Source organism: Acipenser ruthenus, chromosome 1 (genome assembly GCF_902713425.1).
Source record: "Acipenser ruthenus chromosome 1, fAciRut3.2 maternal haplotype, whole genome shotgun sequence".
In the NCBI taxonomy this organism is placed as follows: domain Eukaryota; kingdom Metazoa; phylum Chordata; class Actinopteri; order Acipenseriformes; family Acipenseridae; genus Acipenser; species Acipenser ruthenus.
In genome coordinates this window covers 28,887,380-29,137,847 of record NC_081189.1, presented here as the reverse complement: position 1 = coordinate 29,137,847, position 250,468 = coordinate 28,887,380, and the positions used below count along the sequence as shown (strand labels likewise).

Genomic DNA, 250,468 nt, shown 5'->3' with positions numbered 1-250,468 from the left:
GAGTTCACTTCCTATCTGTGTGCATAATGCAGATGAATTTCCTGCGTCCACCTATTCCTTGCATGTTTTTGCATAGTTGTGTACAGTAGTTTAACTGAAGCTTAATCAAATAGTATGCTAAAACCATAATATTTATATGGGCTCATTCCAGCGCAGGTGGACCTCAAGGGTTGCTAGTGTGCTTTCATTCTTCCATTATAATGGATTGTCATTTGTAACATTCCTATTTATAAAGTTGTGTAGCAGAACTACTGGTTTCATAGATCCTGGTTGGCACCAAATGGCTACTAAATTAACATTTGGTAGCCCAAGATGTGTGCGAAACAAAACCAGCAGTTTTATTTTACATTGTTAGAATCCCACAATGATCATGTGGCTTATTTTATGCAAATCAGCAAATTAAAGCTTAATTTTTGGTCTTTGTTAATGCATAGCTATTTCTTCAAAATAGTAATCGATGTTTACTTGATTAATTATATTTTTAGGTATAGGTTTTAAATCTTATATTTATATACTGATTTTAGAATATCACAATAATTATTGGGCATGACAATACAGTATATTCCAGTTGTATTACATGCAGTGCAGTATTTGGTTAGTTTTGCTGTGTTTGTAGGTAACCCACCTATTCCAACAGTGTGTCCTTTGTTTTCTGCAGGTTTGCATGTCATGAGTGTTCTAAAGAACAAGATGTACTTTCCAAAAAAAACCCTGAAAGGATCAACTGTAGCGGCACATGAGCCGTTCCTGCTGTCCTTACAGGATGACACCCTCACTCTGTGGGACAGAAGGGAGATGAAAATTCTCACAACGGTGGAACTGGAGGAGAGTGATATTGTGAGGGTGATGACTGTGACAAGCGACGTACAAAAAGGTTAGTACAGCGGCACATGGAACAGAAACTCTCTGGCAGCTAACTGATCCTCCGTCACTACCTGTGTGTGTTGAGGATGTGGCCAATATCCTTGGGACACAAACTCCACAATTCTCCTACTGCTTTTGTAATATCCCTTGGCACCTTCAAATGCCTTATCAAATGTGCCTAACCCATATCTTAAACACATTTACTTTTTGTCTCTTCTGACAATGTGAAATCACTAAACAATTGCCTCGAGCAGTAGCCATCTCCTACAAGTGTTTCAATTGTCTTAAGTTATGCTTACAAATATATTAAGCAATACTGATTTTAAATGGGAAGAGTAGCTAACAATGACAGATAAACCAAATGGCCCAGAATATATACCTTTTTGATTCTGTCTTTCATTAGATTCAAAAACTTTTAGAAGACCTGCCAGTACTCCTGCTCGTGTTTGTCCTCGGACATTTGTGCCTTGTAAGGATGGGAGTGACTGTGTTGCTCATGACCACCAGTGCGACGGGGAGAAGGACTGCAAGGATGGCTCGGACGAGGACAACTGTCCCCGGGAATGCGATAAGTCTGGTAACCTACATGTATATGACCTGTTTCAAAAACAGGTAGTGCTTTAAGAATTCTGTTGCATGTCAAGTTTAACATAGGCTTGTAATGGTAGTTCTAGAAGATGTTTCATGAAGGTTTAAGTATTGTACTTCCAGGAAATAAGGATTGTGTTTACGGCCTTGAGTTGTTCCATGAATGTTTATAGAGTAAATAAATTACTTGGATCAAGCTCTGCACTGCTTAGCAAAGCCCAGTAGTTTGATAGAATATATGGGGGAAAAATACATAATGCTTAAACTCACTTGTGTATGTCTACTGCACATGTAGAGCAGTGAGGTGAAGTACCTGGCTAGAGCAATGTTACTCCTCATTCATGACCATTCAACTGGAATCAACTTCTGGAACAACTTAAATCCCTGCTTTTTTATAGCTTTTCTACAGTGCAAAGCACTCCATTGGGGTGTAGTCCCTTAGCATGGTTGTAATGAGAGGGCTACATTTTTAGTTCTAGAATGATGAATTGCTACTGTGGGATGGTTAGCCCTGTTGCCAAGCCCAATACATTTCAATGCAACTTTTTTTTTCTTCAATTCTGATTTGTTAGGAAGTTTTCGGTGTCATGATGGAAGAAAGTGCATTGAATCGAAGTGGGTTTGTGATGGAGTCCCGCAGTGTGCTGACGGTTCGGATGAGGCGGACTGTTGGAAGCCCACCGAAAGCTGTCCCTTCCACTGTGATAAGACCAAATGCATTCCAAACCATGCTCTATGTGATGGTCATGAAGATTGCGATGACAAAACGGATGAAGAAAACTGTGGTGAGGTCACACTGTCAACTGATCTGTGTTTCTTTGCTAATATTGAGCTACTCGATCAATTCAAGAAGCCCTCTAGTCTAGAACAGTTCAAATATTAAATTATATATATAAAAAATATTCTTTTGAACAAGTGAATTAAAGCTTTATTAATATGGTCTGGTATTGGCTCCTCAAACAATCCTAAAGGAATCATTGTAACAATGAGTGGTGTGAACACAGGCTTGCCATTGTCCATTTCACCAAGTCAACTGGCTGCCTGAAACCAATGCTTTTGTTTGTAACCCTGTTTTCCCTTTTGGTTTTGAAAGCCAATAAAACCCGACCCGTCGGTACTACTCGCGTTTGTCCCAGGACGTTTGTACCTTGCCAGGATGGAAGTGAATGCATTTCCTATCACCACCTGTGTGACGGAGAGGAGGACTGTCCCGATGGCTCTGATGAAAAGAACTGTGTCGCCAGTGTGTGTAATGAGCCAGGTAACAGTCAGTAGGTGTTTTGACATGCTGTGGCTCCTCAAATATAGCATGCCTAGTACCAGTATACTTGTAATGTTGCAGATAATGCACTGGTCTGGTGGTTAACTTGAATGTCCAGGCTCACCTAACAGGTGAACAGGGGTGGATATCTTGTACATTTAAAATAGCCACAGATTCAATTTACCTGCTCATTTTAATAGTGTTAAGACGGTTATAGTCTCTTTACTGATTAGTTTTACCTGCAGTTTTAAACATATTTTTGTAACCTTCAAACAGAGTACAGAACTGTACATGCAATGTATGTCCTGAAATAAGGGCTAGCATTTTAAAGAACTACCTGTCAGGTTGAGTTTAGTACTATAGGAATACTGGCACGAGTACAAGTGAATGGACAGAAGCTCAAAGCTAAGGTCAGTTTAAGCTGTACACGTACGTTTGTCATCCAAGAACTCCTATTAATACTGTTTATTACTACACAACTTAAATCCAGCTATATTTCTTTTCTAATTACCAACATTCATTTAGTCCCTTGTCAATCTGAAGAGGGAAAAGGTTGATGAAGAGGTACGTGTCTGATTGTGTTGTGACAATTTTGAATAAAATTGAGAGGTGCCTTGCATATGATTTATTTTCAAAGCAAGTGATGTCAACCATGCTTATATGGAGAATTCAGCATGGTGAAAACAGTGGCATGGTTGATGCCAGAAATAGGGTTTCTCTGTGTTGTGGGATAGTCTAAACATGCACTTTTGATAGGCTGAAAGATCCTGAGCACTCTAATTTTGAATGCATCAGTTACATTGCCATTGATTCCATTGTCTTGTCAGGGCAATTTCAATGTCTAAGTGACAAGAAGTGCATTGAAGCAGAGCTAGTTTGTGATGGAGTACCACAATGTGTCGATGGCTTGGATGAAGCAGACTGTCGGCAACCAACTGCAGAAGACTGTGACTTCCACTGTGACGATAACACCAAATGCTTTGCTGGCGTAGTTATATGTGATGGTAAAGATGACTGCAATGATAAAACTGATGAGAGGAACTGCGGTGAGTCACACTGAAAGCATCACTGATGAAATTAATAAGCTATCTGTTTATAAATATATTGGACAATCGGATTTTAAATGGGGAGGGGGGGCTAACAATGAAATATCAACCAACTGCTCAGTATGTACACATTTGGTGTTAATTTGTGTTTCCTTAGATTCAAAGGCTTTTAAAAGACCTGCCAATACTCCTGCTCGTGTTTGTCCTTGGACATTTGTGCCTTGTAAGGATGGGAGTGACTGTGTTGCTCATGACCACCAGTGCGACGGGGAGAAGGACTGCAAGGATGGCTCAGATGAGGACAACTGTCCCCGGGAATGCAATGAGTCTGGTAATCTACCTATATATTAGTACGTTTACATGACAAAGCATTTTCCGAAAACTGATTTTCTTAACGTCACTTTTCTGTGTTTACATGATTAATGATGGAAAGTCTAATTAGAATTCAGCTGTATACATGGATTGACGTTTTCGGAAAACAAGGATATTTTCTCATGCAAAGTACTGTAGTACCCCAAGTACGATTAGAACAGACCAGACATTTTTTCTGCGATAGAACGGAGACAAGTCCAATAATAAGTGCTTTATCGAAGTGTCAGGTCTTAAATTCAAAGATTACTACCTCTCTTCTGATTCCCCACAATGTGCAGTCAGTCTTTCCAACAGCTCATCCTGTTCTATATTGCCAGTTTCTTTTGCAGACATGATTTTAAATTATCACAATTTTTAAAGTTGGAAAACCATGTGCTGCTTCAGTATGGGCTATTAAAATACATAGACAAATATTACTTGATCCCTAACTTATTTTTATTTATTTCTTGGCAGACACCCTTATCCAGGGCGACCTTACTCGTAAACAAAAATACATTTCAAGAATCACAGTACAAGTATTAATACAATTAAGAGCAAGATAAAATACAATGACTTTGGTTCTAGCAAGTACAAGTATATGACAAAATATGATTCAATAACGGAGCAAATGGATCCATGCAGACTGACTACATATTTTCTCTGTTTTCTAAAACCACGTGCAGGAATGAAGGTCAGAGTCTGCACATGTGCAGTACGCTATTAGAATAAGTTTTCCGAGAAGTGCGTTTACATGATATACATTTGGTTAGTTTTCGGAATTGAATCGGAAATTTCTAGGTGACGTTTTCCGAGAACTGACCCAAGGAATATTTCTATACATTTTCCGAAAACTCTTTACATGACTTTTGATATCGGAATTAGTTTTCAGAAAACTTCGTTTTCAGAAAAATATCAGAATTCTTATGCGCATGTAAACGCACTGTATGACTGTTTCAGTAACAGGTAGTGATTCGAATTGTTGTATGTCAAGTTAAAATAGGCTTGTAATAGTAAAGAGTTCTAGAAGATGCTCCATGAAGGTTTATGAAGTACTGTAGTTCCACGAATAAGGATTGTGTTTACGGCCATCCTCGTGAGTTCCACTCCATGAATGTTTAGAAGTATTCTTTAATATAGATTAAGTATAAGTAATGGTAAATGTATTTTTTTCCTCGGAGCAAGCTCTGCACTGCTTAGCAAAGCCCAGTTATGTTGTAGGAGTTGAATGCAAGATATTTTTCAAAATGAGGTCTGGTAAATGACAATGCTTCAACTCAGAACTTGTGTATACATGTCTGGTGCACATATGGAGCAGGGAGGTGAAGTAACTGGCTCTAGCCAGTGCAATGTTATGCCTCATTCATGGCCATTCAACTCGCTCATTTATTTAGAACAATTTAAATCCCTGCTTTTATATGTTTTCTACAGTGTAAACCACTCACTGGGGTGTACTCCTTTGGCATGGTTAGAATGAGAGGGCTACATTACAAGTTCTAGAATTATGTATTGTGACTGTGTGGGATGGTTAGCCCTGTCGCCAAGCCCAATGCATTTCAATGCAACTTTTTTTTTTTATTTTATCAGGAAGTTTTCGTTGTCTTGATGGAAGAAAGTGCATTGAATCGAAGTGGGTTTGTGATGGAGTCCTGCAGTGTGCTGACGGTTCGGATGAGGCAGACTGTTGGAAGCCCACCGAAAGCTGTCCCTTCCACTGTGATAAGACCAAATGCATTCCGAACCATGCTCTATGTGATGGTCATGAAGATTGCGATGACAAAACGGATGAAGAAAACTGTGGTGAGTCAGACATTTATTTTTCTGTACATTATTTTGCAACATAGTGAGCTGCTCCATCAATTAAAGAAGCCCTCTGGTCTAAAACAGTAACTATTAAAGTGTTTTGTTTATAAAAATAGACTTTGAAAAACATTATTTTGAATAACTTAGTTCTGGTATTGGCTCCTCAAACAATCCTAAAGGAATCATTATAACAATCAGTGGTGTTGTCAGTATGAACAAAAGCTTGCCATTGTCCATTTCACCAAGTCAACTGACTGCCTGAAACCAATGCTTTTGTTTGTAACCCTGTTTTCTCTTTTGGTTTTGAAAGCCAATAAAACCCGACCCATCGGTACTACTCACGTTTGTCCCAGGACGTTTGTACCTTGCCAGGATGGAAGTGAATGCATTTCCTATCACCACCTGTGTGATGGAGAGGAGGACTGTCCTGATGGCTCTGATGAAAAGAACTGTGTCAGTGTGTGTAATGAGCCAGGTAACCATCAGTAGGTGTTTGACATGCTGTGGCTCCTATATAAAGCATGCTGAGTACCAGTACACTTGTACGTATGCAGATACTGCACTGGTCTGGTGGCTAACTTGGATGTCCAGGCTCGTCTAACACAGGCCCACAGGAGTGGGTATCTTGTAAATTAAAATTGCCACGGTTAGAATGTATCTGCTTATTTGAATCCTGTGTTTCTAATGCAGTTCGACACATTACTGATTTATATTAGGCATTACCTACAGTGTTAAACAGTTGTCTAATACATTAAAATATTCAATACAGAACTGTACATGCAACTTTTATGTCCTGCAAGAAGGGCTAGCATTTTAAAGAAAGCCTGGCAGGTTGAGTTTACTACTATAGGGTTACAGGACAGCCAATTACATTATCTATGGTGGAATCTCAGCATGAAGTGAACGGAGGCTCAAAGCCAAGGTCGGTTTAAGTGCAGAGTCGCTGTGACCTGTACATAAACATTGGTCATATAACTCTTCTACTTTTTTTAGTAATACACAAGTTAAAAATCCAGCTATATTTATTCTAATTACCAACCTTCATTTAGTCCATTGTCAATTTGATTGAAGAGGGAGAAGGTTTATGAAGAGAATGCAGTTAAGTGGCTGAGGTACGCGTCCGATTGTGGTGTCACCATTTTAAATGGACTTTGCAGTTGAATGGAATTCAGAGATGCCTTGCATATTATTTTTTTTAAACCCAGGTGATGTCACCGTTAGTGATATGGAGAATACAGCATGGTAAAAACTGAGGGGTTTTCAATACATCAGTTACTTTGATTCCATTGTCTTGTCAGGGCAATTTCAATGTCTAAGTGACAAGAAGTGCATTGAAGCAGAGCTGGTTTGTGATGGAGTGCCGCAGTGTGTCGATGGCTCAGATGAAGCAGACTGTCAGCAGCCAACTGCAGAAGACTGCGACTTCCACTGTGACAATAACACCAAATGCTTTGCTGGCAGAGTTGTATGTGATGGTAAAAATGACTGTGATGACAAAACGGATGAAGCAAACTGCGGTGAGTCACATTTGATGCAGTTATCACTGCTATACTTCCAATGCTGTACTTTTTTTATATCCAACAGTGGCTTACCAAAAGTGCCTTACACCTAATCTAGTTCTCTTCCTTCATGTACAGAGACATAAGCAAATAAACACATGTTTATTCTGAAATCATGTATAGCACTAGCACAATGAGTGGGGCTGATACTTTGTGGTGTAGCCTTATGCGGATGAGATCAGCAATCCTGGTCTCTTTTTTTTGATTTGCAGATAATTCCTGGCTCAATCTGTATTGGAGTCCCGGGAAGTGTGTTTGTTTTTACTGGGGTGCTTTTACAGAGATCAGTAGAGGATGGCCCTCCCATGCTCAATGGGGTTCAGGTCTGGTGATCGGCCAGGACATGGCAGAGTTCTGGTACCCTAACCTGAGTTGCGTGAGCGGTGTGTGCCATAAATACTGCCCTCTTTGTACAGAGGGGCATTGGCATTGATGGCTAGCAGTGCTGTATCATGCAGAAGTTAGTTTTTTTTGCAGACCATAGCTCTGACTGCCCATGCAACTCAAAGATGGAGTCAGTGCCCATCCAATCCTTGACTTCTCAAAGAATGCATAGGAAGTCAGATTGTAATAGTACAAGGTAGTTATCAGAGTTGTGAACATGTGATCTAGACTAGTCAAAGTAATGACTGGGCCTCTGCTTTCATGTTCTGAAGTAAAACTATTGATTACCACAGCCAGTTTTTTTTGTTTGTTTTATAGTTTTACCTGGTTTCATGTCATCAAGGACTTGTTTTCTTGTTCAGCAGATCTATTTTAGGAGCACTCATGCTATATATATATATATATATATATATATATATATATATATATATATATATATATATATATATATATATATATATATATATAATATATAATATATATAAAAAAATTTTTTGCAGTTGCTGAAAGACCTTCAACTACACCTGAGCCTCTGATTTGCCCCAGGGCATTTGTGCTCTGTCGGGACAAGAGTGACTGTGTTCCTAATGATCAGGTTTGTGATGGGGAGAATGACTGTCTGGATGGCTCTGATGAACACAACTGTCCCAAGGGGTGTCATGAGCCAGGTAATTCAGACCGACTCCCCTCAAGAGAAGGCTCTGCAGGTGGTTTAGCCGACTACATATGCCATGTTTGGTATAAAGACCACTTTTTTTTTAAATTGTTGGTTTATAAATGTAATGTTTTACATATATTTTTTAATATTAAATTATCAAATGAACCAGTGGCTGGAAGCTAGACACCAATGCACAGTAGTATGATGCTACTGCAACAAAAATGGTCAGAAGTAGAATAGAACAACATGGTTATGCCTGATTTTGTTGGCGTTTTGTCTCCCAGTAAGTTATCCAACTTGAGCTTGCTCCAAGCATTGAGAGATTATACAGTGGTTTGCTGTTCGTAGTCAGTCTTTACAGCTGAAGTATTTTATTTGTGTGTGTTTATTTTAGACCATTATAATGGTCTAGCTGGGGTTGAACCAGACCTCCAGTTAGGTTCCAAGTTAGTGGCCTGAGTAAGTGCAACATTGCAGCTGAACTGCCAGGTTTTTTGTTTTCTAATAAAATAAAACTTGTTTTGGGCAGGGCATTTTCAGTGTCTGCATGGCAAAAAGTGTATCGAAGAGAATCAGGTTTGTGATGGAGTATCACATTGTCTCGATGGCTCGGATGAAGCCAACTGCTGGAAACCCACAGAAAACTGTGCCTTCCGCTGCGACGATAATGCCAGATGCTTTCCTGAGCAATTCCGATGCGATGGTGAACACGACTGTGTTGACGGATTCGATGAAAGAAACTGCAGTAAGTCTTGAGCTGTGTTGAGAGGACAATGTTGCTTGTTCACTTCATTGTCAGTTTCTTCTGTTTGACATAAAATCTGGGCTTTGTCATTCAAAGCATACCATAGTCATAAATGGTTTGACTACAAATTAGCAGAAGGCAATGTGTTGGTGTGTGTTTTTTTTTTCCCCCACCTCTCAAAAGAGCCAAATTCACAATGGTAGGTTTGACATACCTTTAGTCAATCGAAAGCTTGTTTTGAAAGTTACAGTGGAGGTACTTGTTGGCCATTGATGCCAATGCAACTACTTACTTATTTGTATTCGTATATATTTATGTGCATCAGGGGCGGCCGGTTAACAGTGTTCGCTTGCTCGCCGAACCCCCAGTCTCTCTTATTAAAGAACTGCGCTTCCCTTCTGGGTGATGTGCGTTTCATTTCCCCCCTCATGTGACACTGCCACATCAACAATGCCATTCATCCCATCTGTTTAATGGGCTGAAGCCGGACTGTGCTCGCTCAGGAATGAAAGCACCCAAATCCACCGTGCACATACGCAGTAGCAGCCAGCCGTCCGCCAGGACTGGCTTATAAATGTTTGGATGGAGCGCAGCCGGTTAGTGAACACGGTGATCAGTTAATCGGCACGCATGTGCCAAGACAACAGAGGCTATAAATATGAGCAGCATGACTTTGTCTCTTCTCAGTCTTGCGTGGTGTATTACTTTTGCGTAAAGACGGAAAATGTGTAAGCTGTTTTAAATATTAAAAGAAATTTCACAAGTCTAATGTTTATGAATACTCATTTGTTCAACTTCGTTCTTGTCACAGTTTTAATCTGCCTTTTATTTTGCACTGGTTCTCCCTTTTTCTCCCGAGGCTGCTGCTCTTCAGCAGTGCTTTAACTTAAGATCAGTAATATCTTGCTGTGCTCGGCAATCTTTTATTTTGTTAATTTTATCGACCACTACTGCCTGTTTGCGGTAATCAGTTATTAAATTATGTTTTTTTAAATCTTTTTTTTTAGGTGTTTTTAAATTACTATTTTTTTGTAGCTGATCAGTCTTATTGGGTCTATATAAATTATCTGCTGGTTCCTGAATTAAAAATGTACTTAATTGTTTGTGGGTTTTTTCCCCTTAATTGTGACTTCCATTTTAAGGTCTTATTTTTCTTTTCATGGTCTTTGAACTTGGGATTGATTTTGATTTCAGGGACAACTTAAATTTAAATAAATATACCTTTCAATTTGCGTACATTCAGTGTGTTTTAATATGTCTTTTCAACATCTCACTTTTTGATCTTAGCGGGATTTCTAAGCTTAATATTTAAACTGAGTAAAAGTGAATATCAAATGAAAACAATTTGTCTTAAATGTAGCACTGTCAAACTATTTTACTTATGGTCATTTCATACTTAATTTGTTAATTTTACATTTTAATCTTTTCATTTGACGTGTTTGGCAGGGATAGGAATGTAGCAAACATGCATTGCATAACCTGCCTGCCTCACTGCAATCTTTCCTAAGGGTCGACGATATAGATTAAAAGCAGAAGTCTTTAATGTCTGCGATATGAAGGATGCATGGGGGGGGGGGAAGCCGCTGGCTAGAATCTCCTGACTTGGACTAGATCAACTGAGTAGTCTCTTCACGGCCGTGCGTTACATACCTGGTCTAAAGTAGTATTCTTTCCGTTAGGTGAAGAGTGTGGTGCTTCAGAGTTTCGGTGCAGCAGCGGTCAGTGCATTTCCTCGGTCCTGCGCTGCGATGGAGACGCAGACTGCAGAGACCACTCTGATGAACTGGACTGCTCTAAACCTCCCCGCTGCCTGTCTGGGAAGAGGTGTCCAGAGAGCAAGGAGTGCTTTATAGAGGAGTGGCTATGCGATGGGGACTTGGATTGTAAGGATGGCACTGACGAGAAGGTGACTCCTTTCTATTGGAAACTCTCTGAAAAATGTCAAGCAAAGCTCTTGAGACTCCAAACCATAATGTATCTATTCAAGCCTTTCATAATAATCCAAAGCCACATTCAGGGATTTTTATCTATATAGATACATAGAGATATATGAATTCAATAGATATTCAAAGTGCTGCAAGGCCAAGGGCAGTTGCAATAAGAGCAGTAGAGACTTCAAAATGATTGTGGACAGCTAATGAGCATTTGTTATACAATTACAGCAGTGTTAATGGCCACGTGGCAAGGTTGCCTTAAATGGTCAATCTGTAGTTTTACCTAGTGTGAAATGTTTGAGTTTAAACTTCAGTGTATTCATTATTTTGAATTCTTGGATAGATGTTTTGCTGTTTGGATGAGAGACTCCGTTCAGGTTTAAGAATGAATAATAATGTGCGTTGTATCTATTTTAGAACTGCAAGTTTTCTGAAGTGAATTGCAGTGAGCTGCAGTGGACCTGTGCCTCAAAAACCCAGTGCATTCCCAACTCCTGGCGTTGTGATGGAGAGCAGGACTGCTCGGATGACAGCGATGAGACTGGATGTGAGACGTTGTTTGTTTTTTGATCTCCTTTCAAAGCTTATACTATACAGCTAGTGAGCAGTCTGGAATTTCAGTTTATATCAAGTTTTGAAGATGCAAATTTGTGGTGTAAATGACTAAATATTCTGCACTGAAGATTGACTTTATAACAAACTGAAGCTTATTCTGCATCAAGTTGGGAACACCCTTTTTAAATGTTTTATTTTTTGGTTGGTTTACTTGCAGGTTTTCTTCCTCAAACTCTACAAGCATTTACTCTTATTTCCTGGGTTCTGTCAAGATACATAGCAGTTTCACTCATTTCAGGTTTTAATATGAGCTTGATTAGCCACAGTGTAATTAACAAGCTCATGTTAAACTTGTAGTAAATCTAGTAATTGATCAAACTGCTATGCAATGGGAGTAATTTCCATCCCTGCAATGCAAATGTAGCTCATATTGATCACCATGATGGTGCTGTTCTGTTGAATAACATATTTAATAGAAACTGACTGCTAGAATCTATACATTGTTTCTCTTCACTAGGTGTAGAAATTGTTAGCACAGCATTTAACAATGTATATCATACATTACAATTAAATTAGTAAATCATTTTGTCTTGGTTTTTATTCAAGTGCCAAAAGCATGTTTTTCCAATGGTATTCTGTGGTGCCCCATGAAATTTGAATTTGCCCTGTGTTATGATCAGGTACCCCAGTGACGTGTCCAAGCCATCAATTCCAGTGTGGCTCTCCTGTGGAATGCCTCAACATAAGCATGGTCTGTAATGGGATAAACAACTGTGTGGATGGATCAGATGAAGGTGGGGACTGCAACTCTGTTAACTGTGAAAAGAAATGCTCACAAACCTGCTACAAGACACCCAATGGATCAGTAAGTATGAATGTCACCTTTTTGTTTCGAAAATAGTAATCTAAGGACCAGTAAGTATGAATGTTGCCTGACCAGAAGGTGACTTCTTCCTATTGGAAACTCGCTGAAAAATGTCAAGCAAAGCTCTTGAGACTACTAACCATCATGTTAATCTATTCAAGCCTTTCAGAATAATCTAAGATGAGAATGATGAGACGTAAAGATGAGAATTTTGCCAAAAAAGCTTTTTCTTCTGTAATGGAACCACCATAGGGTATTTGCAGAAATCCATTTGAACATTGTTTTATTCCCTAGCATTCAAGTTGTGTGTTTTTTTTTTAAAAGTTTTTTACACCTTAATTTCCTGGTGTACCAAGAAAGGTCCTCCTTGAAGAAATGTTCTCGAGTTCTGTTCAGAATAGTGTGTGCTAGAAATAGAAGCACTGATAAATTACAATTTAGAATAATTTGTTTCCAATTTAATTTTAAATAGCACTTTGATATACTGTAGTATATTGTGTAATTAAAGTAATCCAAGTAGAAAAAAAGGTTTATGAATTTATGTACGCTACTTTATTTTGTGAGATGGTGTGTGTTTTTTTTTTTTTTTTTTTTTGTGGTTAACCATATGAACACTTGAAAGTGTGAATTTACAATAATGTACAAGTCAGACTGAGTGTATAATGAATGTTTGAAGACTGGTACAAATTCAAGCCAGTTCAAAATGTATAGAGTACCCGACAGCCAGAGATGGGTAGACGGACATGATTAGGCAAAATTGTAAGAGAAAAGCTGATGTGACTGCCAGTTTTTGCACTGGCTGTAAGAGCATGGATGATCTTGAAGGATAAAAACATTTACATTGGCATTTACAACTAAAGTTTGTATTTCTGGCTCCAGTCAAATCTTTATCGGTGGAGATTGGCTTTAGCCCTAGCTCCACACACTCATTTTCTTGGAATTGGGGCTAAAGTTAACCTCCTCAATGGATTGTTACCAGCTTTATTATATTGATGCTTCATTCCCGGTTATGAAATGGTCAGATGGTTCATTTCCTCAAGCTTGGCATCCGCACCTAACTTAGTGTCTCAAAGCTGCATTAGACCAGATTCTTTTTCACTCTTCAGAAGTGTGGCTGTGAGAGGGGATTTAGACTCGCCAGTGATGGGCTGTCCTGTGTGGGTATTGATGAGTGTGAGGAGCTCCCCCATGGCTTTTGTAGCCAGACCTGTCGCAACATGAATGGGTCGTTCAGCTGTGGCTGTCACCCGGGATACCTGCTGGAGCTAGACGGTCGCAGGTGTAAAGCAGCTGGTATGGAACCTTACCATATGAATATATGGTTTTTTAGAAGCTCTTTTTTCATTTAAATGTCACTTGTGTTTAAGACAACTGCCCCCTAAATTACTGCAAATACTTAATTATGCAGACAGTTTTCACAGTTTGCAAAGATTTTTGTGAATTTAAGTTCTGGTTTACCTTTCCTGTGTTAACATTTTAAGTGTTCAGTGTGCTGCCATCCATGGCCTACATGTTCTAAATGCACAAAGACAATACAGAACCTACACTTATTGTTCCCTATATGTCAAAGGATTTTTCTCAATTGTATCTCTGTACACTATATATCCACCAGATGGGGCAACTTCCCCAAATGTTTTGGGCAAATCTACTCTGGTGCTGAATAATCTTAAATAAGTTTGTGGTAGCAGCTCAGATAGGAGGACTAGAATATTCAAAGTATTTTTGGGTAAACTTTCATGCCAATTCACACAAATGAAGCTTTAATTTGCTCACTAGATTCTTGAGGATTAAATCGTTAAATATTTCAGTAAGCGTTGCTTGGCAAACACCTTTCATAGCAGTTATTACCCCCTCCCGATTCATATTGCAATTCTGGCGATGGAAGAACTAAGTAGCTGGATCGCTCGATAGAAATCTGTTGGTGGCTAAAAAAAAATTGCATATTCATTGGTGAACTGCCTAAAACCACCACCAGTTCATTATCAAACCTTTCATGCTTTTGGAATCTAAAAGATCCAGTGTTTCTGGAACTATTTGATGTATTTCTCTTGTAAATGTAAACCACTATCTTTTTCGTGATTTCGTAATGACTGTTCATTCTAAATGTAGCAACACTAACAAACTCAAAGCAACTCATTATTTGATAGTTGTTTTGTTTTTTTTCAGGCCAGGAGCCATTTTTGCTAGCATCTGTCCAGTTTGACTTGCTGCTTTATGGACTGCGAAGCTTCAAAGAGGATGTTCTTACTTTCACTGGAAAGAAAATTATCTTTTCAGTGGACTATGATTGGAAGGAGAAGAAGGTGTTCTGGTTAAGTTTGGATGCTGAGAGTATAAAATGGATAACGATGGACAAGAAAAATAAGGGGACAATAGTGAAAGGTAAGACTTTCCTGGTCTCTTTTTAAAACAAACTATCCTCCTACATTGTTATGCCTCATTTCCACTGCTTGGTGCTACAGGCTTTGGCTGCCCATGGCCAGCTGTTGAAATCAAGTGTTTCAGTGCCTTTTTCAAAAACTGGCAGACCTCAAATTCTTGCCATGCATCAAAGGTCACCTGAGGGATTGTGGGATAGTATTGTTTTTCAACGAGTCTGTAACAAATACATTTAATTGGCTCATTACAAATAATTATAATATAGTTATATATAGTTATATATAGTTAGTTAAGGAGAGTACAGCCAGACAGGCTTTGTTTATCTTAAATTGAAAAATAAAAAAAGCAATGAGACTTCAGAATTGTGCTGAAGCAGGATGAACATTCAGTTTGTTATCTGCTTTCAGTGAACACAATAAATCTTAGACAGTGTCATTTGTGCTTTACCTACATGAAAGAATCTGCTACAAATGGTAGTGATTTCCCTGTTGCTTTCTTGACACTCACTTTCTAGCTATGTGATGACAGACTTCCTTTGTAGCCAGCGTGGCTACATAGAGTACGAGATACAAGCCTGACCAGATAGCCAAGCTCAGCTGCTTGGGTGAGCTGTGGAAACACAGTTTTTTGTTAGTGGGCAGCTGTAGCTGGGAAACAATGGTTAGCCATGGAAAATTACTCTGAACTGACCAACATCAACCTTGTTTCCAGAAATATTTAAGCAACACCTGATGATCACTGCACTGTCTGAAAAATGGAGGAATTGCTCATTACAGAACAAATTCCTTCAAAGCTTCTCAAAGTAGAAAGTGGGTCTGCTCCAGCAAGCATGTTTCATTATTCCTGTATATGATGGGCTTTAGGATGGTAGTATCTTGCATGTGGATTTTTCATTTAAAGAAGCTTAAATTGATATCTTGTAGTATTTAACAGCACTTAACTCTCTTTTTTGACAGTGTGTATTGTAACTTGGGTGCACTGATTACGACAATGAGATGGTTGACAGCTGCTGTTTTTCACTGTGGTACATGAGGTTCTTGACTTGTTCACAACTATGTGGATAATTTCAAGTAAACTATTGTAATGAAACAATGCAAGAACATTGAATTGTACTGCTTTAAGATGGGGTATGCAAGAACTCCAATATCAAATTACTGTATTAAACAAGATACTGCTGATTTTTCATGATTTTGCCAATATAAAGAATAACTGTTGTGCAAAGCTAGCATCACACAATACTGCCCCCTCCCCATTACTTTGCCGCACCAACCAAGGTTCAAATCAGTCATAAAACCAATTCAACAAGATGGTGTCTGGGCATAAACCAGAGAACATGCGCTCTCCAAGCAAGCATCTTAACCATTGCAAGAGCCAGACTCATATAGCTTTAACCACATGTCACTTACAGGAGTCAGAAGCCAAAACTGCTGTGAATCACCTAATGCTGCCTGTTTCACAAATACATCGTAACCCATGAATACATTTTCCCTTCTAGGAATAAAGTCTGATTGTATAGCAGTGGACTGGGTGGGTAGGAACCTGTACTGGACGGATGGAGCTGCTGGACAGATCTTGGCTGTTAGTCTGTATTCCAATTCAACTGGGACCCACAATTATACAGTGGTGTTGGATGAGGATCTTGAGCAGCCCCGCTCTCTTGTGCTCCAGCCTCTCCGTGGGTAAGTCTAGACCTCTCACTGTATTGGTTGGTAAAGCGATGAGAGGCCAGCATGTACAGTTTTAGTTCTATTCTTTTTACCATAAGCATATGTGTTTATTAGCTGTATGTCATGTTATTGGTGCTGCAGTACTAGAAGACAATTTTACTGTTTTGAAAGTGAATTAAGAATGTCAACGGCGCCAGATCGCGTCCAGGCTGTGCAGAGTCCAAACTTTGCTGGGGACCCCGAGGGGGGCGTCACATTGGCTCTGACAATGCCGGGGTGGGGGAATGGGAAACCGGCAGGGATTACTTATGGCGCAACAGCGAACCCTACTGGCCAGACATAGTGTTCAGGGTGAAGTGGTGTGCTGGTCTCTGTTCTCCGGGATTCCCTCACAGCTCTGCACTGGATTGCTTGCTGTAAAAGCGATTCTGGCCTCAGGCTTGATCGGAGGACGCTCGCATGCCCTCAGAACATCTGTGCTGTATGGAGTCATGCTGCGGTGAGGAGAAAAAACAATTGGGGGGGGGGGGGGGGGTCTTTGTACAACTAGAAGTGGTGTTGCCATCAGTTGTGTAATGGCATGACTTCTTTCCTACATGTTCATAGTCTTTTGGGTTACTTTGCTAGTGACTGATGCCCTTTAGATGTCAGCCCTGAGCAATCTGCATCGCCTGTCATTTCTCAGCATCTTCCAATTGCATGTATATTGATCAGTGTTACTAGACTTTTGGCATTCCTAAAATGCATGTGATCAAGTGGTCCTTTTGATTTTCTCCAGTCAATCTTTGCTTTTGCCCTAGCTGGTGCTCCTGTGGTTTAGCTGCTTTGCAGTGCTTGCTTTCTTCCTAATACTGTAGCTTGCACTACCTTTTTAAAAATGATTTCCCAATTCATTGTTTTAAAATCCATTTTGAAATCCTGTAGGATCACACGTCCTAATTTGTATGAAGTCTACTCCAGTAATAAGACAGCTAAAGATGCTTCTCATCAACATTTGAAATTCAAAAGGATTGAGCAGAGTACTAGGAAAAGAGATGAGCATCAAATGATGATTCTTTGAATGGCAACTATCAATGGTTTTAACTTGGAGTAAATCGCTTAGTCACGTGTGACTGCTCTTCAGTTCTAGTTGCCTGCCCTACTGTAACGTGTGTATTCGAAAGCATCTAGTGTACAGCTGGGCATTTCCAGCAAAATAGAACTTAGAAGTGACAGATCACTACTAGATGGGGCTAGTTCTTGCCGCCTAAAGACATTTTGGCTGATCTAGCCTATTTTACATACTGTGTAGATCTGTGGCATGCAACTAGAACGGAGGAGCAGCTCCTGAACTTTGGTGAAAGGATTAGCACAGATGTATTGGGAAAAATAAACCAGGATTTGAGTAATTACTATAATTGCCACAGGATGACAAAGTAGGCAAGGCAACAGTAAACAACATATAAATAAGCTACTCCTTATGTTTTTGGTATTTAACTAGCGCATCTTTAACAATCTTGTATTGTCTAATGTGCAGGTTGATGTACTGGTCTGAAATTGGAGGAGAGCCACAGATAGAAAGAGCTGGGATGGATGGCTCCAATAGGAAAATGCTCATTACAAAGGGACTCGGGTGGCCTATTAACCTAGCCCTTGATTTGCTGAGTGACAGGATCTTTTGGGCAGATGACAAATTCAGATGCATTGGCTCAGCAAATTTAGATGGCACAGATATAAAGGTACATTATTTGACCTGTTACTGGAGGTTACAGTGGCAACTGACGAATGGTATACAGTAGAACCTGTCGTATCTGGTTTTGTAAGATGATACAAACTTGTGGCACTGCCTGACAGTAATTTCAGAATGCCCCAACTATTAATAAAGCAACTATAAAATAGTATAATGACTCTGTGTGACATACAATATTTTACATATCCGATGGAACCCTAGAACAAATTAAATCGTATGACACAAACTACTGTAGTTTCTGACTTCAGAAGATTCTTGGTTTTCTGTACAATTTAAGGTGAAATTTATTTATTCCCAGTACAAGTAATTTAAGAAATGATTGCCTCAATTGATTCTACCTTGCAGAGTCAGAGAGCCATGTGTGTTATGCAAAGAATTTTTAAACTTCCATTTTCAAAGGATTGTCCTGTTTCTTATCCAAAATGTACAGTTGTTTCAGCTTCTAGAAACTCCAAGTCCTTTCTCTCTAAGTGTATTTGAAGATGTGATTTACTGGTCTGATACCAAAATGAGAACAATTCAAAAAGCCAACAAAGACACTGGCAAGAATCGGACTGTCCTTATTAAACGACTTGGTCAACCCTTTGGACTGAAGGTAAGTGCCCCCTGGTGTCAGTGTGCCTAGTCTTGCACAGTCACTTAATCGTTCTTCTCTTATAATAAATTGTATTGGTTTTGGGGTGTTCCTGTTAGATTTATTTGAAGTTCAAATGTATGTCTTGTGTATATTGGACACCAGCTGGAAGAGGAAGGCTTGTCCTGGGAGGGATGATTACCTCCTTAGGGATGTGATGGATGGACTGTTACAACTGGTGAAACTGCACCTGCTTCGGTCTTGCTTGTCAGTGGGTAGCAACCCTGGTAGGCAAGGAAGTAAAACAAAACTGCACTTTTAATAGAAATATCAACCCAATGTGATACAAAGATTGTGGAAGTGGCCAGTATGTAAATCTAGAAAGCTGCTTGTCCAATACTGATAAAACCAGGGCATTATTTAACCCACGATATGTGGAGGTGCCTGTATAATGCACATGCGTCAAATGTACGTACTCTAGATATAGGTCATGGTTAACTACTGTGTCCTGACCATCTACTTTATTTGATTAGGTTATACATGAGACACTTCAGCCAATAGCTTTTAACCCCTGCCAAAATCTGGGCTGTTCCCATCTATGCTTGTTGGGGCCAAAACAGAGTGGAATGTGCAGATGTCCCATTGGATTCCTGCTGGCTAATGATGGCACAACCTGTGTGTTGCCAGCAGACACAGCATTTCTGTTCCTTGTTTCACCTTCTGTCATCACTCAGGTAACCAGCTCTCTTTGGCCTTTCAGATCTTTGTCAATCCAGGACCATGTTTGTCAATACCATGTAATAATTGTGTGGGTGTCATCTTAGGGTTAAGGACTGATACTGGTCAATACTGACGCACATTCAGTATCCAAGCAAGTATCACTGGCGGCTCAGTTTTAGGGAGTTTTTTGGTCTAGAATAAAATATGGAAGTTTAGTTAAATTTCTCATTCATTAACATCAAATTAAAGGCAAGAAAATGAAGGTAGGGGAAGTATTAGTTACCACCCCGGTCTTCACTATCACAGCATACAGAAGAAATCGCAACACAAAACTGAGAAACACCATGCCATTACAATATAAAGGGGTTTGTTCATATGTAAATATGTAGAAAATGTTTGTCAAAGGGGTCCCTGGCAGAAAAATGTTAAGCAGATGTTGCAAGTCGGTTTCAGTCACAACAGGCAAGACAGCTGATCTTACCTTCCTTTAGGAGCTACAATATCCAAGACTGTAAACGTTTGATTCATGAGGAGTAGTTGCAATTCATGACTAAATACGCTATTCTGGAGAATAGAATAAGACTCATTTTCATCTCCCAACTTTCAAACAAATTGGCAGTGGGTGAATTCTTGTCCTACCACTAATCTATAACATGAGCTGCAATTTAGAAACATTTACTATACATTTATCTAATGTACCAGCATTTCGTATTAAATGTTTTGTGCTTTTCAGGTTTACCTCAAGAACATCCAGTCCACTATTGGCCTGAAGACGTTGCCTGAACACAAAGCTCTCTCTGTCCCCATCGTCAACCAGATAACTGCTATGGATTATGTGCTCCAGGACCAGTCTGTGTATGCTGCTGACTCGGAGGGAGGCTTTATCGCACTGTTCAAGCTGAAGGAGCAGGAGCTGGTTTTTCGTGGGAAGGTGCTCCAGCTGGAGGGCGACGTGGTGACGTCCCTGGCTGTGGACTGGATAACCCACAACATCTACTGGAGCAGCAGGCAGCAACTCATTCACGTGACCTTAGCCAGCAAGGCCTACACCACCATCCTCTTCGACAGAGACCTCAGCCAGCCAAATTCCATCGCCGTACACCCACCCTCTGGAGTCATGTGCTTTTCACACATGCAGGAAGAGGGTAGGAGTGGGGCACCCCAGATAGAATGCTCCTACATGAACGGAATGAATCGGAAGCTGCTGTGGAAGAAAGCAACGATGCCCACTAGCCTGGTGTTTACAGACTCTGGCACTATGCTTTACTGGGCTGATGTTGGTATAGCAACTTTTCTTTTCATGTTGTCTACAGATAGGACTAAAGTAACTATACAACACTTAGTAACTAATTTAAGTAGTTTGTGTCTTATAATGAAAGTCTTAACTGTGTATGGGCAGTCCCAAAAGGTTTGTGGACTGCTTGCTGTTTTTTTCTTAATCATCATTACTGAGCTTAATTGGCAATGTTTACCTTTTCTTTTTCTTCCTTGATAGCATACCTTCTAGCTGTGTCAATAGTGTAGTTTTAAAGCCTCAACATTAGCTTAAGTTTTTTTTTTTTAGATTTTTTCCTAAATGCTTAATTTAATTTCATATTCAATTTATTTGTTTATTTCCCAATTTTACACATTGCAGAATTTGTAAAATATGAAAAAAAATCCAATGAACTTTAACCTTTTAAGTTTTTTTTTATTCAATACAGAAACACTTCCTGCTTTGTTGACAGGTGCTGGAGTCATTGGTTCCATTTTACTTAATGGTTTAAATTACAAAGAGTACAAAACTGGACCGGAGCGTCTTGCTGCTTTTACACACATTGAAAAGATGCTCTTCTGGACAACAGTCAATGGTGAGGCATTGTTGGAAAAGTGAATATACATTATTTACCTCTCCCCTCATGGAAACTGCAGTGTCCAGTGTAGTGAATGGTGGAAGAGGTGCTACAGCAGAGGTGGTTCCAAAACTGTGGACCCTATTGGATATATGTTGGCTTAATATATCGGCTAAATGAAACTACTGATGAAGTTCTGTGCTTTAAAAGTGAAACTAGAATGCATTTGTCAAAAATGGGCTTTATAATTTTGAATACCCTCAGGTTATTTATTTTTACATGGAGTGTTATTCTGGACTGTAGTGCCAAAATGAGATGAAAGGTTGGGCCCCAGGTTTGGGAACCCTTAGCCTTCACCTACATGTGCAGTATACATCTAAATGTTTCTAGGTCAGATGCTAGCACTGGCATAGGACATTAAAGTTACTAATGGAGTCTAAAATATAAAATGTTCAAAATTACCAGTACTGCAAATGGAGTAATAGGTAATGCACCCAAAGTGGATGGTAACATCTTTCTCTCCCACCCCCCACCCCCACCAGATACAACTAAGGTGTGGTACAGCGATGGTCTACAAACAAAACATCTGTGGTTTGAAGTGAAGAAGGATGTTGTAGATTTGAAAGTGTACAGCAAGTTTAGTCAACAAGGTACATTTTATTTAATGAGTCTTGCATATTCTGGTAACCCCAATTTGGATATGCCAGATTCTATTCCTTCAGTCTTTTAATTTGTAGACATTCACTGAGTTTGTCTCCACAGACATAGTGATTCATTCATTCTCTGGGGCTATCAATCTCTTTCTAGCTTTTAGATAACTTTACCACCAAAGTATTGAACTTATGTCTTTGACTGAGACTTAGAATCAGGATAGTATCTACCATTGTGGTCTCAGAATTCTACTTGTGGTGTAAATTTTGCAGATTTAAAACCAAATTAAATCCTGATCTGTTTAATTACCACGAAGGGGAAGTTACTGACCTTTATCTCCCTTGCTTTCTTTGACCACCCATATCTGTACATATTCTGTCCTATTGTCATAGTTTTTGTTTCCTAGGGACAAACAACTGTGTGGAAAAGAATGGCGGGTGCAGCCACATCTGTCTACCTTACCCAGGAGGGAGGACCTGCAAGTGTCATATAGGCTACAACTCAACTAATGCAACAGCCTGTGGGAAGGATGTGAGGTGCCCAGAGATGACCAGGCCTTGCAAAGATGGACGGAAGTGTCTGCTGAGAGAGAGGTTCTGCGATGGGCAGGCTGACTGCCTGGATGAATCTGATGAGGAGAATTGTAAGTAAAGTGTGCTGACATGTAAAACAACCTGTGTATTTAAATGTATCTTTGCATGTTATAGTATCACTCAGTGAGGCAGTCTGTTGACTTGTGGTGAGTAGAATTTGTTTGTAAAGGGAAACTAACCAATGAAAAGTAGACATGGTTGTCGTTTAGTTTAAATACCCTGGCTGTCAAATGTATATACAGCCTGAGATCACAGTAATGTTACGTAGAAATGGTGGTGCATCAATATATTTTCACAAGTGAAAAGCCGGCTCACAATGTAAATCTGTATGGCTTCGCTTGCGCAAACAGCAGTAGACTAAATAAGTAATTTTGCTTGGGGAAAGGTGGGGCAAAGGTAAATTTGCCACCATACCTGATGTCAATTAATGATGGCTTTGTTGTAGAAGCATCTGAAGTTCCTGATTTTTAATAGTGTAGTACTGAAAGTCTAAATATGCATCAACACATTGTAACTCCATTGTGTTTCAATGTAAATGAAAAGTTTCTAAATTAAATACATGGTGTGATATTAAGCAGAGGGAAAATAAACATAACTGCATCCAACGTGTCATCTTTGAGGAAGTGGTAGTTGATGAGACAACGAAAGCAACAGTCATGAACACTGTCAAGCAAGTTCCCCTGTCGGATACGACTGCATTGGATAATGAAGTGCTCCATTTATTGAACGGTCTGAGAGGTATTGAGTTTGTGTCACTGGCTGTTGACTCAAAGGACGAGGACATAATGAAGTTGTGTTTGTATGCGAGATACTTTGATGGCCAAATCTTTTAAGAGGATCTATTGGGTTTGATCTCTCTAGAAACGTACGCCAGTGGAGACATTTGTGCAAATTTGTGCAGTCGTTGAGGAACACTGACTCTTGCTAAGCAAGATTTGCTTTCTGGTAACGGATGGGGCACCTTCAATGCTGGGCAAGCACAAAGGTCTTGCAGAACCACTGGAAGTAGTGCCAAAAATGAAGGCACCGCATCATACACAGTGTGCTGTGATAAAAAGCACACTTCTGCGAGCTCAAGTCTCACATTGAGTTCCTTCAACATGGTGCCCACAAGAAGGCAGCTGAATATCTTTTCCTTCCATAAAATAATAAATTTTAATCTCAAAGTAGTGTTTTTGTGACATTTGGCCACCTGAATACATTAATGTGCAGCTGCAAGGCAGGGAGGACAATCTGTGACCTTGTTGAAGCTGAAAGCTTTTCAGAAGAAGCCAGATAGATTTCGTGGATTTGAGCTTTGGGAAGCGCTTGCATTTCTCTTAACTCCACAGCTACCGATCAGCACTCGAGTCTGATCATGTAATCAGTCCCATCATGAGAAGCTTCCTTCAACAGGTAAGGAACAACTTCAGTGCCTGAGTTGAGATTATATCATTCCGAAGGATGTAATTGCATTTGTTTGTAAACCTTTCTCCATACTATCTGAGGGCGACTTTGCATTTCACGTCTGCGAGGTCCTCCCCATATTAAACAAGGGTGCACTGCAGCTGGAACTAGTCCATCTGCAAATTTCTGACGCACAGAAGAATTTAAACACACTGATCATAATCTGGACACCAGAAGTATCCAAACCTGGTCTCCTTGTGCTCAACGTTTGGATCAACTTACACATGTAAATCCAGCTTTTCAGTCATGAATGTCATCAAATGATGCCCGAAACAAGCTTACAAATTAATCTCTGGAGAGCTACCTTCATATAGCAGTCACATCGCTGCAGCCAGATTTTAACAAGGTAGTACAGAGTTAAGTGCCACTTCTCACTAGAAACAGATGACCAAAATTAGCAAAGTAAGTCCTAAATACAGTATTGTTGTGTAAATATCTCCTTTTACTGTGCTTTTTAATTTTTTTCTATCATTTGCTCATGCTGTTTGTTCTTTTGTCTGTCACGCAGTCTGGGGCTATTGACGCTGAATCGCTCTCACAGATGTGCATGTTTTAAAATAAAAAGCACAATCTTGGTTCTTCAGGTAACAAAACCAACAGTTCAGCCCAGAAAGTCAATGGAGGCAGGGACCTTAAAGATACTTGCAGAAGAGGAATAATTGTTTGGAGAAGATAAATAAACTGTTAGGTTAAACTGACGTTTATTGATTTGAGGGTAGCTTACATAGTGATTTGTAAACAGAGTGGTTATTACCAGTAAAGTGTAGTGATCATTTATTCCTGTATTATGGCGTGCTGCCAATAAATACTGCTAATTGAAGAACTGTCAGAGTAAACTTAGCTGTCATTTTATAAACTCTTCCCAGCTTTAACAATCAGATAAATTAAATGTATTGCATAGCATTGACCTAAATAGCCCAATTCAGATGGATGTTTGAGGAGCACAGCAGATATGATTCTCTTCTGATTGTGAAAATAAAATTCAGCTTATTGCAACTTTTTTTTTTTAATTCTTCATTCCTGGCATAATTTCAAGTTTCAAAAAGGCGTGCCCAGTTTTAGTCATTTTGTTGAAGTAAATGAAAGGAGGAGCTGTAGTTCTCACGAGAATCTGATTACTGGTTGGACTGTCACAGGACTGCCAATCCAGGGAGTCGAGCCTTGTGTATCTGTCAGTCTGCAGTAAGTAAACTATTTATACAATTTAATACATGTGCAATAATTATAAATGTGATAACTTGCATACTGTAGATGCAAATGTAAACCTTGAAGCCTAGAATTGTTGGAAGGACTTTTTGATAATCGACATGAAGCAGATTTTCCTACAGAAACTGGCTTTACTAGATTTGACGTCTTCCACACCTTGTTCAACTATTCATCCTGACAGTTTTGAAGTTGTATTCATTTTAAAATATAGGTACATTGATACACTTTTTTATTGTAGTGATGGAGGGGGGGGGGGGCATGTTGTAGACATGAAGGGTCTCTTTTTTTAAACTAACATCTGAGGGGAATACAATGCTCAGTGAGTGTCTGTAGTTTTGCCATTTGCACAGGTCTTATTTTGGTGGTAGTTAGGATTTTATTACCCTCTGCTAACTCCATTCCCTTTTGAAGTGTCCTGGTGAAATGGTAGTGTGATGTATATATGTCTGATCTTCTGAATGTGTCCTTGGAAGCTACGGATATCAATAGGAGATCCCTTCAGCTTATTTTCATAAGTATAGGAGTTTTGTTGAGGCTTTAGCCATTTTGATATATAGGTCAATGCAGCTTGCAAAATGCTTTGTCTACTGTACAGTGAAAAATCAAGAACTGCATTCACAAGGCTACAGCATCGCACATCGAAGATCATACAGGAACTTAAACGGCTACTGTTTTTATAAGCACTTTAATTTTCCTTAAGGGTTTAAAAAGTAAACAATATCCTGTACCCATGGCAGATTTATATTCCTTTATTTATTTTAAAGGTGAAATCTTTCTGAAGAGGAAAAGCCTGATCCTATAAGTACACATACTGTTCTACTTTAAAAAAAGACCATGTCAATTGATATTAACAGCTCATCTACAACAGCAGTATGGTACACTGCATTTACCACCTGCTTCTCTGTGCACAGTTTACATTTACAGTGCAAGATTACATACAAGATTACGTGCTTTTGTTTTTAAGAATTTTTACTTTATTCTCCCATGTATACTATTTTTGTCATTTTTGTAACGGTTTGGATGATAAGCATTACTAGTTTCACCATAAGGACTGCCAATCTTGTTAAATTGGTGGCAGAATAACATTCATGTCTCAACTGGGTGTGGTGCAGCCTGTTACTTTTAATTTTCCATATCCATAGTGCTTATTGTATAGCCAAGAACAGAACTAATTTTTAAAATAATAGTCTATAGCTATGGGTACTGTTTTGAATATTTTCTGGTACAACTGTGTGTTTTTTTTCTTTCAGCACACACTTAATGGCAGTGTTGCAAGGGTATAACTTTTTTTTTTTTAAATGTAACTTCTGCTCACATAGGTCATTTAACTGAAGGAACGGTGAAATCTGGACTCGGGCCTGCAGCTGTTCCACGGAGCCCTCCATCTCCACATGCTGACATTGCTGAAACCATTCCTACCACCTTTGCCTCATACCAGAGCATCATGACTACGGAAGAGGAGGTTTTGGTTCGAAATCTGGGATCCCAGCCTTGTGACAAAGAAATATGTCACCTGAATGGTGACTGTGTGGTGGTTGACAACAAAGTGTCATGTGACTGCAAGTTGGGTTACACAGGAGAGTTCTGTGATGGCAAAGTGTTCGAGTCAATTGCCGTTCCCTTGACGCTGAGTGTTGTTCTTGTCTTGGTAACACTTTTTGTAGCAGGCGTGATATATGCTGTTCTGAAGAGGAAAGCCAGGTTGGCACAAAGGTATATAATGAACCCCTTTACTGGTGTTTTAGTAGGTTTGTGAGGAGCTGGCTGATTTCAAAACTCCCTTGACCTTTTTAGTCCCACAGTGCAAAATAATACCTTACTTTTATTGGATCTGTCAATGTTCCTTTCTTCACTTTTTTTAGATTTAATTTTTAGAATTGGCTTGATATTGGAATTGTGGCAAATTTAAATGTTTTTTGTATTAAATGCATTGGAATACTAGATGAAATAACCAAAAGTATGGTGTAATGAGGAGGACTAAATGGCACAAATGGAAACTGTCAAATAAGATATCTGGTTAATGCCTGACACCTGTTTAATTACCCTTGCATGGCAAGGGTGTTGCTCAGACTTGACACTTCCCTGCTTCTCAGTAGATCAGCTAAATGCTAGGCTTTTGGGCTAAATCTAGTATTTTTCAAAGATCCCAAGGTCTTTACATTTTTTGGTTTCTAAAACAAGATTGTTTGGTCTATTAAATCCACTATACCCATGACTTAATTTGAACTGGCTGAACTTCAGTACCACTGTCAATCTGTAGAAGCAAGATTCCATTTGTAGTTGGGTAACTGTACATGTTCACGAGAGGCATCAGTTGTTATAAACGTTAATTATAATTGAGCGACCTGTAACTGATAGTGTTCTATTTATCAGGAATGCACAAGCAGTTGCAACGGAGAGAGACATGAAGACAATGGACTCTTCACCAGACCAGGCTTCCAGTCAGACGTTTGCCAATGAAACCTATGATGCTGAGGCGGTAATTTGTCATATTGGTGTTTAATGGGGGGCACGTAAGGGTTTAAAACCACTCCATTTTGAATGAATGTCATGGTTTGTCTTTTAAATCAGTAGTTTCTAACATGGTGTTTTTTTTAATTTTTTTTTTTTAAATAAACATTTGTTCTGCCATTTCAATAGAATTATTTCTTGAAATTTATGTATAGTTCATTAATATTGGAGCTTCCAATGCATTTCTATTGGTGTTTTGTAATATTCCAAGTAAGGAATACATCATTATTGACTTTCTTTTTATTTTTATTACCAGGAACTGATGAGCCCGTTGGAAACGTAGAAGCCTTTAGATGTTGCCAGAATAAAAATATATATTGTATTTTGTGTTGACTAATAAAGTTTGAAGTCTAAGATAAGCACTTTTGTTTTTTTTCATTTTGAAAAATAATTGTCCCCAGAATGACAATAAAATAGGCCTCTGTACTTGGAAAGAAATTACTTTTGTTATAAATATTGAGGCTGACATCATTTGTGGTTCTTGTACCAGACCTAAGAAAATTAATAAATACTTAGTATAGAATCTTGCCTTTTTAAATGTCATCTCGGACAATCGGAGCACTTTATTTAACAAGAGGACCTTGTCTGGTTTTAGTGTCTTACACCCCTGTTTTATAGCTGACAATGATTTAAGTTTATTTCGCAGACGTCTTTTATTCAAAGCAACAGAGACTAGGGTGTGTGAACAACACATCAGCTGCAGAGTCGCAATATCTCATCCGAAAGATGGCGCACAAGGAGGTTAAGCGACTTGCTCAGGGACACACAGAGTGATCTGGGACTTGAACCGGGGACCTCCTGGTTACAAGCCCTTTTCTTTAACTGCTGGACCACACAGCCTCCTCCTACAATGATGCTGTACAACCTGGCAGAACTACAGAAGCTGAAATGTTTAAAGGGTTATTTGATAGTTAAACATTTACATATTCTGTAATAGTTTACAGAAACATTTGGTAAACTACTGTAGTAAATTAAAAAATATGGTTCACCATACCCTTCCAAACGTTCTGTAAACCTACACTAATTGTAAACCATGTAAAAATAAGTATACTCCATACAACTGTAGTATGCTTCAGCAATGGTTTACAATAATACCCTTGTCACATTTATGGATGTAGTCCTATATAGACATATTCGTACTGTTCTAAACAAAGTAGTCTCCAACATGTGTTCATAAAAAATAAATTAGTAAGTAGTTTAATATTTAAAAGATGTACTAAACATTTAATATCCAGTCGCTGTGTGACCTACAACACCTGAAGACGGTATCCACCCAACTCTGGGGGGGGGGGGGGAGGGGGTCAAAGCAAAATTGCATATTATAAAATGGGGCATTACTGAAGTACAATATTGATCTGTAAAATGACTGATTGGCTTACACAATCCTATTTTTTCTTTGTTGATCATATAAAATACACATCACCATTTATCCAAAGTGGTTGTGGAATTGTACTTGATTGGGTGGTAGAAATATTTGTGACCTTTGTGTCAATGTATTTCACATTTGCAGTTTAAAAGGCTGGTCACATTCCAAAATCAAATGTCATTCCATTCACCGTGCAAACAATCGAAACAATTGAAACTGGTTTTACAGCTGCCAAACCAGCCAGTTTCTGTTGAAAAACAACTCTGCCAAAACATGTGTATGAACTTTTTTTTTTTTTTTTTTTTTTTTAAAGCTGCAATGTCCCACAATCCTGTTCAATTGTACATTAAATAGGATTCCTGGGTGACTGTATACATTATTTCATAGTTTAACCACCTGTGTACCCTGCTTAATTGGAACCAGTTGGTTTTCATTACATTACCTATGGTAGTTTAACCTGCAGGTGGGCATACAAGCTTCCTCTTTCCTTAACACTTTTTTGTCACTAGGCATCCTGTTGCAACTCCATGCAGCAGCACGAGGCATAGCTGTCATATCTGAGCTCCATTTTTCCCTTTGTTCACATAGCTGGTTATTTGTCTAACACAACATTTTACAAGCCCCACCCGTACAGCCTAGTATTTGTTACCATGGACTTGCGAGGCAAAACATATAACACATTTAATTTCTTACATAGTTAAGTATGTGTTTAAGAAAGCAGATGGGACAGGAAATAAAAAATAGATTTGTGCCATTTTTTCTCCCAATTCAATTTCCTGAAACTATTTACAGTATTATATATAATTATATAAAAAAAATAAAGGAATGAGGAAATCAAAGACCATGCTGGAACCCATAGCTGAATTTGTTGAATAAAACTGCTATCTTTCTTCATAGTTATATCTAGGGCTTCTGTTTTTCAGTATTTAGCAATTACATTTTTTGGTTATTTCTATTTTTGACTTTTGCAAAAAAAAATTTGGGGGGGGGAGGGAGAGTCTTGCTTTTTATGTGCTGTAATAAATTATTGTTTTTGGTAACTTAATTGTTTTTCTGTCACCAATATGTATAGTAATTTGACAGTACTTATTTGGTATTATTTGTTTATTTAGCAGACGCCTTTATCCAAGGCGATTTACAGAGACTAGGGTGTGTGAACTATGCATCAGCTGCAGAGTCACTTACAATTACGTCTCACCCGAAAGACGGAGCACAAGGAGGTTAAGTGACTTGCTCAGGGTCACACAATGAGTCAGTGGCTGAGGTGGGATTTGAACCAGGGACCTCCTGGTTACAAGCCCTTTTCTTTAACTACTGGACCACACAGCCTCCAACTTGTGCCACCTTTCCTTTACTGTCCTCCACAACAAAATCCTTATGGTAACGGGCATATTCTGGTGGTTCTGTGTAGGCTTTTTTCATTTTGCAATTAAACTCCCAACTGCATAAATACTTCCTATCAAACTAATATATCTTTAAATCTCGGGAGCAAGAACAAGGCTTCGTATTAAATTATAATTTATTTTTAAACCGTGCAAGCATGTACAATCCTCCAATACAAATGTAGGAATTTGTCGCCACTAATTAGTTGGGGTGGATTTAAAGTATTCAGAACGAATCAATGCGCGAAGTCAGGAAGGGGGGACATTACCCAGTTGCTCTAGGAAAGTATATATTGTGACTATCGGTTCCCGCAGGCAGGGGTTTCTTACAGGTGGAGGTGTGACGTGTACGCGGGTCCTCCTGTGCTGAAGCAGAGCACCGATATCGCGGTACAATTAAGAACCGTCTCCCTTGCGGGAGCTGGTATCGGGCTTATGTCTTAATTTTGATTGCGTCACCTATCAACCCTGAATCCTACCCCCGTAACATGCTACACTCTCCCCTGTCAGCCTTTAGTCCGCCCTCGGACTTTCATAAGAACATAAGAAAGTTTACAAACGAGAGGAGGCCATTCAGCCCATCTTGCTCGTTTGGTTGTTAGTAGCTTATTGATCCCAGAATCTCATCAAGCAGCTTCTTGAAGGATCCCAGGGTGTCAGCTTCAACAACATTACTGGGGAGTTGGTTCCAGACCCTCACAATTCTCTGTGTAAAAAAGTGCCTCCTATTTTCTGTTCTGAATGCCCCTTTATCTAATCTCCATTTATGACCCCTGGTCCTTTTTTCTTTTTTCAAGTCAAAGAAGTCCCTCGGGTTGACATTGTCTATACCTTTTAGGATTTTGAATGTTTGAATCAGATCGCCGCGTAGTCTTCTTTGTTCAAGACTGACCAGCCTACAGGCTTCCAATAGCATGCCGGAGTACCTGAAACCCACTCTGACGCCACTGTAGCGCCGTCCCTTTTCTTTGCAGCGCCAGCAATAAAGCTGAAAAGGTGAGTGTCGTTTAGTCTTTTGTTTATTAACAGAACTGCAACACAACTATAGTTGGCTTCCCCTCTTACACCGTAGGCAGCTACTGTCTCTCATTCAAGGCTGTTGCACACACTTTTTTAATGGCTCACCGCCACCACTCACACACGTGCACACCCGCAGTCCTCTGCGGCTGCGCAGACACACTCGCCTGCATACCAGTACACACAACGCATATAACACAGAACACCCACAGCAGCGGGTCTTTTGAGGCCCCAGTTGTCCGGGTCGCTATGATATATATAATTTAAAGTCAGCGTGAACTCAGTGTTTTTATGGTGTTTTAGTGGTTAAACACCAGTCATTTTTTTATTTTTGTATTGTGGGGTTTTTATCTGTTAAAACCGAAAATCAGAAGTCCTAGAACTATCTTAGGGGACTTTTTATACACCACATATTCTGTAAATATTTACATTTGTCCATGTTTTAGGGGAAGTCAGGTGATCAAAGAAAGGATAAGAACTACTTAAACTATCCATTTTTGCTTCCCTGATGAATCCTCTCCTTATGGAGAAAATGTACTGCTCATCTACTGTATGTCTCAATCACTTCTCAGAGTTCATATTTCAGCACATAGAAATAAGAGCAAACATTTAAAGAACATTTATTTTTTACATATTCACTGTAGGCAAAATGTATTTTACAGCCAGTTCATGTTTTGCAGTAACCTTTACATCATTAAGTAGGGAAGCATTTTCATATTTCAGCAGCATGGGTACTTGAGCAGTCAGCAAGTGATTCTGTGTTATATTGCTCTGTTCCCCAATCATTGTTTCTAATACTGGTGCTGTTGACTAATCAATGACTTCCTTATCCCAGGAATCTATGTGTCTCTGTGACATCCGGCCCTATAGTCAAAGAACCCAGCTTTAAAATGATACTGACACATTTACTTACAGGAATAAGAAAAACAATGATGATGATGATGATGATGATGATGAACATTCCTTCACAATAAATGCCTCTTACTCCACAACAGACAAATCTTCCATCTAACGCCTTTATTAAGATAATGGCATTAAAATTAGTTTTACTTCAATGTATGATATATTGTAATTAGGAATAATGCAAGTAAGTAACTTATCTAAGATGTACGAGATAACAACAAAATGCTAATTTCCTCTAAAAAAGTGTTCAAAATATAAAAGCATAAGTCCTGATATGAAAAACCATAGCTAAAGCATGAAACGAAGACAAGTCAGGTTGCTGTAAAACAGAACTTTCACCTGTGTATGCCCACGTTCCTGATTCTCTTTTGGATTTTTTGGGTTAAATAATTATATTATGTGTTAATCCCACCACACATTGTTCTTTAAACTACATGCAATTTGAAAATGTATCATTTATTTTAGTTTGTGCATGTTCTAGCTCTTTGAAAATCAAATCGTTCTGAAACAAGATATGTTTTATAATTTCTATTGCAAATGTATTGATCTTTTAAAGATTACAAATCAAATGTAAGTAAAATAATGAGTTCCAAACATGAAAGAGGGAGTAGTGCTGGGTTTTGAGAATCCTCTGTGTGAGTGTGCACTGTGCTTCTATCAATAGACACCTTTTTCAGTGCAGGCAGTACTAAAATGCTCAGTTTGAATGTCATATTACACACAAAATACAATTAAATTATCTCCTTATCAGATTATACCCGCCTGTATTGTATCTTAATATTGTATAGTAGACGCTCTTCAAAAGTCAAATAAGCCTTTGTTTATAAAAAAAAAATGACAATGGAATCATAAACTAACAGTGAACTAATTACAATTGTTTTTTTTTCATCTATCCTTCTCAGAGTCATCATCGTCCAAGAACCATAGTGTCTTTACAAATGGTTACAAATTCGCAATATGGATCCACTGTTTCAGAGGGCTCGTTCGCTTGTGTTAGAAAAGAAAGTGCAGTTAAAAGAAAGTCCTGTTGTACAAATTCTACGAAAAAGCAAACACAGTATATTCACCTCCACTGTGTGCCTTTCCATTAGTTGGTTGACCCGAAGGCCTTTGTCAGTTAAGTGTTACATCCAATCATTTCTCTGAACACATGTTCCTTCATAGAAAAAAAAAATATTCCACATGAAAATGAAAGTTAGGTTAAAAATCTGCATCACACGGTTCGTTTGTGCTGAAGTCGGTGATGTTAACTGTTTTTTTGGGTGCAGGCTTTACAGGTGGAACAGTAAAATCGCCGACCTCAATCGGTCTTCTCAAGGATGTAGGCTGCTGGGGCCTGGTAAAATCACGCGCATCAACTGTCTTGATAACGGATTTGGATGAACTTGGGTTATTGTGGTAATATTTGTTGGAGTGGCTGTTGGTCAGTTGCTCCTTTTTTTTAAAGCACAACTGGAACAAACAAATAATCAAGGCCCCACCACCGACGAACATGAAACAGCTACCGATATATCCCAGGACGATGCAGTACCCCACACGAATATCCGAGCCCGACGCGTTGATCGTGTTCAGGAGGCTGGTGTACCAAGCGATTGGAATAATACACAAGATACCTGAAATGAAGATCAAGATACCTCCTAATCCAGCCACCAACAGGTTCGGCGTTTCTTCCCAGCACCTGATCCCTAGGGACGCTACCACAATCCCCGCCATGGTTACGATTAACGAGGCAATCATCAGACCCTTGGCTGAGGTAATGACTTGTTGTTTAAAGTAGTCTTCATCTGTTTGGCCACATTTGAGAGTACGGGAAGTATCAAATGCTTGACAGATATCCCAGATTCCCTGTTGGAGCACCTCATCTTGTGCCCCGCCCTTAATGTTCCTCACCTCCCTCCAGTTCGGGGCCACAGTAGAGACGAGATCCAAAACCAACCCGCAAGGGGCCAGAACGATCCCGATAATCATGACCGCTGGGGTACGCATGGTGGTGTGTGCTCTTCCAGTCGACTTGGCATAAGTCTGATTTAGTTTGTAAGTTTGACTGCGCTCTCTGTACTGCTGTGTTGTGGTGAAACTGGCAGTGGGTGGGACCTAGGCTGCACTAGTTTTGTGAGATATTTATCTGTGGGTTGGTATTCTGGAGCTGCAGGAACAACAGGTGTCACATTACACTGCCAGCAACAATGGCCCTGCCTTTTATTATGAGATGTGGGAGAATAAAAAGAAATAGGATATGGAAAGCGCCAGTGGAAAACCTTTATGCTTGTTTGTTTTGTATGTTTCCTCAACATGAATTTCCATAAAATGTTACTCTTACCTGATACTTATATACCAGAATACCAGACTAACTGGAATCTGGGCAGGGATTGCCATGTGTAGCCTTTACTATAAACCTGTGTGTTGTTTTCTTTACTTTTTTCTTTTTTCTTTTCCTATTAGGAAGCTTAATATACAACTATGTATTGGGAAAATAACTATAGTTATTTTAGTTAGCCCCTAACTCCAGTTTAGCAGAACTAAAAAGTAACTACAGTCCCTTACTTTACAGTATTGGAAGCACTTTTTGGGGGAGTTTGAGAGTAGTTGTTTTACAGGTAACAAGTGCAGGGACAGTTCTATGTATGATAATCACCAATGAGTACCACTCTGTCAAATCATAAACAACAGAAACCAATTCAAACCAGAGGGTCACCAGAACTTTAAAAACACCCCAACAAAATGAATGATTGCACAGGAGAACATGTTTGTATTCATGAACATACAAAACAACAATGTAAAAACCATTCCCTCGAGCGGAAATGCTAGTTGGTAAAAATGATACTGGTAATTCGACAAAAAGGACAGATGTTTACTGAACCTCCAAACTATTAGAAACCAGTTTAAAGTTTTTTTAAAAAAATAATTCTCTCATGCAGCAGAACATGCTTTTACATATCACTTCTATCAAGAGGAAAAAATGTAAGCAGGTTGAGACCCAGCAGTTCGGGGGTTTTCCAGTTTAAACTGGGTATCAGAAATCTCTTGGATTGATCTACGGCTATTGACCTTTATTTAAAAAAGAAAGGAAACACACAGGATTACTACTAGTTGGACTCGTAGCAGGCCTACTAGATTAACCGTACCACACTTTTCTGAAATTAACACATATTGTGAATAATAATCAATCGTGTATCTTGTTTTGTTTTTTTTGCTTGTTTTTTATTACTTTTGTTTGGGATAGGCAGATGTTTCAATAGCATTGCACATAAAAACTAAGTCTTCTGTTGCTTGTTGGTACCTGTTCACTCCCTGTGCTGTGCCACGTGTTCTATCTGGTGTGAGAGCATTGAACAGAAATAGACAAACCGTGGTTAGGTGAGGCAGCAACAGCAACTTTGTCAGCTGTGTTTGAAATAAGTGCAAATGCTAAATTCAGGTATAAAAACAAACATGACCCAAATATAAAGAAAAATGAGACCATATGCGATAATGTTACAAGTGCTAACACTAAATAGGAAAACACAACTGAAAATACTTCATTGTTCTTTTTAACCCAATTTGGAAAACAGCCCTTTTCAGTTTTTATACAGCATAGTTTCCTGCTGCTGCAGCTTGTAGCTGGACTTTGAGTCTGTATGTGAAACTACCCTGGAAACTAGAAAATTAGTGGTCATAGTGCCAAAGAATCATAGCTTTAACATGATTGTGGGACACCACAGTTTAAAATTATTTTTTAAATCTGTCTCTATTATTCCCAATAATAGATGTGTTGTACATTTCAGAAAACAATGCTGAAATTAGTAAGTTCTAATACCACAGTTCCAAATAGGGTGAAGCATCGTTGTAAAACTTGTAAAACTGGTCCAATAGGTTAAGACTGCCTTTTCTCTTATGCCATCACCACCTGTTGCTTCACATGGACAACAGATGAGCTACCACTTCTTACCTAGAAATAAATGCTACGAAATAAAAAATAAAGCTTACACGTGTTTATTACATATTGCACATATTCACTGACATATAATCATAATAGCACCCTCCAAACCAGCCAGTCGCTCTCTCATTATTTGACTCATAATTAGATGCCTCCCACTGCCACGTTTGTTTAAGCAGTGTATCGTTTTTGTTCACAGCACCATGACAGTGTCCACCTAATTTTATAAACCCCCAATATAACCCTTTATTAATTACTGTTTGCTGATAGGTATTTGTTGACTTTTCCAAAGACTTTGACATGAGTAGCGTTTTTTTTTTTTTTTTTTTTTAGTTTTTTTTAATTAGAATTAGTTGCTGAAATCGTGTTATCCATTTCTATATATTTTTAACTTCATAAAGAAATATTAATCATTTTCAAAAACAGAAAAAAAATCCCTTTTCAATCGCACAGTGAGTTTTTTGTAGTTTAGAAATCTGCATAAAATGGTCGATTTGTGCAGAAGTCGGCTATTGTTTGATGGGGTGCAACCTGTGTGGGTCGCCCAGTAAAATCGCAAACTTCGGTCGATCTTCCGGGCACTCTTGATGTGAAATGGGCAGGCTGCTGGTGCCTGATAAAATCAGGCACATCAACGCTATTTATGGAGGACCTGGGTGAAGTTGCGTTATTGTAGTATTTGTTTAAGTAGCTGTTGGGCGGCTTTTCTTTTTTACGGAGCCACAACTGGAACAAACAGACAGTCAAGGCTCCGCCACCGACGAACATGAAACAGCTACCGATATATCCCAGGACGATGCTGTACCCCACACGAATATCCGAGCCCGACGCATTGATCGTGTTCAGGAGGCTGGTGTACCAAGCGATTGGAATGATACACAAGATACCTGAAATGAAGATCAAGATACCTCCCAATCCAGCCACCAACAGGTTCGGCGTTTCTTCCCAGCACCTGATCCCTAGGGACGCTACCACAATCCCCGCCATGGTTACGATTAACGAGGCAATCATCAGGCCTTTGGCTGAGGTAATGACTTGTTGTTTAAAGTAGTCTTCATCTGTTTGGCCACATTTGAGAGTACGGGAAGCATCAAACGCTTGACAGATATCCCAGATTCCCTGTTGGAGCACCTCATCTTGTGCCCCGCCCTTAATGTTCCTCACCGATCCAGTTCGGGGCCACAGTAGAGACGAGATCCAAAACCAACCCGCAAGAGGCCAGAACGATCCCGATAATCATGACCACTGGGGTACGCATGGTGGTATGCAAGCGCGCTGTGCTTTTCAGATTTAAATGAATCTGCACAAGTTTGACGATTTTCTGATCTATGCATCTAGGTCTTCTGGTCAAACCGGAAAAATAGCCTGACAGAAACTTTAGGAGGTGGGGTCTGGCTCCACTAGATAAGGTACTGGTTATGTTGTGGTATTCTGGAGCAACCAGTTGTCACCTTACACTAGCCGGTCCCACAGTGTACTTGTGATATTTATATTACGTGGAGATGGTCTGAGATTAAAATCTTCAAAGTGTTTGCTTTATGTTGTTTTCTATGTTTCTATCCTTTTTTTATTTTCCTTGATTCCTGTACAAAACTAGAATTTAAGAAGAGAATGTCATGCAAGCAATGATATGTAGCTTAATTACACGTCTCCTTGGAATGAGACTGAGCCAGATACTGTCGCTTTGTAATGCTGGTGTTCTAGTTCATCGACCATACTTATGTAATGAATTGTCTTCTCAGTCCATTGAATTAAATGGATAGGCAAGGACTGGAACGCAAACAATGCGGTTCAAAGGCAGGTCTCACAATTCAACTGAAGAGCAAGTTGGTCGAGAGGTAAGGACGTATTATTATTAACTCGTCAGCCGCTAGGAGGAGATTCATTACACTTACTTTACAACACGTTTATTTCCAACATACCGAATTGAACTACATTGTAACTGCAACATTGGAAAACACTGCAACTTCATCGCGCTGTAGCATTTGCCCCTACCGATTATCGCTATCAATATTGCACTTCAAAGCTGACTGCACAGCACCTGGTTCATTCAGTTTAGTATCCATTATTAAGCTCCACGCAACTGCAGGTGGTTTGCAGTTTTTAAAATTATACGTAATAGACTATCATCTACTATTTCATAGTTTTAATTTGTTATGGAACATTATTCACCATTCATTACTGTTTCTGAACTCATGACTAAGATTTGAGGCCAGTATAAAAATGGCCACAGAGAGCTAATTTGGGTTTCTCTGAAATTAAAAACGACTCCATTAACCCGTTGAACTCGTTAAACTAGAGAAGGCACTTGCCAAAACATGTGTCAGCTAGACCTAAACTCAAATTACATTTATTATGGAGCCACTATCCTGATTGTGTGTGCAACTGTGTGCCATTATGTAATGATATGCAGCATGCAGTGCCAGGAACTGTACGTTTATCACAATGGTTTGATTGCTGTTTGTTTTATTATTGTGACTTAAAAAAACAGCTGTAGGGATAGCGGCAACATAATGAACACTTTCCTAGGATTGGTTTGGTATGCTGTAGTTTCACCTCCTTATATATGATGCATAACTGTCTAACTTCTAAAAGACAACCCTACTACAACGAATGACAAAGCATTCATTCAGATGATGATGTGTGCACCCCAAGCATTTATGAGATACTGATTCCATTTTGAATGCTTGAAACAATGTCCCAAGATCCATTGTATGAGTCACATTAAACCTTCTTGAGGTGTAGTATTGGCAGATCTCTAAAATTCTGAGAAGGCCAGTTTCTAGGTTTTACAGGAGCCAACATTAATTTCCAGAAAGCTAGAATGTTTAAAATTCCATGAACTGTGTTTTTAAATGTAGCACATACCTGTTCAAGGAATTTCAATTGCACAGAACGCAGCGTGGCTGTATTGCCATCCACAGCTTGCTTACAGTTGTATTATTTTATTGAGCTACAGTGAAACTTGGACATGGCCTTCTTTAACCACTGCAGATTATTGCAGGACCATGAAACAATTTGGAAGTACAAACTGAAAAAGTCTGGATTCTGCCAACATAGAGGGTGCAGAACAGTAATCTATGGAAGAACAAGAATCATTCAGGAATCATCATTTAGCATCAAATTGTTTGGATGAATTCAAAAAAGGTTTCATCGACTCTTGTTTGTAAAGAGGTTTTAGAGTTCAAGGCATTTTTTCATCCCAAATTATCGAACACTCAACAGTGCTGAATTTTGAAATACTAAAAGAAACTCAAATGATTGTTATTCTTATTTATTTCTTAGCAGACACCCTTATCCAGGGCGACTTACAATTGTTACAAGATATCACATTATTTTTACAACAACAAATGTTTTGACTAGTTAGAATGCTTAGATATTTGTGAATGAGGTCCGTTGACAAGTGTTTCTCTTTCATTAATACATGTTGCAATTTAAACTTTGGAGCAAAACATTTTGAATGGTGCTCCATTTGTTTCTCTGGACACTTGTGTGATATTGAAGCCAGTATGTAAAACAAATGCTGATGGGGCTTAAATAGTTTCGTTTGTTTGTTTCATTTTAAAGTAGTGAAAACTTATCACTGTACAATAGCTTAGTAAATCTGTCCCACACACTTTTTAACATCTATTTAAAAATTGTTAATCAAACCTGCAAACTTACTAACATCGGGCTAAGATTATAAACAGTAAGATTCTAAATACATTCACCATGGTATATGACAGACTATGGCTGGGCGGTTTGACATTATCCGGAATTTATGAAATAATAAAAAAAAACACTATATTGAAATATGTACTGTATATACTGCAGCTAAATAGGAATAGTTAAATGGTGTCAACAAGCCATGTGATACAAACTATCACTTCAATATATGGGTGTACTATATATTATATTATGTTATCAATGCATAGTGGCCCCTTAGATAAAATAGATCATTAATGTATTTGGATTTTGCTTTACAAACTGAACAAGAAAGAGAGCGCCTGTATGGCTGTAGTTATGGGAGTTATGACTATTAAATTATATTTTAAGAAACGGAAATTCTCTTGAAAAATCAATAGTGCAGCAATTACAACGTTTCACCACCAGATGGCGTCACCAAAAAATCTAGCAAAAGGGAAAGACTGTTAATTAAAATTAGAATCCAAAATAACAAATACGACCTGATTTTATCCCACATCCTTAATAACTACCTTTTATACCTTTATTAACCCAAATGCAATAGGTGTATCTGTTTCTGACGATTCTTAAAAAATAAAACACAGTGCAAGAATAAACCATCCTCAAGAACCTGCTTTGTTAACTTAAGTTCATGCGAGTTTATATTTATAAATGAGTGTATATTAATAAAGTATTGTGCAAATAAATATTGGTTTAGGTTACCAATTTTTAGGATCTAAATCTCACAGGGAAAGCCTAGAATAGACAGATGTTTAGACAAGCTTAGACAATTTCCAAAAAGAACACCCATATTATGCTCTGTGTAGTTTTGAATTTGTGTTTATTTATGTATGTATTTATGTATTAGTATGTTTGTTTATTGAGGAGATTTGCAATTGACATAGTGTGACCTCTTTTGCTAAGCTTTATCTCCAGGGCAATTTCTCTTAATAAAAAACAATATTATCATCAAACTCATTTACAATGTATAAATCAACCTTTAAATACAGAGTTGCTTATTTACAATGCTGCTTGTAAAAAAGTTTGTAAAAATGTTCTTAACTTTAAATTAACCTTGAATGTATAATACCATACGTCCACATCTGACAGTTGAGTGACTCTTTCAGAAGAAATATTTATATTTTACTCTGTGATCTTCATATGCTATAAACGGAAAAGGAACATTGTTGTCAAAACATTATTGTTGTCAAAACATGTTATGAATACATATTATGGGTAATGTATACTGTATGTATTGATACAGTTTCATGATTATGTCAGACGCTAGAAAGTTTTGTGAATACTACGTGCAAATAAAGGCTATGAAGATATACATTTTAATAAACAACAATTTCTCTAACCATATTCAGTGCTAAGCATAGGCGTAGGAAGGTATTTGACATTGAGGGGGGCCAGATTTTCAAAATGATTTCTCATTGACACTGACAAACATACTGGCAATATCTGTCAGGCACAAATGGTCAGTTCTCTGTTTAAGTATATGCAACAGCATACAGTGGTTCAGGCACTGTTGAGTCATGGTGATCCTCAGGTAGGTCTTGATGTGTCTTAGAGTGTGCTTAATGTACAAAGCTAAACAAGGTGTGTTGCTCCCTGCCTTTGCCTCTTTGCTGCTAGGTCATATTTCAGTTATCTGTAACAACATGTCATGTATGAAATTATATAATTACCCACAGTTTATAACATTTAATGATCAGTCAGATTACATTTTTCTCAGAAATGTTGTTGCAGGCATTTAATATTGAAATTAGTACAGAAAAAATGGAATGAAAAATAAGAAAAATATTCTTACAGGTGCATAATAATTTTAATGCTTGAAAAACCCTGGAAGTCACTATGAATAAAGCACAATACTATTCATATTAATGATGACTTAGCAAAGGAAAAGACTAAGGAAATCTGTGGGGACAGTTCGTACTTAACTGCTTTTGTGACACCATATCTTATCTGCGGTGACAGTAACTTGATTAATAAATTAGGCTCATAATGTCATTTAAAATTAAACATTGTCAGAGCTGTTTACTGTTCGTCTGCAAGGGGCTTACATATAGGGTAATGCGCATTAATAGTCTAAATATTCTGCTCTTAAGAAAAATAGTAAAATACATACCTGAGCTCTTCATTGAACTGTTGCCAAGCAACCATTGGAAGTGAAAAAAAGGTGTGTTGTGATTTCCGGTCTCGTTACACCGCTCTCATTGGTTGTTGTTAAGTTGTGCATCAACAAATTACCATTATTTCCCTGGGACTAGCAAAATGCTAAAAAAAAAAAAAAAAAATTGACGCCAATTTCTGTGGCGCCCAACGGATATCGTTTCCTGTGATTATTGGGGGGGGCCAAAAGATAATCTGGCCCCCCAAAACAAAATATTAGTGGAGCTTGGCCCCTGTGGTTCCTATGCCTATGGTAAGTATGATTGCCAGGATTTTGCTGATAAATGCATACACCTCTGTTGTAATTTACTTGATTAATAGGTAAAGTGGCAGTTTTCCATATACTTAACGACAAACTGACAAAAATTAAAAAATGTGACATTTCAAAATCTACAAATTTACTTTATGGCTTGACTTCTTCGATATAATTTTGTAAATTTATTTTTAATTACATGATGCTAAATAAAAGGTCTAAATTATGTTCTTATAGATTTTTTTAAAAAAAGTCTCGATCCTAAAATTTTAGGTGATGCAAAACTTTTGGTCATAGGTGTATGTCTTGTCAACAGCATACTAGATAATCTTAAATTGCTTAACAAATAAAATATGAGAGACAGTATCTTGGACCCAGTAGGGGACCCGAGTGCCTCTCTCCGGGGGGAATGAAATAAAGCAAACAAGCCGGATAACTTTTGACTGCAAATAAATGTGCCTATAGTATTTAATCAAAACACAAGTCAAGTGGAGTTATAATATACGCAGTTTTTTGGTAAAATTGTGTGTTTTTTTAGTTAGTCGGGTGTACTGAGAAAGTACTGTAAGCTGCTGCACTTGTGTGTCTTATCAGGTAGGTCTCTCTAAATGCAGTTATGTAAATTACGGCTGCCATTTATTTTCAAAACTGAGTGTTCTGATGGTACTGTTAGCATTGTTATCGTATACTGCAACAAGGGATGGTTGGTTCTATAACCACCGCTGGGTTTGCCTTGTTATATGATTCCATGTGTAGTAAACCTGTATTTATGGTTCCCGGATTAATGAAGACCGTGAACAAGTCACATATCTCCACAGCAATGTTACAATACAGATTCGGCATATTCATTCAGTCATGGCAAGTGTTTCTATTCTTATGTCCAATTCTGGTATCTATCTGTTCGATATCTACATGCCATCTTTCAAAATTAAATCTATCCATTTGGAACCGGCCAATAGTAACATTCTTGTTGTGTCTTCTGCAGTAAGATACGTAAGTATTTATACTAGGAAATATACAAATCAGTATATGAGGTTTAAATTAGTTTAGTCATTTGCCTTTTTTTATTTCATTTTGATAAAACCATATTCAATTCAGTAATTTAATAGAAATGATTATGATTTTACAGAATTACAAGGAAGTAACTGTTTAAACACAGGCATACTAAAGGAAAGACATTAGGTTTTCTATGACCCTTCTTTTTTTTTGTAACCAAAGAGATTTACTACAACAATATTAGATGGTTTCACAACCCTGATTAGCACTTATGTCGGCTTACCTAATGATAACTTGCTCTCCTTTTTCATTGTCAGTGCTCACACACAAGTTACAATGTCAGTGCCCACGTACATCTTTATGCTGTGTGACTAATTCCTGTTTTATAAAGGTTGGTTTTGGTCGGATACTGCCTAACATTCTGCATGACTGCTGGGTGGTCTTTAACTATATAATCACCCATATTATATAAAAATAGAGATGGGAAAGGTTTGTGTGGCTAATGTTTTTAGTCTCTAGCACTCAGCAAAGGGCTGCCTCTTGAGGGGAGCCTCTTGAGGGGAGCCTCTTCGATAATGAACCAGAGGGGAGCTTTTATCTCTGCAGCTGGCCTTTGCTTCCACTTCATGTTTTATTTACTAACGCCCGACACCAAAGAGAGCCACACATGTCACCTTTCTTCAAAGGCTCTGGCTGCGCCAGTCATTGTATTTCTCACTGGAGATGAAAGCAGAGGGTAATATTATGTTTAATCCACCTCAGAATATCATGCCTGCCCTTTAGTCAAAATGTATAACAAGTGTCTCTTGAGGCAGAAAGGCGATACAGTTGTGTTTCAAGATTGATTGAAAGCAGCCATTTCCTCCATGTTTTCAGGTGTCAGAGTGCTGCAATGGCCTCTGTCCCTTTTTAGAAGAAAGTATTTAATCTATATTCTCACTTAAGTACCTATTTGTAGTTGCCGTTGGTTTCCTCTGTAGACTCCCAATCTGCAACCAGTTGTTAAACCATGGTCAGTTAGCTAAAATGTAGTTTTTTATATAATTAACATTTGCAAGTACCTTCACCTACCTCCAGGATAATAGAGTCCCAATTCAAAACAGTTTGATCTTGGTCTGCTGCTATATAACCCTGTCACAGTAGCAGATGGAAACGAGGTGTCATGTCATTTTCCTATCGCATGGCTTCGGTAAAGCAGATGGCACACCCCATTCTCTTATTTCAGACTAATGCTCTCAGGTGCAGCAATTACATAAACGGGTAACAGTACCATTAAAATGTGCTATTGGTATTGGTTTTGCACCAAAATTCCAAGTAGTTTACCCTCATTCTGGAAGACCTGTAGGCTCCAGCACTGTGAGTTCAAGCCTCAGCAGGGTTCTGATACGAATGCAGTGATTTACAGATATTGAACTTGTTTATGTAAAGGTTTTATTCTGTTGTACTATTGGAGAGCCATTATTATCACAGATGAATACCTTATGTTCTAATTTTGTTATAATACATTTAATAGCTACAGTTAGAAAAGACTTGTTTTTTAAGATGGGGTTCGGAACTCGAGTTACAGAAGTTAGGTCTCCTAGAAAAAGCAGACAATTTAGATACTGTTTTATGGTCAAAGAAAAAAAGTTCACAATTTGCAATAATTGTGCAGATGAACAGCAGTATGCCATTCAATACCACTCACATCTTAAATTAGTTCAGTAAATGTTCTCTGCCATACACATCCATTCATTATATAGGCCCCAAATATGCATGCATTTTCATTTTAAAAAGAGATCTGGTACTACACTAGGTTACATAAATCTCTGTTTTCAAGCCCTGCGTTTAGATGGTTCTGCACTTCCTTGGTCATTTTCACCTGGAGGGTGGTGGTTGAATTTGGAATAAAACCAGTAATAAAACCTTAAACGATAACTCTACATGCTAAGCAACACAACAGCTTTTAGACAGACAGCGGGTTGTAAAGTGTTCTGAGTGACAATGTCTTATGCACATTTTGAGCACAAGCACACATATTCATGTGGTTGGAGTTATGCACCCTGTACATCTTACATCTTTAGGGTCTGTAAATCCGATGTTGTGATTGTATAGGGCTTGTCATGCTGTGGCAGAACGGCTGTCGTGACGTTCCCAGACCAGGAAGTTGATAGAGAAACACACAGGTGCTTGCAAGTTGAAAGTGCTGGTGCACCATTTTTATTCAAAACAATAATAAATAAAAAGGGTAGACAAAAACACTGCTCACAGAGCAAAACAAAAGGGTTGAACAAAAACAAAATCTCACACACAATACCAAACAAATACCGTGCTGGTGCAAAATTCTGAACTTTGTCAGAGGAGTCGGAAGCCAATGTAATGTTTCTGATTGAACAGGTTGCATTCAACCAGCCGGTGTTGTGAATTCAGAAAGCATGTAGGAGGGGTAGGAATATGGCAATTATAAATATTTTAACTGTTTCTTAAGAATGCAAGACTTATTATCTTAGCTTAATGTAGAAGTTGGATATGCCCAAAATTAACCTAGCTATATATATATATTTTTTCCTTAAAAGCTTCTGTTGCACACATCATACAACTATACTAGGTTATTTATCAAAATTGCCACAGAAAAGAAGTGTGAAAGATCACATTCCTGGAATGCTGTTCTTGACCTTCAAGCTGAAATAGGGAGGTCAGTTTCAGTGCTGTGAGCCGGCTTAGGAGCACCATACCAACGTCTTTTCATCCACAGTACAGAATGGTGTTGTCATCTTTGGGGTGGTCTCTTGCATCATTAGTGCAGGATTGTCAACTTGAATAGATTGTTTGATGCATTATTTTGACCAGCCAAAGCAGGCTTTTGCTGTTGTGTGTGTGTGTGTGTGTGTGTGTGTGTGCTTTTTTTGTTGCAAAAGAGAGCTTCAGTTGAAGTACCACAAGTGCCTCCTTTTAAGGCCCAACAAAGCAGAACATACATCTGTGCATTGTGAGCAGTAAAAAGCTGGAAGGTTTCCTTTCAAGCAGCTTCATGATTGAGATCTCATTGAGTTATTTCCGCTGTCCCTTGCTAAGAGGAACATATTTTATGTCCATTATCAGTTCACTTATACATTCAGTATTATACTTTTTTAAAGGAACATTGGAAGCTTTTCAGAGGCTATTTGCTTTATAATGTCTCTATATTTTATTATTACAAGAAACATTGACTTATTTTTCGTGTGGAGAAAACTAAAGAGTCAAGTAGTCAAGGCAGGATGCTTTGAGCTGGTTTGGTTACAGTAAGCCACACAAATATTGGGCATGTCAGGTGCTGTACTGTGCTATGACCTTTTGCTCTCTGCTATCACGAGTCTGATTCCCAGCAAAGGACATGCACTTACAATCAGCATGGTGCCAATAGGAAGTGCTCATTAGTGCTGACTTGAAGGCATTCTTCCTAAGGGAAGTTGTGCCATTGTTTAAGAAAGCACGGTCATCAAAATAACGTATGCAAGTTGCTAAAAGGGTAGCCGGAAGACACTTAAAGAACCTGTAAGTGCTTTTATACGGCTTTCTTCATGAGTGTGAAGAGTCCTCCGACAAGGCAAAAGCCAAAGATGGGGTGGAAAGTACAACAGATTAGTGCTACATTTGTGACGCTACATTTCTGAAATTCAACATTCTAAAACAAGCAGCATAGAAATGTCCCTTTTGTGATGTTGTCTTTTGGTGGTGATTTCCCAATACTTGTTTGGTCATGACGGCCATTTACATTTGGGTCAACTAGTTTAGGGCATTCAGTGAGTGAACCCATAAACGAATGAACTAGTTCAGTGCACCACCAAATGCATAGTTAAACATGCCCTGATGAAAGCAATGCAAATAGTGGTTTGTATGTGAAAGCGAACAAGTGACAATACTAAATCAATTCAGTCATGGACAAGCCCAAGTTCAAAAACATTATATTCAATGAGGGTGATCTAGCTTGACATGCATTTCAAGTCTTGCCTGGTGCCTAAGCTGTCCCATTAACACTGTTTTTCAATTTGAAGATGGATGTTACACCTTACCTCTTCATCCAGTGCAGTGTCTGCAAGTATAGTGAATAGTGGTGGGTAGTAGCTTACTGGCTTGTTTGTTACTCTTTGACATCTGGGATCCAATTCAAGGTACCTGTCAAGCTTGGAATCTGATCATCACCAAGAGATGAAGGCAGTACATTCTGAAACAGCAGTGTTGGCCCTGGCTGTCTAAGAACAAGTCAAGGTGTCTTTATCTGTGACAGATTGTCATTGATTTACTATAATCAGGTGAGTAAACAAATCTCTGGCAGACAAAATACAATTATTATTATTTATCAAAAAGCACTGTATCACACAAAGATATTTATTATTCACATAAAACTATTCAGTGCTTCCCACGTATTCACTTAGAACACAAAGTGAGCACAGGGCAGGGCACTTTAAGGTGATGCTCCTGGGTTGATGTTCTTAGTTTTAATTTACATGTTTTCTTTGGTTGTCACTTAATTTTCAGAGAGAAAAGGTTTCTGCCCCTTTTGCCACTTTTAAAAAGCACTGCCTCAGTGAATTTACACTGGAGTCGAGAATAGTCTAAAGGCTTTTGACATGTTTGTGAGTTAAACCACGACCGAACAGGATTGACAGACGTATGGGCTAGACTTACAGCTTGCAGAAAATGTTTATGACCACAGGATACAATTTAGAAAGAGAAAATGTTTTCATTTTAAAGGTACTAAGGTACTGGGAATGTCTGAAATAAAATAAAAATGAATCAAGTGAAATGTTGTTGAATATTTGCTAATAATGAACCATTTCCTAATTCTGTAATGTACGTTAATATGCTAGTTTTTGTTGTTAGTTTGTACCAGTAAGTTTGTATTTTAAAAAAAATGCTCCCCTAATTTAGCATAAGTGCAAAGAAATGCAATAATTCTACCAGTGTGAAAATAGCTAGAGAGTTGTGCCTTACTCATTTTATCACGCTATATTCCTTCCTTCCTTCAAAAAAGGACCCTTGATGTTAACATTAAAATATCAATTGTATCTTTGTTTATAAAGAAGCTGAACTAGCCCTGTAGTTTTAGGCTTGCTTCTATGTTGAACCAGTCTAGGCCAGGGAATCAACAGACAGTTTTAAATCCCTTAAGTATCCTTGCTGACCACAGCAGTGTGGGTTTGTCTTATTTAACATATGTCCGGGTCATGTTATAATAACCCTGACAGGGGATGTTTTCTATGCCTGAAGATGAGAGTTTGCCTGTAGCCTACCATTTATTGTCTATTTTTCCCATGGAGATTTAGTGCTTGGCTTTCCTTTTATTGGTTTTATATTTATTTTAGCCAGTGTCCATATCAGTTTCACCTAACCAGGTGGCTTTGAACAAGGTTAGGAGGATTGGTTTTAAGAAATGCATTCCTATTAACAACATTCTCACACTTATCTCGCTGGTTATATGATTGGGGGACCACACACTGTGAATTAGTTTTCTAAACTCACCGCTCCCTGATAGAGCTCTAATTCCCAAACCATTAAAATGTGCTCTACTTGGATATCCTTTATCTTTTTAAGACTGCAGAATGGTTCCTCTTTGAGCACATGCACTACCAGTGAAGCCTGGTTCCCATGCAGTGTGAGTGTGTGAAAGTACAAGCTCAAGTTTATTTATTTCACTTGGAAATGGCAGCGTTAAACAGCATTTTAAATTAAATAGGGCACATTGACATTGTGGCCACTCTTTTTCAAAGGTGCTACTTGGAAAACGCACAGTAATTTACCAGAACCAGAAGGAAATAACTGGACTTCAGTGTACTTTCTGTCTTGTTCTGAATTGTTTCTGTCTTCTTTAGTTACACTGGGCCCTTAGGCACACTCACCCATTTACCTTAGTGTTTACCTGGTTCTTTTTCAGATCTGGCATTAGTATAAAATATCAATAAAGAAATGTAAATAGTAAAAAGGTGTTAATATGTTTATGTGATAAACAGTACCAATGACTGGACTTTTTCATCTCCTGTAACTAAACTATGGTATTTTATTAACTTATTTTACAAGGGGTTCAAGTTTATTTATTTTACAGTTTTGTACTAGAATAAAAAAACATAGTTTTCCATTTAAAATTCATATTTTACAGTAGGTATTAATTCAAGAACAAATTGGTTTTCCACAAGTGGCCAAGATACATGGTACTGTTCAGAAATCTAAATTGGATCACAGAGAATTTGATTCCAGGACATATCCAGAACTTAAAGTGGATAACGACATGTGTGTAGACTGCTGGATCGGTGGTGATAGTAAGTAAGGTAATGCTTGACCTGTGATGATGTAAGGAACATTCTGCTGGCTTGAAATGGGTCCACTAATTACACTGACTGGTAAAGTGATTGCTGAGTGTTATGTGGGAACTCTTGACAGTGTTGAGTTTTACCCCCCACGATGCCAGGTCTTTTAGGATCCTAGTTCATAGATCTCCATTTGTGAGGACTGAAGGACTGAATCATAATGTTCATGCATCTAAATGTGTCACCCCAGTTCCCCCACTTGGACCCCTTGCTTGCTTAATACTGTATCTTTGTTTCCATGCAATATTTTCAAATACCAATACATACAAAATAATGGTAGATAATGATGGTAGATTTACTATCATTGCAGAATTGGTGGGAAGTTTGTTCTTCATTTTATCACCAAAAATGTTTTACAAATTGCCAGTACTGAGAAGGCAGTTATACAGGGATACCAAGATATTTATAAGAGAGTTCATATTTCTAGCTAAATCTGCACTTGGAACACATCACTCCAAGTGACACAAATCATACTAATTTGAAAGTACAATAACTGTAGTAGTTAGTCTTTGATCTCACTGTTTTTAAAGGACCATTAGTGCACAAATATATGGGAATATATTCTGAACCACAGTGATCTGATCACACCGGAGTAGATCCTGAAGTGATATTTTGCATATGCAAAGAAGGTCTTTTGCTGGCTGCTTTGAAAGACCATGGTTGTAACTAGTTGATTTGTCAGTAGAACCCCCTGTGTCATCTGTGTTCAAAAAGGGTGATGGGTCACTGTAAAACTGAATATTTTCTTAATCCCAGTTGTAAAACTGAACTATAGATCCCTGTATGATATTGAAATGATCTGATATTAAAATAGATGTTTTTATAGCGTGAACTGGCATCTTATGCTTTAAAGAAAGGGAAGACCATACATGTCCTATTTATGTTTAAGGTTTCCTGAATGCTGAACGGACATTTTTTTAGTGACATATCAATTGGGAGGTGACAGCAGATGTAACAATATATCCCAATATAACTGTCTGGCCTAAATCATTTAGGAGTGGAGTATGGCATGTCTTTGCCCAGTGCTCTCAGATCAAAGCATATTTGCGCTTGCTGGATGAAACTGTACCCAGGTTCCCTGGCTCAGTCCTGGAGGATAAGCCCAGGATCCCCACACAGCTGGCACAGAGGCAGTCATAAAGAACACAACTCATAGCTTGTTACGGGATACTCCTATTGATTTATGCAATGCAGGTGGTCGTTGTGGTCTAAACTGTCAGACAGTGATACAGGCTTTGGGAGCAGCCTTAAAGTCTTGAGTTCAGTGCTCTGGCTGGGAGACGCGAGAAGCCGGAGACAAATTACTTTATTAACGGTTCAGCTCCAGTCATGTTTTCCACATCATAAAGTACTGGAGGGTGATGGTCCTGTGGGAAAGCACCTGTAGCTGGGGACAATAAAACAAGGCCTTTGTTTTTGGACTACATGTCGTCTTTTTCTTTGGAGTTTTGTGCGCGTCTTTTTTTCTTCTGTGTGTTGTTCTCTTTTTTTGTGATTCAATTTTTTTTTATCAAAACAATTTATACAAATTCAAAATAATTAAAAAAACCATGAACTATAAATATTAAGAGCTCACAACTTTGCTTTGTTGATTTATTGCTATTTCTTACCTATATTATGTGATTCGTTAGTCTAATCTTCTTTACCACTGGAGACCTGTGTTTGGGTCCAGCTCAAATCAGCAGTGAAAAAAGTTTGGTTGTCTCAGCTTAACCACTAGTGAACACACAAAACCACCAGAGTTTGGAAGAATTAATAGAATTGAATTGTAGGGAATGTTCAAGTCAGGGTTGCCGTCTGCTCACAGGCCAGGATTAACCAAAGTGCAATAGGTGTACCCTTGAGCTCAGAATTAATATTAATAATAAAAAATGACCAATGTAAGATGTGGGTGTATATCATATTAATAAAAACACCATATTAATAATACATATAAATGTGCATGTGTATTTGCAATAAAACATTTTACTGAATACATTTGTCACCAAGCAAGCACCTTACAGTACTTTATGTCCCTCGGGGGCTGCCATGGTTTAGTAGCCCTACTGCTTAGTATGGAGGTAGAGCACTGAAAACACGAGACACGCTAATGCTTAAAATACTGGCAAAATTTGACCGGAGCTCGATTTAATAATCAAAATGCCATGTGAATATCAGTGGTGCTTGTGTGTGTTTGTTTAGTTTTTTCTCTGCTGGAAAAGACGACTAGCAGACCTCATCCTACTGACGCTCTGTTATTATTAATAATAAGGGTAATGTTTTCATATTTACAAACTGTAAATCAGAAATGTTTTGTCTAATTGCGCAGGTTTTGTCTAATTGCACTGTCTGCTCACAGAGCTCTCACGAAGCCTGCAGACACAGAGTGTTTTCATGCAGTGCAGGGTGAGTCCTACAATCAGGCTGGACCCATGGGGGGGTGCTGAATTGGCATTTGTTCTCCTATAGTTTGGGGTGGAAAGTCGGCTTGGCTTATTTCACCTAATCGTTCTTCAGGAACCCCTACTTGTCAGGGGCCCACCAGTCCAAGCGGAGACCTGCCTGATTGAGCCCTTTCCTGTAGGATTCAGTATCTTGGTGACAACCATTGCTTTGGTTTCAGCAACTGACTTCACATGAGGAAGGAAGGTCTCGCATTGATCTTTAGTCAAGACATTGATGAGTGGGTTCCAGCAGGGAGGAGACATTCAAATTGGGCATTTCTTATTGGTTAGAAAACAGGGTTAAATAGTCACTGAATTCACAATACCAAAAATAAAAAATAAACATCCGTTAGGATTCCTGTTTAATTATCTGTATGAAATGCTTTAGGTTTAATTGAAGAGCTGACATTGAAATATGTGATTAACTTCAAGGTCATGACCTGATTAATCATCCTGCTCCCAAGTACATTCTTGCATTGCATACCGTTAGACATTTCTATCTGACAAAAGCTTTTAACTGATTTCAGGGGTACTCGCAGGTCCTATTAACAGACTGAGCTGCAGTTGGCATCCTTACAGTTCCATGTCATTTACAGGATTCCCTGGATTCTTCTGCTGCCACTGTCTTAATTAAATACTATGTTTGGCAATCAGTATGGCTGGTTATTAGCAGATGTGTATGCCAGATGTTATTTTAGTCATATGCTTGCTTTGCATTGACATGCAGTTGGGTAAATGTCCTGTTATTATCTCATGCTAACCTGAAATGCTCTAAAAAAGCGATCCAAGCAATTCATTTGTTATGGGAGAATCTTGGCTCGCTTATTTTGTAAGACATCACAGATTAATTGGATACCTGTTAAAGGCAATTTTCAGTTTTCTATGATTTTATAAAGAATATGCAAATTTTCACTTTGTATGTGCAAGTTTAATTGCTACAAATGTGTATTGGTCATTAAAAAATCTAGGTGAGAAATTATTATGTGAAATTGGACATTCTTTGATGATGGAAGTAGCATTTTGCAACTCTGTTTTTACATTTTACCATGAACTGAACTTTCCTATATTTACTGTGTGTTTTCATCTAATTACCTCTTAACAATTTGAAACACAAAGTCGGATCTGTTTTTGTGACCATGTTTGTGTGACTCACACACAAATTAACATTCATTAGAGAGAGAGACAAGAAAGGTTGATTGAAGTTAAAATTATTTGCCGTTGAACCTGAATGATTTGGGGCCAAACAATTCTGTGAGCAGTCCCTGAATCAAGTGTTACTCAGCAGACCCCTGATCGAAACATAACATGCACAAGATGTTCCAAACAGGTGGTTCTCCACCAATACAGTTCCATAAATTAACATAAAATGCTTTCACAGGCTAGCTTGTTTTAGGCACCAAAATTTCTTTGCAACAAACTTTGAGCAAAATCTCATCTCAATACCAATTTGTGGCCAAGGAGCTAGCATGTAAAATATTTAACTCTACAAATAAACTTGGTGAAACCAAAAGGATCATTTCAAGTTACACTGATGTGGTGGCAACTTCACACCAATTTCAAATATTTGGTAATGTGAAGATTGTTTCATTGTAGGTTACGTTGTTGGGATTACAGAGTAATTTCTGTCCTTGATCAGCCATCTGCTTGATGGAAGAGGATGAGTGGTGGGGCATTTTCTTTCTAGGCGCCCTTAGCTGTGGAATTCCCTTCCAAGGGAAACGCGTGGGTGGGATTCCTACTTGAAATTTATGTCCATGCTTGAAGACCTGCTTCTTTAGCCATACCTATTTTTAGAATTACTGTTACAATTTTGAGCATCTAAATAGTTTTGTAGCTCAGAGAAGTTTAGAAAACCTGTTAGAAATTGAATGTTAGACCAAATCATGATAAAGGGGGCATGAAAAGATTGCTGGACCTAATTAAGAGTAAGAAAAATCTATGTTATCCCAGTTACTGCAATACATAATAATAGGATTTGTTTTGTGCAATTGTGCATCTTCACTGTATTTTCTGCTAAACAGAAGACTTTACAAAACTAACTAGGAACAGTTTACTTGCAAGTAGGAGGACCTTGGACCTACATTATTGTCCTTAGTGGATTAATTCCATAGGGAAAGAGCAGTGTAATTGTTTGAAAATCTGCTTGTTAATGCATCCTTTTGAAATTGATGCATGAGATAATATGAGGTGGATTAAACAAGCTATACATATTTTGTAAATGTCACCCATATTGGCAGTTTTCACACATGAAATGCTGGTTTGAGATTGATTTGATTGGTTTGTTCAAAACATGCAATACATGGAAATGATCCACTGTGGAGTTCCGTGGAGACTGGGATTAGTAATGACAAAGTAAACAGAATTCAGCACACTATTTTTCTTTCTAGTTGAGCGAAGATTAAATGGGGCTAAGAAAAATGTCATGTTTGGCTATTGTGTCAGGAGCCTGGTTGAAACGTTCCTTGTGTCTTAAGTTCCTGGAGGGCTTTTCTTACTATTTCCTTGGCACACACTCTTATGTGCACGAGATCCTGCTTCAAAAGATTTAAGGACCTCTTGTGGTTTCTTTGCATCAAAGAGGACAAACAAATGTAAGCCCTGCAGAGATTTGTGAAGAAAGGCCGTAGCATGCACTTGTGTTCTCAGCAATAATGCAAGATGCCTTTCACCCTGTCAGAAGGAAAGGGCTGCTTAACAGACCCCTTATTCCCCGTCATTCCAGCCTGCAATCAACTTCCCATCAGGAGCGGAAGGCTCTCAGAAAGCAGAACTGGCACCAGAGACACTTGATTTGAAACACTCGAGTTAGCTTACTGCATGTCTGTTTTGTGTTTCTTATCTGATTGCATTGAGATTACCATGATAAGGACCTGTTTTATATTCTGTTTGCTTAAGAAAAAGCACCTGTGTTAGCTGTTTCAATTTGTACAGTATACTTTTTAAATTGTGAGCTTCGACCGTAACGGCTCCAGATAGTATTGAGGATACCCATGCTGGTTGGCAATGCTTTGGGGTAGGATATTGGATGGGATATTTTGTCTTGATTTTACCTCAGAAATTAGTTTCTGCAATGGGAACTAGCATGACTTTGCATTTTTAGGAGTTAATAATTTAAAAACTCATTTGGTTAGCATACTTAAAGAAAAGATTAAAAAAAAAAAGGTTTCATGCATTTTATTGATGCCCCCAATGCTTGACTAACTCTTTCCACCATGCAGCCCTGTATACAGGTCTAGGAAAGATAACTCTGCTCAACACCACTAAGCTAATCTAATATAAACAAGTTATCCTACAGTTATCTTTTTGTAATGTGTTGAAAGTTAAAGTTAAACAAGTTTATCTGAATTCACATTTTAACCCTATTCATCCTAGTTACCCCCTAGCATTGTAGTTGGTTTCCTGTTTTTAATACAACTCAATGTATCCCAGACACCACAGGAATTGGAAATCACACAAACAAAAGGTCAGAATTATGAACCGAGTTGTATCTCTATTAACTACCACCTCTGTAGTATCCAGGAACACAAAAATGATGATTACTCCCATTGTGTATTATCGGAAAAATAACAATACCAAGTCTGTTGAAGATTGCTGGAGATAAGATAACAGCTGCTGTGGGTTACCCAGCTATTTTGCCATGAAGTCTGATGCATTTCTGAATTGTACCTTGTCTCTCTGCAGTTTTCTTCCCAAAGCATTACTTTCTAAGGTTATATATTTGATTGTTCATGTATAGTAACTGTTTTACATTCTATAATTGTTGTATTGTTATTATATATTTTGTAGGTGCGTTCAATAACAGTCCTGGAGGTCCATTTCACTCCAAGTTTAACAGCTAGAAAGGAGACAATGAACTACTTCAGGGTCTGGATGGAGGTTTAATTGGTTCAGTTATACAATTTAGAACAGGGTTGGAACACAGACCAAGAATGGAAGGGGCAGCTTCAGTAACTATAGTAGAACTTACAGTACATCAGCGCTCCAATATCTCACTGTACAAGCCACTCTTACAACCTACTTTCCTGATTGAGTTTCTAACCTTGTAGCTTAAAAGTCTGGAACAGTCCGTAGCTTTTCAACGGTGGGTCAATTAACTAATCATCCCCAATTGATTTATGTACAAGGATTTATTTCTAATACAACAAGACTGGGCCCCTGTGGCAAAGCGCCCCGCCCCTGTGTGCATTCGTGTTCTGTGTTGTATGTTGCGTGTGTAAATGTTGGTGTATAGTCATTGGTACACGGGATATAAACGGGTCTGTGTTTCACGTGTATTTAAAAAGTGTATATTTGTATTTAGGCACGGGATTGCACATCACGCACGTGCATTTAAAATATAATATGTGAACACGGGGTTTCACGTAATTAATTCACGTGCTGGGATTCAAGTGAATAATTAATTAGTAATTGAATCCCAGCACGTGAATTAATTACGTGAAACCCCGTGTTCACATATTATATTTTAAATGCACGTGCGTGATGTGCAATCCCGTGCCTAAATACAAATATACACTTTTTAAATACACGTGAAACACAGACCCGTTTATATCCCGTGTACCAATGACTATACACCAACATTTACACACGCAACATACAACACAGAACACGAATGCACACAGGGGCGGGGCGCTTTGCCACAGCCCCTTATTATACATTATTGTACATCAGATACACAACAATTAATACCATAATACATGACAGTGACCTTATGTATGTCCAAAAGTAGTTGGATTAAGAATGAGTCAAGCTGTACATTAATTACTTAGCTCTAAATGGATGAGCTATTGAAGACAATGTTTGATGGTACAAGGTTTGGAGAAAAATAATGGTAATGTTATAAACTATAAAGAAATGACCTAGGTGGAGGAAGAGTTGTTAAATTAATGTCACGTTGGTTCTTCAATTATACATGTTTTTTACTCAATATAACACTGTTTTCAAATCTACACAAGCCATCCAGGAGTCTATTACTAGCATCCCCTTTGAAAAGCTATTTTTCTGTTGTATTTATTTTACCTTTGGTGAGTGTGCTTTTGGGATGTTACATTTTTAAAAGAATTCCAAAGCCAGTGGGGAATGGTACAGCATTAGGTTGAGTCCCTTGGGAACGGAATGCAACCTTTGCCAAGCGGAATGTCACATGATGCCTCATGCATTAGATAACTGTGAGCCAGAAAACATGAACTGTGGAGAGCGGCACTGGACACAAAGAGTTTGCTTTTATATGTCAACCCAAAGGTACTGCTGTTTTACAGGTGTGAGCCCTAGCAGTACTCTTTGATGTAAGGCATTTTTTTTTTATTATTCTTCAAACACGGTGGTTTTCTTCAGAAGTTTTAAACATGAATTGTAAATTGCTGCTGGAATTTTTGGGACCAACATAAAACTTTGGCAACATAATATGAGAAAGAAGTTCACTGCCTATTTAATATACATACAGTAGAACCTCAGAGTTATGAACACTGTATGTTTTTCAACCAGTAAGTAGCCTGTCCTGTTCAGACAAGTTAACAATGCTATTTAATATAGCATTACAAATAATACAATTCATAAATGACCTATTGGATAATTAAACAGACTTTTTTATTATTACTATTGGCTTAAATACATGTTCTAAACACAGAAATGATGCTGGTAAATTAGACAGTTAAGACACATCTTATTCTCAGCCTGGTCTGAGACACGTGGTAATTATGATGCCAGTAACAGTCAATTAACAGCACCATAGAGACAAATAATATGTTAATGAGGGCACATTATTCTAACGTCAAAATGTTTTTTGACGGTTAATGGATTTTATGAATCACTGATGAAATACTGTCATGTTAAACACTATTACTGCCACAGGTGAAGGAGCTGGTAAGTTCTATGCATATGGGCCTCTGAGTTGTTTCTGCCATTTAAAACATTTCGGTAACGCTTTATATTGTGTGGCATAAATTAATATTAAATAGATATGCAATTGCATATAAAATTAATGTTAAATTAATATTTAATAAATATGCAATAGCTGGTTTCTTGCTAAATGTTAACCAAATGTCGATTAAAAATGTAATTGCATATCACGTCCATTTATATTACATTTTGTTATATAAATAATTTCCCATAGTTTACATGTTTTTAATTGAAAATACAGTTAATCTGACTTAAATGTTAATGGAAGTAAGAAGGACTAATTGAACGTACATTTAATATCAATTGCATATCTATTTAATATTAATTTAACATTAATATGCAGTTGCATATCTATTTAATATTAATTTAACATTAATTTAATATGCAATTGCATATCTATTTCATATTAATTTAGCATTAATTTAATATGCAATTGCATATCTATTTCATATTAATTTAGCATTAATTTAATATGCAATTGCATATCTATTTCATATTAATATATGCCACGCAATATAATAGCGTTACCAGCATTTCTTTCTAATTGATACTTGTTCGATAAGGAGCTTTGTGAATAGGGTCCATTGTCGTTCTTAAATAGCAGCTCCATTAAATCAATGTTTTTATTGCTACATTGTTCATTTTATGAGACATGTTCATTTTATGAGGAAGGTGTCACAGCCATGGTTTTCCCCTAGTTGTCTCTTCACGTAGACCAATCTGTAATGGTCTTTTGGGATTTTTGAAAAAATGTGGGACAGTAACCCTTGATTTTCTAAGTTGCAGTTGCAGTCAGTGATGCAGATGTTTAGACTAGTCTGGCACCCACTGTTCCTGTGTGCAGTTGATAATGTCTTGAGATAATTAGATGCTTGATACTATACAAGTATGGTTCATATTTTTTTTTTTTTTTTTATTTTATTTTTTTATTAATGGTGCTACACGAAGAGTACCGGTGCAACTAAATGTGTTTGTTAACTGGGTATATTGTGAACCAATGAACCCACACCTACAAAATGAATCAAATATGCTAAACAGTCATTTATGAAAAGTTTCTATTGGTGGTTAGGCAGAGCTCATTGAGAACTATACAGTTAGAAAAGATAACCTTTTCCCTAATATAACAGCAATAAAACAATACAGTGGAATTCCTGAGTTAAGACAACCGAAGGCAAAATGTTCCAGCTGATTGCAGTAGAAGTGGCTTTCTGATAAGCAGATAGGTTTTCTTAAGGAGGAAGTATACGGTTGTTGAAATCCTACTGCAGTAATTATGGGTGTTTCCATGGTAAGAAATAGAAACAGTAAGGCAAACACTTAGCCAAGCCAGGAATGACTAAGGCTAAGATGTTTCAGTGAGAACTCTGGCCAAAGTGGCATCCAACATTACAGATTAATAGCAATAAATTCAAACAATGTTGGGCTATTCTTAGCAGGGGCTGATTTCCTGACAATCAGATAGTCAGGGTGAGAAAATACCACAGGACTTGACTGGAAAGTCAAGTAGCAAATTGTATTTCTCAATCTTAAATTTACATCACTTCAAGGGGGTGGGCACTGTAATCTTGTTGTGCAACAAAATGCGAGGCACTCAGTTCAGACAGGCTTTTGAAGGCTATTGGAAGCTAAGGTGGCTATGGAATAACTGAGTTTTATATAGCATTGTCATCACAGGATGACGTAAAGTTAAATGCCTCATTTGGCAAACATTGCCTTTAGAAAGTGCCCCATAACAAGAAGCCGAAACTAGACCACGTCTTTACTTGCATGCGTGACATTATCACAGGTAAGGAGTTTGGACCAAAAGTTAAGGCAAAGGAGAGGTTGAAATCCCTGCTTGGTTTATGACTTCTGTGTTGGTTTATAACTTAATATTGTGATGTAGTAGCAGATACAGCAAAAGCCCAGGTAGCCCAGGGAGATAGACTATCTGATATCTGGGTATACTGGTGCACTTAGTATTCGTGATTCAAGTCTTTTACAGATATAAGTAAATAAGTTCCTGAGAACAACAGTCCTAAAATACCAAGCCAGGAATTGCAGCTAGACTGGGCATGTAGAAGTTGCTAATTTACCGATTTACTTCATCATCGTGCCAAGGAGCTGTCAACAAAACGAAAATAAGATAATGGTCTTTGTATGTCAACAACTTCACTTAAAATACCTTTTTCATTGTACATGGTCATTCTCTTGAGGAAACTGGAGCCAGGCTAATGGTTTAGCATGCATTCTTCAATACATTTTCTTGGGAAGCTTACCCGCTGACTTCCCTGCTTTTCTCACAGCACACCTTTTACAAGACTCCTGCATATTGGTTGGACAGATTAAATTATTATGTACCTATATGCATTCAATTGGGATTTGCTATGTGAAATGAAGCAACAAGCCTTTCATGTATTTGCACATTTTTTGGTCATGTGGTCCGATTTTAAATGCAGCTCTAGTGCTAACAAAGAGTAGAGCTGTTGTAAGAGAACACTACTGTTTAATTATCTGTAAACATGTTTGAATTCACTGGTTTGTGTTTGCATCACAATGGCTCAACTAATGTATTAGACCACAATATCATAGGTCCTAGTAATCACTGAGTTGGCTTTGTCTAATGAACTAGCTCTCATTGAATCTAAACATGACATCTATTTTAATATGCTCCTGTTTTCAAACATAAGCACTTGGAATGGAGCATTCACTGAGAGACACCCAAGCAGGAGGAAAAAAAAGCAAACACAGATGAACTAGAAACTTGTGTTTGCAGCAGTCAGACAATCAATGTAAATCCCATACTATTTATTTAACATGATATTTTGTTGTAAACATTAATTAATGCTTAGCCATTTTAAACCTAAAATAATAGTTACACTGCACCAGCACAGAGCCTAATTTTAGATATGCTTTAGACAAATCCTGCAAGCAGGCTTTATTTTATGTAGTTATCTTCTTCAAAATAAAACAAAATGACGACATAATGTGTGCCAGTCAAAATTACTGAAACAAATGTGATGTGGTATTTCTTTGTGTCCAATGAGACAGGCAAAACTGTGGCAAATTGTTCATAGCTACCATACTTTTGTGGAGGTTTAAAAAGTGCTGTATTGTTTATATGTAAATCCAGTATGGTTAATGTACATATATATTGGTGCCTCATACATTTTTTCAGGAGCAACACAGATGCCAGAAAAAGTGTATTACACAGACTTTCATAGCATAATATGCACAGAACAAAACATTAGATAGTTCATGAACAGAACTAACTTGCACTTATTCTTCAGCACAGCTGGAGTCACTGGAAGGTAAGGCAGACGGGTCGCTTCGTCCTGCCGCGGAGACGTCGGTCAGAGGATTGTGCACAATACTCATTAAGTGTTTTCCTCTTGCACCCTATTTTCAAATCAAACTAGGAACTGTCAGCATATACCTAGCAAAAGCTTACCTACACCTTAACCCGCTAATTTCAAAAGTAGGTGCTTTGAATGACAGTGCAAATGAACGTGCCCAGTTGATACAGGTCTTAATGACTGACAGTCATTTAAACGAATGAGAGCATTCGGCGCTGCTTCAGTCAATGAGATCGGTCAGAACTCGGTGAAATGACAGTGACAGTGAAACTATACTAACAGATCACTGAGATGATTGACAGCGACCCCTACCCTAGTAAGTATAAAAACTAAACAAACTCTATAGATGATTTCTAAATTGTTATTTTTGGTATGAAAATAAAAAAATAGCGAGTGGTTTTACCGACGTTTATCCTATATAAAATTTATTTCACTCAAACTCTCATTTTTGGGGAATTTGACGTTTAACGAGCTTTAATGATTCATATTGAAAAGTAGCAAACCTAGTGATAACCTGTCATAAGGCTGTATTAGACACTGTCTTTGCAGACCACAGAGGCACACCGTTCCCTTGCATTCCTGGAACAACAGTTCCAGTGATGTCTCTGAAGTTCAGAGTCTGCTCCTTGTTTTGGTGACTCACTATCAGTAGATACTGTACAATTTTTTGTCATTGAGCCAGATGGTTATGGGTTTGAATGCTACCTGATTGAGAACTTCCTTAACTTGATTAAATCTCCATTGTGAGAAGGAAGCTGCTTCCGTGTCCAAAACTGCACAAACAACTCTGAAAGATGATGGCTCCATGGGCCATTCTGCACTTTCCACCTTCAGATTATCTGAAGGAATTAGAGGGAGTAATCATTCATGAAAGGTCACTATCCTCACCTCCAGAATATTCCAACTGCTTCAGCACATTGGCATAGTACTTGCTGAGTTACAGGTTACCATAGTTTTATGTTGCATCTTTTCAAATGCAATACATATTAAAGAGCCCTTATCGAATGGAACTTGAACGCTTGGATATTCAACAAGCAGAGCTGTGCAATAGGCTTGCTTGTTACTAGTTTTTTAACATTAACAGTTAAATATTAATTTTATAAAAATGTTACCATTTGAATTCTAGAGTAAAAACCTTGATAAATTTGACCTATTGCCTAATAAAATCTTATATAGCGGGGCTTCACTATAACTAAAAACCTAGATGAGGACTTGAGGGGAGCCTCTTCATTGTCTGTGCTATAATCACACATAATAGAATATCCAATCTGAGTTTTTAGTTCAAGGTTGTGTAGTTTCAGTACAGTTATGTTGTATATTGGGATTTGGTTACGCTCTACATCAAACTGGCTGCATGTGCAAAAGCTGCTCTTTTTATAGGAAACAAAGGATGACCTAAATCCCTTTATCTACTTCCGCATTCCTGCAGATAGAATATCGGCAGTTACAGCAGAGGTTAGTTAGTGAGATAGTCAGGTTGCAGGCTGTGAAAGGGCTGTGCTCTTTTGTCCATTGTGTTTCAGAGGATTCTTGACATTCTTAGTGGAGTTTAAAGCAACCTTCTGTCCAGTAACCTGAACCAACTTTGTGTGCTTAATACCTTACCAGGGTTGACTCTTCCTAGATGTACAGAGGTATGGCTGGTCTTTATTGATTTGTTCATCATTTTTAAAGATTTCATATCCTGGGATATCCTGTCCTCATTAATAGGAATAAAGGACTTTCACGAATGTCTTTTAATCGGGTCATTTTGGGCAAACAGATATTTGTTTGGTTCCTATTTCTTACTTAATAAAATTTTGTATCCGATCTTATATTTTAGATTATGTATAAGGTCCTGGTTTGTGCTTGAGACAAAATATGGGAAACTTGACACAATCTTATAAACCATTGAATTGCATCCCAAAAGACGCATTAAATACACAATAGCTTTAACAAACAGAAATATTGCAAATCATTGCTTAAGTGCTTCTTAAATGAAGCAGATAGTTGTTGCCCCACCGAAGCCATGGTTCTATTTGGCACCATGAATCTTGGCCAGTAATGCTGGTGAGCTCCTTTTTGTCAGCCCCTGGCTATTTTGAAGGAAAGACTCCTTCAAATGTACTCTTCTTTGGATCCCACGTTAATCTGTGTGGAGATCATGCCAGTCTCAATTTAGTTGGCAATTCGATATAATTATATACTGTTTTGAGAAACACAACATCCAATCTTTGTTGACATCCTTAACTAATACTATGCTGAATATTTTGTATTCGTTTTACACAACAACTAACGAGGAGTAGGAGCAATCTGAATAAGTAAAATGGTCCTAGTACATTATACTGTATTTTAAAAAGCCAACATTTTGAATCCCTGTTTTTGTTTTGTCTTATTATGTTACCAATTATCCAAATTTAACTTGATAAAGACAGTTAACTGATCTTAGGGTGTAACAGAATCTGGAGATATGGGGATGTACCTATCAGTCTGTACATCACGTTACATTTTTACATCCAGTCTGCCTAGAAAACGAATTATTGTGACAAAACTTGTTCACAGCATTCTTTATCACAATCTGGAGAGCCATAAAGGCACCCTTGTGTTGATTTTGCACAGAACACATTTTACCTAAACATTTGTGCATGTTCTTTTTTAATTATACTTGATGACTTTGCACTGACTCTGTTTTACAGTTTCACTCTCTGAGACAAACCAAGGATAGACCAAGGATAGGTCCTCATGTGATCAGCTAAACCATAGCAGTTCACAAGACCACAGTAAGAAAATATTGCCATACTTCCATTGATACTAACTTAATACATATTTCAGTTCCACTCAAATAACACATCAGGTGCTCTGAGCTATATGAATTATCTCCAAAGAGAAGCTGCTCATAACTAATGTGAGGTGTAGTGTTTATGATATCCTATATTTAGGTGTTTCAAGGAATGTATATTTAAAAAAAATCCCCTAAAGATCATAAGTAATGTATTTTATTTCCCAGTATTGATTGCTGTGTCTTTTCCATCTCTCTATATAATATTGTATTGGTAACTAACTTTGAAATACATACATACTTTAAGAATGAATGTGTTTATATATATATATGCTTCTTAGCATTTATTCACAATATTGGAGCCTTGAATAGATACTTTAATCTCAGTTTTTCTTTTCCAACCAATAGCTGTTCTTTTTTGTTGAGGTTCACTGAGACTAAGGTGGACTTTGTATGGCACAGTTATTGTATCCTTTGATTATATAGCAGTGGTGTGTTAGTGGGTAACTTGGTAACAGACTTGACTTAAAACTAGCAGGAGTCAGCTGCAAGGTGTTCACTGTGCAAACATTCTTACATTTTTTTCTGCAAATTATGACCAACCAAGGTCAATAAATTCCTTTTCAAGATTGAACTAGGGCAAGTCCTGTCCAGATCTTTCCTTACCATGTTGAACAGCATGTGGCTACCTGCACAGAGGATTGTGTGTGTGTTTTTTTTTTCAATTTGTAATTCATGACCTTTATAGGACAGGTTCAAATTTTAACTTTAAATATCAAATACTTTTTTTTTTCTGGTTTCTTGTTTTTTGCTGGTAGTTTCACATATTTGTTCGCTGTGGGCTTCAATTGTTACATTTATATTTGGTTTAGTTATGAGTTAGTGTATTAAAATTACTTAGAAAATGGGCTTTTTATTTCCTGGCATCTCATTGGTTAATACCCTTGGCAGGGGGGTACATTAACTTTCAATAGATGACCAGGAAATAAAGGACCAGCATATGTGCTTTTTCTCCTGGACACCTGGACCCATCCTTGAGCCACCTAATGTTCAATACAAGGGAGAACCGACTGGAGTCTTACACAAGTAGTTTCACCTGTGTAGTGAATTATAGCTTCCTAACTTGGTATTCACCAGCTGTGGTTCAATTGAAAATTTGATTGATTGGAAGCAACTTGGAGGGAATGTCAACATATCTGTCCAATACACGGGAAGTTATGCTGCAAACACTGAGGTGTTGAGATAAGAAACAAAAGCGCATACCAAAGGCTAATGGTGTGCCATTAAAAAATGCTTTGGTACAATTACTGTTTTCATAAAGCTAATGTGTCAAGATCATAGCTCCAAATGTGTCTGAGTGAATCCAGTTACAAATTAGGAACATGTTTAATGTTGTGCAGATTGGGAAAAGAAAGCCTTTAAGTTAATTCATGATTAACTTTAATTGAGGTCTGTGAAAATCTAACCTTTTGTAGAGTGGTTAAGGGCTGGGCAGTGCTAGCGCTGGGCTTGCACCCAGTCTCCACCTGCCTGCCTTGTTTTATAGATCTGCAAGTCTGTGGAGGGAAGACCGCTTAAGTATATTATTTTCAATCCAACTTGCTAATTTTACTGTTGATGCTGTTGTTTTTCAGTGACATTTTATTGTCAATGGAATCGCATATTTATACTACAGTGTGTTTATCTCGTTCAGCAAAATTAGTTCCCCTCTTAGAAATAACTGAACATATATTTTACCAAATGTTTGGTGGATTCTATCTTTATAAAGTTTCACAATCAATTAACATCCCCTTGTCATCAGATTAATAAATATAGAAAAGTTGCTAACTACCGTAAAAACCGGTGTATAAGTCGCACCAGTGTATAAGTCACCCCCCACCCCCTTTTTGAGACAACAATTTCAGGGAAAAGTTTATAGGTCACCCCTGTGTATAAGTTGCTCCTCCCTTTTTAGGACCCCCTAAAAATACCTAGAAAATAGACTTATACAACGGTTTTTACAGTATTTGATGACTGCTTAATTTCACTTTACGTGAAGTACATTTCATCACACTTCTTTATATAAAAAAGGGAAGTCCAGATTTCATGCTAGTCCCTGCTCTACTGGGAAGTAGCTGCTAAACAATGTGATGGAGATTAAAAAAAGAAAGAAATTGTAGTGCACCCATGAATGCAGCACACTGATCGCGTGTATGTAACATTCCCTGCATGAGTTATTCTGTGGCAGTTGTTTCTGGACTGAACCATTGCATGAACAAAGGAGGGGATGATGTCTAACAAAAATAAAAATATTTTTCATTTTAAATCTATTCCTGAGTACAATCTTCATTTGTGTGATTTATAATAAGTTAATACATTGTGTGTAGGATGTCTCTTTTTGCATAAGAGACATCATTTTGGACAGTGTGAGCAGCCACCCAAACTGCACAACATGACATATTTTACACAATAAGGCACACCCTACACACAACATATTAACTTATAGCAATGTGTTGGTGTTCTGAACTGGGTGATAGGGAGTTGCTACCTCCTACTGTATATTGTGCTAAGGAGAGCAGGTTCCAGCAAAGGCTGGATTGGAGTTTACACATAAAATAACAGAAACACACCCAAATTAAGTTGACTGGCTGCATTTACAATACATTGTAGCTTATTAAGAAACCACTCTCATCAAGTCATAATAAAAATAATTAAGTTGTAAAACTGTGAAAAGGCTTTTGATTTCTGGTTATTAACAAAGTTAGGCCAAATCCAAGATTAGAGCAGAGGGAGTTGATGGTAAACATATGACTTCTGATCTCAGTGTGAAGTTTATGAATCGTGCATGTCTTCACCAGCTCAGCTAGTTCTAGACAAGGCATTTTTGGGCAGTATGGATAATGTAAGAGGAGAACCTGCTATCTGCCTCATCGTAGATATCTGCGTGGGAGGTAAGAACAGCCTCTTCCATGTATTCAGGGCAAGCCTAATTCCATGTGCCTGTTTCAACAGGAGCATCATAAAAACAGCAGCCGTGGGAAGCTTGTACATTTTCCGCTCCCAACCATGTCAGGACAGTTTGTTTCAACACAGGGGATCAAAAATGTACTGTAGTTCAGTTTAGTTTACATCATACTATTTACTGTAGTTTATACTTGGACAAAAAAAAAGAGGGAATTTGGAGCTGAATGACACAAACATGTTTCAGGGACATCAATACTAGCAGTTTCCCCCATTGTAGGTTTTAAAACCTGATTAGCCACAGTGTATATGTAACCAGTTCAGGTGTGTCTTATTAAACACATAGTAAAACCAAGAATGTATCAAGATGCTATGTAATGGGAGGCTTATTTCCATCTGTTACTATAATATACTGTGACAGAGCAGAGGCTGTGCACAGGGGGCACAGGTGTGTGAGAGAGTTTGGTGGTTGGCTGCCATCTTGGTGAAGGAAGCGGGAACCAAGATGGCCACTCTTGCACAGACACATGGCATGGTTTAATTGTTTAATTGTTTTATTAGTGGAATGTGGCCAGGTCGCAATTGAATGACTGAAGTCAATTTCCCCTGGCCACACCCCATAGAAAGGAACAAAGGAGTGTTTGTTGGGAGAGAGTGCTGGAAAAAGAGAGGTTTCTGTTTTGATTTGTGAATAAAAGTACGCCATGGTGCTTTAAACTGAAGTTCTGTGTTTGGGGTTTGCTATTTCTGCCAATGACCAGCCTTGACCACCCACCACTATGCCACATATACTAAAGTGGTGGATTCAAAGTGTCACTTGACTTTCTCTGGAATGAGGAAATGAAAGTCAGTAGTTTAACATTCTACAATTGACCTAGTGAGAGACAGTCATAAGGAGACATTTATAAAACTGGAACCAGAACCACGCAGCATGACTGAGTGTACATGTGTGTACATGTGTGTACATCTGTTAAAATGTATTTATCATATAACTGAAGAAAAATATAATCATTTTTGGGGGGCACGGTGGGTTTAATTCACAAGTCTTTCATGCCTTTCATCTCTGTTTCAGGTTACATGTGAATTAAGTTTGGGGGTGTTCGCTTAGCCCCCAGTGAATATTAGTTCACATAAGAAAACACCAGAGCTTGCTGCCTCTGCTTGAGAGAAGCCCAGGACTGATAGGGGGGTTCAGGTCAGGACTGAGTTGCGCTCACAGGACTGGGATGAGACGCTACTGTGGCTCCTTATGGAACCGTGCTTGCTATAGTAAGTGCCATTCTTCTCACAATTTAATGAGCACTACATTCACAAGCACCAGGCTATTTTTTTTTTTCTTTGAAGGAACTACTAAAAATAAGAACCGGATTTTAATTTTTAAAAGAGATCAGTCGTGCCAATTAACTTATGAAATAAATGTTTAGTTAAAAAAAAAAAAAAAAAAAAATCCAAATCCCTGATATGTTTTAACCCTCAATTAGGCCAAATCCGTTCGTCATTATATATTAGAATCTGATGTCTTTTCATTCTGATTCCCATGCTTCCAACATGTCAAAACAAATCTCAGCTTCAGTTACATACATACACACAGTCATGGGAAAGGTTTGTGTTATTGTTATTCAGAATGCAAGGGAAAACATGAATGCTCTCAGCAATCCTCCTGACTGACAGATTCTTATTTGTTTTCTGTTTGTCTGCCTGCGTGTATATGCACCTTGTAAGGGTTTTTAATGGTTTGTTTGTGTAATGGTTTGATGTATTTATGTATTCATAAAAAAAGGTCTTTAACACAAGGAATACTAAGCAAACAACAAATAAGCTAGGAGAGCTGTGAATACTTGGTAATATTCCCAGTCTGATCTTTATATATTTTACAGAAGCAAGGAGCCCTGTTTCTGGTTTCAGGCGTCTTGTTTGGTCGACCGGTCAGTTTGTAAGTGTGCTGCCGGTGTGTAGCTGGCAGGCTCTACGACTGTATGACTGTTAAAAGCTACAGATAATACACACCTGAAATGATTTTCTTAAATATATGAGCAGCTAAAATCCAAGCTGATTTAATTATGAAGTGTCTCTGTTTACCCCATAAAATTTACGTAAATGAATCAATGAATCAATGCAGATATAGGTCATTGTGGAAATGACACTAAAAGAGTCTGGACCACAGCTGTATTTTAAAAGTAAATGGATATCTGAGTGTATGAACTCTATACCATTCTCTACTCACATGAAGTCAGGTGATTTTGCCAGTGTTTATTATAATAGTTCATGGTCTCTGAAGCACTCATGGTTTTTTGTTTCTCATTTTGTGATATTGGCATAGAATTTTGTCCTCCATCCTCAAAAGCGCATAGAGCTGACACAATAATTCCACTTTATCTAATGTAATGTGTATAACCATCATTTTGTAGGCTTAACATTTCCCTGTATAACATATACACATTATGGTAAACCTGTATTTACATTTTAATGGTAGTTTTTTTCAAAGCAACTAATGATCTATATTTTCTGATTGCTCTGTCAAGGTATTTCACTTCCACTGCATCTCCACTTTTTACAATGCTATTAGCACAAGTAAGCAGTTGACTTTTTGAGTGCTTATTATGCAGTCCATTGAGACCAGAGTAAAAGCTAAGTGGTTGCAGATTTGGTGAGTGTACAGTATCCATTTTCTTGATGGGGTTTATATTTTCACCCTGTAACAGATGGATAGTTTGGTTATGATACCATATTGAAACTATTTGCCTTGCTCTCACACCTTTCGTTCCTATAAACAGTAATCCCTGGTGGCTTTCTTTCTGCTCTTTCCTCGCTCCCATAACCTCCCTTGGGAGATTGATCACGTAACCTGACCTCTAACAAAAAACAACCCCCTGCTTCTGAGCTCAACTCGGTAGAATATGGATTTAGACTTCTTGACCCCCTCACAAGATTTCAACTTTGTCCACAAATGCCTCACCCAGGCCTTCCTCCAATGGTGTAGAGCTCTATCATGATTACACTGACAGTTAGACAAAACCGGATGTCAAGGAATGTTTGTGATTGATGAATTAGGACTGAGGACTTGGTGAATATATAGTATAGCATATAGAGGATAAATCTTGAACACAGTAGTATATATTTATGAAAAAACAATCCACCTGTGCTCGTTCCTCAGCAGTAATTGCAAACTAATCCCTGACCAGCTGGTCACCAACCAGCAACAACAAATCCTCGAGGATCCGCTTCCTGCCTCCCTCCCTCCTAGAGGCCATACAGATGTCCCCTCCTCAAGGAAGTTAGTCTGCTTGCCTGGTACAATCGAGACAGGAAACCTGTGGTATCAATGCCGCCGTTTTGTTTCCTATTCTGACAGCCAGTGTCAGGATGTGAACTCCTGACTCTCGTCTGCCAAGGCCCAGTGCTCTTCAACTGAGCATAAGTGCCAGATACAAAAGAAGCTTGTCCAAACTGCACTGCTTCCTCACCCCTTTACATGTGCTTATTCATGTACTGCCAGAATGGAAAGCTTTTCATAGAAAGCATTTTAATCCATTCAAGGCAACAGAATTATCCCAGTCTGATGCAGTTTGGTTTGCTGAATTCTGCCACTTTACACACACTCGTGTTGCATATTTTGTAGGATAAATAAACACATTTGCATTATAATTTCTTATAATAACTTCGGGCTGAATGTGGAACCATGTTATTCCACTAATTCTTTATTGCTGGAAAGGCAGGAGAAAATACATTTTGCTAGGAAAGGTTAGCAGACAATACTGATACCATTGGACTCTGCAGCAGTAAGAAAAATACAGTGATAAAGAAAAGGAATGCCAATGTGGGGTTCTGCCCTTGGCTTCTCTTTTAGAGACGATCACCATTTGAGCAGAATACCGTTTTGTAACTATTTTACTATAATTTCTCTTTTATCAGCACTGACAGGTCAATGTAAACTTTAAAAAGTGCTCATCTTATTGTTTGACACTTTGCTGTAATCCTATTTCATCTGAATTTCCTGTCTGTCTGGCTGTTAACACATTCAAGGTTGCAAGTCCCAGTGATTGAGAGCTTTAAAGCACTTATAGATTGTTAACATGAACCAAGTCACTGTAGCATGGTGAGGTTAAGCAGTACCTGTCCCCAACCTGCAGGAGCTACCGGATCAGTGATCCTCCCCTGGGATCGCCAGCCAGGATCAGCATTTTGAAGCACATGCGTACGACATGCACTCCTCTGACTACACAACTCACCCTGAACATCATGTGGCCTTGCCTTTAGCAAGCACAGACATCCCAGCAAGAAAATTAAGTAAACAAACACCATTTGTTTTGTTTATCATGAGTGTGCTATAATATGCACCACTGTACATTTATAAATTGATGTGCATGTGTATGGATATCAAGATATGTACTGCAAACCACATGGAATGGAAGTGTGAGGGAGTTACAGTCTCATTCTTCTTGAGGGAGTGTCTAGTTCAAATCTCGTGGAGGTGTCTAGCTTCTCCCAGACAAGTTCTGACATGCACAATCCCTGTAATGAAGCTGCAGACAGGAACTGCCTCAGTCTGCAGGAAGGTTTCGTTCCCTTACAACAACAATATCAGTGAAAATGCAGGCTCCTTTGTTCTGTATTTTTTTGCTAAGGTACACTTTCCCCTTTTCTTACTGAAACCCAGGGATCTGGGTTCTTAAAAACATGTCATTAAAACTGAATAGGCTGGGCTGGAAAATCAAAACAAGCAAAGAGGAAATGGTATAGACAGATTATCCTTATAAGACTGCATGTTTTATATTGATAAGCAAAAAGTGAAGTGTGATTTGTATAGCATTTGTTCTGTATTAAAATAGTATAGAGTATGTTCTGTATTAAAATAGTATAGAGAATAGGAATATTAAAATAGTGTAGAGCAGACTATATATCATAAGGCATTTAAAAGGTAATTTATGCTATGCACTGTACAGTACCTATATACTGTGTACTTGGATTATTCTATATTTTGACTATGTCTGCAGGATTATGCAATACATTCAATTTCTCTTCAGATAATCTGTTAATCTGAAACTTGAAAGTTTATGGTATAACAAAAACAGATCTGTTAAATACAGAATTCTAGGTTGTAGTGTAACTGCTAATTTACAATAATAGGCTATATACGCTCCTGGTGTATTTTTTTTATCTTTTTCTTTTAAACAGGGCATTTAGCTGAAGGAAATGCAAACAGGCAGTACAGTTAAAAAAAAAAAAAAAGTCAGATTATGTCACTAAAAGTGATTACTTGTAATTGTCTTTCAATACAATTTCATATCACTAGGAAACAGGTGTGATTAATCGATCGTAGATAGGATGATTAATCAATTAATAGAAAAAGTCAAGATTAAAACACCTAGTATACAGCTTTTGTAATTCTGAAGTTCAAATGGCAAGGAGAGACAGTATCACTGAAATAATAAAACACTGTGGTTTATGTATACGCATATTTGAGTTTTATCTTTTTTTTGTAGTTCCATTAAAGTGGCTGTCAAGTTACTGGCCCAGGCTTGCCCTCTTTTTCACAAGTGTAATCTCAATACAGCCATGAATGAAGGGGGACATCCAGATTAATAATGATATCAAATGTATTAAAACAATGTTATCTGTCCTTTCCAGGGGCACTACAATTTGATGTTCAGCTGCACAGTTGTTATCTGGGTATCTACAGTATAAAGGTATAGTACTCTTTAAAGTAAGTGTGTGTGTGTGTGTGTGTGTGTGTGTGTGTGTGTGTGTGTGTGTGTGTGTGTGTGTGTGTGTGTACATCCATGCTTTCAGGAGCATAAACCTAACCTTAAATCAAAACTTAACCCTGCCCTCAAAGTCACTATTACATCGCAAAATCGCCATTCATTCTCCCAGCGAGACGATTGAAATAATATTCTTTACACAACAGGTGCTATTAAATGTGTGGATGCTACTGGAGCACTTAGTATAAAATGAATAGACAAGCGCCATGTGAGTGTTTTTGCAGTGGAGTAAGCAGCCAATCAGAATGTGTTGGAAAATCCTTTATTTAACAGGTGTACCGCTGCTGCAGGGTAACGGCAACCACCTTGGTAATAATAATATCTATGTTTTATAATGCACATGCTTCATATAGAAAATTCATCCAGAAGGTGTTAGAGAATTGGACCAAGAATGTTCTTTTCATTATATTAAGAATTCAGAAATGTATTTTTTGCTGTTACTATTATGTAGTTGGAATTAATTGAGAATGCTGTGGCAAAAGAAAAGAACATGTCAAGATTTCAAGACTTTTATTTCTGACAAACAGCCTTGCAAATAATAAGCCTACACTAGTATTAACTGTAACATTGCAAAACTTGTATTACATTAACCCTAATTACAGAGTTGTGTGGTACCATTTTGATAGTACAGTGTAAACTGTATCTACATTAAACATAAATATTATGCAACAGATTATAAACAGTATTTAATATCTAAATAATATACATTGCAATGTTTATTTTGCTAGCACTTGTTTTTATGCATCTAAAGCATAGTTTAAAAAAAGCTTCTCATCTGTTCAATTACATTTGTTTTTTTACAATTTACATTTGCAGTCTCTAGACAAATGTTTTTGCTTTGAAGGTTCAAATCAAGTCCCTTTGTTTATGCACGTCATCCTTTTCACTTATGTTGAGGGTTTATTTGTAATTAAGAAGTTGTCTTGGGGTTGTTAAAGCAAAGCAGACCTGTGTAAGACACTTTGTACTTTTTAATTCCATCAAAGATTTAAACCCATCTATGAGTGGCTCTGAAAGTAGCTTTGGAAACAGAACTGATCTATGATGTGTTGAAGAGTTAAAGACAATGGCTTTTGCTTTCAGGTCAGCCAACTATCAGGGGTGATAGTTGTTTTCTGTTCCTTAAAAGATTATGATCTTTTTAAAACAAGGAGCCACTGTTATCCCAGCACAAAAGTGCCTGTTTAGGATTGCCTAAGCCTGGTGACAACACAGTTCATAAACTGTCAATCTGTGTTTTGCCCTGATAGGGCTCTAATAGGACTCCACTATCTTGTACACGTGAAAACATAGCAGGCTAGCACTGAACCACATCCCTAAAGAAACTGCCAGTCTGTAATTTTATGTAAACCTGTGTGAAACCAACCTAGAGGCTTTGAAGCTATGCGGTTTTGCATGGTTTATAAATCCTTCAAGTACAAGGGGCCTAACTTATAACTAAGAAAGAACTGTGTTAAAAAAAAACATGAGTCATTCTCACTAACCTCACAATCACTCATATGTAGCTATGATATGCCAAACAGACAACCGTGTCGTTTTTATGTGAGTAGACCTTTGTTAATGATATTTGAAAAAAATGCCCAGCAGGTATGGTGCATTCATCCATTAGATTTTAAACTGAGGTATCTACAGTAAACACCCCAGGGTACTGATCTTATCTGGTTTGGCAGTAACTAAACTCAGTCTGAAGTCTATTGGCACTTCTTAAATCCCTTTTGTAGTGGTGCCAAGGGTTTGATGGTTGGCTTCAGGTGCATTGAAAAGAGTGAAATATTTTAAGCCTTCGTGTTGATGAACTTTTGGACCCTTTTAGATAAAAAAACAAAAACAAAAAAACCCAACCATTTTTATATCTGGATTATGCTAGAAATACTGTGTCCAATCTTGATTAGCTCCTCTTACACACATAACCGTCCAGTTTTACTGGTAGGAAGTTACGAAGCATGCAACGGCAAATAAACGTGTTGTATCAGTGTGGCAAAGTGGGTAAGTGTGTGCAGGTGAAGGCAATGCAGCAGTGCAGAAGAAACAGACAGACAACGATATCCAGGTGCAATGGTGTTTAATGATTTCCAAAGCCTGACGGCAAAACAAACAGTAAACGATAATGATGTAAAGTAATATGGCGTGGTGTATCACATTAATTCTAATCCCCGGGTTTGACCCGCAACCAAAAGTCCTGTTCTTTATACACCCACACGTAACACAAAACACATACATGTTAGTCGGTTAGTGACTGAGTTAGTGCTCACGGTGCAGGTACAATTTACTTTGTGATAAATGCAGTGGTGTTCCAGGTTCATGCTGGCCCTTGGCGACAGCTCCGGAACACCACATCATTTCCCTTCCGGGTTGATGAGTTAGTGCACCGAAGCTCCGCCTCCTTTCTAGATGACCGACTTCCTTTTAACCCTGGGAATGAAGTGTCAGGCCAAACAGTCCAGGGTACTCTGTTCCCGTTACTTAGCGCCCTCACAGATCGGGAGGGAGATTTACCACCAAAGATGATTATATTTCTGTCACAATCAGTCATGACAAAGACTGTCATAATGTTAGCATTCATTTTCATAATGATTAACATCTTAGATATTATACATGTCAGTGATGTGACAGGTAAATCCATCCCTGTCTTGATTTTAGATGTCTCAGAGGGTTACAATAAAATGCAGCTGATAATAGGGAAGACAAAAAGATTATGTATTGTCAACATGTGAATCCATCACAATGTATAATATCGACTCTATTTGCTATAAAAATCGCTCTTTGAAAAGATTGATGGTTATAAATTTAAAAGCGAAATTTATCAGTTGCTAAATAAATCTTCCAGCTATAAAATATGCATAGTCATGCCACTTTATTCGTACCCACCACCCACCAAATCTGGATTGAGGGTTCACCCTCTGTACAGCTCTCCTGCAAAATGTACTTGTCAGATACATGACTTCGGTATCTTTGTGTTTTACAAACCTGAATGGTAAGGACTTGCTAAACATGTCCTGCCCAAAATGTCTTGACCCCTGATTCTCAAACCACCAAAAACACAGCAAAAATGAGAATTCATGACCTCCCTCCTCAACATCCATCACATTTATGTAAAAACTCAGTAAAGCATAGCGTCACCCTGAGTAGCATTCACTGTGAATGGGCCTGTTGCTGTCTGGGAGCTTCACTGACCGGAACCATGCTCAGAGATCAGGAAGCAGCATCAGGAGATCCATTGTCAGAATACATTAAAGAGTGATATGCATGTCATCTGAAGCTGGGGATCATGTGAAACAGGTGGACCACCCTAACGGCAATCTCCCTTTACACTACAAAAGAAAACAGTAACCCGCATTCCACACTGTTGATAGCTTGAATGAATAATTACAGATGCATTTCTTAGAAATAAAAAAGGAAATTGGTCATGTATTACTGGAGGAGGTAGTGGAGACAGGGACATACTTCCATATGTATGCTATACGTTATAATTTTGCATATGTCTAGAGAATGGCTTGTCCTATTTTGAAGAAACTTGGTAAGGACTTTATTATTATTTGTATTATTATTATTTATTTATTAGCAGATGCCCTTATCCAGGGCGACTTACAATTATTTATTGTATCATAATCAGGTCACGTGTAAGCTGTCTGTGTGCCTGTCACAAAGACGGCCAGAGTGGGTGGCGTCAGACCAGAAGCAGGAACACAAACAACAGAGACGGTGGTGATGAGCTGAGTGCAAATGGTTGCACTCAGCGTTTATTAACAAAATAAAAGGGTTTAACAGACAAAAACACGGGACACGGCACTACACGCCAAAATAAACAGACAGACAAAACGACTAAACACTTAACAAACGGTGCACGGAGACAAACAAACACGGTGAGTACAAAACACTTATAATTATTCTTATCACTTATTTTAACTCCTTTCTCTCTCACCCGTTCTCCTCTTCCGAACACCCAACCACCAGTGAGTGAAAAATGTGTCTCTATATATACTGTTGTGCTGGGATTCAATTACTAATTAATTATTCACTTGAATCCCAGCACGTGAATTAATTCTGTGCAACCCCGTGCTCGCATATTATATTTTAAATGCACGTGCGTGATGTGCAATCCCGTGCCTAAATACAAATCTACACTTTTTAAATACACGTGAAACACAGACCCGTTTATATCCCGTGTACCAATGACTATACACCAACATTTACACACGCAACATACAACACATAACACACAAATGCACACAGGGGCGGGGCACTTTGCCACAGTGCCACACTTATATATATAATTTACAGAAGCATATATTCAGATGCCGTTAAATACTATTCTTTACCACAGGTTATTGATAGTACCAGGATGTGGCGAATGTAGTCTGTCTTGTCAATATGCATTTTAACATATATCTTTAAAAGCTATTAAACTTTCTAAGAATTCTCTCTGGTTATTTACAGTATCACAATATGGGCGTGTATGGTATGGAGGTTGTCCATTCAGACACACATTTTTACATAATGAGAACCACTTATGCAATTGTGATGAAACTTGCTAAAAATCGTCTTTTGCTAGATCTTTATTGTATCATGCACTGGGTTGTATGCAGAGGCTGTCCAACATACTTTAGCACAAGCTATTGAGAGTATGGGGTATATGAAGGTATATGTCTTTCTGCCTGTTTGTCAAATTTACATTTTTCTATGGCATACATATATGAGGGCCAGTTGCCTTTTTTCCAGGCTACCAGCTTAAGTAAATAGTTGTGTATCCCACTTGCAGTAAAATAAATATGCAACATCTTAGATTAGTTTCAGTTGTATTCAGACATTATAACACAGTTGAACTTGCCAGTTATGAATGTTGGTAAATAAATAAATAAATAATCAAATAAACCAGCAATCAAATCTATTGACAGTCCCAATAATGATAATATTAAACCATTGTAAACAATTGTATATTTATGAAATCAGGTTTAAAAGAGAGAAAAACAATGTCCCCAGGTTTGTAAATGCTTCTTTTCACTTGGTGAAGGCTAGAGAAAATTCCATTGCTTTCCTTGCTTCTTCAGAAAGTTCCATTTAGGTTTTAGAAGACCAGCAGTTTGTGGTGACACAAAATTGAGGCAATACAAGCTGTCCAGTATAAGAGATCTCTAGCCTTTTCTAATTGTGTTACCTTATATAGTGTGGTGGTAAATAAGCACTTTCCTAGCCAGGCAGTCTGCAGTGCTCCAGTCTGGTAGGTGAAATTGTTTCATTATTGTCTGTGAGTCACCAATTAATTAGTAATTTTTGACTTGGATACATTTTAAATAAATTAATAGAGAATTGTAAAAAGGCTTTAATTGGCTATCAGACAGAGGTTGCCTATTGTAAGTGATTGTCTTTTGTAAAGCTGACATCCAAAATTCACAGAAAGAACTTCATACTACAACCAAACAATGGCCCACCCTACAGCCTCTTTCCATGGTTGCCTGATAGTGGGTCACTTGAGATCACTGGAACAGTGATAGTGAGTTCACTGTAAATTTGGGGTGTCATGGGTTTCAATATTGCTTTCAGCCCAAGTGTGCTCAGTGGACTCAGGCCTTGGCGCAACAGGAATTTGAAAGCACAAATTAAGTTATTATTATTATTATTATTTATTTCTTAGCAGACGCCCTTATCCAGGGCGACTTACAATTGTTACAAGATATCACATTATTTTGTACATTCAATTACATTATTTTTTACACATTATTTATTTTTTACATACAATTATCCATTTATACAGCTGGGTTTTTACTGGAGCAATCTGGGTAAAGTACCTTGCTCAAGGGTACAGCAGCAGTGTCCTCCACCGGGGATTGAACCCACGACCCTCTGGTCAAGAGTCCAGAGCCCTAACCACTACTCCACACTGCTGCCCCGTTGTTTAAAGTGCTCATGCCAGGTGCATGTAATCAGAGTAAGGAGACCATCACTGGCACACATCCTCTTTTGAGGTCACAGGGGTGCCTTTAACTTCTGAGTTTTAAAGTCATAATGAGTGAAACAGATGGTACAAAGTGAATATAAGCAACAAGAGCAATACATTAGTTTAGATAACGTAATATTTGATACCCACACCAAGTTGCATTTTGAGAAACTCTCATTTAACTCTTTTAAAAGCAGTTGGGAAAAGGTACCATAATCTATACAATATAGCTACATTATCCCTGAACAAATTATTCAGTGGTTGAAGAAAAGTACCATTAAAGTAAAATAATATGCTAAACATCAATATAAATTCACACAAAGTACTGCCATTGCTATCTTAAAATGTGATTCTTGATAATAACTAGGACAGTCTTGTGTTGAGTTAATATGTTATTATGTATGCATTGGTCTCCTAGCAGTGTTGTTCAGTGTTTGCCTAAAGGTTAATCATTTTGTCTAGGCTGATATGGAAAGATTTAAGCAATAGCATGTAGGTAACAAGTCCTCCTCGCTTTCTAATCCTTTCACCTGTCCAGCAGGGAAACATACCTATCTATGAAAAATGAACTTTTGTTTTGCCTGAAGGTAATGGAAGATAATCTCACGTTTCAAGATCTAACAAGTGTGAAAGTATACAGTGCTTCAACAGCAGTTAAATTATGTATATTATTTCAAACTCTTTTTTTTTTGTATTTGCAAGCAGAAACCAGACTGGCTTCGGGGCTAGTGTTTTATGGAAAGAGATGTAAGGCTCAAAAAGGTTTACTTGCTATCTAGAGGGGTAAAGGCTATATAAAAACAAAAAATAAAGTTGTACATGAAAGAGGTGGGGGTGTATTTGGGATTTACAGAGAACATGCTTTTCGTTTAGCAGAACAGTGATAGGAGTTTGCTTGGGTACACAAGGGGATATGGTTTTATGACACCACTCAGCCAAGTAAAAATTACTATTATTGATGTTTTAAATATGAGCTGATTTGTGAACTGCAAAAATGACGGGAGGTTGTATATACTAGAAGGTCAGACACACAGCATTGGAAATTGTCTCTCAAAACACTTGTCTGTTGTCTGAAGTTGAGGTGTTGATGTAATTAAGCTTGTTTAACTGGAAACTCCAGTTAAATCTCATCTCAAGGACAACAATGACAGTTATCTGTACATTTTGGGCTTTTCAAAAACAGATCTTCACGGCAGATACAGTTCAATAAAATAATCAACAAACAAACAAAAAAAAAACTGTAAATATTTATTCACTCCACTGAATGCAAATTATTGTTTTACAGGCACTTTTTCAGTTATTGTTATGAAGCACATAAGACGCTAATCCTGTCCCACAACATTTTGTTTTGTTCTCTGGTGGTATCAGTTTGCCATCTTAAATAGTAAAGTAAAATATTAAATCTACTAAACACCAAATGATAAAATACTGTCCATGGAACTAGTCATACACTGATGTCTGAGGAATTGGAAGATTGGAAGAGACACAAAGAAAAATCACAATAATGTATTTGGCTAAAGGACCGCACCGTTTTAACAGTTGGGTCTAACTGTCTAACAGTTGATAGTCTAGTTTTATCTCGGCCATCAGGTTACAGGTTAAATCCCTCCTGGAGACAACCTAGGCATAATGTGTCTACCAGCAGCAGCAGCAGCATAACCTGATATGTGTGTGTTGGGGAGGGGGTGGTAGCGTTTGAAGTGTGCGTTGTAGACGTTAAGGGAGTAAGTGACCCTGCCAATGCGTTTCACAAATGCTCCTAACAATCTCAAACAAACCCAGCAAGTTCCCAAGCATCACCTTTTTTTTTTTTATAAACAAATGTTCATTCTTCAAATAAACCAAGAAAAATAAACAACAACCTTAATGTGATTTAATTTCTTCCTTTGACACAGTGGAAGGCTTAATTAGGTAGAGAAGGTGTGTCTGTCTGATGATAGCATAGACCTTTTAATGTGGAGTGAGGTGTGAATGTGACCCATTAGTGAAGCAGATGTGTTAACAGCATAAACATGAAAAAAGGGAAACAGGCCCACTTTGAGTATTTTTGTATCAAGTCCTGTTTCAGCTGTTCCTAATCCAGGTGGCAAGGCAGTGTCATATGTAAACTTTAGAGATTTATTGTAATTTGGTGAAGGTTGTTGTTTAGGAGCCTAGCTTAGTCATACGCAGGATGTGGTTGTTTTATTATACCAATGTTCTTAGAAGTTGAAAAAGAAAAATATGTTTGTGAACAGGCTGGCTGTAGGGGTGACGTCAGGCCAGTGTTTTATTAAGACAAATAAAACAAAAGGTTTGAACAAAACGAAACACTTTTCACAAAACAGAAAAACAAACAAACAGCTCATTGGCCAAAACAGACAGACAGACACGGTGAGACAAACTCAAAACAAGTACGGTGCTGCTTTAATTCAACTCGTATAGCAATTGTAATTCTTTAATTCTTTTCCCTCTACTCCCGCTCTCTCCTCACCGAACACCCAACCCCGAGTGACTCGTGCATCTATATATACAGTTGTGCTGGGATTCAATTACTAATTAATTATTCACTTGAATCCCAGCACGTGAACTAATTTGTGCAATCCCCACGCACACATACTACTACATACTTTATCTGCACGTGAAGTGATTGTGCAATCCCCGTGCCTAAATACAACTATATATTTTAAATCAGTCGTGCTACACAGACCTATTTATATCCCGTGCACCACTATATCCACATATAACAGACAACATGAAATTCAAAAGATACGCACAGGGGCAGGGAACACTGCCACAATATTCTATAGTTCATTAAGGGTGTACTGTATTGTTAAAGACAGATGCATACACTGTTTGCACCACACAACCGCAGCCATTCTTTAGGAGGTTTGTAAAGAGATGGGCATGATCAAATTGTTTTCTCTCTTTCTCCAGGAGGCTAAAACCTAAAAGGCCCATCGGTTATTATGCATGCCTATAGGCCAAGGTTTTTGCTCCAGTGTGAAATGTGCATATCAAACTCTTTCAACACTGCACCTCTGGTCTGCCCACATATAAGGTTAGACACAAGTTACACAAATAGGACCTTATGTTAGTTCAATTGTTCATTGCGTTTGTCAGCACCATGTAAACAGACAACAATCCTATGATTATAATTGTCACAGACATGCCACAGAGTGTCTGTGGTAATGTGGGCTGTGGATATTGGATTTCAATTGCCCATGGGTTCATTACTTTGGGTAACTTCTGAACAATGCACTGAACTTGCTTAGTCGAAGAGTTATGGTAAACACAAAAACATACAACTCAATATAAGGACTATTAAGTGCATCTATGAATTGTAAGATTAGTATATTTTCAGAAACCATATGCAATTTTTGAAAAAGTGTTGAAAATCAACCCGCTAATGTGTTATTTACTCAGGAGTATCTATTTAACAACTGGGAAAAATGCCAATAAACACAAAATATGATACCTTAACACCTGGAGAAGAGCCCTAATTAGCTCTGATTGCCCACTTAAATATACACATCTTTCTTTTACGGAGACCCGAGTTCACACCACCAAGGTATTTTCATGCTAAGTGTGCAGCTAATGAAGCTGTGTCTGAGTGCGTGTAGGTGTGATGAGGGCCAGAGGAAGTTGTAACTTCCAATGAAGTGGCTGTACTGTCCCTCGAGAGCTCTGAGGACAAAACAGTGCTTCACGTTTAATGTAATGCAATATCAGTTATTGTAAACCTGGTGTTACTCTTGGTTCCCTGCAGTGAGCCAACATGCTGTATAGTTGGGGGACTGTAAAGAATGTATAGTAGACCAATGCTAGCTTTGAGTTGAACTGGGTACTACTAGATTCTAATCCTTTGACTGAGGTAGCGAAATAACAGTTTGAATTGTGGACTAAAATGGAAACAGTTTAATATTATGATTTCCAGACTGGTTTTATGGTGCCAAATGGAAACATATGTGGATGAGGTATATCAATACCACAAGTATTGAAGAGCATCATGGTACAAAGGATGTACCTGTGCTGGCCCTACGGGCACAAAGCTAAAACTAAACATGTCTTCTCTCCCAGGACAGTGGGGTACAACCATTAACTTGTCCCCCCTGCAATATTCTGCCCCTTGTCAATACCACATGTGTAGAAGAAATTAAACATCTACTGGAAGCAGTGCTGCAGTGCACCTACAGAGAAGACAAGCTTGAGAGACCTTTTGAGGGCACAGCGTTTTAAACTTTGGAGTTTTACAAAGTCATCAAGATGTGTTGGCTGAAAGAGAAAATTATATATAAAGGGACTCTAAGCAACAAGAAGAATATGTTAGTTAAGAAAATACTGGTGTTTCCTACCTGTACCAAGTTGGCCAACTATTTCTATGAAGAAATCACTGGAAATGTGTATTTTTCTCTTGCGCTGTTTGTCAGGAATTGATGGTCTCTTCTGTTCTGGTCCTTTCTGTTGTGGCTAATAATGATTTACCTAGAATTAATATACAGAATCTAGGATAGTAATTCTTTGAAAAACCAAGTCAGGCACCCCTTCTAAACTTGCATTACAGCATAACCCATTTTTAATACAGAGAAAGACCATCATAGTGTCTTTTCAGTCTATATCAGGTTTCCCAAACCTGGAAACCCCAAGTGACAATACTCTTTTTAGTACATGTTTGTGACGAGGTACACCCCGCCCCTGTATTTATTTGTATTTTTTGTTGTATCATTATCATTTAAATGTATTGTTTGGTGTTTAAAAACACTAATGTTTTGTTGTTTTACAGCATGGATGGGGTTAAAATTCCCCATCCAACTAAACGTGCGCAATAATGTGGCCATCTCCAAATTAATTAAGTGATTACCAATTTGGAGATGGCCACGTATATATTGTGATGAGGTGTGGGGCACTGTGGTCGAGGGCCGGTATTTTGGGCCACGGATTTTGCGCAGTCTGTACCCTTTTTAAGGAAATGTAGTCCTGTTGGTCTGGCGCAACAGGACTTCAATTCCCAGGAGGCCATGGGACTGATGGGCAGCCATTTTAGATGGCATAATTATAAAATAGGTGATTGGGTAATTGATTCAACAGCTGCCTTCAATTAAACAATTGGGAGCCTTTTAAAAAGGGCAGGGTCAACCTGTTGGTGGAGGAGAGTTGGAGAATGAGCTGGGAGCTGTGTGAAAAGGGAAACAAGAACCGAGTCTTTTGTGCAAGGTAGGACTTAAAAGTCCTGGTGTTTTGGGGCCGGTAAGCAGCTTAGCTGCCCGGGCTGTTAGTTAGGGATACTTGCTTGTTTAGTTAGAAATCCATAAAGGAGTTAGGCTTTTGTTTGTTTATCTTGGATGTTTTTTTTAAGCACTGTAAATAATAAACATACAGGTGCTAACATTCCTGGAAGTTTGACTTTCTTTTATGCTAGAGGACAGTGTAAAAGGTCTGGAGGAAGTGACAAACATAACACACATATTCAGAGTTGTCACAATATATAAAGAGCGGATCAGCAGCTTATCAGGCTTGGTTGTTCTGAAAGGAGGAACATAAGAAGATATAAAAAATATGATTGCTACTCGTGCTGAATTTCAACCAGCATGGTACTTGTTTTGTTTGAACCATTGTGTTTGTTTATTTTGGCCAAGTGTTTATTTTGTAAAGTGTTTTGTTTTGTTTTGTTTAATATTTTATTTAATAAAGAAAGAGCGCATTTGCAACTCACCCCGTAGTACCTTGCTGTGTGTTTACTTCCTGGTCGGTGACGTCACCACTCGACCATCCTGTCACCCTGTTGTAGATGTTTTGTGGTATAGGCCTATATATAAATTGGAATTTGTTGTTGTCAAGCAGCAAACTTAGATTTATATATGTCCAAATGCCAGAGTAGCTTTAAAGTGTAACCTTATAGGTTTACGAAGTATATCGTCTGATACACTTTTGGGTGTGTGCCATCAATAAGATTGAAGAGAACCAAATTCTCCATCCCTCTGGCACCAGTTTATATGTTTAATGTGTGTCCAGTGTTAGCTCCTCTCTGGATTTTAGTCTAATTTGCCTTAGCTGGGGTGATGGTGCCTAGGGTCCCTCCTGCTGAGAGATATCTCCGGTGTGCAGCTGTCTCACATCTATAAAAAAACTGCTCTTGGCTGAACAATTTTCTCGATGTAGACATCCACAGCAAAGCTCAATAAGGCTCGTTCAGCCATGATGTCCACCCAGCCATGGTTGTGCGCTTCTGTTCACCTGTGCTAGTTGATAATCTACTGTAGACTGGACTGGGCTTCGATATAAATAGTTCAATGTCATTCACATGTGCAAAACAGTGTCCAGCTGTACATTTTACAACAAAATGTTCTAAAAAGCTTATAGTCCTTCAAAAATTCTTACGCTTTTGGCACACATTTTATTTTAAATGGCACAGCAGTATACCACTGCGGACAAACATATGCTGTGGAATTACCTTTACATGCTTTCATGTAGGTTGTTTGTTGGTTTGTTTGTACGGATTTGTTTTAAGCACCACTAAACATTTGATTGAGTTTAAAAAAAAAAAAAGGTTGCATAATTATTATTTTTCACGAATTTTAGGAGTTGTCTTCCTTTTAACATATGCATTCTCTTCAATTTACAAAGGATATTTTAAGTGCTCAGTGAGGGTTTAGGAATAGAATATTGGCATGTTATCTCTGCATTCCAAACTACGCCTACGGATTCGAGCACTGACATTCCAGCAGGAAGACAACAATTGAGTGGAAAATAGGCTTACACGAATGCATTCTTTCTTCCTAATGCCAGACGCCAGGTTTCTGTTTTAATTCTAGTTTTTGTTACCTAACTGCAGCGTGTCATTAAAGAGCACTTAAGGCAGCTATTATAAAAATGACCATTTATTCCAGAACAATGCAGATAAAATGTGTACAGTAATTTAGGAAGTTTAGCACCTTCTATATGTTTTTATGCATCTCATGTCAATGTCATTCTGTATATAAGCCTATGGGCAGCAGTGTGGAGTAGTGGTTAGGGCTCTGGTCTCTTGACCGGAGGGTTGTGGGTTCAATCCCCAGTGGGGGACACTGCTGTTGTACCCTTGAACAAGGTACTTTACCTAGATTGCTCCAGTAAAAACCCAACTGTATAAATGGGTAATTGTATGTAAAAATAATGTGATATCTGTATAATGTGATATGTTGTAACAATTGTAAGTCACCCTGGATAAGGGTGTCTGCTAAGAAATTAATAATAATATTGCATCCATCATCCAACTTCAAAGAAAATGAAAGCCCAGTTTAACTGGTCAGTGCTAAATAAAAAAAGAATACTAACTATTATTCTTATTCTTACTAACTTGGGTGCATGTTTTTTTCTTTATGCCAATTCACAATGCGGAATCTGTAGAATTACATAGCAGTTGGAGATTACAAATACAACAAATGTATGGTTTGAGATTATATGTTTCAGATGTTTCAACTTCCTAGCCTAATAAGAAACTGTATTTCAGCGCTGAGAAATCCATCTGTAAGATTACCTGAACAGAAGCTGGGGTCTCATAAACAAACGTTCAAAATGTTTGTAAGTATTAATGCGACCCTCCTGCATCAAAGCCATGTTATATAACATAGTTTTTAATGCGTTCAGCGTGGTGATTGATATTCCTGGGTAGACTGGTACCAGGCAGGCACATTCTGTCTGGAAGGGCTTAATGTTCTGCTTCGCTGGGATTGAAAGCTGGAACCCGCTGGCCTGATTCAGTACCCCCCCTCCCCTCCTGTGCGAAAGCTTGCCAACAAACAGCCTGAAAGACTGTTTTGTTTTCTCAACAGTCACTGTGGTCTTCAGGGCAGAGAGCGAGAGAGACCGGGTGAGCAAAGAGGGAGTGGGTGCATGTGTGAATTGAAGAAACGGCAGCCCCGGCTGGTGTTGTTCATGGGACAGAGCCAACCATTTGAATCTGTGATAAAGAGATTTTCACACAAGCCAGAAAGCCTCAGAAAGCCTGAGCCTTGGTAAAGCCTGGCTAGTTCCGAGGCATGCAATTAGTTATTACTTTTTGAGCTGATTAAGCAGAACGCTATAACTGTGTCAGGAAGTGACCTGCAGAAAAAGGGAAAACTAATCAAGGTAGTTTAAATGGTCAAGGGAAACCCTAATGTGAAGAGCCTGTAGTCTAGGACCACCGCCATAGGTCATAGGTCACTGTTGCTATATGCCTATACATTGTTTTGCAGTTCTGCTTAATATGGACAGCAGTCCTGAGAAGACAACAGTACATAGCTTTTCACAGGGATACACGCACCATCTGACACATGGCAGATCAGTTAGGAATGTTTAGGTTTTTTTTCACATCAGTATTGCAAAGTGGACTTCTCACTTTACAACAACTCTGGCATCTGGTGGTTTGAGTAATTAGCACCACAGAATAGAGAACAAGCATGGTTCTAAAAGACTTGCAATCTTGTTCTATACTTACAGCTTATTGCACCTGCTCTCAACTGTAAAAATGATTCAAACCCAGAAGAAAGACTTCACATTGCATTGGAAACATTAGTAAATAGAAAAAATATACAATTAAACAAGCATATATAACCATGTAGGTTGGTTGCTACTCACCTCAGTATGGATGTTTTAAATGTATGATGTGTTTTCAACATTCCTGTGACCTATAAAGCAACTACTGGCAATCAATCAAAGCAACTTCTGCTGGAAAACATGCCTGGGATTGGAACTTCTGAGGACATGGCCAAAAATGCAGGCTATTTTTCCAGTTCTGAAATGTTCACTTTAACTGCAGTACAGTAAAGCTTATCAAACTGAAGCTGCCACCATTTTGGATCCACTTGAAAGCCAGCAGGGTATGGTAAACTGCACAGCAACTGGAGCCAGTGATGCAATTTCATTACCTTTTCAACTCTACAAACTTTGGTCTGAGCCACCTTTTTCATCAGTGTAGTCTCATTTTAGCCTCAGGCTTGTATCCCCCCTCCACAATTACATGCTAATTTATTAATTTGAGGGACTGACTGTCTGTAACAGGCCTGGAGGTATTCCCTTTGGCTTTGTAATGGAAATCAATACCTCGACCTCCAATCTCCTCCATTTACAGGAAATTCGAACTATTGGATTAGTCTCATCAAAACAACCCCCTTTTTTTCAATGTTAGGAAAAACATAATTGTTAATAGGTATATTATGCCATTTTAATGAACCAGTTGACGTAATGGTGATATATAGGCTTAGCTCAAATTGCAGGTTGTCAAGCTGTATTGTGATTCAAAGGGCTCAAGGGGTGAAACTATTAACAGTGCTTCTGCACCAAAAAAAAGGTCCTATTCAGTAATTTAAAAAAAGGAGGTCCCAAAGAGAGCACATTTTAATACATTTCACATTTTAGATGCTTTCTTGATAGAACAGCACCAACCACACATTTTGTTTTACAGGCGTAAGACATGGCTTTGGTCCCCAGTGCTGTCTGCCATGTTTAAGTCTTTACAGAAACAGCATTAAGTAAAATTGAACATATCAGTCATTAAACACATTCGTTTTTATTTGTCAATATTAAAGTGGCTTTAATCAGACAACAGCTTATTCTATGTTATCTTTTAATATTTCATTGTGGTATATTTTGAAAGCATGTGTGAATTTGTGTAAGGAAATCGCAGCGTAATTAACCAATTAGTCCAAAGCTTGATTAAGAAGACCGAGGGAGAGCTGGGAGGACGTTTAAGATAACGAGCAGCTTGTGTGAGCATGGATGACGGGGCTGAGCAATAAGAGTGGCAGTAGAGGTTTTGACAAACTGCTACTTTGTGTGTAAAACGGGGTGAGCTGTAGGTGAAGTTTTTAAACTGTTGCATATACTGGCAGAGTGGTTGATGTCCGCATATAGTAATTATAACTCTCATGTGTTCCCACTTCTGTTACATGTAGTAAGTGGGGTGGAGAAATCTAGAATGACTCCTATTCGATTGTTTAACCTGTAAATTGAAAATCAAGTTATTTTTCTTTCTTAGCTGTGAGATTGGGATTCTTTAGCCAATAGAATATGTGCCTGATGCTCGATATCTGAAGTCCATTGCAGGTAAGATTGAGGATTCACTAGGTTTGTACCCTGTTTAGTTGGAGCTTGATTTGAATACTTTTTGTTGTCAGAGTCCTCAACCACATCTCCAGTTCATTAATGTAACTACGTCTGGGTTGTTTTATTCTGCTTTAGGTCCCCTTTAGTGCTTTACAACCTGTGGTACTGACTTGTGAACAAAGCTGCCTATAATTTGTCTAGTTGGTTTATACACCTCTGTCTTTAAAAAGCCTTAGAATATGATCAATTTGATATAATCTCTAAATACACAAAGCATGTTTGATCTTATAAATCAAAACATTGAAGTACAGTTTTTCTTGTCCTCTACTTTCTTGAAGTTCATGTATTGTTCTTCCCCAATAAAATAACCTGGGCTGGTAAACTAGGGAAAAGTTCGGAAACAAAATTTGAGTTGCTTTTTATAGAGCTGGCGTAGTCGGATTACTGCACAGCGTAGTGGCTTAGTCTGGGTGTAGTTGCCCCCACTGATGATCTGCCCCCCCCCCCTTCCTTATTTGTGGAATTACCCGCAATATAAACTGAGTTATAACATTATGAGGTGTATATTGGAATTGATTTCCACAGTAAAGTGGTTATTTCAGAATGAACCATTAAAACAGATGCTGCCTTTATAGGATAGGTTCCCTTGGGAAACAAAGTGGTGCTTTTCCGTCACATAACAAGAGAATCAATTGTTTAAAAAGTACAGCATGATGATTCACAGTGGAGCATGTTCATATATCTGTACCAAACAAAGGGACCTCTTTCCTCTGGGTTCTGAAAGCCGTGCCGCCTTGTGTGTTACACATATCAGAGCTGCTATGTAACAGCACTTTGTGAAACATGATTGTTTGGCAGATTTAGGATTTTGTTTTTTTACACTTGGATGCAAGTTCAGTAATGATTTTAAGGTTCTACTGCTGTATAGTTATGATAAGTACAGGCAATTCAAATAGTAATATAAGAGTGATTTCTTATTTTATACAATTATTAATTTCTATATAGAAACCATCCATTGCTGATATATTACGCTCTTCACATAAAATCCTAAACCTAATGTTATTTATGATCAGAAAAAATAGACAAAAGGTGTTCTCATGTAAGGCATGAGATAGGATGCCAACCGAAGACACTGTAGTCATTGATTATATGATCCAGACTAAAAGGGTATCTATGGCAATCAATTAGGGAGGTTCACAATTGCTAGTTGTCCCATATTTCATAGGCAGCGTGTTTTTCTTGTTCCATTATGAGATAGAGGGGGCATCTCTCAATCAGATTGTACAGATAAATCTATATCAAATGTACGATTACAATATGGTAATCCTCTAGTTGTTTGAGTTGGAAGATTACAGTAATGGCTACTTTGGAATGGCTTCATGTTTCAGTGAAGACATCATTCATAATTCTAAGCTCTATTACTCTCAAGAATCATGAAAGAGGCAGACTTGAACAAACTGTTTATTTTATTTGGAGTTGGTTTGCTACATGATGTGGAGGTGGAATGAAAATTAAAGTTGGAGCAATGTAGGGGAAACAATACTGGCTGGGGTGCTGTACTATCCTGGAAATCATCTGCTGCTAATAATGATCCACCAACGCCAGTTGCCTGCAGGTATGCTGTGTTTTTATTTGTTTTCTGCAGCAGTCTCTTTGTAGGAATAAACCACTTTAAGCTACACAGCCATGTTATGTTTTCTTAGTGATCAGCAAATGTGGTGTTTCCTAGAAACTAAAGTATTTAACCCTTTACATTCCAAGCATTGCACACGAAAACCCTAAGCCTTCTGAAAAAACATATGTTGCCAAGGTCACAATATTAATAAAGGGTTTTATAAACCTTCTTAAACAAATTTATTTGTTTTAAAGCAGCTGCAGAATATTTCAGTCTGTGGCGTTTTTATCTTAATACTCATTTTTGTAAGCAAAACCTGTTGCACTCCACTTAGTAAGCCTGCAGGTATTCTTCTACAAACTGGATACAATAAGTTTGGATATTTGATAAAAACAAGCTGGCCTGAAAGGGTGAAACCTGGTTTCCCCCTAATATAAACTTGTTCAGGTTGCAATCGTTAATGAAATTCAGCCACAACAAGAAAGAGGAAATGTATACAGCCAGTTTAATTGCTGTGTCTGAAGCTTTTTTGTTATTGCCCTTTAATGGAAAGGTGTCAGTCGTAATGTTGATTAAGATAAGGTGACGATGGTGGACCCTGCCTGTTCAGGCTAATGAATACCTCTGAAACTACAGTAACAATTAAATTGAACTGGGCAGGGCACTGCAGGGGGGGGTATGGTTTGTTTAACTAAACTGCTGTGTAACATTTGAAATTGTTTCCGCGGTCAGTGCTTTCAGGGGGCAGGCAGAGGAGCGTATTGTGAATCAGCACAATAGATTCCATTGAGACTGACACAGCTGATATTTTGCTGAACAAACATAACAGTACCACAGGTGAACTGTGGTTTATACAATGTGACAAGAGGTTAATGAAGTGCTGTAAAATCAGGCCTGTTTGACCCAATTTCCTTGGGAGAGGCCCAGGATTGAGAACTGCTTGGGTGCACTGGGAGGCTAGGTGACACAGCCGGCTAATTCACTAGCCTTTCATGTCTTTAACCTCTGGTTGCCTGGGTTTTCATCTCATGTCACTTTTTAGGTGGCATCAACATGGCCCCCAGTCCACATCACAAAAACACCACGTAGTTCAACCTGGTTGGCAGTCTTTGCTTGAGAGAGGTCCAGGACTGAGGTATGCTTGTAAAACCAGCTGAGGGAGCTTTCCCACCTCTTCCATAGGCACTACTTTCACCAGCAAAAATATTAAAAAGATGAACCAACATTTGGGGGCACTCATACCATGCCTAAATGTAGCCCCAGCTATTGATGAAAGCCCTTAATCTTTCATTAGAAATAAATGAACATATAAAGGAGAAAAATAAAAAAGACCAACTTGGGATACACCTTAAACCTGTAATTACGATAATTTGCATTCACTCTTTATCTCTTCACTGTCCCTTTTGGTTGTCACTGACTAACACGTGGATTGCTCCCTTTGTACTCTGCACATCCCGACTGATTGTACTGTGCTGCTCCCAGTGATTCACACCCTCATCCTCCCAACCCCCACCCCATCACCAAGTGCAGATTTGGACTGACTCAGCCTTGGGCATATCAGATCTCACTCTGGGCTCCACCCCTCCTTCCTGTAGGTCCCAGTTTAGATTCCCTCTCAGTGAGAGCGTGCTGTTCAAACACAGTCTCCATGGTGAAAGGCCTAGACCACTTGCTCAAAACAGCATGTCTACCTGTCAGCATGCATACTTGGGATTAAGCTGCTGCGGAACTTTATATCACTGGCAGATTCTCTTCAGAAGCAACCTTGGCTGTTGGCCAGCAGGGAAGGCAGGTAAAGTGAAATGAAATGTTTAAACTGTCTTGATTGAATCATTAACACAAGCTGTCGCCCGCGTAGGTACTAGGCTATAGGACACCAGCTCAGACTTGCAAACAATGAAGAGAAGATCGCAGAGCATGTAAAGGTGAATAGGAAGTGCATGTATTGCATATGTAGTACATTTCCTGTTTAAGAAAACTGAGTCTAGCTAAATTAGTGTGAGTGTGTGTGTGTGTGGATGGGTGTGGGTGTGTAGTGAAATGAATGAATTGCTGGAGGAAAAAGTAGTCTTTAATTAGAAGCATGGTGCCTTTCAAAGCAAGGTGTTTTTAATTCAAAGTGATGGTTAGTTTGCAGTGTTCTTTTTTCTAGGAAATACATGTTCAAAGCACAGTGTTGAATTGTATTGATATTTCACGTTTGTGTGTGTGTGTTTTAAATTGTACATTAATTCGAATACACTACACTGAAGTATTATATATCAATATACTGTACAAGATGACAATTGAAAAATGTGAGATCTTCACAAAACACTACATTTTGGGGAAGTATTTTGGATTTTTTTTTTTAATGTAATGTTTCAGCCCTGATAGAAAATAGTACGGTAAGTTTAAACTATGTATTTTTTATTTTTTTGGTGAACTAATCGTTAGGTAAACGTGACAGAATGTTTGTGTTTTCCCAAACAACGAAGCAATATTAAGGAATTATCAATTGATTGATGTCAGTTCAAAATACAAAAAAAAAAATAATAATAATGTTTTGAAAAACAATGTCATAGAAAACTTTCAAACTGGAGAGTCAGGGAGATGGAGGTTGGGGGGGGGGGGGGTGTGCTAAAACCATTTGCCTTTGTTGGTGCAGGAGTGAAAAGGGAGTGTCTTCATGCAGATTCTAGAGGTGCTGCCTTGCCTGATTCATTCAGTGCAGTGTAAAGATTAGCAGGGAAGACTACTAGCAACATCCTGTGTTCGGTGGCAGGCAGTTAAGAACTGCACATACTTCTTGAGTTTTGCAGTTTGTCGTGAGCCTGGAATTAACTTTCTTTCAAACTGTTTCCAAGCTGAAGGACAAACCCTTTGACAGGTTAGTTAAAAAATGACCTTTTTTTACTCCATTTGTTCTTTTTTGCTGTAGAGATTTGTAGAGATTTGTTTAGATTGTGGCAGGTAGTTTGTTTGCTGACTGGCTTGTCAGGCTTTTCAAACTGCCTGCTGTGGGTGTTTAGATTTGGTGTTGACTGCTGTGTGTGTGTGTGTGTGTTTGGAAACAAATTTCAAAGACAGCCTAGTTAAACCAGCTTAATATTCATTACAGTATCAGTTTGTATTGTAAATAAATACAGTAAACAATGGCACTGTAAAGCCTTTTTGTTTGTTTAATTAGGAATGGTTACCAGTGTGGTGTTATTTTGTGGTACGCATTAAAACGTGGTACACCATGTACTGCGCTTGCCTGGGCATGTGCAAATGATCTTAGCTCAGAAAACAAGGAAACGCCCATCTGAACGGGGTACGATTTACTGAGTTTGGCCCTTAAAGTTCTTTTTAATATCATTTTACTTTCACAATTCAGCAAATTTATGTGACTTTAACTAATGAGCAACGAATTGGGTTATCTAAAATTGTAAACATATACAATGTTATGGGTGAACTACAGTTTGTCTTGTTTATAGTGATTTGTGCAGTTGTCAATCACAGCATTGACAGCGTACCATTTTCTGGCGTTAAACAGGTACCACATTCTGACAATGTTCCACTTTTTGGCCCTGCACCGGTATTTGAATTTTACTGGAATATATTTTAGTGTGTGCATATGTGTGTATCAAAGCTGTTTTTTCATTCTAGTGACAGATAAAGCACATTGTATGCAACAGAAGTGTGCTCACCTTTTAAATTCAATTTTAAACAACAAATACATCAAACTACCACATGGTGATTAGATTTTTCTACCACTCCCACTACTGTGATTTTCTTTGTGTTAAATAATACAAAATAACACATGGTGTATGATGAATGTAAACAGGGAATACACAAACAGAATGTCTTAATTATATGCCATTTGATTTCACTGAAGGCTAAATGAAAGGAAAGATTACAGTAGTGTACGTGCAGCAGAGAAAGTGTGTCTTTAGTGTATCTTACAGGGCTCTGTCCGCTTGACTTCAGTAGATAGCCCAGGCTTGGGATTATTTTTTACTGTAAATCAGTACGATTCTTAGGGATTCGTGGTGGTTTCTTGTATTTATTTATTTTTAAGTTTGTCACCATTGTGTAAATCTCTTTTAATAATGTTTGGGAAATAAAAGGTGAATCCCATTTATGGATAATTATGTTTACAACATCGTTTTACAAAGCCAAACGTTATTACAAGGAAAAACAGAAGAATTATACTTTTAAAGAATACAAAGTGAGTAACTTTACTCAAAACCCACCTGCAGTGCCAAGTCTTTAAAATGACCACCACTGTTTATGTAATAGTGTAGTTTCATAAGTTGTTGTTTTCTTGTTTTATTTTTGGGGTCATAAAATATGAATATAAATATTTGTATTTTTTTTTTTTTTTTTTAGGTAGGGGTAACAATAACAGCTGCAGCCCTGTCTGTCCAGGTCTGTGTGCACCCTGCCATTAACAGTTTGGGTCTTGTTGTGTTTTTTCATCCCAGGCAGTAAATCTCACCTAAGCTTAGGCAAGATCACCCCCGAAACAGCATGACAGAGAGCAGGAAATTCTCCACAGCTTCGGTTTTCAATCATGTCTTTTTGTTCACCATGCTGCCTTGGGAAACCTAAATCCAGGGCTGGGTTGCTCAATCCACAAGCTACCTAATTTAATATTGTACAGAGCTGTTGAAGACCCTATTCTTGTAACAGCAGCTTTCTGTGTAGTAGGTCCACCCAAGGCAAACAAAATAATTAGGGCTGTAAAGTGAATTGTTTGCAGGTAGTGTTTGTTGAACACATGTGAGCTTAATGTTTTGAGTAGCAGGTGTTAAAGTCCAAGGTCAGGGTATTGCAATGGTCCAAGTTGAAAACAAAGCATGTATTTTTTTCAATGAAAACAGGAATGTCTGATTGGTCAAGGAGACTCATACCATGAGTTGTTAAGTGAAACAGTAGGCTGGATTTAACCTACCAGCACATGTCTGTATTAACAGTTTAAAAGGGTTTTGAAATGGAGATCAGTTTGGTGCTGCTGTGTTGAGTCTTTCTACTGGAAAGGGGCTCACGTTTGGCTGTCCTTGCTACTTAATACAACCGCCTGTTTTTCTCTTTTCCTGCAAGAACACCTTGGCTTTTTAAAAGAAATCGTAAGAGTCGCTAACTATAATCATAATGAAATATGATCAGATAACTAAATTCTCTTATGGCTTATCTAATACTTTTTTGTTTGTTTAGGGAGTATCTTAGATTCCAGGAATGTGGCAATTTAGTTTTTTTGTAGGAAAGCCTTGTTTTGAACAATTAGGTTTAGAAAGTCACAAGTATAAAAAGTCTCAGCTGCTAAGACTGCCATATAAAGGAAGAGAGATTTTTTAAACAAAGGCAAACCACATAATAGCGTGTGCTGTTCAACAACCACATGGTGTATTTTCATAGAAAATGCTACCTCGCTAGTGACAAAGAGACCAAACTATTTTTAACAGTCATAAATGTGAATACAGTAGTGTTTACTTAGCAACACATACAACATTACTTACAGTTTACAACCACAAATGCACATTCCAAACGTGTGTTAAGTCTTTCGGCAACAGAGGAAATAGTAGAATATAAAGCATAAGCTTTTTAACAAACACTGTTGGGAAACATAATAGTGCATTGTGTTCTTCAACTGTAACACACAAATACTGCAAGTGCATGTGTAACAGCATTGCAGAACAATACAGAACAAGTCCTTCTGCAGCATATTGGTTTACCTAGCTGTTCCAACCTCAGCATGTTAGATTTTGTTTATTCTTGGTGTGCAGTTAAGCTCTCAATATTATGGTTGTGAAAATGTGTCAAAGAATGATTTTACACTATGGCAAATTACCGGAAGCAGCTATATCACTCGTCATATGATACATCTAATAAGTTCCAAGAAAATTATTTTGTTTGTTTGTAAAATGTACATTCAAGGGGAACTGGCCAAGTGTCGTCGAGCCATTTGGTCAGCATTGTTGTCACAGATGGCTGTGTGGTGAAGTCCCAGACCAGAAAATAAACAGAAGCACAGCACTGTGGGTGACGCGCTGGGCGCATATTTATTAAGTAACTCAAATAAACCCGATGTTTGACTTTAAAATTATGATTAGGTTATATATAGTTATTTTAACTGCTTCGTGGAGTAATTGAGTTGAAGAAAAAAAAAAAGTCCAGATTTTTCAATCTGGAAATCTGGTAACCGTGTCGACTTCATGAGACAGACAATGTCGACTGACATGATTCAGTTTGCATTACCCAGACATTTCTTTGTTTTCTTTTTTTTCAATTTCAAATTTAAGGTGACTTTTAATTGGATAATTTATTAAACATACTGTTTTCTTTAAATTCATTGGCTCTTATTTCATTTTCCGTGATCTGATTGGCCAAATTAATAAGTGTAATAATTAGAATTACAACACGTACTAAATTAAATTCAGTACATGTACTAAATATTTGAAACATATACTAAATAACTTATTTTGGTTATTCCATACCCACCACACACTCGCGTGTGTTACAGTACCCAATTTGAGTGTGTGTGTTCTACACGTCATTTTCTTTGTAAATTACATTACTAATGCTAACTAAGATTAATAAATAAATAAAATGCACTTTTCCCTAATTTTACAAAAAATATTGTAGAAAATATTGTTAGAAAATATTGTAAACAGAGGTTCATCCAGTTCAGTTGAAAGTAGAACTTGTTTTTTGTTTAAACAGATTGATTTATACAATAAGAAGTTGACCATTTACACTGTGTTCTCAGAGAAGTAAGAAAACTTCGTTGTAATCATAAAAACCTGTGCACAGATTAACAAATAATAAAATAAAAGAAATGGTGTAAATTCATAACCTCAATTTAGAACTGAGTAGTTTTTTCACTGTGTAACTGACAACCTGCTCTGTAGCAAAACTGGGAGCTATCCTGATTTACAGTAGAACCTAACAAAAGTTGAATACCTTTCAGTTTGCATTGCCCATACAGTATGTTGAATGGAATGAATGCTTTTGTTGAATAAATTGAACCCCCCCCCCCCCCCCCCCCCGATTCTAAATTGATTTTTTTTTGTCTCTTACACAGGTACAGGCATCCAAGTCAATTAAAAAAACTCTGAACTCAGGATCCTCTACTGATACCGACACACCATGATAGAGGCTGCACTGCTCTTTGGATCTGGGAGAGTTCTGCAATAATGCCAGAGGACTTGAAGATGTCTGTGTGCAGTGACTTTACGGAACACGTGTGGAAGCCTGGCTTTTGCAAAACCTGCTTCTATCCCAAAAGTTCCCACAGGGTACAGAGACCCTTTGAGATTGCTGCTAACAACAGTGTGCCTTCACAGAGTGTCAAGGAGGTTTGGAACAAGACTTATACAGTCCAGACTGAAGACGACTATGCAATTACTTCAGCCTCCTATTCAAAGCCCACCATTGCGGTCAAGCCAACTATGATGAACTCTGATGTGTCCGACATGTGGACAGATGGGAATGTCAACGCTACTGATGTACAACAGGTAACACTTATACCATACAATGATTGGTTGAAATGATTTGTGCTGAGTATTGGTCTGTACATATTCAAATGATAATTCTTTATAGAAGTCACAAAAAGGTAAAATTACAAAAATATTTGAACAATTTAAAACTTTATTACCGTACATACAGAGTATAATAAACACAACAATACCTCAACAGCATATTTACCTGTCATTATCATTAACCCGTTCCCACAGAAAGACTTGTTCACTTGTTCCTACTGTACCTGCATGCAGGGTTCAGGTGCTTTCTGCTTGCATTCAGGTTTTTTTCTGTGTTGCTTTTACTGTGGGCATCTATTCAGAATGTCTGAAATGGTCTGCCTTGCAGTTTTTAGTTTTTCAGTTAGATCTTTTGTGTTGGTTTTGGTAAACATTCAGCTTTTTTGAAAAGTGCACATTTCATTTCAAGAGATAGCTTGTTGTTTGGACTTTCAGACATTTATTTGCTGTTCAACAACTGCCCAATTAAGAATGTGCTGGTGGGGCTTGTGAGTATTTACACAACGCCTTGTTTTTGTTTTGTTTTTTAGAAGTTTAAATTTAGAAAGGAAAATCACATGACCCGGTGCAGGATTACACAGTCAGATTTACATTGATTATAAGCAGAAGAGACTTAAAAGTCATGCCGGATTCCTGATTGTAGAGGATATCACACCATTAATTTCAGTAGGGATTTGGTCGGGACCCACAATTCATGCCGAATTATACAGAATGCTGGTATGTTGAGGGGATGTATTAGATACATTTTACTGTACAAATGGGTATTCAATCACCATAACAGTATGTGCCTATTTGATAAAGAAATGCAGAAGTTTACCTAGGTTTTATTCAGACATTTTATTTTTATTATTTATTTCTTAGCAGACACCCTTATCCAGGGCAACTTACAATTGTTACAAGATATCACATTATTTTTACATACAATTATATTATTTTCTACACATTATTTTTACATACAATTATCCATTTATACAGCTGGGTTTTTACTGGAGCAATCTCGGTAAAGTACCTTGCTCAAGGGTACAGCAGCAGTGTCCCCCACCTGGGATTGAACCCACGACCTTCCGGTCAAGAGTCCAGAGCCCTAACCCCTACTCCACACTGCTGTCCAACATATTACTAGGTGGTGGCCTTGTGGAAGACTTTAACCTTGAAACATTGGATATTGCAGCAGTGGGTTCAAAGTAATGTCCAGGGGTGACATATTTATTAAAATTGTCATATTAGTATATTTTCATTATCAGAAGTTGTCAGCAGAAGAAAAAGGGCGGCTTCAGTGAAATAAGTTTCAAAATGTGCAGTCTATACACTCTTAAGTGCAATTCTTCATAAGTTTACCTTCTGCAGTCTCATTTGTTACAGCACAACCAGAAGAGTCCAACAGAGAAACAAAACATGATGCAGGTGCTGGATCTCTCAAAGCTGTACATCGACAACAACAACACCAACAAAAGCCTTAAAGATGTGATATACCAGAAAGCAACAGGCGACGCACTGGGATATCCCAAAGGCTACTCCCCTGGGGCTTTGCCTCCATTGGACCATAAAGGAGAAGCCCTTGGGCACCCTTTAATCATCAGCAACATCTTTATGAGTCAGGAAGAAGGAAGGGGGCCGCAGACTTTTAAGGAAAATGGCACCACCCCTTGCAAAGGTTTTAGACAGGAGCTCACCAGATCCGTAAACAGCACTTATTTCAATGGTGACTTAAGGGGCAATAGCTCTGTTGAGACACCGGACGTCAGAACACTTTCCTCTGGGAGCTGTGATAGCCACATGGAAACCAGTTCCTGTTGCTCGACGGGGCACAGTTGGGATCAGCCAGGTTTGCAGAACTCCTTAGAGAGTCATGGGTGTTCAGACAGGAGGGGTTTGTCCTTGGTGTCTGAAGCTGCCAGCTTGTCGGACTCATGCTCCTGCCAGAGCAGCAGTGACTGCCTAAACTGCTCTCAAGAGCTGGAGTACCTCAGTCACCAGACATGTGAGACTGCCAAACCCTGCAAGACTTACACAAAGGAGATCGGCAGACCTCAGAAATTGGGCCCCTTTCTTAATCAGCCTTTAGAACAGTTGTCGGTGCAGGTGCCACGCGAACCCATTTATGCTGAGAGCACCAAAAAAAAGAAGAGGACCACAAATGAGATCCCTAGAAGCCCTGACCAGTACCAGATACCAAACCTGTTCCATAAAAAGCCAGATGGCTTTGATAATGCAGTGAACCTCATAGACTGTTCATCTGGTGACTCCAGCCAGCGAGCTAAAATAACAGTTATGGCTGCCCACACAGAGGAGGACAATAGAACTTTCTATCTAAGCAGCCCAGATTCGGCTGTGAGTACACAATGGCAGCACGTTAGCCCAAACTCAACCCAGGAGCCTTCTTTCCCGTGGCCTCAGAGTAACTCTCAATCCTCTGAAGCCGGGCTAACCGACAAGAGTGGCGCTCTCCTACATCCTAGAACAAACACTCAACCCAGCCCAGCTATCCCTCCAAAACAGTCCAGAGGCTCATGCTCCCCGAAGTTGGGATTACCCACCCTCTCTGAGGGAGGGAAAGAGGAAAATGAACCATCGTTTCAAGCTGAGGTACACAGGAGTTCTTTCCCTTTCCAGTCCCAGAACAGAAATTCTGGGGACATGCCTGTGTCAGCTGCTGAAAAAAGGCACAAGTACTACAACACATGTTGGAGCCGGGAGTGTAAAATAGTAGAGGAGGAGGAGGGTGGCGAGGAGACAGCGCACCAGCAGTCGAGGGCAGCCGATATAGTTAATGGTGCTGTTGTGTCAGGACTGGACTCGAAGCTGGAGAACGCTGCTGCTGTTTCTTTTAGCAAGGAATATAATAACCCAGGGACGGCTTACAATAGTGCCAGTCATCACCATGCAGGGAGAGCATCCGAACAGGACAAATATAACACAAACATGCTATCCAAGGCAGCATCTTTCACTTCAGAGTTTGCAGAAGAGACAAGCGAGACTAATGACCTGGCACCTCCTCCCCCACCTCCAAAGAAACACCACAGGTACACTTTTTGTTCTTTTACGTTTAATATAATTTATTTACTGTTTTAAATCTGAAGTTTTTAATAAATTAACTGAGGTAAGGAATTTAGTGATTCAAAGCACTGACACAATTTATCTACTCAGACTGGTAGTTGGTAGTTTCACTCAGACCTGAGAGTCCAGTTCCTTTGTGACTGGAGGGTGGTTTAGAAGGAATTTCAGATATACCACCAGTGTGTGCTGTTAAGTCAGGTACCAGACTAGACTGCTGCTGCTCCATAGCCACCTTTCCCTGTTTTATTCCCCATATCATAGTATGTGTTAAAGAGAATAAAAGCCAGGACAGCTATGAGAATTAAGTAATAAGAACAGGGCACAATGATTGTATGAGGAAATAGCAGTGGATAAAATCTAAGATTGAGTCGAGGGTTTTATACCAGCCAGGGAGACAGACTGTTGTCTCCTAGGACGCTAGAAACGCTCTGTAAGTATAGTTATGACAATTATGCTGATTCCGGTCTGAGTAATTTAATTTAGCAACTGGCTGGTGTTTGTAGTATGGACCCTTTGTAGTGTCTGGTTATCTAAACTGTATCTCATCATGTTATCACAGGATAAGAGGAAATGGAATTACAATGCAATGATTGATAATATCTTACCGTTAACATGAATAATGTTTCCACATATGAATGAGGGCAATTTTGGAACAAGTTTTAGTAAAATATCCTGAATCATGGTTGGTTTCTGCTGCAAGTGAAAATCTTTAACAGATATGTAAAGCTTTCTATTGTCATTTGACTATGATAGCTGCTAAGTCCTGAAGTGACTAGTGATGTTAGAGACAAGAGACTTAGAAGTTACCCCAGGTTTGGGGGAATTGGGGGAACATTATCTGGGTGCAGCAGACATAGACAGAGCCTCTTCAAGGTTTGCTTCTGTTTGTAACTAAAGCAGCTGATAGTTTTGTAACTCGTTTGTGTAATGTCCCACAAGTGATGCCCCGTTTGTTTATGCCCATTCACAATAGAGAGCTGTACTTAACAAGTGATAGGATTGTTACCACTGAAAAGTAAATCTGAACAAAGGAAACAATGATTCTATTGTAGTTGTTGAAATAAAAGCACGTCATCGAGTTTTTCTCCAACATTTTGTGGTTTCAATTAAAATAAAGGGTTTTTGCAGGTATTTTGTTTTGCCTAGAACTTAGTCCAACCGACACAAATAAACAGACAACTGTAACCTCTTATTTCTTATTTGCACACAAGGAGGAATACTTGAAAACCAGGCAGTGCTTAACATAAGCTTACTGATCACAGCATTTGGTTTCAGTAATGGTGTGTTTTTTTTTTTGTTTGGTTGTTTGTTTTTTACCTCAGGCCCAAACACTTTACAAGCACAATTATTGAGTCTTGACTGGCTTTGATGAAGCGGTAGAATCCTGTTGACATAGATTACTAGGAAACTCCTTCCCTGGTTCATCCTGGCATTTCAGTAAGCAAAGTGTGACATTGCACAGCACGTGTCAACAACTATGTCTACATCCATATAAACATAACTACAGCAACCGTGCAATCCCAGTAATTTCACCAAAATACACACAATATCAATTGGTTGCTAAGAGTAATATTAATATTAAATATAGAGGTTTTTTTTTTTTTTTTTTTTTAAATTTAGAGTGACCAATTATTATTTTGATTTATTTTCCCCCAATTTGGAATGTCCAATTATGTTTTTTCTCCTCTCCGCACCACTCAGGGACCCCCATGAAATATAGAGTTATAAACCTAAACAGCCTCACTTCAGTTGCAGTGATTCCCGTTCTGAGTCCTGAGGTCCCTTGTTTGTACCACAGAAGTTAATGCAGGTACAAAACTAGCAATTATTTTAATAGCTTACTATGGTATACCATGGTGAAAGCAAAGCACAGTGCAGCACAGTGAAAGTGTACTGAAAGTAAGGTAAAGCACAGACTAGCATTGTAAAATCAACTGATGCAGAGTGAAGTCTGGTAACCATGTGAATTCAATTTTGCTTTGGGGACCAAAGTTTGCATCTCCTAGTCATAGCCACCATGCCAGATAGGCAACAACATCCCCTTAGCAACACAATCTTTTTGTCACCAAGCATGCAAAAACCTGCCAAGTCCCTTTTCGACCAAGCAGCGGGGGAATAGTTTGAATAGATCTCACAGGGCAAACACAAAAAATAAATGAATTTGGGTTATGTTAATGCCGAAGAATATGTTTTCTCTGCTTAGTTTAATGTGTGGGTTTATTTTAAGGTGGAATGTGACTTTAAACACTCCTCAAGACTTCAGACACTTGTTCAGGAAGTGTTGCGTTACAGCAAGCTGGTTTCTGAATGTAAATATAGCACCATAGTGATAAGTTTCGATGTCCTATTTACTGAGTGCCAGATAAAGCATTTTGTATTTCATGTACAGCCAAGATGAGAACTGTCTAAAGCCAACAGACAAAGAGCCTTTCTGCCTTTGCTTGTTACATACAGTAGTACTGTGTTCGTTTGTGTACATGGCTCGTAAGATTTAGCTTTGGAAAGCCCCCAGAAAAACTAAAAAAGGGAAGTTCAGAATCTTCAAGGCATTGCCTTATAGATGTATATATCATATTGTACTGAATTACTTTGTGATGTATTTTAACATGAGTTCTAAAACGCAGTTAGCAATCTTGACAGTTATTTAAATTGAAACCAGCATGCTCAGCCTTCTTAGTTTAATTACACAACCAGTCTTCCTGTGACATAAAAACATTGGGAAAGTTTCTTACTTTTATCACAATGGACATGTATGGACATCCTCCCCAATTATGGTTTTAAATGTCATGCTACAGGGCCGTCAACGCAGGAATTTGAATCTCAGGAAAGTATTTACACCACAGGCAACATAGAGGAGCCTTGCATCAAACCTTTTGTCAGGAATATTTATTTAAAGATAGAACCATAGTCACATGATACAGCAACTCGCTTCAATAGCACAGAACCAGTAGCACACATCGTATTGTGGGAAATTACAGTTTGGACATTTTTTGCTTAAAAGAAAATGTAACCCTCATTAAATCCACTGGAAACAAACTATCTGACGATTTCAGATATGTCAGGTAGCAAGAGAAGGTTTTATGACACAGTACACAGTTGTAATTATAGATTATAACAAAAAATTAAACATTAACAATAGAGCTGTTATAGAACTAGAATCACAACCCATTGTAGAGAAGAAGCGTTTGCATAATATTAACCAGATTATGGTAACCCCACACTTGATAAACAGCAGGGGAAATTCACATAGATTCCCCTATAAAACCATCACCTGCCCAAAACAACACATTCTTATGCAAACTGCTTGTTTTTTTTTTTCAGGCACAAAAAATGTCCAGACATGCAGACATGTTATTTAGAAGTACACCCTGTCCTTTATCAGACTCAATCTGGGTTGGGCTGTAGTTTTAAAAATACTTTATTCATCAAATCCTTTTATTATCTTTAACTTCAAATATTGTATATTAATAGTGCTAAGTTGCCCTTTCTGTTTACACAAGTGCTTCACGCCCCCTTTCAGTGGACAGCAGAACACTCTGTGCCACCACATTGTCCTTCTTATATACCACTCTGTAAGACAAGTTCTGTATAAGCTAACAGTAGTTTTATATAATCGCTGTTACTGCACAAGATGTTCTTGTTGTACAGTACCTAATCAAATGTGAATGTGTGTATTTGTTCAAATGAATGTGCACTCTGAAGATACAGTGTACAGAACTGTGTATGGAACTGATGTCTTAATTATTTTTTAAATGGTGGTGATGCTCAAAAGAACGGACGCTTATATCTTTAGAAAATATATCTTCTGTGGTTATGTAAGCTCAGAATGGATGTCGCTATAAACAAAAGGTATGCCACACAGGAAGTGAGGCACAGGCCATTCGTTTTCTAAATATACATACATACACAGTCTGGAAGGCAGTATAAAGCTTGAAAATCAACCTATTTTCATTAGTACAGTCTATGGAAGCCCCGCTGACCAGTAAGTACAACTTTTCATGCAGCTGTCTTTACTTGGTTTGGCTATGCTGACACAGTGGTTGTATTAAGCTCAATAAAGGCCCATCTTTTAATGCCTAACACTGCAAAGCAAGTGTGTCTTCTGACTACAGCTGTTACTGTCTATTTTAAAAATGTATGTAGAAATCAGTGTTGCTTATATATGATTGAGTAGACCAAGAACTGTAAGTAAATAAGGCTAACAAAACTACAAACCTGTCTAAAATTGTAAAAACATTTTCATAGTACAAAATAAGTATAGTTTAATTATTAAAGATACAGTAGAAACTGAATAATTACAGACTTGATAACAGGACAGCTTAAAAAAAATACAAAATATCCACATTATTCTACACCTTGAGCTGCTCCAGCTTTTGTTTACTGTTATTTTTGTGCGTCTTAACTTTGGTTGTTGCAGTTTTGTTTATAACAACGACTTCATCAACTCATTTTATAAACTGTTCTACTTCTTCCGACTGACCCATTTGCTGAGAGATTTTTCAAAGTGATTACATTTGAATATATGAACACATTGAGGCATATTATGGAGTGGCTCAGTTTTTATATGCAAATACAGGTCTGTCCCATGGGGTGCGCAATTAAGTGATATATGCTGTGTTTTTGAGATTTAGGAAAGTTGTATGCAACTGGACTTTTATATGGAAGTGCAACAGAGGTAGGGTTAACTGCTGTTTACAAATGAAAACAGGAAACCTAAAGTTCTGCTTTCACATCCCAGCTCAGCCAGTCACTTTCACTGTTGCCCTGGAGATAAGTGACGTAACTATGACCCCATTTGGAAGTAGATGTGGCTCGCCATCAGATCTGCTTTTTTTGTAAAATGTGCAGTTTTCCTTTTACTAAAAAGGTGAAGATGGACCTGTGACTTTACAATTAAACTATGGCCCATGGTCTCAGTGTTAATCATTTCCAATTGATCTCTTTGTAACTTATCAGTATAAATTTGACAGTAGTGATTGACAAATGATGATGTTTTAGACTCAACCAACAAGGATCTCTGTGATTAATAGTGGTTGTAGGAAACTTTTGTAGTTTTGTTTGACTTTGATGAATTCTTCACTAGCAATGTACACCTTTGTTCTATGACATGGTGTTTTGTGTTTAATAATGATTGCTGGGGGCTATGAAAAAGAGTAAGCAGCTTATTATCTTCCTAACCGGGGAGATGTGTAAAATGAATGCAGTTTCTAACAAACAAGACTTTTAAGTATAGTCTATATTCAAACATAACACATTCATTTTAGTACTAGTACTAAAACTTATTTGAGTTTGTTGGATGGAATTTAACTGAATATTGGTATATTTACTGTGAATGGAATGGAAATAATCATCTTTTAGATTATTTAAAATTAATGTTTTATCCTTCACAAAAGGAGAAGTTTATTTTGGAATCTGTACATTCTAACGTCACTGCACATCACAGAAACGTGGTTTGAGCAAAATTGTAAAAGCGCAACTGAGATCAGAGAAATAGGAAGTGGTGAGAAAGAAATATCTTACAAAGGGAAGGCTAGTCTGTGTCATTTGCTGTGTCAAAGAAAACCAATGTGGATTATACAACTAGACAGAGATCATGCAAAAAGGATGGTTTGAGGTCAAAACAGAGAGATGTAAGTTTCTGAGAAAATATGTATATGCAGCATTGTCATTGTGTGCATATAAATTAGCAGTAAAGATATTTCACATTTTAAATACAGTTTAAGGAAGTATTAGAACAAGAATTAGAATGAGAGGAGGCAACCGGTTAGAGCTAAAGGGTAGAAGCATAAATACTAATCTTACCTTGGCGGCATATAATTCACTTATTTGTGTTGTCTGTAAAAAGCCCTTAACCCTCCTGTTGCAATGTGTTCCTTGTGCATGATGATGCTTCAAAACGAAGAATCTAAATACATAATAAATAAAAACAGGTTTGTTTATGCAAAAGTGATGTGAAAGGTTGCTATTAATAAAGGAATCAGGTTACTTATGCTAATTTTGTACAATTATTTTTGCTTTCATGCAGGGAGTCTAGTAAATGGAGCCAGAGCAGCTCTGATTTGGAGAAAGCCAGCCATGGGTCTGCTGAGAGTCTGACACAATCCTTAAAGGGACTGAACACAAGCTTTGCGACTGCCTCTACTGACAGCCTGCACTCTGAATCTAGAATGTTCCACAATGGGAGTAAGTCAGTTATACTCGCTCTCAGCTCCTGAGTTACTTCAAAAACATTGTATTTTGTTCTGTTTCACAGTAGCATCTGAATGCCATTTAAGTAACATTGTGCTGAACAACTGTGATTGTTGAACATAAAGGTGTCTGCTTATGGTCTGTTTTGATAAAAGAGACACTTTGTGGGTTTACCACTAATGCTTCTCCTTACCTGTAAGGGTAATGCAAGTTTAAACACGGAGCTTTTGCATAACTCCTGCTTATTATGTTATTGCCTGTGACATTCTGTGAGCTGGTAAATTAAATTTACATTGACATGAGCATTCTTAGTGAGAACCCCAGGCCTATCTTTATTTGATGTGGTCATTACCACTTGGTTTGCCAAGTGGAGTACAATACTACTGATATATTCATGTACCAGTATTTTTTACCTTAAACAAACATAACACACATATATGTTAGGAAATACTGACTGGCCTATCTTATAGAGGATTTTATGCAATGTGTGAACTAATGTCAAACAATGATACTAAGAGGCTTTGATCTGAGTCTTAACTCAGTTTCTCTGCATCAAGACCTATTTATCATTGACTAGAATCCCCATTGCTCAGTATCACTTCCTTCTGACTTCAAAGTACTAAAGTAAGGACTGTTTTATTGTGGAATTGTGCAGACATTACAGTGCCTTGGTTTAATAAACTATTAAAGCAGAAGTCAGCATTACCAGACCAAACACAATGTTGTAACCCAAACAAAAGATAACTGCTTTTCGAAGCACTTTACAGTACAATCAAACATACACCAGTAGTTACATCCTCACTCCTGTACTGTGGAGTACTATGTATAACAGCAAAGACTTTAATTAAAATCTAATAACAGGTTGTCAAAAGTTGTTTTTTGGCAGCTACTGCTTTGTATAACTGCAAATAACTTTTGCAAAAAAAATGGGGCGTCCTCTTTGAATTATTGGGTGAAAATGTCCAGTGATGTCAATAACCCACTGTATAAACAGCAGAATTTTTTTTTTTAAGTGTCTTTAGTGAAAAACACAAGTCATTGTGCTAAACAGTGGTCAACTAAAAAAAATCTTACAACAAGCTAGGCCAAATAAATGTGTTCCCCATAATATGAATTAGGCAAATCCCTAAAGGCACCATACGACTGTTCGAAGTATCAAAAAGTATTCAAAGTCCCAAGACGAAAAGGACAGTGACCTGTATTAGTAGACCGCAAAACTTTGCAAGGGATATACATAGATGGCATAATTGAGATATGTAGACCTGTGCCGAATCCTAAAACACTAGTTTTATAATAAAAAGATCTTCAGAGGAAATTTAGTTGCTAATATTGTTGCTTTACTATTGGCTCTGGCACTATTTCCTATATGTCTCGATGTAGTGTAGTTTTACTGTAGAATGAGTAGCTCATACAGAAACCATTTAATTACAGTAGCAGTGGTTTCATAATGCTAGTTTCTATGTGCCTCAGGGGAATAATAATCCCATCCAAAAACATTAAAGGCAGTTGCAACATTCTCCTGCTTTTCCGTGATATGGTATAGTTCATACCACTCCCTAAACTGTGCATGTGCATGTGAGTTATGATGTACACCACACTGCGCCTGTGGAAATACAAAAGAACGTGTGTAGCCAGTAACTTACCCTGCATTTGTTTAAGTGAAACTGTTTTTTATTTGATTCAGTCTCATTATTATCACTGTGATCCTGAGATTAATTGTGGCACCTTCTTTAAAATCAGAAGCTTTTTTTCATATTTTTAATTCTGACAAAGAACTCACAAAGACTGTGGTATGTATGCAAAAAACAAAAATATATGTAAAAAAAAAAACTTTAAAGAAGAAAAAAAAGGTAATCCTATTTTTTTTTTAACTTGCTCTAACGAGAATAGTCAAATCAGCAGTAAACTGGAATGTGTGAACTAACGCCCTGAAGAATGGATAAGTTATATAGTCACCTTTTGCTGTTTTTACTGCAACTATAGTTTACAACTAAGTCAACAGAGTCCTTCTGAGAAGTTTCTTGTTTGCATTGCACATTTTACAGTTATGAAATCATTTGAGGCATTAGCCCAGGCATTTGTCTGCTTTGGTTGATTTTGTATAGCTTTACCTCCAAATCTATGAGTCTGATTTATAAATAGGTCAATACATTTGTATTTCATTTCTAGACTCCTAGGTTCAAAATCTGGCTTGGATCACACATCACCAGATGAGATTAGTTGGGCTGAATGGCCTCCTCTACTTCATGAATTTTTGTATGTTCTTGTATTAGTTTGGTACCCTCTACCTAGTATACCACCACCTAATTTGGCTCAATATTATAGTATTACTTTTTTTCATTGGTTCTCTCGCTTTTCCCTTTCTAGGTCATGAAGGTGCTCTTTCGCCAAGTCCGTCCCATTTTAGCAAGAATAGGCTCACCTCCTCCCCTGTTTCCCCACAGTCTGACAACTCCACAATCAGCTATGGCAACTCCCTCCTGCCTCCCCCTCTCCCACAAAAGAAGATGGTGAACAGGGCCGTGTCAGCTCCAGATCAGTCGGGAGGCAGGAGTGCCACTCATCCCAGGAGCAGCCCCCATCTGATCTTCAGTAACTCAGAAGGCAATGTCTATGGGCAAGACAGGTCACAGTTCAGCTCCCCCTCTAGCCCTGTGGATCAGCGGCACTTGTATTCTTCTAACGAGTCCCTTGAGAGGTGCCACCCCCCGCTTGGCCAACAGCTGCGCTCTCGGACTATGGAAGAGGTGGCTGGCAGAAACAAGAGCAGGCTGGGTCTGAGGAACAAGAGTGGGGCATCTTTCTCCTCCTCCCCCCAGCTCAGCGTGCCCAGCTCCGGCTCCAACATCCAGCTCCACACCCTCCTGAGCAACATAGACAATAGGGAAGGTGTCTATGCTAAGCTGAGCAGCTTGTACACAGAGTCCCTGCGGCGTCTGGCTCTGAAGTGTGAGGACCATTTCACCCGTGACCAGAAGAACCCCCTTCGCTTCGACGAGAGCAACTGGTCACTCTTTAAACTGACTTGTAATAAGCCCTGCTGTGATGCTGGCGATTCTGTCTATTACTCAGCCTCTTGCGCCAAAGACACAAAGAACACCTATGCAGTCAAGGTACGGGGTGTCATCTTTTTTTTACAGGGTTCATGTTGCATAGTATTTATATGGTGACTATGGTTTCATTAATTATATATATTACCTGGTAAGTACTTAGTAATTGGTCTGTTAATCCCAGATATTATAAAGCAGGTGTAGAGGTAAACCAGATGATCCTTTTTTGTTTTTTTAATTTAATAGTTGCCAATGATTTTTACCCCAGTTTCTCCCCAATTTGGAATCGCCATTTGTGTTAGTATTAATCCCGGTTCACCGCTGCAACCCCCCGGCAACTCGGGAAATGGAAGCTGAAACACGCGTCCTCCGAAACGTGTTCCTGCCAAGCCGTCATTTTTCACACTGCCATCAGACCCATAGTGCCAGAGGACAACACAGATCTGAATGGCTCCACTGCAGACCCGCAGGCGCTCTATCAGCCAGAGGGGTCGTTGGTGCGCTGCGAACCGTGGCTTGCCCTGCCGACTTAAGCCCTCCCTACCCGGGCGGCGCTCAGCCAATTGTGCACCGCCCTCTGGGAACCCCCGGTCACGGTTGGCAATGACATAGCCTGGATTCGAACTTGCGATCTCCAGGCTATAGGGCGCATCCTGCATTCCAGACAGCGCCACTGGGGAGCCCCATAAACTAGATGTTCCATGAGCTGTGGAGGTACACACAGTTTCATATCATGAAGAAGAGGGAGACAGTAGAGCAAAATATTGCTCTATTGATCCTAAGTCCAGGCAGGTGAAGTAATTTGTTGAGTGACTAAGCTGGGTAAAAAGTCACAGGATATTACACCACAATCTAGTACATACCCATTCTGGGAGTTCCAGTGACCTGAGCTTGTGTCCTCCAATCAGGAAGAATATCCAACCAAGCAGCTAATTCATGTCCTCATGGAAATTTTTTCTCGAATTCTGTAGCAAGTCAAACCCTTGACTGCTTTATATTAAAGCACACTGAGTCACTTGGAGCAGCTAATATAACTAACTAAGCAGCCACACAAATCCCAACTCAAAATGTGTCAGTATTTTGTTGACATTAAGGAAATATTATAAATAACTGTATAATTAACATGATCATTTGGTCATTTGACATAAAACGGCCTGGCCCTCCAGCTAAACTACACAGCCTAGATTTTGGCCAGAGTCAAACATACTTTCTGAGGGACAGTGCTGTTTAGACAGCTGCTGGATAAAGAACAAATGTTCCATTCATATTTACCCTGCCAAATTGTACTTTATTTTGCTTTATAAAAATGTAAATCTTTATATTTATTATGTGTTGCTATTTTATGAAATAAAAAAATTAATTCATAATTGTACATAAAAGTTTTTCAAGTATACAACTTCTAGCACCCTTAAGACATGGCTTTAGTGTTGGTAGTAGTGTGTTCCCTTTGTGACACTTCCAAGGATGCATGAGGGTTCCCTTCAAAGAAAATTAAAAAATCAGTACATGGTTACCTGTGGGTCAAAGAATTATTGCCAAAATATCATTTTTTGTTTTCTCTCTTTGCAGATTTGTAAAAACCAGAACCCAGACTCTAAGCAAGGTCATTTATATGGCCTGGCAGTGCAACAGGACCTGCCTCCCCATTTCAATCTGCAGCAGGACTGCGGCCACTTCATCGCCTGTGTCCCCCAGAGCATGCTACCCCCTGACGAGGCTGCTGGAACAGCCTCCTCCTCACAGCATGGTGCAGCAGCTTCCACAGGCAGAGATACAGCCCTCCCCAACCACAACGAACAGGAGCGAGTGGTGGTGATCACGAGGGATGTGGCCTACCAGAGCACAGCAGACTTCGTGAAGGAGTGGGCCACCTTCCACGGGGTGCAGCCGGAAGTGTACGAACGGCGAGTGTGCTTCCTACTGCTGCAGCTCTGCAACGGCTTGGAGCACTTGAAAGAGCATGGCGTGATCCACCGGGACCTCTGCCTGGAAAACCTGCTGCTTGTCCACAACAGCAAGCACTCGCCTTCTGACATCAAAGACCAGAGGCACCTGCCCAGGCTTGTGATCAGCAGCTTTGCCAAAGCTAAGCAGAGGGCAGGCACCGGCGTCGCCTCAGACCCCAAGCTCAAGAAGGACCAGGCACGGCTGGCCCCGGAAATTGTCTCTGCTTCACAGTACAAGAAGTTTGACGAATTCCAGACAGGCATCTTGATCTACGAACTCCTCCACCAGCCCAACCCTTTCGAGGTCAGCCCCAAGCTCAAGGAGCAGGAGTACTACTGTGAGGAGCTTCCCAAAATCCCTGACGTTTCCATCTACTCTGCAGGACTTCAGCAGCTTGCCTGCCTTCTACTTGAGCCCGACCCCATCAAGCGCATCCACATTCAGGAAGCCAAGCGCATCCTGCAGTCCCTGCTGTGGGGTCCTCGCAAGGACCTGATAGAGCAGCAGTGGGATCATCAGCAGGGGGGTCCTGTTGAAGGGCTGCACAACTGGCTGAACCTCAAGAGGGCGCTGCTCATGATGAAGTTCGCCGAGAGGTCCCTTGAGCCCGAACAGAGCACGGAGCTTGAGGACTGGCTTTGCTGCCAGTACTTTGCCTCCGCCAACCCAATTTCTCTATGTCACACTGCGGAACTGCTACATTTCTGTGAATAGTAACTAAATGGCTTAATATTAATAAACACCTTTGTTCTTATGTGCCATTAGTTCTTTTAACTATATTCCTTTATTATTTCTGTATGTTCAGTCTGTGATTCAGTAGTTGTTGGAACTCTGAACTCCAAGCTAGGAGATATTGGTTTTGAAACAAAGATCTGTCTAAGCTGCCTAATTTGCAACCTTGTACCTAAACTGAACTTGGTATAATTTGGGTTCGACTGAAAGCAAGATCAATCTCATTTCCCGAGTAAACAGACTGAAGGCTGGTTTCAGTTCCATGTTAGAAATTAAACAGTATAGAAAATGTAAATAAGCTGTTGAACAAAATATAGATTAAAAGGGTTTAAACTCTTCTGGATTTTAATTTGGATTTTAATAAAGTACATATGCATATTTTATCCATTGTGTTTTTCATTGAGCACTGGAATATTGAAACAACTGCTGTCATTAGATTTTATGTTTACAAGGAATTTGTGTCATCAATTATGTTATGTTTTTTTTTGTTCCACGGATGCCTAATTTCCAGTAAAACTGGAAGGGAAGACTACTTAAACATTTCACAAATATGGAGCTGTTAAACAGTGTTTAATTTGTAAATAAAGAGGTGCTGGGGCGCAAGCAATGACAATAATACCGTTCTTAAGAACCATACATTCAAAATCATGCACATTCATGTTACATGCTTACAACCATTCATATATAAAGTACATCATTCATATATAAGGTAGTAGTGCATGCAGAAAAATTAATTCAAGGCAACCACAGGACAATAAATAAATAAATAAATAAATAAATAAATAGAGCCTGCATACATAGTAGGGTTACCACCTTTGAAATGCAAAAAATTTGCCACCAACAACCCAACTGCACCGCCCCTCACAGAGAATTACAGGACTACATGTCTGCTATGTATGTTAATAAACAATATTTAATTATTATACCAATTATATATAACAGCGACTTATATATAATTGGTATAATAATTAGGTAGATCCAGAAGATAAATAGATACCGGTAGATAAGATTTGACATTTTTCTTACCTTGGTGTTTCCGAACGTTGTAGCCTACAGATTATCCCTTGAGTCTATTTTTTTAATTTGTACTTGCTGTTTGATTTTGCCGCTTCCAACTATTTATTGGTGACATCGTAGAATTCCACAGGAATAGCTGAGGTTGCATCTAATGCAAATTAAGAAAACGAATTTGAGAGCAAAAATTTGTATGACATTTTTAACTTTCATAACTGCAGTGGTTCCAGGTCTGCGCCCCGGCAAGCCCCGGCACAAATTGAGCACTGCTATCCAAAGGCTGAAAATATTGTCTTGCATGTCCTCTTTTTTGTCTAAAACTATTTGTTATTATTTAAATTTTTTGGTAAATCATGCTTTGACTTAATCCATATTCAATATTAATTTAATGTGTGCAAGTGTCATATTCAACTGCCAATAAAATGTAAATACATTTTTGTATTGTTTTCTGGTATTACTCCTGCAGTTTACATATATAAAAACTATATTTTAAAAAAAGTAGATAATCATGACCTGCATTCACAGCATGTGAGGATGTGGAGCACATCCCCTGTGGTTAGGCTCTCCCTGTTGGCAGAGCTTCTACCACTGATCAAGAGGGCCACTGCACCACTCCACCGCCTAATTTAACGCTCCTGTCCAAGGACGCTATCTGCCGGGTCTCGGAGGGGATTGCCAGAATCTCACCTACTCTTTTGATTTATATATATGCTCTGAACACTTAAACTCAGGGGAGACGTTTAAGGAGGTCCGAGATGTTTTAAACTCCTGTAAGTGGTTTTGTTCGTGCACTGGGCTTGCTATATGTCCAGACAACTTTTTAATAATCAAGAAAATCACGTAGACTAATTTAATTTGAAATTTTAACGAATCAGAGCAGTAGTAGTGCTCTTTTCAGTTTATTAAATGCTTTAAATGGATCGAGAGGTTGCAAGCCAACCATCCCTGCTAATAGGCAGTCTGGGCGTTTCCAGTGCCTTTACAGGTTTAACAGCATTAATACTTCAACACAGTAATACAAATATGGTTATCATATGCTTAGCCTTCAGGCTATAAAATGCAAAAAGCTAAAGCGCCCATAGCTACATCCTACAACATTCAATATATCACTCTCTTAAGACTAAAACATAAATCCTATACCTTATAGCAATGCATCCAATATAAACGAGATATAAATTCAAATATATGCTTACCTTCCAGTATATGGAAGTGTAGTGTAGGATATATTGAAAAATAAGAACTGTCTTCAAAAGACAGAGACTCCTAAATACAACCAAACAACAAACAACCCTCAGAGCATGGACCAAGTCAGCTTGCAAGATCAAGTTCAATGGTATCAAATAGGGTCTTGCTCTGGGCTTATATAGGAATTTCCCTCCATTGAATACATCAGGAGTCCCAATTAAATCTGATCATCAATCTGCCTTGACAGTGCTTACCTTCAAGTTAATGATATATTCTAGAAGCATCCGGTCAACTCCTTTTAAAACTAATTGGAGTTACATAACAGACTTTGAAATTAATTGGATATAACTCCTTTCCAAAAATATTGGAACATGATCTTATAGTTCTTCTTAAGATACAATACGATTCAAGTTTATATGTGTATTAAAAGAGATGTTGTCATATACAGTATATATATAACATCAACTTTCTGTATGATTATATTAACTTGGATCTACAATATATTCCCTCTGAGCAGCATATCTCGTCAGCTTTTCAGATTAGTTTACTTTCATATACAGGTGTGTTAATAAAGTATTGAACTGTATGGGTTTATCATAAGCCCTTGTATGAAAGTACTAGACATACCATGGTCAATTCAGTTATTTTCATTTAAATTTAAGCTATAATGAACATGTTAAATATAATAGCCTTATTTAATTGTGCTGTTCTTGGACCAAACCTGACCTCTCTCTCTAAAAATTGGGCAGCAGTGTAGAGTAGTGGTTAGGGCTCTGGACTCTTGATCAGAAGGTTGTGGGTTAAATCCCAGGTGGGGGACACTGCTGCTGTACCCTTGAGCAAGGTACTTTACCTAGATTGCTCCAGTAAAAACCCAACTGTATAAATGGGTAATTGTATGTAAAAATAATGTGATATCGTGTAACAATTATAAGTCGCCCTGGATAAGGGCGTCGGCTAAGAAATAAATTATAATAATAAAAATTTGCCTGCACAAGCAGGTTTCAGGCAGGGCTGGAGATGCAGTACTGAGTGTCCTGTTGATATACAGTGCCTTTTAAACCTGTTTTATTCTGAAAAAAAAACAACTTTTAAATAGCATGTGTAAAATAAACTGTGCGTGTGAAAATAAATTGGACCTGATGTGTTAACCTTCAAGGTCACTGTGTCCATGATTGCAGCAGGCTTGAAGGAAAAATGACGCCAAGATCTGTGCGTTTAGTCCTTAATACCCTCAGGGGCGTGCATGACTTCGTCACAGGCTCGGCTGAGCAGCTTTGGTATAGAATATTCAGGTTTCGGGTCTTTAGGAGGTAAACACCCATTAGGTAATGGTTACATTTCTGTTTCAGGGAACCAGGGTTATTATAAGCTAACGTTCTACAACAGAACTTGCATTGCATTAGAGCATCATTGTTTTAATACTGTACTTTAAACTGCACTCTTTTTTAATTGTGCGCTGTGCTTTGCTGCTATATTGGTTTCCAGTTTTAGAGAGACCCACCTCCTTGTTGGGTTACCTGAGCGAATCCTTTGTGCAATTCAGATTTACTTCCCAGAAATATGTTAGAAACATATGCAAATTATTCATTCAGAGTTGCGTTTTCAAGACCTGTGGTCCTGACCGCAGCTGAGAATAAAAGGATCAATACAGTATAGGCAAAATAAAATAGAAAATGTCTGAAAAAAAAGAAGTGAAATGCTGTTCTGTGATATGTCTGGCTGCCACAATATACAGAAAGAAGTTTTTCAGAGAGATATTTAAATAATTCAAATGTGTGTTTGCAATGCTAAACATTAACAGCAAGCATTTAGTTATTTTCCTGATCATATAGTTTTGTTGTAAGTACTGTACAAGTATTAATGTAACAGAAAGTAGAGCTATAGTGTAGTTAATGTATCTGTATTTTGAACCAAAATAAGATACAGGGAAAAAAAAACAATAGGTACAATTTGGTTTGTGAACCCTGTTAGCCCCTTTAGAAAATACACATTCTGTGATTATATGGGGTTAATCAGGTCACAAACCTGGTATATTCTTATTTATCCCATTTTGAAAACCTTGCTGTAAATGGCAAACAGACATACACAGTAACTGCTGATATTAGTTTGTGGTTCACTCATTTCAGTCCTGTTAAAACAAAGAATTACAATGTTTCTGATTTATATTTGTATCTACGCAATGATAACGAAGTTAGAGGAAATGTAGGGGAAGGCTTTTCAAAATTGAGAGATACAGGAAGGCCAAGACCTGCATCTTCAAAGTACACATCAAGAACATATTTTCAGTGTCCTTAATATTTGATTACAGTTTCATATATACATGTATAAGGCATTGTAGTATTGGCGTTAAGATTACATCAAAGGAATTCTTAAGGCATATAGCCTTGGGTTTCTTTTCATCCAGAGCTGTACATTCTCAGACTTCATTGCTTGCCTAATATTCCCTAATTGCTGCTTGTTAAAAAGAGAGTTGCTGAAGGATAGCATCAGGAATGTTATTCTCTTGAGCTGGAGTTTTTACATTCCAGTCAGGTTAACACAGGAAGCATTGTCCTTGTCGATGGAGATCTCAGATCCCTACCATAGGGAGGTGTTTTTTCATATATATGAAAGTGAATAAAGTAATAGATCTTGCCAGTCAACATTTTTTATTTCTGACCTGTACTCTGAATCTGGAAACAGTTACATTTCAATGCCTTTTATATTCGTAATGCTATTTACTGTACAGCTACAGCCAAATGTTTTGCATCACCCTTATAGAATTAACTAATTTTGCTTCATAAAGTCGAATGAAACCTGCTGAATAATGTTATGTTAACATAGTGAATTACATACCGCTTTGTAGGTTTCAATATACTTAACTTAAAAAAGGCAAATGTGACATTTTGAAATCTAATATGAAATACTGCAATATCATTTAGTAGTTTATTTGATTACATGATGTTAAATAAAATATCTAAATGATGTTCACTTTACCTGCTCTGAGAATGCTTTAACTGCCATTCTTGCAGACCTTAAAGAAGCTGCTTGCAGGGTGAGGGGAAGCAATCATTGGAGCAGTGTGTTCATCAGGAATGGTGTTCAGAAGAGGGTTTGTGACAGTGGAAATGCAGCTTAATGGGGCTGTTCAAGAAGTTGTATGCGTTATCAATCTATCGATCTCCGGTTTCATGAAAGGAGATAAATCAAAGAAACAACTTGACCATGTTTGTTTCATTTTTTTTTAATCACAGGGGTTTTTCTCTTTTTTAATAACTCTTTTGGGCTTTGTTATAGTTTGTAACTGGCCTTAGCTGACTTGTTATAGCTTTTCTCTGAGAATTAGTAATTCAGTGTCCAAAGTTATGGATAACCTATGGCAACATGAGCTCCCAAGCAAAAATAAATAAATAATAAATAATAATAAACTTCTTGGAGGGTTTAAGTTCTTCGACAAGAGTGTTTGGGAGCTATAATTATAATTAATTTTACAATGGGGGCATGTGCTGTGTCTGATATACATAGTTACCGGTATGTACATTTTTGGTATTAATCTATGAAACCAAACAACAGTGTACACATTTGTTTAGCATTAAAACAAAAATCCCTCAATATTACCTTATTTTTTGTTTGAAGATTTGGCAGACAGGTTGCTCTCATCTGACTATCTAAAACAGACTTGGAGTGGATTTGATTAACCAATACACCTTTCCAGGATAGGCCACAGTTGGATTTTCTAGCTCATTTTACAGCTTACCCTAGATTGCATCAACCACTTAGCCATGGTTATGCCAGGGTTACTACAAACAAAAAGTGTTTGATGCAATCCAAGAGGATTCCACAGTGCTGTCAAATAAAATGGTTTATCCTGGCATGCACTGATTGATCAAGTGTATACTGCCATCTGCTGGCAAAACAACACAACTTGAGAACTACATCCACTTTCATTATCTTACATCTACTGCCTTTTTTAAAAAAATGTGCTTGTACCCATCCTTGAAACGTGAATTTTAATATATGAATTGTTCATACTTAATGTGCAAGTATTATAAATGTGGGTGTGTATCACTCAGCTTTACTTTTACAGGTAAGGCCTTATCTCTTGATACCTATGGCCACTCCCTTTTATTTCTGTTGAAAAAGGTTGATATTTTCATGCATGACGACCTTATATGGCGGGGATGGCGAACCTTTTTTAGCTGGAGTGCCCAAAGTTGGATTTTTTTTTTTAAATATACATCGCTAAGTGCCAAGGGTGCCAATGATTAATTAGGGGTGTAAAAGGTTATCCGGCGGCTAAACGGTAACTTTTTAAAATAATATTTACTTTCCTTTTTTTGTAATTAAGTTTTTATTAAGCAAACATACCAAAAAAACAGCAATCCACAATACAAAATCAAGAACATTACATGAACTAGGACAGAACCCTTCCATCAGCCCTCATCCCCTCGCAACCTCCCCAAACCCTGAACCCCCCTCCCCCCTCTCTTGTCTGGAGAGCAGGTGTGGGGGAACAATATTTACATTCCTATGACTAATGGGACTTCTGCTGCTGAATATCCGCTGACATTTTTTCAACCCGTGGTTCATAGAAGCACACTGAAACAGGTTGTCTTACTATCTCCCCAGAAGAGGTATCTATACAACAGCAGCTTTCAGCATGAACAGCTATCCCACTATTGCAGATATTTGCTGGGTGCCATACCTAACAAAAAATGGCCACAGTTAATATTGCCCACCACATCCCCTCCCCCCATCCCATCCATATCCCCATCCCCATCATAACTGCCAGACCAAACATACACTCTCTCTCTCTTCAACCCCATCCCACTCCTGTTCCCCTTTATACTTCACTGGGCACTTAATGCTGGTCTCCCCTCACCTCCCATAATTTCCGCTTGTCCCTGAGAACTCGCAATCTGTCCTAAGCAATTCTCTTACATTCCCCATTCCCTGTCCCTAAGTACACTGCACATTCTTTTTTTGTAAATTTACAGACATAAAAAGCAATAGGGACCCATCAACCTTTGCATATGCCCCTCTATATATTTTGGACAATGACTCTTTAATCCTTATTCAAGTAAGATCAATCAATCTTAATTTTATATAGTGCCTTTCATAGTAGAACATCATCTCAAAGCACTTCACAGCATGTAAAAGAATAACAGTGCATCATACAATAAATACATAATTTGAATATTATATTGCTAAACTACCGTAAAATACATAAATCACATTTCATGACGCATTAAGTTTAGAATTATAATGCTAAACATCAGTAAAAGCAACAATCACAGTGCATCATACAATAAATATAAGACGTTTGCTCAATTGGCGCGCTGCACCAGTAACCCTGGCCATAATTGTTTTGTTTTTTTGTTTGCAGTTGCACACAGTGGCAGCCATTACCGCTGTACCGTCATTTTTTTTCCAACTGTATATTTACTTACATAAAACATATCTACTGATTTTACATTTTGTAAAATAACTATTTAAAAGATGAGTAGCAGGTAACATACTTATTAGAAAAAGATTTCTGTGGTGTCAAACTACCTTGAAAAAAAAGGAGTATCCACAAATGTACTCTACATATCAGAGGCATAATTTATTTTGAGACGATTGTTTTTTGAGAATTTACAACCTGCGTTTCCCCACTGTATGAAGAGGGGTAACATACCACAGTATGACTCGTAATTAAGATTAAAATAGTATTAAAAAACAAACAAAAAAAAAACAGTGCATCAAACAAAGAATACATAGTTTGAGATACGAGTATGTGACAGTGAAATATATTTTCGGTATTTATGACAAGGGAAAGGTTTGACAATCAAAACTGAGTGGGACATTTGCTTTAAAGTTCAATGCACGTGTTGCCGCCAGTGACACCTGCAAAAGACCTTGCACTGCACATTAACACGTGTGCGAAAAGCTGTACATCTTTTTAAAAAAGACGTAAGCCGAAAGTGCTTTGTTATGTAATTTCAACCTATTTTAGCCTCGCAGACCCCCGACCCCGAGTGTAAAGTATGAAAGATTGTGGCCATTTCTCCATTTAGTACAGCAGATGACGGTCAGTAAAATGCTACGAGCATCAGGCTAACGTTCCCTTCCTCCCCGCTGACACATCCATAGCTGATCACAATTACATTTGATCCTCCATGGGACAGACTTACTGTTTTTGAATAATGCAGCTCAGCAGCATAAACAGCCAACCATGAACGTGTAGATTATAACGCCTACAGTTTGCACTGCTTAATTACTGGGGGCGGGGCCGTCCTTGCAAATCAAACTGACTGGCTTTCCAAAGTGCCACTCAGGGCGTGCAAAAAAAAAAAAAAAAAAAAAAAAAAAAAAAAAAAAAAAAAAAGCAGATAGCTGCTCACTCGGCGTGCCAACAAATACGACTCTGCGTGCCACTCTGGGCACGCGTGCCATAGGTTCGCCGTCGCTGGGGGACAGATAAAAAACGGAAAACTCTCTTCTAGTCTTTATTTGTGGACATATGGAAGAAGCAAATGCATCATAGCCTCATATGAGGATGCCATGTTTCTCTATATAGAGCAATGGGAAGAAAATTAATTAAAAATATATATTTATTATGTAGCCAAAGCAACCCTGTGAAGATCGTACAAGCCTTCTGTGCACTAGAAAACATAACAAGAACAATGCCTTGTAAAACTGGCCTAGGATCTAATTGGACCTCCTGCTGTGAGGTGCAACTTGGTGGTGAATACAAAGCCTAGTCACCAAATGCAATCCCTACAGTGTGTTTGCTTGGATGCCAAATTCCTCTCTTTAGACGAAAAACAGGGTTAGCGCGAGCAGTGGCAATGGCTATTTCAAAGTTCAGCTTTTGGGGGATCAGGGGGTGGTTCTGTCCCTATCCAATCCTTGGTCTCTCTATTTGAAACTCAGCACGTCCTGAACCGTGTGTTGGTATTGTGATGTGTTGTGGACTAACAGCACCCAAGTTGAGACCTGATTTAAATCCAGGCCTCCACAGGCCAGTGCATGAAACCACTAGTATGACTTATTTTGTAACCTCAGCCTTCCAGATTTGTAAATAGGCTTCAACTGTTTCCAGAATGCTTACTCACACTTGCTGTTTTCACTCCAGCACCCACATCCTCGTAGAGGCCTTCTGAGAGTTTTAGAATTGATTTGAAAATAATGCTTACTACCCATATGGCACTTAATGGTCTTGGGCTTTCTAATTCACAGCCATTCTTTGAGGCAAAATCCTGGTCTATTGATGATTCCAGAGTTAGCTCAAATTGACTGGGGCAAAGGTTTTCAGTTGCTATACCCCTGACTTATGGGTTTCAATTCCAATGATATCAGGAAAGCCAGAATAATGGAATCACTCAAGCGATCTGTGATGCCATGGCATGAAGTGCACTATATCAGAGTAATTTCCATCATGTTGTATTGCACTATAGCTATTGTGTGTGTTGTTACTGTGCAGAGACTGTGCAAAGTCCCAATTGTCCTACTTGTGGTATAGACTACTTTAGGCCTAAGTTATTTCACTTGCAAATTTGAAGCCAGCCAGAATTCCAGCTCTCTGAATGTAAGAACTCTTAAAGCGGCAAGTGACTGTGCAGAAAGACAACCTTAGCATAATTAATTTAACAGTTTCCGTGACTTAAACTTAAAAATAAATAAAAATGGGCATTAATATTCTATACATTTTTAGCATATTAGATTGGTATTGGTCTACTGCTATAAGTGGAGTTATCTTTCCTCTACCTGTACACAGTGTGAAATGAGTTCAACTCTTCTGCTTTTACACTGTTCCACACTCCTTCTCCTACAAACCATTTATATAAAAGCAATACACAATAGTGTTTTTATTTACTCAAAAGCAGTGCTGTAACTGAGATGTCCTTTTCAAGAGTACCCCCAGGGGGCAGCAGCACTCACACAACTCATATTACAACACAATCTGAAGTGGTTATAATAAACAATAGAATTGCAGAATGGGGGTATAAATAAAACCCTGTCATTCTGAAAGAAGGGAACTACTTATCTTTCTTGAGTTATGCATATGCTAAACTGTGGTTAAAAACTAAGAAACCACTATACAATGCAACTGGACAGAATACTGTATTCTTTCAAAGAGGGTGGTTTAGAGGCAATGTTCAGATTGCCAGGGAGATAATGTACTGCTCATACATCAGTGTTTAAATGTACCTGTTGTAGGAAGATCTTTATTTAATTGTACAGAAACAACTAATGTGCATTTTACATACAGGACATACCTGCATATGGTTGTCCAGACCCTCTGGCACTCCATAAAATACTTTAAAACCCTCAATAAAATCTGTGAGATACTTCTTGGTGCTACAAAATGGTCATTTTTGTAAGGCTTGTCTGTTTCTATGGAAGGTAAAGGCCTAATTGTATGCAATGGAAACTGGAAGGTTTTATGCAAATATTTCATTTCTTACCTGTTTAATACCTATCACGTGTGTTCTGTAGATTCTCTAACTAGAAAATGCTTCAAATCGAGTGTATTTCTCTAAACCGTGATTTAGGATTCATTTTGCCAGTCGCTACAGTGGAACCTGTGTGTTCTATAAACCACTGTAGAATCAAAGTTAAGCTAAACGGAATGCTTCCATTCTTAAAGGGATGGGGTATCACCCCTTGTGATTCCCTTTCAGAATGTAGAGCTATGCAAAGTTTCAAGCAGGAAACTCTAACTACACTTGCAAAAATGATGATTCAATTGACAGGAAAACCATGGTAACCATCGCCAAAAGTGAGGCAGACATTGAAAAAGGAGGTCAATACCACATTCATGTCAACCTTAATTCTGTGGAAGTAGCCAAGTACATTTGAACCTACCTCTCTTTGTAGCCTGTGTCATGCAATGCAGTTTACCTCCCTAACCTCCACTCCACCTCATGTTTGGCCTCCCAAGGGGCCTAGCAGTCTGTCTCTCTGCCATCTCTCAGCGCCAACTGAGATATATCAATTAAAAAGTCAGTGCCAAGTGTCCCGAAAATCTAGCATCAAAACCAAACAAGTAAAAAATGCTGGAAAATTGTATTTTTAAAGAATTGTCCTGTCTAAAAAATAAATAAAACACATATTGCACATATACTGTACGCTACCCTGAACTGACAAATAAAGTTGCTGCATAGATTAAAACTGGCTCTGAAACATAGCTTCAAAAATGCAAAGCAATATACTGTCAACAAAGATAAAATAACAGCTGTGAGTCAAGCGAAGTAAAACAGGAAGTGCAGTTTCACACTGTCACTACTGATGTTTTCTATGTACAAAAACAAGCACCAAACAATACAGAAGAGGAAACAGACTGATATAGGACTGGCAAATCATTCGCACAGAGGAAAGACTTCGCAGCTCCACAGTCATGATACAGCATGCGATCACTAACTGTGTTTGCACCCATGTCAGGCTTTTATACAACAGCCTTGTCACCCCGGATCCCACGTAAGGCCTTAAGTAATAATGAACACGGTAATCAGCCTCTACTGTAGCAGCCCAGCACAAAAACCCAAATACCTGTCCAGGGTGCAGACCGTGCCACCAGGCCGAAAAGGCAAAGGTTGCCAGTAATGGATAGGCTTTGCATTTCTCAAACACTAGCCTTCTGAGCCAGTCCGCGGTGGTCTTATTCCAAGTTCGAGCAAACTGCGATATTTTATGAGTTGTCTCCAGTGTCCAGATATCTGCATCCGACAGGGCATTCCAGATTGGAAACCCTTTGCTGTCATAGCCCCCAAACCCAAAGCCTGCTGCATTATTGAGCAACTCACTGAGGACCCAGTAGGAGTAATAGGTCATCTTGTACAACAGAGAAACGGACCAGATTAACAAAACACCTTTCAGATCTCTGGACTGCATGGGGTCCTCAGTGTGACTATTTATGCAAATTGTGAGGAGTGTTTTCACTCCTTCCAAACCAAGGACCAGCACACACTTCCTGGACACAGTCCACTGTGGGTTTGGTGGGGGGGTTACATTGCAGAGTTTCACACAGGATGTGAAGGTTCTGAAAGAACACAGAGGCCCACCAAGAAGAGCAGGAAAATAGAGCAGGTAGCTGAGGTAAGGCAATAGTGAACTGAAGGAGATGTAGTTCCCTGTTCTTGTGTCTCCCGTTTTCAGCTTTCCTTCTTGAATGTCTAAGGACAGTGATGTGACTCTTTGGGTAAGCAGCATCAAGGAGGAGACTGCAGCAAGTAGCCTAAAAAAAATAAGAAATATAAAAATATATACTTATTTTTAAAATCTGTTTCCAGGGTAGACCCCATAAGGTTGTCAGGCACTTCATTTTCCATAAATGGTGCAATAGCTTCAAAAGAAACTGCAGGTAGTAGTCTAAATAAATATATGGATAATGAAGTTATAATAAAATAACTTATACAGTTTAATTATTCGTATCATACAGCACCCTATACAATGTAGAATGACTTCCTTGACTGGGAAGCACATTTGTTCTTTATCTGACTCCCCGAAAATTAGTTTCTGCAATGGTGACTGGTAAAAGATTCCATGTGACACCAGTCTTAGATGTCACCATCGCAGAAATTAACAAATACATGTATGCATAGTTGTGAAAGACAGTTACGCAAAAGAAAAAAAAGGACCCCTGTACCTGGGGTCACCCTCCTGAAGCTGATATTCTCTGTACTGGAGGAGAAGATGCCATGAGGTCTGCCAGCCCATCTGTGTGAGGAAAGCCCAGGTGTGAAGATGCTGGGAGCTGACAAAGTGGATAAGCAGCACAGAGGACACAGCAGGGATCAGCACAACTAGGCAATAGGGTCCCATGGTAACTACAGCTAGTAGAAACCCTCCGAGCATCAAGTAGATATACCTGAAAACACATAGCAAAGAGAAGTTACTATGTATTTTTAAATTTAAAATAATATATTAACAAGGCAGATCAGCTTTAATCGAAAACACACCGATGGATAATAATAAATGTACTTCTATATCTACAGTATATGTACATTATCAGCTAGGAGTTACCTATAAATGTTTGTTTTAAACATGCATTATTTTCCAATGCAATAATACATCACTTACAGATTTTAAACAGTGTCTAGCTACGCTGATTCTTCTAGAGTCTATGTTCAGTAATATACAGTACATTTTAAAAAGAGAACCGACTGAAACAAAAACTGGACCGTTGACGGTACTTGAGGACTAGGGCTGACAAACACTGCAGTGAAACATTCACACCATAAAAAAAAGAGAGAAAACAGGAAAAACACGAGGACCTCTAGTTGTTTGTTTATTGCCTGAAACAATATTACTGTGGGAAAATATGCAATGCAAACAGTCTCACAGTATATTATTACATTTAGAACAGGAAGAAAACTTACCTTGAAATCAGAGGGAGGCATCCAGTTCTGCACAGATAATAAAATAGGAAGGAAAATGGAATGGCAGCACACTGGTATAAAATGAGTGAATGAACATCAAAGAGCAGAAATATAAAATCCATATTCATATAATATTGGTCTTTATATATACAGTATATATAACAAGAGACAGAAATGCCAAACTTGCTGGTTAAACTAATGTGTATATATATAATAATGGTATGACTATGTCACTGTGCAGTTTGTGGTAACTTTTATACCTACATATGTAGACATAATGTAAACACCTTGAGGTGACACGTATGGTTGTTTCCAGGAACAGCAAGAATTTGCTTCAAAATTGTTATGCTGCGCTGCAAGAATAGCCTGTCCTATGTTTATTTAACAGCCCATTAGGTCAAAACAAGTCATAGTTCTCTTTACATAAAGCACATTCACATGTTTAAAAGCAGGTTATTTATTTTGCCAATAGTGTTTGATAGTTGTATTGATACAAAGAGCAAGTCCATTTTTTTGTGTTTCCTTTGAAAACATACCATTCATTTAACTATCCATGGCTATGCAAATATGCAATGACATATTAACAGTGTTTGTGAAATATGGCAAGCTTAAAATACGAAATAATGAATGAATAATAGAAGGGTTCATGTCAGTACAGTCAAGGGCATGCAACTGTATTGACATGTTTAATGCTAATATTTACAGTAATCACAATTGATCTATGGAATGCTACATCTTGGTAACCACTTGTGCAAATAGGCATGTTGTTATGACATTCTATTGCAAATGCTGTGGATGTAGGTCAGGGTGAACCTTTAATTATGTAATCTGTTATTTGTACATACTTGTTTATAAACATGTCAATAAAAAGTGAATACCTGCAATGCTTTCTTGTTACTGGTGCCTTTCTTGGTAATATGTGAAGGAAATTGAAATAATTGCAGCATCTGTAAATATTAGTACAGTAATGGCTCTGATTACTAGTATAACGACCCTTGTTCGCAATATTGAAAACTACAATCATTAAAAAATATATCCTTACCTGCATTTTTTTCTGTGTTTAACAAACAAAATGTAAAACACAATAACGTGCCATATGGAGCAAGACAATTCAAACCTAATCATTTTGCGTAAACATTTAATGAAGAATGCATTTTCTAAGTCAGAGAAATAAAAATGAATATATTTCATTATTACCTTGTATTAATAACATAACAACATTTTATTGTGTTACATAAAAAATAATCAACCATTGTCAGTTATCTGTACCCATATTCGTAATAAAGATATTTAATTTAATATGAAATGCATATGCATGTTTGATAAGTTTTAACATCAAAAGTGTTTAGCAATAGTTAGTATATGTACATACGCAAGTATTTTTACTTGTCAGTAATTCAGTAATTCCGTATTAATCTGTTATTAATTTTGTAATTTTCCATTCCCCGGTCTACCCCCTGTTGGTGATGGGGCCTCACTGCACTCTCTCAGATATTGAATTACTTGGTTTTTTTTCTCTGAACTGCAGCAGTGTTTTGAGAACGATCTACAAATTCAGTTGTGTTTCATTCCTAAACCGATCATCGCCCTGTAGTGTACAGCCGCCCGCCTGTCCTCTCACCGAGGCCGGATGGTAAAATCTAACCTCCAGCGAATCTTAAATAGTCATTGCTTTGCCCGAGAGAAAGAAGGAAAACAACAATATCATCACTCCATGGCTTCTTTAAGGAACAGTAGTATTTGTGACATGATGGACAAGTAAGTGAAAAGTGGTGGGGTCGGGTAGATTTTTTTTTTTTTGTTTAAGAAAATAAGGTTAGTAATTAACAACATTAAACGTAATCACTGCCTAAGACGTATGCGTATTTGAATGTGTTTTGTAAGGGGTTGATTGTGTTTAATTAAAATGTGATGTTCCGAACAAGAAGTTTAATGCGTTTTAATGTTGTGGCCCTGTTTCTTACTCTTCCTTCCTTGTAGTATTTTTTATAATACGACAGGTTTTAAATTACAAGAACGTCCAAATAAAACGTCACAAAATCCACTCGTCCAGTATTTAAAATGTAACACCATTGTAAAATAATCATCATGGTTTTATACGCAAATAAGAGTCGTAGTTGAATATTAATTATGTAATATGATGCTTTGGGGAATTGTGTTGATTAAGGCCGTGCTATTACGGTTTTTTGGGGTCCCCCCAATATCTGAAGCAGCTATTGTTTTATTTAACGTTGTCATTTTGTGGCGACTTAAGTCTTTTCGTTTTATATTGTAAATACGTGTATTTTGTTTCCTTTTATTACTGTATTTTTTAAAGGCCCTTTTCAGGCATCTACGTCACAATAGTTGCTAGCGCAGAGCCAGCCAATTTGACTTCCTGCCCGTTTTGACGTCAGTTGTTTCTATGGCTAACAATATATTTGTATAAAAGGCACAGTGCATGCCTTTTATAACAGAATGCACATTTTACGCAAACAACTGGTAAACAAGTTACACATTCACGAATAATAAAAGTCCAATTTATGAATTGCCGAAACCTTGTCTGCAGACTAGTTGGTATACTGTTTATAGCTAGTGTTTGTATCCTGTTTTACGGCTAGTAACTGAACGACCGGCATTTACTGAAACCATGAAATTATGATAATCATCTCGCGGAACCCTCTCTTAAATTCATGACAATCTATGATATTAATATAAAGTCGAGATCTTCACTACATATTTGGCAACAGTATGATCCATTTTCAGCCTTGGCCTTTACAGATACTGTAATATTGGTACTTTTGACTAACCAATTAATCGGTTACTTAACACATAACACCTCTCTGGCAGGTGTCTTTTTTAATTTTATATTCCAATTTTTTAAGTAATGCCATTTGAGTTTTTAGGTGCCTTCATTGTTTTGTGAGGAATGCATTTTGAAAAATTGCTACAAAATCAATCCAATTAAGTGTACATGCTCTATTTATATATTATCAAGTCATAGGAAAGTTTGAACGTTTCTATAATCCAAATGGGTTATTCTGAAGGAAGCAAAACAAGTTTTTAATTAAAAGTATGCTGTTTTACACCATTTAAAACTTGATTAGGTATTTTAAATACATTGAACGCATATACCTGGTATATCTATTTACAGTTTCATTCCAAAAATGAAATTGACCCTTTTTTAAATCTAAAGAATGTGGATAGTTGCTGCCAGAGAGGAGGTGGGATGGATTTATATAGTGGAATGTAATGCTGTTGCACTCAAATACAAGGTTGTCTCAAAAAGGGAGTGTGTAGTTATTTATTCTGGTAACATTGCCCCATTCTCCCTCCCTCCACTCCCCTGCAGCTTGTCTGTTCGCTGTACCAGTACCTGCGGTCCGGGGCCTCTGTGGTGCTCCTGATGTCCCTCTCCCACCACTGAAGATCCCAGGTGGGCGAGGAAATGGTCAGAGGGATCACACTCTTTCAGCTCGACTGCTGTATTCGGTATGTATTGTCTCCTATTCAAACACGCAGATTTACAATACATTTTTAAAGCAGACATTTAGAAATGTACTGTGCTGTAGTATAGGTTAGGAGGTGCCTCTTATGCTTTTTATAGGCCCTGTATCAGGCTTAGGGAAGAAGTCAAATGACTTATTTTCTCTCAAGAATAATGTGAATTTACAGGTAGGTATTTTACAATGGCTGCAAAAATTTAATATTGTAATTTTATAAATGTGAGCATTTATGTTTAAGAAAGGACTCATTACAATAAGCTACAGTGTTTTACTATAGCAAGAAGTATACCTGTGGGCAGCAGTGTGGAGTAGTGGTTAGGGCTCTGGACACTTGACCAGAGGGTTGTGGGTTCAATACCCAGTGGGGGACACTGCTGCTGTACCCTTGAGCAAGGTACTTTACCTAGATTGCTCCAGTAAAAACCCAACTGTATAAATGGGTAATTGTATGTAAAATAATGTGACATCTGTATAATGTGATATCTTGTAACAATTGTAAGTCGCCCTGGATAAGGGCGTCTGCTAAGAAATAAATATTATTATTATTATTAGTCATGTAGGTCATTGCCCCTTTCTATTGGGAAAGCCACCTTCCTGCCTTACTCTGGCAGCATCATACCAAGTACCTGCATATCAATGTAATATAAATAATTTTAACAGATACTGTATATTGTAAATGTTTCCTTTTCTGATACATCAGAATTTGAAAATATATCTTGTTGTGCCACACTGGAAGAATGTTGCTTAAAGATCTGATCTTGAGTAAACTGTTTGTATAAATACGCAGGTGCAGACGGCTGATCCTAATAGATCATACTTAATTGCATTCTGTGAAGCAGAGCAGTAATTTATTCAGCTTTAATCTAATTCAAACATTTCCTTCAGCACAACATGTTCTACTAGAAAAACTAAAATGACATTTTACAGAGAAAGTAAGACATTATTTGGCTGGTGGCTGATTTGCCAGGGTAAATTAAAGGTGCGCAGGTTCCCAAATATCCAGCTATCTGTTTAGAACATGGCCTTTTCTTATAATGAGAAAAGGTGCAGGCTTCATCAGATAACAATTAGATTATAATGGGTGTGGGGGTTGAGTATACTGTATACAAAGGATAAGAAGTACAGTTTAAAGCGTGCCAATAGTTCCTAATGTGTGCCCTGTTCAATATGGTAGTGAGAGTGTTCTTGAATTAGCGAGGAGTAGAGGTAGTTACAATACCAACTGAAATACTTAACAACAAAGAAAATCCTGACATGGTTGATACCCCCCTTCACATTTACTTAGGAGGAGGGCTACTGAAAAAACTGAGGCTTCCTTACCTTTTTCTGAATCCTGTCAGTTTACTAAGAAATTCCTGAAAAACATGACGCACACTGTCTGTCATCCTATATTTAATTGTAACAATTCTTCCAGTAGTATGGGATACATACGGAGAATTTTTCCAAAGAACAAAGTATTTCTTTTCTTGTCTTGATTTTGGTATGATTTCGAACTATGAGTGAACCGTCACACTTTTGTTCCTCAAAAAAAAGGATAACAAGCTGACTGTCACCGAGGAGTCTGATGTGAATGGAAGGCCCAGGATACTCCATTTCCAGACCAGACCAACTGACAACAAGGTTATCAAGTGGGATGCGGTACTGAACAACAATAATCTGTACATTGAAATCCCCTGCGCTGTGTTACCTGAAGGCAGCAAAGAAAGGTGACTCCTTCTAAATCCAATTTGACACCGCCTGCACTCATGTGCATCAGATGCCTTTATGAGTAGTCCACTATTAATGTGCACCCTTCGTTCTGGGAACATTTTCAGATTTGTGTCTATCAATAGGGCATGTCATGTGCAGCACAACCAGCTGTAGTATGAGGTTTGTCTTTTTGTCAATTAGTCTGCCAGTAAAAAGGGACAATCTGGTATGCTTGTGATTGTTTTGTGTTTCGGGGAGAAGGGCTATACAGAGATCTCAACCGTATATTTTCTGTAAGGTTTATAACATCTGTTGGATGAAAGGGCTGAATGCAGATAGACAGAGTCAACTGTGAAGTCATGAAGATTTTATTATTTTATAGTTGTATCAAAAATGTTGAGGTTGTATTGAGAATATGTAACTGTAAGAGCATTTGGTTTATTGCAGAATGAATAACTGTAGTTTTTTTGTCACCAGTTTTGCAGCTCTCCTGGAGTGTGCTGAAGAACACCTGAACGTACTCAATGTTTTTGTTTGTTTTTACAAGAACACAGATGCTCGAGGTGAGTAGATGCAAAAGAGGTGTGTGACTAAACAGTTACATTACCCGTTTTCTCATGTTGTTTGATACAGATTGGTACAGATTCCCTGCAGTATGGACAGGTCATAATCAAGTATGGTAGTGAGATAAACCCCATGCTACAGGTGTAAATTAAAAACGATACGGTACATCCACAGTATATACAAACATGTAGCTGTTGGATGTTCCTCCATAAATCCCCAGATGATTTATCACTGAACAATTTGTAGTACATAATGTCTTAAGTTTGATAAGAGGTTCTATAGATACAATCATTTTTACATACAATATGACAGATGGATGGTCAAATGCCAAGTCTGATCTACATTTTTTGTAAATAAAATTTTATTTTCTGAGGATTTTTTGGTGCATCACTTGTTTTTTTTTTTTAACACTATTACAATGTAATACTACAGATAAACTGCTGCATCCTGGATTCTTTTTGTAGGCCACATAGTCTAGTTGTTGATGAGTTAATTTGAACTGCATCACCAGGTCATTGGGTACTAGGAAGCAGCTGCAACCTTTCATCAATAGTGTTGTTTGAAACATGCGTATTTCACATTTTAAACTAAAAGAGTCAAACAAAAAAAAGGTAATACCATTTTGAAACATTGGTCAGAACTCCCTTTAAGAACCAAAAGTAAGAGACAGAGTGTGTAACTAACCAGTTGACATTAATGAATTATCTGTTTTCATTGTGTGTAGCAACACTACTTCGGACCTTCAGCTTTCTTGGCTTTGAGATTGTGAAACCAGGCCATTCCCTCGTCCCCCAAAGGCCAGATGTGTTCTTTATGGCTTACACCATTGATGGCGACTCATCTGATGAAGAATGAAGAAAATAATAATAATAATAATAATAATAAATGGGTTCGTTGACAGTTTGTGACCCAAATGCTTATTGCCTTTTGTGCTTTTGTGTTTAATGACGTCTTGTTTTTAGATTATTAATGATACCAGTTTTGTTTTTTGATTTATTTTTGGTTAAAAAGCAAGTATGGAGGAAACATTTTTTTGTTTGTCATTTAAGTAATGAACATATCATCAAAGAAGTTTGTGGATGTTTTGCATCACAGTTACCACTACTGCAATTCACTTTAAATGGAAGGGAATAGTTTCTTGAATACTGTTGATTTTAAAAATAAATGTTAAGGGATCAGAGAGGGTATTGTAACTATTTTATAGTTAAAACAGCAGCCAAATCTAAATAAAATGTATTTTTTCCCTCAAGGTAATTTACTAACCCCCTTCATTACAGTTTTAGGGTGGTGGTATTAAGATTGATTACTTTTTAGATCATTAAAATTGACCCTTAGTTATTTTAAATAGGTGTAGTAATCTATATGTTTAATGGGTTTTCATGTTCAGGTTTAAAAGAAGAAAAATGTCTACATTACCTTAGTCTTTAACCTCTCTCTAAAAGTTCCTAAAATATCTTTAAATTAACTTGTTTGTGTAGTGGTAGATTGATATCAGTACTATGAACATACAGGGATTTGAATTGAAGTTTGTGTCTCGTTATTGAGAATCATGTTCATCCAATTGTGAACCAAAATACAAGACAAACTATGCTAGAATGCAAGTGTGTGTGTGTGTGTGCTGTGTATGCTAAAATGAAGGTCTTTGTCTGCTTAAGTTAAGAATTTATATTTTAAGGTATGGGATTTCCTAGGAGATATAATTATGATTTTCTTGGATGATTTGATATTCATAGTGGTAGCATTCTTTATGAATTTCTGCATGCTGTATTCAACAGATGAAAAATGGGATTGTCATTTATTGTCTTTTTTAAAGTAATAGGATTCACCTGCTTAGTGGCAACTTTATTCATGTGTTTCTGTGCTAAATAATAAAAATACAATTAAAACTCAGGTTGTTTTCCACTTTTTATTATTAATTTAAAGCTACAGTATCCCACAATCATTTGGTTTTATACTAAAATCTAATAACTGGGTGACTTTAATTTTTGTGTTAATTTATCCTCTGTTTTGTTCTTGTGTTAATTATTTTACAATTTATTTTAACATGTGTTTATCTAATCTGAAACTGTACCTCGTGCGCTTTCTTTTTTTCTTTACATGCCTTCTGAAAGACTGGCACACTGCAGTAACAGGGTGTCATGTATGTCAGCTGCACGTTTTGCGAAACAAAACACAATATAAATGCTGTGTTATACGAGACGTGCTTTACAGGAAATAAGTTTCTGTAACAATATACTCAGAGCTTTAAGAATGTGGAAGTGGCTGCACATGTAAGGGTTAAAACAGTTTTAGGCATAGAAAGAAACTCATGTATTGATAGTTTAGATCAGCTGGCCGTCAACTGGACCTCGCCTTCTCCAGGGCCTTCTGCCCCTCCACCCTCTCTGTCACCCCTCTGGACCTTTCTGATCACTATTTCATTTCTTTTTCTTGGTCTCGCCCCTCTCTCCCTACTCCACCTTCCCCCACTGTCACCTCCTGCCATAACCTCTGTTCTCTCTCCCCCTCTGTCCTTGCCTCCACTGCTCTCTCTCACCTCCCTCCTATCGACTCCTTCTCCCAACTCTCTGTAGACTCTGCTACCTCCACCCTCTGTCCCCTCACCTCTTGACCTGCCTGCCCTGCCCCTCCCCTCCCCAACCCTGGGTCTCCTCTGTGCTCCGCTCAGCAAGAAGCAAACTGCTCTGCTGAAGAGAACCAAACTCCCTGCTGTCCTAGATCTCTACCGCTCCCTCCTCTCCTCCTTCTCCTCTACTTTCTCCTCTGCTGAACACTCCTATTTCCAATCTATTATCCAGTCCTCCACTAACAATCCCCGGAAACTATTCTCTACCTTCTCAACCCTCCCCCCACACCCCCCTCCTCCTCCGTCCTCTATCTCCTCTGACGACTTTGCCTCTTTCTTGTCCTCTAAAATCACTGCTATCCGCAAACTCTTTAACACTCTCACTCCCCCCCACCCCCTCCCGCTCCAACCCCAACACCCTCTGTCTCCCCTACTAACTCACCCTCTTCTCCTTCTCTCCCCTCTCAGACTGACTTCTCCTCCCTCCTCCAGGGCCAAAAAACCTGGAGGAGGTCTCCCTCTTACCCTTCCTCTCTAAAACCATTGAATGGGCAGTATACTGCCAGCTCTCCACTTTCCTGTCTCCCCCTCCTCTGATCTCTCTATCTCCATTCCTCTGGAATCTACCATGCTCTCTCCCACCTCCTCAGCCAAGAACCTCAGAATAACCCTGGACCCCTGCCTCTCCTACTCCCAGCACATCTCCATTCTAGTATGCACCTGCCATTTCTTCCTGAGCAACATACGAAGAATCCGACCAACTACTCCACGCAACTCCTCATCCAGGCTCTGGTACTCTCCCGCCTAGAGTACTGCAACTCCCTCCTGGCCGGCCTCCCTTCGTCCGCCACACGTCCGCTCCAGCTCATCAAAAACTCCGCTGCTCGACTGGTGTTCTCTCTCCCTTGCTTCTCCCACGTTCCACTGCTCCGCTCACTCCACTGGCTCCCGATCACCGCTCGCATCCAGTTCAAGACTCTTGTACTCACTACCGATACAGACTGCACCCAGCTACCTCCAGACCCTCATCTCTCCATGCACCCCCACCCAATCTCTGCGCTCCACCTGCACTAGAAGACTGGCTTTACCTCCTCTACGCTCCCCTGCCTTCAGAGCCCGCTCCTTCTCCGCCCTCACCCCGCAGTGGTGGAACGACATTCCTACAGATGTCAGGATTGCCCAGTCCCTGACCACCTTCCGGCGCCTCCTCAAGACACACCTCTTCAGACAATACCTGTAAAACTCAACTTTTCCCTTCTGGACAATATAACACTGCCTTTAATGCACTTTAACTTGCACTTATCTGCTCCCTATTTTACTGTATTTAATCCTGCACTTAACCCAATCTGTAGTATCTTGTATTTCACTCCCACTCTTATCTGACCCTGATGTAACTATCAACACTGTTATTCGCTGCTGAACTGCCCCGATATCAAATCATACTGTGTTTTGTATTTGCTCTTATTAGGCCTGAAATCATTGTATTTTGTATCTTGCTCTTAATTGTACTGTAATTCTTTATGTATGTTTTTTGTATACAACTGTAGGTCTGCTAAGAAATAAATAATAATAATAATAATAATGATAATGATAGATCAGAACTGTCCAAACTTTTTTTGACAGCACCACATCGATGATTATTTTTTCAACATATTAAACAAAGCAAAATAAAAAAAGGTTTGCTCAGAACTTCCTATTCATGTGCCCATTTAACAGGTTCTGTGTTTTAACACTTGCACAACATTTGTTTTTGCACTTTGATCTGCCAAAAACTACAGAATAACCATCCTTCAATCAATAGAGCCGTACTGTAGACCCACTGGACAGCCCTGATCTCATGTATACATGCCTTGTTTTTATATTGGGATGTCAGTACTTTAAGTACATTGATGTAGCTGAACTGCTGCATGCTGGTTCCTTTGCTGTATGCTGCATGGTTTGCTTCTAGACGGTTGGAGTCCTACACCACAGGAAGTGATTAAATACTGGAAGAAACAGCAACTTTTCATCAGTGGCATTGCCTTTGAAATCTTCACCTATTTCAAATTATAAAATGCAAGCAAAGAAACAGGATCCTCCACTGAACAAAAGGGGGACCATTGCAAATATTGTTAGTGCCTAGAAGGGGAAATGGATTTTAAAACCTTGGTTAGCTCTCTTAAAGGATCAAAAGTGAAGGTCAGAGTAAAGACCAGTAGTGTTGAGATTGAGGTTGTGAAACCAGTTCAGTCCCTTATTAATCATAGAAATGTAAAACTTGCAGGACACAATAGGCACAAGATGGTAGTGAAATGCCAACAAATGTATATGACCAGTGGGGATGCCACCAGACGTACAGTATTCTATAACATTACTTCCATTGCAGTGTTTCATTATCAACTAACCCATTGCAGTTCACACAAAAAATCTGGTGTAAAGCAAATGTTTACCAAGCTACTTGTTTGTTTATTCACACATTTTAAACCATCTAACAGGGCCTTCCACTACTGCAGAAACTTTTTTGATGGGCTAAAGTTGTTCTGTAAACAAATAATGTGTATGCATTTATGGGACAGATTTGCATGTTTTTAAAGATTGGATAAACTATTCACATATAACAAGGTATTTAGTGAGCAAGGGGTTATAAAATGGGCAATCGATGACCTCACAGTCATTCTGCATTTCTAGAAAATCATAGCTCTGCCATTCATTCTGCAGGACAGGTTGCTCTTTCGATTTTTGCATCTATTTTAAGAGGAGACTATTTTCCATTCAGGGGTATCAGCATATTCTGCAAGCATGGGATGTACTAAACACACACACGTACATATATATATCCCAGCTGAAAGGTCAATATATGCCTTTCAACCGTACCACAAGAGGGCAGCACTTTCTTATATTTTTGTAAGAAATGAACAAGTAGCTACCATTTTGTTTAGCTGACTTTGTATGTTTGGTCATGGGACAAACATTATTTATTTCTTAGCAGACACCCTTATCCAGAGCAACTTACAATTGTTACAAGATATCACATTATTTTTACATACAATTACGTTATTTTTTACATACAATTACCTATTTATACAGTTGGGTTTTTACTGGAGTAATCTAGGTAAAGTACCTTGCTCAAGGGTACAGCAGCAGTGTACCCCACCTGGGATTGAACCCACAACCCTTTGGTCAAGAGTCCAGAGCACTAACCACTACTCCACACTGCTGCCCGTATCATTTGTGATTTACTTTTGTAGCAGATGTTAATTAACAGCACATTGCTGGCTGAAAAAAAAAAACTATAAATCCTTTATTTGCAAAAAGCTTCCCTTAACTGGAACACCATAATTAATACTTAACCTTCATTTGAACACTACCTTGCCTCCTTAAATTGGGTTTTTAAATTCAGTTTTCCACAAGCAGAATTACATATAATCAACACTGACATGGGTTTCAAAGCTTTTGTCTTGTGTGTAGAAACCAGTTTGCTTGCAAAAGCTAAGTTTGTTTTTCTAAAAGAATAATGTAAATATTGCACTGGTGATTAAAGGATTAGACCCTATAGCAAGTAACACAAGCTCAAGCCCCAAGGAGTATTTGATGATTAGTGTTTGTTAGTCCTTAACACCTAGGCCAAAGGTCCCCAGGGAGTTCCTAAAATCAATCCCCACATTAAGTGTTAAATGTTCCACATCTGAAATACACAATGCAGAGCATTATAAAACAGATTCCTTTCCTAACAGCATTCATGCTAAAATGAATCAATCACTGTTGATATGTAATGCAGTCCAGTTTGTATTTATGCCATTCATTAATTAACTCCTTTTGTTTTTAAAGAAGAAACAAAATGTTTATTTTACAACAAAATTAAGAAATATAATAGAGGCCGGTTGCTGTTTTCTTTCAGTTTTGTAAAAAGGTGGAATTTTCTCCTAAGAATGTAGCCCGTTAACTAGTATTAACACTTTAAAATATGCTTCTAATAGTATACAGCAATATGTATTCTGCACTACTAGTATGCATGTTTTAAGGCCAATATATTTACAGTCAGGTCTGTCCCTCAGTTACTTGATCACTTAATGAGTGTATTCTTAAATTCCACTGGGTTTAGGAATATTATGCTCCTATTCGCAAAATCTTAAGGAATGTTTTAAGAAATGTTTTTAAGGACTTTATAAACATTATGAGAGGTTAAACATTTCTTTGAAAACTTTTATTCAATTAAACATACGTGGATTTAAAAAACAGTGCTAAAAACTGTCCTTAAAGTTGAATATAGCTCATTGTTAGAAGTCAGGGCTGGATTTGTATTTGCTCTGATAGCCCTGCATGCTAATGTCTTCTGTGGTGCAGCAATCTAGAAAGTTGTAAAATATATCAACCGGTCCAATAGTCTTGACAAATCATGTTTCGACATACATTGATTAGTGTACACTTTGTTCCTAGATAGCAGAAAGGTGTGTTCAGTGCATGTGAGCTGAGTGCTTGACATCGCACTGAATTGCCGGTGCATACAGGTTCTTTCAAGCCCAAACCATGCTAACTAGTCACGGGCTGGAGCACACCACATTCTAGACACAATTGAAAAATGTCAACTGAGTGTGTAAATCTGCGAGATAAGTGAACACTGCCCCTTTATCTTTGTCTTTGGATATACTCATAGTAAACGAACTGCGCTTGCTCACAAATGACAACTTCTGCTAAGAAAGCAGGGAAACACCCATTCAAAATCTGATACGTTATGCTGTTATCGGTCCTTTATATCGTTTTTAATTTATGTGATCATATTTTCATGGTGTTTTTGCTCTTTTACACCATTTTAAATATAATGTATCATATTTTCCAGTCTTTTACATTATTTTTTAATGTAATTTCTAATGTTTTTCCACCATTATGCAAATAGTATAGGAATATTTATCATAAGCAATACATTAGGTCTTGTCATATTTTTTTTAACTTGTATGCGGTGACTGTCTTATTCGTCGTGAATTGTTTTTTTCTTTTACTATTAAAACTGAAATTGGTTGTCTGTTTTAAGAGAAATTGGTTGTCTGTTTTCAGTTTAAGTTTCCAAAAGGTTATAATTAACTTTGGCATTTGCTTTAAGTTTTCTTACAAACGTTATAACTATAGCTGTGTATGGAGGAGGGTGGAAAAATCAGACAATTAAAACAAATGTCAGGATAAAAAGAAAAACATAGCTATTGTAAAACTGTTCAGAAAAGGTAAGAATATCTAAACTCCCATAGAGAATGTATTTTCTTATCAACTTTTTCCAACAGATTAAGTTGTTCCACATCATGGAGGACAACATTTAAAAAAATATTACTATATCTTACAAAATGAGAATACCCGGATGGTATCTCAAGATCCCAGAAACAAAATATAGGAAATATGTGTGCCTAGTTCTCTTTCGAATGTTCCTCTTTTTGCCAATAGAATCGCAATTGATTGCATCTGTACCAAAATCTGACAGCGTACAATTTTCGTACATTACATGGATCAAGTTTCTGTACCATATCACATTTTGATGATGTACCACTTTTAGACACTACCCCGTGTTACATGTACAGAGAAGTAGGGTTTGTTTTAAATCCTTGTATTATCTCTTGCTCGTATCCATGTTCTCTCAGCAGATGACAGTGAAGTGACAATGCAACCTTAATAAGAACATCATGTAGTTATGGAGGCACCTGTCCATCCGTCTGTTTGTATGAACATATGTCGGATGTTTGTTACCGACCTACAGTAATGGTCCTGTAGTAGCTGGAAGCTAATAATCAGAAAATATTTTATACAAACGTCTTTTCCTTGTAATAAAATTCAACACACGTGATTTGTTTACTAGCTATATTATGTGTAATTGCATTTGTGGTCTGGTAAATTAAATAATCTATTTTCGTTTTTTTTTTTTTTTTTTTTTGCCTAATAAAAACAAAGCACACGCAAGTGCTTAAAAGTTATGTGCAGGAAATAAAACTTTAATGCAGTTAACGGGGGCTTGTCCCTACGTCAGTGAGCTTTGCTGAATCGATTGGTTGGTTCTTTGTTTTATCAGGAGGCGTGCTGTCTACTAGCTTTTCTAAAGTTGTGCGGAAGGCTTCAGAGTTTTGCGGCACATGAGCGGCACCGTACTAAAAATAAACAGGTTGGGATTCCTGGGTATAAATTTTAAAATACGTTTTAACTAGTACAATGCAAAAGTGTGCAAAATCTTGGGGGTTGATCTCCAGGGCTGTTGGCATACAGTCCTCTAGCATAAAGCTCTGCTTCAGAGGACGTGTTTTAATGGGGAGATGGCACGTAAAAGATGGGATAAACAAGTCTCAGAGTATCAGGTATATCAGTGTAAATGGAATAAGAAGCGACGCTGTTTCCACAACTTCAAGACAGATTGATAAAATACTACCCCGACATGATGATTTCTCCGAAAGACACATTGGACCAGGCGACAAAGAAAAACGAGAAATGCTCGGCACTTTGGGTCTCGAGGTAAGAAATTAAAAAACAAAACAAAACAAAAAAATACTAATTATATTATTTTTGGAAATGCATTACATTGAAAGTTTGTTGCACAAATCCATTTCAGTTTAAAATAACAAATAATCTTTGAAAAAAAAAAAACATGTCTGTGAAGGAGCATTGTATTTGTACATTTGGACATGGATCAAAATAACTTTATTTCTTAAAATGATTACTGCAGGCACAGGATATATAGCGTTATCTGAGTTAAATGTACCCTGTATTGTGAAAACAATGTGACATTTTTGTTTTGTTTCCAGAGTATTGAAGAATTAATTGACAAAACAGTTCCATCAAGCATCCGTTTACGACGGAGTATGAAAATGGATGACCCAGTCTGTAAGTTCTGTGATTCTTAGCCCATTTCCAAAATCTTAGCACGGATAGTTTACTTTGTTCACATTGTATAGTTTTAAATACTTTGACATATCTCAATTCTATCAGTGCCGCCGGTATATCTAGTAGGTGTCACTTCCTACAAAATGTAACTCAACAGTACTACACAAATATACCCGTACTTTGACACAGGAATTTATTCATAGTACTGTGTGTGTGTGTGTGTGTGTGTGTAATAATTACACACACACACACACACACACACACACACACACACACAGCGTAGACAAATTATTATAAAATTATAACATTTTCTAACATGAAAACTGAAAATATAGATACAGTTCTCTTCACTTCATGTTTAGGAAGTGTCATAAGGGTTAGAGCAATAAGACTTGGACAGCAAGTGCAATTTGATGCATACAGGCTGTGTACGGTAGTTTGTTAGAGTGTGCAATGATCCACGGTTTTTTTTTTTTTTTTTTTACTTGACATATTTGGAGTTGTTTTTGGTTAAAAGCGACGCGCGGTCCCACAGCTCCCCTTGTGTATGACCCAGGAGTGTAGCGATTATTAGTGTAGAAAGTTCAGCCTGAAGCGCCTGCGAGAAATAAAAACAGTCCAGTTCAATCTGGTTAGCGCGAGCATTACATCACAGCAACATCAACATGCGAGTACAAAGAGGGTTGCTTTCATAGCTCCAAAAATGGATCGGAGCAGGAGAGTTTTCTTTCTATTAGTGCCCCCACTCGGGAATAACGGCATGCAAAGCATAAATTCATATAACCTAACAGTCTTTATCTTTAATAGGTTACCTTTTGATCTTATGCACAGACTGATAACACGTTTTGATATTGTAAGCATTTCTCCAATGTAATTGTTTGGCACAAGCATACATATAGTTGATTATGAACATAATAATGTGGTACCAGTGTCTTAAATATCAAAGGTTGTCTGATATCAGCTTATTTATGACAGTTAAATCAAATGTACAGAAAGAAAATCTGTCTAAAGTACACCTATTAGTGTTAAGATTTTGAGCATGCCAATATTTAAACTATTCACATAAATTGAAGTATTTCAGGGTTGGACAAGAAACACTTGCCTGAACACTCGGGTATTGACCACCTTGTGCGTTCTGGATTAAATTGATTCGATGTGACAAGTCTGTACGTTGTTTACATTGTTCTAGAGCAGTGGTTCTCACAATGGGCTTTGGGTACCCCTGGGAGGCCTCAGAGGTTGCTCAGCGGGTTCCCAGAAAATTCTGGAATCCTCTTTGGTAAAACACCTATTTTAATATACACAAGCAGTCTTCCACTGTAGTGGTGAGACAAGCTTTGTCTTTGTGACAATCTGCAGTACAGTTTTTCTTACTGCTTTGTGATTTGCCTTTTCCATATTCATTTTTTTTGTAAAAGGGGTACCCCAAACAAATAAACAAGACCACCTGTTAAGTCCTTCAGGAAACCTGAGGGCGTATGTCTGTTCTCCAGAATGACACAGTTATTTTAAGATGGTTCCTTGTGTAATATCTAACTTCATGCAGTGTAGTGTTGGATATGGAAACACCTGACAACCCAGCGCTTCCGATGAGCTCTCTATCGGTGTTTGTCAGAGTTGCTGCCTTTCCAAATATGGCTGAAACTGACTGGCAAAAACTCAGTGGTGGCTGGTGGTCAAAACAAAATGGGGGGGGGGGGGGGGGCAGAAAAAAAGCAGTCTTGGGGTCCCCCTAAAGCCACCAGCAGCAGAAGAATCTTATTATTCTGTTCTGACTGACAACATTTTTCTTCTCTTAACGCTTTACCCCAATTAAAAACTGTTAAAAGCATTTTCTCCATCAGCCAGCACTCTCGTCAGTGCTAGCATGTGAGGTCATCAATGTGGGATGGTACATGTCCGGTGATTGGCTAAAACAGGCAAAAGGGGATTGGAAGCATGCCGCCTTTGCCTGTTTTAGATGGCTTTACTCGCGTGTTCCATGCTAGCCATCTGAAGAAATGGAAGTAGGCAGCACCCCCTCCGAATAGCTGCTACTGCAAAGCCTGGGAACTGTTACATGGAAGAAAATATGGTTGACAATTTAAGTACTTTGAGCTGATACATCTCATTGTAATATTTCTTGTGGCTCACAATAACACATAGAAATTGTGTCTTTGATCTTTAAGTATTATCTGCATTGCTCACTTGCATTTTGCAGCAACATCAACTTTACAGTGACTGCTAAAGTTATCAGTACTTGGCTCTGAGGCAGTAGTTCTGAGACTGTCACTCGGTTTATTTGCTAACATGTTCTATTCTAGGTCGTGATGTATGGGTGTATTCCTGCAAGTCTGCCAATTGCAGTATAATTAGGGGTTTGAGGCATTTTATTTATTCAAAATGTTGCAATGACAATTTATAGCAAGCCTTATATGACCAGACGTATAACAAATGTATCATGGAAAGCTTGCTTGTTTTACAACTAAATTTACAGGAGACCCCAAAACCTCTGTTTTGGGGTCTCCTGTATTCGACAACAGCATAATGTATTTGGTTATATGCTAAAATGTTACATATAGTGAAAATAGTGGTTACTTAAATATCACACACTACACATGTCTCTTCCTAGAACTGGAAAGGAATTCCAGATGTATACAAATTTAAATTGACAGTAAGATTTACAAGCTTGACTTAAAGTGCAATAGATATTGAATAATGGAGCATTTCTAGGAACTTGAACAATCAGGAGCTCCAGTTGGATAATGATCGTGAACCCCAGTTGAAACCTTTATTTCTGGGGAATTAAATCCGTCGGGACCACAGGACTAAAGGGTTAATCTGCATCAGAATACATGGGGTTAAGCAACCTCAATAGAACATTCCATTGCCTGGCTAAAATGAGACTTTGCAGTGACATAACAGCCACATAAGGCAAGGGTAATAACAATTGCAAAAGAATCATTTGAAACTTTAAAGCTGCTGCACTTTAGGGCTTTCTGAGTTTGTACTTAGTTTTTTTTAAAAAGGTTAAGGTGTATCTCATCAAATGTTCTAAAAATCGCCTTGGGGTTTAAGTGTTCTCAGTGGAGCTCTCATGCGTCATTTATTGACAAATTCAATTTTAGACAGTCTGCCGTCTTGCTTGTAGCTTGGTGTTTTGGCATGTTTCTTTGCTTCCTGGTTCTTCGGAGATCATGTGATCAACAAAACCTTGGCAAACAATACAAGCGCTCGATTCAATATTGGAGCAACATGACTGAGCCGTTCAGAATGATCGCGAACATCATAAAAAAAAAAGGAAGGGAGAAAAGAATTTGAGGCAAAAGCTCCTGCTCAAAGCAGGTGCATTTAAAAACAATTTGTAAGAAACTAGTAGACAAGCATTTTGGCTATTGCATTTATCAGTGTAATGATTAGTCAGTCCACTGTGAAACGCCTTTTAAAGTGGTGTAATGGAACATCTATTGTTGTTTTTAAGTGGAATGAATTCTCATCCCCCCTCACTTGTTCATTCTAACATGTTAATATGTACAGAACCTTTGCTTAAAGAAAAAACTGGAACTTCTATTGCTGGAATAAGGGTAATGGAGACATGTTTAATAATAATCAGTTGTCCTTTTTAAACTCTGTTTTATGCATCCTATTCTGTAGGGGTTTTAAATGCCTCCACTTAAATGGAATGAGTTGGATTTCTGAAGTGTGGATATTAAGTTGTTGGTGTCATCCTTATGAGGCAGTGCTATGAGAGAGCAATGAACTTTGCCCTTCGTTGAGTCAGGCTGCTGGCTCTGTGAAGCTGCATTGTACAAGGAGCTGAGCTAGTGAAACTTAGCAAGGTCAATGTCGGCTTTTGCTTATTCAGCACGGGAAAGCTTGCCTGACAGTGCATGCTAGGGATTACTTCTTGAGACACGGCCTGTACTACATTGCTCTGGACTGGGGGGATAATTGCCATACCTATTTTTATATTGTTTTACACTGGAGGAATTTTGGAGGAATGTGGGCAATGCTTCCCTTTATGTTGCAAGCCTTGTGAAAGTTGATTCAGATAGCTACTGAAAGATCCTGGGTAGCAATGCAGTTATCCTGGTTGCTGACTAAAACATAGGCAGGGCTTTTGTTGTATATTTGCGCATCAGCTGTGAGCAAGCTGTTTATTTAGAGACTAAGCTGTGAGGTACTTAATGGGTTTCGATCAGTGAGAAATTATTTTGCGTTGCTGTATTTTTATTTAAAAACCCACCGTGATGACTTGCAAGACTTGGGTGAGGGATTATCTGTTTCATGTAATCTTTTTTTATTTTTTATTTTGGCTTGGTGAGCTGTGTTTTTGTTTATAATTTGATTTAAAGAAAAAGTCAACTTGCAGTTCTTCAGTCCTGAGTCTCCTTTCTGCCTCCTGACCACCATAGACCCCCGGCTGCTCTACCACATGCCCTTGTTTGTCAGTGGTTTTCAACCTCGGCCCTCTGGGACACCTGTGTCTTCTGGTTTTCATTCCAACTGAGCTCTCAATTACTTAACTAAACCCTTAATTAGACCTTTTTAATTGTTTTCAGCTCCTAAAAAGTTGGAGATTTCAAATTATTTATAACATTTTAAAGTTATGTTGAAATATCCAACTGGGTAAGAGCTGAAAACAATTAAAAAGGCCCAATTAAGGGTTTAGTTAAGTAATTGGTTTAGTTGGAATGAAAACCAGAAGACTCGGGGGTCCCTGAGGACTGGGGTTGAAAACCACTGGTTTACACAATATCCCCAGCCGGGGATAACAAGAAAACAATTTTAAAGCTTTCCTTATAACTCCCTCTTTAGCTCCGATCATTTACCTGTAGCAGTGTTCAGGAATCGGGCTAGTAGTGGTTGCTGCTAGTGCTGGAGTGATTCTGCTTTCAGTGGGACTGTTGAAAATAAAATGGTACCAGCTAGCAACAACCAAATCGACTTGTTGTCTCTGTCAGTTATATTTTTATATTTGGTCTGCACTGTGCACTGGAGTTTACAGAATGTCGTCTGCTTAGTAAGAAAGTATCTCCTCTGTAGAACAAGGTGGTACCTGACACTATAACCTCCGGTCAGAATGCTGTGTGCTGCCAACTGGAAAAAAAAAATCAGAGACGAAGGGCTTCTAAAGGTCATGATGGGAGCAGCTGTTCTGTAGCTTGGCATCTACATCAGGTCTGCAACATATACAATGCAGTGCAACAAAGAGATAGCAAATCCCAGACTATGCAATGGAAGCATTTATTATTATTATTATGATGATGATGATGATGATGATGATATGGCTAAAATCCCAAGCTATTTTCAGTTTATCTTGAAAAACTAAGGCATCCACAACTTCCTTCAGAAAGAAGTATTGCCACAGAATGCAAGCTTGGAGCAGTCAAATCTCTACAGGCAGATAACGTCCCAGTGGCACAGTCAATTAAACTAGATATCTAATCATCGGGAAGTAGGCCATATGTTGTCAGTCTTTCCAGGCAAGCATTGTTTAAGTTATTGAAGGCTCAGATTAACCCATTAAATGCCATACTGCAAAAAAAATGCTGCTTCAGTTGCAGCAGATTAAAAGGGCGTCATTCTCTAAACGGTGGTAAATTACCAGAATTACCTTGTGGCATGGGGAAGCCACACCGCATGCAAAAATGAACCAGAGGAAGCTCTATTCACCAAGCTAATTATATGCACAAATAAAGCGAGCTAAATGATTAATTCGCAAGTTGTCACAACACGCAGAATTCAACACATGGAAACAAGAGTCGCTGGCTGCAAAAAAAAAAAAGTAACAAGCAGATAAAACAGATTTTTTAAAAACAACCCTGAATGACATACATATTCAGCAACATTTTCGAGTTCTGTAAACCTTTTAAAACTTATGTTGACACATTAATTACAATGACCGTGTGATTCCCATAGACTATTTTGCTGCCTTTAATCCCAAAATATTAAATGCAGGAGAAACCTTAACAGTAAACCTGAAATGACAAAACCGAAGCTTTTGTGTTTCTTTATAAAAGACGCTTTAGCGAGATGCTCTCGTCTGGGTGTCACTGTGAGGCACGGCTCCACAATTAGGGATTCTTTTCATTAAAAAAAGTGACCAGCCATTGTATCGGTATGTTCGCTGCACTGACATGTTGAACATGTTGACAATACGTGTTTCTCCACTTCCTGTGCTCTCTTTAAACAATCCTGTGATTTATGACCTGCTTGTTCGGTAATTGTTTAGCCTGAACTTCAAGTTTGATCTTGTTTTTGTGTACTGTGCTGTCAAGATGCTTGTCAGTAGTGCCTTTGCTTCGATGATTCAAGACACATTACAAGTTGAGCAAAACAGAGTCCCACCATCTGTATGCAACATCCCCTTTTCATAGCTCTGAACGCAATCTTCTTGAAATTAATTTAGCTTTTTTTTTATTTGTCAGCTGTCTGCATTTTTAATGTAATTCATACACTGCAAGCTAATAAATCAACACTATCTAAAAAACCTTTTTAAACGTCCGACCTCTGATTCGCATGTCATTGTACAGAATGAGAAATTCACCAATCATGAAGCTGGTATTTGTTTGACCCTGTTGCCGTAGTAACCAAATGCACGGCATTGACGCCAGACCGTGTACAGCTACTGTAGCACTGCTTCTACTTGACAAAAGTATGGAATGAACAGGGGAGGGGAAGGGGAGGGGAATAATGTAAAATATTGTAAGGAAAATAAAATGTATGTTTTTCATAGGCAGTGAAATACACGATTTCTGTGAAATTTGGTGATATCGTGAATTTTCCGGGGCCCTACATATAAGGCTAATATGATCTGTGCTCAGTATGTATCTAGTTATTACATCCTCCTCAAACAGCCCTTGTACTGTCTGCCTGGTCTGAAATACTCTCTCCCTGACTCTTCTTCTCGCTCTCCTGTGCAGCTCTTCTGCTGGTTCTGTGACACCGCCTGGTTTCAATAAGCGGTACTTTTAACACACACTGAGGCACCTAGTAAAGTTAGGCCAGTTTCAGATGGATGCTCTAGAGGCGTGCCTAACTCAATTGAAGCACAACATTTTAACTAAGTCCCAGTTAAGTACATGAGTAGAGCACCGCCTGAAACAATTAAGTTCGCCTCAACGCTCTATTGAAGCTAGCACGCCTTCCTCTGCCGCTCTGAGCGGCTCTGGTGCACCTTGGTTTGAAAAGGAGCTCCAGTGGCGAACTGAACTAAGCTGCACTTAATGCTAATGTACACAGTAGGCCTACTTTTTTTTTTTTTTTATTTATTTTTTCCCCCCCCCCCCCCCCCATATAGGCCTACGACTTTTTTTTTTTCTTTCTTGCTCTGTGGTCCTGTACAGTCCTTATGCTACACAGTTAATAGTAGAAAATGTTACCTGAATACTTTTTTGAGTCGTGTGTTGTCGTATGTAGCCCACACATGGTTCCACCAGCCTGTCTGTTCAAGCGTCTACAAGACCAATGTACGCCTGTTGCAGCAGATTGACTTGCGGAAAGTAGTGCAGTTGTCATTAGGCATTCTGTTTTGTTCAACTTCCAAATAATGATCTGCCGTGTGGTATCACTTGAATCTGTGTCAGATTACAGAATGATCGGCCTATGTGAGTGTTTAGAGTGTTCACTTGTAATATTGAATGCAAACAAACACATGCCTCACTAACTTGCTTGTTTTGTCTTTACGATGCACTGTGGGAGATTTCTTTGGAGTAAGTGCGATACACTTTCGGTTCGCCAGTATGAAATCAATTGGTTCATCGAATTTAATGAAGTGCGGCTCTAACGCGTACTTAATTTCAATTGAGTTCGGCTCCGTCTGAAACTGGCCTTGGCGCCCTTAAGTGAATGTGGTTTGCATATCAAATGCCTCCCTCGCTGTATTTTGTGACGTAATTTGCATACATTTCCACACATTAACATTATTCATTATATTTAAATGACTCGGACACGGTACTTTTTCCACACGCTTTTTTCCACACGCTAGGTTGCCTGCCACTGGTTAGTGAATACAGCAGGTGTACAAAGCACGCAGTAAAGGGGCTTACTGCATAAAAAACACGTTACCACTGTTTAGTGAATGAGGCCCAAAGTGTCTTAATAATAGATTTGAAGTGTACAGGATGTTTATTAATTTAACTGTGATATATACGGACACTAGATTTCAAGACCTCCCGAAGTCTCATCCGATGTATGTGTACATGTAAATAGTTTTGAGGTCTTGAAAGCTAAGCTTGTGCTTAAATATTATAGTTGATATAACTAATATTGAGCGGAAACATCTAATTAACAAAGGTGTCTTTTTTGTTTTTGTTTTGTTTTTACCTTAATTATTCACAGCAAAGACAGCTTATTATCCCCACAGAAAATTCATGAATCGGCAAGAAACTTCATGTGAACACCGTCTGATTGGCTCTTGGGCCCTATTTAATGAAGGACTGTGCAACCATTTGTGCAACCAATTACAATAGGGGGTCATACGAGAGGCAGTCCAGTTGCACAGGTGTGTGCTACATATCTCGGGTGTTTCAGGTGCTCTTACTGTTTGCAAGCTGTTGTATCTTATGAAATCTTGCATTTCTGAAAGTTGAAGTAATCTAAAGCCCCCCCCCTTTTGCTTTTTTATTTCATTCATTAACAGGAAATGCTGAGCACATGCATTCAGTTAGGTTATGATTAGGTTTTTAATCCTTGTCAGATGGCTATGCTTTATTGCTAGCGAGCTGTTTCCCATACGAATGCACCCCTACCCCTCTGCCTTGATCCCCTTCTCTTTAAAGTTTTTCATCATGTCTCTGTAATGAGCTCCAGGTTTGTGGAATAGAGTGGGTTCAAATATTACCAAACCATCTCCTCCAATGTGTTTCTGTTTTGTTTTATGAATAGTGAAAGCTTTACCATGTTGATCAGTTATTGTAAACTTATTGTAAAGGGCAACAGAGGGGTTTAAATATTGGCAGTTATTATTAATTGTAATAAAACGTCTCCATGACTAAAATAAAAATGTGTAAAATAAAGTCCCCTCCCCCTGCACAGCAATGCCTCAACAACATCTTTCCCTGTTATTAGCACAAGTCTGTTTAAACCATTCCCACAGAAAGACGTCCACTTGTTCATACTGCACCTGCATGCAGGGTTCAGGTGGTTTTCTGTTGCTTCTAAGTAGGCATCTTTTCTTTTCAGAATGTCTGGAACGGTTTGCTTTGAAATTTTTTTTTTTTAATTTAATTTTCCACTTAACTGTTTTTGTGTTGGCTCTGGTAAACGTTCAGCAATTTTGATAAGCACAAATAGTCTTTCAGGAAATCGGAAAGCGAGGCCACCAGACCTATAGTGCTGGAGAACAACAGGGATCTGATGGCTCCACTGCAGAACCGCAGGCGTCCTATCGGCCACAGGGGTCGCTGGTGGTTGGTGAACCGTAGATTCCCCTGCCGACCTAAGCCCTCCCTACCCAGGCGGTGCTCGGCCAATTGTGCGCCGCCCCCAAGGGCCGTGACATAACCTGAACCTGAACCTGTAGGAGCATGGAATCTAAGGTCATAGGTCATGGCTATTTACTGACCTTTCTGAAATCTGCAAAGTATGGTGAAGTAAAGCAGTGTCCATCCAGTGAAACGCCTTGTACTTGACATTCAAATACTGAATCACTTCCCTCAATGATGAAAGATCTTTGAAAGATCAAGGTGACCTTTTTTTTTTTCACAATACTGACACCTCATTGATTTTGCAATTGAAGGCTGTAGCATGGTATATTTTTTCAGTCTGTATGATGTGGTTCATGGTACAGATCCTCCTTCACAGCACGCATGTGCTGATCATACTATTAGCACTGCCAGTGTTACTAACATTAAGTTATTGTATTTTTTTGTAGGTGAGAACGAAGTTTTAGAAACTCTATACAAGATAGCAAGCAAGAACAAGATCTGGCGGTCCTACATTGGAATGGGTTACTACAACTGCTCAGTGCCACCGGCCATTCAGCGCAACCTGCTGGAAAACTCAGGATGGTTTGTGTCTTTTGTTTTACTAACTTATTAAGTCATTTAGCAGATGCTTTTATCCAAAGCGACTTAGAGACAGGGGTGAACTATGCATCAGCAACTGCTGCTGCAGAGCCACTTACAATAGGACCTCGGTTTTACATCTCATCCGAAGGACTGCGCACAAGGAGGTTAAGTGACTTGCTCAGGGTCACTTCTGCTTTCCCTAATCTGTGTTTTCTGCCTCGATTGCTGCTGCTCTGCCATTCTAATGGGATTTTCTGCCTGTTCTGAATTCAGGGAAACTCAGCTGCAATTCACTTTATTTTCTGACTATTTTTAAACTTCAACTCATTGAGCTACAGTAAGTGTGGTATACCTCCTCTTAGAAGTCACCGTAACGACAAGTCAAGTTGCTTGTGGTCACGCGGTCAACTCCTCAACCAATGCAATTATCAGAACTAATTCTACAGGCGTGTGCGAAATCAACTGGCTGTCCTTCATGAAGCGAATTATGCAATTATCAGATCTGCGTTTTGAGCAGAGTGCAATACCATGTTAACAAATAGTACATTTTTGGTACCCAGAAATTACTATGCAGTTAAGTAGAGTATGCAGTTATTCGATATGCAATTAAGTGGAGCACACTGTATATGTGTATGTATCTGCCAGCTGTATGAAATATTCTTATTATAACAAACAGTATCACTTTACTGGAAACAACTGGGAAATAAAGGAGGCACACTAAGCAAAGGAGATGTACGATCTGATATGCCATGTGAGTGACCGTGCACTATATAAGGCCCAGGTGAGTTAGCTGCCATTTACTTAGCCAAGTAGGAAGTCAAGAGCCCAGGCTTGAAAGGGGAATGTTAGTGGGTGTCTGGCATGTATATGCAGCTGCAACAGGGACTGTAACTGGACATTCTGTATCCATTAGAACAGTGTGCTGGCAGTGTCACATGATGGAATATCTGGAAAACAGTGATTGTGTAGCCATTAGGATAGGAACACCCAGTGATCCAGATAATGTTTTAGGTCATGAAGTCATTTTACTCTCCAATTTGGACACTGTGTGTAAAATGCAACATTACCTTGAAGTCGAGAGTACTTTCAATAAATGTTGTACACAGTTTTAATGCTGATTTTTATGGGACATGGATTAACTACAACCTTACAGTTTAACTGTAATGTCAGTTTGAACTACTGTACAAAAATGTGGTCTTGCTATAAAAACAAAAACAATTATTGACCATAAACAGCATAGCTGCGAAGCAAATAAAGAGAAACAGGACATGTATATATGAATTCCAACACTGCAGATGGAATATACTGTACTTAACAAACAGCTTGCATACACATGATATATATTTCCAGTGATTAACTAAAACAAAACAAAAAAACATGCTCTCTTGTGCTCTCCCTTTCCAAGTCGACACACCACCCAAAAAAAAAAAAGGCCAAAAATATTTTTTATAAACTAACGATAATATTGTATTCCTTACTGATCTCCTTGCTATAGCAATGTAAAGCATCCCGACTCTCGTCAAACACAGAATGCTGTATTTATTTTTCTAGATTTAGCGTCCAAAAAATTCCTTCATAGGGTCACATACTAGACCAAAGAAAAAACACTTTCTGCATTGCTTACAATATAGAAGGGTGAAGATGAACGAACGTATTCTGCAGTTATATAAAGATATGCTGTAATATGTGTGACTTTGGGTAAGCTGTTCAAATACCATACTTGTTTGCTTTAGTATTGTTGGGATACATTTTACTCCTTGTTGGAGCCCCTACCCCCTTACACCATGCCCTCTTTTCCCCTTTTGTCACAGTCCTAAATGGTATCCTAGAAACTGCCCTAACAAACCCCATTGCCATTACATGAATGGCAACTCACAGACAAGAAGGTAGCAAGAATGTTTGCTTCAGGGAGAAATCTGTACTGCATTACCTAAATATAGCAGAGGTGTTTTCATGAAGGGACCTTGGAGAAAAAGAAAAAATGCTTCTGTTGTGATTAAGTAGCTGTTTGTGCCTGTCTGCTTCCTTCGAGAAATTGCCAGGGGGGGGGGGGTGTTCACTCTGCTCTCAGTTGCAAGTCTTGCAACAGGCATAGTGGAGTTACCCAATTTTATAGGGTTGACTTGAGACTTATGACCCCACAGTGGTGGTCCTAGAATATATTTATTTTGGTGCCTTATCTACCTGCCAAATTTAGTCCTCTGCTGTGAATGTTTGTTTGTTTTTTCACAACATCAGAATGCTCTCTCCTATTGGAAATGTACAAGTGGTGCCATACCTTGGCACTTTTGTAAAACTTGCCTTATTAGGTTGTCGATGGTCCATATATTTGCTTCCAAGGGTAAAGTCTAAATCAGTCTATCTACAATCAATGGGTCCAGTTCTTTGTGTGTTTATTTTTTGGGGACAAGGATAATCAAACGTTTACTAAACTGTTAACAAACAACTTGGGTACGCCTTGGGGTCCTTAAATGAACAGTTGCTTGTTACTGGTCTTGGAACTTTTAAATTGTATTCCCATTCCCATAAAATGGCGTATACCTGGTCCTAAATGTTGTGTGTGTGTTTTTTTATTGTGTTTTTTGTTTGTTTGTTTTTTATCACAAGCTTTCACTAAATAAAATACATATTTTTAGTAAGAGTTAGTCTGTCCTCAAGTAGTTTTGTAAACGCTTGTATTCAGCAAGCTTTTACAAAATACTTCAAGTATACAGTCAAACCTGTTTAATATCACTTTGAAGGGACGGGGTACAAAGTGTTCATCAATAATCTGGCAAAATAAGCATTTAAACATAGGAAAAGCGTTGATGCAACACACATTTTCAGTATACAGTATTACACTACAACACATTATTTTAATTTAAAAAAAAAGGCTGTAAACACATTGCTATGGATGCTAGATTTTTCTACCGTACCATGCAGCACAGTATTTGAATGTTCTGAATATAATGTACTTAAATGTAAACCTTCCTATCATAGCCTAGAGGAGTGGAATCAGTTGTATGACTGTTTAATGTGAGAGATATTAACCAGAGTGTGATAACCAAAGTGATATTGGGATTGTACCCATTGACTTCCATTATATCAAGTGATACTTATTTACACGAGTGATTATTAAGAGGTTTTGACTAATATTGTTTTTTACAAACTGTTTTGCTGTCATCCGTCAGGGTTACCCAGTACACTCCATACCAGCCTGAAGTATCCCAGGGGCGCCTGGAAAGCTTGCTGAACTACCAGACGATGGTTTGTGACCTCACAGGCATGGATGTGGCCAATGCCTCCCTGTTGGATGAAGGTACTGCAGCGGCTGAGGCCATGCAGCTGTGTCACAGGTACAGTTACTACTAGGAATGCAGTGGTGGTAGCATGTATTCACTTTAAAGAGACTAGCTTCATTTGGCTGTATCCTGCGTTTGCCATGTGGTTGGGAAAAAACAAACAAACAGTTGGCTTAGAGAGAAAATATAAATCCAGACATACTAAGACCAACAACACAGTGCAAATACAGTGCAATTCATATGTGTTCACATATCCTGTGTATCATTGATCCACGTTACAGTAGAATGAATCCAGGAGGATAGCCTTTGATAATTGTGTAGAAACTCTGATAGTGCTAGAACTGTTCAGCTAATTGCTATATCTGAGGGATGTAATCAAATAACACTTCCCCTCACAACCTGTGCTGAGCACGTGTAGAAAGAGTGAAACCAGTACCAGAATGGTTGCAATGGGGCTTTTGGCATCTGCACAAAACCAAATTTACCAAAAAAATTAAACTTTGATCAAATAGAATTTGATTGTGTGTATGTGTGTCTGTGTGTCTGGTATTGTATGAAGCATTTTTTGTCAGTGGCTAAGAGAACTGGTTCTGAATCTGTTTATTTATCAGCACAGTCCAGGTCATGGGCTAACTTTCCAGAAGTACAGCCACACTAAGTTATGGTACTGTGCATCTTTTTATATGGAGCCTAATTTGTCACAGTTAACAGCCACACCCAATATGTTTATAAACAAGTTTTATAAAATACACCAGAGGAATTGGCAGAGTTTATCAAATTGTCAATGTTAAACCAATGTAATTAACCATTAGGCTGTCATTTAATCTTGCCCAGGACTACAATCCCACAGTTCATTGCTCACTTTGGCAGATTGATGTGTTTCTGTGGAAACGGGCAAAGTCAGAATCACAATGATTTTTTTTATTTTTTTTATCAAATGGTTTAAAAGTATTTATGTTTTTTAGGCCTTTAAAAACTTAGGTCTTATGCTTTCGCAAGTTTAAGGGAAATGTTCTTCCTGTTATAAATATGAACCCACCTGATTCCACATAGTTTTACATTTTGAAGCATAAAACGTGAATGTGTGGCACACGTGGGCCTATTACTTTTATTACAAGAAGTGAATTTATAGCCTTGTGGCAGGAAAACATTTCTTCACTTGAGCCCAAGGGAAAATGAAATCGGGAAAACAAAAATAAACCACAAAATGCTTTTTATGTTTTTTCTTTAAAGACTCGGTTATTGTATATTTTTAAAAGTGAACTTGTATATTGAGTTTTTTTTTCTTATCTGTGCCAGTTGCTTCCTGTTCTGATAGAAATATACTTTAATGCAGAATGTAGACTAAAATGTAATTATTTTAATTCCAGGCACAATAAGAAAATGAAGTTTTACATCGACCCACGCTGCCACCCTCAGACAATCGCAGTGGTGCAGACAAGAGCCAAGTAAGAAGTGCCCTTTTCATTATTTGTATGTGTATCCCAATGAATTCCCATGAACCATCAACCACAGTTTCAAATATTTAGCTTTTAATGGTCATTATCCCTATTCAAAGCACAATAAAAATGGTCCATGGTATTTTGATGAATGCTTGATGAGGGTATATTTGGAACTTATTTGTATTCAACCAAGGTTATTATCCTATAGGGCTATAGTGATTTAATACAAGGTGGTTATAAAGTCATTTGAGTGACTAAACAGCAGTGGTAAGGAAAGTATTAGCTGCTGAGCACTGGAAATGGGTAGAGTTGCCAAATGATCTGTTCCACAATGACACTTTGTCCGTCATGATTTTGAATTATTCAGAGGCTTCAATCCTGGTTGTGTGTTCTCTTTTCTTCAATTATTGCATCTATCTGGCTTGTTCACTGTTCCAAGTTCAGTATGGAGTCTATGCTTGACACAACTAAACTGTTAAATCACCAAGATGCTAGTTAATGAAACTTTGTAAATTAGGAACTTGAAGCACATCCTATGGACCACAGTTGATGTGAGCAGATCTAAATTTCAGGACTCCATGACAAATCACTTTTCTCCACTGTTTCTGATTAGATGTTTCCCAGCTTTTATTTACTACTTGCACAGCATGGAAGAAAAGCACATATTGGAGGGTACAGTAGTGTGTGTGTGTATGTGTGTGTGTGTGTGTGCGTGCCTACCATCTAATTTTGAATCTTGTCTGGTAGCTACATTGGAGTGATCACAGAGCTGAAGCATCCCCATGAGATGGATTTCAGTGGTAAAGATGTCTCTGGTGTGCTGTTCCAGTACCCAGATACAGAGGGAAGAGTTGAGGACTTTGCAGGACTTGTAGACCGAGCGCATCAAAATGGGGTGAGAACCATGAAACTGTAAAACTGGTCATCAAAGACTTGTTTATATACTGATGCTCCAAAGTTTGGAAAATTTCATGACCAATACAACATTTAAACAATATCAAGCCAAAATGTATCTAAACGGTGTTGCAAAATAATGACAATTTTCATACTCGTCAAGCTTGCCTGTAGTAACCCAGAAACTATGATCTATCACATGAAGACATTTTACTGACTTGTCAAAATATTTGTCTAAGGCTTCTTTTAAGTATTTCTATAACCATACTGATCTGATCTATAAACTGGAGCGCTGAACCTAACAGAGGGAGCTCTTCACATTGTCTGATGATTTGAAAAGGGCTGATGGAGTCTTTGTGATGAGCTGCTCTCTTAGAATGTTTAGGGCTAGTCAGTGCTTCATACTTGATTCCATGGGTTTAACCGCTGTTTTTCTTGCTGCGTATTTGAATGCTTTGGAAGTACTTCCAAGTGATTAGTAGAGTACTGCTTCTGGATTAATTCCCCTTTCTCTTTGTTATCTTATATGCATTGTAAACCCTGACAATCAACCTGGGAAAAGACAATGTGTGGACTGTTAAGGAGTCTGATTTGTGTTCAAAAGGATTTCTGATATGCCTTCCCCTTAGATTATGCCCCCTGGGATGCTTTTTGATCACAAAACTCCCATTGCTCATTTTAATTGTAATGTTTTTGGGGTTTTTTTGCCCTAGGCACTGGCATGCTGTGCGACTGATCTGCTTGCCATGTGTGTCCTGAGACCGCCTGGTGAGTTTGGGGTGGACATCACCCTGGGGAGCTCACAGAGGTTCGGAGTGCCGCTCTGCTACGGAGGGCCCCATGCTGCCTTTTTTGGGGTGAAAGGAAGCCTGATTAGAATGATGCCCGGGAGAATGGTGGGGGTCACAAGGTAAGAGGGTGGGTTGCAAAATAGGACGTACAAAAAGGATATTTGGGACTTAATATGTTTTTTTAAAATGCAGAGCCATTCTTCAAGCTGACCTAAGTAATGATAAATATTTATGAAATTTCACTGAACCATATACAGTTTCACACACAACCCCTACTTTCAGTGTTAATCTGGTATTTGATTCTGCATTGTGAATGCACTTTCACTGCCTGTTTTTTCTAGGCCTACTTTTTAACAGTAATAATGGGAACAGAGACCACTTTTCAGAATGATCATACCAGTAGATTTTTTTGTTTGTGTGGGGAGCTGGAACCAGATCTCGCTTGTTCCTAACACACACACACACAGTTGTGGTTTGTGGGATAGAAACTGAATAACAATTAACAATCTTCGGAACGGTGTGACTCTCTGAAATGTCTACATCTAAACTAGAGTTGGCATTAACCTAGAACTGTCAGAAGTACGTGCCCTGTGGTGGGGGGTGGACCCATTCCTTTTACTTGGGCTTTTTGTCAGTCAGTGGAACTGTTGTCTTCCTGCCCTAGTGTTTGGTAAAATTCTCCATGAAGAGGAGGCATTCTCTTCCTGTTCGTGACGGCTATGCTCTTTGTTATCTGACCTTGTGAACAAAAGCTGACCGTGTGAACAGGCCCACACCTACTAAACAGAATGATGAATGCCAAACTTTGCATAATGCAAGGGTTTAATATAAACATCCATCCATCCATTATCATTAACCGCTTACTCCTTTACAGGGTCGCGGTTAATATAAACATTTTAAAGTAAAATTAACTGCATTTCAAATTAGATTGTTTAATATTTCAAGCAAATCCAAAACTCTTATATAGTTCAGCGCTTTCTGTGCACTTTTAATAAACACAAAACACAGGAACAAAAACATACTCCCTCTTTACTCAAAGCACACTCCTTCTCTGCTCCTAACTCTCCTAAACAACCCTCTTCAAACATTCATTCCTTTGTTATTATTTTATAGGGTGTGAACAAGGGTAATCATTCCATTACCACCTGGTCACATTCCACACTTTTTCAATCACACGTAATCACTCAATGAAACACAATTTCCATCACCACACCCATGTGCACAGCCTCTGCTCTGTACACATTCTCCAGTTACTCTGTCTAATATATATATATATATATACGGTTTATCTAAAATAAAAAAAAACCCTATTTAATTGCCTTACGATCTCATTTCTTGACCTCGAAATGAGGTGACCTTGCTCTGAGCAATGTCTGCTTCCACTTCTTTGAGAGTTTGTGAAGAGAGGAGTTTCATCTGCTTTCAGTATTTATCTATTGCTTAGTACATTGAAATGGTGATCAGTGACCAACACCAGATGTTATACGTGCTGAAGATGTAACGTGATGCAGCCGTCATGACTGACCCCATGGTACAGAATGTTGTACAGTATCCTTAGCAGGTGTGTGTACCTGGCATATCTTATTTTGAACCATGTAAAAGTTCTCTAAATGATATATTCCCAGCATAACAGTTTCTGTTGTATTGCAGAGATGCAGCTGGGAAGGAGGTGTATCGCCTTGCTCTTCAGACACGAGAGCAGCACATCCGGAGAGATAAAGCCACCAGCAACATCTGCACTGCTCAGGTAAGCAGAAACCAATACTTCTGTAACTTCATACACCTTTTTCATCAGGTAAAACTAGAAGAAACTATTAGTAGACATACGGAATCTTAATGTTTACATTTTCAACTTGTATGAAACTATATTGCTTGTTCTTCAATGCGGAAAGCTTCTCTATCAAAAGCCAAGCTGTATTCATGTCTGATCTTCTGTTTTTCAGGCACTGCTGGCGAACATGGCAGCTATGTATGCCATCTACCATGGATCACAGGGGCTGAAGCACATTGCAAAGAGAGTGCACAATGCTACTCTAATCTTGTCTGAAGGTATATTTCAACCCCCTGCCCCCCTAATAAAGTTGAATAGAATTACTGTTGACTTGCCTTGACAAGAGCTGGATAAGTCCACTTGACCTGAACTCGGTGTGGCTGAAAGATGTAGCTAAAATAATGATCCATAATACAAATACAAGAAGTCAATTAGATAAAGTTTGATTTGACATTGAAGACAATGAAGAACACAACATTTGGCTACTAGCTTATATATTTATTAAGCGTTTGTTAGTTTTTAATGTTATGATTAATCTTCTCTGAACTGATAAATACAGAGTTTATACAACCAGTAACATTTAACGTTGTATTTTGGGCGGGGGGGGTGTGTGTGTTCAGATTCTTCATACTGGGGTTTAGTTTGTAGTGATAAACACTTGTTTTGTTCTGATTTTTTCCTTGCAGGCCTTAAGCGTGCTGGACACAAGCTGGAACATGAGATGTTCTTTGACACCTTGAAGATTCAGTGTGGAGTGGCAGCCAAGGAGATCCGAGACAGGGCTGCTCAGCGTCAGATGAACCTCCGGCTCTACAGTGATGATGTGGTAAGCAAGTCATGAAGTGGAATGAACTCTCCCAAATGGTGATGATGATGATGATATTCTTAACCGCTTCCTGCTGTGTGACCTCGTACAACATATCAAATCCAGACCTAGAGGAAGCGCCACATTTCTCAATAGCAATAAGGTTGTAATTCTGTGTCAAACTTGAACTGAAGACCATCTCTCTATAATTAAGCAATAAGACCTGACCCAGAGAGCATTACCCACCATGTGGAGTGGTACTGGGTATTGATGCAAACTTGAGTGGTAGTGAAACAGTTTTGAGGAGTGAGGACATTTCTTTTACAGTGATTCCTGAAAGTGAATGTTTATTTGTGAACTTACTGATTTTTAAAAGGCATTCAGCAGACCATCTATTAATTTTATGTTGCACAGTATAGTTTTTCATATCCTACAGTATTTTAAATTAATGTCTAATTTATAAGTGAGAGAAAAACCTAATCCTATATATTGTCTTTTTGCATGGGAAGCTGGGAGTGTCCCTGGATGAGACGGTGACTGAGAGAGATTTAGACGACCTTCTTTGGGTGTTTGGATGTGAATCCTCTGCGGTAAGTAGACTAGTAGAGGTGTGATCACCAGCATGGCACCCAAAGGTGAAGTGTTGCCGCTTGGGAAAAGATTAGTAATGCTGGGTCCCAATAGCACAAGGGCTTAGTGAAGTTTATAAACTTCACTAAGGGCAGCAGTGAGGAGTAGTGGTTAGGGCTCTGGACTCTTGACCGGAGGGTCGTGGGTTCAATCCCAGCTGGGGGACACTGCTGCTGTACCCTTGAGCAAGGTACTTTACCTAGATTGCTCCAATAAAAACCCAAATGTATAAATGGGTAATTTTATGTAAAAAATAATGTGATATCTTGTAACAATTGTAAGTCGCCCTGGATAAGGGCGTCGGCTAAGAAATAAATAATAATAATAATAATAAACTCAGGCTTGGGAGGAACGACTGCCACGTTACATCATCCAATTGTGGCCTATTGGAGCAATATAAATACTGTTAACTTACCCCTCTGTTGCATTTGATCAATTTGCATTCCTCTCCCAAGGATACAACGATAGTGTACTTGGCAAATTATTTACTGGTTTAAATACTGGAGAGCAGTTGTGGTTCCTGATGTATGTTTCGATGACGATGTGCAGTATGTTTGACCTGTGCTTATTATAATTGTGAGATGTATTTTATTTTCTCAAATTCTTAATTCAATGTTACTGTCCTCGCAGGAATTGATTGCTGAAAAAATGGGGGATGAAAAAAGAGGCATCTTCGGAACCCCTTTCAAAAGGACAAGCAGTTTCCTCTCGCATACAGTTTTTAACAGGCAGGTTTATGAATAAATCAAATGTTTACCCGTAACTCGATACACTCCATCAGTCAGAAGAGGTATTGGGCTATATTGACAAAGCATTTCCAATGTGGTTTTGTAAATCAAACTTCTAGTGTTGCAGAACTAGCGAAAACCCCATAAGTAAATGTTGGAGGTGTTAATTGAAATTTCTGAATTCTTGCTTTTTGAGTGTGATTGGTAAATGTTTGCCTGCCTTAAAGGTAAAAGGTGCACTGGTATACTTTGAGAACATTTTTAATGAAGAAAAAATACAATTCTGCCCCTGTTGCTATGAGCTCTACTGAACTTCAGCTAGCTCTTTTTGGATATGTGGATGTCCTTGGCACCTGTTTTGAATGTGATACCTTCCACATTCATTGTCTTTTGTGAACAAACAATATACTAAGAAGAACCACAATCATTAAAAGAATACAAACAGAATTGTCTTTTAAAGCAAATAGAAATGCTGCTATATTTAATAAACATAAACTTGTTGTGAAATGAGTACATTGGTAATCAAGTTTAAATATATATTTATTATCAGAGGCTTTTGGGTTCATTTAGGCCAGTGATCACTAGACAAAAACACGACGAGCTCTTTTTCAAAGATAACTTGTTGCCCTCACTTAACTACAGCGAACCACTTCTGGATAAATATTGGGTAATCTTATACTTCGTAATATAATTCAATCCATGTTCTCTCTAACAGTTATCGCTCTGAAACTAATATTGTTCGCTACATGAAAAGACTGGAGAACAAAGACATTTCCCTTGTACACAGCATGATACCATTGGTAGGTCTTGAATTACTTTGACATGTAGCCATTGGCATATTGACAAATTCATTATTTTATTTTGTATATAGTGCTAACTTTTTTTTTTTTTTTTGAATACAGGGTTCTTGCACCATGAAACTCAACAGTTCTTCTGAACTTTCAGTAAGTTTCAGGAGTTTTTTAGCGTTGCGTTTAAGTAAATAATTTATACTTGTAATATGGAAGATTTTAGGGAGTCATGTTTGGTGGTTTCTGCTGAATATAACCTAATTGACCCTTGGATCAAAGTGTACTGGTTTCTGGTTTGTTGCACATAGCCCTAAGTGTTGTATCCTGTCCTTCTGTCTCAAAGGCCAGGCCCTCCTGACAGTATCTGAACTTTTCTATCAAAAGTAAAATAATTCTACTAATACTTGGGTAGCACTAGTATTCTCTGTGTTGGTCTAAGTTGACCACATGGCCACTTGTTGCTTAAAGCTGGCTCTTTCTCTTCCCAGCCAATCACTTGGAAGGAGTTTGCGAACGTCCATCCTTTCGTGCCTCTAGATCAGGCTCAGGGCTACCAGCAGCTTTTCAGGGAACTGGAGCGGGACTTGTGTGAAATCACTGGATACGACAAAATCTCCTTCCAACCAAACAGGTCAGTGTTTACTTTGGTGGACCAACGTTGCTTAGCAGTAACATAAGCTGAGCAGCATTATTATATAGGGAATGTGAGACCTGTGAAGTTTATCAAATTTTTTCACATGGTGCTGGCTGTAAAGGCTATGAGATAACAAGAACAACAAAATACTGCCACTGTCCATGTATCTTTAATCTGTACTTTTTTCCCTGGGAGATGCTGTCCTCACCTGCTTCTTAGGGCAATTCCAATTTTATATTTTATTTGGTCACAATAAAATTGCACAGAATAAGGAGAGTTTTCCACAAAAACCTAATTATGTCATATGCAGTAAGCAATACTATTTGCCAATTTGCACATGAGCAGTTTTTGAAGTTAAGCACGGACGAGGCTTAAAATGAATTATAAATTAGTCTTTTCAATTTATTCAGGGGAATCTTTTGGTACAAGTTGGTGTACTCCCATTGCATTTAGGGTTAAATAAAGGAAACATTTCTGGCATAAAAGTAATGAAGTCCCCGGTTCAAATCCCACCTCAACCACTGACTCATTGTGTGACCCTGAGCAAGTCACTTAACCTCCTTGTGCTCTGTCTTTCGGGTGAGACGTAATTGTAATTGACTCTGCAGCTGATGCATAGTTCACACACCCTAGTCTCTGTAAGTCGCCTTGGATAAAGGCGTCTGCTAAATAAACTAATAATAATAAAGACTAGGTCAAACTGTCATTCACCCCTGTCGGTAATCCTCCTTTGACCTACTAATAAAATGACAACTTGTGTTAATTTATTTATTGTCCAGCCCTTATCAGATGTATGATTTCAAGATATCACAAATGTTATCGCATGCAGAAATGCAGTATTCAGTGCTGGGGGGCTTTTTGAAAACTCAAAATGTCAACTTGCATCTTCACTAGACCAGCAAGTTCAGAGGTTACAGAATGTCCAGAGTTGTGGTTTTGACCAGACCCACAATGACATTCACATTGCGCTGTGGTATGGTAGGGTAAGGCCATGCATGGACCTTGCCTTTTTGTTTATGCAAAAAAATACAAGCTGAGTGTGGTATCTTGAAAAGGAGAGGTGTTGTGTAACAGAAACAAAATTTAGAATTGATAGTTATACCAGGATTTGTTCTTCTTTCAAATTTATTATGTAGTGTTAAATAAAGGTAATGGGTCTTTTCCATTGTGAAATGTTATGAAAAGATGGCACTCTTTCTGTGAAGGAGGTTACCACTGTTATGTATGATGTTGAACCTGTGGAGACATGTTATGAGTTCGCATTTCTATATGTCTAGCAAGTGATGACCTCAGCATTTCACCCGTCAAAAGTTTTACTGGCTTTATTATTGTCTAGTACTTTTCCAAGCCAAGGAACAGCTTAGACTAGATATTAGGCAAGACCTGTTTTTCACATTGAGCCTCATGACTTTAACATGTGGTGCTGATTTGAGTTTTCCATTGTTTTTGTAAATTGTACATCTAATCCTTGACAAACTATATCCACCCTCATTGTGACATGCAAAAGTAGGTTTATAGCTTTTGTTTTATTAACTTTGAAAGTAAAACCTTCAAGGAGGCCTGCAGTTCCTCAGGAGTCAGACAGCGTGCCGGACAGTGTCCTTTTTCATAGGAAATATTTAATGTTGGGTCGTTTTACTGTCCCATAGTTTCAGAGAAGCATGAAGTGGAACGTGAAAATGGTACTGAAGGTTGTGAAATGGATTGTTAAACTTTAGCTGCCACACCATTTTAATGTAATGGCTCTGAACTAAAGGTCCCATGTTTAACTATAGTCTTCCATACATATACAAACTGAAAAGGCATTTATTGCAATGTGTACAGCGATAGTGGGACACTGGACTATACAGCAATACTATACTTATCTGTGTCTCTCTTATAAATTCCATTCATATCTTGTGTAAATAATGTACACGATTGTTAATAGAGGTGGAAATGTAAGCACGTGTTGCAGGTTTAACCTTTAGTAACTTGCAAACAAGACTTTGATAAGCTGTACATGCTGTTGGCCTTGGATTATTACTAAATATAAATATAAAGTCACTGATACATTTATCTAGAATTATGATTGGTACAGTAGGACTTCCCATTGCAATTTGACCCATGTTTTGTTGAATTAAAATGTTCGAACTGTTACAAATAACCATTTATGTATGCTTAAATTAACCTTGTGAGTTTTTAAATAGTTTTGCTTTTGTTGTTTATTTTTTTTACCAAAAAACATGCCCTTCGGAGTAAAGACCTTGTACCCATGCATTACAAAACATAACCAATTCTTCATATGTCCACCGACGAGTTACCTGTGATCTCGTCATTAACTTGTGAGGTGTACCCATTTTAAATGAATCAATTCAAATAAACGTTCTTGGTAAGCTTTCAATTAAATTGCCAATGGACTGTTTCATAATCAGCAAGCGTCCCAGGTTTCTGTGATCTACTGTTTCATAAAGTTTAATGTTACAATAAAATACATAGACAGAGGCAAATTTAGCAAGGTCTTTCCCAGAGAAATGTAGCACGTTGCACCTTGGTGTAAAGTCAAAGTGATAATGTGGCAAAAACTAGAAAACAAACAAACTCGTTTCTCACTTTTGAACTCCCAAAGCTGCATACTGCAATGATCAGTTGTATTATACCGTTCGCAATAACACCTTGCTGTTTGGTCATATCAGCATAAATATTACATCACAATTAAGGCCACTGTTCTACAGACAAGATTCTTTCCTATTGACAGCAATGTAAAGCCACCCACAATATTAGGGCCATCCCTCTACTCAGTCTTAAGGCCACCATCTGCAGTCCCAAATGTGTGAACCTGTTTACTTACCGCTCTAAAAGACCCAACATGCTGTAGAAATTACATTATTATTATTATTATTATTATTATTATTATTGTTATTATTACTACTAAAACCAACCCACTGCCACAAAGAGAAAGAATTGGAACAGTTTGCATAAAACCTCAAATAATCAAGAGTGGTTAAACTGTTCAAAGAAGTATAACCAGGTTAATTACAGTGGCTAAATTATGTAATCAGAATCATGCGATTCAGTTATTTGATTTGAAGACCTTTTTAAAAAGCCCCAATTAATAGTTAACCAAAAAAACAAACAAAAAAACAAACAGGTGGGCTTGTGCTGTTCCAAAAGTCCTGTTATATCTCTTGTTTTGCAGATATTTTGGTGTTACTGCATTGTGTTTTTAGAGGGTAGTGTTGACCCATGTCTTATAAATATGCCATCATTTTATTTCTACCTTCTCCATTAACTTCCAGTATTTTTGTTTTGTTTTCTAGTGGAGCACAAGGAGAATATGCTGGCCTGGCTGCCATTAAGGCCTTTTTAAACGCAAAAGGAGAAGCACACAGGACAGTAAGTGTGGCACGTATATATTTCAACTGGTCTCTTATGTTTGTGTGAATTTGTCTTGTTTATCAGCCCGCTCACTACTGCGTAATATGTAATATATTATAGAATCTTACTATTCTTACTATGTATATAGTCTGTTTATTAAGTACAAGTGAGGCGCCACCTGGTGGTGGGCATCCTTTTGTGTTTGTTATGAAGAATATGCTGGATGGTGCATTCCTACTTAAATTGAGGTACATAAAGTTTTTTATGTTCTGAAGGCTCCAGTAAACCTCACTTTGTTGGATTGTTTGCCTGAAACTATTAGTCAGTCCTCCTCAATTATGGAGTCATGGCTGTAAGTAAGCTGCACCTGTTTAAGGCATTTTGCTGTATGGTACATGCTTGTTACATCCTGGCAAGATGACTGGAAAAAGAGTGCTTTCTTAATTTGGTAAATTGGTGGAATTTCATCCATCTTCTTTCTTTCTCTCTCTCTCTCTCTCTCTCTCTCTCTCTCTCTCTCTCTCTCTCTCTCTCTCTCTCTCTCTCTCTCTCTCTCTCTCTCTCTCTCTCTCTCTCTCTCTCTCTCTCTCTCTCTCTCTCAAAGGTTTGTCTCATTCCGAAATCTGCTCATGGCACAAACCCAGCCAGTGCCCAGATGGCAGGGATGAAGATCCAGTCGGTCGAAGTGGACAAAAACGGAAGCATTGATGTTGCGCACTTAAAAGCCATGGTATGTGCCTCCGGTTTACTACAGTGATAATGCATGTGCTATTGGCATTGAGGCAAGGGGGAACACAAATATCATGGTCTGTTTAACTGGGATGATAGCGTTCTAAAGGGGAGCACTGCATTTGTGCCTAGCTATTCTACATTATTATTGAACAGGCTTTGTGCTGTTGCATACTGTAGCAGGAGCTAGTGAAGTTAAAATCTCACACTCATTTGACAGAAGCGTTTTACTGTGCTGCTTTTTCTTTTAGGTGGACAAGCACAAAGAAAACCTGGCTGCTATCATGATCACCTACCCATCGACAAATGGTGTGTTTGAGGAGAATGTTAGTGATGTTTGCGACCTGATTCATCATCATGGAGGCCAGGTTTACCTTGATGGCGCCAACATGAACGCTCAAGTGAGTAAGACGTAATGAAGTGCAGCAAATGCAATGGAATTATTAGCTTGGGTTTATAACAAGTCGGCATCATAGCTGAACCTGTGTTAAACCTGTAAATGACCACTAACAAGATTATGTGTGTTAACCTTTTTTTTTTTTTTTTTCTATAAAAGTTTTTACTGGCTACTCTACTTTCCAAACCTGTTACTATTTCATGTATAGCTGAAGTCAACAACTTCATTACTTGTGTGGGTTTGACTTCCAAGATGTCCTTCTAGAATGCAACAAAAATTCAAAGCCTGCAAGATCAAAGATGAAATATATATATAAGGCTGCAATAGTCATACCTCGCTCTACCCAGACTGCCCCACACAATGAAATATAAATGTGGCGTTAATCAGCTTTGGGAGCCCGATCTGGTATTTATGGCCGTGCTGACCACTTCAGTAGAGAAAAACTGGTATGGACCACTGATGTTGAAGTCCAATCCGATTTTTTTGAGTCGCCAATGGCGGTACGGTACTTACCGCGTTACAAGGCTGAACCGGATATCAGACGTGTGTGTATGTGTGGTCCTATTTTAAAGCAAGTGCAAAAGCAAGGACAACTGTTTTGACATCAACTAACTTGCAAATAAAGTATTGAAAGTTACTTAATGCTCCTACTTACAACTATGTAGTTCCTTGCTAGTTTTACACTGTTCCAATTGTTTTATTCCTTTATGAAAATGTTCTCTTGCCTTTTGAGTTTGCTTCAAAATAGGGCCCATACTGTTTGTTCAATCAGATGAGAAAGATTGCAAGAAACAGATACTTAAGTAATTAGGTTTTCCTAATTACTTAAGGCTCTGAAGTGGTACTTGTTTTTGTGTTCGTGCAGGTGGGACTGTGTCGTCCTGGTGACTACGGATCTGATGTCTCTCACCTAAACCTGCACAAAACATTCTGCATTCCCCACGGAGGTGGTGGCCCTGGAATGGGACCCATTGGAGTGTGAGTACCCGCTTACCCAGAATTTCCTAATGTGGGTGCCGGGCACATCAGAGAAGCAGGAATAAGACAACACTGGTGACAGAGACACTAAATGCATTGATAACTGTCTGTGTGTTTTAAATATTAAGAATACAGCTCCTGAACAAGTCCTGCCAAGTTCCTTTTCCTGAAGGGAAGCTTGGGTTATTTTAAAAGTAAGATTATAAACACACTGCCCACACTTCCTCGTTTAATTCCTGGCTTGGTTGAAAACATTTCAGCAAGCAGACAAAAAAGTGTTTTCTTTTTGTTTAATAAAAATAAATAAATAAATAAAATGCATCCAAAACAAGTGAAAGTTGAATGTGATTGTTTGTATTACTTTGTATAAATAGCATTCTTTGAATGTGTTATTTATTTCTTTATTTATTTGGAGTGACCAATTATTATTTTTATTTATTTTCCCCCAATTTGGAATGTCCACTTATGTTTTTTCTCCTCACCGCAGCGAGTCCCCACACAGCACAGACATTCTGACGGCGTGCTAGCGTCCTCCAATCTCACAAACCTAAAGCTAGAATCGCTTTTATGGCAAGCAACCCAGAGCACAGGTGGGCGGGCTACCGATCCCCGATCCTGGAGAACAGAGATCAGCCCCGCTTTATCCACTCTGAATGTGCTCGGTGTCTGGCCAGTAGGGTTCACTGTTGCACAATGAGGAGAAGCAATACTTGCTGGTTTAACCATCCCCCACCCCAGGAGCATCAGAGCCAATGTGACGCCCCCTTTGGAGTCCCCAGCAAAGTTCAGCCTCTTTGCACAGCCCGGACGCGAGCTGGCACCGTCCAAGCTGTGTGACTCATCCTGCACTCCCAGCGGCAGCGCTTTAACTGGATGAGCCACTCAGGGACCCTCCTAATGTGTATTTTTAACCTTTTACAGTAAACAGTTGGTTTTTCTATTTAAAAAAAAAAACATTGCAAAACAATTCTGAATGTGTACATCAAAGACAATACGTCATTGCTAATATTATGTAATATTTATATTTATAGACTTACATTTTTGGATGAATGGGGCTCCTTAGCAAATTGCAAGTAGTTTGTCATAAGTTGACTGTATATGGTTAACATAAAATAAGTTAAGCTGTCTTCAAGGACTAATGGCAATAATGTACTCATTCTGTTTTTTCTTACAGAAAACAACACCTTGCCCCATACTTGCCTAGTCATCCAGTTATTCCTCTGTCGTCTGACGACATGGCCCGATCCCTGGGCACCATTAGTGCCGCACCATGGGGCTCAAGTGCAATTTTACCTGTCTCCTGGGTGTATATTAAGGTAAAGCTGCTATTTTGACAACATCTTGTTTTAATCATCCTCCCCTTTTATACAGTACTTTTAAATGGCAATATGAATCTTCTTTGTTTCTGAATACAGATGATGGGAGCCAGAGGTCTGAAACATGCAACTGAAATCGCCATACTGAATGCAAACTACATGGCAAAGAGGCTAGAAAGCAAATACAAAATCCTTTTCAGGGGTGCAAGAGGTGACATTTTGTGTTCTGGTTTTTGTGCAAAATGTATTTGGAGGGCCAAGAATGTTTCAACAATAAATCTTTGTAACTGGTCTTATTTTAACTAGTTTTAGCACTACTAAATATCTTCATTCAACGTTATTATTATTATTTATTTCTTAGCAGACGCCATTATCCAGGGCGACTTACAATTGTTAAAACATATCACATTATTTTTTTACATACAATTACCCATTTACAGTTGGGTTTTTACTGGAGCAATCTTGGTAAAGTACCTTGCTCAAGGGTACAGCAGCAGTGTCCCCTACTAGGGATTGAACCCACAACCCTCCGGTCAAGAATCCAGAGCCCTAACCACTACTCCACACTGCTGCCCTACGTTATCACGTGGATTTAATTTAATTGATATCTATCTTATCCTCTCAAGTGATGGAAGGATCTAGAATAACCTATTAATATTTATATATATATATGGTAAATTTATGTTGTGCATATATTAAGTTATGTATTGACTTAACTTTTAAGTATTAACTGTGGGAGAATTAACATCATTACTTTACAGGAATTACATTTATATTGTCATGGAGATTTGACTTTATGGGGTTTATAAGTCTAATTTCTCAAGTCTAATGCAATTGACCCATTGGATTGTCATGTATACCTTCTCATTTTCTTGCAGGATATGTTGCTCATGAATTTATCCTTGATGTGAGACCATTCAAGAAATCTGCCAACATTGAGGCTGTAGATGTTGCTAAGAGACTGCAAGACTATGGTAAGTGAGGTTTTATTCTATCACATCTGCATTCATCAAAATGGTCAATCTTGCATTTTCACTTAGTGAGTGGTGTGGGTGTGCTATTCAACTAGAAATGTTGTATAGAAATGCTTTAGCACATTTGCAAATTTAGTTTGAATGTGAATCATTCAGACAAGCTAAATTACATAAATTGTTAGGCATAGAGCAGAATTTGTAAAAGGTCAGCCGTTAAGCTACTGCTGTGCTTCAGCCCTATGGGAGCCATGTGGCTTATCAGTGAAAAGAAGGTAACCAGGCTTTTGCTTTGATGGCTGTATATTCCATTAACTGTTGGCATCACAATTTTCAGTATTTGTATTCATTTGTAAAATCAGCTGAGTGAAAAACAGATCAGATAACAGACATTGCTTTAGCCTGTGGACTTCTGTGACTGTCGCAGCAGCTGCAGTTTTGCATCCAAATAAACGACGCCCATGCTGTTCACAGTACTGCTTCAATTAGAAACGTCTCGGTGATCTAGAAAGTCCTCCTACAATCTGTTTGGCTTTGACCACAGCCTGGTTTTTATGACCTAAGATATACAGCATCAAAAAAGGAGGCTGTGTGGTCCAGTGGTTAAAGAAAAGGGCTTGTAACCAGGAGGTCCCCGGTTCAAATCCTACCTTAGCCACTGACTCATTGTGTGACCCTGAGCAAGTCACTTAACCTCCTTGTGCTCCGTCTTTCAGGTGAGACGTAATTGTAAGTGACTCTGTAGCTGATGCATAGTTCACACCCTAGTCTCTAAGTCGCCTTGGATAAAGGCGTCTGCTAAATAAGCAAACCATGGCAGTTTTATACACTACAGTTTGGTAACCCTTGTAAATAATTGCACCCCCATTGTCATTTGTACCGAATTATTTGTACTACATTTTGCCGTGCTTTTCTGGTAATACATGTGGTTGTGATTGAGAAGTTGAATGAAGTGGTATATATTATTCAGTGGTCCCCGGGCACATAATTTTCAGCCTTATGAGTAATACAATTTTGACTACTTATGAAATGGCACTTTAATGGAGAATTATTTAACATTTTGGAATGCGTGGATTAGTATGTAGTAATGAATTTGCTTCCTCTTCTACAACTACTTATGTCACCTGATGTCACAGACACAACGGGCAGAGCTTTGAGGACCACTGTCCAAGCTATTTTTAAAGAGAGATTACACAAATCGGGAGAGGTTAAATCTATCTACACAGTGAAGATTAAAAAAAGAATTATTGGCTCTGGATATGAAAGACTAGTAAATTATCAACTCTGCTATTATCTATATCAAATTGTCACTGGTCTACAGGGTTTCACGCCCCGACAATGTCCTGGCCAGTCAGTGGTACACTGATGATCGAGCCCACAGAGTCTGAGGACAAGGCTGAGCTGGACAGATTCTGTGACGCCTTGGTCAGCATCCGACAGGAAATCGCTGACATTGAGGAGGGCAGAATGGACTCCAGGATTAACCCGCTAAAGGTCAGTGAAAGGACACTTCCTTTTTGTATTTACTAAAAGTTGGTAAACTAAATCTTACCTTTTGAATGTAGTGCTTTTAGCTACGACTGGTTATTTTATGACAATATTTTAAGACACACTTCTTGTGTTTTATAGTAACAGGAAACTGTCACTCTGATTCCATTTATGTGCAGGCCAGTTCTGATCAAGATTCTGAATATCCAGTTACTGAGAGAATCTGAATATAGGGATCAATAGTGGAGCCTGTCCATTCATTTGTATGAAATGCTTTTAAATGTGCAAATGGTAGATGTAGTTCATAGTTATCTCTTGTATGTCAATACCGCTGTGGTGGGGGGTGCATGTTACTAATCTGCTTGTTACAAGACTATCCTGCCCCTAAAGCATAACTCATTGAGTCCTACATGGTGAATAGCACTGTATTCAAGTTAAGAATGACTGAATTAAAGGTGTAGTTTCATCAATAGTTTTGATACTGCAAACTTAGTTATGCTTAAAAGACACATTGATTTTTTTTTTTTTTTTTTTTTTTTTTTTTTGTTATAAGCATCTAACCTGTGGTAGCAAATAAGAGTTAAGCCGAGGCATGTTTAAAATGCTGCTTCAGCTGTCTGTCTCAATAAAACATTGACAGGAGGAAGTATAACCCTTTTTTCTAGACACACTTTCTTACAATAGAATGTGTTACATACTGGTACTTGTAAGCGATTTTCTTAGATTTCTATACACTGAAATGCCATGTCACTGCACTGGTGTTTTGTTTTCTCTTAGATGACATCAACAATTGAATGTTATGTGGCTGTAAAGTAGTTTATAGAACAATACAGTTTTTCCAGCAGGAGAGGTAAGCCCCTTTCACACTGGCATGCTCTACCCGGGTCAGGACCCGGTGTCATGTGGGTCGGGTACACGATTTCACGCTGCTTTTGATAAAGCAGGGTTGACCTGGGTGACAAATTCAAGTAAACAATACACATATCAATGCTCCGGAAGCAGCTTGTTACTGACGCTTCCATCCAAGCTTCTCTGGATTGAACCGTTGACCCAAATGTTGATTTGAGCAAATGCAATCTGGCTCATGCTGTGTCTCAAGGAACAAAAATATGACTAGTGAAATATGGAAGTGAAACCTTCACGCAGGCGTGGCTGTTTGTTATTGCGTCGGCTCACAAAAGGCCATCAAGCATTTTGTCTCACTCAACCCGGATCAAAGCGTCTAGACCCACATCCTGATTGGGTTGTGACCCGCGTAGCCAGAACCCAGGCCCAGACCCAGGTAGGAGTGCCAGTGTGAAAGGGGCTTTAGACTTAAACAGCAAATCTATAAAGATGTTGGTGCATACATAAATATTGAATATTTCAGTAGCTAGTGTGTGGCAATAATGAAGATTTTGCTTACAGATGTCCCCTCACACATTGGCTTGCATTTCATCTTCCAACTGGGATCGCCCCTACTCCAGAGAAGCTGCAGCTTTTCCACTGGTAAGTGTTAGTAAATATCTTGGCATCCCCAAATAGATAATAGTACTCTCTTCAAATATGTGAATTATTTCGGTGACCTTGCTGTCAAGTGCAAGTTATAGCAATATCTTTTACATTTTAAAGACTTGTTTACTAGCACTCTTGTGGGGTTTTTTTGTGTGTTTTTCAGCCCTTTGTGAGACCAGAAAGCAAGTTTTGGCCCACCATTGCCCGGATAGATGACATCTACGGAGATCAGCACTTGGTCTGCACTTGCCCGCCAATGGAAGTTTACGAATCTCCATTTGAACAAAAAATGGCTTCATGAAGCTTTATGCAAGGCACTCAAGCTGACAAAAGATCAGAAACTGAGCAAACCTGTCAATGAGAAGGGTATCATAATTTTGTTCAGCTGCTACTAATAACTTTTTACAAACCAATTTCTTGGTGCCAGCTTCTTGTCCAACGTATTTTGGTGCTTCAAAAAACTACAGCACTGACTACAACCTAAATAGTTGCCTTGACAACCTTCGCACCTTGCTAAACTAATAACTGTACTGTTTGTGATTTACTATTTGAACGTACTGTACTAAATAGTGTTTTTTTTCCCCCAGTATTATATGGTCTTATTAAAATATATATTATGGGATGTCCTTGATGTGTGTGTCTCTTGGAATGTGATGGGTTTTTAAAAATGTAGTGTTTAATTTGTAAGAGCAAACTGATTGCTTTTAATTGAACAACCAGCCTTTCCTAATATCATGTTTTAAATGGAATTTTAAACTGTTGCAGCATTCCAATAAAGAATATACTTTTGAAATGTTGTTTTATTCTGTTTATTTTTAAATACGTAAAACTGAATGATTTGCAGGATTTTAAACGTTCGGTTACCTGGTAACTGCTCTGAGGGGTTATATGAACAAATTCATGGGTGAGGCAAAACATGCTAGTGGTGAATTTAAGTTTTGTGTATTTATACTGTCAGATCCAGTTTCTATGCAATTCCTCTATCGAGAGTTCTGATTATTCGTGGAATTTCATTGTACCTAAGGTCTAACATTCAGACTGATCTGTATTACCAAAAACACTTTTAATGCCGCACTAGGGCCAAAAGGTTATGGAACATTAAGAATGAACACAGGTTAATGGCAATTGAAGCAAGGCATTTTTTTACAACCATATAAAATTAAAACACTGCTCCTAACCTAGTTATTTCTTCCCCCACTATCTAACTCAACCCAGTAAAGCACTGCCCACCCCTTCCAGTGAAAGAAAGAGCATACATTAAAAAAAAATAAAAATAAACAAAACTTTCTTTTTGAAATCAGAATATTTAATAGGTACAGATCAAGTAATATACCATGTATAAAATTTCAGATCACAGTATGAAGCAATGTAACCCTTTCGAAGCTAACACTGCCATCTGCTTAAACAATGTGCAATTAAGATTGCCACATACAAAGGAACTAATGATTAAAATATAATATGCAACTAAAACATAAGTGGCATATTTAGTAAAATGATTTTTTTTCCCCAACAAGTGCAACAAAAACACAACACTAATGCAAGAGCAAAGCTTCCACATGTCCTCTAAAATAGTTTTCAAATGTCGAGCACAGGAAAGGAAAAAGCACAGTGAAGCACACAAAAGGTTGACTATCAGCTTGCCATTCTTCTTGGAAAATGACTATAGGTTATGAAATGAGACATTTCTGCACACTTTTTTTTTTTTTTTTTTCCTTTCAGTGTTACCTATTGCAAAAACAAGCTTTGATGGACCAGGCACAAACAAGCCTGTGTGAAACTGGATTTCAAATGGACCAAAAACAGGGGGAACAATTAACAAAGAAATCCCTCACCAATACCTTCTCCGGTTTCCTGAGGTAATTATGGACTTAATTCAAGCACCTGCCAAATTTCAATGTATTTGTGTTTCATCTACTCGTCTAGGAGCCCAGAGGTGAAATTAGAGTTTCCATTGCACCCACTCTACAGAAAAGACCTATTTTTTTATAATTGGTATACCATAAAGATGAAGTTTAGCATAGGTGTCAACTTTTCTGATATCACCATTAGGTGATACAGCCTTTCACCTACAGGTCTTGGACTTTTTATTAGGAAGACATCCCAAATTGTCTATTTGGAAAGAATCCCAAGTTGCTTCATCTCTTAATAGGCCAGGTGGCATATACAAGACCCTGAGTGATAATTTAATTGTTTGCAGAATTAAATACTTGTGTGCTTGTAATGGGCATGCTAGTACTGTGTGCACTGGTGTCTGACTGCAATTGGGATTACTATATCCTTTGTGGACACCACCTAAAATGCAGTCAGAAGCAGCTATAGACCACCAGGGGAAAACTAAAGCAAATGGTAAGGTGTGATAGGCATCACACATTCCATGAATTACAGGAAAGGAATGAGCAACTCCATATCCAGCAGAATGGTGCACCGAGAATAGACTAAAGAGTCATAGCTATATATCACCCTCATCAACATCATTTCATTTGTCGAGACATCCCGAAGTGTTCAACCGACACTTCGGGTTGTCTCGTGGAAATGTTTTTAAAAAATGTCTCGTAGAAATGGTTTTTAAAAAGCTAAAAAACAACCTTTTAAAAAAAAAAGTAAATCGCCATTTGCATGCAAACAATTTGACATTTTGACAGATACCCTGAAAGCGCATTCCATTGGGCGTATAATGACTGAAAACCTGCGACATCAACCATGAAGAGAACAAATAGTAAGCTTTAGCTGGAGGACCAAAGAGCGCGGGTGGGTTCATAAGGTACCAGAAGATTAGAGATACAGTGTACGAGGGGGTGACGCCAAGTTTCTGAAGGCTAAATAAGGATTTAAAAATCTATATAAAATTTTATGTGGAGCCAATGTAGAGAATGCAAGACGGGTCTTGCTGCAACATTTTGTAAATGCTGAAATTTGGCTAAGGACTTATTTGGAAGACTAGAATAAAAGACAATTGTGCAATTATTATCCTATAGTATATAAGTGCCAAAATCAGTGTTTTAATATTAGAAAAACTAGAATAGCTTTGTTATGTAAATAATAAAGCTGCTTTTGTTTTATTTGACATAACGAAAGCCAGAATCAAAAGACACAAATGTGATCAACTGTGGGCATAGGATGTAGTGCAAAACTGAGCTGCAGGCTAGTCCAAGTATTACTACTTGTAGTCATGTAATGGGAAAAGATGCACCCAAAGTTAGTATATAAATGCTCAATAAAATTGGACCAAGGCTAAACCCCACATTTAAAATCACAAACAAAACAACATTAGTGTCAATAGTATCAATGCAGCATTTAGATCAAGTAAAGCTAGGGAAAACAACTTATTAAAATCAGAGTTCAATAAAGGCCAATTAAAACCTCGAGCTGAGCTGTCATGGGAAATTTCTTCACAGATTCAAAGTGCATAGAAGTTCACTTTCATGTGAATGTCATCATTGGACTTTGGATAGGAGTATTGTGGCCACCAGAAGAAGTCCATCCTTCTGTAATTATTTGGGTATGCTTTTACTGGCACGATCAGATATTAATTTGGAGTGTAGATTCAATGTTATATGAATCTATTATATGAATATCCCTGCAATACTTCTATTTCCCCGATTGCGAAGGTGTGTTTCAAGATGACAATGCCTGTCACAGCCCACACAGACCCCAGATCAGTGGGATGAGCTGGTACATTACATGTGACACATCTGCGCCCTGCACAGCACAATGATTTTAACCAGATATTTGTGGAATATACATTATGCCCAACTGGGTTGCAACACTGTAGTTCACTTCATGGAGGACTAAGAACTGAAATGTGTTCATAACAAAGAAGCTGGCCTCTTTATGTCATGCATTTGGTGTGATTATGGATAAGACAGCACTAACACTGGGACAAACATGCTATTAAATTTTTAAATATCCATTCATAGTCAGATAAGTATGCGAATATTCATTCATTTGCAAAACATCATCAAAGCCATTATATGCAACACTGTATTCAAGTTGAAAAATATCAAAGGCCTTACTTTACCCTTGTGAATTAACTTCAAAACAATGGATGCCATACAGGTAAAAACAAACAAAGTGGCCATAGACACATTTTCTTAAAGTAATAACTTGAGTGAACACTTCAAAATAAAATAAATGTGGAAAAGGGGGTGTTATACAATGAAAAAAAAAAATACTCAACATTTTATTTCTCTTATTTCATTCCACATAACAAAAACTGGGATTGCATTATGAAAGAAAAATAAAACGCTGGTCACTATACGAGTCATTTCTGTTGCACGTTGGAGTGACCTGTATCATTTTGCGAGAAAAACGAACCCTGACTGACTCGCTTCCCAAATCTGAAGCAGCACTGGCAACGTCACATGTATGTAGAGATCACTCTTTGGCAGCTAGTGTTGCGTGTGAAGCCTAATCTGGACTCGATTTTAAAATGCTAACGTTTTTTGACAGCCAGAAGTAATTGGGGGACCAAGAGTGGCTGTGTTCATCTTCTGTGTGTGTGTGTGTGTATATATATATATCAATCCCAGAGAGCTATTTTTTCTATTGCTAATTTAGAAACCGACATTTGTTTTTTGCCTTCAAATACATGTAAAAAAAAATTGTTTGGATATTTGTCCTACAGGACACAAACTGATATTAAGGCTCTACTAAAATTCACAAACTAAAAATTAGGGCATATGCATCCATTTCTTGTTTGATTTGTTTTTAAAGCTTGGATTTTGCTCCCACAAAATGTACAAAATTCCTGTGAACACTCCTGGCTTTACGGAATATTGTGCGTTTGAAAACAACAGTTAAATATATAGTGTACTCTACAACTGAAAACAGAAAGGACCAGACATGCCTTAAGATCTTTTTAGCAGTCATGGATTCAGAAACCACAACAAATCAACATCTGCACATTAGCACCATCAACTGCATGAATTTATATATTTAAAAAAATACTTTTTCCAGCTCATAGCTAATTGAAGTGGGCCAAACAAACAGAAGTCCACCTGACTGTCTTTCTCGCTTGCTGTTTTACAAAGTGACACCAAAGACTGAGCTTGGAATAAAGATATGTACCAAATATGAAGCCAATATCTCAAAGAATTTGGTCATATTATCTGGAAACAAAGGAATCTCATGGCCCCAATATGGAAGCCATATTAGGTCACAGGTCAAAGTGAAAGGTGAGTACCATAAACAGAAAAAAATACAAAGATAGCATCACAAATTGGTTATATTTTGTGAGCTATTGAAGAAACGGCCGCAGCAGCTCATTTATAAAAATATACAAGTTCCCCAGCTAAAAAATAACATTTGGCGACTGAATACAGAATGACACCCAAGCTAAAAATGATCATCACCCATCATAGGTTCAGATACAATTGACAAACCTTTTCTGTAACTGGGGTACAACCAACTCAAACAAGGCTCTTTTTGAAACTGGCTCCTAGACTATACAGTTCAATTGGCAGCAACTACCTTGGATACAGGTCAAAGACAGAGAGAGATAAAGATGATGGATTTGCTAGGTATGGGAATCCAGTTTCCTCTTGGGTGTAGAAGATACAGGTGTGCGAATGTCCTGCCAGGCTGCTGACGAATCTGCCTGGTTAGGAGGTGGCAGAGGAAAACTGACAGCTTCTACAAGGTTCTGGTTGAGCACGGTGGTCTCTTGTGATTGTTTGTCTCATCGCCCTTTGCTGTAGCCAGGGAAGAACTGGTCCAGCAGGGACTGGAGGATCTTGTTGAGGACCATGATGTAATCCTTGCCCAGGTCATGGCGGCAGGCTGGGCAGGTGTACACCTCTGCACGAAAAGACCTCTGCAAGCAAGTCTGGTTGAGGGAGACAGAGAGGAAACATCACAGGATTTAGGGATCGATTTGATCAACCAATACTCACCGGGATTAATCACAGCTGGATTTTTAATTGAACATTTTACAGTACCATGGAATCCACCTGGATGGCATCAACTGCTTATTTTCTGGGATAACAACAGATAAATGGCTGATGCAATCCTGGGTGATTCCCCAGTGCTGTTAAAAAATAAAATTTAAAAAAGAATCCAGTGTGATATAAGTTGATCAAATCAACAATCAACTATTAAGTCACAGACAAGCAGAACTATAAGTACCTGTAACAATATGCTGGCTTTTTCTTTTTTTATTCCTGGTCATCTATGTTTTTTAAATAGTGATGGATGATCAATGTAACTGTGGTATACTTTAAAGTGTAGTAAAGCGCAGGCAAGTTTGGTAAAGAACAGCTAAGTATGGTAAACTATGATAAATGCTATAAGTATGGGAAACTACAAGACATACTACTAGAGGAGGCTGTGTGGTCCGGTGGTTAAAGAAAAGAGCTTGTAACCAGGAGGTCCCCGGTTCAAATCCCAGCTCAGCCACTGACTCACTTTGTGACCTTGAGCAAGTCACTTAACCTCCTTGTGTTCCATCTTTCGGGTGAGATGTTGTTGTAAGTGACTCTGCAGCTAATGCATAGTTCACACACCCTAGTCTCTGTATGTCGCCTTGGATAAAGGCGTCTGCTAATTAAACAAATAATACTAAAGATGACATGTGGAACAGAACAAGAGAGTACCATCTAAATCACCTTCTAATACCATAGTATTTTTTGTATGGAAAAAAAACTACTTTATTTATGCACCTTGAAGCAAACCCAAAATTAAATATCTGGCTGATGACCCATTCTGTAATGTAATGCATATGAAAGTTGGTTTTAGATGCTGAATTGTATGGAAGAGTATTGCATCATGGGTTAAGCACGCTTTGTTACCAAGGCCATTCTGTACCTTGCAAACATTGTGAAGACACTCTGTTGTGACAGGCTGGAAAACCAACTCCTGGCAACACACACACATGAAGATCTCTTCCACCTTCCTCAGGAAGCTCTGTTTTTTAAGGGGACAAAAACAGCAAACAACCAAATACACAATCAACAGACCTCAAGTGTCACATCATTTAGGTTTTTTGTAATATAGCATTTTTATTTGTTTCTTTCTCCAGTTTTTCATTTGTGTTAACCATATTAATGCTCATTACCACCTGCTTACCAGACGAAATGTGCTCACCTTAATGAAACAGGTCACTTCTCTACCAACCACTCCACTGAAGCCTACAGTTGTGATTATCTAGGATTCCACTTTCTCTGGGTGTAGAAGATATTGGAGTGGGTAGTGCAAACCATTTTACTGTACCGTAGCCATTGTATTAAGAAAATATTTATAATCTGTATTATAAGTATCTCTGGGGGCATAATGTAAAGGGAATTGTATTTGTAATGGTTTGAAAACTGACAAGAGAGCAGTTGTTGTAAAGTATGGAGGGTGGTTAAGAAATGTGGCCACAAATCATAGGCAGTAATTTCTTTCGAATGCAGTCATCCTCATAATGATATACTATATAATGCCCACTCATTAGAATTAAAGAAATTACAACTCCAGTATTCCTGTACATCACAGGCAAATAATTGTCATTCCTTCCAGTGTTTACTACAATTTAGAGAAAATCATTTCACCAAAAAAATGTATTTAAAAAATGACATGTTTAATATGTATGGCGATAGCACTGTTCAGTTTGAAGGTAATCTCTTTTTCTCATAGATACAAGTGAGGTATGACATTATTCCTGTAGTCCCCAAGAGAGACAAGCAATTCTTTTTTATGTCTTCACCGGGTGATTTCTAAAACCATTAGTGTGTGAGGAGTTGATTATGTCCCAAGCTTACCGGTCCCTCAATGAGACAGCTGAGTGCCTCGTCCCACAGCTTCTTGTTGAGACAGTCCTCTTTGATGAGCCACTGCTGCTGTGGAGACAGCTGGAAGGCTTCCCCCTTGTCTGCCAGCTTTGTGGTCTTAGCTGGGATTTCATCTTCCTGTATAACTGAAAGAAACAAGAGTCACAGATAAACCAAAAAGCATCAGGTACAAACTGTAACCTTGTTATAATGTATGGTCTGAAACAGCGCTCCAGATAAGGTTGTGGGTCTGGGAGTAACTTACCTGCTAATTTTAACACTGAGAGAGTAAAATGTATTTTCAGGGGGTAAAATGCAACATAATCTCGGTAAACACTGTACAATCTTTAATGGTAATGGGGTAGGCATTAACAAAGATCTTTTCATTTTAACTGCAATCTTACTTTGAACTACTATACAACCACGCATGTGTTCTACAAGGTTCTTTATCGGCGCAGCGAATTTTTTTCGACTCTGCAAATTAATTACGTTATATTTTAACATTAAATTCTTAAACTCTGTGAAACTGTTAAAACTTCAATATAAAACCATACAGATCAATAAAATAAGGAAATGCATTAATAAGTTATTAAACAGTTTGTTTAATATAATAGGCTTTTTTTTTTAGTGGTTGCCTCTGACAATGGTTCCATCTGGATTTGTAGCTGGACTGGGGTGTTTATGCTTCAACCTGTGTAGCTTCGAATTTTTTCTTATTCTTACTGTGATTGGCTGCAAAGACAACAGGGCTAGCCAGAGATTGGATAATGTTGTTTGGTTGGTTTTTTTATGTACAGTTTCCAAGTAACTGAAGACATTTTATTCTGGGAAATGTAGTTGTTAGTGGAAGTTTTAGGGGAGGCAGACAGACAAGCTGTATGATTATTTATATATATATATATATATATTTTTTTTTTTGGGGGGGGGGGGGGGGGGGTACAAGCTATAGCTGGCAGTATTTATATGACTGCTTGGTATTTCCTATTCAACCTCCAAATCTATGCTACAAGGCAAACCAACAGAAAAAATTAAGGAGTACTTTACCAGAATTTACCAGCATCAGCATTGATGATTTCTCTTGGAATTCCTTTCACTTGGAATTGAGAAAATTGCCATTAAAAGTACAGGTTTCTGTTTAAAATTAAATGTTGTTTTGTAGCCGGAAATGCATTTTTTTCCCCCCATACTATTGAAAAACAGGCAGCTTGAAATAAGCTCTCACAGGGCAGGCACTCAGCCCATGTGTGAAAGCACTGTGTACCTTTTTCCTGTGGTCTCTTCCGGCTGCCGTTGCTCTGGGCCTCAGGTTCTGGTTTCACTACTTCCTCCTCTTCCTCCTCCTCCTCTTCGTCCTCCTCCTCCTTCTCCTTCTCCTCCTCCTCCTTCTCCTTCTCCTTCTCCTCCTCCTCTTCCTTCTTTTTCATCTTCTCCTCCACTTGTTTCTCTCCTTTCTCCTTCTTCTCTTGTTTCCCAGAATTCCTCTTGGTCCTGTCTTTTTTCACCTTATTAGCCATTGCTTCCAGATATCCCTCTGGATACTGTTGAATAAATAAATATATATTTTCATTAAGACATTATTTTACATAATGAACCATAAAACTACTATACTTAGCCCACAGGGGCAACTTCGTGTATACCTTAGTCCCTCTGTGGTTTCACTGATACAAGACTTCTGCCTTTGGTTCTTCTATACAAGAACCGCAGATCAAAATGTCACACAAGCAGCAACATTCCTTGTTAGATAGTACTCAATCTATTTATTGCAGGTATGACATCTTAAAACATATGGTAAAGATAATGGTATAATCATGAAGCTGGGAGTAAAAATAATGCACTTGTTAAAAACAAAAGCTAGCATATTCTGATGGAAAATGATGGAAACTTTACAAATATATCCTCCACTGGATATTTGATCTGAACAATGGGAATCTAAAATACCACCACTGTTTAAATCATTAAAATAACAAAAGAATATTCTTATAGTTCAAAAGTAAGTAAAATGACAGGTTTGGTACTATGAATTGCCACTGCAGATTGAACCTACCTTAGTGTCTGTACACATTTCTTAAATGAAGAGTGACTGCAAGTCATGTGACAGGTGATTACAGATGTGTGCCTACTCAAAAATGTTTGACCATTTCCCACCTGCACTGACAGGCCAAGTTTATTTGTCCTCTCCAGCCCTTCTGGCGTCCAAGGTGCCGGCTCCAAATCATCACGTCTCAGCAAGTAACGCCAAACCAAGAAACCACACTTCCCAATTTCTGGCCAGTATTTCACCACCTAAATCATAGGAGTTTATTACCAGTTTAGGAGTTTTTATCACAACATTAATTTCATGCAATCTTACTGATATTAGAATGAAAACTACTTTGGGGGACTTTGTTGTAGCAGGCTGACCAACCAGCTTTTTTCTGGAAACCTGGGTTTGAATCGGTCGCTCTTTTGAGCACTTAAATGACAAGTACCTTTTAAGAATGGGCAGTAAAGATTCTTAGAGAATCGTCATGTATAAACATTGTTTTGTTCAGCATTTTATGATCAATTACTACTGTTAATTGTAAATACTTGGCTTCTGTTTAATTAATTCTTCCATAATGTAGCATTCAGTGCACTGCACTGCACTTTATGATTGACTACTGTGGTGTCTACTGGTGATCCACGATGTTTGGTGTTACTGTCTATATAGAGAAATAAAGAAAGTTTACACCATTGAAGCCACCACATTCTCCTGATCAAGAACAGCAAAAGCTATTTGAAGACAAACTTTGTTGACTTACCTGATATACACAGTCCTGTACTAATCAAGGCACAATTATAAAGAAAAACAATTAGTAGAAAAAGGCCCATCAAAAAGCTACTTTTTAAAAGCCACTTTCCCTGATAAAACAGCAAGTTGTGAAAATATGAATACACTTAAACTTCAAGTGCAAACACTGACAATAACTACAATATCCACAACTACGATATGCACAGTGATTTGGCAACATTTACATTGTTTCTACTCTTTGCTACTCCAAGAGGACGTAGTTGTATTTTAAGTAGTTGAGGTTCTTATATTTCAGGTCATAAATTAGTAAATACCTTCCAGAAAGTTTCTTTCTGCCTAATTCTTCTGGGAAACGATTTTATCAGCGGCAAAAACCAAAATATATATGTCGGCAATCCTCTTTCCCACCCAAAGAGTTTACAAGCAAGGGTTCAAAACCACTAACATGTCCAGGTTTTTTTTTTTATAGACGGGCCTAAGGGACATCCAATGAGACTTTAAACAGGGTGTATCTACAGTGATTAATCTAAAGCCTCCATAAAATATGTAACTGAAGGGCATGGTATAAAGGGAATGGTATCTAGATGGAATAGTTAGCGCTCATGAAATAAAACAGATATGTGAAAAAGATCTGTATCATCATATGGCCAAAACACTGTGGCAGTGAAATTTTTACTTGACAACCCTTGGTAATGGAACTTGACAGAAGGAATCAAAGAAAATAGCTGTGTACCAACTGTCAGTATACTGTCTAAATCACTGATATGGACAGAGGTTAAATGAGGCAGTGCAATGTTTAATAACAGTAGCGGTGATGGATTGACATGTATATGCTCCCCACATGGGGATGTTTAAAAAGAGAACTGATTGAAACAAATACCTAGAGCAGTAGGCGTACCGAGACAGGGCCAATTGTACATAATAACTGTACATATTTCATGCATCTTTGTGATTAATGTCCTTGAACAAAATACTACTGGTTTCTCTTAATGAACCGTAGCTGCTGCTCAGATGCCTACTGGCATGAAAACTGAGCAATATTTCCATAGGTTGAAGGGGAATGTTTTAAAATGTTGAGGTGAGGTGACCCTGCTACAAACTAAGGAAACCGCCTTGTCTGACAAAGGAAAAGTTAACAGACTAATGTAAACTTGTAATGCAATTTTGCAGGAAGCATTAAGCCAAAGCTGCCTTTGTGGACTGGAGAACGACCACACCTTGTAAATCCCATCGTATCGATTGCCCTCTTCGGGAGCATACTTGCTGATGCGGCGCCCCTTGGAGCTCCTGATCACGCGGACAGGCTTCCCAGCCCGCCAGTTCTTGGACTCCGCTCCGTCCTTGTCATTCAGAGGTGCGTCACAATTGAGTGCCAGCGCCCTGAAACAAACACAGCAATTTAACTTTTTGTTTTATTTCTTGCTCAGTGCTGTACATCCAAAGGAGGAGTGTCGATAGTGCCTTTTTTTCAGCCCACGGCTGGCTTGAAGCTTGTCTACAACTATTTTCTGAAGCTTTGTACTTGAAACTTGGTGAGGCAACCTGTCTTTAAGGCTGGTTCTATAAAGAGCTTCTTCAAATCTTCAAATGATCAGTTTTATTTTGTGGTTATTAATTTTACTGCCAGTATTCAATTACTTCACATTCCTGGTGCCTTATTGTTTCCTTATTGTCTGACAACCTTTCCTCAGTATCTAGAAATGTGTGCATTTGTGAACAGAAACACAGCATCCCCCATGTACCCACTCACTGAGCGATCTTTGAATGGGAGCTACAGTCTCAGAGACGTGAGCAATTCATTTAACGGCAGATAAATGAACAATCCATATACTTAAAGAGAAATGTACCTGTTCATGTGGGTCAGTGTTTGGTCAAAGGAATGCTCCCCAATGCGTTTGTTACCAGAGAGATCTCGACCTCCACTCCCAGTGTAAGTAAACTCATCTCCCCTGTCCTAAGAGAAATATAGGAAACAGCCTTGTTAAAGAAACACAGATTTGAAATGTGTTTTTGCACAGGTAAGAAGTCAGACTATAATTAGCCATCAGGAATAAGAACACAGCCAAAAAAAACACAAGTCTCTGGCGAGCCCGGATAAAGACACCCACCACTTCATCTTCAAACCCTCCAGCCAACACCAGTGAATAGGATCCGTCATTACTGCGACCATGGATTCCTCCCACGTGTGGTCTGTGGACTCCCACTTCACTCACCTGACAGAAAGAAAGGACAATTGTGAAAGGGCCATGTGAACTTCCACACACGGCTCTGTAGCTTCTCCTCTGGACTAATCTCAAAACATCCCCTAACAGAAACTGACAATGTTCCAAAAGTTTCCAAATTGTATTGTGATATAGAGCCTCTAGAGGTCAAAGAGGGAATGCATATTTTGCTGATCCTGTACTCTTGTAGAGATGCACACAATACTGGGGTTATGCATAATACCTGGTTTGGTATGCATAATGTTAACAAAATAAAGATTTGTTCTGGTCCACACTTACATCCGTAATCTGAATAATTAAATATTTCTGACATCACAATCAAAAATGGTTTTAATCAAGTAAAAATCTACTTATTCTATTGTATAATAATTGAATAAACTTGTACCTGTACTCTGAACTTCCATGTTGTTCCGACTGGGATGCCAGGGATAGGTCCATAGTGGTTAGAAGGTACGATTGTACATTCCTTCGTACGACCCACACAGGCCATTCCCTACAACACAAACCAGCAGGGCAGTCATGCGATCCTGGCTCACACAGAGCACAGAGTGTTATGACAACTCTTTCATTGGAGATAAGTGATCATGACATCTAAAAAGTGAGAATCTACAGATGCCTTGTGTGTGTTTGGTATTCTACTTTGGTCAAAGCATATCCCAAGAACTGGAAAATTAAATGATTATTATTTATTTATTTGGCAGCCGCCTTTATCCATGGCATTAAAAGATTACAACATAACAGAAAATAAAAAAGTAGCCAAAAACGGCAGACTTGATTTACTCAATTCAGATTTCCATTTAAAAAAACTGGAAATACAGACATTAGAAAACAATTCAGAGTTTGCCCAGCTTTTACCCCTTGCCAGTATAAAATTAGTTATTATAATTAAAGTCTGCATAGGCAAAATGAATAATCAAATCAGTTACCTAGGGTTGAAAACAGAAAATATATAAATCACGTTATTCTTTGTAAAAAAAACTGTTTTCTTCAACAATCTTAAGAGATTGTTGAAGTGTGTGCTAGGACTTTAGTGTCTGGAATGAATGAATGCATACATACATACATACATACATACATCGAATAATTTTCACCCTGTCACCGAACCATTCCCCATTTGCTTCAGTTGTTTACAGTTATCTCTTTGGTTCTGGATGAATGAGTCCAAATTACACAGAACTATCATGACCTTTTTTTCAAGTACAACAAAGTCTATATGCAACTGATAAAAACTCAAGAGGCAAGTACAATAATTACTGTCAGCTGTGATTTTAAGGGGACATGGGACAGCAGCCCAACATCCGACAGCTATTGTGCTTAGAAAAACAAGCATTCAAAAGCAACAGTCTAGTCATACTGGAGTAGGCAAACCACCAGATTCTGGGCTTCTGAAAAAAACTAAATGTATACCTTTTGCAAAGAAAAAGTCAATTCACATTGCAGCAAGATACTATCAACTAAACTTTTTAATTTTTTTTTTAATAAAACAAATTGAAAATCAATGATCCCCATGAACATGCCATTTAGGAATTGCATTTTCATTTATTGTTTAAGGCTTTAAAGACTTAGAGGTACCCCACTATTACAGCCACCATTTGAAGTCTCAGCAAATCAAACCTCTGTTAAATGACCTCACTAACATGACAAGTATAATTCACTAACTGCAATGTAATGCATCAGCAGCTCATTTACGCATTTGATTTAGAATATCTATATATATATATATATATATATATATATATATATATATTAATAATAGAAGTTAAATCTGGCCATCTTGAATACTTTTGAAAATCCAGTCATGCAATATGGATTTGCACTGTTAACGCTGCTGCATGTGAATGTGTCATGCAATGTAGCTAACATCCTATTTAAACAAAAACAGTCAAACAAAACTGCACCAAAAAAAAAAAAAAACACATTAACAGAAAATGTGGTGCGCACACAAACAGTGTTTTTTTTTTATTTTACAGTTAAGATAAATGTGAATAATAATTTAAAAAAAATATATATATATATATATATATATATATATATATATATATATATATATATATATATATATATATATATATATATATATATATATTAAAAAGGGCTGCACACACAAGATCCTTCCACATTTGTCTTTGAAGCCTTTAGAAATAAAAAAATTATAATAAAATAAAACATCATGGAGAAGCTTGAATAAATCGTTTTGCAAGTTTGATCCAAAGTCTGTTTTAAAAGCATGTTTTCATTAATTCCATTACCGCTGCTCTGCTTCTGTTCAAGGAAATAAGTCCCCACATTCCCAAAACTGTCTCTGTGTCACTTACCTATATTGTTTGTCTCTTCTCTGTAATCTTTTTTTTTTTTTGTTCCTGTAAATGTAGTGTTCAAGGAGGGACAATGGTACCTCAATGTTCACCTGAACAAACAGTGACCCTGCCATTCAATCCAGGGCCTCCTTTGAGAATAGAGACTTCTAGTTCTGTCAAACTGTGTTGTGATTCTATGATGTGCATTGTCTACTGCGGCTAATCTTACTCATTTCACTGGACTGAGATTAACCAGTAGCAGTTTAGAGGAAAACAAGCTAAAAGGTCACAGATTACACTGCACATATCTACTCACCTTGCCCCAGTCTCGCTGGCTTTCAGTGTGTGCAGACGGCATCTTGGCCTTCTTTTTACTCTGCTTTAATTTCTCTCCTGCTTTCACAACCTCACTGGTATCATTTTTGCAAGTGGGGCAGTACCTGAAAACGATAGCATCAGTTATATGTGTATGTTAAAATGTAACACTGATAACAACTTCTCAGCAAATACAGTGGTTTTTTTTTATATCTGCCAAAAAAAAAAAAAATTATAAACTACTGAACAGTGAATTTCTGAAAGGCCCTTACATTGTAAAGTGTTGGAGGAGGGCACTACAGTATTTGATCCTGGAACATTTAGATACACTGCCTAGCTTTAAAAAACCAAAATACACCAAACAAAAACCAAAAAACTGAAAAGGCATTACCTAGGATGATTTCCCAGTTCTATAACAAATGTTGTGACTGTGAAATCTGGTTACAATAAATACAAGTTTTGCATACATGTTTTCATGTCTAACAATAACCTCATAACAACTGATCAATGGAAAGTTTAGACTTTAGATTCCAATAATGGATCTACCAGAATATAAGAATATTCATTGGGTCTTTGGGTTTATCTGATTTATTGCAAGCAACATTTTATTTAATTTCCTTGGATATTAAATTAAACACGTAAAGAGGTATAGAATTCATTCTGTCAAATGGCCATCAGATAAACCGTTATAACACGCCTCGTTATAGTGTGGAATCGGTTATAACACGGTAGGGTCGTGGCTCCCATTTGCTCCATAATGCCATTACAGTAGCCCTTTTATACTCATTATAAGGCAGAACACAAATAGCATGGTCTTGTAACTATGGTTCCCCACTGTAGCGTTATAAAGGGTGAACACTGTATATTTACATGGGTTTAAGAATGATGATGACTCTGTAATATCAAAATACCAGGCTGATAAACTCTGAAATTTAAACCACATACAGCTAAATGGCCACAGCCAAGCAGAGTTGGGAATATAGTGCTCAAAATGTTTTAAGAATGTTCAGAATTAATGCTGCATTTTTTCTTCTCTATTAATGTTGCAGTTCACTTTTACACTAAACAAAATGTGTTGGTTTACTCAGTTCTTCATTATACCTGTTCCTTGATAACTTATTAACTAAAACTGTATCTAATAAAGGAGAAAAAGAACAACCACATAAAACAGTATACTTGCTCTCCTGAGACATTGTGCCGTTTCCATGGCATTCTCTTGGCACAGTCTCTTCCTTAAAGTAGTGTTTCTCATAACAACATGAATAGTCTCTTTCTGGTCACATGAGGTCCTGTTTTGATGTTTTGGTTGTAATCTTGTAAAGTGGCAGCAAATCTACTTAAAAGTCAAGTTTAAAATACAGCTTTAAAAGGAAACTGCAATCATTTCAAAGCATGAAAATAATTCCTTTGCTAGAAATGTTGGTAGGGGAGACCACGTCTCGGGAGGGAAACCTCACCTGACTGTCCTAAAGCTATGTTTTATTACTGCTTTGAAGGGTTTTCTCTTATGTTATATCAATAACTTTTTTAATGCTTCATGGTTGTAAAATGCCTAGACACACTTCTAAACAGAATCATGTAAAATTGCCATGTTGAGCACAGCGCAGCACAGCAGAAGAGGTAGTGTTCTATTTAGTTTGGCAGTGACAATGTAAACTCTCGTCCTCCAGCTGTAATGTGTTGTAATATTTACCAGTCCTCATCCTCAGGGATCCTGCTGAGCGGTGGGTTGAGACAGTAGATGTGAAAAGCCATGTTGCACTCGTCACACAGCAGCTGCATGTGGGCGTCCTGCTTCCCGCCGCACACACAGCACGAGCAGAACCGGCACTCTGAGTCAGGGTCTGCCTTACAGTGCTTGCACTCCGGCCCGCTTTTCCCTGCGTGAAAACAAAGGAAAATATGTGGCGTACCTCCCTCAACACGAGGCCTTGGTAGCTTGTAGTAACTGCTCAAACTGATACATCAACTTCATGGTTTTCCTCTACAGACATTCAATTATAGATATAGTTCTATTTTTGCAAGAATGGCACTAAGAAAACATATAAGGGCTTAAACAAATATCGAGGTGTTGCAGCTTTTAAAAGAATCAACTAAATAAGATAAAGATTGATTTTTTTTTCTGTTGCATCATTTATTACTGAAATCTACAGTTGTGGAACACCATCCAAACTGATTTGAATAATGTGAAACTAAATATGTGTATAACTTGTGCTGAGAATTATAAAGCCTGCAATGATCATAGAAATTCCTAGTCAAGGCAGTGTTTTGCTTCTAAAGCACTGCACAAAACAGGCAGAGTAAAATGACAGCCATAAAATTAGATAACACATTTACAATGCATAATCATTGTAGCGTTTTTAATTGAATAATGACAATGATCAATCAAGCATATATTTTACCTAATTTGCATAGAAACAGATTAAGCTTAATGATAGCTGTTTCAGTTAATTCCTTCACATTTAAAACGGGTTAACTAAAAGATGTGAAAGCAGGAAAGAAAGAAAGAAAGAAAGAAAGAAAGAAAGAAAGAAAGAAAGAAAGAAAGTTGTGTGAAAACAACTTGTATTATTTCAAGTCTTTTTTTATTTGAAGTGTTCAATTATTTCACCTTTTGTTTTTCTCCCCAGTTTAAAATGTTCAATTTGAATAATGCTTCATCGTTGCAACCCACAAACTATTGAAGATCGATGAGCGTTCCTCTGTTCCCGCAGTCAAGACAGTCATCTCTTTACATCCAATAAACCTAAACAGTGGATGCAGCCAAGTAACCCTGGAGGCGAGGCCTAGGCTGGATAGTCTGTAGCACTTTGATCCTCAGTTGAGTTCACTCCCTAACAAGCTGGCATACAAAAGGTAGAATTCTCAAAGAACCCCCAGCTAACGAGATTCAGATCAGCAGACTCTTGATTGCATGACTTACCCTGCACTTAATGCAGTAGTGTATTTACTAGGCCACTGGGACCCTGAATAATCTTTTTAAGCAACAGCACCCGAAGAAGAGTTACCGTCTGTTTAAGGATCGCCTCCCATGCAGCTAAATATCCACAGCCATTGTGATGTTCCGTAAAAGTTGCTAAAAGTAATTAGTCTGCAACCAAAGATTTAATTTGTTATTGCTCTTGTGGTTACCTTATTATGTTTCTTTGAAATTCAAATTAATTGTAACTGTATTTGCTTAGATCAAAACTGACAGATTGAACAAACTCAATAGGACACAGAGTTAACAGCCTTTAGCCTACATCATTTTAAAGACAGCACTCAGAGACTTGGTTTGCAACAGTTTAAAGTGACTTGCAGTTATCAGAGATTACAAACCTGGCCGTCACTGCTTCTGAACATAAGCCCCATATTAGTTTCCTGAACACTAACTATTGAAGTTCTTATTACTTTGTAACACTCTGAAGGCATACGTTTAAACTGCCCGTCTGCAGAAGTCAGTGGAGGTGCCCCTGGTTTCTCTATCTTGTAGATCTCCTCCAAAAAGATGAGTTTGCAGTCATTAATCACGTCCTCTGGGCCCCTGCAAACATACAAGACAGCTGCTGAAATATTTCAATGAATTAGAAATACATATTCATTCACTCACTCAATCAGTCCTACAGGGTGGCTAATTCATCAGGGGCCCTAAAAACATTAAAATAATCTTTGCATAATACTTGTTAGTGTCTCTGGTCATGCGATTGCATTATCCTGCCACAACTGTAGAAAAGAAAACGGAAATTCTTTATTGGAGCCAATTATTAAATAATTTTTCATAGAATATGTAAAACAGTCTTTAAAAATAACCATTTTGAACTAATGTATGTGGTAAGTGTAAGGCCCAATTTTAATAAACACTCCAAAAACAGAATGTGCAAACTCAAGAGTGCTTGTGTCGGGCCTTATCTCTTTTGAACAGAGTAAATGCTGGACACTGGCATGATGCGGCAAGTGCTGGCCTACTCGTGGAAAATGGAAGACAGAAAGGGTTTGCAAATCAAGAGAAACTGACTTGCCCTTTAATATAGAATACTTCTTACTCTGCATCCATTTTCTGTGCATTTTCAATAATAATAAGCATTCATTATTTCCTTTATAGTAAACATCCCACTATGGGAGCTTACAATGGGAAGTAGGCAACAGAAACTGTATCTTTATAATATGAAACATGAAATTTGTATAAAACAAAAACATTTCAAAAGAAAATAAAGACAGTACTTCATAAATTACCAGAATGGTGAGCGTTTTCATTTTCTTTAACGCTTCACACAGGTGCCAAAACTCGTATTTTCCGAGTAATTACCTTTGAGAAATGTGAAGTTGTTCGGTATTAATTAAATGGAATAAAAAGTTTTAATTGCTCGATAATAAACAATGCAATCCCTGGGTTTCCCTAGTTTACACAATTAATGATTACTAACCAATAACAATCTGGCAGTGTTATTTAATATGAAACCTGGCGTGAAACTTAAAACTCATTTATATTTTATAAGCGACTACTTACCTTACTTTTCTCTTATCCTTTTGATATGAAATTACAATTTTCACTTTCCTTCGTTTTTTATAATTGTGGCATCTCTGCAGTGGATTGTGGGATTATAGTCCTGGGCAAGCTGATACCTCGGATTAAACTCGACAAAGAAATACACATCCCAGTTTCCACAGCGGTAGCTCGAGTTTAATGAAAGGTCAGGGTTACGTGATGAATCAGTTGCTTTTGCAAGTTTGTTTTCCAATCAGCTTTTAAAACACTCAATGCGGAACTTAACTCCCATTGATTTGTACTCAATTGTGAAGGTGAGGGAAGGACAGCTTTTCTTGTTTTGAAATCAACACATTAATAAATAGGTGTGTTTTGATTATTGAATACCTGCCAACAAATACTTTTTAAAGGTAATTACTTGGAGTATCAGCACACCTCCTAATTAAAATCATTTCCTGAGCAGGACTAAGTTTATCAAGATGACTTGAAACACAGTCTTGTATGTACAGTAACGGCTACAAGCCTGCAGATGCGGGGTGCATCAACAGCTGTATTGCAGACAAGCCTATACCTACTACGACACTGTGAACATGTAAGACAAAGCGGAAGGTTATTTTGGCTGTACTTTGTGTTGCTTGTTTTGGAACGCAGGCTGACCTACTGTGCTTTCTTCTGCGAGCAGGTCAGCCTGCTTTTAAACAAGCTAGGATGTTTGCTGTATGATCTGCTGTACTGATGGCATGAAATGATCACTTGAGTTTCATGAGCTTACTTTAATAGGTGATACTTTCATTCTGAATATGAATTTCTATTAAATTTAAATGAATCGGTATATCTTGAGCTTTAGCATATAATAAATAAATTAAGAAGAAATGCGGGTAGGTGAGACAGTTTCTCACATTACAGAATGGGACGAGTCCATGTGCAATTGCATTACCCCCTTCCCTTTCTCTAAATATCTTTTTTTTTTGGTCACATTTTTACGAAGTAAAAGCCTTGCCAAGCTTAATTTCTGATTAAACTCTAACCTTGCCTAATGCACTCTAACTAGCCTACTGTAATCTGATGACAGTTACAAGATGGTCAATGCTATATAAATATATGTAAAAACTATAAGCATAATACAAACAGGTAGAAAACCAGAGTATCTTTTTCTATTTAATAAAGTACTATATTATATTCAATTAGCTGTGGACCTAGCGGTAACATTTAAAGTAAACCACTAGGTGGTGCATGTGAGTTATCATTTTATTGCTACAAATAGAAAAGACACATTCATTTTCAGTTTATGTTATTTCCAGGTACGTAAAACCTGTTTATAACGTATCTGAATGTATCTGTGTTACATATTTTTGATGCATTTATGCTTTTACAAAGCATTTGTAATGTAAATATCTGCAAACTGAAATCTGTGTCAGAAATATCATGTCGCTATTGCAGTGAAATATTATATTATTATTTTACACATATATATTTAACAAAGAAGATATTGACAAACACAGATTAAAATAATAAATAGTTTGAACATAAGTTATGTGTTAGTTTTCTCTACATTTTCTCCTTCGTATCCCTCACAAGCTTAGGTGAACATGATAATGAAGCCACTCCCCAAAATTCTGTCTGGTATCTCTGGTGTAAAAACTAAGAACAAAACACGGTGCCAAAATCACTTTACAAGGGATGCGTATGAATGCGCCCATTTGCACCCCCTACAGCCCCATAATCAGACGCTAACGACCTTTGCCTTAGTGTTAATGTCTTTCCCTTTGATCAGAATCGGTCCATTAGGGTCAGTGGGGAAGCATTTTTCACGTAAACACTGGGAGTATTAATCTGCTCTACACTGAAGATTCGTGATCAGGCCTCATTCACATTGAACCTGGGCTAAAAGCAGTTACATGGACGCAGTTTTTAAGATTGTTTTAAATCTAAGTTTTAAAAAGCAACAGAAAGGTCATCCGCCCAAAAATAACCCACACGCTGCATTCTTGCCCTAGTGGCAAGCAAGTTTCGGGTATAAACCTGCATCTCTGCAGTTAATCAAACAGAACACGCACCATGGAATTCTATCACTGCACAAACTGAAGAATGTTGTGGTCAGCTGAAGCTTCACTCTGAATGAGCAGCTGAAGCTTCACTCTGAATGAGCAGCTAACACTATTTTTAATTATCAAAACTGATGAACATTCAAGGTAGAAATGGGATGTGTACATTTGAGGTCACCTGCAGACGGAGCCTGGACAACTGGGGTGTGAGTCTTGCGAGCATTCAGTCTTACCACATAGTCTAGCACATAGTCTGCATTGAATGTGGCATAAAATTACTTATGGAAGTTGCAATGCCAAACGGGCTTTTCAATAAGTCTGTCTCTATGCATATGAGCATATTTTAAATACTATGGGTGCTCGACAGCGCTGTTGACCGTAACGGGCCGTTACGTTGTTACCTGGAAAATGACGCTGTATTCTGGCCGTTACGCTGTGTTTTCAGTTTGCGCAACGGCCAAAAAATAATAATAATCCTGTGAAACATTGTTGACCATTCTTTTATATGAGAAATGGGTTTACTTAAAATACTTGTTTCAGCTCTCAATACTCTTCAATGGGTTGGTTATGACAGCATGTTCGACTGTAGTTTGGTGCGTACAATGTATGCGACACAGAGACGAGATTGAACTTCCCTGAACTTTATTAGCACGTTCCCCGCTGTGCGCCCCTGATACACAGCTCTGTAACAACCAACACCGTTGCAGATCTTTATTACTATTACCATAAAGACGTTCCCTCTAAGACTTTCATTTAGTTAGCCACTGTGGCTAAAGTAACTTAATTTTTTAACCACATTGGAAAAACTTTAGCCACTTAATACTATAAACATAAACATACTGTTTCAGCAAGGCAAAAATACATGTATTTTATTTGAAAACACATACATATTTAAATACCAGAGCCTACCATTTACAACACATAAATATTATATTTAAATTGCACTATAACTCCGATTCCCATTTAATAAATGCCAAACTTAGTCCCATGTGACAAAACATCATTACAGATTTCCTAAATTCTGAATAGGTTTGCAGAGATATTCATTACTGCATAATCCTTTACATTATTTTGATTGTGACGCGGTTTTCTTTCCACTAAAGAACGGTAAAGCAAATTGTGCCAGCAATAGACAGTGCCATTAGTGTATGCAAATATTAATGCCTCCCTGACCAAACCCAGCTCATGTTACACAAGAATGTACTAATGTGATTAATAATGTTAATAGGATTGTACAGACACTAACTACTGTGTTTAAAAAAAAAATAATAATTCTGACATTAAAACTCAATAAATCATTGAGACGAATCCTTCTTTTTAAAATAATAAATGTGTTTTCCTCTTTCGAATCCACTCTGTTACTATTTCCAAAATATATTTCAACACATTTTAAAGAGATAGCAAGCAACGGGGACACCAAAAACCTTTTGATCTTTTGTAGCTGCGTGTTTCTGGCTTGCAGTCTGTGAAAATGTTCTTTCGGGTCCAGAGGGTGTGTTTGAGTTTTTTGTACATGGGTGACTGGTATTCCTTGGGCTACATCTTTGGGAACATGATTCTGGTAATTGGTCTGTAAAATGTGTTTTATAACATTTTTTCCGTTTGGATGCCATGTATTTTTTTTTATTTTTTATAAGTAGCGTCGTCCGCTGACTGTTTCTAATTAGAGCCTCTGTCCTCCCGCCAAACACGTTTCTGCCATGCACATGTTACGTGATCAAGCTAAAGAGCTTTAATTGGGCAAAATGAAATCAAACCTAACAGTCTGTATTGATTCATCAACCAGCACACGTTGAATGTGCTGGCAGTCTTACATAAGTACATTTTTCAAAGCCTTCGCCACCGTGGCAAACCTGGGGAAAAATAGTTGCGCCACAAGGGAAAACGTTTTGCTTGTGGTGACGTGGCGAGCGGCTAGCGGGAACGTAGCATAATAAGCTGGGTTAAATAAATAATGTGTATTCCAAACAGTTTTGAGATACTCCATCTTTTTTATTTCAAGGTCTTTAGAAAAAAAAAATCCAAAGTTCCACAATTTTACAATAATGCTTTTTTATCACTTCAGTTTCTCATAGATAGATTTTCATATAGTATGTAGGTTTTAAAATATAAAATGTGGGACAAAGTACATGTTTTACTTGCGATAACTGGAAAAAAAACATTTATGTTGTATATTCCTTAACTATGGAACAACCGTGACAAACGGGTTTTCCACTTATTCTTGCAAGCACACGTGTGATCAAGTGTAAGTTACGCCTTTTAATGGTGCAACAACCATATACGACAACAAAAGTAAAACTCCACAATCACATGATCACAGTAAAGTTTATTAGAATATTTAAAATGGGAGATGATGCACGTTATTAGTATAGCTTTTTTTAGTAATCAATAAGTAGCCTATATTATTTTAACTACAAATAATACAATACAACTCAAATACAGAAAATACTACCATGCAGTAGGCTACGATTGAAAGAATAAAAACAGCACTTAATATATCCCCATAATCGTAGGTCATTCTTAATGTTTTGAAAGGTAAAAACAGTTCTCAGTCGGACAGAAACGATAACACTATGGCAAAAATCTAGTTTCCCCTCCGTGGAATGGCGTCCATTCGTTGCTAGGGAGTACGTCATCCTATGACGCAGACTCTGCATCTACCTACTGACAACCATAGATATAGAACATTATATATGCTGACTACTACCACAAAGCGTAAGCATGTGCATGACTCGTCCTGCCTCGCCTGCAGGGGGTTGCGAAGGGTTGCGAAGATCTCCGTTTCTTTCGCTGTGTCGCTGATACAATACCATGCACAGTATCATGATATTCGATACCATCGCGTTACTTTGGATCTAATGTCCATTACACAATAAATTGCTGGCAAATTCCTTTTTTTGGATAAGAGGCTAATACACAGTTAATAATGCTACAGCATGGTGGAATGCTTGGTTTTAAAAGCTAAAAAAAAAAATAATAAAAAAACCTGTGATACTTCGATATTTCTATTTTACCCCAATATTAGATATCATAGGGTTTTGATATCATGATATACCGTAGGTATCGATATACCGCGGAACACTAACTAGCAGACCGCAAACTTTGCTGCAGCACATAATGACAGAGCATGTCCTTAAAATAGATTGGACTAAGGTTTTAAAAGTCAGCAGCAAGACCTTGTAATAAGATTCTAAATTTTACTGGCAACCAATGATGGAGATGCTAAGATTGGAGATATGTGATCACGCTTTCTTGTTCTCGTCAAAACCCGTGCAGCACTATTTTGCACATACTGCAGCCTATGAATTAGTTCTGAAGAGACACCAGAAAGCAAAGCATTACAACAGTCCAACCTTGATGAAATAAAGGCATGTATTAGTTTCTCGACATCAGGCACACATAAAGATGATCTAAGGTGAGCAATGTTTTGTAAATTAAAAGGACACTTGAGCCTCAAAGGAAAGGGTAGAATCCAGCCTCACACCTAGGTTAGTAACTTCAGAGGTTGGGCTGATCTCATACCCATCAATAACCAATTTAAAATTACCCGCTGTGCTAACCTGATGGGGAGAACCCAATAACATAACCTCTGCTTTATTACAATTTAAATTGCAAAACATTTTGCTGCATCCAAGTTTTTATATCAGCTAGTTATTGCGTACAGAAACAGCCAAAGAAACATCAGGTTTAGTCTGTAGATAAATGTGTGTGTCCTCAGCATAGCAATGATAATGAATGCCATGGCGTCTGATTAATTGACCAAGAGAAGCATGTAAATATTTCCATAGTGTTGCATTGCCCACAGGAGTTCTTGTTGGGCACTGCGCGAGTTAAATTAAAAGTAATCATTTCCACCCGCAGTAAGTTTTATGGTGTTGATATGTGTGCTCAAAATGAGAAATAAATGCAACGTCAATGAGTCAGGAGCTACACCCCCACCCCAGACAATGACGTCTTTTCCATATGAAGCCCTGTGCTTTCAATCAACCTGCACCGAGAATACTTGAGAAACATTTTTTGATCTTGAGTGTAGGGAGGGGAGGAGTACCACTGGATCGGCATGCTAAATCAAACATGGGGGAGTAGTTCCTTGTGCATTTCTCTCTGATAAATGTCCCTTTGCATTATGAAGGCACAGTTTCTTAACAGAATAATCCAGTAGCTACAGCGTTAAAGCTCGATTACTTATACTAAAAACCTCTGCCAATATATTCATTACAAACTGCTCCACTGAAAATATATTCTCCCATCACTGGCTCACTGCACATCTTCAGCTGAAAGAATCCATCAGCATCAGTGTGGAGATGACTTCAGCACTAATTAATATTTTCCGATTGCTGGACGGATACTGTTAATCTAAAAATGTAGAACGGAAAGGTTTTAAAAAAGTAATCGTGTTATTTGGTTTGCAGTTCTAATCTTGTTTCTCTTGCTCATCACAACATTTATCAAAAAAAAAAAAAAGTTTAAACTCAGCAAAGTTCATAGCCACAAGCTTAGCTGCAAAAGACCATTTCAAGAAGACTAGTTCAGTCTCACACAAGGGCTTTTTGCATCATCAATGTGAGACTGAAGGTTAGAGAGTGAGACCAATTTGATTATTAGCATTGAATATCAAACTCTTAAAAAATTGTTGATTCATATTAAAATGTGCACTTCGTGGTTAAATATATTTTACCTGTACAGTCACTCTTTCATATTCTTACCTTTAGCCGTCCAAAAGCAATACATCATCAATTTAAACCATAGTCGTGTAATGCACGTGCATGAAATACAGATGGGTAGAGCGGACAGAAGTTAGTGAACTTGGGGAAGGGTTTCAGTAAACTGTATTGTTTATTACATAGCCACATACTACTTCCCAAATTGAAAATCAGGGAAAGTAGGGGCCACTTGTTTGTCTTTTCCAAAGCCAAAATACCACGCATTTTTATAATCTGAGAATATCCAACAGCACTACAACTCTGATAATAACAGCACTACAACGCTGAGTGTGAAAAATAAATCATCCATATTTAGCCTAAAGCAACTGTTATGATCACATTTAAAATTACGTAAAAAATATTATTGATGGTGCTAAAGTAAAACGGGTATTCTAGGCGAACATGTCGATTTACTCATCACTCATTGTGGGATTTGAATGGACTGTCTGCTTCGTTGAAAATCTTGTTTTAGCTTGCTCTTCATGGTAGGTGATTTTTTCAGGGGGGGGGGGGGGAGAGGAATTATGTTTAAATAGGATTATGAATTCAAACTTTGTTTACCTGAGAATTACATGGATTGCTAATAATATTTTGCATATTTTGTAACTTTTATTATTATTATTATTATTATTATTATTATTATTATTATTAAATAATAATAATAATAATAATAATAATAATAATAATAATAATAATAATAATAATAATATGAATACATTATTATTATTATTATTATTATTATTATTATTATACATGGTGAACAACAATTGTCCTATAAACTTCAGAGTTTTTACACTTATTATACATGGTGGTAGCGCAAGTCCCCTGTATAATAAGATTAGGTGGAGGCGCGAGATCCGTGTTTAATAAGATTGCCCATGTATGGCAAAACTGCTAACCTCAATTAAATAAATGAATTTACTGCCAGTACATGAACACAATGAAACACGGTCAATACCAAAACAAACAACAAAGGCCTACAGATTAAAAGTTTTATCCACAGAAGACAGGGATACATTTGTGGAAGAGCACAATAAAGCAAGTACTCTTTGAAAAATAATAAGCGACATACATTTAGTAAGAAATGATCTCAGCCACACGTTCTCTGTGAGATGTTAGGCAGAGTAGACTGATGGCCCTCAGAAAGCAGAGGCCCCTCAGTGACATCATCCAACTCCACCCACCAAAAAAGACAAATGCATTTTCTACTCTCATTCTTAGTAATAATACATGTAGTTTTTCTGCCCAACTGCCTTAATAAATGATTTAATAGAACAATATAGCAGTTATAATGTTTCATGGACTGTCCGATAATGAGGACCATGTGACTGTGGCTTCGCTGTTTTATTAATTGACAGCAAACAGACCACTTTCATGTATTATGAACAAAACTGTCCCTGTTTAAAAACATCCAAGCAGAATTTAAAGCTTTAGACTGAAAATGTCAGATTTAAGGGCCTGAGCTGGATTATTAATCTTTTTCCTTCAACAGCTTTTCATGTCACTAGGTACTAACACATTCAATGTCTCTCGTCTGGAGAATCCCCACCTTGTAGTTATTTTAATAACTCCATGGTGTTGATACTGCAGATGCAACAATTTACACATCTCTGAATACTGTATCTCATGCGTTTGGAGCAATGCAATTAAGACAGGCTTTTCAGTGTCCATAACTAGCAACCATGTTGTTTTATAGTCTGCCCCAGTGTATCAATGAAAAGTGGTCACTACGTGCCTTATATTTATAATAAATAATAGTTAAAGTGGTGTGTGTAATTAACAAAAAAAAAACAGATCTGGAACACTTAACTATATTGTGATTTGTTATAGCTGTACCTTTTTGTAAGCAAACATAATTTTAAGTTGTTTCTGAAACTGAAGATACAAACTCTGACAAAAGTTATGATAAACTCTATAGAAGACACTATTTCTGCCAGTCTGAAATCTTCACTATTTTCTCTGTTCTGAACTGTAATTATTTTTGTTTTTAAAATGTAAATCGCTCATTTACCATGGCAGTGAAAATGTTAAAGTTAATGTGCAACATAAACCTAGATAATGGGTTTATGTGCTCAGCTTGCCAAGTGCTTTGAATACTACTAGCTGTATTTCTGAACAAGCTGTAATCTGTCTCAAAGAAAAGACCAATTAATGGCCTTTGAAAGTCTAGTGAATATGAACCATTGTCACCCTAGCTGAACACGTAGGCACTGTAGCAGGACACTAGCTAACAAACCAGATCAATTCATATTCAGTGTGTGATGACATCAGATTAGGATGTGCAGCCAGTGACTCCAGCAAATAGGACTACTAACTGGTATATACTCTGGGGACCAGATGCAGTCTTTTCGCAATTTACTTTACAGGAGCGACATTTGGAGAAGAAGTCACATAAAAGTGGTAAGTTTCTTTAAACTACTGTAGGCCAGGCCCATCGCCAAGAGATCAGTTAAACTGACCAGATTCAAAATTCAGTACCTATGTGTTGTAATAATGGGTCCAGTTCAATAAGAATAAAGACAGAATAAATAGGGTCTACAAACTTCAAAAACTCTCTCACACATCATCAATTATATGGTTTCCTGTTTGTTTCCATGTTTATTATACTCAGCATGGTTAATAGCAATATTTTCTCTACTAAAATCCATTATAAGATGTTTAGTTCCCATGTTTTCTGCATCATACTGGCGAGTATGAGACTAAAGGTAAGAGAGTGAAACTAATTTGATTATCAGTTTCAACACCTGTGCAAGCTTCCCTGTACTAAAAAAACAAACATCAGACTCTGTGAATCTTGTTTGCATCTCATTGTCCGTAAGGAAGCTCGCACAGGTGTAGGTGGTTAGATTAATAAATCAAATTACAGTAGAAACTCAGAGTTACAAACCTACAAACTGACCGGTCAACCGAACAACCCCACCCTTTGAAATAGAAGTATGAAATCACTCATCCATGTCTACCCTGCAACCAGAATCCAGTTTTAAAAAGTGCAAGCTTAACCTACTGAAATGGTAAGAACTGGGAAATGCACAACATGTTGCATTTTCAATTGAAAGAAAACATTGAAAATATTTTAAACTTGACAGCGGTATGATCCTCAGCGATGGGAATACGGTATCTGGAAATTGTTGGGGATATTAAAAACGGCCAAGAAAAAATAAATAAATTTAAAAAATCAAACAATTTGTAAAGGCGATGAACGACAGCAGAGCAGTAAAAACAGATGCATCATAGGTAAAAACCTGCTGATGATTTTGAGAAAGCACTCCATACGCGACATGCCGGTCACGAGAAGGCAAAACTACTGTACAGGCAAATGTATCCAGACAGAAGTGAGGCAGATTTCAAAAGCAAGTACAGGCAATTTTACTAGGAACATTTAAGTTTTAAACATAACAAAGTGTTTGTTTTTCAAGCCAAATGGGTCTGAATGACTGAGCAAGCTGCACATATGTACTTTGTTTTGTTTAAAATAAAAACAAGCATTACATTACCCAAGGTTTATCTGGGCATTTAAATCTATGTTTTTGCTGCAGATGCAATTTGAATAATACGTTAAATTTAGCATTTTCCCATGTATAGTGTGATTTTAAAGCCTTTCAAACCACTGTGCTGTATCCTTGTATTTGCCAGGTTATGGGTGTAGATTGCAGGTGTACGCATTTATTAAAGTCATTGAAAACTAATTTTGAAAAACTTTCAAGGATATGATGTCAAATGGAAACAAAATAAGAATTGGAAACTAAATACCATGAATGATACGTGGGTAAGAATTATTTTGTGTACCCTATTTTTTCAAAGTTTAAGGTTCCAATTCTTATATTTAGGGGTCTTATTTATAAATATTCATAATTATGTTTAGGAAATATAGGTTAGAAACTAACTGTGTTGATTGGTTTCTCTCTGAGAATGGGTCTTGGATTTTGCACTTGGGCCCTAAGTAATTTAGTATTTTGGCTGATTGAGAGAATGCACAAAATTGTATTAGAGTCCTTAGAACACTTTCTGCTTTTAAGTTCTAACAAGGAATGTTTATGGAAATAGGCCCTCCTAACATACAACCAAAGACAATTTCTTACCCTAAAAGGATTTTCACTCTGACTTCCTTATTTGTTCTTGAGATCTCTTTCAAAGAGGTGATTTCTGCATCAAACCAGAAGCCTCGCTCTTCTGGAACCTCAATGTTGTAGTTCACCATTACCATCTGGCCAACCCGAAGGTGATCCCATTTGAACACGGTCCGCGCACGGGCCCGAACGTCATCAGCACACATTTCAACAACACCATTTTCAGGATAGCTGCAAAAAAAAAGGGGGAGACAGACATTAGATTAGTATTAAAGGGTATAAGCCCCAAACAGCCATATTAAGCCTTTTTCCTGTATAAAACTAAACATTTGCTTGTTTAGTTGCAAGGTGGTTCTAACATCATACTTTATCATATTGAAAGTAAAAAATCCCATGAAGCCCCCAATATGGCACCCATCATAGGTCAAAGGTCAAAGTGAAGGGTTTTGCCTGCAGAGTTTCAACTACACTGAAAATTTGCCAGTTTAAATGATTTATCAGATATTTGTAGACGCAGGAGTGTCGTCAGGTTGACAAACTCTCAGAGAGATGCTTACAGGGGTAGTCTCATTGTGGCTTTGTAAGATTAATTATAAATGTGCAATCGCAAATAAAATACCTGATATGCATGCTTGCCTTTACTTGTTACAGCAATCCGAATGGTCAGACTGTTGAGCTGCTAGTTCACAGTTGGACAGCTGCACGTTGTACACAAAATGACGTTTCGGTGCGATAGCAATCAGGAATCCAGTTTGTCTAATATCCCTCTCTCTAATTGGGCTGGTGGACTTTCAGGGTTTGTGATACTGATTGTATTATGCACATATTTTGTGATGGACTCTCGACCGCACTGCAGTGTAATTTTCCAGTAGAATTCTGGAATTCTTATACACATGGCAGCGAGCAGGGACACATTAGGGGTAGTACATGCATTTACACATCTGAAAATTTGAGGGGTGTGGCAAGATAGAATAATTGCAGTCAATCAGGGAAGCAGAATTCAGTTAAATACAATTTGAATGAGACTTCCCCTTTAGTTAGCAAAAAGATGTTGGTCCAACTGAACTGGTGACGTTGAACCATGGCTGTTTTGTCACTGTTGGATCAATGTTATTGGACCAATGTCATTCCAATAAGAAAAATGACCTTCATCCACGGTTACAGCCTTAGTTGGCCCAATATTATAAGACTGCCTGGGACTGACACTAAATTCAGGTGTATCAGTGTTTCTAAAACACCAAAAACAAGTAAAAATAACTGCAAAAAAATGCAGTATTAAAATCAAAGCACTATAATTTTGCAATTTACAAAACAGCATTCCAAAAATAGTTACTGGTTTTTCTCAGTCCATGCCAAAAAAAAAAAAAAAAAAAAAAAAAAACACACCTCAAACTATTAGTGAGGTTGCCAATGTGTGTGGCATGTAAAAGGTGCACCTGGTTTCTATATGCAAAGGTCTATTCTGTCCTTCTAATGTACTATTTTAGACACATAATAAAATGTGCATTTGCCAGTTCCCAACTGTACCACTCAATTGACATGTGCCAGAGGTCCATCGGTTAATAGAGGGTATTGTATCTTACAGAATCGGATATAATGGATTCTACTGTATCACACAAACAGCCATACAGCCTTGAGTATTATAATGCTTATAAATTGGCTATGAATGATTAAAGGTGGCTATACAATATGTATGATCTGGAAATAGGGTAATTAGATCAAACCTGCCCAGATAGTGTGAGATTTTCACAAGTGAAAAAAAAGCATGTCAATTTATATTGAAAATGATATATATTATATACAAGAAAAACTGAAGGCTGAATGGAATCTTAAACTGCTTTTGAGTAAAGAAAAATTATGAATCTTAAAAAGGTATAGTGTATTATCATTTACTAACCGCTATTTTATTACAAACCTCCCGTTAAGATTATACAGTGCATCCCCTCTTCTAATATCTTGTTGGCAAGTATATTCCCAAAGATTTATTTTAAATGTGTTGCATGCATACGTGTAATTTCCATTTTGTGTGCAGTAAAACACCGAGAAATTTTAACAGGAAATAAAAGGGCATGTATTGTTATTTGTTCATTTGTAACTTTCATCCAGCTGTCTGAATGTCAGAGACTATCGTGTATTGCAGAGTCCTGACTTAAACAGGACAGTACCTTGACTGGAAGTGTTAGAAAGCAACAAGCTGTGGAAGAAGTGGCTGAAAAAATTTGCTTGTTGATCAAAGCAGTAGTTTGATGCACAACACAATTCAGAGATGTCATATAACAAGTATAGTGTTTAGAAAATGAAGTATATTTAAAAGTACAACAGTTGAACACTCTGCAGCATTTAATACGAGGGGGAGGGGGGAGGGATACAAAAAAAATGAATACACTTTTTTATGGTGTACAATAAAAAAAAAAGTCTTACAAAATACAGTATTCATTCTGAAGCTAAAATTATAATTTCTGGACTGTAGAATATTACCAAGACCGTGTTGCCACGTTGCTATAGAAATGTTTCAGAGCAAGGTACAGTAAGTGCGTGACCACTCCCAGCTAAAGAAATTCGTGTTGAACATTTGTGATACAGAAATACCCTGACACATTAATATAAATATATTATATTTATATATTATATACACAAATATATATACACAGATATATATGTACACACACTACACATTTTCTATAAATTTTCAGTAGAAGAAAATTGTACCCGTCTAGCCAAGCTTAGTTCCACCCGTTTCAATAGGCAAAACAAATCAACGCACAACCAGCACTTGATGAGATACATTGTCGAGCATTGCTTTGTAATAGAAACCTCCACCGGTGCTGCCTTTAGCTGTGATCTGCTGTGCATCACATAATGAAGCACAGCCATTTTTCATTTGCTAGCAATCAAGACTGCCTCGGCCAGTATTTCATTTACTAGAGTGATAAACAAGACTCCTCGCTGACTGCAACAATAAATAAATACAACCTCATTCAAACTCCTTTATTTTGGGGGTTGGGGTATGCATTTGGGGTGCCACTGCACTTGTGGGACATCTTTATTAAAGCCTATTGTTGATAAGAGAATGATTATCTATTGAAGGAAATCAGAATGTTTAGTAAACTAGGGGTCAGTCACTAGTCATTCCTAGAAAATGGATATCCTTTTGGGGTACCACTGCTCTGTGATGCAGCTTGCTCATTGAAATTATTTGCATATATTCGATTATCTTTTCAGTGACATCAATCAGATTCCCCTGGAACCCACACATGTTACATGCACACAAACAGATCACCACCTCTGTAGTGTGGAGTAGTGGTTAGGGCTCTGGACTCTTGACCGAAGGGTTGTGGGTTCAATCCCCAGTGGGGGACACTGCTGTTGTACCCTTGAGCAAGGTACTTTACCTAGATTGCTCCGGTAAAAAACCCAACTGTATAAATTGGTAATTGTATGTAAAATAATGTGATATCTGTATAATGTGAAATAATGTGATATCTTGTAACAATTGTAAGTCGCCCTGGATAAGGGCGTCTGCTAAGAAATAAATAATAATATAGAATATATTCTGAAGATATGTAAGTGTGAGATGTAAGACCTCCATATATCTCAGGTTCTGATACCTGAATAATACCCTTCTTTACTTTTCTATTTAAAAAAAGGGGGGGGGGGGAGGGGGGTAGAGCACTTCAAATTGAGGTTGTTTTATTGTCGGTTTTAAAATTTTACATACACAAAATAGTTACTTTGTGTTCTAAGTAAATCCATGTAATCTCCTCCTCTTGTACGCCATTTTAAGTGCCCATGCCTAATTGGAGACTCAATACCCATCACGGCTTAATCCCACAGCACTTGGAAAGTTTCTTTGGGCTTATGCTGCTAGCAGTGCAGCCCATCTCCTCTGCAAAAGACAGGGAGGGACAAGGGAAGCAAGTTCCAAACTCTGGTCCCACTTTTTCCAAGTCATGCAGTATTGGCCCACCCTGAATGCTGGCCATTGGTCTGACCCAGTGCGTTCCATTCAGACAGGCAGGTTTGTTTCAAGAGAATACAGGGGAAGAAATGTCCCTAAACAAAAATAAAAACATATACATACAGTTGTGCTTTTGGCATTGTGTGTTTTCTCACATAATCATATGCAGCTGTTGTTTTCATCAGCATTTTATTACACCAGACATCCTGCAAAAATTAAAAACAAAGGTTGTGTCAACCTCCATAAATACACTGTTCAAAACAAGAACCTAATTGCAAAAGTGGCATTTTGCATTGAAGAATGAGAATACTGAAATGGTTCCTCTTCTACACAGTGAAAAACAGTGCTTTTAAATGTTCCTTGGAGGGACTATTGAGACCACCTAAACTTCTTTTTGAGATGAGGCCACCTTACCCCCACCCCCTCCTCTCAGTTTAAATACAGCTGCAGTTTTTCCCAGCATCTCAATGCTCGACTGAAGAAAGACCCTATTTCTAACTAAGGCATTTGTTTCCTCTTTTCTTTTTCACATTTAGAATCTGCAGACTGACTAGCCAACCTAAAACAGCAAAATGAACCAATCCTCTCTCGCCAAACAAACAATCGCAACCTGAAAGAATGGTCCAATTACTTAATTTTATTTTGAATTTAAACCAGAGAAAGGAACCTTAAAAATTGTACATTTGGGATTACAAAATGTTACCCAATTTCAGACCCTTGAACTTCATGGACATTTTAAAGAATTAATAACTGGCAAGCCGGAATACTCCCGTCTCAGTTACCATGGAAACCTCTCTGATTTCATTTGCCAAGGAAAGGAAGATTCCAAATTCCTCCCCTAGCCGCAGGCGAAATGTGTGCATGCTTATGTTGTGATTTAGAACTGAAGCATTAACCCTTCCTTGTCCAAGGCGCCACTTTCATGCTGCTCCGCTGTTCAACAATGAATCCTTATTTTCTAAAGGATTTTCAAACCTGTGGTTCACACAGATATTTTTTGGTTCTAAGCTAGGGTTGGAACAAAAAGTAGGCCGCAAATATATGCCGAGACTTTGCACCACCCACTGGAGAAATGAGCTGGTTGGGTAATGGTCTCTCTCAAATTACTTATTAGTCTATCAGAGTTTTGAATTGGGGCTGGGCACGGGTTGCTGTTGGTCCACATTAGAACTGGCAAAAAAATAAATAATCCAATGCAATTCCTGCCATTTATGAAATCAACCCCTTTGTAGCCATTTAGACAAAAACTTCTCTGAGCATTCTTTCTAATGTTTGTCTGAAATAATGATGTTCATCTCAAGCCTCTTTGTAGTACTACAGTACCTAAAAGATCAAACAAAAGCAATAAGACCAATCTTCTTGGACCAATCTTCTTTACCCTCTATGCAAATGACCTGGGATCTAATATGGGTAATATTAATGTAGATTTGTATGCCGACGATACTATTTTGTATACCACAGGCTAATCCTTACAGGCAGTACAGAGGGATTTGCAGGCTGCATTTAATATTGTACAGCACAGATTTGTATACAAGATAAAAACAATGCTGTTCTGTTCTAATACGAGAGAGATTAGAAATCTGACTTTGGTTGTTGGTACCAGAGAAAAGGTTAATTTTTATAAATACCTAGGCATATGGATTAATGGATTAATCAATTTTACTCAACACGTTTCCCAGCTGTGATTGAGAAAAACGAATGACTTAACCGGTATCAATTTAATTTTTAAAGGAGAGTGGAAAAGTTGGAGGAAAACAGACAATAAGAAGTCCTAATTTTAACACAGTAACGTTGCATTGTATGAAGTACAATGAAACAATACGGAAAAATGCATTTTAATGACAACCTTACTGGGAAATCTTGTACAAATATTTAAAATAAACAACAACAAAAATAAATAAAACGATACAGTCTCTACTGGTTGCACAGATGATCTATGATATCTACCTGAATCATTTGCCAAACCCCAGGACTTTCCCAGTAACAATGAGGCTTTTTTGTAAATCACATTCCCAGCCCTACACTGGCAAGAATCCTAAACCTGTGCCCTATTTGGTAGAGTTTGAACTTGAAAGTTTAGTTTAGGAACCAGACACAAATTCAAGGAGCAACATTTTTCACGTAGCTTCTAAAACATATTTATTTACATAGAATCAGTTTCAGAATGGCTTCTAACATTTGCATTGGTGTAGGCAATTTAAAAACATTGATATATATGCTTCTGATTAAATGGCACAGTTCAAACCTTTCTGCAAAAAGGTACACTGTATTCTGATAAGGGCAGCATGAACTTCTGAGTATAATTCTAAACTAATACACAATGCAAATCAGCTACTCAACGTCTTTGGGCACCAATGGCAACTAAGATGGCACCCATTCAAATTGCTTTACAAATTAACTGAAGTGCTGCGCAGTAAAAAGATTTTTTTTTTTGTTAGGAGTAAGAAATTTACCAAATAAATAAAATAATGATTTAATTTTGAGTAATTCAGTATGTAAATACTCTAAACTCACCCTGAATATATTTGTCATGGCAAGGAAGAAACACCAAGACAATCAAATGTCTGTCAATACCATTACCTATACCTTAAACTAGCAACATTTGGGGTTATCACAGGTTGACATCAACCTGGCCTGGAGACACTGTAAATGGCATTTTACAGTATTCAGTTCATACAACCCAGGATTTTAGTGTACAACATTCCCCCCAACATGCGGGGGCTACCTAAAAACAAATCTCTCACATCTGATTAGCCCTGGGATCATGTTCCTTGCATCTCAACTGACACTGGAGAGGATATTTCTGACCTTTAGAAAAGGGTCTGCATGTTTAAGCAATGAGGGATATGCCACAGAATCATTTATATTCCTCCAAAGAATATCAGTATTCAAGTTTACAGAATATAATTTGTACACTGCAGGCAGCATTTCATAATCTTTTGGTATTATACTACCATTTGGCTGCTTTTACTGTGTTCGAATGCAGAGTGTGTTTTCTGGAAAGATGGAGAATTCGGTCTGAGGAGTCATAATGCTGTGCAGCCGAGTAGAACCACTGGAAGCCATTTTACACTCTCAGATAGTAGTCAGTCTATGCTATTGTTAGTTGTTGCGTGACCTGCATATTTGCCTTTATTTATTTTGTATTTTAACATGATGATGAAAAAAATGGAACAGCGTATTTCTCAAAAATGCTCAAGTTTATTTGTAATTTCACAATATATACAACATAGCCTTATTTCAAGACAAATTACGTTATGTTGTTTTTTTTTTTTTATTCTAAGCCTTTGGTTTATCTATCGGCAAGACAAATACTTGAACAAAGTAAAATATATATATATATATATATTTTTTTTTTTTTACTGGCTATATAAAACCCAATTGGAAAAAAATGATTCAGCAAATGGAGTTTAACTCCACTAAAACTACAGAATGATCCCAACAGGAAAGAGGACAAATAACCTCACTCATAAACAGCAGACCAGTAACCAATATATCTATGTCCCTTATTTATCTTTCAGAAACTGAAACAGAAAGGGCATATTTTTGTTTTGTTACGTAGAGGTAAATTATTTTCTAGACAGTATTCTTCTCTGCCTTCAGTGTGGAGGGCCTTGAGGACAGAGACAGCTCTCTTAAAATGATGAGGTAGTCTGACATTTTTCATTATGAATATTCTCTCCCCAGACTACATTCAAATAAAAGTGCAGCTTATGAGACGTCTGCGTTCATGTTGGGTTTAGGGAATTTTATACCCAAATTTTATGCCATAAACCACAGGGGGGGGATCAGGCTGCTTCTACACAGGTTGGATTTATGAATGCCAGCCATTAAATTCAGTATATAAAACACAGGACTAGAAATATGAAATCTTGATTTCATTAAATCAAATGTCCCCAGAAAGATGCCAACAGGAGAGCTGAAGCACAGGGGCAGGTCTGACGGGTTGCGTACAGACTGGCCATTTACCATCCTGAGACATCAACAGCCGGAAGCCATTAACTGCAGATTGGTGATGCCGAGGTAGTGTGTGCCAGAAATACAGAAAGACCCCTTTTACACAGGACAGCGTTCTGAAAACTAAAATGGAAAATACCCCACCACCACTTGTTCAGGATTAACATTCTTGGGTACCAAGAATGAGATGCCTTTCTTGTCGATACACTGACAGGATGTAATAATCTGTCCCCGCATCTCAAGGGGAGCGTAATGTAAAGGGGATGTCATCTCAGATTTAAAAAGTTACGATATAGATTTAAATAAACCAAAACCGAATTTCTTGTACAATGAAAAAGCCGTGGTAGTTTCAGCACTAAGCTGGCGGCATTTTTGGGAGCTCATCACACACTTTGCTGCATATTAACATCCCTTAATTTGAATATGGTTATATATGGTTATAACAAGACTTACTGATTGATTCTGACAGCCCTCAATAGGGATAACCGTGCCTTCATACTTGGTCTCGGTGTGCAGATGTCTAGGACTGTTTTCATATGCAAACACTCAGCCTCCATACCCTAACTTAAACCTTTTGTTGAAAAAAATGCATCATCAGTGAAATGACAAAGCTGGAGGTTTGAGGAAACAAATTAAAAATAAAAGTTGAGTGTCGCATCTGTTAAATTACTCTATGTAGACCTCTTAAAAAACTAAGTAATGCTGCTAAAATGACAAACAGCCAAATGCTAAAAGTATTGAAAGAAAATTAAATGTTAGTTGAGATGAACCGGGCAAAGCTGCAAAACGAAAGCAATGCTGCGGACAAATATCTGGAAGCTTCTTTATTAAATGCTTGTGGTGAGCAGGTCAGTTTATTTTTATTAAGGTAGCTTCATTTCCTATGCATGTATTGAAATTAGTTTTGTTTGCCCGATTACTTGGTTGCTGAATTCTATTGGCATATTGATTGAATTGAAGTGTAAGGGCCTATCCCATAGCGTTCTATCTATCCCCCGTGAAAAGCACGGCAAATTTTTCCAAATTCTGCAGCAAGGGTCCATGATTTCGGCAACAGAAATTCTTGAATTCTGCGGTAGCCTTTTAAAAGTTAAAACCAACCTGATTCTTTGTTCATTTTTTTTTTTTTTTTTTATAGGGCTGTTTTCAAAGTCATTACAGTACATGCTAAAACAAATAGCAAATGAATACACAAAAACATGACTTTGCATAGCCACTTAGATTTGCATTATCTTCAGTGAATACAACTGTATTGTCATTTTTCCAAACAGTACATTAGAGGTAGCCTACTCTTTCCTGCAACAGAACTTGATAGCGGCAGTTGAATTTTTTTTTTTTTTGCGTCTCCATACTTTAATATGTAGAATATCTCTTTCATACATGCATGTGGATTTATTATTAATTGACTTGCTGCCCACATCGCAACCAAGATATGTAGAATATCTCTCTCATACATGTATAGGCCTAATCAATCTACATACCACGTCGCAACCAAAAATGTTTTTTTGGGGATGCAACATCGACAATGGATAACTGCAAAGCATAGGACATGGTTTATTTAGATTTCCAGAAAGCTTTTGACAAAGTCCAGCATAAAAGATTAAATCTCAAAATGAATGCAGTAGGGATTCAAGGAAATTCATGCACATGGATCAGGGAGTAGTTAACATGTAGAAAACAGAAAGTACAGATTAGAGGACAAACCTCAAAATGGATCGAGTATTAGGTCCTCTGCTCTTGCTAATTACATTAACGACTTAGATTCTGCTATAGTAAAATTTGCAAACGACACAAAAATAGGAGGAATGGCAAACACTGATGCAGCAGCAAAGGTCATCCAAAATGATCTAGACAGCATTCAGACACATGTTAAATGACATTTAATAGAGAAAAGTGTAAGGTACTGCATGCAGGCAATAAAAATGTGCATTATAAATATCATATGGGAGATACTGAAATTGAAGAAGGAATCTATGAAAAAGACCTAGGAGTTTATGTTGACTCCCTGGGATACTTCAAGAAGCTGCTTGATGAGATTCTGGAACTGATGGAACTGCCATTTTATGCAATAATTGCACTCAACTATCATAGTTTTTGCATGCTAGACAAAGTATACAACATGTTACCTTCAATTCCAACTTTATAATTGTTGTAGGACATATCTATAAAAAGGACACTGAACTAATTTTTAGCAGTTACAGCAGGCTTTTGTTTTTGCAAAGTTACTAAGTGTGATATAATAATGGCTTCAATTATAAACAAGTCTCAGAAACTACACTTAAAAGTACAATGATTGGCAAATGTCCTCAAAACCTGAAGACATTTACATGGTTACCAGCCTTTGTTCCACTTGAGATGGAGTGACTACCTGCCTGTGTTGTATGCACACTGAATGCTGCCGGTTCCCTAAATAAATTCCTCAATCATGTACTATTCCAATAATCCAAAACACACTAAGGGGGAAAAAATCCATGCTATTTAGAAATAAAGAGGGGAAAAAGGGAAAACTCCAAAAGGGTATATTCGACTTACTGTACCGCAAACAGGTGTTTAAAGATGGAACCGTAACAGCGCTGTGAGCTGCACTTACTCGTCATATTTGATATGATAAATAACATCCTCCTCATTGTCCGAGCAGTCTGTGTAAGAGGTGGAAGGTGCACTGTCCAAGTTAAATGAGGAATTCCCATTACTGTCCTGGGATGAATGGTTTTGGTCTATTTCCAACTTTCCGTTAGTCCTTTTGCTCATTTTTGAACTTTTAGCCGAAGCCTTGCCATTATGTCCCTTTGTGGCTCTAGTCACGTTTTCTATGCTGGCTTCAAACCAGGCCCCAATGCTCACATCCCGACAGTCCACCAGCTCGTTTATCTGCAAGAAAATGAAAAAACACCCAATGAGACTCGGAATGTAAAATGTAAACACAGTCAAAAACACCACATTTATGTCACACTTTCCCCCTGGAAACAACAAAAAGGTAAATCTCCATGACCTACATGAACATGTATGTACAAGTCAAAATTAAATTGTGACACATGTATGTACAGGTACCTCTCAAAACCTTGTGGTTAAGACCTCATATAAATAACTGACCCTCAAATGCTTTTCTCCTGTTGTGTGCTATTTAGGGACAGGATATTGAAGAACTCTGAAAGAAATATTCATGTTAAAAGGTTGATCAAAACAGACATAGCCAGCATTAATATTTCCAAACACAAGCTCTAGATAAATAATGCATTAGAAGAGTAAAGCTTAAGAGAATGCCTCCACTAAATTCGGGACAATAAGCAAGAAATACTGACCATTTCAATTCTTAAAATCAGGTGTCTGTTCAAAGTGCAACATTTCCACCAAACATTTCCAGAAAGGAATTAGAAATGGTAATAATGTATTCAATAGGTGGCTCCTGAGAGGCACATCCAGTAAAATAACTTGCATAGAGTGCAGGATGCGCCCTACAGTCTGTGACCCTGTGTGACCCTGAGCAAGTCACTTAACCTCCTTGTGCTCCGTCTTTCGGGTGGGACGTAGTTGTAAGTGACTCTGCAGCTGATGCATAGTTCACACCCCCTAGTCTCTGTAAGTAGCCTTGGATAAAGGCGTCTGCTAAGTCAGCTAAATCTGCTACAGTCTGGACGTCGTCGGTTGGAATCCAGGCTATTCTTTTGCTGACCGAGGACGGGATCTCCCAGAGGGCAGTGCTCAATTGGCCAAGCGCCGCCCGGGGGGAGGGAGGGTTAGGTCAGCCAGGGTGTCCTCGGCTCACCGCGCACCAGCGACCCCTGTGGTCTGGCCAGGTGCCTGAGGACTTGCCTGTAAGCTGCCCACACCGATTAAACCAACACACCCTAACGAACCAGAAGCGGGCACAAACAGACGGATGTGGAACACAACACACATTCACACTGCTTGATGGGATAGTTCAGACAGCTTCAATGCAATTCAATGCTCCCAAATCACTGGGGTGAATAAACAAAAAACAAAATGTGGTTTTATGAACAAAAACCAACCCTAATTTTTTTTATTCATCACTTTGAAATCTGAATAATCTCAGAGGACCGGTCACAAAACTTGACAGAGAGTAATCGTGAACAAATATGGAAAGCAGAATAAAATCTAAGGGATATTACAAAGGGTATGATAGTGAGGGCCCGTGTAACTGGCTTCTCCCTCAGCGTAATGGCTTCATTGACCAAAATGTTCCAGGAATGGCAACATTTGTATAGAAGTACACCCTGTGCTGGGTGTTCATGTTTCTAAAGGAACAGCTTGGGAATTGTGACATATGAAATGAACTGCTCATTCTGGTTATCTTTGCAGCTGCACATTGGTTACATCTACTTCTCTTTTTCCACACAGCTATCAACAAAAGCAAAGCACCGCCTTGAAGCGAATGTGACTTCTGAATACTGTCTACACGCAAGAGGAATATTTATACCAAACAGTGACATGGTTGCAATATGGACAGCATGTTTAATTGTGTTTAAATATCTTAAAAGCAGCTGGTCTCAAACATTGACAAGCCAAAAGTAAATGACAATAAGGCTTCTATATTCGGCTACAAGTCAAGGTCCCTAGCAAATGTAGCCAGAGGTGAGAACTTACATAAACTGTGCAAATGTGCAGTGTGTATCTCAAAGAGTTTAAGGTAACAGGTGGTGATAGCGTGGCTGCGACGGAGGCAGATTTTATTATTCAGTTGCTAGCACACCATTTAGCTTTACTGCAGACACTTTCCCATCACAACCATTTTCTCAATCTAATTTGTATCACTGTACCTTCCTGCAGAAAATCTTCTGAGCCGTCTACAGTATCAGAGTGCTGCACGTCATCTCGGTCAACTCAAATAAAACAGCAGTTGTGCTAACTATTTAAAGTTACACCCCCATTGGAACTAATTAGTTTGAGTGTAGCTCTCACACTCATTGACAAAGCATTTTAAATATTTAAACCTACATCAGGTTCTATAAAAACAGATTAATGACGTTAATATCAGTTTTTATTTAGCTTTAATGACTTAATATGTTTTTGCTTCTCTTGTGGGACTGACAGCAAACAGCGTGCAAGGAATTGAACAGAGGTAGCCACGTGACTTACTGTACAAACCTACATTACACCATTTAGTTGCTTATGGGGTTATATATTATATACATATTTTGTGGTATTATGTTCAGCATTCAACAATCCCCATGTGAGCATATTGTTTCTCAACAGAAAAGTCCAATTAACATTGAGGACCTAATTCATCACTAAAGCAGAGTCTGCCGGTACAACACAGCAGATCACAGTGAAACTGCAACCGGACATAAACTTGATTAAAAGAGAACAATAACCTGTGAGCTTTTTCAGAGCATGACTTTACAGTACTGCTGGTTTCACAGACTCAGATTAGAACTCATTTTAGGACTACCTAATGTTACGTTGTGGTTAGGAAAAAATCATAAACACCAACATCAGTTTACAGTCAGCTGTCCACTGCAATCGGCAGCACAAGAGAAGCCTTGTTAACGATCTCTAGGGTTCTGTGGTGTTTTGAAAAACTGATGGAAACCGGTTTACCTGCATGACGCATTTGCAGGCTGCTGCAAACAGAGAAGCAACCGCATGCAGGCGGGTCGGCCAAATTCAATTTGGCTGGTCAACAAAAACAGAAATGATCAGTTTCCTAATCGAATATCAGAACATTGAGCACAAAAACATGTAGACTCTTAACAATACAAATGGATACATGCATGTGCCTTTCACTATACATAATATAAAACATGCATTGAGATATGATTTAAAAGCAAAAAGACATCCGATTTTTTTCATGAAATTATACATTTATCATAACAAAACAAATACATATGAAAGAGCTTTAGTCTAGCAACCTTACGAGCTACGGAGACATAATGCTCCAAATAAGCCACCAGGGAGATTATATCGATCAATTAATGTTTAAATTGAGACTTGCCAACTAAAAGCCGTGGCAAACTAATGAATCTATTAATTGTTGCATATGTAGCTGGTAGTGATTTACATCGCCAATCCCCGCCAACCCCCACCCCCAAATGAGAACATTAATAAAAAGTCCTCATCTAACCAAGCTAAAATATTTACTGCTGGTTAATGGCTTCAACAAGTAAATGGAAAGGCATAGGAACCTGTGAACTAGAAAATAAGTGTTCACATAGAAGGAAGATGACAATTGATGGGCATAAGAGCCAAAGCCAGGTCATCACAGACTACTACACAGCAGCAGCTATTTACTGTGTAGAGCAGGCCTGGAGAATCAGACTTGATTTTTCAAGCTAAGCTGCCAGGCCCTGGCATCCACAACACAGTTGCTACAGTGGCTGAACACTTTGCGGTGCTGTGTCAGCAGGTTGCCGTAGAAACTGCATACGAAATGAGGGGTGTGAAATGGCTGCGAGAGCACACTGCCAAATCAAACTGCCATAAGGATCTGGACCGTAACGTCAACTTCTGCAAAACATTCAAGGCCAGTCCTATACTGGAAACAGAAACTAAAAAGCCATGCAGCAGAACCGTTTCCAGCATACAAAGAGAAGACTTTGTATGAATTTAGGAGTGTGGTTTAATTTGTTGTTCTGTCCTCTTCTGATACTTTACACAAACCCGCTATGTTGGCTGCAGCCAATGGTTCTTTACTGGGTTTTAATTATCGCAGAACTCAAGATGCTTTAAATGTCACTCAAAACCTTTAACAGATACTTCACAAGCCATCAGATGTACAGTAGAACCCTGGGTTCCACTACCTTGCAATATCTAAGGCGAAAACATGGATTTTTCTTCCTTGACTTTTAAATCACTGTGTTTGTATTTGGAAAGATTTCCATGTGCATTTGGGGTATTTGTGTTAATGAAATGGTGCTCTCTGGATTTCATGTGAAGGGAAAATCATAAAAGGACCTCAATCAAAACCGACCTTGCTATAATTTCCGAGTCATGAAAGGGGTGCTTTTCATCATCTACACTTGACTAAGATTTAATTTCTTACCTATAAAAACTCAGAACTTTATAGGAAAATGAACATTCACAATGTATAATAATAATAATAATAATAATAATAATAATAATAATAATAATAATATGTTGAGATGCAAACCTGCAACTTTCTGGAAAGCAATCTCACAAGATGTTGCTAAACTCTTCAGTCTCAATATAAAATCTGATCTGGGATCTCACCCTCTATAAATTCAACTATGGGTGAATAACCTACATTATGTATCAAAACCAGCATTGCTCTGAAACCTGTGCAACACTGAAATGCATCTGCACCTCACGCCCCACAATCAGCCTCGAGCAACAATCGAAGCGGAAACAAGAGAGAATCACACAGAACAATAGGATATTAAACAGGCAAGAATTGAACATTAGGAAAAAAGGTAGATGAGATAGAGCATCCCTTGAAGTAAATGGGGTTTACAAAGCTGGTAAACTTAAATGGAACTAAAACAGGGCCTGTTCTACTCAAAAACAACAACGAGTGTTCAAGCAAGTTGTTTGTTAAAAAAAAAAAAGTGAAATCCCAGGAAGGGTGCCTTAAGTGTTTAATCAGAAGCAGCATTTCAAATGATCATTTCTGAAACATATCCATTTAAAAACATGTTTATCAACTCTAAAATAAAAATCTTTGGGGCAAAAAACTAAAACATTTTGCTTAATAAAAATGGAAATGAGTGACTAACATATACTTGTATTCATATAACAAGCAGGTTTTCTATTAACAGTCAGCTGAAGTGTGTCCAATACACATATTCTCTGCCAAAAGATACCAGAGTGGAAAATGCCTGATATAATGGTTCTTGCCACATCACGCAGTTAGTGAAGGTGACCTTCAGGATTTATTTAAAAAATACCCTCAACCACTGCATAATTTATTCAAAGGATGTATGATTTATTTATAAAATCATAAATCAAAACCGTCTTTTTCATAACTTTAATTCAACAACAATTTAGATTCAAACCATTCCTTTTGAGCAACTACTGTATTCTTTGTGTGCATTACTGCTTACCTTATTGCCACTGATGGCTCTTCATGTATTAAATTGTTCCAGGGCATTTTTACTATCCACACAAGCACCTAGGATACTGTATATCCCTGTCTCGGTGATTGCTGGGGATAACAAAACCAAAATCCTGCACTTCAATATTTCTACACTGTCCATTCAAGAAAACACATTAAACAGGTGATGCATTTTCTGTATTGTGAACATAATTAAAATTAAAAAACCAAAAATTCAGTGGCGCAGTAACCTGAAGATAGCAGGCGTTGTCTGTTTCCCAGGAGGGAGGACTGCAGCATGGCTGGGTAGCAGGCTCCCATGGTCAATGTGTTTCTAATTGGCTGCAGGCAGGGTCTACTGCAGGAATCATTTTAACTAAGAGTGGCCTGCACATTTCAACTACTGTGCTGCTTCCAGCATTAACAAATCATTGTTACCATATGAGCATGTTTTAAAAAAAAAAAAAAAAAAAAAAAAAAAAAAAAAAAAAACACAACACGACGCCCAAGTTAAATATTTCGAAAGAGAAGAAAATGAGATTTTCCGAGCTGAATAAAAGATGGCGCAGATGTTTGAGACTCCCCACTCGCTTAGTTAAAAGAACATTCTTATTAAAAAAGGAAAGAAATTAAAAGCATGTTGTTTTCATTCTTGTTATGCGTTGGCAAGGCTTACAAAAGCTCCCATTATTTTAAAATCAGTAGAAACGTTCTTAACCTAATTTTCTCATTACACGTGTTGTATTTAGGCTCTAGACCATGTTTCAGACTCATGCTGTTTACACATGGTTACCAAGAAATGAAATAGTGAACACATCACCCGTTAAAATGGCACAGAAAAATCCATGGCAACCGCTACAGCACACTTTAACCAGTGGGGTCCTGAAGCCTGTGAAAGGTGGACCCCTGATGCTATTGCATTTCAGGGTTTCAGAATGAGCAAAAACACCAGACGACCAATCACAGGTAGAGCATTGTGTTGGGCCAGGTCCAGGCTACACAGTTTTCAGTAAACTTGTATATAATGACAGGTCTGTTTAATGTTGTGGTTAAAATAGCAATGGAGGCCTGCTACATTAGTTTGTGCCTGATGAAAACAGGCAGACAAAACTGTCATTCTGTATTAGATTTAATATAAAACTATTTAAAATATAAATGATTAAAAGGGTTAAAAAAAAACAAAAAAAAAAAACAGCAAGTTAACACTGATTTTTTAATAAATAAATTGTATCTAATAGCAGGGAATATAAAGAATGTTATACTGCTTCTGCAGATTTTTTTTTTTTATTTATTTATTTTTTCCCGGGAGCCTCTGGGGACCCACGCACCATTAAAAGTTAAAAGTCCAGTGTTTAGATCTACCACTGCTCCCATCCCGAAAAACCCAAAGACATATTCCATGCTGAACATTTGTAATTCATAGCCAACGCCATTGCGGTATAACCTTGAAGTACCTTCTTTCTGAGCTTACTGTACTTTTGAAACAACAACTTGCCTAAATAAATGACAACAACTAGCCTAAATAAACGACATCTCGAAACTGTAAGGACATGTCCTTTAAATTCCTGGATCTTAATGGATAAAAGAAACATTTTATAATTTAACCACGCAGGCAGGCAGGCAGGCTTTATTTTCTTCAGAGATGGAGAAAGTGGGTGGATAATAAGAGAAACCAGAGTGGTTTGTTTTATCAAAGTAAGTCCTTGACATCTTGCATATGGTGAACATACAGTACTTTGCTCCTTTACATCTTTGAGCTATAAATCATTTAGAGGGACAAATAAGATATTTCACAAAGTAGTAAGTCAATCATCACGCACAGTTTAACACCGTGCTCTATTTGGATGAGATCAAAGACCATTTAGAACAACATTACTTGGCTGGACAGAGCCACCATGTTGAGACAAGCTGTCTGAATTCCTGCCCTGTGGATGCTTCCATTAGGACAACAGCTTATAATTTGAATGATCTAAAATATACATTTTGCCACTGTTAATTAAAATTGGGTCTACTTTGAAATATTTCTACCATAGGTGAACCCCATGTTCCCATTTCTCCCTTTTAATGACATTATGGACAAAATCAGTCCGGCTCATTCTAAATGGATTGTATGCGATGTATCTTTTTCAATTTTGTCAACACATCTACAGAAAATCACACTCTTTGGATGAGCATAGCAGCAAAAAATAATAATTCAGCCAGATATGTTGTTTATTTCAATGTGTTAACAACATTAGTTTGAGAGTATGTCTATGGTGATGATAAATATTCTGTCCATTAGATTTTCATTTTTTTTGTTTGTATTTAATTAGATCCTGATGTAACTATCACTAATTTTCCCAATACTGTACACAAATATCAGTGTGTGAAGTACACTAAATAACTAAATACCATGGTTTAGGTTGTGAGCTTTCAGGCCATCGACATATATAATAAACTATAAATGAGAGATTTTGCAAACCAAAAATGAAAGCATCCCCAATAGCATACAGCGACAATCAGTATTTCACTCTCTTGTTGCTGTGTCTCTTGGAGCTTCCCGACTGTCTATAGAAAAGCTTATCCTCCTCCCAGTCTAGGTTTCCCTTCCATCCCATCAGGCAGAGGTCCATATGGCAGTCTGACAGACTCCATGATGAAAACGCCCTCCAGCTACGGAATTCTGCCAGGGCAAACATTAGGAGATAAGCCCACCCAGCGTCGCAGTCCAGCGTTACTACGTGCTGCTGCAACATGAGCCACAGTAAAATACAGCGTATGTAGTGTATTCACTACATACGCTACACCCATATAATTCCAGCAAGAGTATTTATTTTCTCTTATTCTGTAATGATTACTTTTGAGTCAACTGTAATTCTTCATGAATACTTTATGTGAAGATACTTGGTAAGCAGATTTGAGATTTGCTATCTTCACTACAAAAAATCAGAGCGACCAGTATCGTGAACAAGTAAATCACGTTGACCTACATCCAATGTTTGCACATGTAACAGACGGAGAGATGCTTCCATATATCCCCAGATTCTGAAAAGCTTTTGCTAAAGAATGGGCTAATTCACTTTTCAATTAGTATGTCAGAAACATACATCCACACCACAACTGTAAATTCTAAATTAGAGCCATCAGTATGATCAAAACAGTTGATGACCATGACATAACAGAGAATAGTATAAAATAAACATTAGTGGTTTTTTTCAACATATTCTCCATATTTCTTTATTCTCCTATTATAGGAATCTTTCAGCATTTACTCACAAATGCTTACCAGGAGAAAAAAAAATGTATCTTCTAAAACAGGGCAGTGTATCCACATAACACTCCCTCCTGCAACAATGCTGGTGCTCCGATTGCAAACCAGCATTGTTGCAGGAGGGAGCGTGATCTGGATATACTGTGAGCCTTGGAAGAGATTTTTTTCTCTCCTGGCAAATGCACCAGAGTAAATGTTCAGAAATGTATTGCCCAGTTTATGATGTGTGATTAAAAATTTCAAGAGTCAGCAATAATGTTTAAAAATGTAACACTACAATACAAACAACTCGGTACACAGCAAACGGTAATAATGTGTTTCTTGTAAACTTGGTAATACGGTAGTACCCAATTTAACTTTCATCGTGTTGCCCAGTTCTTTTTTCAGAAGAACAACCATTACTGCTGAACCATACGAGTTTTTATGTGCAGGGCATCCCTCTTCATCAGAGTAACAAGGTCTCACTGCATTGCATTTCACTCTGATCAGAATGCTTCCACACACCAGTGACAACACTGCTTCAGATGTGCACCGACCAAGTCAAATCTGGAAAGTAGGTCAAAGTAGATAATGGCCCTTTGGCCAGACGCAGCACACAGTCTTACAAATAAGGGCCGGCCTTACGCAGTTTCAAAGACAGCTGCAAACCCTTACCTCTAGCTGACAATGTTACGATTGGGCACCGATTCATGTTTTAGTCTATAATCCAGTCTCATTAAAGAGGTATTAGACAAAATGTACTTCAAGGTCTGTTAAGGAGACACTGAATTGACACGAATTACAATAACTAGTATAGGTTTTATTTTCAAAAATGTAATAAAGATGTTTGCTTGTTGTGTCTACCAAATCAAGGAGGGGCAAATTCTGTTTCAGTCAGTCCCCTTTCTTCAACCAGATGGATCAGTAGCTGACAGGACACAGGAATCTCAGACATTGTGTACATAACACCATCTAGCTCATTGTATTTTAAAAACATGTTGAAAAACCGCACATTTTGTAAATTTTTAGGCTCTCTCTTGATGGCAGCAAAATACAAAAGAGCAAGGGATAGAACACTGCCTACAGTTTCTGTGTAATTGGTATTGTACTGTAGATCTACAGCGTATTAAACTTTAAATGTAACACTACAGTGTTTTTCCATTATTTCTGTTTATACTGTATGTATAACACGCTTTAAATAAAATATATTGTTATGAAGCAAAATACAATAACTGACCTGATTTCACAGAAAAAACAACCCCATAAAAACAGTTTTTTTTTTTTTTGGTTAGTCTGCTGCATGTATTAAATACTGTTGAGCTTTGTGGATGACAGATGCATTTAATTTGAAAGGTATTACAGTACCTGCTCATGACGAGACGTAAGATATGTAAATATAATATTAACTTTAGACCTGCAATATAACATTTAAAACATGCATTCTCTAGTCTAGTGCCAACACTCCAATTTCATAAAAGATTCATTCATCTGAATAAGGAGGTTTGCCACGAGCGACATTCCACGCTTGCCGTGCAAAACTCGCTTGAGTCGTTAAAACTGCTTCTTTACTGAACGCCGAAAGCAGCATCTGCCTTAAGCCGGATCCAGGAGGATATTCAGATGAAAATGTGTTGCTTGCCTTGAGTTGTACAGGCTACAGTGTACGATTTGTTGCAGATGAGACACAGGTTTACCAAGGTTTTCAGTGAAAGCAAACTCTTTTTCCCCCCAGTCTGGTTTAAAGCCTCATACTTTTGTTTTAGTCATGGAGGGTTTACTCAATGCCATTGTCTCCATGAAACGAACAAGCATTTAATTCAAAATTATGAAATTAGCTTTCAACTGCACATCCGGCTTCGAAATACGCATGCGCCAGCAAGTGGTGTCGAAAGTCAACAAGTGACGAAATATCCTTGAGTGAACATTACTGTAATGCTCTTTTTGCAGGTATCTCCTCTAAGGTTATCAACAGGTTACAATATGTTCAAAATAGTGCTGCCTGTATTCTCACTAAGACCAAGAAACATGAGCATGTATCTCCTGTCCTTGCTTCTCTCCACTGGCTGCCAGTCAAATACAGGATTGATTTTAAGGTTTTATTACTAACTTATAAATCCTAACATTCTCAAGGCCCTGCCTATCTTAGGGATCTCGTTTTATTTTTTCTTCAGTTCATTCGAGCCGCAAAGCGTGCGTCACCCAGCGTTTCACCGGGAGCCGCACTTGAACTGCAAAAGAGCCACATGCGGCTCACCAGCCACGGTGTGGCCACCCCTGTATTAGTTGAAGAAGCCATTTCGGGCAGCAGTGTGGAGTAGTGGTTAGGGCTCTGGACTCTCGACCGGAGGGTCATGGGTTCAATCCCAGGTGGGGGACACTGCTGCTGTACCCTTGAGCAAGGTACTTTACCTAGATTGCTCCAGTAAAAACCCAACTGTATAATGGGTAATTGTATGTAAAAATAATGTGATATATTGTAACAATTCTAAGTTGCCCTGGATAAGGGCGTCTGCTGAGAAATAAATAATAATAATAATAATAATAATAATAATAATAATAATAATAATAATAATAATAATAATAATAATTATTATTATTTACTGCAGTAACTAATAATTCAGACACAGTAAACTTGTCATTAACAAATAACATGCATCCCCCACCACGGCAGTACAAAATTTGTTTCTTCAATATTATGAAAAAGTAGATCACCAAGACCTGCATCCACTGTATGCAAAAATGTAAAATTACTCCAAAAACAATCTGTCAATTACTGCCGTATCTGCAAAATACTAGGGGCACTGCTTACAAAAAAAAATTAAAAATAAATAAAAAATCATCTCTGGAAACAGCAATATATAGTTGAACGAGTGCAGTGATTGGTACTGTATAACAGTGACCTGTTTGATGTGTCTCTCTAAAATGCATAGAGCGGGGTTCATTTATTCAGGGTACCCCAACCCTCATTTAGGTTTGAAGGCATTTCCCTCAAAAATCAATATTTCTCATCACAGTTTGCTTGTTTTGTTTTTTGGGCTGCTATAAAAAAAAACAACCAAACATCATCTATGGTTATTTTTTCAGACTGAAGGAGCTCAACCATTTGCTAATGAACTGTGTGCACTGTGTGCTGCAGTGCTCTCAGGTTTATGTAGTGTTGCACACATTGTCCCGTCTGGAAGCCTTGCAGTCAGTGGTTTTCAGCAATAGCCCCCCCCCCCCCCCCATTGTTAAGTTGCCCTATGCTGAAATGTGAAGCAGAGCATTGAGGCGACAGTGACAGCAGACACTTGCCTTGTACATGCCGATGCCGGGGTCGATGAGGAACGTGCGAGTGGACGTGGAGGGCTGATTGTCTGACAGCGGATTCAAGGATTTCTTGCCATTGTTGCCGGAGCTGGAGCCGCCGACGCTGTCTTCGTCTTTCTTCTTGCCTTTAGAGTCGGGAGCGTCTGCCTGCGAGCGGATCAGAAGCTGCACAATGTCGTTGAGTCCCACATTGTAGTCAAACAGAGTCTGCCCATCTTCCATCTTAAAAACAAGAAAACAACACCACTTACTCAGTATGAAGGAAATCCAAACTGAAGTGTCTCAACCCTTTCCCAATTTTGTTGCAGTTAAAAGAAATACAACAACCGGTTTAAAAATGCCAGTAAATGAACTATAATAAATATCATCTAGAATGCAGTCATAACTGCAATGGTTGTTTCAATTTATTGGTTATTAAATAACTATACTTCAATAGGGGGCGGGGGTGGCTTATTTATTATGTTACAAAAATGTATATATTTTTTTCATGCAAGGATCATTTTCCAGACTGCCCTGGTCTTTCCTCCAACGTCCTCGTTACATGACCTATAAGAGGGACAGATTATCTGGTTGTAGGATTAATGGAATAACACAACAGAAGGACTTGTAGAAGACAGTTTCAAAGGCTGTTGGAAAATCAAGGATGTTAAACAAGAATGGCAAATAGCAATGCATTGACTAAATGTATTACATTTGTCCTTTTAAGATCCTTCTAGTAATAGCAACGTCCCACACAGTCTTTGTGGTGCATAGGGTGTTTGTAAAAGGGGGTTAGCATCCACGTTGAATCACATGGAGGTTTTTCTGTGCAATAAGGATCAGGCAACGGGTTTATTACACACTCATTAAAATAAACCAAAAGAGAAAATCATTGCTTCAAAAGAGGACAACACGATACCACAGCATGCTGGTGCTTCAAACAGGTTACACAGACTTTCAAAACAAAATGAAACACTTTGAAAAGACCTCTCAAAATAGAACGTTGCCTTTTCCACAAAAAATAAAAGCAGCGCTATCCCCCTAAAACGAGAAGTCCAGCAGACACCAATACTACTCACTAAATCCTACTGTACATGTTTGGCGGTCTTGACAAACCAATACTCTATTATTCTTAGTTTAATTTAGGAACAGCTCCTTCAAGACTACTAATCCTGGCCAGTGAATTCTACCCCTTCTCTCGTACAGAAATAAAGACGCAAACGCCACTCGCTTCTGACCTTGCAAATGAACACTCTGCTTTATTAAAATCAGATATCCTATCCAATGAATCATGGTCTGGACACAAACCCCATCTTAATGAACAACAACAGGCCATGAGCATACAATACAAAAGGAGGGGTTATAAAAATATAGTGGTCCCTACTTATTTTGCCACCTGAAATACTGAAGGTAATGAATATGTGTAGGACACTTGCACAGTATTGTACTACATGTACAAGTTACTATACACTTTTCCTAAGTGTGGCAAAATATGAGAATTATCAAAATCATTAATTTTATTCCTCAGCTGTAAAACAGAAGCATGCACCACTGTTTAAGGCAACATGCATTATCTCGTTATGATACATTCCACCAACAGTGTGGCCATGTGCTATAAGCAGGAGTCAAACAATGCATTTCCATTGAACATCCCCAACAGCATTTTTTTAAAAAAAAACTTCAATGTGTGTTTGTGATGGAGAGAAAGAAATCAAAGCTGTAAAATGTCCCTCCCGACCAGAAAGGCCACTGTGTAAGGTTGGTAGTACACTTCCCCATAGATGGGTTGACTCGACGGTGAGCGGAAACAGGATGTCGGCCATCTTGGAGGAATATTTGTGTAACTGAGCAGCACTGCCAAATGCATATTGGTTTGCTCAAATACAAAATGTAATGGAAATGTATTCCTGGTTTCCGAGACAGATTTTCTACCTGTGAGAGGCTAAAGAATGTTCTTAAACCTCAGGAAACTGCATATTTCCAAGTATAATTCTCAGTGCTCTGGAGCGACAATGCTCCCCGCCAACCCCTGGAGATTTCCCATTGTACTATATCATTTAGAGGATGGAGAATGCAGCATTTCCAGCACACACTAAAATATGTATTCTCACAAAACGGTTTGAAGTAAGAAGCAACCTTTTCTCACATGGAACCAACAAAACATGAAAACAGCATTTTACTGACATGAAATCATTCTGTAGCATTAAACTTAATTTAACTGGTTATCTAAGAGACTGTAAATTGGTGGCAGGCTGTACCTTGAATTGAAAAAAACAAAAAGAATCAGGGCTGCTGGTACAAACGTGTTATAGCTTCGTTCAGGCGACGTCTAAATCAGATTTGATTGTTATTGCTTACAGGCATGTATTTATTAACTTAAGAGACCTTTCCCCAGCCCCCCCAAGTCACTGTTAAGCCAACCGCTTTGCAGTCATTTTAAAACCGACACAAAATGGCCTCTCTCCAGAACACAAAATAGGTAATAGAAACGATAATAGACTGAACCTCAACACTGAAGCACAGTTGACATCTTGCTACATTTCTTGGGACGAACGACAGTTGCATTGCGGTTACAATTACCATCACCATTGTGTGTGTGATTGGGTGGGGGTTACTGGCAGGCTTGCTGGGGTTTCTTATTACTAGTAAAAAAAATAAAAATCTACTGCCAGTAAAAAATCCAAAAGACGGCTGCAGTATTTAACATCAAATATTTATAGTTTATTGGCCTTAAGGTTTAGAGAAAGAGAAAAGGGTAGTTTTAAAAAATAAAACCCTACTGGCTGCAACATCATCCTTTTTATAATTATTGTTGCACTGTATGCGACTTCTTGAGAGGAAAACTAAACTATATAATTGAAGTAAAATGACAAGTTGTGTTTATTTTCATTTATTGATGGCACTCTGGTGAGCTTGTAACTTCCTTAGAATTTGAAAGTGTACCAATAAATAATTCCTGTAATAACCGTTATTCAACAGTACTGTTTGGGTATCTTGTAGAATGTGGCAGGGGAAACTCAATTTTAGCCTCTTTGCGGAACACAGATTTTAATTTTTATTTTTTTGTCTGAGAATTGTTTTTATTTTTTCTAAGATCCATGATTAGGCAGTGAAGAGAGCCTTAATACAAGTTATATCTTTACTAACTTTTCTTGAGCTCTTTGCAGTGCTTTTCCTATTTTTTCCTGATGTGTCTGGTGAGGTGTATGATGTTTATGTTTTAACTGCAATAAACCACCTGCATCCAAAGCCAATTTTGTCTTTACTGGTGAAGCTAGGTGAGAAAAGAGCGTAGTACTCGAGACCTATTTTGTACAGGATGTTGAATAAAAAGAAGTTCAAATGAAAATGGCCATGACTTTCATTGTTGTTCATAAGAACACAAACATAGCATTAACCATTACATAGCTTCATTTCGATGTTTGCAGTAGTACAGCGGAACAGGAACGGTGTCAATACCGTAATGTACTTAAACCGTGGTAAAGCTCAAACAGTATACCAACCCCTACAGTTACATTAACTCCAAACAGTAAATGGCACCAATTCTTTATGTATACTGTACTTTGGCTTACAATCTTAGTAACAGAAGCACAGGCTCTACCAGCGTTTCCTTGTTTGTAGTGTACAGTTGTGAGTTTTCAATATATCGCTTTGTGGTGAGAGTTTCCAAAGATGGAGGAGAGCTTTCTGTGCCTTCCAGTAGTACCAAAAATCGGATGAAAATATTCAGACAGTTTCATTGAAGGGAAAGCTGGCGCCAAACAGAATCATAAGCAAAAGATAGGAGCAAAAATACGCGGTTATGGAACTGAAAGACAAACCTTTCTGTTTACTGTGCAAACACAAGTTTGAGTATTCCTCGTACTGGTAAACGGAAGCACCTTATCTCCACAAATCATACTGGTTTTGCAGATACATTTCCACTGCAGTCTCCTGAACAGGATGTTATAATTGCCAGCTTGAAACAGCTGATCACTCGGCAAGCAACCCTAGAGACATCCATGATTGAAACCGAAATGATTACATTGGCTAGCTTTTAGGTCGCTTGGCCATTTGCAAAGAAAAAACTACAATTTTCTGATGTTGAATTAGTGAGAGATTGCATTCTCCAATCCACGAAGATTCTTACAGCTGATAAGCCGAAGCAATTTATAGCTCAACTGTAACACAGCCACGTGCAGGGTCAAATGTGCTGGGTTTGCTTAAACTTTGTCTGCCCAGTTCTACTGCCTTTAGCACTGCGCTCAATGAAAGCACTGACATTTGTGATGCAGCACAGTCGAGTGTCTGGGTTCAGATCAGGAAAGCTTTCAGATATTGGCTTCATACTCTGCTGTGTAACAATTCTCCCACACATACATACATACATGCAGGCACGTATTGTTCCTCATGAGCTTATATTTGCAATAATGAGTTAGCAATGTTTCAAAAGCATAACCACATGTGCTACATATTTAAAAATGTTGAGGTTTTTAGCATCCGATTTTCATAGTAGGTATCAAAAGCATGTCTAAGCAAAGAGGAACAAATTCAGATCATTTTGATGTGAACGTATGCATGTGAGAGCCATCATATTGTACTCATTGTATTAACATGTAGAATAATATAGGATATATTTCCCATGATGCCTGACTTATGGGACACCTTGTAGTTTAAAACTGAACAGGATTGTGCAACACTGCAGCTTTGCTGGGGATTATTCATAGGGCAATGCGAGAAGCATCACGTTGCCTCTGCACGTGGTGTCCCTGCTCTAGCGACTGAGAGAATACACTGGTGCCTCATTTTCAGTGTGGTCCAGACTCAGTCGCTTCTATTCACTAGTCGTCAACAGCATCAACTCCGAGTCACAAGTTCACCTTCAACTGTGACCAAAAGCAATTCTCAACCACACGCTATGTGGAAACATACAGTACAATGAGATTTTGTGGTCTCAACCCACTTCCTTGTAAACAGGTGTTTGTATTTCTAAAACAACTGTAACAACTGCCTCTCATGTGTGGTCTCCTAGAAATGCTAACATATAGACAGGAGAAATGGAGGCAAACTATTCTTGCGTGAAATTATACAACCTTTAATAGACACATTTACAAATGCTAGTAAATTGCGACAACACAATAAATCCATATTGAAGTGGAGGCAAAATAATATAAACAGGTTACTCTGAAATTAGGCTGTACATTATTAAGTACAGGTATGTGGCATAGTTTAAAATTATTACAATGCTCAAGGGTGTTTCAGCCAATTGGAGCAGAGATATCCATTAATGTGTTATGTAGAAACAGCACAAATCCTACCCAAACATGGTAAATGTAGCCTTGACCATGCAGATATACTGTTAAACGTGTAATTACAGCCATGAAGTCATACTACCCCAGATGAATCTTGCATCGCAACTGAATTACACAGAACTTGTGTTACACACAGCACATCTGTGACAAAGAACCATAAACTTGAATATCCAAATCACTGCATAAATGAAATAATTGAGCAGCATTACCGGATAACTTCAAGAATGATTACACACTTTCTGAATCAATGCTGGACAGATGTAAATATTGTTAGTAGCTAGGTGCTGCTACTTGATTATTCCACATACATACACACACTACCCTCCAACTGGGACGGATGCAGAACAAACTGGGTCGGACAACAAACTGGGTTAATTCTTCCACAGGAAAGAAAATGCTTTTCTGCAGTGAAGGCGACAGCCAATACTGGTTCTTTAAAACACTTCATGTCACAAACAAGTGGTCCGAGTGTGGTATATCTGTAACTTCAAAATCACACAACCATAAATACCGAGATAAATATTCAAAATCACATTTGTCCGTGAATGCAGTGCTCCATAGCTGATATTGAAAATATCAGCTCTTTATTAGTTTATGACAAAACGCAATCTGGAAAATATGACAATGCTCCTAATTGCTTCCTGAGAGATATAACAGTGTTTAAAGAGGTCACATCCTAGCAGAAGCATTCCTGTTTGGCTCACACAATGACGTAGTGGAAATCAAGATTGAAAGGGGGGGGGGGGCGTGGCACTACTTACATTATGCATCATGCTGCGCAGAATGAGAACTGCTGGAGAAAACTAAAGGTATTTGGCCAACACTGTACTGTTTTACTAAATCTGATAACTTTCCATTAAATAACAAAATAGCACACTTGCATGCGATACCAAACAAGCAGTAGTTGCTTGGCACTACTGCTAGAGCACCGTTGCCAGGAATCTCCCAGGCAGATTAAAAAAAAAAAAAAAAAAACACACCATAATACAACGATAGTAACCTTCAGGCTTGGACGCTGAGAGCAATGAACTACAAATAATTAAACGCTACCACTTGCTTCCTGTTGAGGTTTTGGAACAGAAAGGCTACAAACATGTTTCTGTTACCTGAACCAGTTTAAATTGTGCCATTGTATTGACCATTGATGATGTTTCCTTTCTTCTCTTGATTCAGTGCATGGTAAGCATACACCGGACTATCATGAAACGGTTAAATGTATCAACATTCCAACATTTAAGTCAGTACAGGGCCATTCTAAAATGCTTGCTTTTTAGCCCCTCGGTTGCAAAACATTGATACAGGGTAGGATACAATGAAGAAATTAGTCATTGTGTCTGATATTTTTACTTTCTAGATTCTAGATATTTTCACAAAGTTTTAGTTAAGCCTGTGAAGGTTTCAGGTATGTTATTTTGGAAAATGGCTTGGATAAATTAAATGCTGTGACTGACTAAACAAGTTCACATGACTGTGCAGGGTCAACAGCTTTGAAAAACAAAACAAAAAACACTTTGCAGCCATACTGACTGACTTGAGGCCAAATAGATAATCAAAATTTTATAGTCAAACACTATCAGAAATTAAATATAATTGTTAACAAAAATAAATCATTTGCAGTGAATTTATATATATATATATTTTTTTTTTACAATCTCAGTATCTTCATCTCCTCGGCCACGGCAATAGATCCTGTAAAGCCCCGGGCTCAAGTACCAAATTTAACCGGACTGCAGGATCTCAAAAGGGTGGAGATCGGTTGAGTTGGATCTTATTAACAAAAGGGAATGAGTATATTTATAAAAAAACAAAAAACACACACACACACACACACACACACACACACACACACACACACACACACACCACCACAACAACAACTTCTGTGGGTTCATATTTGGAAGAATATGGTATACAAAGTTAAACACATTACAGTAATTGCAGAGATCAGTGTATATTGTAATGCAGTGCGTAGTTTTATTCAGGTTGACTGATGTGACATTCTGCATGCCTGCCTCACTGACTGACTGGGAAACCAGGGAAGTTAAACTAGTGTTGAGAAGAGATGTAAGCAGCACGTTTGGCGGAATACAAAATAAAAGGTGCAGAGCTGATTATTGTACTAAAGAAACTACTTATCAAAGTGTATCAAAACGTGTAAATAAGCAGTTATATTTTTAGTTTTACAAACTGCACTTTTTAAAAAAACAAAACAAAAAAAACCTGAATATCAAAAAAATAAATGCATTTACTCAACAATATGTTTTTTCCAGCAAATATACAGCTTCTAAAAGACAAAGTATATTAACTAATTTTGCACTGGTGGAAGAATACAATATATAAAAAGAGAGAGGTCAGACTGGTGTGACCTTGGTGTGGGGAGAAAGGGTGGTGACTTATTTTCTAACTGATGATGTGTTATTAATTTACTCATGTCATCTGATTTAAAATTAAATGTGTGTTACCTGAAGATTATTCAGGTTTCTTAGAAATGTGAGTTGGGGGGAGAGGAGGTTAGGTTAGGTTAAGGTTTCATTTTGTTTCAAAGCAAACAAAAAATATGACCTTCCTGAAATTTTGCACAGACAAACCCGAGACCTTGACCTTTTCTTGATAATTTGAGATTTTTATTTTTGTGGCTTCACCCCGTGGTCAAAGGTCAAAAACTGTGCAAGGTGTGACTTCCTTTTGTTTTCTTCCAAATGTACCCAAGGGTGTGTTCACACTGGGTCCGCTTAGGGGATTTGGTTCACACACGGTACATTTGGTGTGAAGTGTGAACAACAAAGTCTGCTTGGGAAACAAACCGTACCGAGTCCACCTGAACAGAAACTGTATCAATGTGCTCAGCAAGTTAATAGAGTAATTGCGTAAACTGCATTATTCTCCTACTGTAGGCATTCAATAAACATATTAATTAATTAGTGAAGTGCTCCCCCACTTTCTTATAATCCCTGGCAGTTTTTAAGCATGAAGGCATAACCGATTAAAATGGACCATGCCTACTAATGTTAAAACTGAATCCATTTATTCCAAAATTTTTAAAGCAAATCTTAGTGGTTATTTCTCTTCTTTGACGATCCACCCTTTACCCAGAAACAAAAAATACTGCAGTGTCCTCAAAAAACATTCTTGAAAAGGGGTTGCTATGGAGACGAGTACAGTATAATTCTCTCACAGTGGCCGTTTTTCGAAGACCTTCAAAAAAACACGATTTATGCAAGTGCTTTCGTTTCTGCAATTCAGAGAAAAATATATACAGCCTATATGTAAAAACACATATTCACTTTCCAGTATTAAAAACACTTAAAAAAATAAAATAATAATAATAATTAAATAAATAGATTGGTTTCACATACCCTGATTTTCCATAATCTTAGACAGGAATGTTACCTATAGTACTTATTTGTGTTCGTCGGGGTCTGTGAAACCAGCTGTTAATGCTTGCATACAGTAAAATATCACCTTCAGATCTGTTGTTTGTGACGCCAAGTATCCAGTATTGTCTATGTTCCATGCCCTGTATATAATTTATAAGCCTAGTCCAGTATTTCCTTTGTCACATCAGTGTTACAATTCTAATAGCGAGGCACTCAAAACTGCAATATTAAGTCTATGGTTTAGAATCGAGTGATGCCGCAACTCTGGGCAAATTACGCTCAGGCAGTTATCTATGCTATTACTCGGAGAGCAAAATGTTATATTGTCATTTACAGCCTTAACTGATATTAGCTGCAGCAAAGGAACCGTCTCAGTATCATGCAAGCTGACTGCAATGACATTTCAAGTTGTAAACAGTACTTTTAGCCAGCAATGTCTTTATATTAAGACTCTCATAGAAGCATTGGTAACTTTACCACAGAACCTTGCAAGTCATTTAGTTATTTTTGTCCAATTGTAAATCACAAATACAAACACATGGGAAACTCACTTGGTGAAAAACATGTACTTGTATAGTCGTGCTTTGAGTCGCATCAGTCTCATGTCAGCTTTGTTTTCTGTTGCTTGACTTATTGTATTACGTACTATTGTTGAAAATATAATGACAAAAAAAGAATGTGCGCTCTTGTCATACGATAGGCCAGCTAGAATCAAACTCGCAGCGTTTTCTGTAATTAGCATCATGCCTAATAGAATATATGGAAGGCAGTATTTTACATTATTGTAATTTTTATAATACCCTGAGCATAGGATAAATGTGCCAATACAGTAGCTGTGTCAATTTGCCAAAACTGTTCAGATGATGGAAGTTTGCCAGCTTATGAGAAGGATTAAGCTATACATTCACTGTGGGCATCATTTGGATGCGAACTTTAAGCAAACAAAGGAAGTACAAAAGCAAAGCCTGAATTCTTACTAAACCAAAGTCTGCTAGCTTATAAAAGCCCAGAACACACTGCCCGCATCTCAATGGAAGAGGTTGCGTCACAAAAAAAAAATATATATATATCTTTCCACACACTGCCCAATGAAATCACAGGAAGGGATGCACAATGTTTTTTTTTTTTTTTTAATTTAGTAGTCGCCAATTGTTTTTATCATTTTTCTCCCCAATATGGAATAGCCAATTATTTTTAGGCTCAGCTCACCGCTACCACCCCTGTGCTGACTCAGAAGCGGCGAAGACGAACACACGCTGTCCTCCGAAGCGTGTGATGCCAGGACAACACAGCACTGGGCAGCTTACAGGCAAGCCCTCAGGTGCCCGTCCAGACAAGGGTCGCTGGTGTGCGGTGAACCGAGGACACCCTGACCGACCTAAGCCCTTTTTATGACAGAAAAAAAGGCAAGCACATCATTCTGAAATGCCTCGCTTAAACAGTGCCCAACTTGCTGTAAATGTTGTGTAGTGATTTTTATATAGTTTGTATATAGTATATATTTTTTGTTGCGACTGTGTGGAATGTAATAAGAGAACCAAAAACGGCGAGTCTTTTTCCCTTTCATTTTACGACACCATTTCCACATTTGTTTTATTTGAAGTGTTTAAAGTTAAATTTCAGTTTTTGTTTGGTTTCGTTCAGCTACAATAAGGCACAAGTAAACCTCATGTTATTACTTTATGAAAACAGGTCTATGGCCACTGTTTACTGTGAAGAAACGGCAATGGCAAGAAATTAAAAAAAATAATAATAATAATGGTCACGCTAGCCTTTAAAAATGTGCATTTGTAAAAAGCAAACCATCTCAAAATCTGTGTTTTCAACCATAACATCTGCATATTGCATCAACATAGTTATATTATTTTCTAATGTAAGTATTTCAGATTAACAAAGGTTAACATGCAAAACAGTACACAGTATAAATAATGGTAGTAGAAATAGACAAAGACAAGCTTACCATGAAATGTTTTCTTTTGAAAATCCCCCCCATTCACGACATAAAAATCAGTGTTGTAGAACATGTACCAGTGTCTCTGCGGGTGGCTGTCAACATCACAACTATTTACAGTTTTGCAGTTTAAATTTTCCTTTTAGCACACAAGTCAAAAAATGACTCGTGTTCTTTCCAAATCCAAATCCTTAATTCTCAGGAGCTTCCACTGAAATTGTCATGTTTTAGATGATCCTCATGTAAACGAGAGCGTTTGCTGGTCTGCACTCTGTTCTGACAGCTAAAACCCAGTTCTGCTGGTACACAAGATACAGGTATCGTAATTGCAATTGCTGCAAGTTTTGCAAAAGCAGGAAAGATAACAGAATAGTTCTCAATTAAAACCCTGCAGGCCTCACCCATGGTCTTAAAACCATGATTTTTGAGAATGCGTTTTATTTGTCCAAATTCTTGGCTGAGTCTCAACAGGTAAGATGGTCTGATACAGATTACTGATTTGCTCTAATACCAGGGATGTGCACAGTGCTACATGGGATACCGAGAACTCTGCTGCTTTTTTTTTTTTTTTTTTTTAAAGTATGCAGTGGAACAATTTTTACATGTTGCACTGCATAAAACTACTTCGTAATATAAACAAAATTACTGGATAGGGATGAAAAGGGGATCTGTTGCATTTTACATCTGTGTTTTAGAAACGCACTGCTGTTATTTTTTTGCATTTTATTAATTTCCTGCGTATATAACAGAGAATTCTGCATAAACGTGATCTGTGAAATGTTGTGTCAACTTTATGTACTATTTATTTCTGGAATTAACAAAACAACATTTAACTTGAACTGCTATTTGGCATCCGCTGTTTTGTAGTTAAATCACTGGGGTAAAGTAAGGCCTACACAACGTATTCTTTACTCCTAGGATATTTCTCTACTTTGACATGTTACTGTAACGTCTTGCTGTAAAACACAGGCCATGCCCCCCTGCTATGCTGTCCCTGCCTTTCGTTCTGAACAATATAATGGCTTATTACTTTTTGAAAACAAACAAATATCCTAACAAATATTTAAATTATGAGCGGATATCTGAACATGAGAACCAGCATTTGTCCACACAAACAACAACACCACCACCACCACCATATACAAACCGAAGTATATTGAAATTATATATATTGGATAATTATTGTTTTGCTGAAATAAAAAATTTAATTAAATTAAAAAAAAGTGCAAGTAACTATGACATGGTTCAAGTAGCAGAGATAGTGAACAAAACACAATCTTGAGAAGTGCATCAATTTCTGTTTTCATTTATTTTTGTGTAATACATTCTCACTACCTTACGTACTTCTGAGTTTTAACTAGTAAAACGTGTGCTTTCACAAAAGGGGGTTAGAATGTGTCTGCTTAAAAACAGCATGCCATGTGTTTCCTGAATCGAGTGTCCAGCAGTGCACCATAATAAAACTGTAAATCCTTTGCAACTGTAAATTTCAAGAACTGTGAAACTATATATTGTCTCTAACATTATGTACATGCAGCTGTTCATCATTGTGATGCAGAGCACTCTCCACTGCCTGACAAAGTTTCTATTTCGATTTTTTATTTCAAAGCCGCGTTGTTTGTACAGGTTTTGTAACAGCGGTTAGCAAACTACAGTTACGCAGACTGAACAATTAATTTGACCACTACCGTTATTAAACTCCAGCCATAGGTAAATCTTCAGCCAGTTTGCCTGAAAATGTTTCTCTTCACCCACTGACATCGCTTACTTGTGCTGTTGTATCACTAAGGCTGTATCTAAGCCTCTAGTCTATGTATTAGTCAGTGGTGTGTATTAATCACAATACCCTGAATATAATTTTTTTTTTTTTTTGCCAAAAATTACCCTTTGTATTTCTTTATGAAAGCTTGTTTCATGAATATGAAATAGTCTTGGTGCCCGTGAATCTTCATGCCCAACGAAGGCAACATTGCCTTGCCCTTCATGACCTTAACTGCCCTGCATTTCACTGACAATTTCGTAGTAAGCACGGTATTCACGCTGTGCTACACAGTTGTCTTCAAACAGTAGAATGGCCTCAAACACTTATTAGCTATGCCGAGATACTTCGCTGGATTTGGGTCAAAGACCCGACAGGCATTGAAAAATGCAGGTTGACAAAATCAGGCAGTAGAGTTGCACTGCATTTCAATTTTTTCAGCCCTGTCAATTGATTTAAAGTGTGAATGGCTACATTGCAAAGTAAGACAACCAAGCTAATTAAACTGTGAATAAGGTGGGGGTTTTTTGGTTAAGGTGGAATTTCAGGTTGTGTTGGTAAAGTTCAATGTTCTCTATTAAAATCACGGAATCCGTGACCACCATAACTTAATCCCAGCCTTACTGATAAGCAACCAAGTAAACGTGCGATGTGACATTTGCGCAGCAGTTTCTGAAGGACCCTTAAACTGGTTACTAAGCAACCAGGCTCAGAGCTTTTATGATTTCAGTTAAAATGCCACAATAAACTGTGAGTGAAACACAGTATTATTTAAGAACTATTAACTGATTAAAAAAATTAACAGGAACACACACATGGTACTGAAATACTACTTCATAAATGTTCAGGGAGTAGCCACCATTTATTCATGTAATAAAAAGTGTAGTATTATACCCCTTCAACGTAGCAGAACCTCCAAAATAGTAGATGCAGTTGGCATCTCTGCACTAACCGACGCGAGGGAATCCCATCGCAAACCCGATGCGACTGAAAAATCATGTCGTTATTGATCACATTGGACAAGTCCAGGGCTTTAGAGAGAGAAAAATAACTGGATCAGGTCTCTTTGAATATGGGACACCTGTATCTGTTCCAAAGTTCTGCCAATTCATTAACATCACAAAAAGAAATACCACGCTAGCATTTGTAAATAAGCTTCAGGAGTGTAACTCGCTCTCACTGACCGGCTGGCTGCTGTGTGTAAACCAATAGCTCTGTGTCCTCCAAACGCCTTTAATGTGCCAGTTTCCAACAAGCTAAATGCAGGCATAAATTAACCAAGAACCAAAAGATTATTACCACAATAAAAAAAGAGAGTGACTAGTAACAATGTATTAAGCTAATGAGGTCAGAAAATTGATTTTAAAGCAATGGTTAGCACGTATGTACAGTTTTAAACACCAGTTCTATGAATGTTGCCTTTTTTTTTTAAATGAGGTTTCAAATTAAATGCTACCTATGTAAACTGATACATTTCTGTGCTGTAGGTTAGTTTCACTCCAATGGTCTTGCTTTAACCAGACCATGTGACCAACAGAACAGGAAGTTTTGTGTTTTTTTTAATTTAGAAAAAAAAAAATTAAAAATCCCCCCCAAAAATTATAAATAAATAAATAAAAAATAAATATAATAAAACTAGCAAAGAGACAAAATATTTTACACCTGGCAGTGTTATTGGTTGTTCAAAATGATAAGAAAAAACGTAATTGGTTTTACTGCCCTGGTATGTGCCCTTTTAACACAAACAGACACGAAACAAAATGCTATCGTAGGAAGTATCCAACGGCGCCACCCTACCAGAATCCAAAAATAGGTCACTATTCTAGTGCCTGTATCCCTGCCACTGCAAGCTTCCTTTACCTTATCATTTTAACTAGTGGAATACATGATTTTGTTTTTATTCTGCAAAGCCTCCTGCATTCCGCATTAAGTTTACAAATTACTGACAGTTTGTATTTGCAGTGGTTTTAGAGGAAGTGGAGTATTGTGAACAGATACAGAGGTAAACACAATTTTAGACCAAAATATGCTAAAAAAACGTGAAGGACCAGCCGAGGGTGACATCTCCTCAAGGAGCATTACCAGGCCGAGTCATGAGACCTTTCTTTCTGGAAGTGCCGTCACTCATCTCCCTACATCAGAAGACCTTTTTTTTCAGGGAGCTAAGAGAGCAGGGGAGCAGAATGGAACAGCCAGCTTACGCACTTAGAAGCCTGCGCCTTCAGAAAACGCACTGCAAAGCAAAACACTGCGTCAGTACTGGCTCTTCTCCAAAATGTCACTAGTGCGCCAACTGAAGCCTTGCTTTTGCAAGTATTCACATTTTGTAAGACGAGGTAAAATAAAGGTCACAAATCTCTGACTGAATCCTTGTTCTGGCAGAACTAGCCTCATCTCAGCTAAATTCTCCTTTCTCTGGTGAAAATCAGCAGTTTTTTGGTTTTAGTTTTTTCTAAAGCTCACCAAGTTGCTAAGCAACACAGGCACACAGTTACAGACACAAAATAAAACTCCCTGAAACAGAATAACCTAATTTCTCGCTACCAGACAACAGCGTGACTATCAGGTTTACAACACTCGGGCAACAGTGGATCAGTTAATGAATCCATTCAGTTTCCCCAGCAGTCCAAAAACAACTATGACAGCGAGAGCTCGATGGCTCGAGTCAGAACTGAACACCCATCCAGCTGTACAGCATTACACGCTCACCACTACAGCCTCAAAGCACATACCAGACGAAGGGTATAGCTATTACTTACACTATGACGTCTGGACAAATAAGTATTTTCAGTTTTAAAAAACTGAAGCACATTAACTGAAAATGATACAATCTTAAAAGTTATTAACCCAAGTACAGTCAACCCTCTTTATACCGCCAGCTAAAGGCCATGGGCAAAAACGGGCAATAAGCGAGGGTGGCGTTATAGTGAGAGTCAACAAAAAAAAACAACCTACACACACAACCTTCTATGTTTGCAATAAATACAAACGTTTTATTTTTTTTAGTTAAACAATTACAGTATCTCCAGGCCATTTTAATAAAACATTATTTTTTTTTTTAAACTACAGTACTAGTTCTACCAACGAATTAGGAAAGGTTAACTGCATAACTTTGTTGTTTTAAATTGGCCATGATTATTTTGCTGGTGCTAAAATGAGGGAAACTACAATGCTTATATTTACGTTTGCTTGGCTTGGGAAGTTGGGTGGGTGGCAGACTGGTGTGTGGCAGACTGGGGGGTGGCGATATAATGGATAAAAATAGCACTGTTTTATATTTGTGACATTTGTTCAGAGAGAATAGCTGGCGGTATGCGAGGGTGGTGTTATAAAGGGGGGGGGGGGCATAAGAGGTTGTGTTGGTCTGGAATAGGTACTGCCTCTACAGCCATTTAGTGCAATAGTCCTGCAACACTAACAAATACCTGTTACACTGGCTGATATTGGAACTTCTACTATAGTAACTGCTATCATTTCCCAGGGCTTGACAACTGGCAGGCTGACCAATGGAGCAGTAGATGACATTGTGGCTTTAGCTCGTTGACAAGCTTCACACATCTGGAAGTGTAGTAGACGGTTCCAATGATTTCTTGACCGCTTGGTGGCCTGCAGGGGCAGCATCATGGAAGCCACATAAGAGGTTGTGTTGGAGTGGCTCCAGTATCACTATTGTTGCAACAACTAGGCCCTCTGGGTTCAGATAGTAGCATCTGTGTTGCTTGCCAACAATGACCCTGAGTCGAGGCCATAGTTGGGCATATCAGCGTAAGAGAAAATACTTCCAATCAGTAGGTTTCTTTCCACTTTCAACAGCTTCAATGATCTTGCAGATAACTGGGTCATCCTTCTGGAGTGTTTAATGGCTCTAATGTCATTTCCAATTCCATCATTGTCGCTGCAATACGGTCTACCTACACACAGGTTTGTAGCTGCCTGGACATGTCTGCATTTATATTTTCACACCCCTTTCTTGTACTTGTTGGTAAAATGAAACTCTTGAACTGCCACAGACCATTGTCGTAACATTCCTCCCATTTTCTGTGACTTAACCATTGTTGAAGCTGGTGGTCTGTAAGCAGACTAAAACACTGGCCGAGCATTTTACGAAGTTTTAAAAATGAGTGGCATGTAACATAGGAGTGAAAAACTAAAGGATTAAATAACGGAAGAATAAAGAAAAAACAAACAATTAAGGACTACAGTAGCTCTTAAACATCTCATTACAAAAATGTAAAAAAAAAAAAACAAACGCTCAAGCATTTTGGAAAGTAACCGAACACACTAATTTCATACAGTACATAAAAAGCAAAAGCCCCGGGAAAAAAACTAAATTTACATAAAACTTGAAAATAGCTAAAAATAAACACAGAAAAATAGAAGCCCTAATTATATACCACATTTCAGCACAGTGTAGAGAGTGACAAAGGCAATTTGGACATTCATGAGCTATATGACCATATCCTTGACATTCACAACACTGGGGGCCTCTGGGTATAGGTTTGTTGTTTTTTTTACAGAAGTTAAGTGTTCATATTGCTGCGCCATGTTTGCAACAGCTGCTTCTAATCGGGTTCCCATGAGGGCAGCAGTGCAGCCATGGTGTTAGCATTGGATATCACGATTATATGGAGGCATTCTTTTATCCAACAGCAATAACAACTAACCAAAACATGGTTAAAGTATGCAGTACCTATTGGTAAACAGACAATAAGCAGATATTATGCTTTATAGTAATCAATGCCAAAAATGTTAAGAAAAAAAAATATTTCCTTTTGCTTGAAGGTATGTGGTGCACAAAAGTATTGTCTTCCTCATAAAAGCAAACTTGTGTTTTTCCCTTAATGTTTCAGCTTTTACATAAAGTAACTTGTGCTAAGCAGGATTTTCCATTAGTTATCTGCAATATTAAATACAGCACAATATTAAAATACCTGAAAGAATATTCTGAGTGGGAATATCATAAAACCATTTCAATACATGAAATACACATGTACAGTACAATACGCCATCATTGACTTATTCAGATGTTCCTTTATGTATCAACATAAACAATCTGCTTCAGCTTCACTAGACTGTTCCTTCGATGACAGAGCCATATTTATAAAACTTTCCATCTGCTTTATCGTGGCAGTAATTGTGTTCACATGACAATATTTTATCCAGCGATTCATATATGATCGTGATGTTAGAATAACAAGCCATTGGAGACCAATTTTCTCATATTTTAGCATTTATCAGTAGCATAATTACCACGTACCTCTGACCACACAGGGAATAATGTGTGTCTTGTTCAGTCTAGCTTCCTAGTTTACTCATGTTTTTAACCCAGTTATTACACTGATAATTACTAGAATTGATTACACTTCATTTAACTTCTCTACCAAACTACAACATAACTACATGTTCTCCTACATTTATTAATTTCCTCTACTAGGGCAATTATTAGTTGCTATTGCATGATTGCTGTTACCAGTACAGAAACTATTATCCAAGTTATTAATTACTGTAACCATGCTGTCGTTAGGCTATAGTTATGCGATTGGCAGAGGTGGCAATATTAGCAGCAGCGTTTGCCACTATATTGAGCACTGCTCTTCCTCTACAAATTTCTCCCATCGACTACTCCATTTTTGTTTTGGTTGTGAACGGACTCGTTATTTAGCCCTTGTTTTTAGATTATTTTAGTGATCAAGACCCTGTTGGTGGATCATCCCATTATCTAATAAATGTGGGCGAGTCTTCAGAATGGGAGAATGAAGGTGGCACAGATGCAGGGTCACATTGAGATGGAATGGCACGAGCCCTGCCTCCTCCTCAGGAGTTTGAACCCCTGGAGTTATAGATGTGGTTCTATCAAGAGCTTGAGCTCTCAGTTGATGGGCTCCATTTTCACAGAAGCAACTGCAATGACTTTGTCGGTAATATCCTGCCACATGTTTTCTGGATTGCCTCGGATACCATTCTCGTTCCAAACAATTGAGCTGCAGTGCCAATTACTTCATCTTCTAAAACGGTTGGGTCCTGGGGACTAAACAGAGGCTTTCACAGACTTTGTCAGAAGTCATAACGTCACAATGTAAACAGACGCCAAAAAATAAGGGCACAGCTCATTTGCATATAGCTAAAGATCAAATCTTAAGTAAAATCCTGCTCGTATTTTTTTTTTTTTCCATTGGCCGAAAAGCAACACTTTTAAACAAATGGCCATTAAAGTCATAGTTTTATATGTTAATATAAGCTTGTTTACCACAAAAGGGGGAAGAGATAAAATGCACTCCATCAAAACATAACCAGCATTGTCATGTAAATTCAAAGTGCTGCTGCTCTAGCATTGCTGGTCTACTGTATTGTTTCAGTGGCGTGAAATGAAAACCAGTACTGAGAATTTGAAGATCCACATCTATAATTAAAAAAAAAAGGTTTGATTTGTTGCAATTTGTATAAAATAACCTTCTTGATTTAATATTAATTATATATATATATATATATAGCTACACACACACAGTCACAATAACAGTTGCTAATCTTCAAACGAGTCTGAAACGAGGATAAAAATTGCAGGCAGTTGACAGCATTGTTGCTCCCAAGTCAGACCCTCTCTATCGCAAGATGGCCTGCAATTTGTGTTTTTGTGCTAGCAGTACTGATTGTGTAAACTGGATCGAATGTAAATGTTTTTTTTTAAAATAGGTTTTGCTGCTGCATAAACCCCATTCTTTAGGAAAGACTCATTGGTTTGCCGTTTCCATTCCTGACTTCACCATTAGCCATAATATCGTACATTGGTATTAAGCTCAAATTTAAGTCTCATTATGCTCTCTGTTGAACACGGAATGGCTCCACTTCCCCTATGCAATGGGAGACTTATTTCCATCACCGCCACCAAACTACTGTACAGTTAAAGCCATGACAAATACACCAAAAATATGTTTAGAAAAAAAAAAATTACTGTGCTTGTTTGTGACGAGACATTATAGTTTGTTTGATCTTTTTACTACACAGCAAATTACATTTCCAGGCACAAAATATTTTTCTTCAAACCGGTTACATTTTTACAACTTGACATTGTCCTGGCATGGATTTAGTACAGCAAGTGCCTGGATAGAACACCAAAGCATTAAGTCTCTATTACCAGAAAAACAAAAGTGGGGTTCAGATCATGTTAACAGAAAGTGACTTATATAATCAAACCTGACTGAGGGAATCTGCTGTGCACCAAGTGTAAAGCCAGCATCTCAAAGCCTTGCTTTTTGCCAAAGACCATCACAAAGACATTTTACTAGAGGAAAAACAAAACCATAACAAAAGTGTTAAACGGACTTCAAACGAATAAATGATTCACTCAACGTCCATGTACTACGGTGTTTCATTATTTATGTTCTCGGAATACCATGTTCAAAATAGACCATAACAACTCCTACACATTCAAAAATGTCAACTGTACTTCATAATAGCAGACGTACTGTAAGGAAAGTAACAGTTCAATATCAAACACCCCTTGTTTAAAATCCATAAAGTTAATTAATTAATTCTACATATGTTTAAAAATAACAATTAAACAATGTCTTCATACACAAACCTAGGTTGTGGTTCACAGCAAATGAAAAACCCTAAATAGACATTAAATAAATAAGGGTCTTATGCTTTTGTCTCTTACCTCTGTTTTTAAGCTGAAGTGTTGCAATTTTAAAATAAAATAATTCCTGGGTGACTAAATTATTCAACCATTTACAGGTCTCTCCACTATACTTCATCAAAAGCAGACCTTGATGGTATTCCAGTTTGTTTACATTCATTAATGATATTTCCCTTCCTCTTTCTTGCCTCCCTCTGTGAACCAATCAGTAGGGGTGTGTCTATACTGGTATTTTCTGAGAGCCTTTAAGAAATCCAAAGTTGTTGTCTGACCTTTCTTTTATCCTTTCGATATGAAACTTTTTTTTCACTTTTTAGTTTCCATAGAAATGCGCCATATCCCAGTTTTCCGCAGAGGTAGCTCAAGTTCAAGGAAATGAAAGGTCACATTTACATGACAAATCAGTTGCATTTGCTAGTTTTGCAACACAGTTTCATTGTCAGTTTAAGGCCTAGGTATGGCAGTAAAAATGTCAGCTGCCCATTGAGAGAGAAATTCGCTCTCAATCAGCTTTTAAAACACTCAATGCAGAATATAATTGGTACTGAATTGTAAATTGTAAAATATTACAGACGCGTCTTCTTTTGAAATCAGCACATTAATAAATATTTGTTGGTGTTTTGATTTATTTAATACTTGCCTACAAATACTTCAGGGCAATTACTCGGTAAACAGCAGTATCAGCACAGCCCTAGCAATTAGACATGCTCTTGCAATTACCTGCAGCAGCGACAGGTAATTATATACATGCTCTGTTGTAGCTCAAGATGCAAAATACGAACAAACAGTAAACAACAAAAAAAGGTAACTTTTCCTCCGGATATGGTATTTTTGTTATCAACAAAACTATGAAACACTGAAGAAATTCCTTTTATCCGTTTGTTTTGTTACTACTGCCCATTCTACTGAATCTTATCACCTAAAATTGACAGTAAAAAAGGCATGTCTACTAAAGTACTTTCTGCAATATAAATGGTTACTATAATACATGACTCATTTATTAATGCAATTTGCCAATGATTCAATACATGTTCCACAAATATGTTATTCTATTTAACACCTTTTATTAGCCCTCTCCGTGTTCAAAATTGTAGGTTAGAATATTTAGGGACTGTAACCAACTGACACAGTAATCCAACTAAAATTCTTCACTCAAAAAACAATATTTCTTGTGTTGACCGTCTTAGGGCAGTGTGTACCTGTCTACTGTAATCTGCTCCAGTACATGGCATGAGAATAAAACTTATTGCCCCTTCGAAATGTTGAAATCACTTCTAGATAATGCCGAGGTTAACGCACTACTTTGGAAACAAAGTACTTGAACTAGCACTCACTGATACACGTTTGGTACATTCGGGTATTCGGGCCTATTGAAAGAAAAAATCCGACCACCACCCACCCACTATACTGTAATTAACATGTCTGGTCATAACACACTGTAGTTAAATGTTACTGGAACGTGACTTATACGATTTCAGTGGCTAAACTGTCACATTTCACTTTTGCACCAATTGGCATGCTTTCTTAGCTTAAGTACATTCTAGTCTGATTTTACAACAAGCTTTTCAAAAAGGGCCTTACCCGTGTCTGTTAAACCCTTGCAATGTGCTATGCACAGGTCGGGGGCAGTCCAAGTGGAAACCGATCATCATGTTGTTTTGTACACACTTTGCACAACGTAATCGATTGACAACCGATACACGTGCAACTTGCATTGTCAAATGGTCTAAATGTATACCCTCGCCCCACCCCACGTTTTTTTTTTTTTAAAGAAAACATAGGATACAGTTTAACTTTTTTTTTTTGCAGTGTGATTGATGGTTTGGCAGCTCACCGCTTGTGTCCAAAGTTTGTCTGTTTATATATGCCCATAAGTACTGCAAAACTTTAAAATTGTTCCACCTTCTTTGTACTTACTAAAATATAAACTGCATGTAAAATTCTACAAATATTTTAAAATGTAGCAATAACAAATATGCAAAAAGTGTATATTATATATATATATATATATATATATATATATATATATATATATATATATATATATATATATATATATATATTATATATATATATATACAGATTTGAAAACAAACACACCGTTAGAAAATGTTACTCACGTATCACCCAAAAACTTGATTAACACGTCGGCTATTAATGTTGCCTACCAAAACGTGCAAATTACTGTTTATGTATCCTGGAGCCAACTTTTTTTTTTTTCTTCCAATTAATATTTCCTACAACAAAACAATGCTGTCTTTTGTCATTCGTATTTGTAGGTAGGCCTGCGATAAAACCAAAAGATGTAATGTTCACAATTGCCAGAATGTGTGGATTAAAGCGAATGCTCAGGCAAACTGCTGGCACATACCGCATCTCCCTCTTTTTTTGTGCAAGAAGCTTAGCACATCTGTATCAAAACAGGAAGCGAAGTCATGGCACGTTTCATCTGGATAATTGTGTTTAAAAAAACAAAACAACAACAACATACAAATCAAAACATAGGCGCTTACCTGTTTCCCCCTGTAAAACAATCTCTGTTGGTCAGGGCTCACGTTGAAGCTCTCGTGGATTTTCAATCTTAAACATTCAATTTTCGTTAATCTAGATAGATCGTCTATGGTTCGGGTCTCTTTACCGTCTATGGTCCGAACCTGGATCCACATGTTTTCCACTACTATGCAACTGCTAACAATGTCGCTGAAACCAATTTGCAAAAAAAAAAATAGAGGGTGTGAAAAAAGGAAATAATACGAAAAAGATTACAGCTCCATGGCAGTTCTGATCTGCAGGGGAGTGTGTTTATTGCTAGGAACTGCTCTCACAAGGGGGTCACGGCGCCAAGCTAAATCTCGCGAAATAAACGCCAGCACAAATGTACTTTTAAAGAGACAGGCTCGCTTTTACATTTTGGGTTTAAATTGATGTGACCAACACAACGAAATATTACAGACGCGGCAAAATGTGAAAAAAGATTGCAAGCAGCGCGTTCAGTTGCTCGGAGACTTCTGGATTCTAGCTAATAATTAAAGTAGTGTAGGGTAAACCTGAAATAAAATAGCTACACTTTTCAGCCATGCCTCAAGTGACAACAACTGCACCCTTGCATATTAAAATTAAACTG

The 250,468-nt window shown here is 38.0% G+C and overlaps 7 protein-coding genes and 1 pseudogene across 15 annotated transcripts in view; 4 read left to right on the top strand and 4 right to left on the bottom strand.

Annotated features, from left to right (window-relative positions):
• Positions 1-28,277, top strand: part of LOC117411697 (low-density lipoprotein receptor-related protein 2-like) — a 38,160-nt gene extending 9,883 nt beyond the window's left edge. The window contains exons 14-40 of one of the 3 annotated variants that reach the window (XM_059023051.1): positions 659-874; positions 1,268-1,441; positions 2,025-2,237; positions 2,546-2,713; positions 3,541-3,759; positions 3,917-4,090; positions 5,695-5,907; positions 6,221-6,385; positions 7,209-7,427; positions 8,354-8,521; positions 9,041-9,256; positions 10,936-11,162; positions 11,608-11,737; positions 12,426-12,610; positions 13,717-13,903; positions 14,777-14,992; positions 16,485-16,668; positions 18,173-18,374; positions 18,816-18,980; positions 19,493-19,693; positions 20,413-20,959; positions 21,407-21,529; positions 22,054-22,161; positions 22,569-22,805; positions 26,727-27,120; positions 27,781-27,886; positions 28,175-28,277. In XM_059023051.1, coding sequence (XP_058879034.1) covers positions 659-874; positions 1,268-1,441; positions 2,025-2,237; positions 2,546-2,713; positions 3,541-3,759; positions 3,917-4,090; positions 5,695-5,907; positions 6,221-6,385; positions 7,209-7,427; positions 8,354-8,521; positions 9,041-9,256; positions 10,936-11,162; positions 11,608-11,737; positions 12,426-12,610; positions 13,717-13,903; positions 14,777-14,992; positions 16,485-16,668; positions 18,173-18,374; positions 18,816-18,980; positions 19,493-19,693; positions 20,413-20,959; positions 21,407-21,529; positions 22,054-22,161; positions 22,569-22,805; positions 26,727-27,120; positions 27,781-27,886; positions 28,175-28,201 — 5,384 coding nt within the window. In that variant the 3' untranslated portion in view covers positions 28,202-28,277. Of the gene's footprint in view, positions 1-658; positions 875-1,267; positions 1,442-2,024; positions 2,238-2,545; positions 2,714-3,540; positions 3,760-3,916; positions 4,091-5,694; positions 5,908-6,220; positions 6,386-7,208; positions 7,428-8,353; positions 8,522-9,040; positions 9,257-10,935; positions 11,163-11,607; positions 11,738-12,425; positions 12,611-13,716; positions 13,904-14,776; positions 14,993-16,484; positions 16,669-18,172; positions 18,375-18,815; positions 18,981-19,492; positions 19,694-20,412; positions 20,960-21,382; positions 21,530-22,053; positions 22,162-22,568; positions 22,806-26,726; positions 27,121-27,780; positions 27,887-28,174 lie in introns of all 3 variants that reach the window. The other 2 variants (XM_059023050.1, XM_059023053.1) reach the window with 2 other exon arrangements.
• A 4,010-nt stretch (positions 28,278-32,287) lies between these two features.
• On the bottom strand, positions 32,288-34,911 carry LOC117411693 (claudin-23-like). The gene has a single exon (XM_034019372.3). It carries the CDS (start codon positions 34,570-34,572, stop codon positions 33,787-33,789), a length of 786 nt encoding a protein of 261 aa, XP_033875263.3. The 5' UTR covers positions 34,573-34,911; the 3' UTR covers positions 32,288-33,786.
• Positions 34,912-34,979: 68 nt separating this feature from the next.
• Positions 34,980-38,174, bottom strand: LOC117411698 (claudin-23-like; annotated as a pseudogene).
• A 38,692-nt stretch (positions 38,175-76,866) lies between these two features.
• LOC131736961 (inactive tyrosine-protein kinase PRAG1-like) lies at positions 76,867-114,544 on the top strand. Of its 6 annotated transcripts, none has more exons than XM_059023023.1 (6): positions 76,867-76,888; positions 97,665-98,097; positions 99,469-101,144; positions 107,204-107,361; positions 109,735-110,480; positions 111,987-114,544. In XM_059023023.1, exons 2-6 carry the CDS (start codon positions 97,777-97,779, stop codon positions 113,076-113,078), a joined length of 3,993 nt encoding a protein of 1,330 aa, XP_058879006.1. In that variant the 5' UTR covers positions 76,867-76,888; positions 97,665-97,776; the 3' UTR covers positions 113,079-114,544. The 6 variants fall into 6 exon arrangements, with proteins under 6 accessions (XP_058879006.1, XP_058878999.1, XP_058879015.1 ...); XM_059023016.1 differs by lacking the exon at positions 76,867-76,888 and adding an exon at positions 92,225-92,411; XM_059023032.1 differs by lacking the exon at positions 76,867-76,888 and adding an exon at positions 93,236-93,485 and having other exon boundaries at positions 99,484-101,144.
• Positions 114,545-123,169: 8,625 nt separating this feature from the next.
• LOC117408538 (ghrelin O-acyltransferase-like) lies at positions 123,170-127,167 on the bottom strand. The gene is made up of 3 exons (XM_034013612.3): positions 126,641-127,167; positions 125,908-126,129; positions 123,170-125,496 (listed from the first exon to the last, which is right to left on the bottom strand). The coding sequence occupies exons 1-3, from the start codon at positions 126,766-126,768 to the stop codon at positions 124,545-124,547; spliced, it is 1,302 nt and encodes a 433-aa protein (XP_033869503.3). The 5' UTR covers positions 126,769-127,167; the 3' UTR covers positions 123,170-124,544.
• Positions 127,168-128,128: 961 nt separating this feature from the next.
• LOC117411688 (ornithine decarboxylase antizyme 2-like) lies at positions 128,129-134,268 on the top strand. The gene is given in 6 exon segments (XM_034924097.2): positions 128,129-128,398; positions 129,972-130,023; positions 130,025-130,111; positions 131,659-131,831; positions 132,292-132,377; positions 133,103-134,268. Coding segments are annotated over 6 exon segments (657 nt in total). The 5' UTR covers positions 128,129-128,270; the 3' UTR covers positions 133,234-134,268.
• Positions 134,269-140,988: 6,720 nt separating this feature from the next.
• LOC117411679 (glycine dehydrogenase (decarboxylating), mitochondrial-like) lies at positions 140,989-175,054 on the top strand. Its single transcript, XM_034924094.2, has 25 exons — positions 140,989-141,406; positions 141,697-141,775; positions 151,632-151,767; positions 154,938-155,102; positions 156,419-156,496; positions 157,238-157,385; positions 158,098-158,294; positions 159,826-159,922; positions 160,119-160,224; positions 160,633-160,772; positions 161,261-161,341; positions 162,012-162,109; positions 162,825-162,909; positions 163,012-163,053; positions 163,389-163,531; positions 166,831-166,906; positions 167,493-167,618; positions 167,869-168,018; positions 168,880-168,992; positions 170,167-170,308; positions 170,408-170,519; positions 171,187-171,282; positions 172,601-172,773; positions 174,175-174,255; positions 174,425-175,054. Exons 1-25 carry the CDS (start codon positions 141,110-141,112, stop codon positions 174,560-174,562), a joined length of 3,099 nt encoding a protein of 1,032 aa, XP_034779985.1. The 5' UTR covers positions 140,989-141,109; the 3' UTR covers positions 174,563-175,054.
• Positions 175,055-175,545: 491 nt separating this feature from the next.
• Positions 175,546-250,201, bottom strand: LOC117411686 (E3 ubiquitin-protein ligase UHRF2-like). 2 transcript variants are annotated; one of them, XM_059035269.1, is made up of 16 exons: positions 249,858-250,201; positions 227,337-227,573; positions 215,396-215,676; positions 204,903-205,121; positions 193,024-193,133; positions 191,304-191,490; positions 189,612-189,735; positions 187,384-187,491; positions 186,885-186,989; positions 186,624-186,730; positions 185,994-186,156; positions 184,152-184,289; positions 183,268-183,544; positions 181,998-182,152; positions 181,063-181,161; positions 175,546-180,085 (listed from the first exon to the last, which is right to left on the bottom strand). In XM_059035269.1, the coding sequence occupies exons 1-16, from the start codon at positions 250,008-250,010 to the stop codon at positions 179,939-179,941; spliced, it is 2,610 nt and encodes an 869-aa protein (XP_058891252.1). In that variant the 5' UTR covers positions 250,011-250,201; the 3' UTR covers positions 175,546-179,938. The 2 variants fall into 2 exon arrangements, with proteins under 2 accessions (XP_058891252.1, XP_058891254.1); XM_059035271.1 differs by lacking the exon at positions 249,858-250,201 and adding an exon at positions 249,465-249,485.
• Between the last annotated feature and the right edge of the window lie 267 nt (positions 250,202-250,468).

Coding starts and splice junctions, on each gene's coding strand:
- LOC117411693 (XM_034019372.3), bottom strand. CDS start 34,572: ATGCGTACCCCAGCGGTCATGATTATCGGGATCGTTCTGGCCCCTTGC.
- LOC131736961 (XM_059023023.1), top strand. CDS start 97,777: ATGCCAGAGGACTTGAAGATGTCTGTGTGCAGTGACTTTACGGAACAC. Junction 107,362..109,734: donor TAGAATGTTCCACAATGGGA/GTAAGTCAGTTA, acceptor TTCCCTTTCTAG/GTCATGAAGGTGCTCTTTCG. Junction 110,481..111,986: donor AGAACACCTATGCAGTCAAG/GTACGGGGTGTC, acceptor CTCTCTTTGCAG/ATTTGTAAAAACCAGAACCC.
- LOC117408538 (XM_034013612.3), bottom strand. CDS start 126,768: ATGAATATGGATTTTATATTTCTGCTCTTTGATGTTCATTCACTCATT. Junction 126,130..126,640: donor TGCCTCCCTCTGATTTCAAG/GTAAGTTTTCTT, acceptor ATGTGTTTTCAG/GTATATCTACTTGATGCTCG. Junction 125,497..125,907: donor CTTCAGGAGGGTGACCCCAG/GTACAGGGGTCC, acceptor TATTTTTTTTAG/GCTACTTGCTGCAGTCTCCT.
- LOC117411679 (XM_034924094.2), top strand. CDS start 141,110: ATGCAAAAGTGTGCAAAATCTTGGGGGTTGATCTCCAGGGCTGTTGGC. Junction 166,907..167,492: donor AAGGAGAAGCACACAGGACA/GTAAGTGTGGCA, acceptor TCTCTCTCAAAG/GTTTGTCTCATTCCGAAATC. Junction 171,283..172,600: donor TAAGAGACTGCAAGACTATG/GTAAGTGAGGTT, acceptor ACTGGTCTACAG/GGTTTCACGCCCCGACAATG.
- LOC117411686 (XM_059035269.1), bottom strand. CDS start 250,010: ATGTGGATCCAGGTTCGGACCATAGACGGTAAAGAGACCCGAACCATA. Junction 227,574..249,857: donor TGTTTTACAGGGGGAAACAG/GTAAGCGCCTAT, acceptor CTTGTTTTTAAG/ATGGAAGATGGGCAGACTCT. Junction 186,731..186,884: donor GAGGGTTTGAAGATGAAGTG/GTGGGTGTCTTT, acceptor TATTTCTCTTAG/GACAGGGGAGATGAGTTTAC.